This window comes from Moschus berezovskii, chromosome 5 (genome assembly GCF_049115385.1).
Source record: "Moschus berezovskii isolate FMDL1 chromosome 5, NW_MosBer_1.0, whole genome shotgun sequence".
Taxonomy (NCBI): domain Eukaryota; kingdom Metazoa; phylum Chordata; class Mammalia; order Artiodactyla; family Moschidae; genus Moschus; species Moschus berezovskii.
The window spans coordinates 122,518,268-122,799,249 of NC_142464.1; the positions used below are offsets into that span (position 1 = coordinate 122,518,268).

The 280,982-nt window shown below is 54.1% G+C and overlaps 5 protein-coding genes and 1 long non-coding RNA gene across 22 annotated transcripts in view; 3 read left to right on the top strand and 3 right to left on the bottom strand.

Moving 5' to 3' along the window:
• Positions 1 to 17,573: 17,573 nt before the first annotated feature.
• Positions 17,574 to 18,714, bottom strand: LOC129562127 (uncharacterized). Of its 2 annotated transcripts, XR_008687113.2 has the most exons (4): positions 18,597 to 18,714; positions 18,297 to 18,357; positions 18,124 to 18,212; positions 17,574 to 17,829 (listed from the first exon to the last, which is right to left on the bottom strand). It is a non-coding gene; the product is annotated as an uncharacterized LOC129562127 (long non-coding RNA). The 2 variants fall into 2 exon arrangements; XR_008687112.2 differs by lacking the exon at positions 18,597 to 18,714 and having other exon boundaries at positions 18,297 to 18,564.
• Positions 18,628 to 119,103, top strand: TBC1D14 (TBC1 domain family member 14). Of its 16 annotated transcripts, none has more exons than XM_055435119.2 (14): positions 18,628 to 18,733; positions 28,956 to 29,691; positions 66,133 to 66,253; positions 86,271 to 86,389; positions 88,266 to 88,348; positions 89,640 to 89,757; positions 91,903 to 92,009; positions 95,651 to 95,731; positions 96,825 to 96,919; positions 97,735 to 97,806; positions 98,581 to 98,709; positions 99,855 to 99,964; positions 112,850 to 113,108; positions 116,569 to 119,103. In XM_055435119.2, exons 2-14 carry the CDS (start codon positions 28,973 to 28,975, stop codon positions 116,632 to 116,634), a joined length of 2,079 nt encoding a protein of 692 aa, XP_055291094.2. In that variant the 5' UTR covers positions 18,628 to 18,733; positions 28,956 to 28,972; the 3' UTR covers positions 116,635 to 119,103. The 16 variants fall into 16 exon arrangements, with proteins under 16 accessions (XP_055291094.2, XP_055291099.2, XP_088692676.1 ...); XM_055435124.2 differs by lacking the exon at positions 18,628 to 18,733 and adding an exon at positions 19,081 to 19,241; XM_055435121.2 differs by lacking the exon at positions 18,628 to 18,733 and adding an exon at positions 27,000 to 28,454.
• Positions 119,104 to 123,511: 4,408 nt separating this feature from the next.
• Positions 123,512 to 125,779, bottom strand: CFAP184 (cilia and flagella associated protein 184). The gene has a single exon (XM_055435033.2). The coding sequence runs from the start codon at positions 125,719 to 125,721 to the stop codon at positions 124,060 to 124,062; it is 1,662 nt and encodes a 553-aa protein (XP_055291008.1). The 5' UTR covers positions 125,722 to 125,779; the 3' UTR covers positions 123,512 to 124,059.
• A 691-nt stretch (positions 125,780 to 126,470) lies between these two features.
• TADA2B (transcriptional adaptor 2B) lies at positions 126,471 to 142,200 on the top strand. The gene is made up of 2 exons (XM_055435189.2): positions 126,471 to 126,882; positions 138,628 to 142,200. The coding sequence occupies exons 1-2, from the start codon at positions 126,613 to 126,615 to the stop codon at positions 139,639 to 139,641; spliced, it is 1,284 nt and encodes a 427-aa protein (XP_055291164.1). The 5' UTR covers positions 126,471 to 126,612; the 3' UTR covers positions 139,642 to 142,200.
• A 1,399-nt stretch (positions 142,201 to 143,599) lies between these two features.
• Positions 143,600 to 157,694, bottom strand: GRPEL1 (GrpE like 1, mitochondrial). The gene is made up of 4 exons (XM_055435191.2): positions 157,580 to 157,694; positions 154,156 to 154,318; positions 152,191 to 152,272; positions 143,600 to 144,697 (listed from the first exon to the last, which is right to left on the bottom strand). Exons 1-4 carry the CDS (start codon positions 157,639 to 157,641, stop codon positions 144,351 to 144,353), a joined length of 654 nt encoding a protein of 217 aa, XP_055291166.1. The 5' UTR covers positions 157,642 to 157,694; the 3' UTR covers positions 143,600 to 144,350.
• A 107,740-nt stretch (positions 157,695 to 265,434) lies between these two features.
• Positions 265,435 to 280,982, top strand: part of SORCS2 (sortilin related VPS10 domain containing receptor 2) — a 503,745-nt gene continuing 488,197 nt past the window's right edge. The window contains exon 1 of the mRNA XM_055435186.2: positions 265,435 to 265,999. Within this exon, the coding sequence (XP_055291161.2) occupies positions 265,523 to 265,999 (477 nt within the window). The 5' untranslated portion in view covers positions 265,435 to 265,522. The remainder of the gene's footprint in view (positions 266,000 to 280,982) is intronic.

Genomic DNA, 280,982 nt, shown 5'->3' on the forward strand with positions numbered 1-280,982 from the left:
TCTGGGATGTGCAGGCATGTTTTTACACACTTCCCAAGTAGTGCCGTGGTCAAGAATCTGCCTGCCAATGCAGTAGACACAAGAGACTCAGGTTCAAAACCTGGGTCAGGAAGATCCCCTGGAGTAAGAAATGGCAACCCACTCCAGAATTCTTGCCTGGAGAAGCCCATGGACAGGGGAGCCTGGAGGGCTACAGTCCATGGGGTTGCAAAGAGTCGGACACGACTGAAGAGACTTAGCTCATATACATACATCTCCCTCTGAAGAGGGCAGAGCTGCGCTCCCACATTTATGGGGAGTAGATCTCTGAGACACGCATTTTGCAGACAAGCTAAAGGGGTCAGCCTCACTTTTCCCAGCCAGCCAAATGCCTGCCTCAGCCCCTTCACTTTCTGTGAAGTCTGTAGGCAGCCCGATTTGAGAGGACATCTGTAAGGGGAAGCCCAGGGCGCAGCTCTTAGAGCAGCTCCTGATACCAGGTGAGCCCCCGAGCGCCAATTTTTAGGCCCAGCATCGGGCAGCATTGTTTCGGCATGCCCTCATCACCTTTGCCGGCTGGACCGTACCTCTTCCTCCATTTGGCCCCGGCACCGGCTGGGTGGTCAGTGTGGTGGCAAGGGGGCAGGACCGGAGGCTGCCAGCGCGGCAGGGACCGTGTGTCCGTGGAGATGGGCAGTGTCTCAGGAGCGTGCCCTCCACTGTGTCCAGGGCTCCTCTCGTCGATCACCTCCTGGCACAGGTGTGTGCCTTATGGCCACACCAGCCACCAGCTCCACCTTTTCACAAAGTACCGTGAGCTTCACAAGGGCACCCACCTGCCGAAGCAGGGTTGGGGAGGGGGACCCCCTGTGCACGGTAGCTAGTCACCTGGAGACTATGTCCCCAGAAACGGAGGCATCACAGCTAAGTGGATGGCGAAGGTATGACGGCCCCTGTGTGGGTGTGTGCCTGCAGAGCTGGGGTTCAGTTGGTACCACTGCAGGTGCCACCCGGCGGCCCAGGCACGTGCGCTGAGTGGCTGAGGCTGGGGCCTGGAGGCCAGCTCATCTGTACAGTGGTCTAGGGGGGCAGTAGGGGGGCCCGGCTTCCCCTGAGAGCCGCTGGTGGGCGGCCTCCCCGGCTGGGCTGTAGGAAACAGACCAGGACGTGAGCTGCTGCTTTTAGAGACTGCAGCTCTCCTTCATCGCCGCTGGGGAGTTAACAGCGTTTTCAGGGGCACTTGCCTCGGTTTACCGAGCCAGCGGCAGCACCTGGCCGCGTGGGGAGTGCTGGGATCACCCTGTCTGTGCCGGGAACAGTACCAGCCAGCGCCAGGGGTCGCCGCGCACCAGGCACCCGTCTAAGCAGGGTTTACTCAACCCTGTGAGGTAGGCACAGTGGCCCCATTTTACAGCGAGAAGTTCAATCACTTGCTAAGGTCTCACAGCTGTGACACCGCTCAGATGATTAAAGAATCCGCCTGCCTTGCGGGAGACTCCCCCGGAGAAGGGAATGGCTTCCAGCATTCTTGGCCTGGAGAATTCCACGGATGGAGGAGTCTGGTGGGCCACAGCCCATGGGGTCACAAAGAGTCAGATGCAACCGAGCGACTCAACATTTTCTTTTCCCTCTCTTCACACCTGGTGGACGGTGGAGCCAGCATTTGAAGTGGACGCCGACCACAGAACCCATCCCAGAGAAAGCCTGTGTCTCGCCGAAACCCCACCGTACGAAGCGCGTGGGGCCAGCCGCTTCCGGCAAGCGGTCTCTTTCTGGTCCTCGCGAGCCGTGCAGCGAGGCCGTCGGGGGCCAAGTCCCTGTGCAGCACCCCCGCCGCTGGCCACGCACTCGCTGGGTGGCCACACCTCGCCACCCTGGCTGGCAGTGGAAGCTGGCACGCCCAGCCTGGGATGGCCGGGTATCCCTCCTCCCCTCCCCGCCCTCCACCCAGTGGCTGCCCAGCCCTGCCTCAGGGTCAGGCCCTGCAGAGCGCGGGGGCTGGGTGCTCAGCGCGGTCACGCGGTCTTCAGGCGGCGCCGTAGCCCTCCTCTCACATGTCACGAGATCACCATGTCCCTCCTGGTTGGTGGCGGGGGGGCGCAGGTAGCAGCAGAACCGAGTGTGCCCATTGGTTCAGGGCCACCAGGCGGGCAGGAGGGTTCCAGGCACCCGGCCCGCTGCCGCTCAGACCCGGGGCAGGCCACTTCCTGCCACAGCCCAGGGGTCGTGCGGGGGGCCCCCCGAGCTGGGGAGGTCTGTTTCAGGGGAACCAAGGAGGCCCCACCCTCTGGGCCGCCACCCTAACAGGCCCTGGCTGCCCTGGACCCGCCCCCTCAGCCTTGCTCTAGATGGGGCTACGTGAGGGCCCGCCGACCTCCCTTCTGCTTGCCCACCTGAGAAGGTGCCTGGCCAGCCTGTGACCCTGGGCTGGGCACCCTCTCCCTGACCACGGACTGAGGATGCCCCCCTCCCCAGGCTCCCAGGGCCAGGCTGGGCCACCCCAGTGATGGGCAGGGAACGCTGCCTCCTCCCCACCGCCCCCCCGGTGCGGGGAGGACAGGCCCCGAGCCCACCTGGGCCCACGCCCCCGACCCTGCTTCTCCCCTCCTTCCTCTCTGTCCCTGTGGGTGGGGCTCCTGTTCTAAGCCGCCCCCTCCAGCCTCAGGAAGGGTCGGGGAGTCCAGGGGCCTGGCCCGGAGCATCACCCACTCGCCCAAGTGAGCAGACCTGCGCAGTCACCCCCAGGTGGGGTGCCCCCCCACCCCGAGTGGCCTTCGCACCGCCCCCCTCCCACCCCACCCCCCAGAGGGGGAGCTGAACTGACTGCAGAGCCGTGGGCTCAGGGAAGCCTGGGGGCCGCAGGCTGTGAGACCAGGGGCGGCAGCACAGGTCCAAGCCGGGTGCCCAACTTCAGGGCAGGCCCTCCCTCTGCCCAAGAGGAAGCCTGGCTGTGTGCTGAGACCCCCAGGCTAACTGATGGTCAAGCACATCTGGTCCCTCCTGGCCTGCCTCCCAGCTCTTCTCCTCCCAGGCCTGGGGCCCCTCCTGTGGCCCCACTCCGGACCCAGCTCCTGCCCGTCACACACGTCAGACGTGACCGCGGCATGCTCCTGCATCCCAAGAGCTGCTCCCCAGCGACTGCGAGCAGTCCTGCTCAGTCAAGGCTCGTCTGGGCCCTCGGCCTCCCCTCCGCAGCCGTGCAGGCCCGAGGGTGGCTGGCTCAGAGGGATTGGGGACCCTGGAGATGCCCTCATAGTGGCAGACCCTGGCTCTCTGCACTGCATCGGTCACCACGCAGGCACGCACACACATCTGTGCCTATCTCCATGTCCAGCCTTGGGAGCCTAAGACTGTCAGGCGTTCCGTCCACCTGGCTGTCTTCCAACCCTGCCCTTTAAGGCCCTCCCAGGGTGCTGGGTGAGTCTGGCCTCTCTCCCAGGATGCAGGTATTTGCAGCATCTCAAGGGTCCTTCTGGGCGCCTCACTTCTCCAGGCTCGTCCCTCACGTGGACCTCCCCTTCCCGAACTGGGGAGGAAGTGGGGAGATCTGAGCCTCTGAGTCTTGTCCTCATGCTGAACTCTGGTCCTCACTCGAAAATGCTTTTCCCAAGCCTGGTGGCATCATGCTCGGAGGGCCTTTTGTTATCTGGATGAGCCTGGTGAGCAGAGGAGCCTGGAGTCCACGCCTGGACCTTCCTGAGTCGTCACGTGGAAGGAGGGACAGTCTGAGGCCTTCTGGGGGCCACTGTCTCTTCATGTTGGAATTAAGCTACCAGTTAGGAAGAAAGGGACGTCTTGGCCTTGGTTGCAAAATTGGAGTTTGGAAACTTCATTCATTCATTTGACAAACGTTTAGAGCCGGGTGGTGGTGGTGGTTTAGTCGCTATGTCGTGTCCGACTCTTGAGACCCCCATGGATTGTAGCCCTTCAGGCTCCTATGTCCAAGGGATTCTCCAGGCAAGAATACTGGAGTGGGTTGCTGTTTCCTTCTCCAGTTAGAGCCTACGATGTGCCAGACCCTGAACCTGATGCTGGAAATAAATTTCATTTGTCTAAGCCAGTCAGCCTCCCTCGGCCCTACTTGTGCAATGATTAGGAGACCACAGTTTCCTCTTCCATCTCTCCGAGATAAACTTCTGAGGGTCTTTCCAGCCTGCCTGAGCTCCGAACATCTAGAATTTTTCAGCAGTTTGAAAGAACGTGGGGAAGACCCCAAGCCCAGGTGGCCACGCCATCAGAAGGCTGGTTCTTCTTCATCTTGCTCCCCAATTTCCCTGCCTGGCAGCCCCCAAACTCCCCCCCACTCAGTGACCTCAGAAGCTGGCGGGCTGGGGGTGTTGGGTGAAGCAGCGGAACCCAGCTCTGCCCTGAACGGTCCGATGCCCTTGGCAAGGCCACGTTGTGTCCCTGAGCAGGGCAGGAGGGGGAGGAAGGAGGTACAGCCCTCAACTTGACATCCTCAAAGGGCCTTCCCATGGAATGAATTACCCATTTCATCTGGAAGAAACATACGGGGCTCCATTTCCCCGCGGGACTCTGCAGACCGGCTGTTAACAACGTGGTTTCCTGCTTGGCCGTGATCCGCTCTCCAGGGCCACTGCAGATCACAGAAAACAGGCACCTCCCTGGGAGGTCCGATAAGAGTGCGGCACGGGGGGCCTCTGCCTCCCTCCCAGCCCCGGGCAGGACGGCTAGCCAGGGGCCGGGAGCCATGGGGGAGGCCAGGGTGCGGCCAACCCGCCAGTCTCCCCAGGAGCCCCGGCCTCCACCGTGTGGCCTTTGAAGAGACGCTCACTCTCTCCAAACCTCAGTTTTCTCATCTGAAAAAAGTGGAAAGGTGAAATCTGTGTCCCAGAATTAAAAAGAGTAACATGCCTGCACCTGTGGGTGCTGAACAGGAGCTAACCCCTCCGTAGGGCCCACAGGGTCAGAACAAGAACCCAAGTTCCCTGTCCCAGTGGGTTTGGCTGGGGTGGGGGCAGTGAGGTGGGAGACGGTGGGGAGAGGGCCTTGAACGCCCCTTGAGAGGGTCTGGATCTCAGCCTGGAGGCGGCAGGGAGCCCAAAGGTGGGTGATTCAGGCACCACTGTGTCCTGGGTTAGCGGTGGTCTCCGAGGTTGGAGAGGGATTTTAGAGAATCTCTTACAACTTTTGTAGCTTTCTTTTTAAAAAAGAAAATCACGCAGGAGATCCTGTATGCCATGACGCTTGGCAAAAATACAGAAAAAAATAAAAGATCACAGACCGCTTCCTCCATACCCTGCTGCCAGGTGAGCTCAGTACATTCTGCGAGTGGCACTCTGGGTGGTCCCGCTCAGGCTTAGCCTGGCGCTCTCACTGAGCCGTGGGGCCCTGTGTCACCTCCTTCCTCTGAGCTCAGTCTCCTTGTCTACAGAAAGTTATTAGAGGATTATCGGACCTGCCTCCAGTGGAGCAGCGAGAGCGCCTGGTTTTTCCATCCTGGATGGGAAAGCCCTTTGCAAAAAAGTCATAATGGTTGTTGTTGAGTCGCTTAGTCACATCCGACTCTTTTCCACCCCAGGGACGGCAGCACGCCAGGCTTCCCTGTCCTTCACCGTCTCCCTGAGTTTGCTTAAGTTTGTATCCATTGAGTCAGTGATGCCATCCAACCATCTCATCCTCTGTCGTCCCCTTCTCCTTTTACCTTACACACACACATGTGTGCGCGTGCAAAACAACAGGTCTCACCGTTCTGCAACCCTCGTGGCTGAAGTGAGACCATGGTCACCAGTGGCTGCAGATTCATCAGCTCACGTGCCGTCAGCACCGGGTCCGACTGGTCCAAGGGGACATCATCACCAGGCCGGGACGAGCTGTCCACCCCTGATGGACGTGCAGCCAGTGCCCACGCGTGGATGCTGGGAGTGACCCCTAGAAGTGGCCCCTCCCCCGGGCCTGCTCCCGTCTCCAGCTCAGTGCCTCCTAAGGGACCCTCTTCGGAGGACACTGCAAAATGTTCCCCTGGGGGCAAAATTGAGAACCGCTGCCTGAGATGAAAACCAAGTTGAAAGGGAATCCTGGGGCTGGAGGAGGAGCTTGTTGAACACCACCGCACGCACACAATCCACTAATCCATACTTCAGAAAATTCTGCAAGACAGATAATGCAATTTCATCAACAAATACATGGCGCAGGAAAAACCAAGGGCGAGCCCTTTCAGAGTAAAAGAGACCAAAGGACTCTTCTACCAAAGAGATCCCTGGGGGTCCAGTGGCTAAGACTCCACACTGCCAATGCAGGGGGCCCAGGTTCCACCCCTGGTCAGGGGACGGGATCCTGCGTGCTGCCACTAAAACTCGGCACAGCCAAATAATAAATAAATACAAATGAATATATATACATGGACCTGTTTGCCAAGAGCAGAGTGTCACCTTTGGAACTTGATTTGGACAAACTATAAAAAGACATTTTTAGAGATGTTTCAAAACATTGAACAATTGTTAATTTTATCAGATATCTGATGGTATTGTGATTATGCCTCAAAAAACCCCCCAAAAACCCACTTACCTCTACAGGTGTGCGTAGAACAAGCTGAAGTATTTTCATGGGCTCTGATATATCTAAGATACATGCTAAGCGAATCCAGGAAAAATGAAAATATCAAGAATGGGGGCGGGAACGGGAAGAGCAGAGTACGGATCTGTGTTGAGATGGGCTCGCAGGGGGTCTCTGTACTGTTCACTCTACTCAAGGTGTGGGTGAAACTTCCACAATAAAAACACTCTCAAGAGGCAAAAAATAGTAACTTGGAAGTGGAAAGAGAGGTTTTCGGTCAGCATGCATGCTAAGTCGCTTAAGTCGTGTCCGACTCTGCGACCCCATGGACCATAGCCCGCCAGGCTCCTCTGTCCATGGGATTCTCCAGGCAAGGATACTGGAGCGGGCTGCCATTTCCTCCTCCTGGGATCTTCCCCACCCAGGGATCGAACCTCCTTCTCCTGTGGCTTCTGCATTGCAGGCAGATTCTTTACCTGAGGCACCGGGGAAGCCCTTTCAGTCACGGGGGAGCCTAATTGTGGAGTCTGCCTGGACCCTAAGGAGGAGGAGCCATGATGTCTGGGCCTCCATCTCTGATCCCTCAGAGAAGGGAGCTCTGCTGGTTCTGTCCGGGGACCTTGGTGAGTTCCTAGGCCCCTCTGCAGCCCCGGCCCCGGATCTCGGGGCAACCCCCCCCCCGCCCCGGCTCCCAGAGCACCCCCCCAGACACACAGGAGGACACAAGGAGGTCTGAGCAGTGCGCTCCCCAGCGGCTCTCCCCGGGAAGGCAGGACCGCAGCCCCGGTGTTCTTTTCTGCAGACACCTCTGCATTTGCCAGACTTTCCACAACGGGTATTACTCTCCCACATGAAGGGAAAGTAAATGTTTGAAAAAATGCAGTATCCTTTCACACACTTGTCTCCTCCGTAAACTGAGAAAGGATTGTTCCTGAATCATTCCTGGGTCCTTAGCTTTGAGCACATGACCTGGCATACAGGAGATAAATTTTAAGTAAGTGTTAGTCGCTCAGTCGTGCCCGACTCTTTGCGACCCCATGGACAGCAGCCCACCAGGCTCCTCTGTCCATGAGATTTTCCAGGCAAGGATACTGGAGTGGGCTGCCATTTCCTTCTCCAGGGGATCTTCCTGACCCAGGGATCGAACCCGGGTCTCCTGCACTGCAGGCAGGTTCTTTACTGACTGAGACCCAGTTTCTTAACCCATAGAAGGCAGGCAAAAATCACACCACCAGCCGGTTAATAAGCACGTGGGCCCTGGGCCCATCGAGGGCCACTTAGGGTCTCCATGAAGACGCTTTATATTAATAGCTTCTGCAAACGGAAGCCCAGCCTTTTCCACTTATTTCCACTTACTATCTAAAATGCATAAAAATGCAAGCGCTTATCGCTGTGCCTCTACCCTTGTGACAGTCTAGCTCATCTCACTCCACATGCATATGTTAGAGTTTTGTCTGTGCCACGTGCTCCACGCCTCAGGTAAATCCATGCTTTTTTTTTTTTTATTATGCTAGGTTTTCATTATAGCGCGCCAGCTTAGTTGCTGGGTGACATGTGGAATCTTAGTTCCCTGACCAAGAATCAAATCCATAACCCCTGCATTGCGAAGTGATTCTTAACCACTGGACCACCAGGGAAGTCCTAGCCTCACACCTCTTGATGTGCCCATTTCACAGATGTGACTAAGTTCCGGCACGTTAAACACACCAACCCCATTGTCACGGGGTACACTGAGCACCACGTCTCCTGGCCCTAAGCCTGGGCCTCTTTCTGGCCCTACATTGTCTCCCCGAACAAGACTCTGGAGCGGCTCAGGGATGTAGACGCCTGCTGGGAGCCTTGACGGGGCCCGGGTGAGGCCCCCAAAACCCACCCACTCACTTTCGGGTGGCGCTGCACCTGCCCCTTCTACACTCAGCCCCAGCCTCTCCCCAGAGACACAGCTGCCCAAGGGACTCCCAAGAGCCAGGGGGCGTGGCGATGGTCACCCCCACTTTACAGATGAGGAAACTGAGGCTCAGAGAGGGGCAAAGTCCAGACAAACTGGTGCCAGACAGGTGCCTCCAAGCCCCACCGCGTGCTGGGGCACAGCGGTGAGGGAGCGCGGCCCTGCCTTTCACGGGCCACGAGAGAGCGGGAGGCGGCATGGACGGCAGCCTGTGGACTGCTCTCTCTGGAAGCTCGGTCGGGCAGGCTTGGTGGCAGCTGGAAATGAGCCTCGGAAGAGGCTTGTCTCCTGGGGCGGGAGCCGCTGAGCCGCATGCGGGCTAGGGGGAGGGGTGGACCTGGAGGCGAGGGGGCCCGCAGGGAAGGGGCCTGGTGGACCCCAGGGAGGCCAGGTGAACAGCTTTCCCTTTCCTGCCCCTGAAGCCCAGACCCAGCTCTTCTCAGCTCCCGGGGGCAGCCCCAGACGGGGTCTCCCCTGGGGCAGTGGCCGTGCTTGGTGGGCGAAGCCTGGATCTCCCTGGAGGACTGGGCCCCCTGAGATTAGAAGGCTGGAGGTGGGCCCCCAACCTCCGGAAGAGCCGCCCTCCAACCATTCTGAGCTCTGCCTGTGTGCCGGGGTTGGACTCACAGCCTAACGGGGAGGCAGATGGACAGACAGGTCTAGAGACCGCTGACTGGTTCTGAGGGTGCAGGGAGGGGTCTCAGGGGCACTCAACGACAGCACCCTTCACCACCTGCGGTTCTTGGTGAATCTCTTGGCCCATTTTAGATTTTAGGAGTGGTCCTCTCCACCCCAAACCCACCCTCTACCCCCAGAGATGGGAGGAGGACTGGACCAGCTGGCAGGTGTTTACAGCCCAGCACTTCCCAGGCCAAGTTGCGTGGGGTCGGAAGGCCCTTAATTCAGGGGCCACACTCCTTCGGAGAATCTGGTTCACCTGCCATGTCTCCACTGTGGAGGGCCGCAGGGCGTGAACAAGAGGCTCCCCAGCCTATTGGGAGGGACCAGCTCCGCCAGGCGTGGGCAGTGGGGGGTGGGGTTGGCACATGGCCGAGGGGCACCTGGGCAGTGACAGCTGGAGAAGGCAGGAAGGGGGTCCAGGCGGAAGGAACAGGACAAGCAGAAGTGGGGTTTGTGCAGCCAGGATGGCGACCCGTCTGGAAAATGCCAGTCTGGGTGGGAGAGCGGAGGCGGGGGGCTGAGGGGTCAGGCTGGAGCCAGATTGGGAAGGGAGGGGCTGGGAAGTCAGGCTGGTGGCCAAGGGGATACTCTGGTGGCTGCTGGAGGTTGGACTTAAAGGAGCTGTGCTCTGGAGGTGGGTCGCCCCAGCTGGCCTCCTGGGACGCTGTGCCAGGCTCCACCCTGCTCCTCTCGAGCTCACCTGCATTCACCCTAACCTCTCCAGTCCCGGCCCTGGGAAGCCCCCGTGCCCAGATTCAAGCAAGAACAAAAGCCTCGCAGCCAACTCTCTCCCAGCCACGAGCTCACCCTCCACAGGCAGCGGGCGGCCAGTGCTCAGAGGATCACCGTGATTAGCAGAGTCTCAAGGTCTTTCTTGGAGACTTCGGAGTCCGTAAGATGGACCTGGTTTATGTGTTCTCCTGGTGTCAGCTGGACATTGGAGCCTCGCACAAGGCCTGGTGCAGAGAGGGTGCCTATAAGGTCTGAGGCTTGAGGGTGGACTGGTAGTGGGAGGGACAGGTCTCCTGATGGGTGATGCCTGCCAGGGAGGGGGGTCAGCAGGCTTGGGGCCCCTCAGGGCAGAGACCCAGGGTGGGGAGGCTGAGGTCTTGTTGTTGTTCTATTGCTAAGTCCTGTCCAACTCTTTGCAACCCCAAGGACTGCAGCACGAAGGACTGCAGCACGCCAGGCTCCCCAGTCCTTCACCATCTCCCGGAGTTTGCTTAGGTTCGTGTGCACTGAGTCGGTGATGCCATCCCACCATCTCCTCCTCTGTAGTCCCCTTCTCCTCCCGCCCTCAGTCTTTCCCAGCATCAGGGTCTTTTCCAGTGAGTCAACTCTTCGCATTAGGTGGCCAAAGTATTGGAGTTTCAGCTTTAGCATCGGTCCTTCCAATGAACACCCAGGACTGATTTCCTTTAGAATGGACTGGTTGGATCTCCCTACACTCCAAGGGACTCTCAAGAGTCTTCTCCAGCACCACAGTTCAAAAGCATCAATTCTTTTGGCCATCAGCTTTCTTCATAGTCCAACTCTCACATCCATACATGACCACTGGAAAACCATAGCTTTGACTAGATGGACCTTTGTTGGCAAAGTGATGTCTCTGTTTTTTAATGCACTGTCTAGGTTTGTCATAGACCTGCTCCCTCCCTAAAGAGGTGGGTGGGCTGCTCTGGAGAGGGAAAGACAAGGAGCCTCCAGGAGTGTTTTCGTGAGATCTGGAAACACTTGCAACTCCAGGTGTAGGACAGAGGAAGAACGGGAGCTGGATTCCGTGTTGGGACATTTAGGAAGCCGATTTCTATAGATAGGATGGGGATGGGGCCAACTGTGTGCATGTGTGTGTGTGTGTGTGTGTGTGTGTGTGTGGCTGTTGATTGGTGAGTGGATGCATTAGGAGGAAATAGGGGCTGAGGTCTGAGAAGAAGAGGAACGTGGGGTGCAACAAAGAAGGTTCCTCTAAGGTAGATGAGACCTCGGGTTGTCTTAGGATGGTGGAGGGAGGGAGGAGGTTGAAGTCAGTAGGTCAGGGCAGGTGGATGCATCAGGAAGAGAGACAACATATATCAAACACCTCTTGTGTGACATCCAAACCACTCCCCCACCTGAGGTATGTGGGGCACCCCTTCTTCTGAAAGAGGAAACCGAGGCTCAGAGAGGTTAAGAAACTTGCCCAAAGTCACACAGTAAAAACATGAAGAGCTGTGACTCCAGCCTAGACCTGCCTGATCTGAAGGCTCACGTCCTCTCCTATCATCGCCTTCTTCTCAGGGGCTGGAAAAAGTGGGGTCTCGGGTGGAGGAACAGTGGGGAAAGAAGGGTGGAGGGGGTAGGACCTCAGTCCGTCAGTCACCCCCAAACAAGCACCCCGGCTGACGTTACCCGGAGCCAGAGGGCCTGGGTGCAAATCCTGCCTGTGTCCTCAGCAGCTGTGGGGCCTGGGCAGGAAGGTTTCCCCCACCCCGAGAGCCCTCTGTGCACCCCCAGCGGCCGTGAGGATGAAGGGGGGCCTCCGTGTGGGCCCTGGCTGCCACTGGGGACCTGGGGACCGCACAGAGACCCGGCAAGGCGATAAGGCATATGGAAGGTGGCCGGGGGTGGGGAGGTGCTGGAGCCCGGTATGGCCTGGGGATGGGGGGTGGATTAGAGTTGGGGATGCTGTTCTGAGGGTGGGAGTACCTGGAGCACCGTTCTGAGCCACACCCCCTCAAGGGGACCAGGAAGTAAGAGACCAGGGAATCTCAGGAGGTCCAGGCCCAGGGCGGAGGGCAGGGCAGGCGCAAACAGAGCTCAAGATGCTTCTGGGGAGCCCCCGGGCCCAAGGGAGAGCCTCGCGCGTGCAAGGGTGCTGGGAGGGTCTCCCACAGCAGATCATAGGGCCTGCAGACGTTTGCCTCCCCTGTCCCCACCTCATGTGGCTCCCACGGGAGACCCGATCCCTCAGCTTCTAAATCGGGTTTAACTTCCTGATGGTGGAGGCAGCAGCAGGCGACTGGGTGATCCCTTTAAAAACGCAAGGCTACTTGGAAAATTCCACTGTGCTGTGCTGCAGCGTGGAGCCCCGCCCCCACGGGCTTTCTGTGGTTTCTCAGTACACGGGGCCTTAAGGCCTCCAACCCCGGGCACCTCTTGAGCATCAGGCCGCAGGCCACAAGGGGTTCCCTGCACCACTCCCCTCCACCACGTCCCATTGCCAGGCCGGGGGTTCCAGGCTTTTTGCAGAGTCTATTGGTTTCATTATAATTTCCTTCTTCCAAGCAATTACATGGGCTGCCCTGAGATCTAGTGACCTTTGAATCCAGACCCACCAGGAGTCAGGTGTCTCCAGTAAACGGGGTAACAATACAGCATCACTGGGCTGCTAGAGACACTGTTACTGATCCTGGGCTACACAGCACAGGCGCAGGGCTCTGCTGTCGGCCACACCATCACAGCAAGTGTGTCTGGCTGAGCCCTGATTACCTGACCCCTTGGAGCACAAGTGTTCCCTCTTGCAAAGTGCTAACAGGACTTGTCTTGCTCTGGGGAGAAGGGTCAGGGGTCAGAGCCCTCATCCAATGGCTCGGGTGCCTGTGCCTCTTGAATCCAGTCGGTTACCCATTAGTTGGCATCTGAACACATCTCATCACAGAGAACGCATTTGTTGTGGGACATCTAAAAGTTTCAAAATACTCCATCAGAAGAAATAATGTGTGTTCTGATACCATTTCAGGGTGTCTTCCCATTTCTTTTTGTAGATGATATTTCATAGTCTTCTATTTTATTTAAAACTCAGTTTCACTCTTATAACTAGCATTTCCTGTTTGCTATGATAAACTTTTTAAAAACAGTTTTCAAAAACATTATTTTTGGCTGTGCTGGGTCTTTGCGTGGGCTTTCTCTAGGGGTGGGGAGTGGGGGCTATGCGTTAGTTGCAGTACACGGGGTCCTCATTGTGGTGGCTTCTCTTGTTGCAGAGTACAAGCTCCAGGGCGTGAGGTCGGCAGTGCTTTCGGCTAGTGGGCTGCAGAGCACAGGCTCAGGAGTTATGTCACACGGGCTTCGCTGCCCCTTGGCACGGCACGTGGGATCTTCCTGGATCAGGCATTGAACCTGTGTCCCCTGCCTTGGCAGGCAGATTCTTAACCACAGGACCACCAGGGAAGTCATATACTAAACTATTTGGAGGGCTTTAATATAGCTGCATAGAAGTTTCTCTGTTTAGTTAACCCTTCCCCCCATGGTTGGACATCCACATCACTGTTGTAAGTAACGCTGAAGGGAGCATTTTTTTACAACAGTTTTGGCCTGAAATTGGGGGTAATTTTATGACAGTTTCCCTTCAAGTGCACCATTAAAAAGTATTCAGTGTCTTATAATCTTCTTTTCTGCTGCAGCCACACCTTCTCCCTCTTATAAATGTCCTATTTCTGGGAGTTCCACCTCTCTGAAGCCTCTGATTTTAATCTCTGATGGTAAAGTCACTCAGTCGTGTCAGACTCTTCGCGACCCCATGGACTGCAGCCTACCAGGCTCCTCCGTCCATGGGATTTTCCAGGCAAGAGTACTGGAGTGGGGTGCCATCGCCTTCTCCCGATGGTAAGAAACAGGTAACGGCACTTGTTAAAGCTGAGTAAACATGAGCTGATGGCCTGGGGTGAGGGTCGGATGCTGCCTCTAGGAGCAAAGCGCAGGCTACCCTGCTTGTTATGACTCTCTTCCACCGCGGTGTCTCTGTCTCCTCCCGGCCCGAGGCTGCCGGAAGGCTCACCTCCAGCCACCTGGACTACTCCTGACTTTGTTGCTTTTTCTCATCTCGCTCAGTTTTCAGAAACAACAAGAGAAACCCAAGTTCCAGGCATCGTGTCCTGAAAAGGAGAACGTCCAACTCGACGGTGATTTCCCATATGCCAAGGAATAAACACAGAAAGGATAGGTTTTCCTGGATTTCTGCAAGCCCTTGGGCCAGAGGAAAGCTCTTCTGAAATAAATGATGGTTGCACAAACTGCTTCTGCCTGGAGGGGATGGGCCCGCTGCCAGCCTGAGGCAAGAGTGACTGCAGCAGATACTTTCATTCGCACCCTGCCCCCACCAACAGTGGCCCTGACTGGAAGCTGTGTGGGGGCAAGGAGGGTGGGAGGGGGGCTAGCAAGTGGGCTGGGGCTTCCGGACAGTGGGGGGCGAGTGGTGAGACCGGGGCTGAGTGGCCTCACTTCCCAGTGCGTTTCTGCGCCTGTGAAATAGGTGTGCCAGCTTGGCAGGTGTGGGGCTCACCTGGTGAGAGGGTAAACAGCAGGCATGGCATGGGCTGCCTGGAGGGCTCACGTGAGTGCAGGCATGAGAAAGGCTTACTCACCCACTTGACAAGTATTTAAGGAGCTCACCTTTGCGGAGGGGGGCTGGGCGAGTCAGGGGTAACATATGCATTTGGGAGACGGGATCCCCACACCTCCTGAGAAGCGATGCCAGGGCAGTTTGGCAGGGCAGGGCTGCTGGCCCGGGTCCGGTGCCCACCTGCTTCCCCACCTGAACTCGGGCCCCTCTGCACATCTCTCTCTGAGCCTCGGACTCTCCGCTGAATAATGAGAGGGGTGGGCTTGAGGACTCATAGGGGTCCCGCCAGCTCCAACACCCTCCTTGTGACCTTTCTGGGGTCTGCACCTGGTCAGTTACCATTTTCCTGGCAAGGGGAGGTGGCTGCATTTACCAGTTGCCACGTCGGTCTGGCCCTGGGGCTCTGTGGGGCAGGAATCATGGGCTGGGGACTCCTCTGGTGCTCCCGGAGCCCGGAAGGTTGGCACAGAGTGGGCTCAGGCCTGATTTCTGTGGGTATCAGACACCCTGGGAAGGGCTTCCCACTTTTGCTGAGCAAGTCTGGGGAGGTTCAGAGGTCAGGCTTGGAGAGAGAAGTCCCTCCGGGGGCTCAGTGTCTCTGCTCACCTTGGCAGTTTGACCAGCACACTTTCTATATACATTATGCGGCGAGGAAGGTGCCAAGAACTCCCCAAACACGCCAGAAACCGACAAAGCCAGACAGCTGTTTTACATTTAATCACCACACAGTTTGGGAGGTGGAGATGCTATGAGCTTCGTGGAGATGGGGAGAGTTGGGGAGGTGAGGTTTCAGGGCTTGGCGAGGCCAGGCCGCCACTCACCAGGCCTGGGCCTGGAAAGGAGGTGAGGGAACTGCAGGCCGGGTGCTTCGCTATATCAAGCAGCATCTCCACAGCCCCCAGAGGGGACCAGGTGAGGATCAGTCTGGGACCCTGGGGGTTAGGTCTGCACGGGGTAACTGGGATGACTACCCACCCTCCCAATGGGCAGCAGTGAGCCAGCAGAGTGTGACAGGGGGCTGACCACCCTGATCCAGTTGTTGTTCCCACAATGGAGATGGGGGCCGGGAGGTGTGAGGTTCTGAGAAGCGACGTGAGTGCGTGCCGCTACGTGGCTAGTCTTGTTCACTGTATTTTTAATTGTTAGACCGAAACTGCAATGAGGATTTGTCTAGAATGCTTGTGGGTGCTGGTGACAAGGGGTGAGATGGGGGTCAACTCACAGAGGGTGTGAGTGGCACATGAGCGCCGGGGAGGAGCTCTGGGCTGGGGTGGGTGGCCGCAGGGTGGCAGGAGAGGGAGGAACAGGCAACACAGGGCGCCCAACACAAGTCTGTGGACCACAAACAACTTTCTTGGCTCTGGATTTAGAACAATGGTTTCTGTCGTTGTGGGCTTTCAAAACCCTAAGACTGAGAATGAGGGCAGGAAGGGATTTGGAGAGTCGCAAAGAACACTGTAAAAGCAGATTTATTAATCTGAGGTATTAAATTGGGAATTAAGTCAGGCCCAAAGCAAGTCGGTAGTTCTCTGGTAGTGTTTTCTTAAAATAAGCTCAGGAGGGGACACTGGGCTTTGGAGGAGCCCTGGTATTAGCTTTCCTTAAAACATCCAGAAATGCAACCATTTATAAAGCTTCTAGTATGCCCTAAGCACTGTGAAGGGTGTTAATGTATTCTACTAACAGATCTCCTTTTTAAAGCTCTCATCTCTCCTGCCATCATGACTGCAGGTACAGAGAGTTTTTAGATCTATGACCCAGGCAGGAGAAACAAGCCGGGGGTTCTCAGGACCAACATTAATGACTACAGCCCAAATTAATCTTCACTGTAGGCTTCCAGATGTTCTGAAGGACAGACCACCCTTCCTGTCCCTCTGAGGTTTCTTCTCTGGTAGTTCTGCCTGGGGCAGCCCTCGGCGCTCCTGGCAGTCAGGCACCAAGCCTAGCTTGTAACCTAGGGCTTCCAGCTCCCAATCTCTGGAGTCTTTTAGGCTCAGGGAACATACCAGTAAACAAGATAAGCTCAGTTTGGCTCAGGCAGCCCACATTCTTGGAGGACGTTGAGGAATGGGTCAATAACTAGGAAACAAGAGCTCTCTTATTCCGGGGCTTTGCATGATCCTAGAGGCGGGGCATCTGGCCTCTGACCCCTCTCAGCTACTGACCAGCCCTGGACCTTGGGCAGGCGACCTCATTTTCCACTCTTTGCTGTTCAGTTGCTCAGTTGTGTCCGCCTCTTTGCAACCCCATGGACTGCAGCACACCAGGCTCCCCGTCCTTCACCATTTCCCAGAGCTTGCTCAAACTCACATCCGTTGAGCCAGTGATGCCGTCCAACCATCTTCTCCTCTGTCACCCCCATCTCCTGCCTTCAATCTTTCCTCAAATCAGGGTCTTTTCTAATGAGTCAGCTCTTCGCATCAGGTGGCCAAAGTATTGGAGCTTCAGTTTCAGCATCAGTCCTTCCAATGAATATTCAGAATTGATTTCCTTTAGGATGGACTGGTTTGATCTCTTTACAGTCCAAGGGACTCTCAAGATCTTCTCCAGCATCACAGTTCGAAAGCATCAATTCAGTGCTCAGCCTTCTTGTTCAACTCTCATATCCATACATGACTACTTGAAATACCATAGCTTTGACTAGATGGACCTTTGTCGGCAAAGTAATGTCTCTGCTTTTTAATACGCTGTCTAGGTTATTTAACTTATATGCAGAGTACATCATGAGGAAAGCTGGGCTGGAAGAAGCACAAGCTGGAATCAAGATTGCTGGGAGAAATATCAATAACCTCAGATATGCAGATGACACTACCCTTATGGCAGAAAGTGAAGAGGAACTAAAAAGCCTCTTGATGAAAGTGAAAGAGGAGAGTGAAAAGGTTGGCTTGAAGCTCAACATTCAGAAAACAAAGATCATGGCGTCTGGTCCCATCACTTCATGGGAAATAGATGAAAAACAGTGGAAACAGTGTCAGACTTTGTTTTTTTGGGCTCCAAAATCACTGCAGATGCTGACTGCAGCCATGAAATTAAAAGACGCTTACTCCTTGGAAGGAAAGTTATGACCAACCTTGATAGTATATTAAAAAGCAGAGACATTACTTTGCCAACCAAGATCCGTCTAGTCAAAGCAATGGTTTTTCCCGTGGTCATGTATGGATGTGAGAGTTGGACTGTGAAGAAAGCTGATCACCGAAGAATCGATGCTTTTGAACTGTGGTGTTGGAGAAGACTCTTGAGAGTCCCTTATACTGCAAGAAGATCCAACCAGTCCATTCTAAAGGAGATCAATCCTGGATGTTCATTGGAGGGACTGATGCTGAAGCTGAAACTGCAATACTTTGGCCACCTCATGCGGCGAGTTGACTCACTGGAAAAGACTCTGATGCTGGGAAAGGTTGGGGGCGGGAGGAGAAGGGGACGACAGAGAATGAGATGGCTGGATGGCATCACCGACTCTGTGGACATGAGTTTGAGTGTACTCCGGGAGTTGGTGATGGACAGGGAGGTCTGGCGTGCTGTGATTCATGGGGTCGCGGAGAGTCGGACACGACTGAGCGACTGAACTGAACTGAACTGAACTGAGGTTTGTCCACTCTCTACCACCTGTTTTTTTTTTTTTTTTTTTTTGCGGGGGGCGGGGGAGGGCGCCTGCATGTGGAAGCCCCACCAGGGATCCTACCTGTGAGCGGCAGGTCTTAAGCGCCGCGCCGCCAGGGAAGTCCTGAGTGACGGTTTTGATCACAGACCGCGTCTCTAGATTCTGCAATACTGACGGAAATAATGCAATGAACTCTAGGCCAGCGGTTCCTAAACTTGTCTGCACATTACGCAGCTTCCAAAACCGTATCTTACCTCCAGAGACCGAGATTTAGTTGGTCTGAGGCGTGGCCTAGCCTTTAAAATTTTCAAAGCTCTGCAGGTGATAGAGAAGGGCAGACAAGTTTGGGGAGGCGCGGCGCTGTGCCCTGTCTACCGGCTCAATAAGAGAACTGTCAGAAAAGCCCGTTTTACGGATGAAGAGACAGGGCCCGGCAGGGAAGGCCTCAAAGCGATATGCTCAAGGCTCCATGTCCCGGGCCCGAGCGCCGATCTTGCCCACCTGGCCGCAAGCCGGAGGCCAGGTGTGGGGCGGGGCCTTCCTCTCCCACACACCTGCCCGGGGGTGGGCAGGGCCACTCATCGATGCGCTCCGCCGCTCGGCTCCCCAGGCCTGGTCGCTGTCCGCTCGTGCCCCTTCCCCCTCCCAGCCGCTTCCCACTTCCAAGATGGCCGCGGGTGGAGCCGACCAGGTAAGGAGGCCCCCTGGTGGGTGTACACGGGGGCTATGCGGGTATGAAGATCCCCTCAGGCCTCCCCTCGCGGCTCTTCTTGGCCTACGGGAGAGAAAAGGGCGGGCAATGCCGTCCCGGGGCCTGTGGAGAGCGGGCCAGCGGTCCGGAGAAGGGGCAGAGGGACGAGCGTCGAGCTTAAGGAGCGGCGGCGGCGCGGCGGGGGTGGGGCGGCAGCCCGGGCGGAAGAGCGGCTGTGCGCGGGCGGGGCGGGGCGAGGGCGCGCGGGGCGGGGACACGCGGGCGGGGCGGGGCGGGGGCGCGCGGGGCGGGGCGGGGCGGGGGCGCGCGGGGCGGGGCGGGGCGGGGGCGCGCGCCGCCGTTGGCCGCGGGCTCCTTGCCGGCACCTGCCTGGTCGGCCCGCCGCCTGCAGCGCCCAGCGTCTTCGCCGCGCACGTTGCGGGTCCCGCGGGGCCTGGGCTGCGGGCCCGCGGGCCCCGGGGATGGCGTCGGAGCCACGCTGACTCCGGTACTGAGGGCCTGCGGCGGGAGCCTGGCCGCGAGGGAGGGAGGGGGCCGGGTCGCGTGCGGGGCCGCTGCTACCTGCTGCCGCGTCGGCCGGAGCGGGGAGGCGGCGGCCCTGAGGCGCGGCGGGGCGCGTCCTGCCTGGCCTCCCCGCTCGCCGCCGCGCGGCCGCCGCTCCTTCCCGCGCCCGGGGGAGCGCGTGGGGCGCGGGGGGCACCGCTCCTTGGTGAGACGCGCGCCCCGACCCTCTCCGTTTCCGGAACTTGACGGAAAGTTTTCACCCTCAGACGCGCGGGGCTTCGGGCTGGAGAGGAGCCGGCTCGGCGCGCGGACCCGCTCCCCCGACCCGCGAGAGTCCCGGGATCCCGCCACCTCAGGGTCCCTGAGCCCTGGGGCCCGGTCCACCTCGGAGCCCCCCGGGATCCCCTCCACCTGAGTCCCTGAGACCCGGGGCCCCCCTCTACCTCGGAGTCCCCTGGGACGCGCTCCACCTCGGAGTCCCTGAGCCCCGGGACCCGCTCCACCTCGGAGTCCCCTGGGACGCGCTCCACCTCGGAGTCACTGAGCCCCGGGGCCCCGTCCACCTCGGAGGCCCCCAGGATCCCCTCCACCTAAGTCCCTGAGCCCCGGGCCCCGTCCACCTCGGAGCGCCCCTACGCCCCGCCAGCTCCCTCCACCTCGGAGCTTCCGCCCCCTTGCTTCTCATGTCCTTGTCCTCCCCCCTTTCTCTTGGGACCCCCATTGCCCAGGCCAGGGACTCCCTTTTTCTTCGGAGACCCGCGCCCTTGGGCTGCAGCCCCCAGCCTCAGACCCGGGCCGGGGCTGCATCCCACCGCAGTGGCCATCGTCCTGAGGGTGGGGGGCGAGGAGGGGTTGGGGGCGGCTCCTCCAGGAAGCAGCGGGTTGGGCCGCGGATAGTTGGACAGCCGGCTCCTTGCCTGGCCCGGGGAGACCACGTCTGTTTCCAGGCTGCTGAGACACCGTGTGCTCCAGCGTGGATGCGGAAGCTTTGGAAAGTTCCCTGTGCGGCAGGCTACCGGGCGCTGCCACGTGTGGCCAGACTGGCGGTGGAGGGGGGTCGGTGTTTTGGGCCAGTGTCCGGGGGGTCCTAGGTGCCTTTGTAGGGGGTGGTTGCTGCTGGCCATGGTGAGGTCCCTGGCATGGACCAGGCACACCTTACACCCCAACCAAGACTGTCTTACTCCTGTCTTGGTTGTGGTATGTTTGATCCCTTGAGACTGTGGACTCTGAGCCCCTGATTTCTGGCCCTAGTGAGAACCTGCCTGTGTTCTTGGGACTCAGGGTTGTTAAGTGAATACACCCATTCGGAAACATCAGGAGAGGTACAGTACATGGTTCGGGGTCACACAACTGGACAGCTGGAGAGGCACAGGTGAGATTCAAATAGTTAGGTCTCGGGGCCAGACACTGCTCATCTTAGTGTCCTTCGTGGTCCCGGCAAGTCCTGGCAGGTCCCTGCTCAGCGCTGCTGGGCTGGGCTTACTCTGGGCTCCTGAAGCTGAGTTTTTGCATTCTGCCCCCAGTGCTCCTCTCACGTTCTGCATCAGCACCGTCTCACCTGGCCTCCGCTGGTCCCTGCCCTTCCCCTCAGCACCCTCTCCCTGCCTCTCCACCCTCCACTTCTCCATCGCTCCCTCCCACTGCCCTTCTCCCTTCTGTCCAGCGGGTGGATGCCTGTCCGTCTTCCCTCTGCTTGCCCTTGCTTGTGCTCTGCTGAAGATCTCTACGGAGTGGACTTAGCTTATCAGAGCAACAGCTTGTTTTGGAATCTGTCCTCCCTTGGTCAGAACTTCTGACCACCGTGTCCCCACCCTCAGCACCAAGGATGCATGCCCTGCATGTCGTGGGTGCCCGTGGAGCTTTGAGACCTCAGAGAAGATTTTTCATCTTAACAGGCGTTTATACATAATACGGGAGAGTGGATTTTAGGCATGTAGGTATGTGTTGTCTGTTCATGTTTGTTTCAAGGAGGGTATAAAGTTTCTAGGGCCTGGGTTTAGACTTCTAGACTGTCAGGTTGGAAGGATCTCAGGTAGACGGGCTGGGCTAATCGCCTCATTGGACAGGTGGGGAAGCTGAGAGCTAGGCTCAGTCAATGCCCGCAGCAAAGGTGGGAGGAGGATGTTGGTGACAGGCGGAAGGCGTAGCGTGAGGCCGTGCAGGCTGGCTGTGTCTGGGCTTGTTTATGCAAATGAGTTGCTAAAATAGTGGGCCTGAGCCGGGTGCCCGAGGAAGAGTAACACCAGCAGGCATCTTCTAAGGCTTAATTCTAAAGGCTTTACGTGGATTTCTTGCCCCCATCTTGTCAACTGCCTGATGAAATAGGGTCTGTTGTCATCCCCCTCCTACTAGGTGGAAATTAAGGCACAGAGAAGTTAGACTAATACAGGATCACACAGCTGGTAAGTGGAGGAGCCAGGACTTGAACCTAGGCAGTCTGCCTCCAGAACCTGCATTATCTTTTCCCCTTGCATATTTTCTTTTTGAAACTTTCTGTGGAAGTACACAGAAAAGGCTCAATATTATTGGGTTTATCTTTGATTATCACAACGTTTAGGATCTATGTTCTTAAGCACTCCAGCAAGCCAGGTGTGGGGTTTGATGTCAGAACCTGGTTTATATCCCGTTCTCTTGCTCTGTGACCTTGGGTGAGTCACTCAGCTTCTGTGAGTCTCAGTTTCTTCGGTGTACTTGGCAGGCTTGTGATGATTTGAGAACGTGACAGCTCCTAATATGTGTATGTATATGTGTGTGAAAGTCGCTAAGTCGTGTCCAACTCTTTGTGACCCCATGGACTGTACAGTCCATGGAATTCTCCAGGCCAGAATACTGGAGTGGGTAGCCTTTCCCTTCTCCAGGGGATCTTCCCAACCCAGGGATCAAACCTAGGTCTCCTGCATTGCAGGCAGATTCTTTACCAGCTGAGCCACCAGGGAAGCCCCCTAATATGTTTGTTTATGGCAAACTGTATTGATAATTGAGATTATAAGCTGTGTCGGCCTTGCTGAGTGGTCTGTCTTCCTAAGCCATCAGTTGCCTCTCAGTAACTTTACAGGTCCTTGTGACAATCAGTTTTGGTAAATCACTGTATGGAACTGAAACATTCTGGGCTAGTGCGGCAACTGCCCTGTGCCCTGAGCGTCCTTAATCTAAAATGGCCTACCTGTGCTTTTTAAATCCAACTGCCTTTGGACAGTTTAAGTGAAATATCTGTTTCTTAGGGTTGGGAAGGAGCCTTTAGGGAACCTTAACACTTTAACACCAGTTTCCGCCTGATTTGCTGCTGGATGGAAACTTACTGACCTCCCTTGTGTTGAGTTCCAGTACCTCAGAGTTGCCATTCACCCTTCAAAGAAATACATTGGGCTTCTAGAAAATTCTTTTTTAGGGTTGTTTTTATCCTGAAGAGTAACTTATTTGAATAACAAACTACTTTTCTAGTTGCCTTTCACGTTCTGTGTGTGTGTGTTGGCTTCACCCCTTGGCATGCGGGATTTTAGCTCCCTGACCAGGGATTGAACTCGTGACTCCCGCAGTAGAAGCGCGGAGTCTTAGCCACTGGACCACCAGGGGAATCCCAACTTGCCCACCCTGGGTAATGCGCATTCCTCCGTTGTTTTCGGCTTGCTTGTGCAGCGGTGGAGACAGGAATAAGCACCCTAGAGTCAGATCCAAGTGAGCCTGAGCAGGACCACTCCACCTGCGTTCTGTCAGGGCCTTGGTCTTGCCTGTGAGATGGTGACGACGGTGTTCTCAGCTCCGGGGGCAGCAGAGGCCACAGACGGTGGGTGTAGATGCTGGGCTCGGTGCCCAACACAGTACGCACTGGTGCGCAGAGGCAGCTGCTCAGGTTAATTGCTCGTGCAGAGGCCCTTGAGGTCCCGAACGGCCTGTGCCTTTCTTTTCAGGCTCCTTTCTGGCTAAGCCAGGGCTTGAATTAAAAAGAGAAAGGCACTCACAGCGGTTGGTGCTTGGGAACCCTTTACAGAGAAATCTGGTTCTTTTTTTTTAATTTTAAAATACATATTTTAAAGATTTTTATTTATGGCTGTGCTGGGTTTTTGTCACTATGTGTGAGCTTTCTCTAGTTGTGAGTGGGAGCTTCTCTCTAGTCTTGGGACACGGGCTTCTCATCGCAGTGGATTTTCTTGTTGTGGGACACAGACTCTAGGGTGCACAGGCTCAGTAGTTGCGGCGCATGGGCTTAGTTGCCCTGCAGCATTGGATTTTAGCTCCCAGACTACGGATCGAACCCATGTCCCCTGCTTTGGCAGGTGGATTCTTAACCACTGGGCCACCAAGGAAGTCCCGAACAGCCTGATTCTCATGGGAGGTGTCAGTGGGTTCTCCCTGATGTTACGTCCAGGCTTGAGGGGAAGGCCTGGGGTAGCCACTTCTGTGGGCAGCCTGGTGGTTCCACCAGAATCCTCCCCGGGAGACATGAAGGACCCCAGGGAGGCCTTCAGGAGGGTGATGGGGGCATTGGAGAGAGGAGTGTCGGGGGGCTCTGCAGAGAGGAGTGTCGGGGGGCCCTGCGTGTGAAACCTCGGGCAGGTGGCCACATCTGACTTAGCAAGCTCAGTGTCATCGTTCCCATCTCTGAAATCCTGCTCTTTCGCCGGAAGGGTGCGGATTTGAGGAGGTGCTCGACGTCTGCATAAAGGCTGCAAGGAGCAGAGCTTACCAAGGGGCTGCGGTGTTGCAGACTTGGGCTCAAGCCCCAGGTGCCGCCGCATCCGCGTGGAGACCTGGGTAGGCTCTGTGCCTCAGTTTCCTCCTCTGTGCAGTGGGACTAGTGCCTGGCACAGGGGTCTGTTGAGGGCCCTGGAACAGACTGGTGTGTTCAGAGCCTCCAGCAGTGCCTGGTGCTCATGAGAGTGTAGTTTTATGGTGATGCTCTGGGTTGGGAAGATCCATCCCCTAGAGGAGGGCACGGCAACCCACTCCAGTATTCTTGCCTGGAGAATCCCCATGGACAGAGGAGCCTGGCGGGCTCAGACCGTGGGGTCGCAGAGAGTCAGACATGACTGAGCAACTAAACAGCAACAGCTGGCGTTGTCCAGACTTGCAGGCTCAGCGCCTGCCCTCCTAAAACTTCGGATCTGTGACAGATATGCCCTTAGACCATGGCTGACAGAAAGGAGCTCTGTGTGCCCAACTCTTAAGCGGAAGGCACAGAAATAAGCGGCAGGGCTGGGCTGGTGGGAGGCTTGGCAGCGAAGGGGAGTGTACCCTCCCTGGAGGGTCAGGGGGCGCAGTGCTGTCCCCGTGGGATGGGAGCATGAGGGGGCTGCTCTCCCCCACCGTATCCGGAGAGGAGGAGGGACAGGAGGCTGCGTGTAGCACACGCCCCGTGGACGGGAAGGAGCCTCGGGGGTCGAGCGCAGAGGATGTGTGCATGGATGGGCCGAACGGCTTCTTCCCGAGGCCACCCGGCGGTGGGTTTTTTTTTTCCCCTGGGGATATAGCTAAATCAAATAGTTGTGGTTTCATGAACTGTTTTTTTTTTTTTTTTGTATTTATGAAGAGTTGGTTTCAGTCCTGTTACTTTGTAAGGAGGAGAAAATTAAATTGTTGCTTCGAGACAGGCTTGTTTTCCAAAGCCTTGTTCCGAGTCGCCAGTAGAGCTGCTGTCCACTCTCTTGACTTGTGTTAAACTAAAGGTGGGCCCCTGGCAGAGTGAGATTGTTCAGCCTCTCAGGGCGGCCCTTTGCCTCTTCGTTTCCTTCAGAACTCAGTTTCTGGCTGGTAAATAAAATTCCGGCGGCCTTGCCTCCTGGAATAAAAAGCCTTCCTCTTACCTGTGCTTGACGGCTTGCTTGTTTCTTTCCCGCGGGTGGCGATGGCTGCTCATGGTCAAACTGGTTTCTGGTGCCAAGCTGTGCCCGGGGACGCCGAGAGCCCAGGTCACGTGCTATGATGCCCGCAGCATGAGGGGTCATGTGTGACTTTGGGAACGGGTCGCAGAGGGAAATTTTGTCTTGCTGTCCTGAGCCATCAAAGGTCGAGTGTGTCAACCCTTGTTGTCTAGTCTAGTGGGTGACACGGTGCGCAGGACGGTCATTGCTCACATGCTGGGTTTGCCGTCCACACACTTTGCCGGGAGAGCGTGGTTGCATTAGCTTTTCTTCCGTGAGCTCCCCTGCCCACCTTGTTGTGGAAACAGCCCAGCTCCCAACAGAGGTTTCTTGGATGGATGGCCCCTGACGCCTGCCTGCAGCTAGAATCTAGTTGTCGGGAATACTTAATTCAGCAGATAGGTTTTCTCATCCTTCACCGTTGGAGGTGTTTGCCCAGGCATTGACATCCAGGTGCCTTGCCTGCAACTCGGGAGCCCGGGGAGGGGACCCTGGAATTGCTGAAGGTGGGGTGCAGCCACAAGGAGCCCTTGGAAAGAGGAGGGCCTGCAGCTTCCTGGGGGGCGGGGAAGGCTTCTCAGAGGAGCTGCCTTGGGTGCGTGCTCAGTCTCCAGGGACACAAACCCCCAGGGCGCTGGTGGCTGAGCCGGAGACTGAGACCCCGGGGCAGTGGGTGTTGAGAGAGGTGCGCTGACGGCCGAGACTGGCGGGGCTGGCAGGGGATGGGTCCCAGGGGCCCGGCGCTGGCCCACGGAGTCAGAACTTCCTCTGTCTTGAGAAAACGTGTGACTTGGAGGCCGGCCATGGACAGCTGCCTGCTGGCTGCCTTCCAGCGTCCACGCTGCCGCCTCACTCAGAAGCATGCCCTTTCTTTGTGCGGCACCCCCATGGGGCCCGTCGGGAGGCTTCACTTTGTGCTCTGGCCGGCCCCAGGTGGAAGCGCTTGAGGGCAGGTGGCTTAGCTCTCGCAGAGTTGGGTCTTAGAGGATGTCGCAAGCGGAAGGGTTTTTTCCCCTTTTAAGTTTCTTTTTCCAAAGTCTGTTCTCTGAGGCTGTTTTGCAGGTTTCTGGAACTTAAACTGGACCTGGAACCTGGAGCCTCAGAGACCCCTCAGCTTCTCCCTGGATGGGACCCTGGGGCTGCTCTCAGTGGCCCTGAAGCTACGGGGAGAGGCTGTGGGACGGGCCATCGCCAAGTGGCTTTGGACTCCATCCCGCCTGTTCTACTGTCTTGGCAACGAAGGAGCAGGGGACCTTGGGTTCCCTTAGCACACTTGTTCTCTGTTCCTGTCTGTCCTGGTGTCAGAATGCCAGTTAAAATTCATCCCCCCTCCATGTGTGTCCGCTGTTTATGTGGCTGAAGTAGAGGGTGCCTACTGAGTGTCACATGCAGGTGTGCTGAGTCTCACCAAGACTCCTCCTCTCCCTTGTCCAGAGGCCTGCCTATGAGTTTCATGCTGTCGCCCCGTTTTATTCCTGAGCAGGAGGGGAGTTGAGGCTCAGAAAGGTTAAGTGTCTCCCGCACTAGCAGGTCGGGAGAGTTTCCTTTGGGTCTACCAGAGGGTCTCAGCTCCGCTTACTGTATGTCCTTTTGTGTTTATGGTTTGTTTTTTTGTTAGTTTGACCTGTTGAAATGTTGATGGTGTCTGGATAATTCCCATCACCTTTGCCACTGCCAAAGATTAGCTCTTAACTATGAGCTAAAAATGTTTCTTGCTGTATTTTCCTTTTAATTAGAATTTTTTTTTAGAACTTTAAAATTTGTACACAGGTTTGTCTTCCTGTTGTGCATGCTGTGGTTTAACAGCATAGTTCAGTTTGGGAGTTTTGCCAAGTCAGGGTGCCAGGGACAGTTTGCTGTGGCCTTGCCTGGGAGGAGCTTGTGGCTGGGGACTCAGGGTAGGAACTGCAGCCCCGGGAATTCAGGGCAGTGTGAACTGCAGAGCATTTAAAATGTGTTCCATGTGGTGAGCTGATGCCGGGTCCTTTTGGTCCTTTTTGCTCTGTAGGTTGAAAGTGAAAGTGTCAGTCGCTCAGTCCTGTCTGACTCTTTGCAATCCCACAGACTTGTAGCCCACGAGGCTCCTCTGTCCATGGAATTCTCCAGGCAGGAATACTGGAGTGGGTTGCCATCTCCTTCTCCAGAGGATCTTCCTGACCCGGGGACTGAACCTGGATCTCCCACATTGCAGGCAGATTCCTTACCGTCTGAGCCACTAGGGAAGCCCTGGAGGTTAGGGAAACCCTTTACTCAGTGTGATCACCTTTGTAACCTCATTTTTGTATTAAGCTCTCATTTTGTTTGCTGTCTTGTTTTGGTGTAGTGCAATGTGGTTCCATCTTGCCAAGAAAAATTGATGACCAGTTAGTATGATACCACAGTTAGATACTTCTTCCTTACTGCTGGGTCGCATTTCATGGTTTTATGTGTGGTTTTGTCTATTCCTGAATTGTGCATTTTGAATTCGTCCCTTATTTCTATTTTTTGCTCTAGTGCTGCGCTGTGTGACGGGTTCCTTCAGTTTCTGGGAAGGAGGGGGATCACCCTGCCCCTGTTTTCTGCTTTTAATGAATGTGCTTTTGCCGAGTTGACATTGAGAGGCCCGGCCAGGCTTCCTGAAGGGGAGCAGGACACTCACTGCAGAAGCTAAAATAACACCCTAAAGGGAGTGGTTATCGGTGTCACTGCCAGGCTTCAAAACTTGCCGTTTGATGATAGCAGCCGCCCGCAGAGTGCTTGTGGGAGTTCGGCATTGGGGGTGGTGGTGGTCGGTGCCTGCTGCAGCCTTTCTTGCGCCACTTTCTTTCATTCTCCCAAGCTGTCTAGTGGAGTTGGGGCTAGAACCCAGGAATGCCTGAGTCCGGAGAGCCCTGCTGTATGTTGTTCTGCTCCGTGGATCAGATGTGAATGCGCCACCAGGTTTCTTTAGCATTCGGTATTTTAAAGGACAGTGGGAAGGAACATCGCGGGAATCGCCAGGCTCTCAGTCCGTGAGGACTGTGCCTGTCACCCTCACCCCGCCTGAGGCTGAAGCCGTAGGCAGGGCTCTGTGTCACAGCAGCTCGGGCTCTCCTCATCAGGCGTTTCCTCCAGGTTCCTGGCCTTTAGTTTTTTCCTTTATCGATGATCCTTCTTCACCGAAGCAGCCTTCTGACCTGGGTTTTATAGCCCCAAATGGAGCCATTCGTCCCCTGGGTGTGGCTGGTTTTGGGTCAGCCCTGTAGATCCCAGCTGTGCCGCCAAGTGACAGCGTGACCCTGGAGCCTTTTCCGAACCCGAGCCTCAGTTTCGTCCGTGGGGAAACAGATAGCGTGCCCTGCCTTGAGGACTGGAGCAAGGTGACTGAAACACTGTGGGGAGCCACCGTTCCCTTGTGTCTCGGGTCGTCTCACTGCACCTGGCATGCACGGTCCGTCTTGTTTTCTGCCCTGATGGAGATGTCTTGATTTTTATTCTGTCCACACATGTTGCACCTTGGCTTGTGTGTGGGTTATGAACTCACATACTTTTGACCAGAGGTATCACGTGTTTATCATTTTAACAAGCATGTAAAACAAAACCCTTTTTCTCTGCCGGGCACAGCCCTCCTACTTCCAGTGCTGTCCTGAGGACCACAGTTGTGATTGGTGGGATACCTTATAATATTGCGATAGTAGTATGTTAAAACTCTAGCTTCTGGTCCTGAATTAATATTTTGGTGTGTAGGGCTTTTTTAAATTTTATTTTTCAAGGATTCCTCTTTTAAGGGGGTGTCAGAACATTTGAACTCCAGAAGAGTTGCATCTTTGGCTTTTATATCCACTGTCTTAATTTCCATTTTTGTGGGTTTTTTTCCCTAGTTTTTCCTTGGACCAAGATGACTGATGGAAACCTTTCCACCTCTACAAATGGCGTAGCCTTGATGGGCATTCTGGACGGTCGACCAGGAAACCACATTCAGAACCTGCAAAACTTGACTCTCAAGGCACCCAGGTCCCTCTCGTTGCCTGAGTATGGGCCCAAGCTGAAACTCAGTGCTTTAGAAGATCGGCACAGCCTTAAATCGGTGGACTCGGGCATTCCTACCCTCGAGATTGGCAACCCAGAGCCTGTCCCCTGCAGCGTGGTCCCCGTGAGGAGGAATCCGTCCGAGTCGGAGATCATCCCTGAGCGAGCCTGCCAGAGCGCCTGCCCGCTGCCCTCCTATGCGCCCCCGGCTCCCGCCAGCGCCGAGCGGGAGCAGAGCGTGCGCAAGTCCTCCACGTTTCCCAGGACAGGTTACGACTCGGTGAAGCTCTATAGCCCCACCTCCCAGACCCTGCAGCGCAGCGACAATGTCTCGGTGTGCAGCGTGTCCAGCCTCAGCACAGAGCTGTCCACCACGTTGTCCGTCAGCAACGAGGACATCTTGGACCTCGTGGTCACGAGCAGCTCCAGTGCCATCGTGACTCTGGAGAACGACGACGACCCGCGGTTCACCGACGTCACCTTGAGCTCCGCCAGGGAGACCCGTGACCTCCCGCGGGGCTGTGCCGGTGAGACGGAGGAGGGGAGGAAGCTGAGGGTCCTGGGGCCATTCAGCCACTTCTTTACCAGGTAACATGTTCCTGTCTCCAGCAGAGCCAGGCTGTTCAGTCAGACCTATTGCTTTGTTCCATCTGAAACGTCATGTCACGTGTTTCTTGCCCATCGGGCAGATGCTGTCGTACAGATAATCAGGCCGTCTGTCCCCGGCGGCCCAGCATCCTATGGACTTGGCGGAGGCCTGGCGTGCTGGCGATCCTGCGGTTTGATCCCTCGCTGCTGGCTGTCACTCCTGAGGCCCTGGCTCATGCGCACAGTCTCTTGTCACTTCCTGGCTGCCCGGCCTCTGACGTGCTGTGGCTGAGGGTGGCCTGTAAGTGGCCACTGTTACTCAGTCATCACCCTGCATCAGCCTTATCTTCCAAGGGGCCCTTTATGCTGATAACTGGAGTTTCCTGGGCCAAGCAGAGGGTGCTGGTGAGGGTGATAATCCAGTTAGTAAGCCCAGGCCCCGCTGGTGTGACCCAGGGCTGGTATGTCTGGGCGGCCCTGGGCATGTCCCCTGCACTCCTGCATGGCTGTATTCCTTTGTTTGCATCTGATTCTGGGCCTCCTGCTGAGGTTTGCAGGATCACCTCCCTACAGCCACCCACGTTCCCGCCTGTGCTAGGAGCAGGCCATGCTCCCCACTCCCCTTCCCCACGGTGGCCTGCCAGTCGGGCACTGAGCCGGGGATGCCGGGCTCCTCGTGGCTCCCCTCCAGCAGCATCTGCCTGTCCCTTGTGCCTCACGTTTATGTTCAGCACGCGTCTTGTGTATGTGTCCTGGGCTCTGCCGTTGACTGCGAATGCAGGAGTAGCACGGCTATGACTATGGGGTCCTTGCAGGCTGAGGGTGCTGGGGAGGGGACACTCAGTCAGTCACAAGCTCCCCATCTGTGGAGCGCTGCGAGGAAGTGCCGGGGTGTCTGGAGAGCAGGCCTGGAGCGGCCGTCGGCTCCCCAGCAGCTCTCTGGAGGGCAGGAGCCAGGGCCAGGCGGCTGGGTCTGCTTCTGGGGTCAGCCCGGCTGCCCTGTGCGTGCCTGTCACGGAGCCCACATTGTGCACTTTGCGGTGCTGGGTGTCCCTTCAAGACGGCGTGATGTGCTGGCTGGAGTCAGCTGGAGACCTCTGCAGCCATGGGCACTCGCGTCCACTTATGGCTGCCTCAGCTGCGTCATCAGCCAGAGTAGGGGGTTGTCCTGGATGAGCCTGAGCCCAGTCCTGAGTGCGAAGGTTCCCCGGTGTGGGCTCTGGTTTCATGGGGCACCTCTTCTCCGTGATGCGCCCGCCAACGGGTGCTGCCCCACCCCCAGGAGAATTCCTAGCTCCAGACCTCAGTGACTCCATGATCGCCTTCGGTGGAGGGGCCCAGGAACTGTCAGGGACACCCACGGTCCCCTGAAAGAGTGCTCTGTGGTTCAGATTCGAGTGGCCACACCGTTCCCTTTGCTCAGATCAGAGTTTCTAACTTTCCCGTTTGTGAATACCATCTGTGAAAGTCGCTCAGTCGTGTCCAACTCATTGCGACTCCACGGACTATACAGTCCATGGAATTCTCCAGGCCAGAATACTGGAGTGGGTAACCTTTCCCTTCTCTAGGGGATCTTCCCAACCAAGGGATCGAACCCAGGTCTCTTACATTGTGGGCGGAGTCTTTACCAGCTGAGCCACAAGGGAAGCCCGAATACCATCTGGGTGCCTGTTAAATATGGCTCTTCAGGGCCCAGCCCAGGTCTCCAGGATCAGAGTCTCAGGGAGAACGCCATGGAGACAGGTTTTTAGAATCCCCTGGGGTTCTTGGCAGATTTGGGAAGCCTGGCTTGAAATAGAGGTGGCTGGGAAACAGCATGGAGGAAAGAGCGTAGCTTTGGAGCTCGGCAGACCGCACCGTGTTCTCGCTGTATGACCTTGAGTAGTTACTTCAGCTCTCTTGAGTTTTCTTGTCTCTAAATCAGCAGTGGTAAGTGCCTGGTAGGGGCTGCCTGTTACGTCGTTGATGTGTGGCTCGTGTACTCTTACCTGCGTTGTCATTATTTGCTTTCCATGTCAGCCTTTTCATCTCCATGGTGGGTACGGTGAGACCTCCTCATCCGGTGGTCTGGGGGATGCAGTGGGCTCCCGCGTGTGAGGCTTGGTGCAGACCCAGACAGAGCAGACTTGGAAGAGTCCGTTGCTTGTTGTGAGCGTCCTGACGGTGAATAGTTTGTCCGCTGACTTTGTCTCACTGTCTGTGTAGGAGCCCCTTCTCCTTTGAGAGCAGACGCCGTCCGTCACTGCAGATTGTTTCTCGAAAATCTTTCTTAGCTGTGTGCCACGGAAATCAGACATCTCCTCTTTGTTTTATTTCTTACTTCTTGTCTCCTTACCCTTGTTTTTGAGGACTGTGATATTGTTATTAGGAGCTGTTACTAAGTACCTTTGGAATATTAATGACAGATGAGTCAACATGTGTGATCTCATGGGCCAAATGCAGTAGCACAGATTGTTTGTGCTAGACTCTTGAGTGTTAGAGAAGAGTTTCAGCCTGTAGTCCCAGAGGGGGGAAAGGGTGGGCAGTTCTGTGCCAAAAATGTTCGGGACCCACTAGACATTTTACAGGTGAGTTACGGAGAGGGCTGGCACATAGCGGGCACTCAGAGGATGATGGACCGTGTGCGCTTTTGTCTCAGGCAGGGCTGGGGCTGCAGCTGGATCTTTGTGGTTCCCTGCCCAGGCCCCCGAGTCATCCTGCTTCTCCACACTACCCCGCCTCATTGCAGCGCCTCCCTGGACCCTCGGGCCGCCTGTTGTTGTCCTCACCGAGTCCACTCTGCACACCATCTGTGGACAGCGACATGGGCAGTGTGGTGGAGGCCAGTCAGGAGATGGAGGCGTGGGGGTGCTCAGGGGGCTGACCTGCGGGTGTCCCGACCGCCCGACTGCCCGAGAGGGCGGAGCAGCCCCGGAAGCTGTGCCCGGGTCCCGTCCGTGCCTTTGCCCCTTTCTTCACACAGGCTGCAGTGAGCACCTCTGTCGCTGGCTCCACCGTGAGCTTAGAGACAGTCCCTGCCCCTGGGGGAGACAGACACAGCGGGGGGTGGGGTGAGGGGGTGGGGGAGTGGAGGTGTGCATGGGTCTTGGCGCGCGCGTGCACGCGCATGCATGTTGGCGGGGGTGCTGAAGTCAGGAGTGCTGGTAAAGCAGTCAGGTTGGCTGGGTTCAGTGTGAGCTCTCCTGCTTAACAGCTATACGACCTGGCCAAGTCACTTCACCTCTCTGAGCCTTCAGTGGGGCATAAAAGTACTGAGCAGGTTTAGAGCTCGAGTAGGTAAAGCATCTAGGACTGTTCTGGCACTCTGCAAGTAGAAGTTATCAGTGATGCTGGCATAAATGTGATCATTTCTAACAAATATGTTTTGTAACGCATTCTAATTCTCGTCCCCGTATTGTGCTTTACTTTGATCAGTCCGTTAATGGAAAGAATTGGGACTTTTCTGCTTTGGCTCTGCTGATTTTCTGGGCAGGGTGAGTCTCTGTGGCAGCGTCCGCTGTGCTCACTGCGCGCTGTTGGCCTCTGCGTGCTAGCTGCCAGTGGTACCTTCCAGTGTGACCACCAGAAACACCCTCAGCCGTTGGGAGTGTCCCCAGAGGGCCAGGGCGGGCGGGGTAGGAGAGGTGGGCAAGATCACCCAGCCACTGAGAATGACTGAGCCAGCATGTTGCACATGTTGGTATTTAATTGCTTCTTTGAGGGAAATCTACTAATGTTTTGTATGTATTCTTTTAATTAAAGTGTAGTTGATTTACAATATTACTTTCACTGATTCAGTATTTTAATACATTTACTTCATTTAAAGGCTTCCCTTGTGGCTCAGTTGGTAAAGAGTCCGCCTGCAATGCAGGAGACCCCAGTTCAGTTGCTGGGTTGGGAAGGCCCTGGAGAAGGGAAAGGCTTTCCACTCCAATATTCTGGCCTGGAGAATTCGATGGACTGTATAGTCCATGGGTTTGCAAAGAGTTGGACACGACTGAAAGAGTTTTGCTATTTCACTCCATTTAAAGTTATTATAAAGTGTTGGTGGCCTTCCACTGCTGTGGTATGTTTTGAGTAGGACCCTCATCTTGTATAGATGAGAGGGACAGTGTTAAGGGATCCTCTGAGCCCAGAGCACGTCAGAGCCTTCCTCTAGAGAGCTGGCAGCACCACGAGAGGGTCGGGCCACATGCTTGCCATCTGCGGAAGACAGGGCTGGGGTGTCTGTGAGGCCCAGGGCTGACGGCTCTGCTCCTGTCTGGGAGGTGGGGATTAGCTCTGACCACGTCCATCTCCTTTCACGCAGCCCCTCATAAAGCTCTCAGGAGAGGGGATCGGAGCGTCCACTGCCTAGAAGAGATGCTGGCACTGCATTCGAAGGATGAGAGGAGCGTGCCAAGTGCCCATGTGGGGCAGAGGGGACTGCCTGTGGGTAGCCAGGAGGCGCGGGCCACCTGGCTGGGCCTAAAGGACTGTGATGATGTGTTTTTCTGCTCTGCTTCCTGACCTGGCCGAGAGCTCCTCAGTGGCGCGCTGTGTTTGGTTTGCCTGGTGCTGAGTTATGACTCGGAGATGGAGACAGGAGGTGGTGGTGGGTGAGAGCCAGCGCTGCTGCGACGCCAGTTGGGACCTCCACTTGGCCGTTTTGACTGGTGTGACCTCCAGAAACCTCATTAACCTCTGTGATCCCAGGGCGTGCTGGGTGACGGGGGGCGGTGACTGTACCTCTTTTTAAGAGGGGGCGTGGGGATGAAACGAGGTCACGCAGGGGCAGCTCTGGGCAGAGCACACACCCAGTGTGAGCATGTGGGCTCCTGGGCCCGCTTGCTTGCTTTTGTTGGGTTTCACCTAAGGTTGCTCTTTTTAAAAAGGGCCTGCCATCTGAAAAAGCTTGCAACCACTGGCCTAAGAGAACTAAATCTTTGGGTGGGCACTTTGACTCAGCGTGAGCGTGTGCACGAAATTTTAGTTCCTGTACTGGTCTAGGCTTTTGTTCATCTGAAAGGCAACCTGAGCAGTGCTAAGGAACACGTTTGCTCCTAGCTTTCTGATTAGGGAGGTGAGCGGGAACCCTGGTGCAGGGGGGAGCAGGCAGAGTGCAGGGCCCACCGGGCACTGTTCTCAGCCCCTCTGTGCGGCCACTTGGTTTGATTCAACTACCACAGGGAGAGGGTGGGTGTTAGATGCTGTGGGCTGCCTTGTTCATCCTCCTAGGGGACCTTCCTGCCCTGGGGAAGCCTGAGAGTTAAAAACATGTATTTCCCTAGTCGCTTGCAGCTCCCGACAGAAATTAGGTCCCATTTATGAAGGACGTGAGACAGAAGTTAGGCGGAGACTGTGTTTCTTCCCCTTTGGGCTGTTTGCTGCTGTCTAGTGATGTCACAGAGACGTGAGCCTTGCCTGCGGCATCACCCGGTGTCCATTCCCTGACCGTGCGGCAGCGGCTGCGGGGGGTGGAGGCTGCGTCCCGCATCCCGTCATGGTGGACCCCGTCGCTCCCTCAAACTCGGTCCTTCCCGTGGCAGCTCGGATGTGAGCACTTCCCCAGTGCATCAGTCCTGTATTGTTCAGGGAGCTGTTCCTGGGGGCCCAGTTTAGAGCCAGCCGCTTCAGCCCTTAACGGCAATTGGAAATCATCTAATTCCTTGAGTTAAATCCCTTTCTGCTTAAAATTCCTAGAGTGGTTTCTATATCCTGCGCTGAAAACCAGTGGATTCAGAAGTACTGTGATCATTCTCTCCCCTAGGAGAGGAGACTGCAGCAAGAGGTGGTTGCTTAGCTTCACGGGGTACAAAGATGGTCTGGGGTTAGGACTCAGAGCTTAGGCTTCTTTTCTGGGAAACAGAAGTTCATGCTTCAGAAGGTTGCTGGGGTTAAAGGGGAGGAAATGTACATGCGTGTGAAGCACCTGACCCATGGCAGGCTTCTCAGTGTCTGTTTACTTATTGCCCGACTTCCACTTTGACCTTGTTAGAATTCGTATCAGTAAATTGAGGTGTGACATTGTAATTAAGACTTTTCTGTAACATCTGCTTGCCAGTATTCTTTTTAACTGAAGGATAATTGCTCTACAGTGTTGGGTTAGGTTTCGTGGTACAGCAGAGTGAATCAGCTACACGTGTATCTGTGTGTAGGCCCCCTCTGGAGCCTCCCTCCTCACCCACCCCACCCTCTAGGTCATCGCAGTGCTCCAAGCTGAGCTCCATGTCTATACAGCAGCTTCCCACTGTTTAACACTAAGCAGCGGTTATAATAATATCAATATTAATATCAGGAATATCAATCACTGTTTAATAATAAACAGTGATGTATTTAATACTTTGCCTGTATTCCTGATGACTTCGATCTGGCATTAGTGATACACAGAAAACGCCTACTGTATATCTGAGCTTCTGGGGGGGGTGTGTGTGCACATGCACCGCTGTGATACTTGGAAGGAGCAGTGATCGGTGTTTTCTTGACCTTCCTGTCTGCTGGGCTGGGGTCTTGGGTAAGCCAGGCTCTGAACCTCTCTGGGGCCTCGTGTCCTTGTTGCAAAAGGAGCTGAGGGTATCCGCCTTTCAGAGTTCTTCTGAAAGTGAACACAGGGCTCTGGTCAAGGTGTTGATTCCTGGTGCCAGGCTGGAAGGCACGGAGATGGGCAGACACACTGCAGGCGGCCATGTGAATCCCTGTGTTGTGCAGTGTGAGGAGGGCTTGGAAAGAGGCAGGAGTGCAGCAGCAGTTCCCTCGGGGGAGACTCAGGGGCTGACGTGCCAGCAGGCCTCTGGAGGTGCCTCCTGGGTACGCTCTAGCAAAGTCAAGGGAGCGGGAGAAGCACAGCATTTCCGGGAAAGCGCCTTGGCAAGAGGTGCTCAGGAAGGAGCGCAGAGCTGGGAGAGGAGACGGGAAGGTGGTGGGAGCCCAGAGTGGGTGGGGCTTCTGGGGACCACCGCACGTGGAGACCCCAGATCCCAAGCATGTGAGCGCCGCAGAGAGGAGCACACAGGTGTGCCCGGGGCTGCCGAGCTGCCTCCAGGAGAGAGGGTTGAGCCTGGAAAAGGAGGGGTGCCCCGTTCTGAGCGCCCTGAGCGCACACCGGGCACTTCACTCCCTTGGGCCTTTCCCAGCCCTCAGGTCGAGACTGTGAACATTCACCGGTGACTCACGGAGCCCGCACTGCCGCGGGTCACATGTGGGGCTGGGGCAGGGAGAGAAAGAGGAGAGGTGCCCTGGAGACCCTGTGGGCAGGTGGTTGGAGCGCGCCTTTCCCCCAGGTGTTGGACTCATCCAGACCGGGTGTTCCAGAGCATGGAGCAGGGCCAGGTTCAGCTCTGAGTCCCTAGGCTCACAGCTCTGGGCCAGGAAGACCTCGGCAGAATGAGGTTAGACCCGGCACTGCCTCGGCCTTGAGCCTGAGAGAAGAAGGAAGGTTCCAGCAGGCAGGGCGCCCCATAGGTGGTCTCCGTTGTTGCCAGGGAAAGACCTGCCAGGGTCTCCAGTGTCCCAGTCCTGTCCTTCTTGCTCTGGGCCAGTGCTTTCCCAGGCACACGCTGACCCTGGCTCCTCTGACCCTGTTTTGAAACCCTTGCCACGGGGTTTTCTGTCTTCTGATGTGAATTCCTGCACCAGATGGATCTGCAGTAGCTCAGCTCCCTCGATTGTGGAATGCCTGCGCTTTGCTTTTCCAACCCCAGTTACACAGCTTAGCTCTCACCAGCCGTGGTTGCGACACCGGGGAGGTCACCGGTGGCCTTGACCAGAGATGTTTCTCTCACTCCATTTGCGCTTGGGTCTGAGGTTGCCCTTCAGGTGTGGCGAGGGTGCAGCGGATAGGGTTGCTCGCAGATGTGGGACGGGAGCGTCTGGCGGGCCCTCTGTCGGGACACAGCTGGGCTCGGAAGGGACAGCTGGGTCTGCTGAGGGTGTGTTGCCTCCTTGTGCTTTGCTGGGCTTTGTGGGTTTGCTTTGCCAGCAAATCACAGGCATGATAATTTCTTTATCGAGTGCCTGCCGTGGACCAAGCCTCATGCTCGGCCCTGTGTTTCTCATCGTCCGTCCTTCCCAGGGATACTTAGTGAGCATATGCCATTTGCCAGGACACCATTCAAGGTGCTGGGGATTCATTTCTGGACGGATCAAGGACCTTTGTCCTCAGAGAGCTTGGACAGTATTCTAGTGCGGGGGGTGGGGCGGATTGTACTCACAGTGAACGAGTGAGTGGAGCTGTGATGCGTGCTGTGATGACAGTGAGAGGGTGGAGGCGGCGGGAGGGGCGTGGGCTGAGAGGGTGGGCTGCGGGGCCACCAGGGTGCCCAGCGGGGTTGCGCTTCTCGGGGACAAGGAGGGGAGATTCTGGCAGAGACTTGGGGTGGGTCAGGAAGGCCATGAGAGCAGACGTCTGGGAGCGGAGCGACTCAGGTTGAGGAAGGGCGCGGGCAGGCCTGGTGCGTTAGAGGAGCAGCGAGGAGCCCGTGTGATGGACCGAGCGAGGAGGGGCTGGTCCCGCGTGGGCCTCAGCCTGCGGCCGGTGATGGCAGGGATGCCCAGGCTTGGGCAGTTGGGTCTGAGCAGGAGATTCAAGTTTGGAGTTGTTGGCATCATGGGGGGTTTGGAACAGGTGAAGTCACCACTCATCAAGGAGTGAGCCTGAGGCACGTGAGGGCTGAGAGGCCTGGGGAGGGGAGGCAGCGGCCTGGTGCGGGAAGCCAGGCGGGAGCTGGGCGGCAGGGCAGGGCGTGATCCGCTGGGCCCAGGGTGCTGGTGTCGGGGAGATGCGGGCTGACCCGTGACTCAGCGCGGGGGGCCCAGAGCTGCGCCCTCGGAGCGGTGCTGGGCGAAGCTTCACCGGGGCGAAGCCACAGGGACGGGAGGAGGCAGGCTGAAACAGTGAGCACGGGCGATTCTTCCGGCGGGTTTTCTGCACCAGGGCAAAGAGCTGGGTGAGAGCCAGAGGGAGCAGCGCTGTGCGGTTGGTTTCTTTTTTAAATGTTGGGGAAACTTTTGGTTTTGCTTTTGTTGCTGTTTCTGCTCACTCTTAAAGAGTAGAAGCTGACCCTGTGAGAGAGAGGAGCTAGCTCTGGAGCGTGGTCCTGGCGTTGCCTCTGCAGGGGTGACTCTAGTGCTCAGATGAGGCTGTGGCTTTGGCCGGCGGGGTCGTCTGGCAGGGCTGGTGGGGGAGCCGGGCGTGGGCACAGCTGTGGAGGCTGGACGTGGCCACCGGGGTCCGGAGTCCTCTTGTGTTCAGTGCACAGGGACGACTCCATTGCTTTCAGGGCTGCTGGGTTGTTTTTCTATGTGCAAACGTAAGTTTTAATCAACATATTTGCTTTCTCAAAGATCAGTTTTCTCTTTGAGAGCAGTTGTAGGTTCACTGCACGGTTAAGCAGTGATCCCGTGTGCCTCCCCCCGCAGCATGCACTGCCTCCCGCACCTTCAGCATCTCCCCTACCCCACCACCATCAGCAGCACCAAGTCCTTCACTGGCACGAGGGTTCACTCTCCACACAGCAGATCCCATGGGTTTGCGCAAACGTGTAATGACATGGTGCCAGACAGTTGCTTCCGGCCCTGACAACCCCTCTGCCCCGTCCTCCATTGTCCTCTCTCCCGCTCAGCCCCCGGACGGCTGACCTCTCTCGGGTCTTCATGCCGAGCACATGGTATAGAGCCTTTGCAGACTGGCTTCTCTCACTGACTCATGTGCCTTTCAGGCACCTCTGTGGCCTTTGGTGCCTGCCTGGCTCGTCTCCACTTGGTGCTGAGTGATGCTCACGGCCTGGGAGATGCCATGAAGAGATGTCTGAGGGGAGCGAGACCGGCACAGGCTGGGTGTGAAGTGTCCCTCCTCGTCTGCATCCTTGGTCTCCGGGGAGCCGCTGATGCCTGAGAAGACCCTTTGGCCCTTGCAGCCCAGGTACAGGCCTAATCGCTCGGGGACACCTCCATGCTTCTCTGCGCGTGCGCACCATGAAGTGTTTCTGCAGTGCTTACACACTCTTGGGAGGGCCGGTCCTCCGTGGGGGACCAGCCTCACGGGCCTTCTGTGACCTTCCATGTGTCCCGAGGAACTTGAGTTCACACGGAGGGGCTCACGGGAAACCCTGGGGGGAGCTCATGTGTGTCACCACAGCTGCCCATATTGGGGCTTTGGCTGCCCTCCTCCTGGGGGCCCATTGCCCGGTTGTTCCAGGTCCAGAGGGGCCCCCTGCAGCAGCCCTCCCCACAACGTGGGAAGGGCCGGAGCCCACATGAGGGCAGCGTGGGATCCACACCAGTAAAGGCCCAGACATGCAGGGACATGACAGCAGCTGTTGTTTCCAGGGCCAGGGTGGGCTTGGCTGGAGAAACCTGCCTGCAGCCCTCGCTTGCGTCAGAGGCCGCCCTCTTCCTCGGCAGCTCTGCCTTCTACGCCCCCAGCCCCTGCCTCCGCGCCACCGGCAGGGCGCTCTGCAGGGCCGTGTCCCATGTGTGCAGCAGTCCATCCGGTAAGAGGAACCGTCTCACCTGTGGGTTGCCCCTCTGTCCTCCCACGGGCCTGCCGACCCCTCCTGGAGGACGTCCCACGTCTGCCCCTTGTGCTGTGGACACTGAACGAGAAGAATCGCTGAGGTCCCCAGGGGAGGGTGGAGGCCCTCTTGCTGTGGTTCCCCAGCTCCCTGCTGTTGCTATGGCAGTGCCATTGTGCGTTGATGGGTGCCCCCGGAGGGACTCTGTCTCCCTCGTCTCATGCTGGTACCTGGCTAGAACCCAGGAGATGCTTGTCAGGTCGCTGAGTTCACTGTCCTCTATTTCCTCCGTGGATACCTGTGGGGGCTCAGTGCTGGGGTGTGCCTGCCGACAAGCCCCTTCCCCCAGAAAGTGCCACGGGGCCCTTGTGGTCTCTTGTGACCGCTGGTTGTGAGAGATGTCAGGCTTGAGCTTCTGGTGGGGGATCAGAAGCACAGTCTGGGGAGAGGGATGAGGGTGGTGGAAGACCGGGCTGGGGGGCCCGTTTGGAATAGGGGAGTCAGGGAAGGCCTCGCTGAGCAGGGACAGGTGAGCAGAGGTCTGTGCAAGATGAGGAAGGCCACGGCAGGTCCAGAGGCTCCAAGGCTGGCAGGGACTTGCCAGGTCTCTGACGTGTGTGGGCTCCACTGACTTTTCCCCACCTGCCCGAGAGGCAGCCGATGTGGTGGGCTCCCCGTCCCTGGTCCACGGCAGCCTGTGCAGCCTTTACCCGAGGCGCCCTGTGCGGTTGTCTGGGGCTTTATGTGGGGGCCCAGCTGGTGCTTAATGCTGGACCCCAGGCCTGCGCCGTCCAGCATGCTGGCCGCTGGCTGCATGTAGCTCTTTAAATTGTCCAGCGGTGCTCCAGGGGGCCTCCTGACTCTGCTCTAAGCCTTTGTTATCATGTGTGACGGTAGCACGCAGTAGCTGTGAAACAGGTGGGTCAGTGGGGAGGCAAGCGAGCCCAGGGGAGGGAGAGAGCAGAGGGAGCGAGCAGGCAGGGGGGCCTGCCGCCGCCTCTGGAAGAAGTGTGGGGTGAGAGCCACCTGCCGCGTGTTGAAGATCTCATGTAAGGCTGGTCTGACACTGCCTGTGAGCTCGGGGATGAGGTTCAGAACCCCCAATACTGAAGGGGGAGCCTGCCCCTCCGAGGGGTGTTCTGAGGTGTCTGTCGTCCCTCCAGCGAACTCGAGGAGGGGTCGGTTCAGAGAGTGTAGTCGTGGAGCTAGAGTGTGACTGTCTGATCTGCCCTTCGGGCTGGGGGTGGGCCCTGAGCTTCACTTTCCTGAACCCCTTGTTTCTTGTCTCTGATGTGGCGATAACCAGGCGACACACACAGTGCTTGGCACAGTGGTCAGTGTGTGCCCTCTCTAGAATTTATCAGGAATCTCTTCCCCGCTTCTTGGTTGAGTAAACGGATGAGTGAAGGAATGCTCAGCAGTGCCAGCTTGCCCAAGAAATGAGCAGCCATAAACAGAGAAACCGGAGAAGGCAATGGCACGCCACTCCAGTACTCTTGCCTAGAAAATCCCATGGATGGAGGAGCCTGGTAGGCTGCAGTCCGTGGGGTCGCTAACAGTCGGACACAACTGAAGTGACTTAGCAGCAGCAAAAAGAGAAACGGAGGATTCCACTGGTCCTGGAGGGTGGACCTGATGGATCTCTCTCGCGTTGCTGATGGCTTGATTAAAGTCGTGCACCGGCTGGTTTTCTGTGGTCTCACCAGTTCTCTGTTAGGTGTGGAGGAACTCAAGGGAACAGGAAGGTGTTCTGGGAAATCCCAGCTGGGTCTGATGATCTGCTTCCTTCCCATTTGAGGATTAGGAAACTTGTCTATACCTGAGGAAAGAAAGCGTTTACGTTGGACTACTTGCTGTTCGTGCTGACATTGACATGCCCGTTGGCCTCAGGTGGGGGCGGGCAGGGACTTTTTGCTCCAGAGTGCTGGAGCCAGTAATCAGGAGCGGCTTGGACTGAGCCAAGAAGGAAGGTCTCCAGCCTGCACGTCCCTGCACCTGCCCTGTTCAGTAACTGGACCGTGTTCCTGGTAGATCTCACAGGCTGCACTGATTTCTCTGCATTGTTTCTGCCCTGGCTTCTGCAAGGTCTTCATGTCCTTAGCAGTTCCACAGCCACAGACAAGGTAGTTTTGGGGAGTGGGGGATGAAGAGAATGTCTTTGTTCTTTGCAAGATTCTTTTGGCTTCCTGACTTGATGCCACACCCCCAGCGTCCTGGCAGTATCGGGAAGTCACATGCTGCATCTTTATGGAAACTGAAGTTATGGTCAGCCTGGGAGGGTGACTCAGTGTGCAGTTCAGGACACTGTGTGGGGGTACAAGGGTATGGAGAAACCCACAGGCAGACACATTCCTGCAACACACTTCTTCAGCTGCCAGCTACTCACTACTCCTAAATTTCTCTCTGCCCAGTTGAGTGTAAGATCTGTTCTACTTAAAAAACGTTAGTGGAATGATAGAGCAGTTAACACTGTCTTGCTTGGTTTTCCACCTTGAGTAGTGCCTATTTTGAAACGACTGTGTGTTTGTTTGTGGAGCCCCGGATACCTGATGTAGCTGACATTTAAACTCTTCTGTGCCTTCTACATTTTTCATGTGCTTGTCTTACTGGATTGCCACATCAGATCAGCTAGTTCCTGTTTATGTGAACTGAGCTGGGTCTGTAAGGGAGAGTTGTTTCAATTCCACTTCTGATTCTCTGTTGTGAGTCGTTGTGGTTTGTCTCGGAATTCCTGTAAGGCTCTATATATGGAGAAGTGATGAGTCATCCAGATTTGCCTAATGGCCGTGGTGACACCCCCCCCACCCCACCCCCTGCCCAACAGTCCACTTTCCCGTTCATTCCCCTTTGCTTCCAGACAGAGGCTTTTAGAATTCAAACTCTGTGTATAGTGTTACAGGGAAGAGTGAATGTTTGTAGGGGTCTGAAAACTAGGGTTTGGAATTAAGTCCTCATTTCCTTTAGGTTTCAGGATTGGGTGGTTAAATACATTTCCTAGCAGGAGGGGCGGAGAAGGCAATGGCAACCCACTCCAGTGTCCTTCCTGGAGAATCCCAGGGACGGGGGAGCCTGGTGGGCTGCCGCCTATGGGGTCGCTCAGTCGTGTCTGCCTCTTTGCGACCCCATGGACTGTAGCCCTCCAGGCTCCTAATTCTCTAGGTAGGAATACTGGAGTGGGTTGCCATTCTCTTCTCCAGGTGATCTTTCCAACCCAGGGATCAAACCCGGGTCTCCTGCATTGCAGGCGGATTCTTTACGGTCTGAGCCACCAGGGAAGCCTAGGAGGGGAGGTCCAGGGGAAAAGGTCAGGAGGGCATGGGCTCTGCCTCCCAGTTCACATCCTGCGGGGCTGTGTCGACTGAAAAAAGTACACCACCCAAAAACTGAGAATTCTGTTTCATTCCGTGGCGTTCCTGAGGTCCATAGCCCGGGAAGGCAGCCTCTCTGGTAGCTCTGAAGGACTGACTGTTCCAGAGAGGTAAACAAGGAGCCAGCATCTGGAGTTTTTTGATGGGGGAAAGAAACAACTTGTAGTCAAACACAAAAGATTATTGCTCATCACAGAAAGCAGATATCTCAAGGTAATGGTTTTAGAGCTTTTCTACGTGTGGGAAGACGCAAGCGTCTGTGCTGATTGAAACCATTCCTTAACTGTCTAGGGCCAGTCCTAGGTTTTCTCCAGTCTGAACCCGCTCCGGGCACGCCAGAGGGCCTTCTGCAGTAGCTGCTGGCTGGGTGGTGGGCAGCAGTCGTGTTGACTGGAATGACAGTGTCATGTTTTTTTCTTCCTCTTTTTGTTCACAGGTGGAAGAGAGCTGGTATGAGGAGGAGGAGGGTAAGAGGCCAGTTAGACGGGAGAGTGTTTCCCGGTCAACCCCACCCTCGCACCTAACTGTTTACTCTGAGTCTTTACCCTGGGATGAACAGGTTTCATTCTTTCTAGAAGTTCCTTTGGCAGCAGTTGTTTTTAAGGCAGAAGAAATTGAGTGGTGGTGAGAGATTGTGGAGAAGGAAATGGCAACCCACTCCGATGCTCTTGCCTGGAAAATCGGGTGAACGGAGGAGCCTGGTAGGCTCCAGTCCATGGAGTTGCAAAGAGTCAGACACAACTGAGCGACTTCACTTTCCCTTTTCACTTTCAGAGTTTGTGGGGAGAAGACTTATATACGTATTTGCTTAGGTCAATGCTAGCTGCTGTAACAAACTTGAAGTATATTTGATGGCTCAGACACAGTGGAGGTTTATTTCCACTCTCTTCCATGTCCTCACCATCTCGGGGCTCTGTCGATTTCGACCTAAGGACTCCAGGCTCCTCTGCATTGAGCCGGAGAGGGGACAGAGCCTGAACGCGCTGGGTGTGGGGGTTTTCCTGGGGAGTGCACACTTGAGGGGGTGCACATCACTCTACTCACAGCTTATTGGCTGGCGCTCTGACCTGTGGCCACACACACCTGTGAGCGGGGCTGGGAGACGGGGCCAGTGCCTGGATACAGATTTCTTAGGACACAGGTCAGGTGGTCTGGTATTCCCATCTCTCTAAGAATTTTCCACAGTTTGTTGTGATCCACACAGTCAGAGTCTTTGGCATAGTCAAATAAAGCAGAAGTACCTGTTTTTCTGGAATTCTCTTGCTTTTTTGGTGATCCAGTGGATGTTGGCAGTGTGACCTCAGAGCCTTGGCCGGTCGTTTTTCTGAATCATTTTTCTTAATCCCATTTTTTCATAAGAAGTAATGCCTGGGGTCAATACGTTGAATGCTCTGTCACCCTCTTGCTTAAATAGTAGTTCTCACCATCTGTAGCATCAACTCCTAAGTGCTTGACATGACCCACGGAGCATTCTGCATCCAGCCCCCGTCCTGTGCCACAGCCACAAAACCCTACCAAAATGTGACGTACAGTAACAGAGACAAAACATGACAAAACGTGACAGAGTTCTCCGGGGACTCCCCTGGTGGTCCAGTGGTTAAGCCTCTGTGCTTCTAAAGCAGGGCACACACATTCCGTCCCTGGTCGGGGAGCTAAGATCCTGCAAGCCATGCGACTCAGCCAAAAAAAATAGTTCTCTGAGCCAGCCGTGGGTTACCCCTGCACTTTTGCTTGCTGTGCTGGCAAACTCACGTCGCCCTCTGAAAAGCCTCCTCTGATCAGCTGTCCCCCTCAGACCCCCTCATTTGGATCCACAGTCTGGGGGTTTTTGCGACAGCACCCACACCCTCTGCAGCCCCTCACTGTGAGCTTCCTGCAGGTTGAAGGCAGGGGCTGCGTCCTATGCAGCTTGTTCCTTCTGGTTCTGTTTTCCTGGCTAGTGCAGGCGCTTAGTAGGTGTTCAGTAAATCCTTTTAAGTGAATGAGGGATAGACTGAGAATCTAAAAGAGTAATAAAGAGATCTGGAAGACTTAGCTCTTAAAATCTAGATGTTTTCCTTTTCACCTTTGTTATTGTTCTAGAATTTGAGAGAAGCTCCCCCCTCCAGCAGTTTGAGCTCCCCCATCAGGTCACCCTGCAGTGTGGGTTTCAGATTGCACGTGTGGCGTCTACACTGGTGGTGTCTGCGAAACTGGCATGTTGTTCTGGGAGGTTTTTGCCTTTTGTTTTTAATGGTAGACCTTCTTTTACATGTTTTCCCAAAGCGTCTATTTGTTTAGAAACATGCAGGAAAGTTTTGCCTTTCTATAGTCATCGTTTTATTTTTGTCCTTTCTACTTTTACACCTGCTGCTGATGTTCCTCTTTACTGTATTTCCCTGCAGACTTTCTCTGAGTTTTATCCATAAAAATGTGTGTTATCACTGCAGCTTGATATCCTGCTTTTTTTTTTACTTATCGAAAACATTTTCTCACATGATTAAAATTTGTTCGTACATACTGATGTCTTTGTGGTGGTATTCCATCCTGTGAGTCATTTACTTATCCCACAATAAGGAAATGGTTTTTGTTCCTACTTTTTGATGATAAAATTGGCTGTGGGCGCCTCAGTGTGCATGTGTGCCTTTCACATGGTTTCCTGGGACAGAACCCCAGAAGTGCTCCTTGCTTCCTGACCGTGGCCCTGACCCCGGGTCGACTGTGACCTGCCATCTCCAGAGGTGATGATGGAGAACCTCCGGGAGGCCTCTGCCCTGGGGGCGGGTTTATGGCAGTGAAGGTCCAGCCCCTGCTGTATGAATGAGGAAATGCAGTGAGGGCCGGTGGACTGTTAGGATTGTTCATAGCCCTGGCCACTGGTTACTAAGCTGAAGTTTGGGAGGATTTGTCCTTCCACGTCCTATGGTCTGCAGAATGCAAAGATGCCTTTGGCTTCCTCCCGTCCTTTCCTTGGGCTCCCCTAGTGGCTCAGACGGTAAAGAATCCGCCTGCAATGCAGGAGACCCAGGTTTGATCCCTGAGTCGAGAAGATCCTCTGGAGGAGGGCATGGCAGCCCACTCCAGTATTCTTGCCTGGAGGATCCTGTAGACAGGGGAGTCTGGCGGGCTACAGTCCATGGGGTCCCAAAGAGTCGGAGATGACTGAGCAGCCAACATTTCCACTTTTCACTTTTCTCCTCCCCCTGGGCACTTGCTCTGGCTCATGGGACTGTATGCTCCAAGCCCAGCACTGCTGGCTCACTCTGCCCTGCCTTTCCCTGTGTCCTGGTCCCCAGGGCCAATTTCTGCACAGCTTCACGGCCCAGCCCAGCTGATACCTCTTCTGTGAAGCCTGCCCAGCCGTGGCCAGGGCAGAGGCAGCCTCCTCCAGGCATGCTGCCCTCTGTTCCTTCAGCCTCTCTTGGTTTAGTTCAGTGGAGGTCTGTCTCGCTCTTACTGTGGGCCCCTTGAAGACAGGGCCTGGGGCTTAGTCATCCCTGATGCCCAGCTGGTGTCCTTGCCTGGCCCTGGAGTGTTTGAGTGTGACTCGGCTCTGTTCACTTGGCCAGCATGAACTCTTGTTCTGGAGCCGCACGTAAGAGGCTGGTCTGTCTTAATCCTCATGGGCAAGGCCTGTGGTGTGCACACTCCGGGCCGAGTGTTTTCCATATGAGAGAAGACAAGGATCTGCTGGGCTCTAGCGAATCCTGGGACAGGGCCTGGATTTGCTGTTGTGGAGGGAGAGGGCACAGGCAGGTGGGCTCTACAGGCTCCTTGGGTTAGGGACCTGCACTAGCCTGATCCTGGAAACAGAGGAGACTGGAAACATTTTCATTACAAAGCAGGTGTTCACAGTTCGGTTTTGCTTTAGCAAGTAGAATTGTTGGGCTGTTTAAAGCAAACTCTAAAAGTAATTCGCTGTTCATGAAAATTGCTGGAAAGGAGTTAATCTTAAATTCATATGCGTAGATTAAAGCATCAATTAAACAGATAGCAGGGGAAGGGAACATTTATTAGTGAAGGAGCAAAGTTCTTAGCCTTTGCAACACAATAGAATTATTCAGAAAACTTGGAAAAAAAAAAAAATCGTCCAGGCCCTGCCCTCAGAGACCAGTTTTAATCGGTTTAGGGTGAGAGTGGGGCATTAGGAGTTTTGAAAAAACTGCCTAGGTGATTGTAGTTTACAGCCAGAATTGAGAACCACCCTTGGAAAATACGGACTTAAGTCCAGATCCAAGCCTTCCGGTTTACTGCATGACCTTTGGCAAGGTTTTGTCTCTGAATTTCCTCATTTTGAGGAAAATTATACATAAGCCTGTCGAGGACGGACGCCTGTGTCTCTGGTCATCATCGATTGTATTCCTGATCTCGGCCCTGCCTCGGAGACGATCTGTGCTCAAAATGTGTTTGTTGAGTGAAAGAAATAACATGTATGACTGACAAGGTGGTTAGTCGCTCAGTCGTGTCCAACTCTTGCGACCCCACAGACTGTAGCCCGCCAGGCTCCTCTGTCCATGGGATTTCCCAGGCAAGAATACTGGAGTGGGTAGCCATTTCCTTTTCCAGGGGATCTTCCTGACCCAGGGGTCAAATCTGTGTCTCCTGCATTGCAGGCAGTCTCTGGCATTAAAGGTGGATTCGTAACCGCTGAGCTGCCAGGGAAGCCCTGTATGACTAGAGTCAGGATTAAATGAGATGCGGTGCTCGGCACTATATAACGAACAGAGTGCTTTTAGTGTTGTTGATACGCGCCCTTAACAGTCCCAAAGCAGGTAACTGAGGGGTGGTGCCTCAAAACCAAGAGCTTCTTTTCTTGCCCAGAGTCCAGCAGCTTGTTACCAAGGTGGGCTTGGAGCCCAGCTCTGCCTGACGCTGAATCCCGTGTGTGCTCTTTCCACCTGAGGTCAGATCTTACCCGTCAGGATCCCTGCAATGGAGAGAGTGTGGCCACGGCACCCCTTTCCTCAGCCGCCGTGTGGTCCTCAGCCCAGTCATGATCCGTGATGCTTACAGACCGTGACTGACGCGCAGCTCCATTCTTGCTCTGTTCTTTGTGTCCAGACAGATTGAGAATGAAGTTGTGTTTTGTGTCCCCGTAGCAGCACTCTGTACCACGTCATGTAGGCTTTCTCGCTGTGCCTTCTCTTTCTCTCCTCTTGAAAACCTAAGCTGATGTTAGAGAAGCCATGTCTGTTTAATCTTTCCTTCCTGTGTTTAAACGTTGGGAGTGTTTGAAGGAGATTTCGAGGAGGCTGTGGCCCAGGATAACACGGGTTTTGTTTTCTCTCTGACTTACCAGTGGGAGGCTCAGAGGCGGTCGTGCAGTTTCAGGGTTAGTTAATGAATTACCTGTTACTGCAGCAAACCCAGCAGGTCTTATGCCAGGCCTTGGGGGCACAGAGACCAAGCAAGGCTCCCCTGTGTGTGGTGGGCAGTGGCGCATGAATAGCTGGCACAGAGCCCCCAGCTCTCTGTTGCGGTCAGCGTGAGTGCTCTGGGGCACAGAGGAGGGACTTGGCGGGAGGGGGCTCCATCAGCCCAGAGGCTCCGGAGGAGAACGCGTGGAGCTGACCGCTGTTTGCCGGATGTGGACAGAGTGAGCACCCGCACATGTGTCCCTGGAGAGCCACGCCCCTTGTCGGGCAGGCCCTCGCTCCCCAGGGGCCACCGCTGTCCCGACTTCTGTCGCCATAGACGTGTTTTGAGCTGTGGATGTATGGCGTCACACGGCGTATGTGTTGGCGTCTGGCTCTCTTGGCTCAGTTTTGTCTGCGGCTCGCCCAGGAGGTTCCTGTGTGGCAGCAGTGTTCATTCTCTCACTCTGTGTGCTTCTCAGGGGTACAGATGGACCCATCCCTTCACGTTCTCCGGTGGGCGGATGTTTCGCTTGTTCCGCTCCTGACCACTGGGAAGAACGTGGTCGTAGCGTCTCTCCGTGCACATAAGTCTCAGGTGGACTTGCCGGGTCTGCTTTCGTGGACGCGGCTGGGTGGTCTTCCGGGGCGGCTGTCCCAGAACAAGCTCGGACTGGCGTGTGCACATGGCTCCTTCCTCTCCCAGACTTGGTGGTGTCGGTTTCCTGGCTTTTTTCCCCTTTTTGCCGTTCTGGTGATCGGGTAGGAGTATTTAGCTTTCATTTACATTTCTCTGATGACTCATGATTCGATGCACTTTTTCGTATCTTGCTGATTGTTTGAGAATCTCCCTTTGTGGCTTGCCTGTCAAGGTTTGTCTTAACTGGTTTGTAGGCATATTGTCTGTATAGAGAGTGAGAGTCCTTTGTGAGAGATGCGTATTGCAATATCTTCTGGTGGTGGTGGTTTAGTCACTAAGTCATGCGACCCCACGGACTGTAGCCTGCCCGGCTCCTCTGTCCATGGGATTCTCCAGGCGAGAATACTGGAGTGGGTTGCCATTTCCTTCTGCAGGGAATCTTCCCAGCGCAGGCTTTGACCCTGGGTCTCCTGCACTGTGGGCAGACTCTTTACCGACTGAGCCATGTGGAAGGCCCATATCTTCTACACTATGGCTTACCTTTTTATTCCCTTAATATTTTATAAGTTTGCTTTACTAACTAACAAAAGTTCTTCATCGTGATGAATTCTGCTTTATAGAATTTTTCTTTTTATGGTTAGTGCCTTTTGTGTCCTGTTTAAGAAAGTCTGAGTTATCTTCTGGGCTGCCCAGCTGGTGCTAGTGGTAGAGAGCCTGCTTGTCAATGCAGGAGACCTGAGAGATCCGGGTTCCATCCTTGGGTCAAACACGACTGAAGCAACTTAGCATGCATGCACGTTATCTTCTAGAAACTTTGTTTAGCCTTTACCAACTAGATCCGTCGTCCATCAGAATTAATCTTCTGTTACAGTGTGAGGTAGTGAGCAGTTGCCCTTACTCACTGTAGAGGTCATCCATCCCACTGAGCCTTTGAGATATAAGTCAGGTGACTGCATATGTTCCGTCATCTATTTGCCCGCTCACCTGTATTCTCTTAATTACTGTTATTGTATCATAGGTCTTGCTATCTGTAGAGTAAGCCCTCCTACTTCATTCTTCTTTAACGTTGCTTTGGTTATTCTAGGTCATTTTCATTTCCCTATACATTTTAAAAGTCAGTTTGCCAATTCCTACAAAAAATCTGCTCTGATTTTGTTGGGGATTACATTGAATCTGTTGGTTATTTTTTTACTATAGAAGACTTGCATAGTAGAAGACTTCTAATCTATAGTAGAAGACTCCTAATCTCTGAATATGGTATGTCCTTTCATTTATTTAGTTTAAAACATTTTTTTTCACAGTATTTTATAGTTCTTTATGTAGAGGTTTTGTGTTTCATTAAATTTATTCCGAGGTACTTGTTATTTTTGATGGTTTTCAAGATGCCGTTTTATAAGCATTAGTTGGAAATGGAGTTACTTTTTGTGTGTAGACCTTGACTCCCAGAATCTTACTCAGTTCAGTTCTTACAGTTTATCTGTGGTTTCTTTCGATTTTTCTTTGTAGGGTATTGTGCTATCTGTGGATGGGGTTTGTTTCTTTCCAATTCTTAGACTTTTTACTTACTGTTCTTACTGCGTGACCAGGGTCTTCCATACAGATTAAACTGAAGTAATGCTGGCAGAGAGCCTTGTATGGTGCCGGTCTCTGGGAAAGCTTTCACCATTTCCCCACCAAGTGTGATTTTTGCAATAACTTGTGTTTTATTAGATGCCTTGCTGCTGCTGCTGCTGCTAAGTCACTTCAGTCGTGTCCGACTCTGTGCGACCCCACAGACGGAAGCCCACCAGGCTCCCCCGTCCCTGGGATTCTCTAGGCAAGAACACTGGAGTGGGTTGCCATTTCCTTCTCCAATGCATGAAAGGGAAAAGTGAAAGTGAAGTCTCTCAGTTGTGTTCAACTCCTAGCGACCCCATAGATTGCAGCCTACCAGGCTCCTCGATCTATGGGATTTTCCAGGCAAGAGTTCTTACTTTATAGTAATAAGTACTTTTTGAAAATCAGATTAAAAACTGTTTGCTTTTATTCATAGTTTTAAGATTTAAAAAAATCATGAGTGTGTTGCATTTATCAAATGTTTTTCCCCCCACATCTATTGATGATGCGTTTTCGCCTTTATTTTCTGTATGTGGTGAATAACATATTTTTCTAATGTTAAGTAAACTAACTTTGCTTCCTTAGAATAATCTCAACTGTTCTTGATAGATCATTCTTTATATCTGTCGTTGGATTTGATTTGCTAATATATATATTTAAAATTTTTTCTGCCTCTGTTCATAAGAGTATAGCTTGTAATTTTCCTTTCTTAAAATGTTCTCTGTCCAGTTTTGGTGTGAAGATTATGTTGACCTTATAAAATAGGTTGAGGAATGTTCTTGTTTCTGTTTTCTCAAAGACTTTTTGTAAGATTTTTCTCTGGTGGTTAAATGAATTGACCAGTGTGTTAAAACTCAGAGACCTGCACACCAAAAGTCTGTTCTATTGTATATGAGTTTTTAAAAATAATAAAAAGCCTTTATGGGAATTTAACATGTATACATGTACATACTAACTGATGTCAGATAACCCTCCCAGGCTCGTCAGAAAGTTCTGTTTTTCTAGGTAAATCAGACGTATAAATGCATCAGTTGAGTGACCTAATAAATTTGCTGGGGGGGCGGGGGTTAAGAGGTTTGTTCTCTGAAAGAGTTTGTGAAGGTTTCTTCCTTAAATGTTCAGAAGAATTCACCAGTGAGACCATCTGGATCTGAGTTTTCTCTGTGAGTTTTAAAATTATGGATATTTCTGGAAACATTTTTTTTTTTTGCTGAGGTATAATTATAAAACATGAACACTGCAGGTTGAGGAAGAACTTGGAAGAACTGTAGGAACATGAGTGTTCTGGAGCGCAGAAAGCACAGCGCCTCCCGAGAAAGAGGCTGCAGATGAAGCCCAGGAAAGCAGGCTGTTGCTGGGGGGCTTTGACTGATCTCTTCCAGCAGCTTTGTGAGGAGTCTCTTCAAGCGAACTCTTTGTGAATCTCTTATAGTGGCTTTGTGGATTCTTAGAGTGAATCTCCTATATTCACTTTGTGAATGACTGCCCTGTTCTCACCCTGAGCTCCAGATGGAAAAATGTCAGTATGACTCCTCGGGTAGTGAGGAGTTTGACCCGAAGTGCTAAGTAGGAGAACAGGGATTTTCTGAAGAGTCTGAGTGTAGTTGGAAAAGGGCTTCTCAAACATTAGCCTCATTTGAGCCACCTGGAGGGCCTGTTAAACAGAGCTGCTGGGCCGCGCCCCAGAGTTTCTGACCCAGTAGGTCTGGATGGGGGTCAAGATTTACATTTCTAGCCAGCTCCCGGGTAGGTGGTGCTGGCTCTGGTCCAGACTCCTGCTCTGGGGTCCCTGGCTTTGCAGAGTGTGTCCATTAGCATCTGCTGCACTGGGGTGGGAGTCGTGTCCACTTTATTCCCCGGTCCCAGGGCCCGGGACAGACGTGTGCTGAGGGCCACACTGCGCCCTCTCACCGCCTGTGCTTGCCTGTCTTTTCTTTTCAGTTGCAAAGGTTTGATTTTTTTTTTTTTTAAATAAAGCAGCAGTATAGTACTTTGTAACATAAATTTTCCCTCTGTTCCTCACCAGCCCCTCCTGCCAGAGACGTCCACCTGCTGTCTCCAGTCAGATGCTTTTGTGTAATTTCAGACATGCAGACATGTGCCAGATAGGCATGGATGATGGGGCTGATTAGCAGCAATAGAACCCTAGCTGGGCACCTGGAGGATTGTCTTACCATGGGCTGATTGTTGACAAATGATTGAATGATGCCTGCCCCAAGGGCCAGCCAACCCATGATATCTTGTGGCTTTAGAATAGATCAGTTCTCTAGACCTTGAAGTTGCTAATTAGATCTTGTCCCTTTAAAAAGCTGTAGCACTATTTGAAGTCATGGAGGGACAATCCCCTAGTGATGGTTCTAAGGCAAATGTTTGGACAGAGATTTAGTGACCATGTTTGTGACTCACCAGAAAACCTGGTTGCTTCTGCACCGAGTGCAGCGTCTGGCCCAGAGGAGGTGCTCAGTTGTTCCAGGTACGCTTCGCCTGCCTTCTCAGTCAGCAGTGCCTGTGGGTTTTGAGCTCAGGTGAGCCTGTCCTGCTGTGCTGTGGTTCTGTGTCTCCGCCGGGCGCTGAGCTGCATGAGTGGGTTTGTGTGGGGCCCTGGAAACCTGGTCGATCAGCCTTCCTCCCAGACTGCCTACACCCAGCCTCCCAGGGACTGGCTAGGAGTCAGAGCCCCGCACACCCCCATCGCCTGGCCTTTCCAGCCGGGCTGCTCCACCCAGCCTTCCGGACTGTGTGGAGCAGGCGTGGAAGGGTGCCGTGGTGCTGCCCGGTACTGTGGCTCCGGCTCCACCGGGCAGGAATGTTCCCGGGGGAAGCGCACGCTCCTGTGGCTGGCCCCTCAGAGCCAGGTGCTTCCTGGAAATGTGATGGCCGTCTCCCCTGCGTTGCTGTTGATGGACAGGTTGGTGGCTGCGGTCTTGCCTTTCTTGCCTCTGTAATTGCAGACGTAACTGGAGCATGGTTCTTCCCATGTTAGGTAGCTTTTAACGTGATTTAGCTCCCCGCCTCCAAGCCCACGTTGGGTAGACTTGTTTCCTCGGCTGTTCTTCAGTTTAACATGGGGTGATCAGTGGGGGTCTGCTGTGTGTGCCAGGAGCTCAAGGGCCCGAGTTTACATCCGTGCTCACTGTCCCCGCCCCTCACCCCGAGGGTTAGCACTGTTTTTAGTGGATTAAATGTTTAGCACCAACTGCTACTTGGGTAACATTTTTGAAAAAGGAGAGGGACTCCTGGGTACTTTTGACTGTGTGTGGAACTAGGAATTTGGGCCACAGTGCTTGTGGCCATAAGACCATGGTGTCTCCCTTACTTTCTTTTTCCCACCAGGAAGGTAGAATCTGATCACACAGGAGGTTTGCTCTGTAGACTGTGGCTTTCCCTTGGTGTCACTCTGACAGTTGAAGTAGGCCAGCCTCTTCCCCTTGTGATTTCAGAGCAGAGCCGAGGCCTGGTGTGCGACTGCGTGGCCGTGGAGTGTGTCAGTCGTGGAGGGGTGGGAATCTGGAAGAAACACACAGGAGATGGACTTCCGAGGAGTCCGTGGAGCTTCTCCCCTTCGCCGCCGCAGATGAGTGTCAGGGTTTCAATGTCTTTCCAGGAGTGAATTTTTTGGCCTCCCTGAGCCTGTGTGAGGTTATGCTGTCTGTATCATAGTAACTATAGCCCCGTTCCCGTAGCGTTGTCTCACACGTAAAGTACCGGAGAAGTGCCTGCTGCCAGAGCCCGACAGGTGGTCTGTGACTCAGGAGAGGCTGGAGGAGAGGCCCAGCTGGGCCAGGCAGTCCTCGGGGGAGCTGAACGCTGCCTGTTTATGCTACTTTCTGGTTGCTGTGGGATCGAAGCTGCCAGTTTGTCACCGAGACAGGAGCGAGAGGGCGGGAAACCCCGAGTAATTACTGAATCCCAGCCAGAGTTCAGATGTACAGCCTCTCGAAGGAGGAAGGCATCGGAGGCCTATTTCTCAAGACTCTGAGAAGTTCTGAGAAACCGTGGGGAGTGTGGGTGGCTTGTGGAACCTGCTCCACCGGGTCGGCGAGGACTGTCCTCCCGTCCCAGCCCTCCTCCGCCCTCCGGGACAGCGTCATTCCGTCTGTCCCTGGACAGGACTCCCTGCCCTCTCCCAATCCTGGCTCCTTCGGTATTAAATGGACAGGAGTAACTGTCCGATAACCTTTATGAAAATTCCCTGTAGAAGCACGTGTCTTTTCCTGTGGCCGGGAGCCGCTCTAGACTCTGGAGGCACCTCAGTAAATGGAAGGGACCGTGCCCGTGCTCACGGACTCTGTCGTCTGGGGACGAAGACAAACACCGCAGTGACAGCCTCTGGGAATGTGTCCGCCTGCCCGTGTGGGGCTCAGCTCACACGCGGCGCCGTGACAGCCGCGCGGCCAGGGACCCAGGTTGAGCACCTCGCAGGCCTCTTGTCAGTGAGCATTCTTACTTGCTCCTCGAATCGCCTTCTTTTGGCTTCAGTGACTCTGGAAAGTTAACTCGGGGGGCGGAGGTGAAGGTAACAGCCTCAGCCTCACCACCTGTGAAGACAGCCTTGCAACCTTTGTATTGGCCCTTGGCTCTGTAATCACTCAGCTAAAAGCAGAGACGTGGGATGTTGGACTGTGCCGGAGTTTGGTGACCTGTGAGCTCGAGCGACCGCTGCGTCATTTGTCCCAGGGTTCAGAAGCATATAAAACTGGGTTTATGACAGTGTTAGGGACGCCTGACGTCAGGACCTCTCCAGTTCCAGTTCAGTTGCTCAGTCGTGTCCAACTCTTTGCGACCCCATGAACCACAGCACTCCAGGCTTCCCTGTCTCCCTGTCCATCACCAGCTCCCGGAGTTCACCCAAACCCATGTCCACTGAGTTGGTGATGCCATCCAACCATCTCATCCTCTGTCGACCCCCTTCTCCTCCTGCCCTCAATCTTTCCCAGCATCAGGGTCTTTTCCAATGAGTCAGGGCCTCTCACTGGTACCCAGTTAGGTACGACTTTGTGTACCTAGTTTTTTTTCCCCCTTGAAGAGCATGCCCCAAATTGTATGACCTTCGAGGCTCCCAGACGTAGCTCTGCCCTTGCAGATGGGCAGTGGGAGGAGGGGTGAGGGGTGAGGCCCTGGAGGTGCCTGGCACGCGGCCCAGCCGGAGGCCCCGCTCAGCTCGGGCTCACGCTCAGGTGGAAGCCATGCCCGGTGCAGCCTGGTCCTTGGTCTTTCTGTCTCTGCCTTTTGATCTTTCACGTCCCTCCCTCCCCCATGCCCTAGTAGCTTCTGGGCTCTGTGGTGGGGAAAGCGTGGGAGTGGGCCCGGAATGTGCCTGCGGCGCCCTGGTGACCGCTCGCTGGCTGTGTGCCTCTGCAGGGCGGCAGGCAGCCTGTCTTCCTTCGTACTACAGAGCAACCGGGCCGTGTTGTGGGGCAGCCTCCACCTGACTGCCGGCTCTGGCCTGGCTGTGAGCCCCCGATGGGCAGCCTCAGGGACTTACCTTGCTCTGAGGCCGTTGTGCTTGGACACTGTAACTGTTTCTGGCTTGCTGGCTTGGCCTCTGAAGCCTACGGACCTGCGTGGGCTGGGACCCGTGCCCTCCCTGGCGTGGCCCTCCAGGCTGCCCTGCTCAAGGGTCCTTGCCGGACCCACTCTGAAGACGCAGAAGGCACAGTGATCTACTTAAGTAGCTGAATAAACATCTATTTTCAGCCCTCTCTTCAAGAGGCTTTTTGTTTGTATATCAGTTGTGCGGTCACGGAACATTTTCATTTTCTCTTCAGCTTTTTTGCTTCAGACACTTCCGCCTAACACAGCAGGCACTCCATGAACTCAGTGCGTAATGCTGCCAGATGCGTGGAGAGAAACCTGCCACTTTTTGGAGTTGGATGAGGGCTTTCTGATTTGAAGGGTGGGGTGAGGACGGTGCCGAAGCAGTTCATTTTTTTATCGGCAGGAGTTCCTCGTGTAGCAGCGACTTTTTCATTTCTTTTTAACTTTTTTCAATAGGTGATGCCTTTGCACGGCTCAGAATTCAGGAGCCCAGGAGAGTATGTGATGGAAACTTCCCTTTCTGCCCTGTGCCTTTTGCCGCCAATAGCCCGTCCCGGAAGCAGTGGTGATGACGGTCCGTGTGTGTCTTCTCGGGCTGGGCTGTGCGTGTCAGGCAGATGCAGGTGTTAACACGGCATGCCTGCCGATGACCTGTGGTGTCCCTTGCTTTGTTTCCTTTAACAATGGACACTTGACTGTCTTTCAGACAGTGCCCCCTGACGCTTTAAGGCTGCATCCATATAGCTCACGGGTCCTTGGGTCACGTCAGTCTTTCTGGGACACTTGAAGGGTCTTACTTAGCCAGTGTGTTGTCTCAGCGCGGTCCTGTGCACACCCCTAGCCCTCAGTGGCCACGTGTGTGGCAGGTGGCCCCAGCGCAGGGCCACGCCTTATGTCACGAGGGAGGGCCGTCAGGCCTCGGGGGGGTCATTTCCCCACGCACACGCGGCTGCCTTTGCCGCATTGGATGTCAGCCTCCCCTGTGCCTCCTGCTGACGGGGCGCACTGGATGAGCCTTCGATGGTGAGGACCCCGGTGACTCAGAGTGTGGAGGAGGCTGAGAAAGGGAAAGCTGTGCCTGAATCTCTGCGGGCTCCGGCCTGACCACTCCTGGTGAGGACTGGGGTTTCACAGGTCCAGCCCGTCCCAGGTAAATGTCAGTGAGCGGCCTCTTTCATGCGTCTGACCGTGCTGGTCTCTCAGGGCCTGGCATCCGCTGGGCCTGTGCGTCCAGCCTCATGGGGGACCTGGCAGACTTGACACACTGTGGTTTATGCTTTTTAAAAACGTCTTATTTTGTTTTGGGGTATAGCCAGTTAACTATGTCGTGATAGTTTCAGATGAACAGCTAAGGAACAGCCATACATAAGCAGGTATCCATTCTCCCCCAAACTCCCTCCCCGTAATGTGGAGCAGCGCTCCCTGTGCTGTACAGTGGGTCCTTGTTGGCTGTCCGTTTTGAATACAGCAGAGTGTGCACGTGCATCCCAAGCTCCCTAACCGTGCCCCTCCCGGCCACCGTGAGCTCGTCCTCTGAGTCTGGGCACCCCGTTCCTTTAAATGTGACTTGGGCGTTGGTGTCCCATATCTTGCCCTCTGAGCTGTGCCTATTGAGACAAGAAGAAATATTTTGCCAGCCCTGGATAAGTGCCGGGGGAGACCCCGGCTCCTTTTTCTTGCCTTTGGCTTTCTTGCCCCCTCAGCCTTTTAGGATGACACTCTTCCCTTGTAGCTGGATGTGGCTCACCTGTTGACAGACTCTAAGGTGTGTTTCCTGAGGCTCTTCAGCTTTATTGTAAAATGGATCTGATGTGCATTAGTCATAGACCTCTGGTGGGGCCCGTGCCTCCTGGGTCACCTTCCTTCAGCCCGCCGACCTTGACGCCTGCCTTCGGGTGCAGAGCGCTGGCTCGGCGAGGCAGGTTGAGCCGGAGGACCGTGGCTGCCTGCTTGGTCCCCCATGGACTTTCCGGTGCCCCGTGCATGTGCAGGTGCCCGTGTGCAGCCTGTGAGGCCCAGCGCCTCCCCGTGAGGCCGACCCTCCTCCCTCCCCGTCAGGAGCACTTTGAGGGTAGGGGGTTTTGGCAGCAAGTCATGTCCGACCCTTGCGACCCCATGCCAGGCTCCTCTGTCCATGGGATTTCCCAGACAAGCATACTGCAGTGAGTAGCCATTTCCTTCTCCAGGGGATCTTCCCGAACCAGGGATCGAACCTGGGTCCCCTGCCTTGCAGGCGAAATCTCTACCATTTGAGCGGGTGGAGGGAACAGCGAGTGTGCGAGTGCCACGAACGCGGGGGAGCCATGGAAGGGGTCGGGGCAGGGGCCGGCGGGTCCACCTGCGTTTTCCAGAGAGGGCCCTGGGCTCTGGGAGGGATGGCCGTTGGAGTTCGGCAGGGGCCCAGGGCTCGCCTGAGGGGCCGCTGAGGCACAGGTAGGGTGACCAGCCCTGGAAGCCCTGGGGCGGAGGGGCAGTGGGGCGAGACGAGAGTTGAGGAGGAGAGCCTGGTGGTCTCTGAGCACGGAGGGCTGCCTGTTCCTGCGGTGCAGTGTGGTAGAGGCCCGCAGCAGCACTGGCCATGGGAGTGAGGGCTGCTGGGTGCAGAGCGGCACCTCCACCCCGGCCGCCCCCTGCCCCGCCTCTGGGGGCACTTCTGGGGTAGCGCTGCTGAGGCCCCCACGCCGCAGCCGGCCTCGGGGCAGGCGAGTCCTCTGTCTTCTAGGGTCTTCACGGGTCTTCAGGTGCGTCCCCGCGGCCACCACGCCACGCCCACAGCCGTCGTCCGCCAGCCTTGAGGGAGGGGCCCGTTGGGAGTTAGGTTGTGCCCACTACGTGTGTGTGTGTGTGTGAGAGACTGTGTGTGTTCGGTATGTTCGGTGTGTGCATATGTGTGTCATGTGTGTGTGTGTGTGTTTGGTGTGTTGACTGTGTGTGTGTGAATGGGTGTGTGTGTGTGGTGTGTTGGGTGTGTTGAATGAGTGTGGTGTGTTGGGTATGTGTGTGTGGTGGTGTGTGTGTGGTATAGTGTGTGTGTCGTGTGTTGGGTGTGTTGAGTGTGTATGTGTGTGGGTATGGTGTGTTGGGTGTTGGGTGTGGTGTGTGTGTTTGTGTGGTGTGTTGGGTGTGTTGAGTGTGTGTGGTGTGGTGTGTGTGTGGTGTGTTGAGTGTGTATGGTGTGTGTGTGAATGGGTATGTGTACGGTGTGTTGAGTGTGTGTGTGTGGTGTGTGTGTGGTCTGTTGGGAGTGTTGAGTGTGTTTGTGTGTGTGTGTATGGTGTGTTGGGTGTGTTGAGTGTGTGTGTGTGTAGTGTGTGTGTGGTGTGCTGAGTGTGTGGTGTGTTGAGTGTGTGTGCGTGTTCAGGGGGCCATGCTGATGTGCCTGCGTGTGTGGGTAGGCGGTGCGGGACTCATCGTCCAGAGTCCTGGGAGGCTGTGGACGGTCTCGTTAAAGAAGACTGAGGTGCTCGCGGACTGGAGGCAGACAACCCTGGTTCTTTATCAGCCCTGGTGGTCTCATTCCCTTCAGCGCAGGGACAGGTCCCCGTTTCGCTGCTGTTTCTGCTCTGCAGTCAGAGACTGAGGGGAGGCCAGCAGCGAGGTCCCCGATGCTGCCGGCGGAGGAGGTGCTCGTTTCTCTGCCGTGGGATTTCCGCCCTCCCACCCAGGGCCCTTCCCTGGGGCGGCCATTCCTCATCGCTGCCTTGAGCCACCATCACCCCTGCTGGCTGCCTCCCTTGGGAGGCGGGTTGCAGTGTCCTGCTCGGCCACCCCTCCCCTGACTACCAGCCCCACCACCTTCCTGGAGTCCCTGGGGAACCCCTCCCCTGCTCAGAGGTTTCCTCGCTCTCATCCTCAGTCCTGAGCTCCGATGTATCCAGATTGCCTGCCGCCTCGAGCCTGCGTGGATGCCCATCTGTGGGCCCCAGCCTTGGAGGTGGCCGGCTCCCCCTGGCCTTGGGTGAGTCCCAGGCTGCCCACTCCTTTCACGGACTTGTGCCCCTGAGGACACATGCGGTGGAAGGACCACTGCCTTCTCCGGCAGCACACGCGCACTCTGAGCCTCTGGGAGCCAGGCACGGGCTACACCGTGGTCACAAAGCTTGTGTGGGGACACCCCCAGGGATCCAGACACCTCTTCCCTCTGGGCCCTGTTGGACTGGCAGGAGCAGCTCCACGCGTGGGCGTCCCCGAGGGCGTCTCTGAGCCCCACGCTAGGACTGCAGCACAGGGGCTGAAGGCACAGGTTGGCCTGGGGGCTCACCCTGCACCTGGCCCCCAGAGTGGGTCCTTGGGCAGAGGTGATGGGCAGAGGTGCGCACTTGGCTCCACCTGGCTCCTGGGCCCAGCAGCCAGCTCCACGCCAGTTTCCCTGTGACCGTGACCTGAAAGGGGAGCTGGGCGCGGGAAGCCTTTGCTGGCTGGGCTCCCTGCTCCCCAGCGCTGGCACTGGAGCTACAGGTGACACGCAGCTGAAGCTTGGAGGGAGTCCTTTCTGCTCGGAGCTCCTGGGTACTTGTGGTGACCTCAGCATCACAAAAAATAATACAGCCAAAGATACCATTTACAGACCCTTCAAAAATCATGGCCTGTAATGTATAACTTAAGCGCTTATGCTAAAAATAATTACGCAACTTTGATTATTTTTTGGCCTCACCAGGTGGCATGTGGGATCTTTGTTCCCCAACCAGGGATGGAACCCATGCCCCTGCACTGAAAGTGCAGAGTTGTAACCTCTGGACTGCCAGGGAAGTGTCCCAGCACTTTGCGTTTTGATAAGCTTTATCTGCACTCTGTGTGTGTGACATTATGTAGCCTTAGCAGTGGACAGAGAAACCACGGTTTCTGCTGCTCTCGGTTCACTTCCTGCCGGTCTTTTTCAGTGAGCAGCTCCGCGATTTACACTCCGCCTCCCCGATCACAAAGCCCACAGTTCTGCGTTTCCCCATGCCCAGTCGCCTCGGAATGCTTCTCTACTGTTACCCCCCACACCCCTAGCGACTCCCGTCCCTGCAGTCCGGTCAGGGTCCTCGGGAGGCGGGCCTCTCGTCCCGGGCCCTCTCCTTTCCAGGTGCTTTGGTTTCCTCACCTTAGTCCCTTGGCACCTCCTCTCTTTAGCAAAATATAAGCCCTTAGAACCCAAGCTCTGGATGCCCAAATTCTTAGAACCCTTCTGGGTGCCAAAGGATTAAGCTGATCACCGAAGAATCGATGCTTTTGAACTGTGGTGTTGGAGAAGACTCTTGAGAGTCCCTTAGACTGCAAGGAGATCCAACCAGTCCATTCTAGAGGAGATCAGTCCTGGATGTTCATTGGAGGGACTGATGCTAAAGCTGAAACTGCAATACTTTGGCCACCTCATGCGACGAGTTGACTCACTGGAAAAGACTCTGATGCTGGGAAAGGTTGGGGGCGGGAGGAGAAGGGGACGACGGAGAATGAGATGGCTGGATGGCATCACCGACTCTGTGGACATGAGTTTGAGTGAGCTCCGGGAGTTGGTGATGGACAGGGAGGCCTGGCGTGCTGTGATTCATGGGGTCGCGGAGAGTCGGACACGACTGAGCGACTGAACTGAACTGAACTGAACTGATGTCAGACAGGTTGGGCCTGGAGACACCTCAAACTTCATTTCTTACAAATGTAAATAGACATTGCCTTGGGGATATGAAACCAACTTCTGAATGCTGCTGCTGCTGCTGCTGCTGCTGCTAAGTCACTTCAGTCGTGTCCGACTCTGTGTGACCCCATAGACAGAAGCCCACCAGGCTCCCCCGTCCCTGGGATTCTCCAGGCAAGAACACTGGAGTGGGTTGCCATTTCCTTCTCCAATGTGTGAAAGTGAAAGTGAAGTCGCTCAGTCGTGTCCGACCCCTAGCGATCCCACGGACTGCAGCCTACCAGGTTCCTCCATCCATGGGATTTTCTAGGCAATAGTACTGGAGTGGCTTGCCATTGCCTTCTGAATAGGTCCCATTATAACCCACAAGAGAAAAGCAAGGAAGAATACAAAGAACCTTTTTTGAAAGTTTTTGTAACATTTGGGGATATAATTTTAAATTTATAGAGACTTTGCAAGAAAAATACAAGGAACTTCCATATATCCTTTACCCAAATTCACTAGCTGTTTACATTTCATTCCTTTTGTTTTATTCACTCTGTGAGCAAGGCATCTATTCTACAGATGCGTATGAGGATTTCGGGGAAGCATTAGAAGAGGCAGTTGGAGGTAGGCCCCTTTGTCGTGGTTCAGTCGCTCAGTCGTGTCTGACCCTGTGACCCCGTGGACGGCAGCACGCCTGGCCTCCCTGTCCTTCACCATCTCCCGGAGCCTGCTCAAACTCATGTCCATCGAGTCGGTGAAGCCATCCAACCATCTCATCCTCTGTCGTCCCCTTCTCCTCCTGCCCCCAATCCCTCCCAGCATCAGAGTCTTCCAATGAGTCAGCTCTTCACATCAGTTGGCCAGAGTATTGGAGCTTCAGCTTCAACATCAGTCCTTCCAGTGAATAATCAGGGTTGATTTCCTTTAGGATTGACTGGTTTGATCTCCTCACAGTCCAAGGGATTCAAGAGTCTTCTCTAACACCACAGTTCAAAAACATCAATTCTTCAGCCCTCAGCATTTTTTATGATCCAGCTCTCACATCCATACATGACTGCTGGAAAAATCATTGCTTTGACTGTATGGACCTTTGTCGGCAAAGTAACATCTCTGCTTTTTAATATACTATTTAGGTTTGTCATAACTTTTCTTCTAGGGAGCAAGTGTCTTTTTAATTTCATGGCTGCAGTCAACATCTGCAGTGATTTTGGAGCCCAAGAAAATAAAGTCAGTCACTGTTTCCACTGTTTCCCCCTCTATTTGCCATGAAGTGATGGGACCAGATGCCATGATCTCGTTTTTTTTTAATGTTGAGTTTTAAGCCAGGTTTTTCACTCTCTTTTCATGTTCATCAAGAGGCTCTTTAGTTTCCTTTTCTCTTTGTGCCATAAGGGTGGTGTCATCTGCATATCTGAGGTTATTGAGATTTTTCCCAGCAATCTTGATTCCAGCTTGTGCTTCTTCCAGCCCAGCATTTCACATGATGTACTCTCCATACAAGTTAAATAAGCACGGTGACAATATACTGCCTTGTTGTATTCCATTCCCAATTTTGAACCAGTTCGTTGTTCCATGTAAGATTCTAATTATTGCTTCTTGACCTGCATATGGGTTTCTCAGGAGGCAGGTGAGGTGGTCCGGTATTCCCATCTCTTGAAGAATTTTCCACAGTTTGCTGTGATCCACAGAGTCAGAGGCTTTAGCGTAGTCAATGAAGAAGATGTTTTCCTCAAATTCTCTTGCTTTCGGTATGATCCGATGGAAAGTATACCAGAAGGCAGGTGGTTCTTTACCGCCAGCACCACCTGGGAAGCCCCCAAGTCTCTTCAGCCTCTTTTTGATCTGGAACAGTTCTTCAGTCTCTCTTTGTCAGCCAGGAAAAATGCACCACCTCAAGGCTTAGAGTTCTGTTTTATTAGGCGGCCTTGCTGAAGACTATAGCCTGGGAAGGCAGCCTCTCCGATAGCTCTGATGGACTCTTCAGAGAGATAAGCAGGGGACCTGGGTATATATAGCGGCATTTTTGCTGAAGAAAACAAAAACTAAAAACCATGTAGTGAAACGTCACAACATTACTGCTGATCACCAAAAGCAGCCATCTTGTGTTCATGACTGTAGAGCTTTTCTGTGTATGGGAAGATGCAGAAGTCTGGGCATCGTACTATACGGGGCCAGTATCCTGGTTCTGCATCTTGAACCCCCTCAGGGTGCACCGTTAGAGATGGCTGCAGAGGCTGGTGGCTGGTGGGAGGCAGCATTCTCTGCTTGCCAAGATGAGAGGCAGTGCTTTTCTGCGCACACAGGCCGCTGACAGCGTTAGAGTCAGATGTGTCGCTTGGGTGGCTGTCTCGGTGTATTTCTGTTTCCTCACGGTGATGCTCAGGTGACGCATTTTTCGGCAACGATCGTCAACCTGGTGCGTTGCTTTCAGCATCAGAGGAGGTGACCTGCGCTGTCCATTCTGACACGGAGGATGCCCGCTGTGATCACTTGGCTAGTGAGGTGTCTCCACTGTGAAGTTAATTAATTTTGTCTTTGTAATTAACAAGTAATTTGTGGGAGAGACTTTCAAACGATGTAAAAATCCTTCTCTTCATCCAGGTTTCACCCACTAGTTTTAGCATCCATTGACTAATCCATAAGTCCTCCAGTCCTTCTCTGCTTCCTGTTGTTGCTGTTTACTTGCTCAGTCGTGTGCTTTGCGACCCCACGGACTGTGGCCCTCCAGGCTCCTCTGTCCATAGGATTGCTCAGGAAAGAATGCTTACTTGGGGCCTTCTGAGAATCTTCCTTCCACCTTCACTTGTGTGTTCATTTTCCTGTTTGTGTCCATATCCATTTGGGCTCATGGATTTATTTTTTTATGGGGTGGCTTATAATCCCTTATTTTCATTATGTGTTTTCATGATTACATTCCAGATTTAGTCAGTGAGAGCCCTTTCAAGCCAGGTACTGTTTTTGTTAAACCTGTTGCCGTATTTCTTTGAGCACTTTCTTTCTAGCACACAGGACGCTTCATGCTCATCTTAAACTTTCCAGTGAGTCCTAGAAACCATTCATTTTCAATGAATGAGCCAATGCAGTACCTTCCAAAACAGTTTATTTTGTAGCACCATTTAGGATTTATTTGTGTTATTCGGGTTTGTTTACATGTTGTTGGGAGAGATCATGTGACTGTCTCATGAGTGGCTTTCTTTTTATGACACATGGAGACTTTATAAATAGATAATACAGATTTACCTTATAGATAATTTAAGCTAAGTTAGAGGTTCACTTGGAGAAGGAAATGGCAACGCACTCCAGTGTTCCTGCCTGGAGAATCCCAGGGACGGGGGAGCCTGGTGGGCTGCTGTCTATGGGGTTGCACAGAGTCGGACACGACTGAAGCGACTTAGCAGCAGCAGCAGCAGCAGCAGAGGTTCACTACTAAAGCAGCTGTTACCCTTTGAGCACTGACCATGCACCTGTAACTTTAATTTGTATAGTGACCCTTGTTAAACGTAAGGAAACTGAGTCTCAGAGAGGTTAATATACAGATCAGTCACACAGCTGCTGAGTGACTGAGCCAGGCTTTCAGTCCAGTGTGGCCTGACTTCAAAGCTCACTCTTCCTGGGTATACTTTGTTATGCTGTAACGTATATCCTTACTCTCAATGATAGAACTTGTACATATTTTCATTGAATTACAAAAAACTTACTTGTTGTGGTTCAAGAGCTTTTCACCTGCTTCATAATTCCATGTCTACATGAAAATCAAGTCTGCAAAATTAAAGTCTGTGATTTAGCACATTGATCTCTCAAAGGAAAGTCTGCTTGTTTTCACTAGTGATTCAGCTGTCCTAGTCTTTCTGTAAGTATCCAACAATTCCCTAACTCTTTTATTTTATTCTTACAGGAATTTGCTTGCTAGAAAACAGAATGCAAGACTTGACAAACAAAATGACTTGGGATGGAAGTTATTTGGAAAAGTACCACTCCGAGAGAATGCTCAGAAAGATTCAGAGAAGTTACAAAAGGTATCCGAGATACAAAGACACAGAAATATGGGGTCCAGCACCCATTCATGAGCCTTGGGTGAATGACTGTCATTGAGGCTTTGAAATCGGAAAGCTTTGCTTTAACTTGCATGCTAAGTCCCTGCTATTTAAGTCTGTCTTCAGAACGTGGGTGACTTCAAATTTTTTCTTACAGCTTGTATGCACACATGGGAAAGTTGAGAGGGCTGGGCTTTAGAACTTGATTAAATTTGATCAGTTTTTTCCCAATAAGAGTTACAAATGTGATCAAATTTTTATTATTGTGTTTGATATTAAAGAATTCTCCCTTCCTGAACCCAAGGGCTTTAGCTGTTTCAGTTCAGTTCAGTCGCTCAGTCGTGTCCGACTCTTTGTGACCCCATGAATCACAGCACTCCAGGCCTCCCTGTCCATCACCAACTCCCGGAGTCCACCCAAACGCATGTCCATCAAGTCGGTGATGCCATCCAGCCATCTCATTCTCTGTCGTCCCCTTCTCCTCCTGCCCCTAATCCCTCCCAGCATCAGGGTCTTTTCCAGTGAGTCAGCTCTTCACATCACATGGCCAAAGTATTAGAGTTTCAGCTTCAGTATCAGTCCTTCCAGTGAACACCCAGGCTTTTTAGAACTTGATTAAACTTAATCAGTTTTTTTCCAGTAAGAGTTACAAATGTGATCAGACTTTTAATTGTGTCTGATATTAAAGAATTCTCCCTTCTTGGGACTTACCCACTCCTGTGCCACCTGGGAACAGGGCGGCTGGGGCCTTTGCTCCCCTCGCTGGCGGTGGCTGCCCGCCTGTCCTGGGGGAGAGGGTGGGGTTCAGGGTCAGACCTGGCCTGTGGCGTCTCACCACCGTGGACTCCCTTGCCCCCGCGGCAGGGAGGGTGCCAGCCCTGGAGGCAAGCGCTCATCCTTCCAGGGTGAGGGCTCAGGCACAGACTTAGCAAGGCCGGGGGGTGTTTGTGGCCTCAGCCACCCCGACTGTGACCACCTGCATCTTCTGCTTGGCCCCGAGCCCCAGCCGTCCTGACAGTGGGGCGTTTGCACAGCACTGTGGCACCACCGGTAGCTGCCCCGCCCGCACCTTGGCATTTCATCCACTGACACTCGTTCAGTAGCCACTCCTCTAAGAGCCAGCCTCGTGCATGGCCCTGGAGGTAGAGAAATGGCACTGCCCCCAGGCTCCGAGCACCCCTCCGGTGCGGAAATGATTCCAGGGCAGGGCCACCGAGAGGGAGGCAGGGCTGCCATGGGGAACACACCCCAGATGGTGGGGTTAATGAGTCATCACTTGGTTTCTAGTTCATTTAAAACTTGCCACAACCTCATGAAGAAATTAGTTACCGTCTTCATTTTACCCAAGGAGCCCTGAGAGCAGACCAAGTGAGTGTGCAGCTGGAAAGCAGAGGAACCTGGAGTTCAGCACCAGGCGTGTGGGTGCCAGGACCCTCGCTGTGGCTCTTCCTCTGCAGGAAGTGGAGGGGGGCAGGTGCCAGGTGGCCCAAGCTCCGGATTTCGTGCAGTGGGAGCCCAGGGAACAGGGGACAGGCGGTCCTCTTGGTGGGACATGATGGACTTGGAGCCCGCCCCTAACCTGGAGGCTGTGGGGAGTACCGCCCCCTACCAAGGGCTTCACTCATGCAGGGAATGATGAGGCCCCCTGGGAAGCGTGAGGCTCTTGGACTTGTCCGGGTGAGAGAAGGGAGTCTGGCTCAGTGCCCGTGGAAGTTGAGGGACTGCTAAATCTTGTGGCCCCTCCAAGTATAGGCGTGTTAGGTCCAGAGGTGCACTGTGTAGGGCTCTGGCTCAGACCACAGACTGGCTTTATTTCACCGTTTATGTTTCGGCAAATTCACAGTGTTTCGAGCGTTGTCTCTGTTCCTTCCAGCAGTTGCTGGGACCCAGGAGACTTGCAAAATAAATCGGTGTTGAAGTTCATTTTCAGAGACTGTTATATTTTGAATTTGGATCACTTATTGTGTAGGTTGTTAAAAATAACACATAGTTAAAATGTGTATTCACATGCAGAGCTTGGATCTGCCGTTTCTTAGGAAACTCAGTAGCTAAGCTGTTACAGAATTTTTAAAGAAATCTACGCTTTTCTAAAAAGTTCTACTTTTTATATACATTATGCTGTGTAGATTTTCCCATGGCTCATAGTGCCACTTGCATCATGCTTGATTTGTTATCTTTGTCGTACCCCCCTTTTTAAAGGCAAACACGGTTTATGTTCTTAGCGGGTTTCTGTGAAGTGAAGTGACTAGGTCAGCTAATCCTGTAGTAACACAGTACTGCAGAGATGAGGACCATCTGGCTCTGAGCATCAATAATAAAGGATGCAATGGTGCCTGCATGGCTCATACAGCCCTGCCTCCATCCTGTTTGCTCCAGCTTTGTGTCTGGGCTGCCTGTCCCTCACCCTGGACCCTCCCCCGAGCTGGGAAGGAAGCTCCTGGGCGCAGGCTGGAGCTGGCTGCTGTCACAGGTGGCAGTTCTCCCAGCCTCCCCTCCCCGCTTCAGAGGGCCCGTCCCTGGGGCCTGAGTGTCCAGACTGGTGATTCCAGATGGTGGCAGTAGCTCTAGTTAGGGCTAAAGCATAATTAAGATATTTAGTAGACTCTTAATTCCTTTCCCCTTTCTCTTTGGAAATATTTTGTAGACGTGGCATCCTGTGGTGATTTAAAAACATGGACTTTGGAGTCAGACTTGCTGGGTTTGGATCCCAGCTCTGCCTCACACATGGGCCTCCCACTGCCTACCCGACAGCTCCCTCTGGACGTCTGGTAGGCCTTCCCTGATAAACAAGCACCAAAGTTAAACTCTGATTTTCTTTTTTTCTGATCTGTCAGGCCTGTTCCCTTTGCAGCTTTCCCCGTTTTGGTAGATGACAGCCTTTCTGGTCTGAAGCTTTAGAACTGCTGGACTTCTCTTCCTGGCACCGCCCTTCCAGCCTGACAGGTGTTTTATTTGTGTTTATGCACTGTGGGTGGGGCAAATCCGATGTGCAGTCAGGTTTGAGAAGTAGTGACTTGCTGGAAAATTCTGAACCTCTGCTCCAATGAAGTCGCTTGGACAAAGTCTTATTAAAGAGCTGTTCCTGGCGTAACCGGCAGAGATGGTTGTGGCTAAATGGTCTCCCAGTTGCTTGTGTTTTTGGGAAATGGGGAGTGGATTCCTTTAGATAAGTTAGTCACACTCACTTGGTTATGGGCTTCCTTAGTGGCTCAGACAGTAAAGAATCTGCCTGCAGTGTGGGAGACCCGGGTCAGTCTCTGGATTGGGAAGATCCCCTGAAGAAGGGAATGGCACCCCACTCCAGTATTCTTGCCTAGAAAATTCCATGGATAGAGGAGCCTGGTGGGCTGCAGTCCATGGGGTCACAAAGAGTTGGACTCGACTTAGCAACTAACACTTTGACTTGGTTATAGTAATGTGTAGAAGATGTATAAGAATATTAGGAAATAAAAGAACACTTGGAATCTTACTGCCCCCCTAATGATCACTGTTTGCATTTTGGTGTTTTTCCTGTCAGTATTTTTCCATGTGCTTTTATTTTCTTTTTGTTTAAAGAAAAGACCATTTGAAAAGTGATAGCAAGTCTTTGTAATTTGAGTCCATGTCAGAGGGACTCCAGATGGTGAACACCTGGGATGAGGCCTCAGGACAGAGTCTGTGACTCTTCGAGGCCTCACGCTGTGTACACAGATGTGAGGGACTGGCACTGTTGTCAGGAAGGGAGGTTGAGCAGCAAGTTTCAGTCCTGGGCAGGCTCTGAGGCAGCCGCTGCTTGTGGCAAGGATAGCGGCAGCGGGGGCAAGCTTGCAGGCTTCACTGTCCTGGACAGAACTCTATCAGGGGAGCGAGCACGAGTACATGTGTTTGGGTTCGTATAAGCTGGGATGTCTTCAGTGGCCTTCTGGAATTTCAGGTCAGCTCTTAGATGTTAAAGAGAGAAGCCCAGAAGAAGGCAAAACCCGGACAACTTAAAAGTGACATTGATTCTCACCTCTGGGTTCTCAGAGAATCATGAACCACCATAAAGTGCAGAAAGGAAAAGCCTTGAGTGCTCACTGCAGGTAACTGGTGGCTGGCCTACAAGTATGTTCTGAAACAATTTAACTTCATTTAAAAACGAAACCTTTCTTCATTCTTATAATCCCTTGTGCATTTGGAAAATGAGTTTGACCAGTTTACAAAAAAGATCAGGTCTCAGTTACGGATAAGAAGGACAAAGCATACTCTAAAGTGTCTCCCAGTGAAGGGAGCCGTACCACTCGAACATAAGCATAGTGCCTGGAGCAGCATTGTAGCATTCTGGAAAGGAAGCAGTAGCAGGTGGTTTGGAGAGGAAGACCAGAAGCTCTGCTGAACGGGTCACACTGACCACTCTTTGCATCCTCTGGTATCCCCAGCTTGACACAGGGTAGTATAAATAAGGGCTGATGGTGTCGCAAATCTTGTGAAAGATGTAAACCTACAGATTCGGGGGACCAGGAGGCTCAGTGAACTCCAGACAGGATGAACTCACAAAGTCAGTGCCCAGACATGTCATAACCATGCTGCTGAAAATGCAGACAAAGAAAAAAATCTTAGAAGCAGCCAGAGAAAGTATATCACTTACTGGGGAGGGGCAGTTTGGATGACTTGTTTTTCACATCAGAAACCATGGAGGCCAGCAGGAAGTGAAACAGCATTTTTTAAAGTGCCGAAAAGAAAGAACTTTTCGTTGTTGTTCAATCCCTGAGTCGCGTCTGATTCTCTGCGACCCCGTGGCCTGCAGTACGTCAGGCTCCGCTGTCCTTCACCATCTCCCGGAGTTTGCTCAAACTCATGTCCATTGAGTCAGTGATGCTATCTGACCGTCTCATCCTCTGGCCGCCTCTTCTCCTTTCCCCGCTCCTCTTCGTCTTTCCCCACATCTGGGTCTTTTCCAGTGAGTCAGTTCTTCGCATCAGGTGGTCAAAGTATTGGAGCTTCAGCTTCAGCATCAGTCCTTCCAATGAACACCCAGGACTGATCTCCTTTAGGATGGACTGGTTGGATCTCTTTGCAGTGCAAGGGACTCTCAAGTCTTCTCCAACACCACAGTCCAAAAGCATCAATTCTTCGGTGCTTAGATTTCTTTATGGTCCAACTCTCACATCCATACATGACTACTGGAAAAACCGTAGCTTTGACTATACGGATCTTTGTTGGCAAAGTGATGTCTTTGCTTTTTAATACTTTAACTCTTTTTAATGTCTAGGTTTGTCATAACTTTCTTTCCAATGTGCAAGTGTGTTTTTTAATTTCATGGCTGCAGTAACCGTCCACAGTGATTCTGGAGCCCAAGAAAATAAAACCCGTCACTACTTCCACATTTTCCCTTTCTATTTGCCATGAAGTGATGTGACCAGATGCCATGATCTTAGTTTTTTGAATGTTGAGTTTTAAACCAGCTTTTTCACTCTCCTATTTCATTCTCATCAGGAGGGTCTGTAGATACTATTCTCTTCCTTCCATTAAAGTGGTATCATCTGCATATCTGAGGTTGTTGATATTTCTCCTAGCAGTCTTAATTCCATTTTGTGAGTCATCAATCCTGGCATTTCACATGATGTACTCTGCATACAAGTTAAATAAGCAGGGTGACAATATACAGCCTTGTTGTACTCCTTTCCCAATTTTGAACCAGTCAGTTGTTCCATGTCTGGTTCTCACTGTTGCTTCTTGAACCACATTCAGGTTTCTCAGGAGACAGGTAAGGTGGTCTGTTATTCCCATCTCTTTAAAAATTTTCCACAGTTTGTTGTGATCCACACAGTCAAAGGCTTTAATGTAGTCAGTGAAGCAGAAGTAGATGTTTTTCTGGAATTCCCCTCCTTTCTCTGTGACCCAGTGGATGTTGGCAATTTGACTCTGTTCTTCTGCCTTTTCTAAATCCAGCTTGAACATCTGGAAGTTCTTGGTTCATGTACTGTTGAAACCTAGCTTGGAGAATTTTGAGCATTACTTTGTTACTGTGTGAGATGAGTGCAGTTGTGTGGTACTTTGAACATTCTTTGGCATTGCCTTTCCTTGGGATTGAAATGAAAACTGTCCTTTTTCAGTCCTGTGGCCGATGCTGAGTTTTCCAAATTTGCTGGCATATTAAGTGTAGCACTTTCACAGCAGCATGTTTTAGAACTTGAAATATCTCAACTGGAATTCCATCACCTCAACTAGCTTTGTTCATAGTGATGCTTCCTAAGGCCCAGATGACTTTACACTAGGATGTCTGACTCTAGGTGAGTGACCACACCATCATTGTTATCCTGGTCATTAAGACCATTTTTGTACAGTTCTTTGTATTCTCGCCACCTCCTCATATTAATCTCTTCTACCTCTGTTAGGTCCTTACCGTTTCTGTCCTTTATTGTGCCCATCCTAGCTTGAAATGTTCCCTTGATATCCTTGATTTCCTTGAAGAGATTTCTATTCTTTCCCATTCTATTGTTTTCCTCTACTTCTTTGCATTATTCATTTAAGAAGGCTTTCTTATCTCTCCTTGCTATTCTCTGGAACTGTGCATTCAGTTGGGTGTATCTTTCCCTTTCTCCCTTGCTTTTTACTTTTCTTCTTTCCTTAGCTATTTGTAAGGCCTCCTCAGACAACCACTTTGCCTTCTTGCATTTCTTTTTCTTTGCGATGGTTTTGGTCACTGCCTCCTGTACAGTGTTATGAACCTTAGTCCATAGTTCTTCAGGCACTGTCTATCAGATCTAATCCCTTGGGTTTTGATTTAGATCATATATGGATGGCCTAGTGGAGAAGGAAATGGCAACCCACTCCAGTGTTCTTGCCTGGAGAATCCCAGGGACGGGGGAGCCTGGTGGGCTTCCGTCTGTGGGGTCACACAGAGTTGGACACGACTGAAGTGACTTAGCTTAGCAGTAGCAGTGGTTTCCCTACTTTCTTAAATTTAAGCCTGGATTTTGCAACAAGGAGCTAATGATCTGAGTCACAGTCAGCTCCGTGTCTTGTTTTGCTGACTTATATAGATCTCCTCCACCTTTGACTGCAAAGAATATAATCAGTCTGATTTCCGTATTTACCATCTGGTGATGTCCATGTGTAGAGTCTTCTCTTGTGTTGTTGGCAAAGGGTGTTTACTATGACCTGTATGTTCTCTTGACAAGACTGTTAGTCTTTGCCTTGCTTCATTTTATACTCCAAGGCCAAACTTGCTTGTTACTCTAGGTATTTCTTGCATTCTAGTCCCCTCTAATGAAACTGTGGCTGGGATTGTTCAGAGGGGACCGTTTGTCTTCTGAACCTGGTCTGCGATTGACTGTGGCCTCCGGTGATCGTGTCTGCAGCTGAATAGCCTGTTGAATAACCTGAACCAGAAAAGTGTGTTTCAGGCAAGCAGCTGAATTGAGGCTGCTTCTGAGGAAGATGTAGGGAGGTGATCCTTGGGAGCTTTCAAATGCTCCTGGGCTTCCCTGAACAATTTAATGTGTTGATACAAAAATATTGACAGCCAGAGAAAACTTCTTTTTTTTCCACATCAATCTAATTCCCAGTGGAAGATTGAGATTTTTAAAAGTATTTTACAGTCTCTGAGCACTGTTGGATCAGCAGGGAAGACACTTCTTGGGCCTTTCCCAGGGGTTGATGGGCACAGGCCTGGCTGGCTTGTCTCAGGCTGCGATGCGTGGAGCACAGCTGACCCTTCCGAGGAGGTGTCCTCAGCACGCGCCCACGTGGGACTTGGAGAAACCTCCGATTGGAGAGGAGTAAGGCCGTGACCTCTCCTTTGCGTCTCCTCTGAACGTCCTTTAAGTCACTAGTCTCAGTTGAACTCAGAACGCCGCTTTGCGTCTCGTCAGCGTGTGGAAGCACTTCAGGTGGAGTTTTCTCTTTGCCATTGCAAACTCCGTTTTTGTCGTTCAGTCTCTCAGTGGCCCCGGGGACTGCAGCACGCCAGGCTTCCTGTCCTTCACTGTCTCCTGGAGTTTGCCCAAGCTCATGTGCATTGAGTCGGTGATGCCATCAGCCATCTCGTCCTCTGTCATCCCCTTCTCTTGCCCTCGGTCTTTCCCACTCCGTGGCATCCTTGAATTAACAGGCAAGTGTGAGGTTTGTTCCTTGATCCTGTGCGCGCGTCTGAGAGTTCGTGTGGCCTTAGGACCATGGAGGGCGCACGACTGTGGCAAACTTAAGTCGTAGGTCGAAGGCCGCACACCAGGGGAGCTGACTGGAAGAGGCGCCGAGCCAGACTGCCCGGGCTGGGGTTGAAATGGCGCCCTGCCCCTGACCAGCTGTCACTCAGCTGGGGAAGGCGCTCAGAGCCTCAGCTGCTGCGCCTGGGACGCGGCGGGGTAGGGAGAGGATGCTGGTGGTGCCTGTACCCATTCCTTGCTGCTCCTCAGTAAATCACCACCACAGTCGGTGGCTTCAAACAATACAGAGTTACCCTCCTATAGTTAGGAGGTCAGGAATCTGAAGTGAATCTTCCAGGCTAAAATCAAAGTGTAGGCAGGGTGGTCTCCTTAGAGACCCCGGGAGAGAACCTGTGCCTTCTGTCCCAGGTTCTGTGAGCTGCTGGCCTTCCTCGGCTTGTGGCTGCATCACTGCAATTTCTGTTTCCATCAGCGTGTTGCCTTCCCCTGCTTCCATCTTCTGAGGACACTTGGGGTTATTTTGGGCCCACCCAGATAATGAAGGATAATCTCCCCATCTCAGGGCCCATGACGTTAATCCCACCTGCAGAGTCCCTTCTACCACTTAAGCTAACGGTCACAGGTCCCCAGGATTGACATGGGCATGTGTGGGGGCCGTCCCTCTGCCTAGCACAGGACTGACTCACCTCGTGGGGTTGAATGAGATTCGTCCCATCTTAGCTCACATGCTCCCTCCTAGGTGGCGTCTTCTTAGTGGTTTTCCCTGACCACCCAGTCTGACGGACCGTCCTCTGTCAGAGCATTGTCGTGTATTTTCTGCACAGCACTTTTCTCTGTCGTAAACTCTTGCCCACTTGCTTGTTGCCTCTTTATTGCCTGCCTCTCGACCCCTCCCAGAATATGAATTCACGAAGCCTAGGAGCACACCTTGTTTGCTTTTCAGTCACTTTCTCTCCAGAGCCTAGAACAGTACCTAGCTTTATTGGATGGTTAATACAAATTTGTTAAATGAAAGTGAAAGTCGCTCAGTTATGCCCAACTCCTTGCGACTCCATGGACTATACAGTCCATAGAATTCTCCAGGCCATAATACTGGAGTGGGCAGCCATTCCCTTCTCCAGGGGATCTTCCCAACCCAGGGATCGAACCCAAGTCTCCCACATTGCAGGAGGATTCTTTACTGTCTGAGCCACGAGGGAAGCCCGTTAAGTGGATGAATGAATGTCAAAATTTCAAAGCACGACACTCTGTAGACTTTCTTATCTCTATGACAACATAGACATTTCCCCACATCATTAAGTATTCTCCCATGATCTCGTTTTTACGCACTAAGTTATGGCCTTTGTGTAGCCATATCTTTGTTTATTTAACCAGTTTTCTTCAGTTGAGCGCTGCAGCCAGTGCCTTGCTGTGAAACCCAGTGGCCTGTAGCAAGACTGGATTTTGTCAGCTGTGTGTTGGGGTGTTGCATGGAACAGATCACCCAGTCTCACCTCCTTGACCTCAAAGGGTGGAGACAGCCATGTTGCAGGTTAATCAATAAGGAAATCAATCCAGTGTGCTGGTGACCTGGGAATGAGCTCTGGCTAACTCAGAAACTTCAGGAGGCAGAACTCTTTACAGGTGAATTAAGATAAAAGTCAAATCTAATGCCATACTGAGATAGAGAAGAGGCTCTGCTGACTTATTTTTAAGTTTCAAATGTTAGTAAATTCAACCTGTCCTCACATGGTATATAGTTAAAACTTTATAAGTGGTACTCAGATGTAAAATATGTGATAGAAACTATTGTTAAAGTAACTTGCAGGTTACAACCTGCCAGAGGAGATAAGCAGTGTGTTTTTGGTAAGCATATCTTAATATGTACTTAGCCCATGCTTAACACGTGTCTCTCATATTTAAATGCAGTGAGCCTGCGGGCTCTGGCTGGCGCCTCTAAAGTTCGTGTGGACTAGATGTTGGTAGGAGAGGCTGAGAACCCACACCTGTCTTTGAGAACACAACAAGCTCTCTTCATGTTTCAGGACTTATTTCCGGAAGGACACAGTAACTCCTCAGGCTGGGCCGGCTGTCTCTCCTGGGGCTCCTGGAGCCCTCCAATTCCCCTCCGTCACAGGACCGAGCACCCGCAGAGTGTGGTGATTGTCTGTTTGCTGGTCTGTGAGGGACGTGAGGACAGGAGCCTTGTTCATCTTCAGTCCTAGGGCCAAGCACCGTGAGTGCTTCTGGGAGAGATGAAAAGACGGACGGGAGAATGGCAGAGTCCACACGGGCTGTGTGTCTCCTCCGTGCTTGGGGCTTTGCTTGTCTCCAGTGGTGGAGAGACAGCAGCCAGTCCCCACCCTCAGAGGTTTCCCACTCTTGAGGGAAATGCGTGCTAATCAGAGAGTCATGTAATTACAAGGTGTGATTAAGTGCTGTGAGAAAACAGAACCTGATGCTAGGAGGGAGGCGAACAGGGCCTTGCTGTAGTTTACATGGGAGGGAAGAGAGTGTTTCTGCAGGGAAGGTATTCAAGATGAGATCTGAAGATGAGGTCGGCCTTCATACTGGTTTAGTCCCCTCGTGAAGAAAAACCTCAAACCTAGAGAAGGGTTCAAGGAATAATTTAATGAACAGCCATATATGCTCCACTTAGATTGAACAGTTGACATTTTGCCATATTCATTTTTAAATAGTTTTAAAAAATGGAATCACTTGAAAGTAACCTGCAGGTATCATGACATCGTACCCATAAATACATCACCATTCAGCGCTTTACACAACCATGAAGGTGTCATCAGGCTTTAAAAAATCATCAGTAATTTCTACAACAGCACCTGACCGTGACCGTGTTCAGACGATGTTCATGACCAGATCGCGTCCGCTTTCTCTAGTTGCACCAAACTGTATTTTATGAACTAGCATCCAGTCAGGTTTGTGTACTGACCTTAGTTGTTTGTCATTTTATTCTCTTAATGGAAAACAGTTACTCTACCATTCTTGGATGACATTTACCTTTTTTTAAAAAAGTGATCATAGGTTAAAGATTCAATTAACACATTGAGGAGATGTGTGAAATGAAGCAGTGAGATGGAAAAATTTATTCCAAAGACATCTGAGGAAGCAGATAGACATAAAACCAAAAAAAGAATTAGAATAAGATTGCTAGGTTAGGTTTAAATAAGCGAATAGGGTAAGAAAACATCACCTCTGGAGTTAAGTTTTCAGTTGGACATAAATGTGCAAGTTAATACGTCACTTCACAGTTTCTGGGTTCTAATTGAGTGGTGGGTAGCACAGGCTTATCTCCTAGAGGATTAAAAACTTCCGTTCCGTTTCGTTTCCGTTCCGTCGCTCAGTCGTGTCCGACTCTTTGCGACCCCGTGGACTGTAGCCTACCAGGCTTCTCCGTCCATGGGATTCTCCAGGCAAGAATACTGGAGTGGGTTACCATTTCCTTCTCCAGGGGATCTTCCCGACCCAGGGATCGAACCCGGGTCTCCCGCATTGGAGGCAGACGCTTTAACCTCTGAGCCACCAGGGAAGCCCAAAAACTTCAGGCAGGCTTGTTAAAAAGATCCAGGTTTAAATTGAAGAGACACCTCTCCCCCATGCATTTGTCTTACTTCCAGATTTGCTTTGTAAACAAGGCTTTCCTTAATCCTTCCAGCCAGAATCAGCCTCTCCCCTTTTATCCTATTACTTTTAACAAATGGCTTTATTGTGGTAATGATTATCATACCGTCAGATTCACTCAGCGTACATGGTCATGATTTCTTAATAAACTTAAACAGTTACGCAACAGTCACTGCAATCCAGAGGTAGAATATTTTCATCACTTGAGAAAGTTCCCTTGTGTCTATTTGCAGCAGATCTCTGCTTCCACCTCCAGCTCCAGGCGAACATTGATTTCCTTTATGTGGAGAGATTTGCTTATCAAAGACATTTCCTAGCAGGGGAGTCATGCCCCGAGGTGCGCCTGTGAGCTGCCTGTGTGCTGTCTGTGTCGGTGCCCCTGTTTATCGCTGTAGATGCTGTCTGTCCATTCCTCACTTACTGGGTTTCTTTTGTGTTGGGCTATAATGAATAATGCTGCTGTGCATATTTGCCAGCAAGACTGTTTGTGGATGTGTTTTGTATTTCTTTTGGATAGATTCCTGCAAGTGTGGTGGTGGTGGTTTAGCCGCTCAGCTGTGCTGGTGTGTATTGAACTGTATAAGACACTGCCAGATTCTTTCTACAATGGCTGCAACTGCCAGCGACTTATGGAAATTTCTTGTTGCTGTCTGACTCCTCAACCACAGCTTGATGGACACTGTAGGTTTCTGAGTGAAGTTTCTAGTGGTAACTTGGTAATGCTTATTATTCAGAAAGGCAGCTGGGGAAAGCCTCCTTCCATGGTCTGAGGAGTTGTGAGTTTCCATCAGGGAAGAACAGTCTGTGCTGTCTCAGACCCAGAGCTCAGCCCTTGAGCATTGGACCCATGGGCTGAACTGCAATCATTCTGACCTCAGGGCAGATTTTAAGACTTAAAGCATTGAGGTATGATCTGCAAACAGTGGAATGCTCTCCTCTGAAGCTACTATTCGATTAGTTTTGAGGAATGCTTATCAAGATGGTAATTCTGTCACCCCCGGTGATACATTCTACCCCTTCCCAGTCAGTCCCTCAGAAGCTACAGATTTCTACTATTACGTTTCTGTGTGCAGCCTGACGTTTTAATTGAACAGATCTTATTGTGGAAAACGTTTGAACCGTAGTACAGTAAAAGACCCTGATGCTGGGGAAGACTGAAGGCTGGAGAAGGGGACGACAGAGGATGAGATGGCTGGATGGCATCACCGACTCGATGGACATGAGTTTGAGTGAACTCCGGGAGTTAGTGATGGACAGGGAGGCCTGGCGTGCTGTGATTCATGGGGTCGCAGAGAGTCGGACACGACTGAGCGACTGAACTGAACAGTACAAAGAAGAGAAGAAAATAGCTATCACCCCACTCCCCAGAGGTTACCAGTGTTACTATTTTTATGCAGTTCCTTCTGGTAGCATACGCGTCTCATTTTCAGAAGTCTCACAAAGCAGAGGTCTGCGCATGCTGCCGGGCGCTGCGCCGCTGGCCTTCGGAGGGAGCGTTTTGCAGCGTGGTGTCTGCGCTCAGCGCGCAGTCACTCTCTCTTTGCGGGCAGCACTGAGGCCCGATTGTATCAGGGCGGGCATCCCGCGCCTAGACCCCCCAGCCCTCGTAGGCACGCCCCAAGGGGTGCAGAGGGCGCCGCGCGACCCTCCTGCCTGGCCGGCGGTGCAGGGACCCCAGCGGGCCCCGGGGGCCCGGCGTCCTCCCCTGGCCCCAGCCCCGCCCCGGCGCCCGGGTCCCGGGCGAGCCAGGCCTGACGCGCCGAACCCGAGCCGCGGATTGGCTGCGCGGCGCCTGCGCGCGATTGAGCGGCCTGCAGCCCCCGCCCGCCGGAGCCGCCGGAGCCGCCGCCCCGAGGTCCCGCCGTGGAGCCCGGCTCGCCAGCTCTGGCATGGAGCCGCCGGCCGCGCGCCTCTGAGCCCTGCGGCGTTCATGGTGAGTGGGGCCGGGCCCGCGCCCGCCCCTCCGGGGGGCCCGCCGGCCCGGCCCGGGCCCGAGGCCGCCGCGTGGGTGCTCCCGTGTGCATGTGTGGGCGCTCCACGCATCTTATCTGCTCCAGCGAGCTGCAGCGTGCATTCGGCCGCGGCGCCGCGCCTTCCTCCTCAGCTGCCGTGCTTTGTCCGCGGTGCCCTGGAAAGGGTTGAGTTTCAACGGGTACCGCGGGAGGCCGTAAGAGAGAGCACTGGCGCGTCATCACCCACAAGGGGACTGCAAGCCGGTGTTCAGATTGAGGCCAGGCCAGGCACCCCGCTTAGAGGCCTGAGTCGGGGACGCCTTTGTGCGGGGATCGGGGCCGTACTCCCCGCTTTTCCTCCCCCTGTTCGCTCCACGTGCGAATAAAGGTGGTCAGATGACAACAGTAAGCAGGCTCGTTACAACCCGTAGTTCCGATTTATTCCGTTTCATTCACCAGTCCACAGATGGACGTCTGTGTTCTACATGTTTTGGAAGGACTGTGGCAGGCCTCCTGAGAGTTGTTTCCCAAATGCCAACATTTCCGGTAACCTAGAGGATGCTTTCTGGGGAAAAGACTGGTAAGTAGGTGAAAGAGGTGAAGTAGGAGGAGCCCTTCAGAGGATCCCGGGGGTCCCTCTTACTCTGACGTCAGCCTCATTGGTCACAGGTGACTGTCGTTTCGGAAGTCCCAGTGTTTGTAAGACCTGTTCAGGCTACTCCTACCCGCTGAAAATGGCAAAACAAAACCGTCTCCTGTCCCACATTCCAAAACCGCGCTCGCCCCTCCCCAAAAGTTGCCCATTACAAAGGGCGAAGCCGGAAACCCGCTGCAGTGTTCCGGGTGCTTCATGTTCATCTCGTCTTCCCTGCAGCCTTATTAAGCTCTTAGCGGGGAAATACCGTGAGAAATAATGTGGTAGTAACACAATGACAGTAACACTCGCTGGCATTTTTGGACCCCTGCTATGGCTGTGTGATATGTTGGTTCATTCCCTTTGAGTAGATGGGGAAACAGGCTTGGAGACCTGAAGAAACGGGCTCAAGGTCGTGCTGCTGGTGGCGATGTTCGGGAAGTGCTGGTTCAGACCCAGGCCTGCTGCCACTCGCAGTGCCTCTTCGGCAGGGGCCTCGCCTGCGCCCAGGTGGTGGCCGTGGCGTCGCTCTTGGCTTGGGGCAGTTTTCTAATAGGTGCCAGGCAGTGACCACCTGTGCTTTTATTCTAGACATGCCTCCAAAACCTTCTGTTTGTTTTAAAAAGCTCATCTTGATACTGTAACCAGTTGAGTCCAAGGGGTAGGCACAGGTTCTAACTGATGACCCTTTCTCCTTGTAGCTGGGGTAGATTTCAGGAAGCTGAGGGGCTTCTGTTGCCACACTGGGGCATAAACCACTGCCTTTCACCACACTTTTCCAGTGCTGTGAGTAGCAGTGACACCCCTCTGGTCATCCTCCCAGGAATCCCTCTTTTTCACCATTTGGGAATCTTGATCGTTTTCTCTTAGGCAAATGTCCGTTGAGGTAGACTTTTTGTCGTTTCTTCTTTAACCAGCAGAGTGTACACAATTTCGGAGTCTGATGCGCTGTTCTCATCCTTAGCACTGTTCAGATCGTGCACAGGAGGAAGACCTTGCCGTTGGATGTATTTAACGGGCTTGTTGCACCCTGGGCTGTTTACTCTCTGGCTGTACACAAAGTCTGGCTCTTCCTGTTGTCTCTCTCTCCTTTGCTCTCAGCTTGTCCCATCACTTCCAGGTAGCTCGTTATTGAGACCATAAAATCTGGAACAGAGCTTTGACTCGGCATCGTTCCCAGTTTAAAGTGCTCATGCCCCCCGCAGATAGGCCTGCTGAGCGTCGTCTCTTGGCTGCTGTCGTGCTGTCGGGATGCCTGGCCCTTGTGGCTTCTAGCCCAGCTCCCCCGTCCTCTGAGATGGCCCCTTTAGGAAATGCTTTCTCTGCCTCTCTCCAGCCGTTGGTGTCCTATCCTTGGGGCTCCCACAGCTGTGGCTTGCCCTCTCACGGCATGTTTTATTATCTGCCCTGGTCTCTCAGCCTCTGCTGGCATCTTCCTGCCCCAGCTAGAATGAGCCCTTCAGGCCTGGGGCCTGCCTGCCCCCTTCACACAGGCGGTCCCTGCCTGTGTGGTGTCGAGGCCCTGCTCAGCTGTCTTGGCTCCCTGCCTGCTTACCTTTTTTCCTGACCCTTTGCTGGGCTATCACACGCCCCACGCTTAGCCCCTGCCCGTGCACAGTCGGTTTTTTGGGTGGGGTACAGTCGGCTTTATTTGTTGCGCTCTCTCTGGTGCCCGTCTTACCTTACCAGCAGCATACAAGGTGAACCACTCCGAGCAGGCACTGTGACCTGCTCTAGATGAGTGGCTTGCAAACCTGGTTTGACTCAACCCCTCACTCCTATCCCTTGGTTGAGACTCAGTGCTCTCAAAAGGCACAGCTATAACTCGGTATAGAACTGAAACACATTCTCCTTTCTGAGTGCGCCCTGTTTGTTTTGTTTGTTTTTTTAATTGTTTGATTTAAAAAATGCTGTCATGATCAGTTGAACTGATTTGCCCCAGAACTTTGAAGAACCCCGTTCTAAATTCCCTCAGGTTATACAGGGTGTTGGAATCTGTAGCTGTTCCTTGAATGGATGTTTTATCCTCATTAGTCTGCAGGACTTCAGATGAGCAGAGCAACGAATGGCATTGTTGCTTGGTTTAAACTAGGAAATGTTGAAGCTTGATCCTGTAAGGGCCCCAGGAGGAGAAGAAACTTTGGAATGGTGGCTTGGACTGAGTCAGGGACGACGCCACCGTTTGCCTGGCACACGGAAGGGCTCATACTCTAAGGCCATCGGACGTATGCCTGTCACCTCATCATCACAGGAGTCTTCACCGTTGCCCCTTTTCACAGCTGAGAGAGGAACAAGGTGATCTGCCTCAGATAGAGCCAGGACTTAGATCTGAGTCTTTCTGCTTCCAAATCCCCAGCTCTTGCCACATCACATGCTGACCTCAATGTTGATAAACTCACAGCTGAAACTTGTTTTTTTTCCTGAGAGTGACTCTTCCTCTTCCTTGTTCCTGCTGTTGGTTTGTCCGGTTTGGAAGATGAGCTTACTGTTGATGTCTCTAGGTAGCAGAGTGAGAACTAGGTTTGGAGTAGGACCTGTTAACAATCCCCAGAGCCATTCGTATCCTGAAATGCCGTTTAGAATGTTGAAGAGGCTTTCCCTGGGATTGCAAGCTTGGACAGGACAGGCCTGTTTTTTTTTTAATTGTGCAGTGCAGTATGTGATTAAATCATAAATATTTGCCTTGCGTCTGCACTTAATTGGCTTTTACAGGTTTGTGTCATTGTTGAAAGCTTTATTTGGGCTGAATGTGAATGACTGAGTTACTTCTGGACTAGGCAGGCTGCGGTGGGCTGTGTGGCTGCCGAGCTTGGGTACTTCCGTCCGTCGCCTCCAGCCCCCTCTGGCCGCCGCTGCCGCAGGGCCTCTCTCTCCGGCTCCGGGTTGGGGGTGGTGTGAGGCGGGAGCTGAACCAGTTGTGTGTGTGAAGCCCTTGGAAAGCACGTGGCTCGTTACAGCTGTGCTGCATTTTATCACCTATGATGGAGCCTCTGAGCTCCCACTGAAGAGACAGATCTTTTAAAGATCACAAATCAAGGCATTTAATTAACGTTATAGCTCCTTTCCATATCTGTGCTCTTTGAGGACTTTGCAGGGCTGCTTGATTGTTGTTTGGCCATAGAGCATTTTTTTTTCCCCCCTGCCTTACATAGTTTCAGGCCTGAGGGAAAAAGGGTCATGGCAGACAGCAGCAAGGGCCAGCCTTCCTGGAGCATCTGCCTTGGGGGCTGTGCTGGCTCTTCACACACCTCTCCCCACTCCTGAGACCGCCCCCTCTGCCAGGCGCTGTTACCCTTTTTGCAGATGTGGAAATAAGGCACCGGCAGGCTAAGCTGTGCTTCGCCAGAGGTTGAGGCTGGTTCTTGGTGGATCTGAATTTGCTGCCGGGCCTGTCTGCCCCTGAGACCACACTTGACTTGAATGTGCCCTGGGCCCTTCCCTCCACGGCTGCACACCTGTTTGAGTGTATCCGCAGGGGAGGTCAGGCCTGCGCAGAGGGTTGGAGAGGAGAGTCCTTCAGGCTCAGCACCTTGCTGGCTGTGGGCCTGGGGGCAACTCACTTCACTCTGAATGTCAGGAGCCTTGCTTGTAAAATACGGTGACACCTGCTGTAGAGATGGTTACGGAGATAAAGCGCACAGAGGCAAGTGGCAGTGGGCATCTAACGTGGGGCTCGGCTTCTTCAGTCTTGGCATGCAGTTCATCAGACCAGAGTCAGCAGGTGAGTAGCACTTTACAGGGTGTTCATTACCAATGCTTGTTAAAATGCAACGCGTCTCAGAACCTTTCTCAGCCCAGCTCTAGGTAGATTTCCTATAGAGTTCAAGGTTCAGCATCGGGTGCTGCGTGTGACACTTCCTCATAGCTGTTTATTACCATGTTAAGTTGTAGCTGAGTGCCTGGCACATGGAGGTGCTAAAGTGTTTGAATGGCTGAACACACGAGTCCATTTTCTCAGCTTTGTATAAGCGGAGGTCATTTTAGATTTTAATGGAACCATTTTACATCAGGGTGACTCATTGGAAAAGACCCTGATGCTGGGAAAGATTGAGGGCAGGAGGAGAAGGGAGCGACAGAATGAGATGGTTGGATGGTGTCACCAACACAGTGGACATGGGTTTGAGCAGGCTCTGGGAGACAGTGAAGGACAGGGAAGCCTCGTGTGCTGCAGTCCATGGGGTCGAAAAGAGTCAGACATGGCTTAGCAACTGAATAACAGCAATGAACAATACTGAGCCATCTAACCCTGTCCATCCAGAGATACAGAAACTGCCCCTCCCACCTGCTTCTCAGTACACACCTTTCTCACAGCCTGTGGGTTCTGAGGAAGTAGTTTTTCCTTTAAACTTTTCAGAAATCTCAGTAGGCTTTTCTGTCTGAGAGAATAATTGCTAGCCAAATAATTTTACCAGTAACACCCCATTAACAACTAGAGTTAATAAAATTCACTTAGCAATTCATCACTTTCCACTCCTGATACTGCTTCGGTTGCATCTGGAGTGCTCACTTAAATCCTAGGCCAACCGCTCTGTTGTTTATCTTACCTTCCCAGCTAGGTTGCCTTCACTTAAGGGAGAGTCCTGAGAGCCTTGTCTGTAACAGACAACAAGAAAATGCTGGTTTCTATTTTTGCAGAAGGCTAAGGGTACAGAGGAGGAGGGCATGGCAACCCATTGCACTGTTCTTGCCTGGAGAATCCCATGGACAGAGGAGCCCAGCAGGCTACAATCCGTAGGGTCGCAGAGAGTCAGTGTGACTAAGTGACTTAGCGTGCGCCCATGCATGCAGGGATACACACGGACACATGTGCATGCGTGCACACACAATTGTAGAAACTGGACTCTTTGGCCCGAGTTACTTGGCTCTCCTGTGCTCTGCTGGGTGTTTGGAATGTGAGTCACCCGGTGTGACTGAGGTTTTATGGTTGCAGTTCACAGGACAGATTAGTGACCTGGAGGTGCGGAGGCTGCTCCACGATTTCCAGGGCATGGCACAATTATTTACGTACCAACTGGCAACGATGGCTTCATACAAAGGTGTTAAAGAATTTATTTTTTTGATGTTTCTGCTTTAAGAAAATGAAACAGCTTTAAAGCACCTGCAAGCAAAAACTTTTTAACTCCTTCCTCATTTTGGAAAAGATGTGAAAAGTTAACAAAAATCGATAAAATGCGGTGGGATAAATGGAAATGCATTAGAAATTTAGGATGGGAGTGGGAGATGAAGCCAGGGGTTCAGAGGAGTGCCAGAATTGGCTGTCACTCTGACTCTGAGCTTCCTGGTGGCCACTGCAACAATCATTTCAAATTTACCATGTCCAGAAGACAGAATACACGCTTCTTACCCAGAAGACACATAGGAGGCCTGAGCCGATGTTTGTGGTTCCTCAGAGGGGCAGCTGGAATGATGAGATCTTTAGTGACTTCCCTACCAGTGCGGAAAGCCCACAGTCCCCATGAAGTGATGACCTGAGCTGCAGAGCTGTAGGAACCCTTTCACTGGCATTTTTTGCTTCTAAGAGCAAGAAATATTTTCAGTGTATCATCCTCAAAATCAACTTAAAGGACTTCATCATTTCGTAACAAAACAACTTTCTTACTTGGAGAAGGGCTTTGTAACCTCAGAATTGGCTGGGCCTGGAGTTATCCCTGGTTTCTTTTTCCTAGGAATATGAAGACAAGGCTGGACGACCTAGCAAGCCTCCCTCTCCGAAGCAGAATGTGAGGAAGAATCTTGATTTTGAGCCTCTTTCCACCACCGCACTCATCCTGGAAGACAGACCAGCGTGAGTCTGAACAGGAGTCTGTAGAGTGTTTATTCTAGGGGATCAGGCCATTTGCTGGTCGCCGTTTGATTAGCGAAGGACCAGGTCATGAGGGGAAGAACAAGTTGGCACGTCACTTAGTGAAAACACGGGCTCCCTCTTCATCCCCTGTGCTGACGTGTATTCTGTATGATAGTATGACTGATTTGGAAAAGTTTCCTGTAACATAGAAGTGTTTTTTTTTAATTAATTAATTTTTATCCATGGCTCTGCTGGGTCTTTGTTGCTGTGCGGCTTTTCCCGTAGATGTGGAGAGTAGAAGCTCCTCTCGTTGCAGGATGCGGGCTTCTCCCTGCAGTGACTTCTCCTCTTGTGGCTCCCGGGCTCCCGAGGGCAGACTCAGTAGCTGTGGCACAGAGGGGTGGCTGCTCTGTGGCACGTGGGATCTTCCCCGAATCAGGGGTTGGACCCGAGTCTCCTGTGTTGGCAGGCAGATTCTTTACCACCGAGCCACCAAGGAAGCCCTACCTTAGAGTTTTAACCCGGATTTTCCGTTCAAGTGACTTTTTAATTTAGCATGTCTGAATACTTGCAGAGCTGTTATTAATTATAGACTGGCTTGTAACTGTAAGAAACAGCAGAGCGAATACCCTGAAGAGGGTGTTTCGGAGGTACCCCAGACAATGGCAGAACAGTGCCTGGACTAGTCTGGTGGTTCTTTGTGATGTGCTGTGGTAAACGGGCTGGGTGAGCCTAGCGAGAGTCTTCCCCTCCAACCTCTGGTTTGCCTCGAACTAACGAGGACATTGGTTTCGGTGACTGGCCTGCGGATCGTGTTTGGAGACCTTAGTTAGGTAAAGGGATTGCTCCATTGTACCAGGCCAGGGCTTATCTCTAGTTAAGCGTCAGGTTTCCACAGAACCCTGTTTTTGAACAGAAAGATTCCACAGCTTTTTTCTTTTCATAAGAGAGATTGTAAAACACTGAGCTAGAATTTCTAAGGTCCCTGCCAACCCTGGCATTTGAAATTGATGAAGTCTGAAGAAGCAGTATGTATTTTCCGATGTTAATTTTTGGTCGCTGGACATTGTGGATGTATGGGTGGGTGGGAAGAGAAACTCTGACATGGCGGACTCAGAGGTAGGTAGGGACTTAGGGACCGTGGGTAACAGCTGCCACCCTGTGAAGCTCAGCCCCTGTGATGCTCCCTGAGACGTGAGCTGTTGCCCTGCAGTAGAGACGGTCGTTCAGCTCAGCACGGGGAGTGCGGGGTACGCTGCGAGGCGCAGCCAGCCAGATGTGGCCGCCCTCCCAGTTCTCCAGGGCCAGCAGAGTCACCAGCACGTTTCAGAAAGAGAATGTGCCTTTTATTTTTTTAACCAGAATTCAAAGTGTACCACCACATTTAGATGTTTAGAATTGCTGTGTGGATCTGTGTGTGCGTATATGTATGTATAGATATAGACAGAGGAACTGCACAGCTGGTATGAAACCTGCACACTTAAGCAGCAGGCAGGGAGCAGCCTCATACACGCCACTGGAGTGCTGCACCGGTGCTGTCGACAGTGATGAGAGCGTGTGGCCACGTTAGAGTTTCTTTGAAGACCTGGGGTGAAAAAAGACACTAAACGATTTCAGTGTTTATCTCTACTGGAATTGTGGGTAATTGCTATTTTCTTCTTTCTGCTAACCTTCAGATTTCAAGATTTTAAAACTGAGCTTCATTTTACTTTTGTAAATAACAAGTATCTTTAGGTTTTAAAAGAGCTGTGTCTTTTATCATCTAACAACGGTAGTTTTCGTCTTTGAGCTTCTCATTGTTTAATAAATGATGCTCCAGGTTTCTCTTTAATATTTAAAATGGTGGAAAATCTTTTTTTTTTTTTTTCCTATCAAGAAATCTCCCCGCGAAGCCAGCTGAAGAAGCGCAGAAGCACAGGCAGCAGTATGAAGAGATGGTGGTTCAGGCCAAGAAACGAGGTAGTGGCGTTCACGCGTGTTCGGTGATTGAGGCGGCACAAGGTTCTGTGTCTCCGGGTCTTTTCTCTTTACATTTTGAAGCTTTAGAACCTGAACTTTGGTGAATGCCTTTGATATTTTGAAATTTATAATTTTTCATCAAAAATGTACATTCCTGGTAACTTTATTCGAGGTAATACTTTGAATTTACATGAGGAAAGAGCCTGTGTAGGAAGAAAGTGCTAGGGTGGGCAGAGCTTTAGCTCGCAGGGATGGGGAGGCGGCTCTCTGCCCTGTGGGCTGAGTTCTCCTTACTTAGGAGGAGGTGTGTTGGGACTTGTTAAGGTGCCTTGTGACACCTAAAAACCCTGTGATTCTTAGATGTTTAAAAAGTGTGTGTAATAAAATGACATGGTCTGCCCGTGCAACGGAATATCGTTCAGCCTTAAAAAGGAGTGAAGTTCTGACACGTGCTACGACAGGAAGCTTGAAGACATTGTTCTAAGTGCAGTAAACCAGACACAAGAGGATAAATTCTGTACGATCCCACCTATGTGAGGTATCTGTGGGTTGGCCAAAATTCCAACAGAAAAACCCAAGTGAGCTTCTTTGACCAACCCAACAGAATAGTCAGGTTCACAGACACAGAAGTTAGACTGGAGGTTGCCGGGGGCTGGGGAGCGGGAAGGGGTGGCATGGGGAGTGGGTGCTTCATGGGGATAGAGCTCCAGTTTGGAAGGTGGCCGTGATGGTTGCTTAACAGTGTGAATGTACTTCACACCACTGAGCACACTTAACGGGGATAAAGTGGTACATTTTATGGCTTGTGTATTTTACCCCCCAAAAGGTATATGTAAATGAAAATGTGTGGTATTTCTCAAAGTTGCTATTATATACTAAGAGCTGTTCTTAAGCTGTGAGAGGCGAAGTTAAAGGTTCCGTTGGAAAGGGGATTGGGTAAAGGAGCACAGAGCTTCCTGTGCCTGTTACTGTCCGGTCTCCTGGTTGGGGTGGTAATTTCATAGGTTTGTCTGTTGTGTGATAGTTCTGTCATGTTCTTGTCTGAGTACTTATCTGTATACGTGTCAGACGATATTTGTGTTACAAAAAGCTGACTGCATGGTAAATAACACAAGGCTTTTTTAGACTTCCTAAGCTGTGAGATGAACCAGGTCAGGTCTTAAAAGCTGCTGTGTTTCAGTGCTGTCTTCTGGTGTTTTTGCAGCCTGACTCTGAGAAAAGTCACCCAGCTGGGAATCAGTGGATATCAGCTAACAGATGTTTTCTTCTTCTTTTTAATTGTGATGTCTAGAGCTGAAAGAAGCACAGAGGAGGAAAAAGCAGCTGGAAGAAAGATGTAGACTGGAAGAAAGTATTGGAAACGCGGTCCTCACTTGGAACAATGAGATTTTGCCCAACTGGGAAACAATGTAAGCTCTGACGTCACAGACAGCCTCGACGGCATGTCGTTTCTTGGCAGAATTTATGGGAAGCAGCTGTATTAAGTGTAGCTTGCATCGCAGCCTTTGATGAAGTTACCTGATAAATTTGAGCCACATGGTCTCCTTCCCCTGCCTTGGTTTAGCCTTGTTCCTCCCACGGGTGCTGTGACAGCCCTCCTCTCCCGCCCCTTCCGCCTCGTCTTGTCCTCAGCAGTCAGAGGGGTTGTCTGCGGCACAAACCTGCGTCACTTCCACACTTAACATTGCAGCAGCCTCCTGTGAGTCCAGTGTAAGGTGTGAATTTCGTGGCTTAGCTGAGGGGCCTCCCATGACATAGCTGGTCCCTTTCTCTGTGGCCTTGCCTTTCACGTCTCCCTTGCTTGGACGACTCTCTCCCTCGGGGAGGCTCAGGGCCGTTGCGTGTTCTCTTCCTGCTGTCTCGAGTGTGCTTGCCCCGTATCTCCTTGTCTAGTTAGCACTTTGTCCTTTACAGCTCAGTCTTCCTTAGAGGAGTCTTTTCTGCCCTGGCCCTGGCTCCAGGTGCCAACAGAGGACCCCCGGGCACACTGCGTTCTCTGCTCAAGTGTCTCTGTCCTCTGAGTGAGCCGGAGTGCCAGAGCTGCTCTGATGACAGCCCCCAGGAGTCAGGACCCACTCGAGTGCTGCAGCTGCTGTCTTCTTTCTGTCTGAAGAGGCGCTGTGGATCTTCTCCTCCTGTGTGTTCAGGATGGCTAGGTGTGCGGACGGCTTCCTGGGGCCTGGTGTGGATGGCTGGGACCAGTGAGTGGATGGCAGGCCCGGGGCCAGTGTGTGGACGGTGTGTGGATGGACAGCAGTCGCAGGCCCACGCACAGAGGCTGGTGGCTCCTTTTGGGCCTCCCCCTATCAGCGGGAGCTGTGGAGAGGCTTGGATGCTAGTTCCTTTTTTCTTTCTTTCAACCTGAACCATGGGTCAGGAAGTTGGGGACTTGCTCTGGCAGTTACCTGGCTATCACTTTCATCACTGGGAGTGGGGTTGGGGGGAGATCACTCTGTGATCTGGGAAGACATGCTGTACCTAGAGCCTGTTTTTCTAGGCAGTGTCTTTAATATGCCAGACATGGTCAGAAAGCACCTCTTCCCAAATGGGGCCTAGTAACAAGAGTTGGTCTTCAGAAGCCCGGACTGTCTCCCCAGGTGGCGGCAGGACCCAGCCTGGCCCATCCTGCACCGCCTGATGCTTGCTGGCCTCCAGAGGTGCGCGTGCACGCCAGAACCACTGCTTAGTGACCCGCGCCGGGTGCCAGGCTCTGTGCCGGCTGCCTTTGTGGCCTCCCTACTTAATCCTCTCGGGCCCTGTCTGTGGGGGGAGGTTTCATCATCTGGGCCTTAGGGAGGAGGGCTCTGAGTGGGAGAGGAGAAGGGGTTTGCTCCGGGGTCCCGGGTGAGGGTGGGATGGGGCTGCAGCCGTGGTTTCTGCACCATCAGCCCGAGCTCCGCTCCACCTCCCACCCTGTGCTGGGAAGTGCTGTGTTGAGTCCTCGGCACCGTCATTCTGGTCCCCGTCTGTTAGCAGTGTGTGTTCACTATGCATAGCGGACACAGTGCCCCTGTGCAGCTCAGAGCGGTGTGAGTCTGCGGGCTCCAGCTGTTAGAGGCGCGCTTCACCCACGTGCAGCAGTGTGGTGGTGGGCGGCTCCCATCACAGGGCCCTGGGGTCTGCCCGCCCCCTGCCGCTCTGCAACGGTGCCTCCTGCACCCCCCCACCCCCCGCCAGTGTTTGCCCAGCTGTGTGCAATTCCCGGAGCAGACCAGGTCGTCTCTTGTTGCTGTGCTTTCCTCTCAGAAGGCTCTTCCCACTCTGCGTCTGCTCAGAAGGCTACTGTCAGGCGGACTCTGGCTTCAGAACAGCGCTCTGGGCCCCTCTGCTTGCCCTCTGCTCGCCCATCTGTGCGAGAGCAGCGCCTGCAGTGTACCTGGCACGGTCACTGCCCAGGGGAAGGCAGTCGCTGGTCTCCTGTCAGTACAGATCGCTGAACTCTGAGCCCCCTGAGGCCAGGGCTGTGGCATACACTTCTGTGGCTTGGGGTTAAGCAGACAAGTGTTTCTTCACTGAGAACAAACTCATGAACTCATGCTTCCGTTTTCGTCCAGGTGGTGCTCTAGAAAAGTTCGAGATTTGTGGTGGCAGGGAATCCCTCCCAGCGTGAGAGGCAAGGTCTGGAGCTTAGCCATTGGCAACGAGTTAAACATTACCCACGGTGAGTGGCTCGCGTGGTGTTCGGCCCGGGGAGCCTGCCTTCGGTCCCGGGGCATCTCTCATCACGTGTGCCCGCTCAGGAAGAAAGGCAGCTGTTGCCACGAAGCCGTCTTTCGAGAGGCCAGTGTGCCCTCCGGGAGGCGGTGAACTGGGGACCCCGGGTGCACCCTGGGTGCCTCCGTCATCTGTGGTTCAGAGCCGATGCCCGCCTCCTTCCTGAGCCCGTGATCCTCCCTGACACATGGTGGGGAGCATCGGTGGGCTGAGTCATGCCAGGATCTCTCCTCGAGTCGTGTGGAAAGCAGGCCTCAACGGGGATGGGAAAACGGTGTGTGTGGGGTGTTTCTCTCTGTGGAGGTGCTGTGTTTGTGGATTTTGTGATCCTGCCCAGCCCCAGCGTCTTATATGTAAGCAGCTTAGTGGGGACGGCTCGCTCTGCTACCGCCGGGTCCTTGAGGGTCTGGTAGCTTCAGTCCAGAGGGAGGGGAGCTCTGTACCCTAATTTTTTGGAGGTGCCATGCTGTGCAACTTGTGGGATCTTAGTTCCCAGACCAGGGATTGAACCCCAATCCACAGTAGTGACAGCCCCGAGTCCTAGCCACCTACCACCAGGGAGCTCCTGGACCCTGCTTTCTCAGTGCTGTTTGTCCTACCGCGCACCCTCGTACAGTTTGGGCGAGCTTTTCTTCCACGAGGGTGTCCACTGCTTTGCTCCCTCCCTGACCAGCACTCTGCAGGCTGTGACCCGGATTGAAACCCACCCTCGGAGCTCAGGCTTGCAATGAAGTGCCTGGCAAACGGGAATCTTTACTTCCCTCCCCTCCTCTCTGTCTGCAGTCTGGAATAAGCGTGGTCCCCGTTTAGACCTGCGATGTTCTAGAGAAATGCTTTCATTAGTTTTGGTGTTTCCTCGTCGGAATTCGCTTGTGTTTACCCCCTTCCTGAAGGCTGTTGATAACGGTGGCATCAGCCCTCCTCTGTCTGCAGTCCACACTGCCCCGGCCGGGGCTCTTTCCTTGTCTTCTCTGTGTTAGGGCCGGCCTGTGGAGTTGGGGGTGGCTGGCTTTCTTTTTACCCTCTTGAAGGCCCTGGAGTGTAAAATATGTTGGTTTTTAGCTCCTCTGTGGCTGGGGTTCATACTGTTGCTGTAAGTTTTATTTTGTAAGATGTTGATCTTACGCTGCGATTTCAGCCCTGGCCAGCAGTGTTCTTCCTCTTGAGTCCTGACAGCTGGTTGGGTGGATGGTTACTGGTTCTTTTCTTTGTCATCTCCTCAGAGTTCCATTTTGTTGTTGTTGTCAGTCCATACCTGCCCAAAACTCAGCATCCATAGGTGAAAAGATGAGTAACATTTACTTGTGGAAATGGTTTCACAAAAGCTTCCCCAGAAGTCAGTGTTTGGAGAATGGACGACCGTTTGTTTCAGTCCCTGTTCTTGAGAATTTCTAAACATGTCAGCAGCTCTCAGCCAGCTGGGCGCAATGCACCATGCTCTGTGTGTGTGTATTCTGTTTAATTTTTCGTTGGCTGCCCCATTTCATTTAAATTAAAATCCTCCATAGTCTGTATCATAGTGTATCAGGCTGAATGGCTTAATGAGTCAGTTACACTCCTTGACAGTCTGCGTAAACCTCGATACTGGCCGGTTTTACCCAAACTGTGTCTTTCTTGTGTGACTGGCTGTCTGAGGTCAGTTGCCCACCTCACCTGGTGCTCAGCAGGGTGGGGCCTCATGCTCTCCCTCCCATCACCTGAAACCCTGCACAGCCTCTCTGTACAGTCAGGCCCTCAGGAGGTGTTTGCTGGATGAATGAAGGAGCAAATGAGTGAGCGTGAATGCCACCTCGTTGGGTCCTCCTTAGTCTCAAGACTGGCTGTGTATTGAAGCCACCGTGACTCCACTGATGAGCCTGAAGCCCCCTCTTGAGGCCAGGCTTCGGATAGGTCCTCTCTCACGTCTTCGTGAGCATTGACGGCGGCCTGAGGGGCAGGAACTGTTGACCTTTTTTCCCTACTGAGGAAGTCAGCTGCCCTGACAGGTTGGTCGGCTAACCCTGAAGCCCATGCTGCAATTTGGGAAGCCCCAAGGTTTTGCTCTTTCTGTGGCTGTGCAATTGGAAACTCACTGAAAGTCAACCTGGTAGTACCATTACCTTCGCTCTTGGGGGAGTTAGCCTTGTGCTTGGAAGCTCCTCCGGCAAGAAGGTGAACTCACTGTTTGAACTCCCTCTCTCCCCACAAACGCACGCTAGCTAAACTATGGTGGTGGTGTGAAAACTGCCCTTTGACCTGTGTTACCCCAGGGCTGCCCGCATCTGTGCTTTAACTGTCAGGTACCTCACTGGGAAGCAGTTCCCAGTGGTCAGGGGCCACGTGATGGTTTTCCTCCACCTCCTGCCAAAATGAGCAAAGCTCCGCCCACCTCCTGGAAGCAGAGTGGGCAGGGGTGCCCCAGACCCTGTGGCCTCTGGTTTGGCACACCCCCAGGTTTGTCCCATAAGCAGCTGAGTTCAGACGCACGCAGTCTTCCAGGTTAATATGATGTTAACTTGATGTTATGTTCCACAGTTGTTCTGCCTTTACAGACGAACGTAGACTGTAAGTCAGGTCCTTCCTTCACAAGGTTAGAAGAAGGTTGGTAATCAGAATTTAGTTTGTTACCACACAACAGTGTTACCAGAATTTGACTTATATTTTTAAAAATAGCATTTACTGTCTGGGAGGCAGTTACGCTCTGCTTTATATTCCAGAAGTATTGAAGGAAAGGATAAAGTGGCAGGAATTCTCGGGGTAGCAGCAGTGAAGTCTCAGTGATTGCTCCTGATCCAGGGCAGCCAGTGGCTGAGCAGTGTTGGAGCCAGAGGAGCCGGGAGGCACCGGGGCTGGATGGGGGCAGCAGAGGCTCGGAGGTGTCTCTGGGTTCGGTCTTTGAGGAAGGTTGGAGCGTGGAGGTCTGCGTACGGCAGTGAGATTTATGAGCTCGGGTGATTTCCCCATTGCCAGACTACCCAGAGAGAGGAATGACTGAACAAACCAGCTCCAGATATGAAGATTGGACGGCTGTCTTGTGCGAGACCGTCCTGCTACTTTGCTGCCACTGAGAATATTTATTTTTGAAGCTTCTGCCTGTGTTGCTTTCACCCCTCCTGCACTTTCAGGCAGCAAGTTCAGGAAGACTGGGCCGGGGGTAGAGGTTCCATCTTGTCTTTGTTTGAAACCGTATGCGTTTTCTGCTCGTTTCCCACTTGGTTCATCAGTCATGTGCTCACTGAGTGTCCTGGGCTGTGTCAGTCCCAGTGCTGTTTGTTCTGGATTCGGCTATGACCAGAGACCCTCACAGTCTTACCCCCAGGAGCTCAGAGTCTAGTGAGGCCGTAGCCTCATCAAACATATCAAAACAAAATAGCTTTATGGGTGGGTGGTGTAATAAACACCAGGCATAGTGGCATTTTGTGTATTTCTTTGTATATGGTGATGTCTTTAGAAAACAAGTGCCTTCCGGCCAGAAGGGAGGCAGTAGCTATAGTAAGCGTGGGGTCTGCGGTTGAACTTTAATTATTTGAACAAGGCGGCGGTGTACTCTCTGGTATGCTGGGGAGACGTGTGTGTGCACGTGATACTCATCGAAAGCTTTTCTTCCAGAGCTCTTCGACATCTGTCTCGCCCGAGCGAAGGAGCGGTGGCGGTCCTTTAGCACAGGAGGCTCCGAAGCGGAGACCGAAGGTGTGTGTGACAGCAACGCCAGTGGGTTCTTTTGGTCAGCTATACGAGTTGTGAATATTATGCACGTCATTATTGCATAACAAAACTTCCTTAGCTGAAATAGTGGTTGGTGCAAATTTATGAAAGCTTCATGGGAAAAGGGATTTAAAAAATCTTTTTTGGCTGTGTAGTATGGCACACTGGATCTTAGTTCCCTGACTAGGGCTTGAACCTGGGCTTAAGCATCTGAGTCCTAATCAGTAGACCACCAGGGAATTCCCAAAAAGGGATTTTTTTTTTTTTAAAGATCAAATGAGTTAAAAAAACAGGTTTTATAAGACAGACAATACCAGTTCCTGAGAGTTGTCTGTGTCCAGACGTGCTGGAGGGCTGGTCATCATGTATGGCTTCCTTTGTTCGCTGATGGACAGTAGCCTGGCCCTCAGGATGGCTCAAGTGCCGGTTTATAGAGGAGAGTTGGAGCGCCTTCCAAAGGGACGGGAGCACTGCCTGCTCCCTAGGTTATGCTTTCAGAGTTTTCCATGACACACAAATGATTGTGGTTGCTTCTGTTGGTTAAGTAGTATCTTTTCTGCTGAACTTTTTTATACCATGTGGTACTGGAATTTTAAAAGTATAAAGCAAGTTATCCATGGTTATTTGTTTCAAATAACACACAGTGATGTTATGCTGCAGTAATTCCCATATAGTCTACGTTTGCAGCAGTGATGTTCTAGATCAAATGGTTTTTCTGATGTCATCTGTGTCTGGAATTCATTCGTGTTTATTCCCTTAAGTTTAAGGGTAGAATTGTCCTCCTTAATTCCTTTAAGTCCAACTATCAGCAGTTGTTGATAAAAGGTAGTATCAGATGAGACCGTGATTTCAGGCCCTAGAGAGTGTCTGAGGGTGACCTAGCCGTAGAGGGCACTGTGAGGTTTTTGCTTTTAACGAGCTCTGCAAGCTGCCCATGCTGCGGGTTCAGGTTGTAATCAGGCCCATGTGCTCCTGAAGACTGTCCCTTCCTCGCTTGACTCGCCTGACAGTTTGAAGCCTCGCAGTCACTCCACAGACTTGCCTCTGAGAGGTGTGATGACTCCTGGTCTTTTGACAGATGCTGGTTTTTCAGCCGCAGACAGAGAAGCCAGTCTGGAGCTGATTAAACTGGACATCTCCAGAACATTCCCCAGTCTCTGCATTTTCCAGCAAGTAGGTGGTGGTGATCTGTTGCTTTAAGTATGTTTTGTCTAAAATGCCAAATTGCATGTATTTGTGATCAGGTTTGAAAAGTACTGGGGATTTTTCTTGGGAGGGCGGGTCTTTAACTAATACTTTCAGACTCTTAAAGATAAGGGTAGCTAATGACGGCCAGGGAAGCCTAGCGTGCTGCAGTCCGTGGGGCTGCAAAGAGTCGGACACAACTGAGTGACTGAAGTGACCAGAATCCTTTCCGACAGATAGTTAATATGGCTTTGAAATACCCAGTCTGATCCTGTCGTGCCCGTGTTTCTGGCCTCATGCTTTGCACACACTAGGTAACCAGTAAAGGATGTGGGGTCAACGACAGCAGATGAGTTAGTGGCTTGCCCCTGCTGTGCTGAAATGTCGTGAACGCAGACAGTGACAGGCAGTGGCGGGCACGGGGGCAGAAAGGATCATCAGGATGAGGGTACGGCGGGAGGCAGAGGCCGACTGACCATGGGCATGGACCTTCTCTGAAGACCCTGGGTGCCCAGTCACCTTGTACTTGAAAGGGCAGCAGTCGTCCAGCAGCAGCTGAAACAAGGCTGTTGCTCCAGTGAGGTGCTCACACCGGCCCAGCACCTTGTGCAGAGCGGCTTTGTAGGTCGGGCTCGTCAGCTGTGGCCGATGGTTCTCTTGTCCAGTCCCGCGACACGTGCCGAGCTGCCGCATAATGCTTGGCAACTGGTCCTCCCTGTGCGCCGCCACGTGCCTGGTGGCGGCGGGCCCTGTGCACACACTAACGTGGCTGACGCGTGTCTCTGGTGTGTTGGTCCTTGTAGGGTGGCCCGTACCACGACATGCTGCACAGCATTTTGGGCGCGTACACTTGTTACCGACCGGATGTGGGTTATGTAAGTGAACCTTTCCGAGATTTTCTGACGGTCTCCTTTAGAAAGAAAGTCACGCTCTCCACCATCTGACTAGCTTACGGTCAGTGACTCGCTTCAGCTTCCTCGTAGGGAAATTGAGTTGCCCTGGCTGCTCTGTGGCATCGGTAATTTTTTTTTTAAAGCCTGATGTACGAGCCTAGTCGCTCAGTCGTGTCCGACTCTTGTTGCGACCCCGTGGACTGTAGCCCGCCAGGCTCCTCTAGGTCCGTGAGATTTCCCAGGCAAGAATACTGGAGCGGGTGGCCGTTTCCTTCTCCATCAATCACGTTTTAATTGGGTTTAATTTTCATTTTTTGCATGTGATTTTTTTTTCCCCCCAGCATTAAATCAAAAAAGCTTTTAGCTGTAACTGTTTTTAAAACTACGCTGCTGAGGTTTCTGTGGCTTAGCGGACATGTATGCCTGCATGGCTTTAGAGTAACATGCTCCCTTAGGCGTACGTTGCCATGGTGCCCCGACGCTGTACCTTCTCGAAGGCAGCAAGTCTGTCAGGTGCAGAAGGAGGGTTTGGGAATGAGGGAGTGCAGACAGGTGGCCGGCGTGGCAGGGCAGCGACTGTGCATCAGGATGGGCAGGACCCTCGAGGCCGTGGGTCTAGCCTGTGGGGGTGGCAGCGGGTGGGGGCAGCGTGGGCCCTTCCAGCGCGAGGGCGTATGGGCTTCTCCTTCAGTGAGACACGGGCTGCTCTGCCGTGGTGGCTGCCGGCGGTTTAACAGCCCTCTCTCCTCCCCTCAGGTTCAGGGCATGTCTTTCATAGCGGCCGTGTTGATCTTGAACTTAGATACTCCAGATGCCTTCATTGCTTTTTCTAATCTTTTGAATAAACCCTGTCAAATGGCGTTTTTCCGAGTGGACCATGGCCTTGTAAGTATCCCCGTGTGTGTGTGGTGTCCTGGGTGCCGTGTCTTCACAGAGCAAGAGTGGCCGGGTCCTTCTGTTTAGCGGGAGGGTTCCATTTTTCACTCCCCGGGGTTACTTGGAGCAAGTAGCGCTGTGCAGCGTGGAGGATTACCGGGGCGCTGTGTTGACCCTGAAAAACGGGCGGTTAATAGCCATATGTATGAATTTTGAAATGCATTCTTCCTGCAAGTGTTTCTGAAAATAAACCCTTGAAGTGAGAGAGGAGGGGTGCCCCCCGCACAGACATCCTCGCTTTGTGTCAGAGCAGGCGCTCCACCCCGTCCCCCCATGTGGAGGTCCATGGGGGAGGCTGGTGCCCCGCAGCTGTTTCGGCGCTGTGCCCCGGTCGGTGTGTTGTGCTTTCCCGCAGACCCTGTAGGAAGTTGAAGAGCCTGTGCCGGTGAGACGCGGGCTGGGGAGGCTCCCTGCCTCTTCCATGTTTTCTCCCGAACTGTCTCCTGGGCTGCACGCGAGGAGGCCCGCGGTCGCCCTTGCTGGAGTGTCAGTATCAGACTCCCTCTGGGAAGGCCGGGGGTTGGCACGGAGGCTGCGTGTTTCCTCAGATCATCCTTAGACAGTTCATTCCTTCCTGGTTCTTGGAGGAGAATGAGCCGTCAGGAGTCAGCCTTTGCCGCAGGCCAGGGTGTGAGTTTGAGGCTGCACCTTGCACGCACATGAGGTGCCCTCATTAGGCAAGTTACGTACCTGCTCTGCAGAAGGAAAGGGCACCCACTCCAGTGTTCTTGCCTGGAGAATCCCACGGACAGAGGAGCCTGGTGGGCTGCAGTCCATGGGGTCGCAAAGAGTCGGACACGCCTGAGCGACTGAGACTCTCCCTAAGCCTCTGGGTCTCAGGTGTCGTATCTACAGGTGAGGAGACGGTAAGGTGTGCTCAGTTACCATGACGCTCCAGGGCGGTTAGGGAGCGCGCCTGTTTAGAAACCGCCTGTTCAGCGCCTGGTTTAGCGCTACCAGTAAAGATACGTGAGCAATGTACATACGAAGATGATTGTTGGATTCTAGGGGCGGTAAGTGTGCTGACTTTCCCTGTAGATTGGAAATGTGTGCTGATAACATATTTATTAGTGTATTTCACGTTTTCTCCCCAGATGTTGACGTACTTTGCTGCATTTGAGGTATTCTTTGAAGAAAATTTGCCGAAATTATTTGCTCATTTCAAGAAAAACAACGTGACTCCAGACATCTACCTAATTGATTGGTGAGACTGCATTTTTATGCATTTTGAGAGTTTTCTCATGTCTGTGCCCCCATCTTTCATTTCTCACTGACGGCTTCTTTTGGGGCCCAGCTGGCCCCGCCCCTCCTGCTTTACAGTCTCCCTTCTGTCCCGAGCCTGAGATGCCCTGTTTGCAGCCCGGGCTGCCGGTCATCAGCTCGGCTCTGATCCTGTCTTGATGCTGTGTGACTTCACCTCTCCTTCCGAACTTCCTCCAGGGGAGGAGGGTGCCTTGGGCCTCTATTTCCAAGATGCCATTTATCCGTTCCTCCCCAAGACGTTGCTCAGCCCACGTCCTGTGCGGGCTTTCCGCTGGGATCGGGGGCAGGCTTGGTGCTTTACATCCGGAGCTCCCGCCTGGAGGAGCACGTGCTCCTGGACCCTGGCCATGCAGCCTGTGGGGGGTCCGGGCCCATGGGGGCAACCCAGAGCTGGAGCTGAAGCCTGCTGTGAGTGTGCGTGCTCTGGGACCAGCAGGCTGCAGCTGGCGGGGTGGGGACGTGGAGCCTCCCACAAAGGGCCGAGGGCAGCAGATGCAAGCTCCGGTGGAGTGGGGACGTGAGAGCCTCCCGCAAAGGGCCAGGGCGGCAGGCGTGAGCTCTGGTGGCTGAGTCAGGGGTTGTGAATGTCAAGCTAAGGGGCTCAGACAGGAGTCCAGGGGCCAGAGGGAGCAGCTGGTGGCTTCGGCTTGGGGCGAGGATGGCGGCGGGTTCTGCCCAGAAGTGAGTTTCTGGTTCCCTGGGAGGCAGGGGAACCGGGAGGCAGAGACAGTGAAGGGGAAAGACCGGGGCTTGAGGTGAGGCCGCAGAAGTGGGTGGAGGGCTGGGAGGGGTCACGCTGGATGGAGGTTGTGGCCCCGGGGAGTCCTGTGGCCGTGAGGGGTTCTGGGTGCCGTCAGCCGCGCCAGTCTGGGTTTGGCAGGATGGCGAGTGGAGCCGGTGTTGATCACGCTGGTTTTAGAGCACCTGTCGGACATCAAAGTGGGTGTACAGATGGAAGGTTCCAGAGAGCTTCTGCTGGAGCCTCGACCAGGAAGTCTGCATGCAGGATGGGTTAGTTGCCTGAGGAGAGGCTGGAAAGGCTGGGGTGTTCCCCACCAGGCGGCAGGTGAGGAGGCCAGGGCCGCCTCGGGAACCGGGAGTGGTGTCTCGGGTCTCGGAATCCTGCCTGAACCCTGGCCGCTCCCGTTGCGTCCCTGTGGCCTGAGCACAGCTGGGGAGCCTCCCTGAGCCTGTGGCCTCGTCTGTCCACCCGGATGACTGGCCTGAGGGCCCTGTATGGGGGCACCAGCCTTGCGAAGGCCTCCGCCTCGCAGAAGGAGGCATCTCTGGGCCGAGAGGCCGTTTGGGTTCCTGCACCGACCTGCGTGGTGAGCCCACAACTGCTGGGAACACACAGCGGGCTTGGCTTTTCTCTGTGCTCACTTGTTTCAGGGGGCAAAGACTTACTTAGCTCTAGAAGGCAAAGGTCAAATGTCTGCTTCCATGGGAGCAAGCCTGTGGGACGCTCGGTGTTCCCTGCTTCTGTCCAGAACCCCGAGACTGTTCCAGCTCTGCTGAATTCGTGCTGGCGATGAGGGTGTAGAGGTTGGGGCTGGTGTCACTGTGGGTCGGTCCAGATGTGAGGCCATTAAGCCGCCACTGGTAGGGGGCTGGGCTGGCCTGTCTGGGAGTGTTTGGGGCCAGGGTTAACGGTCACCTCCATTTAACCAACAGATGATTTCTCCACTCTGTGAACACTCAACTCTTGCACAGGCTGTCCTGCTGCACGCCTGTTTGTGCACCTGCTGTGAGATTTGACTGTGAACCCTGACCTTGCAGATTCCCAGGCCTAGAGGGTGTCAGTTGAGGGTCATATGGGACCAGAGTCTTCAGCTTCGACCTTATCTGCTTAGGCCACTGAGTTAGATTCTTAGGATTCCAGGCTCACGAGGAACTTTGGCAAACACTGTCCGGTAATAGTGTCTCTCAGCTTATTTTGCCCTGACTTGCAAAAGTAAATGAGTTGTGTGTTGTGACGCAGTGTGTGGTCGTGTTTGGAGCAATATAAGATAATGTATATGACAGAAACGGTTTTAAGAAACAATTCTTACCAGCCTTTACTATGTGTAGAGCGCATGCTAAAGTTTTCTGTTTTGTTTGTTCAGAAAAAAAAAAAGCTGCTGCTCCACGCTCCCCACGCTGATGGTGTTACAGGGCAGCGGTCAGGATGGGCAGCGTGAGGGGCGCTGTCCTGCAGGGAACATCTGTCTCTGCTTCGTCCCGGGCTGATGGGGAAGAGGGGCCCAGGCCATGGGGACTTGGGTCTGTTGACTCCAGCGCTTTTCACAGGATCTCATTCATTCAACCCTTAGAACAGGCCCCGGGAGCAAATCGTAAGATGCCTGTTTGACATGTGAGGAAATGGAGGCTCGGTGAGGCAGAGTGACCTGCCCGAGGTCGTTGACTTGCTGGACGGCAGCACTGGCATTCGAGCTCAGGGCCAGCTCCAGAGCCTGTGTACTTCCCCTCAGAGTGGGTTGAGTCTGAGGGATTTCTTAACAAGGCAGTGTACCCCGTGCGGAGGGCCCCAGAGCTTCAGTCGATGTGCTGATGAGCGTGGGCAGCGAGGGTCGGGTGCGTCGGTGGTGATCTTGGAGCAGAGTGCCGGGTGTCAGGGTGTAGGACTGCTCCGAGGACTCCTCCCCTTAGACCTCTGTGACATGATGTGCTTGGAGCCTGAGGCCCCGTGGATGCTCGCGGTGCCTGGGTGCGGCCTCTGCTGCTGCTGAGGCTTGGTTGCTTCCTAGAATTAGGACCACAGGGAGCCCTGTGTGTGTTTGCAGTCCCAGCACTGGGCGCACAGGAGTCTGTTAATAGACATTTACGTTGATCTAAGCTTCCCTGGTGGCCCAGAGGTTAAAGCGTCTGCCTCCAATGCGGTAGACCCGGGTTCGATCCCTGGGTTGGGAAGATCCCCTGGAGAAGGAAATGGTAACCTACTCTAGTATGCTTGCCTGGAGTATCCCATGGAGGGAGAAGCCTGGTAGGCTGTAGTCCACGGGGTCGCAAAGAGTCGGACACGACTGAGCGACTTCACTTTCACTTTCAAGCCCAGGAAAACCGTGCTGTGCACACCTGGGTGCTTCCGCAGGGACCCAGGCTCTTGATTAGGTGCTCAAAGTTAGGTGGGAACTCAGAGCAGGAACAGGGTGGGAAAAAAGCCCAGGGAAAGGGCGGGCGCTGCTCAGGACCCGCCCCGGAGGCCGGTGTTTCAGAGTCGCCGCTGCTCTACTGCATCTTCACAGTGCCTGGAGCAGATCCCTGTTAGCACAGAGGGAGCCAGCGAGGCCCGTCCCGCAGCGGGCGGTCCAGGAGGCCCTCTTGCCCCTGCTGTCCTGCTTCTGCTGTGTCCCAGCCTCGTCCCAGGCTGCGGCTGCTCCCTGGTGGCCGGGCTGCCTGAGGCGCACATGCCTATGCGTGTGTCCGCAGAGGGTGTGGGTCGCTGCCCTCTGGCCCCTGCACCGTCCCTCTGCACGGCTATGGTCTCCCGTGGTTTGGCTGCTGAGTGTCCTGTGTGAGCCGTGTGGGTGCTCACGGGAGACCTGTCTGCCCGCCAGGAGCCATCTAGGACTTGCTCCTTCTTCCGTTGCGGGACACGTTAGTTTTATAAGACATGGTCTTGCCCAGTCTGAGAGCTCCTCTTCTGGAACCCCCTCTCTCTAGCCTCCCCGCAGCGGCTGGGGCTTCCCTTCATGAGAGCACCCATTTCTCGCTGCCCCCACAGTAGGCCCCGTACAATCAGTCTCCTCGGTGACCCCCGTGCCCAGCCCCATGCCGGGCTCGGAGTCCTGGACCCAGGGATGCACCCACTCCCAAGGGGCCCCTTTCTCGGGTCTGAGGTGCACGGGGCCCAGCCCGAGGCTTATGCGAGTGCCCGCCTCTGCACGTGTTCAGGGGCTACCGTCTTGCACAGCGCTGCAGAGACCTCATGGTGGAGACTCAGACTCACTCGTTGAGGCCGTCCTCCTGGCAGGGGTCTCACCCCGCGTGCTCATCTCTCCTCTCTGCTCACGTGGACACGGAGGGGCCGAGCGGGCTCTCGCCCTCCATGGCCGGCTTCCTACAGAGTTTCCAGTGTTCAGACCATCACATGTCCGTGTTTGGTGGGAGGACTGACATGCGGTCAGTTAACTTGTTAGAATATTTTCCACTGCTGTCAAATGAGTTATTAGGAGGCATGGGTAGGTTTTGTAATAGATAATCCTGAATTAATGAAATAATCAAGCAGAACATTGTGTATCCTGATTAATGTTTCTTGAATGTTTGGTGGTACTTGGAGATCCTGTCGTCACGCCGAGTCTCTACCTTGAAGGCAGGCTGGGTGAAATTACTGATGGAAGAGTGTCGTTTCCGTGGCATCCAGCGTCCTTCTCACTCATAGCTTCCACTTTCCATTTTCAGTCAGTTCAGCCGCTCAGTCGTGTCCGACCCTCTGTGACCCCATGAACCGCAGCACGTCAGGCCCCCCTGTCCGTCACCAACTCCCAGAGTTTACTTTCAAAGTCATGTCCACTGAGTCCGTGATGCCATCCAACCATCTCATCCTCTGTCGTTCCCTTCTCCTCCTGCCCTCAATCTTTCCCAGCATCAGGGTCTTTTCAAAGGAATCAATTCTTCGCATGAGGTGGCCAAAGTATTGGAGTTTCAGCTTCAGCATCAGTCCTTCCAATGAATATTCAGAACTGATTTCCTTTAGGATGGACTGGTTGGATCTCCTTGCAGTCCGAGGGACTCTCAAGAGTCTTCTCCAACACCACAGTTCTAAAGCCCTCAGCTTTCTTTATATAGTCCAACTCTCACATCTGTACATGACCACTGGAAAGACCATAGCTTTGACTAGATGGACCTTTGTTGGCAAAGTAATGTCTCTGCTTTTTAATATGCTGTCTAGGTTGGTCATAACTTTTCTTCCAAGGAGCAAGCGTCTTTTAATTTCATGGCTGCAATCAGCATCTGCAGTGATTTTGGAGCCCCAAAAAATAAAGTCTGACACTGTTTGCATTGTTTCCCCATCTCTTTGCCATGAAGTGATGGGGCCAGATGCCATGATCTTATTAGCTTTCTGAATGTTGAGTTTTAAGCCAACTTTTTCACTCTCCTCTTTCACCTTCATTCTGCCGTAAGGGTGGTGTCATCTGCATATCTGAGGTTATTGATATTTCTCCTGGCAATCTTGATTCCAGCTTGTGCTTCATCCAGCCCAGCACCTAAAAACTCCTCCAGAGCAAAGTTGTCTTGCTGAGCTGCAGGCGTTTGAGTTGCATCTGGCACCCCATGTGGGGGCCTCCTCAGCGTGTGTGTGGAGAGTGGGAGGAGGGTTTGGAGCCGGGGGGTGGGGGACTTTCAGGCAGAAGGACCCACATAGCCTGTGGCCACTGGCCCACCCACCCCCGCCCGGCGGGTGTCGGAGCCTGGGTGCTGAAGCAGGGCGCACAGTACTTACCTGCTGTCTGCAGCCCCTGCCCATGGCTGGCGCCTAAGGTGGAAACACCCTTGGGCTCAAATCGGAGGGTGCTCTGGGGGCTCAGAGGTGGTTCTCTCTGCTTGCTTCCAGGATTGTAGGGGGAAGAGTTGGGCTTGTTAATTATGTTTGAATGGAGACTTATTTAACTACCTCCAATTTTTAAATGAATGCGGTTCTCTGTTGGGTGTTTCATGTTGTTTCATTTAATCGCACAGAATCTAAGGAGGCTGAGTAGTTACCTAGCAGTGTCTGCGCTGCTTGTCTGAGTTTTTAGGGCACTGGCAGCGCCTTGGTGGGGCGGGCTGGGGTTCAGAGCTGCTTCCTGAGCCAGCGCTGGGGGCGGAGGCTCCTTCGTAGGAGCCAGTCAGGGTGGGACGCTCTGGGCACAGCTGGACGTCGGTGGTGTCAGGCCGTGAAGGTCCAGGTCTCCAGTGGTGTCGTCTCAGTGAGGACACTGCAAGGTGAGTTTTCCCCTTTTGTTGCTGTTCAGTCGCCAAGTCGTGTCTGACTCTGACCCCATGGACTGCAGCACACGCCAGGCTCCCCTGCCCTTCACCATCTCCCGAGTTTGCTCAGACTCACATCCATCGAGGCAATGATGATATCCAGCCATCTCATCCTCTGTTGTCCCTTCTCCTCCTGCCTTCAATCTTTCCTAGCATCAGGGTCTTTTCCAATAAGTCAGCTGTTCGCATCAGGTGGCCAAAGTATTGGAGTTTCAGCCTCAGCATCAGTCCTTCCAGTGAATATTCAGGGTTGATTTCCTTTGGAACTGACTGGTTTGATCCTTTCCTGTTTTACCTCAGGCTAAAACCTGCATCCTCCCTTCACTTGTGATTTCCTCACCTGTGGTTTTCCCAGTGGTCATGTATGGATGTGAGAGTTAGTCCACAAAGAAGGCTGAGCGCTGAAGAATTGATGCTTTTGAACTGCGGTGTTGGAGAAGACTCTTGAGGGTCCCTTGGACTGCAAGGAGATCCAAACAGTCAATTCTAAAGGAAATCAGCCCTGAATATTCATTGGAAGGATTGATGGTGAAGCTCCAATACTTTGGCCACCTGATGCAAAGAGCCGACTCATTGGAAAAGACCCTGATGCTGGGAAAGATTGAAGGCGGGAGGAGAAGGGGCGACAGAGGATGAGATGGTTGGATGGCGTCACTTAGTCAATGGACATGAGTTTGAGCAAGCTCTGGGAGATGGTGAAGGAGAGGGAAGCCTGGCGTGCTGCAGTCCACCAGGTTGCAAAGAGTCAGACTCGACTGAGTGACTGAACATCCGTTCCGTTCCGTTCCATTGCTCAGTCGTGTCCGACTCTGTGCGACCCCGTGGACTGTAGCCTACCAGGCTTCTCCGTCCCACCACTGCAAATGGAGATGATGCCTGCACTTCCTCAGGCGCCACTGTGGCTGACCCAGGGGGGAACGGGTAGGGCAGCGCCCAGCCCTGGGGGCATGTGCTCCTTGTTGACTCTGAGGAGCAGTGCAGGGCGGTGTCAGTTCTCCCACCATCCCACCAGAAGCAGCTTCTGCCTCCAGGCCTGGCTTCTCTGTCTCCCTACCCTGGCCTGCTCCCTGTTTGCAGGCCAGCAGTTAGGTTAAGAATCGCCATTGGAAATGTGAAGCCTTGACAGAAAAAAGGGAAAAAAACCTAAAATTGCTCTGTTCCTCTTGCATATATTATGGGGGAAGCAGAGACACACAATCTGTCTTTGTTGTCTTTTATGCGCCTTTAGCCCCTTCATTAGTTTGGCAAGACAGAAAGACCTTTTTTCTGAGTGAGTTGAATTGATGCCTGAAGCTGTCATTTTAAACATTCTGTTTAGTTGCCGGTGCTGGGTCTCTGTTGCTGCACGGGCCTTCCTCCAGTTGTGGCGGGTGGGGATACTCCCTTGCTGCGGTGTGCGGGCTTCTGCGGTGGTGCTGCAGGCTGCAGGCTCCAGGCTGCAGGGGCCTCGGTCGTCGTGGCTCCTGGGCTCAGTAGTTGCGGTTTCTGGGCTCTTCGGCACGGGCTCAGTAGTTCCGGGGCACCGTCGGAACTATTGCTCTGTTACTTGCTTCTTACTTGGTTGTTTAGTTACTTTTGGAGGCATGTGTCTTCAAGGCACGGTCTTCCCATACCAGGGATCGCACCTGTGTTACCTGCATTGGCCACCAAGCCCCCAGGGCAGCCCTGAAACTGTCAGTTTTTTGAGCACAGTGCAGTAACGTGCAGTCATACTGGGGCGCACAGCACACCTGTCCCGCGGGTGAGAAGTGCTGGGCTTCCCGCTTCCTGTGGGAAGCGCACCACAGTCCTGGGATGACCGGAGGGAAACCTTGAGGCGGGGAGGGGGAGTGCGTGCACGCAGCAGCCCCCTCGTCCCTGTGCTCTGATGGTGGGTCCTGGGCTGCCGGCGGCACTGGGCTTACCTCGGGCCTGCAGGAGCCGGGCGGGTCTCCACCCGCACCTGCTAAGCTCTTCTGAGAGTAAATGGGAGAGCGTTGTGTCTGAGTCCTGTTCGTTTGCTGGTTTTGACTCTGAGTGCAGCTGAAGATACAGGGAAGCGTTTGATAGCTGCTGGTGATGAACGGTTTTCCAGTGAAAGGGGAGGTGGGAGGGGAGGCGGGAAGCCTGGGGACCCTGGAACCGTCTGAGCGCCACGCTCTAGGGGAGGATGGGAGGGGAACACCGTCTCGGAGGCAGGAGGCTGGCAGGCAGGGACCCTGGACTCTCGGGTGGGGCACAGGTGGCCCCGGGCGGGAGCCCAGGGGCAGGGAGCTGGCTGCTGGAAGGCCTCCTGGGTCTCAGGGCTCAGAGTAGGGAGGGTGGCTGGGGTTCCATCCCCATTTGATGGCTGTCGTGAGACGGATGTGTGAGGTGCTGCATGAGCAACTGACGGGACAGGCCCAGCCCAGGGGTAGGAAGCAGCTTTCCCAGGAGGGCCGTCTAAGGCCGAGTGGTGGCAAGGAGACGTGTTGTCAGGGGAAAACTTTTACATATTTTTCTTTAACAGGCACATTTTATTTAAGATACAGTAAGATTCAAGGCTTTAATGATTCCGTTTCTGTACCTGAAGATAGTAAATGATAGTGTGTATGACACAATTTATAGTTTTCCACACGAACTACAAACTTGGTGATCAAGTCTCCATCTTGTTTTGACTTTTCAGCAGCATTTGACATTCTTCACTCTGTGATTCCAGAACATTTCCTTTATCTGGTACCATCTATACACAAACTGTTGCCAGCCCCAGAGCCCTCCTCTGAACTTCAGATTGATTCACATATCCACCTGGATGTCTGGTGACTTGAGCTCAGGTCCAAACCAGAGGACTCACAGCTTCACCCGTGGAGTTGGCACCTCAGACCTGTCCGTTGCATTTCCTGTGAGACACGTCCACATTTGGGCCGCCCCCTCTGTTGCAGTCCTGTGCCGACCTGCCTGGTGGGTTCAGTGGCCACCCCGGCGAGGCCTGCATTCCTCTGCAAGAGCTTCTCAGCACAGTGGACGGGCCCCTTCCCTGCTCAGACCCTTCACTAATTTTCCAGCTCACGTAGAAGGAAACCTGCAGGCCTTGCGGCAGTCTGTAAGGTCCTGTGCGCTGGGCACCAGTCCCCACAGGCATCCTCACGGGTTCTCCCTTTGGCTGTTACGGCTTTAAACACAGTGGCCTCCTGGCCCATCAGCGGATGCGCTGGGTTACCCCTGCCTCCGAGCTGAGAGCTCACTGTGAGTTCTGTCTGGGGCTTCCTCCTCGGGGCTTTGTGGAAGTGTCGCTTTTCAGTGGCCTCCTGGCCCATCAGCGGATGCGCTGGGCCACCCCTGCCTCCGAGCTGAGAGCTCACTGTCTGGGGCTTCCTCCTCGGGGCTTTGTGGAAGTGTCGCTTTTCAGTGGCCTCCTGGCCCATCAGCGGATGCGCTGGGCCACCCCTGCCTCTGAGCTGAGAGCTCACTGTCTGGGGCTTCCTCTCGGGGCTTTGTGGAAGTGTCGCTTTTCAGTGGCCTCCTGGCCCATCAGCGGATGCGCTGGGCCACCCCTGCCTCTGAGCTGAGAGCTCACTGTCTGGGGCTTCCTCTCGGGGCTTTGTGGAAGTGTCGCTTTTCAGTCATGCGCCCTCCCTGACCGTCCTGTTCACACACCCAGACTGGTGGTCCCTGCCTCACACCCTGCTTTTTATTTGAATCCACGTCTGACGGTTTGTGCGCTTCATTCGTGCTTCCCGCCCACGAGGGCAGGGAAGCCGTCTGCCTTGTTGATTCTGCGTATTCTCAGCACAGGGAACAGTGGCTGGCGTGGAGCAGGCTTTAAAAGCCGTTCATGACGTGCAGCTTAGAATCAGCAGGGCTCCGATCTCAAGAGCTTCTCATGGAGTGATGGGGGCTGGTCGGCAGGATCGAGCAAGAGGGCATCACAAGCCTTCAGGGTGGCATTGCTTTGCAGGGGTGGCGGGGGAGGACTGGGCTTGGCTGTACTTATTTTAAGTATAAGTTCATCCTAAGTTCAATGTGAGTTTTTGCACTTTGAACAGTTTTTGCACCACAAATGCTACCTGCAAATAATGTTTATTTGCCAACTCAGTAAGGCAGATGGTTGCTAACAGCTTGACTGGTGGATTCTTGTGAATTTTTAAAAAAGTGTAATTTGAGGGACCTCCCTGGTGGTCCAGTGGTTAACACTTTGCGTTCCCAATGCAGAGGGCTCAGGTTTGATCCCTGGTTGGGGAGCTAAGCTCCCACACGCCATGTGGCCAAAAAATAAAGTTGAAAAAAAAAAAGTATCTATTAAAAAATGTTAGTTGAAGAGGATTACTTTGATTGTGCTTCTGAGTTGTGGTAAGCTCGTCACTGTTTCACAGTGCTCTTTTTATCCCATCCTTGTTCTGTTCCACAGACAATGCTTCTAATGTGTTTAAAATGTATCTTTTTTTGTATACGTTTTTTAAAAGAATGTTACAGTAAATGGCACTAAACTACTACTGCCTGCCAGGTGAGTGTGGCACTCCTGATCATTAGGACATCAACTTCACAATGTATCTGAAGCAGTTTACAAAGACCACATACACATCTGAACTGAAGAGTATTGTGTCAACAAGACTTCTGTTCTTTCTCTCTCTTTGCCTCTCAATTTTACCAGGCTTTTTTTGTTTGTTTAAGACTACTATGCTTTTAAGATGTAAAGGTGTGATTTTTTTCACCTGTGAATCGTCAGGTAAGTGGTTTTGGGGATTAGGTAATTTGCTTTTCATAAAAAAAAAAAAAATGTCCTCTGGAGTTGAGAATGTTCAGATTGGGACTTGAAACAAAGATCTCTTAGCTCTCTCTCAAACTGTGTTTTCTAGACCAAGTGATGAGGTGGTTTTCTGTTTTTTGAGACAGTAAGAAGCTCAGGCAGAAGGTTTGTTGTGACTTTAAAGGTAAGGGGTCCTCCTTGCCTTTGCCTGAGGGCACGTGCCCCACTCTGGACTTCAGGGCACGTGTTCAGGGTCTAGTTCTTTTACTGTTGGTGGCAGGAGCTGCAGTGATTTTTCTCAGACCTCTGTGTCCCTCTTCTAGTATCTGATTTGAAATCTAACCTTTCTTGAATCTTCGAGTTTTAAAGCACTGACAGGGATGGCCCTGAATGTTTGTTGTTCCGTCGTGTCCGACGCTTTGCAATCCAACGGGCGCGCCAGACTTCCCTGTCCATCACCAACTCCTGGAGCTTGCTCAAACTCATGTCCTTTGAATCGGTGATGCCATCCAACCATCTCATCCTCTGTCGTCCCCTTCTCCTCCTGCTCTCAATCTTTCCCAGCATCAGGGTCTTTTCCAGTGAGTCAGTTCTTCCCATCAGGTGGCCAAAGTATTGGAGCCTCAGCATCAGTCCTTCCAATGAATATTCAGGTTTGATTTATTTTAGGATTGACCGGTTGGATCTCCTTGCAGTCCATGGGACTCTCAAGAGTCTTCTCCAGCACCACAGTTCAAAAGCATCAATTCTTTGACACTCAAGCCTTCTTTGTGGACCAGCTCTCACGTCCATATATGACTACTGGAAAAACCATAGCTTTGACTAGACGGAGCTTTGTCGGCAAAGTAATGAGTGTTATGGGGTCTTCGTTATCTTGCTGTGTTGAATGCCTGTTCCCCCAGGTCCTGGAGGAAAGGCTGTTTCTGGGGCAGAGCACCCTTCCAGGGGCGAGGGTAGAGTTCACAGCCTGGAGGTCTCGGCAGGCAGAGAGCCTTGCAACTTGTGAGCAGACTTGCCAGTATGGTGTAGACCCCACTGCAGGAGAGAGTCCTGCTGTAAAGGCTGGGTGACAGGACCTCCTGACCAGGACGGTCTGCAGCCTGAGTGCAGCACCTGAGTTCAGGTGCCTTCACGGCCTGTGCGTGTCTCTTGGAGTCAGTGTGGGCACTCAGGGAGTACTGCAGCCTGTGGATAAGTGGTTTCCTGGGAGCACCGAGGGCTGTGTGGTGGGAAGACGGTGAGACCCGCTCCCTGACACCTGTGACATCCTGGGGTGGCCTGGGAGCTTGTGGACACACAGAGATGCCAGATGCTGGGCCCAATGCAGGGTGGGGATCGGGGCTCCCTACCTGGGGGCGGCATCCGTGGGGTGGGTGGGGGTGGACAGCGCGTCCTCAGAGCCCCGGGGTCGAGGGAGCCCAGGCGGGTGGGCGCATCTGTCTGGGTGTGGCATCAGGAGATGCCCCGGATTCGGCCCCGGGCGGCAGGAGGACTGGGCTCAACACAGCCTGGACTCAGCTTCCTGTTGACGTGCTCCGGTCACCTGAGACTGTGTGTGGCGGTTTGAATTGCTACTGTCACAGTTTTTTAAGGGAATGCGTATCTGTGTTTCACTTACTGTTTCCTCCTGATGGTTTTAAATATAAGCTCAGTTTCTTGTAACCCACTGTCACATTTACTCGGAAAGTTTTACTCTGTTCCTTTTCTGACCCCTGCCAGGAGGAGGGTGTCCAGTGCTCCTCAGACGTCAGGTGCGCTTGTGTCGACTCAGCTATACTTTTCCGTTTGCTGTTTTTATTTCCCACCAAACTAAGCTCTGCCTGCCTTATTGACTTAACATCTAGCGCCTGCCTCAGAGTAATAGTAAGCACATAGTAGGTTCATGATAAACATGTTGCATGCACAAGTATGGTGTCTAATTCGGAAACTGTATGTTGTTTGAGATTCTTTGTGAAAGCTGATCATGCTGTTTTAGATAATGTTTAAATTGACCTTCAGCGTGAATTCGGGCCAGAGCTCTTCCACCCTCCGCCCCCACCCCAGGACGTGAAATATGAAAGGGACTAAACTCAGGAACGCCAGAGAGGATTGGCCCTGAGCCAGGGCTCTATCGTGGAAACTCCAGGATCTGACGGCCCCTCTCTCCCCCAGGATCTTCACTCTCTACAGCAAGTCTCTGCCCCTTGACCTGGCCTGCCGGGTCTGGGACGTGTTCTGCCGCGACGGGGAGGAGTTCCTGTTCCGCACGGCGCTGGGCCTCCTCAGGCTGTTCCAGGACGTCCTGACTAGGATGGACTTCATTCATGTGGCGCAGTTCCTCACGCGGCTGCCCGAGGACCTTCCTGCCGAGGAGTTCTTTGCTTCCATCGCCAGCATTCAGATGCAGAGTCGAAACAAGAAGTGGGCTCAGGTGAGCGGGCTTTTGTGCTCTATCCCCTGTCTGGTTGAGGAAGCGGGTTATGCAGAGCGCCTTATGAGGAACCAGCCCTCTCGAAGGAGCCGTGGCTTTGGGGCCTGGCTCTGCCACACAGGGCTTGGAGAGTCGTTTCCGCTTTGAGCGAAGGAGCTGGAGAAGAAAAATCTCCCCACCCCTCCTACAGGGGCTTCCCAGGTGGCTCGGATGGTAAAGAATGTGCCCACAATGCGGAGACGTAGGTTTGATCCCTGTTCTTGCCTGGAGAATTCCCATGGACAGAGGAGCCTGGTGGGTTCAGTCCACCGGGTTGCACAGAGGCAGACACGACTGGGCGACTGAACAGCAGTAGCAGCACGGGGCCCTCTGCCTGGTAGACGGTATTTTGTAAACCAGGCTTCCCAATACTTTTTTAAATCCCAGAGACAGAGAGCCAAGGGGGCTGACCTGTCGCCATCTCACCGGCAGAGGGGGCCCGGAGAGGGGCCAGTGTCCTCAGTGGTCGTAGAGGGAGGGGAGGGGACGGTAGGGAGGGGAGGGGAGGGAGGGGAGGGCTCCCCGGACGTGGGCGTGTTGCTGGGGCTCCGACAGCTGCTTTCAGGGTGGTCCAGCCTACACAGGAGCGAGTCCTCCCGGGACCACTTCTCCCAGGCTCCCTGCTTCCCCTCTGGACTTCCCTCCTAGGTTTTTGACCCTGTGGGGTTGGTCCTGTGTCGTCTGGTTCCTAGTCTTTATCATAAGAAAGGGAAAATAGAACACGTGGCCTCAGGATGCTGTGTACGCTCAGTTTGCCCGAGCATCAAGTCCTAGGGGAGGCTTGTCCTTGCCATTCAGTGCTTGTTCCTGATTTAAGGGTTTTTTTTTTATTAGTGGAAGATTTAAAGTACATTCAAAATAGAAGAAAAGAGAATAACCAACCCCCATGTGCCTGTCAAGTACCCTGTCAGCTTTCAGATTTCTGTTTTCAGACATCAGCAGTAACTTTGTCCTTTGCTTAAATCAAGGTCTAGATAAGGTCTTCACGCTGTAACTGGATGAAAGGTCTTTTGCGTCTTCTTTTAACATATAGGGTTGCCTCTCCTTTCCACTTCTCCTCCCCTCCCCTTTGCTTATTGAGGAAACGAGGTCACGTCCAGTAGCAGTTGTCAGCGTCTGGATTTTGCTACTTCTGTCCCTGCGGTGGTGTTCATTGTGGTCCTTTCACTCTCTTTCCTGTAAATTGACAGACCTGGAGGCTTGAGGAGGTTCCCAGTTTTTAATGTTTGGCCAGATAACTTCACAGGTGATTTGACTCTCTCTCTCTGATAGCGGCCTATTTATTTTTGTTTCACAGCTTTAATAATTTACAGTACCATAAACTTCACCCCTTTTAGAGTAAACAATCTGATGCCAGTCCATTTATCACCCAGAGAGGGTCCCCACTGCCCTGGGCCCTTTGATCTGCCCCCCGAGCTGGTCCTTTCTCCCCTCCTGAGATGCACTCTGGCTGGTGGGCTTCCTTCCTGTCTGGGCCTTTAGGGAAGGAGCACAGCTGCTGTGGTGGGCCGTTGGGAGCCGTGCAATGCTCCCCTGGTTTCACCGGGCGGGGGGCGGGGCACTGCTCTGTGCTCAGTGTGCTATGAGTTACATTTCCGAAATAAATGCATTCAGTTCATAAAAGAAGTGAAGCACTGCCTCACGCGACAGTATGGGCACGCCTTCAGAGCACTGCATTGTGAGAAGGCCAGACCCTGGAGACCACACTGCGTGGCTCCATTCTCGTGCAGTTCCAGAAACGGAGCTGTCGGGACAGGACGCGGTGAGCGGGGGCAGGGCTGTGACACCTGGGGGGCGGGGGCTACTCTTGTCCTGATGAAAATGTCCCGAAATTGGCTGTGCCGAGGGCCGCACGTTATCTGTGAGTATATTAAAAGCCACCAAATTGAACACGCAAAGTGGGTGGATTTTATGTATGGTATGTGAGTTATGTCTCAGTAAGCTGTTAAGAAAAACAAAAAACTCAGCTCCTGTGTGAGCAGGACTGGCTATATAATTATTAGGGATCTGGTGAGAGGGAAGAAGAGCCTTTCTCTTGATTAGGCAATAAATGGGCAACACAGAACGAAGGTATGGGGCCTCGTGTTCAGAATTAGTGTCAAGGGTTTGAGGCTGGCAGCTGCAGAGCGCTGGGCTGGGCAGGGCTGAGTGGGGTCCCTGCTGGACCGTGCAGGTGCACGCTCACCTGTGCGTGAGCATGCTCTGGAGTCTCCTGGGACTCCGCCACTTGCACTGATGCTTGGAAGTACCCGCAGAGAGCCAGGGCCCTTCCTGACGACCGTGCGTGTCTCTCGGAGCCACTGCTGCCTTGGCTTTTCATCACGCACAGCTGTGGTCTGCCGACCTCCCTTTGTGTTTCACTGGCCCTCCCCCGCCCGTCCACACACCCACAGAGACACGCACAAATCCAGACCTGTCGTTCTGCTTCTTGCATTTGAGGTGAAAATTAGCAGTTAAGACCAGGTTAAAGGTTATTAGATAGTGGGACACCCTCTAATAGTGGGGCGGTAACAGGAGTTAGCCAGACAGTGGGCTTCGTCTGTGAGTTTGTTTAGCTCCAGGTCCCGCGGGAATTGTGGTTTGTGCCGTTTCTCTTAAATTCGGTGCTTATAGTTAAGATCCTGCTGCGCTTTAGCAAACAGGAGGTTGTGTTCAGCTGTCCGTCTCAGGGGAAGAGAATGGAGCTTTGGGGGCTTTTATCTGCCGTCATCCCTTCTGTGCCGTGTATTTGAAGCCCTTGTGCAGTGTTCCTGCTTTACCCTCTGTAATTTGTACTTGGCCTAAAGTGGTCCAGTGCTGGCCCAAGGAGTTTGAGGAGCTGGTGCCCTGGAGATCCCCTTGGTTCCGAAATGAGGCCCATGTAAGTGTGGATCCGTGTGTGCGGAGTGGCTTTCAGCGGGTCGCTCGTGTACGCGTCCGCCACTCCCTGCCTTCCACTTGGTGCGGGTTACACGGCTGCTGTGCAGGAGGCGCCTGGCGGTGCTCTGCGTGGCTGCAGTAAATGGGCCCGTCCTCCCTGCTGCTGTTAAGCAATCACAGTGGAATGTCATGTTTTTAAAAATAAAGGTGTTAACTTAGAGTTCAGAGCAGCCAGCTAAGTTGCCCTGGGGACGCGCAGGGAGGCAGTGGGCACGTGAGCCTTCTGGAGCGGGAAGCCTGGCTTTGCTGGTGGGGAGCGCGGGGGGCTGGAGCCAGACTGGAAGGGGCAGAGCCCGGTAGCCTGGCCTTGACATTGGCGGCTGGTGCCCCGAGGGAAGTCCCTGGGCTAACGTTCTAGCCCAGAGAGGGCGTGACCCGGTAGAAAGATGAGTCTGCAGGAGTGTGGAAGGCGGATCGGAGGAGTTGGCCACCGGGGAGGCCGTGAGGACCTGTGTCCGTGTGTGTTGCCAGTCGCCCACCGGTGTCTCCCTGTGATTCCCAGGTGCTGACCGCCTTGCAGAAGGACAGCAGGGAAATGGAGAAAGGAAGCCCATCTCTGCGTCATTGACGAGGCAGGTGGACTCATGCTCGGCCGGGAAGCAGGCTCCACGTGGCCCCTGTGTAGCCTCAGGCGGATGCCCTGGCAGCTCCGGAGGACAGGGGCTGTTTCCACGTTTGATCCCTAATGCTGGAGTTGGCCTTAAACACAACACAACAAAACACTTTTAAAGAATTAAACCAAGGCTAAGCCTTAAGAAGCTCAGTGGAATGATGACCATGGCCAACCACTGTATTCTGCATGGTTTAAAAATAGGGCAGTGGCTAATTTCCTCCCCTCATTTCAGCAAAAGTTAATTAAATTGTAATGCTTTTATGTCAACTACTGGAAAGTATATTACAATTTTTCATTAGCCAAGGTGCATGAGAAATGTTATTTGGGAGACCTCAGAGATGGCATTGGCTCATATCTACATATTTTAGTCGAAAAGGGACTGCTGATTTTAGTTGCTGAGGTAATCCTTCCAGAGCCGCAGGTCATGTTTCTAAAGCCCGCCTACCAAAGACAGCACGGCAGGAAGACGGGCTCCCGGAGGACAGCCGCTGATCGGTGCGCGCGGGCTCCCCTGGAACACACACGATCTGACCTTCAGGCTGACCTTTTACCATGTTGCCTTGACAAAATTCCAGCACCGGGGCTGACAGCGCACGCTCAGGTTCTGGGGGGCGCCCCGCTGTCCCAGAGACCGCACCCCCATTTGTCCAGCAGTGGTGGCTCACACAGACCCTGCGGCAGTAGAGGCAGGCTTTAGAGCAGAGCTGGCCTCTCTGAGCCGGGCGGGGGGTGGTGAGGCAAGATGCCCCGCCCCTGGCCGCCCGCTGGTTTCTGGGAGGCCAGGCCAGCCCGCGAGGGGCAGGGCGCCCTTCCTGTCCCAGCAGGGCAGGCCGTCCCTGGGGTGGTGACCCCGCCTCACTGGGTCAATTCGCAGGACAGCTGTGGGGAGCGGGGCGCAAGCAGCACGTGTCCAGTGGCCCAGGTGCCTTGTCAGGAATTCTCAGCGTCCTCCCACTTCATTCGCTGCCTTTTTGTCCCAGCTTTTCCTTGACTCATTTGGCGAACTTTGCATTAAGAGCTTTGGTTATCCAAGTGCAGAGACGTGAAGACCGACGGCACGGAGAAGTCCAAGGACAGGCCCGTCCCCACGGACACGGCTCCCACGCGCGCAGGCGCCGGTCTCCGGGGCACTCAGGAGGCCAGGCCCACGGGCACTTGCCGCCTAGCCACCCTCCTCAGCCATACGTCCGCCCTTGGGGTGGAGCCTAACTACGGCATCACTTTTATAGGTTTTTCTCCACCGGCCGTGCCCACTGATGACACTTCAGGTACAAAGCAAGCTGCCGAGCCGCTGGCTGTCCCCATGCCCTCCACCTGCCTCTGTCCCACGTGTCCTTTACCCCCTCGTGTTCCTGGCTGAACTCCCCGGGGAGCTTGCAGAGCATCCCCCACCACTTCCTGCCTCGGCCTTGAAGCGCCAACCCGCCTGACTCCTTGGAGGAAGCCTTCCGTCTCCACCGAGCTCCGGGGCAGCCGTTCCCGGACTCCACAAGGGGCTGAGCGTAACCGGGCTGGGGAGGGCCTGGAAACAGGCCACCGGCCCTGTCAGGCCCTTCCTTGCAGACATACCTGGTCTCGTCCCATGACGGGTTTTCTGTTCGTGAAAGATGTATATATTTTCTTACTGTACATAAAGACGTTCTTACCGTGCATAACGAAGTGGTGACAGAAAGCCACGCAGCTGGGGCCGCGGGCAGTTGCTGAGAGTGAGTTTGTGCACCTCCACGTGTGGTCAGCGCCCCCAGCCCTTGACATGGCTGTCGGACAGTCCGACATAAATCTCTTCGGATAGCATCGTATATGCATTGAGTTTTTAAGCAGGATTCCAGGCCATTCTGCAACACTTCCAGATCTGTAGTTCAGAGGAAGTTTTCATGACCTGTTCAGGGACCACATGAGCTCTCTGCTGGCTTGATGTGTCCACCTTGGAGTCTGGGAAGTTTGAGGTCCCAGTCTAGGGTTGCTCAGCTGCTTGTCACAGAGGGCAGAGGGCTGCCGAACTGCACAAGGCTGTGCTTCTCTGCTCACCATTCTGGTTTCAGAAAACCAGAAAAAGAATTGAAACGCAGCCCCCTTGGGAGGTCGGCCCTCTCCACTTCCGGTGCCACTGATTTTCAGAACGTGAGATGTCAGGGTTGGGGCCTCTGCTGCTGGCCCTCAGAGTTGGTTACTGTGTCCCCACCAGTCACTGAAATCCCATCTGGAACAACATTCACTTTAAAGGGTACTTTTTAACTGCTCCGTTTTTGACTATTTTAAATAGTTTGCTGATAGAAAACTCCTGATAACACTTGCTACATATCATGTTTTAATTGCTTGTACAGTTAACCTTTAATTTTATTTAGTAAAGTGTATCAAACTAGGGCTTTTTGAATTGTAAATACGTGGTTTTATTAAATAAAAGTCATGTAAGATTGTTGCTTACATTCATTGCCGCTTGGTTTCAAGTTAGAGTTCTCACCCCAAAGTAAGGTAAAATTTGAGCATGGTGCTATTTGAATATTTTCAAATGCACTTACTAGTCTCGGTTAAATAAAAGAGGTGGTTCGGTTATGGTGATTTGGCCAGGGATCGGAAAGTTAGCACTGCCTGCCTTCCGGGCTGAGGGGAGCCCCAGGCTTGCTGCCCCTCGAGCCTGACCGCCTGCACCTTTCGCCCCTGGTCCCCCGGCCCACGTCTCTGCCCTGCTCACCTGCTCACGCTCCCCGCCCCCCGCACCTGCCCCCATCCCTGCAGGGCGTCAGGTTCTCCGGGTCAGCCGCCAGGCTCTTCCCCTGACCCCGAACCTGCCGGGTGTCCGCGGGCACCCGTGGCCCCTCCCCGTCTCGGGGGCAGAGACCTGCGGAGCTGCCCCGCCGCGGTGGCAGTGAGCATGAAGCGGCCCTCCGGGTCCCGGAGGCGGGCGGGGTGGTGGATGCTTACGCTGCTGGTGTGCGTGCCCGTCCTTCCGGTCTCAGGAGTCCGGCTTCTGGGCCCTTTGGTCCGATGTCTCTGAGCCCCGCATAGTACTCAGAAACAGTGCCCTCCCTCTCCACGGGCAACCTGCCCCAGGGCTCCGGGCCACTGCCTTGTGGTCCCTACCCTCTGCAGGCTGAGGCAGGTGGAGAGTTATTGAGGGTTGACAGCTGGGGGTTCACTCACTGCTCCACCCACGCCAGGCCTGGGGCTCAGTCTCCAGGATGACCTCATTTATCTCTGCAGCGGCTCTGTCACGCCGCATCGTTGGAGGTGTGGCTCAGAAGCCATCTGCTTGGGCCCGTCCGGCCACGTGGTGGCAGAGTGGGGCCTCAGACTGGACTGCAGTTCCCCAGCCCTTGCTCAGAAACATGGCTCCCCAGAGAGCGTGTTGCTCTGGGGCTTCTGACCTCCGCTCTGAGGAGGCAGAGCTGTGCCCGGCTGCTGGCCCTGAGGGGGTCCCCTGGTCAACACCCAAGCTGTGGCAAGGGTGGAAGTTGGGGAGTGTTTTCCTAAGAGAAACTAGGGGGCTGACAGTTAAAAGACAACCACCCCTGGAAGTGTGCAGCCTGCCAAGAAGGCAAGAGAGGGAAGGAGGTGGTGTGCCATCAGGGCGGGGAGGCAGGCGCCCCCCAGCTGGGTCTCGGGGTGAGCTGAGGGTCGCCAGGAGGACCAGAGGAGGGGTGTGGCCAGCAGAGGGAAACCTTGGAGCCAGGTCCTCAAACGGGACACGGTAGAAGCCATCTCCTGGGGTCCCTTTCATCCATAGCATCTGCATGCTTCATCACCCTAAGACCATCTCAAAGTTTAAAACAAACTATGTATTGGGGGTGGGTGGATGAACTCTCTTTTTATAGAAGACTCGCTTCCTAGGTGGCTCAGTGGGTAAAGAATCTGCTGGACATGCAGAAGGCACAGATTCCATCCCTGGGTCAGGAAGATGTTCTGGAGAAGGAAGTGGCAACCCACCCCAGTCTTCTCGCCTGGAGAATCCCGTGGACAGAAGAGCCTGGCGGCCTACAGTCCGTGGGGTCACAAAGAGTCGGAGATGACTGAAGCGACTGAGCAAGCATGGACGCCTGACTAGTGGTAACAATCTAAGTTATGACTGCAGATGAACTTACACGCAAAGAAAAGCATCTATTTCCAATGAGGAACTAAAACATTTCACATGTGCTGTCACCCAGAAATGGTTTTCATTTCGTGGTGAAGAAGTGTTTCCTTTTCAGATGCCTTGGGCTTTATCCATGTAGTGCCCGTATCCCTCCTGCCACTGAAGCCAGCAACAAACAAGAAACCCTTTGTAACAGCGGCCACATCCAGCTCAGATCATTTAAAGAAAAGAAAGGCTAGTTCACCCTAAATCTCCCTTGCCTGGAAGACTGCTGTCTGGACGTACACAGCCACTTCCATAAGTTGAGCCTAAGTAACTGATTATCCTTCTCAAGTTTTTTATGCCAATGGTAGTAGTTATTGTATTTACATAATTCAATTAAATACTATGCTAAACCAGTGTTGCAGAAAGAAACTGTTGCTTCTGAGAACACTAAAAGCTTTGAAAAGTCTCAATAAAGGCAAATCTCTTTCAAATGCTATTGAAGGGGGTGTGGGCCAGACAGCTGGAGAATATTTAGTATCTGTTGGATGTTGCATGTTAACTGTGCCAGGCACTACGTTAAGCCTTTACTTAAAGTATGTTTGATCCTCAGGACAACTCTGAAGTGAGTACTGAGGAAACGGAGGCCATAGAGGTTGAGCCACCTGCCTGATGGAGGAAGTGGTGTGGCCCGGATTTCAAAGAGAAGGATAATGGAATCTGCACTGAGGTTATTTTGCAAGAAATTTAAGAGATGCCATAGGCAATTCAGAATGGGTGCAATCATTTGAGAATCAAAGATTCCACCCTTAAGAAAAGGCCTTGGCCATTGACCCGGAGATTAGCAAGTGGTGGTGTTTTTTATTTTCTAAATTAGGATAAAATGTTGAAAGCAGAAAACCTAGAGGCTAGTTTCATGGACATCTCATTTAGATTTTCTTGTGCCTCCATATTTTAGGCCCTGTACTTTTTGACAAAGGGATGAAAAAAAAAAATCTTTATAGCCTTTTAGTGTTCATAAGAATCATGTTAATTTTAGGGGTTTCTAGTCCGGACTGTGGCACTGCTCTGTAACTGTCCCCTCGAGGAAGGGGTCTGGGGTCCTCCTTCCAGAACTGAGAGCCTGCCTCCCTGTCCTTGACCTTGGCTCTACTCCATTGAGACATCCTCGTTACTACCTGTAATCATTTTTGAATCCGGCGTGGGACTTGTCGCCTGACACGTAACAGGAATTCAAGTAACAAATATATTCAGCAAATGAGACTAACATGCATGTTATTAACCCAACAAATGTATTGAACCCCGACTCGACTGCACACTGTGCTGGCCACCAGGGAAGACGATAAACCCACTGTCTGCCTTCCAGGACCTTCGTCTCCTGGGGGTACAGTCACAGGGGGTGGGTGGGGCTGTGCCTGCAGACAGCTGTCAGGCGCTGAGGGAGGGGGATGATGATTTTTGGGTCCCTGGCTTGCTTTCTTGGACGTGGTCTGTCTGAAACAGCTTGTGAGTTTTTAGAACTTTGTTATGAAATAGTTAACAGAAGGTTATTACCTTCTAGTCAACTGGAACATCTTCCAGCACAGGTAACATAATTTGAGAGGACATGGTTAACTTTACAGCTTAAACACGACTAAATACACACACACACACAGAGACACACACCCACCCACCCACCACATCCACATCTCAGAGACCTACTGGTCACCGAGTTGAAGGCTGATGAGGAAATCCACCTGGGTAATTGCCGGTGGTTCAAAGTTGGCTGAAAATACCTGTTCTCTCTCCAGTGAACCAAAGGCCGGGAGACTCATAATAACAGCTGTAGGCACTGAGCCTGTTGCCAGTTTGAAGCCTCCCCAGCCACAAAAGAGTGAGCCGCTGCTGTTCCCAGTTTGAGGCACAGGAAAAACCAAGTTCTGTCTGCCAGGGAATCACTATTTTACTTTGGTCTTGATGAACAGGAGAGAGGGAAGACAAAAATTGTAGAGGAAAAAGAGAAGGGAAGCAGGAAGGCAAAGCTTTTTACTCTCCTTACTGTTAACGTTTGTGTGCTTTGATAAAGTACGATATTGTAAAAGAGTCTTCATGCTGTGGAAGTTAGGGAATTTTAATCAGTCTTTATTGGCTTTAAAGGGAAAGCACTTTAAGAAAACAAAATGTCATCAAAAGACAAAAGTTACTGTGATAGTCTCACGACCAAGTCATCTGCCTACAGTGGCATTTTCTAAAGGTATTTAGCACCAAAGAAGAGATCACCCTTTTTATGATCCTTCTGAAATTTAGGGGTGGAAGAATACTTTTAATCCCAAATCTGCACATCTCAAAATTCAAGCTAAGACTAAGAAGAAATAAAGCCCCTGACTCCCAAAGCATCGAAGGAACCTTAAAACAGCCATTGCTGACTTCAGGTTAAGGGGATAGACCTGTCAGGTGTTTCTTACATTAACTCAAGGAATGATAGAAAAAAAAAAAAAGGAATGATATACATCTTAATATTTGACACAGTAAAAAAATCATGTGCTTAGTGACGGTCTAAGATCTGAAAATATCTTGCTGAAAACCAAAGGCTTATGGACACTCAGCAGTCACATCACTCTATATTTTGCACCTGCAAAACACAATACAGTCACCATTTTGTCTTCACTGGAAAACGAAATTTCAGTTTTGGTACAGATCAATGCATTTCTTTACTGGGTCCAAGAAAACATCTCATTAGCGTTGAAGACTGTCCTTGAGCCAGAAACAGACATTCACAGTTAGACAGACTGAGCCTCCTTTCATTGGACAAGGCTCTTCTCCCTGCTTCTCATCCCTCCTCTTCCTGGGTGTTGATTACCCCAGAAGCTAGTGCTGTTTACATGCAAAACAGTTTTAAGGGAATTGGTGAGATCTGAACTGAAACGAGCGATTCAGGACCACATAGTTCAATCCGTTCAAAGAGGATTCACTCATGCATTTAGTGCACAGGAATTTTGGGGGCACCCTGCCCGTTTGTTGAATTCTCTTGAACATGGAGGAAGATCAGTTCTCAGTGTCAGGACACTGAAATTACGGAATTGCTCAGATAGAAAAAGGTCTGTGACAGCTTTTTATGAGAAGTTGGGTACATTAAGCCATCCCTGTTTGTTTCCCTGTACCTGTTTAACTATTTTCTCTATATTTAACTCAATTCTGTTCTCAGCATTAATTTGGAAGCTGAAAAATTAAAAATACGAAATGCAATTTCATCCCAATCATCAGGGGCCTTTTAAAGAGTGGCAACAAAGGGAGAACAGGAGTTAGTGAAGGATGGAGTTTGCTGAGACCGAAGTCGCCCATCAGTTGAGTCAGGAGGGCAGAAAGGCCTTGGCCTCCCTGATCTTCTGCTTCACGCCTCTGCAGGACAGAACAAGCCCGGCGTGGTGGTGCTTCAGGCTTGCCAGGCGCTGGTTGAGCACCTCCGTCCTGTCCACTTTCTCTTCCATGTCCCGGAGGAGGGATTCCTTGCCCAGAAGCCCACACTTCTGATTCAGCCTGATGTTGTCCAGCCGCAGGCCATCTCGGGCTTGCTTGGTCTTGGTCAAGATGTCCCTCTTCTGGGCCACCTGAGCCTCGATCTCCATGAGCTCTGCCTTTTTACACATGTTGTCCATGTCCACAGAGTGCAACTTCTCCTTCACGTGCGTTATTATCTGCACGTTGTTGGTCACCTTGCCACGCAGTTTCAGGAGCTCCTCATTGCGCTCCTCGACCTTCTCGTTGAAGGTCTGGTTCTCGATCTTGAGCTGTTCAAAGTCTATCAGGAGCAGGCCCTCCGTCAGGTCCTCCTGGGTCCTCATCCTGGTTTCAAGATGCACCAGGCTTTGCTTCAGCTGCACGTTCTCTAGCCTCACGGCGCTCATCTCCCTCTCCTTCTTATCCTCCAGCGCCTGGATCTGCTCCACCTCTCGCAGAGCGACCTGGCGGCCGCCCCTCATCCAGCAGCTGCCCATGGCCTGCATCACCACCTGCTTCTTGAGCGCCTGGAAGCGCCGCCACTCCTTGTCCACCCGGGAGGCCTTCTCCTGGCACTGCAGCTGCAGCTGGCCCAGCTCGTGGTGATACCAGCGCAGGTCGTCGGTCTCCTGCTTCCGCAGGTCCTCCAGGACGGCCAGATGGCGGAGGTAGGCCTGCTCTTTCTCGGGGGCCTCGGGCTCCGCGCCCCTGTCGCCTCCGGGAGGCTCGGCGGCGGCCTCCACACCCTTCTTGCGCAGCGCCTCGAAGATCTTGTGCTGCAGGTAGATGTTATAGCGTTGGTAGCGGCCGCGCTCCACCACCAGGGCGCGGTACTGCTCCAGGAGCTCGGTGCGCAGCTGCTGCTCCTGCTGCTTCTGCTCCTCCTCGCTCCAGTCGCACGGCTCGAGCACGAGCCCCTCGTCCAGGTTTCTCAGCTCGTCCTCGTCTTTCCGGGGGACCCGGGCCTCCAGCCCCTCCTCGCTCGCCTCACTGCCCTCGCTCTCTTCGTCCTCCTCTACCTGGCCTTCCCGCTCAGCGCCCCGGGCTGCCGCGGCCTCTTCCTTGCCGGCCGTGGCCTGCTGCAGGGAGACCTGCGACGGGACCTCCTTCTTCCCGGGCTCCGCCGCCGCCGCCGCCTCCTCTTCTTCGCTCTCCTCCTCCTCCCCCTCCTCCTTGGGTTCCTCGGGCTTCGGCTTGGCTGCCTCCCCAGGCCCGGCCTCCCGCGGCTCCCCTGGCTCGGCTTCCTCCTGGGCCTCGGCCGGGCTCTCAAGCTCTCCGGGCCCCTCCTCGCCAGCAGCTTCGGTGACCGCCAGCCCTTCCTGGGATTTGGCCGGCTTCGGCGCGGCGGCACCTTCCTCCGAAGCCTCCACGGTCTTCGTCTCCGGCTCCGGCTCCGGCTCCGCGGGTTCCACCGGGGACTGGGGCACGGAGCTGGCCTTGACCCCAGACAGCCGCGAGGCCAGGCTCTCCACCTCTCCATCTTCCGTCCCGGGGTCCCCAGTGTGGTCGTCCATCTCCCTCCCTCCGGGTCAGCGCCGCCGACCCTCCAGCGAGGAGCTGCAGGCTGTTCGGTTTCCAAGGGCAACCAGGGGCGCGCGCGGAGGGACCCGACGATTGGCTGGACCTCTGCCCCACGCCCCGCCCCCTTCTCCCTGACCAGAGCAGACCAATGGGAGGCCGCTCCCGAACGATGGGGGGCAGCTTTGATTGGTGGAGAGCGTGGGCTCGTACCGAGAAGGGGCGGGGCGCGTCCCACTGCGCTTCCTTTTCCGCGCGCTTTCCAGGGCCTGGGGCCCTGTCCCGTTCTCCCCGCCTCCCGGCCAGAGCAGGCCAATGGGACGCCGCCCCCGGACGACGGGGGGCAGCTTTGATTGGTAGAGGGCGTAGGCTCGCACCGAGAGGGGGCGGGGCGCGTCCTGCCGCGGCTTCCTTTTCCGCCCGCTTGCCAGAGCGCCGGAGCCTGGGGCTCCGCCCCCTTCTCCTCCCCGCCTCCCGGCCAGAGAAGACCAATGGGAGGCCGCCCCCGGACGACGGGGGCAGCTTTGATTGGCGGAGGGCGTAGGCTCGCACCGAGACGGGGCGGGGCGCGCCCCGCCGCGGCTTCCTTTTCCGCCCGCTTGCCAGAGCGTCTGGGCCTCTGAGGCGAGGCGGCCCGCACTGGGGCGGGGCGGGAGGGGGCGCGCAGGCGCAGAGCGGCGGGCCAGACTTCCCCACCCCCACCCCCCCCCGAGCGGCGGCGCCTGCGCGGTGCGCGGCCGGGCCGGCCCGAGGGCGCCTGCGCGCTGAGGCGGGACGCGCGGCCCGGCAGGCCGGCTGCAGCGGGCGCCTGGGGCGGGGCGGCCGCGGCGGCGGTGGCCGCGGCGGTTTCGCTGGAGCGCGGGGCGGCGGGGCCCCGGCGGCGGAAGATGGCGGAGCTCGGCAAGAAGTACTGCGTGTACTGCCTGGCCGAGGTGAGCCCGCTGCGCTTCCGCTGCACCGAGTGCCAGGACATCGAGCTGTGCCCCGAGTGCTTCTCCGCCGGCGCCGAGATCGGCCACCACCGCCGCTACCACGGCTACCAGCTGGTGGACGGCGGGCGCTTCACGCTCTGGGGGCCCGAGGCCGAGGGCGGCTGGACCAGCCGCGAGGAGCAGCTGCTGCTGGATGCCATCGAGCAGTTCGGCTTCGGGAACTGGGTGAGCGGCGGGGCCCCGGGCGCACCTGCGGGGGTGCGGGCGCCGCGAGGGCGCGGGGGGTGGCGATGGGCGGCGCGGGGGGAGGCCCGTGCCCGCCTCCCGGGGCAGGGCCAGGCGCACAGAGAGGGTGAGCCCGCCGCCCAAGGTCACACAGCAGGAAGTAGCGGAGCGGGGCGGGGAAATCGGGCGGCGGCTGGCTGCCCCCCACCCCCGGGTCGTTTTCCCAGCCTTTTGGGGTGACCTCCGCGGGTGTCTGCCGAGTGCACCCCTTGGGCGAGGCCCGGCGCCCCGCCGGGGACTCCCGAGAAGTCAGTCGCGGGGACACAGGCGGCTCTGAGACTTGACAGCAGTAGGGCGCCCCAGGAAGGAGTGGGTTTTGCCTGGAGGACAGTGTGCTGAAGGCCAGAGGAACTCCTCTCCACGCCCTCTGCCCTGCAGGCAGGGGCTCCTGGTCCTCCCCGCCACCCTCACCGCCACCACCACTCACTTTTTGGCCTTGTGTCCCCTGCCACGCACTTGTTGACCCTTGCATCCCTGTGACACCCTGGGCTTCGTGTGCCCTGGGGCTGAGTGGGTCCACGGAGCGCATGGACCGGGCCATGCCTGACCTTTTGCTTTTGGGTCTCTCCACTGGGGGCTCAGTTGGTAGTCTGCCCGCAGTAGACCCTGGGTTTTGATCCCTGGGTGGGGAAGATCCTCTGGAGAAGGGAAATGGCAATCCACTCCAGCGTTCGTGCCTGGGGAACCCCCATGGACAGGGGAGCCCGGCGGGCTGCAGTCCATGGGGTCCCAAAGAGTCAGGCACGACTGAGCGACTTCAGTTTCTTTCTCAGGAGGTTTCTTTGGGGACGTTTATCGGAGAGGAGAACACAGAGCTGGACTGGACACGTTCACATCGGGCTCTCGAGAGAGAGGCACATGGTGGCTCTTCTCCAGGTGGTCTCTGAGGAGTGCCCTTTGCACTCTGCAAGAGGAGGCTTTCGTCCGTGTTAGAAGGAGAAGGCCCGGCTGGCTTTTGGCCCATAACCACCAGGGACGCGTGGCCACCTCCAGGCGTTGTGACAAGTGTTGGGGGAAAGACAGGAGCCCACTCCCTCATCTTTCCGGACCCTTCCACGTAGTGGTCCCCCAGCTCCTCGAACCACTTGTCCAGCAGCACAGCCGTCCCTCGTTATCCATGGGGGATTGTTCCAGAATCCTCCCAGGCCACCAGAATCACCCCATACTCCGTCCCTTGTCTAAAATGGTGGAGCAGGGTTGAGCCCACGGACGCCGGGGGCCGACTGCCGGCCACTTCTCCTGGGCTTGCTGGTGGAGACGTTCCACGATTCTCCCCACATCCCCAAACCTGCCCTGCCTGTATTTAGGTTAGCTTTTTTCTTTTGGTCAAGCAAGCCAGTCTTCAGGGACCTGTGCCATTCTGCAGCCTTGGAATCTCGAGCCTCTCCCAGCTTCTTAGAAACACTGCTCCGGGTTCTCAGCTGTGTGCCCTCATCACGGAGGCTACCTTCTGGACCCCCCCTCACTTTGTCCTGAAGTGCCGTCCGTGGATGCTCATGGAGCCTCTGCTCCGTGCACGTCCTGCGACAGTAAAGGAGTCTGGAAGGAAAGGCGTCACCCTGACCTTCACGGGTGTTACAGTGTCATGGCGGGCTGGTCCTGAGGTCCAGCCTCCAGTCGCAAACCCGTCCCTGCTGTCCCTGTGTGTATCTCCTGGACTCCTCTACTTCCCTTGACCCAAATCTCACAACTTGATCGGTCGGCTGCTCAGGCTGCAAATGGCGTACCATCCTCAGGGCCTACTTCAGGGTCCAGTTCAGTGGCAGGCCTGTCTTCAGAATCCTCCAGAGGCTAGCCTCTTATAGCCTCAGCGCAGGCTGATGTCCATCTCTTGCCTGACCGCTCCTGGAGCCTCCAGACTGGCCTCTCTGCTTGGTCCCTGGGCCCTGCAGCCCGTTCCAGGCAGCAGGACTGGAGCTGTCTCTGAGGACAGGTCATGTCCCATCAGCCTGCAGCAGCTTCCATTCCTACGGAGATGAAACTGGAGGGCCTGCAGGGCCTTTCAGCGTCTACCTACCCCGGGATCCTTTGGATCATTTGTTATTTCTTCTGTTGCGAGCGCTCCCCCCGCCGCCCCAGCCATGGTTTGTGACTGGTCTTTCTGCTTCCGGATCAGTGCTTCAGAGAGACTTCCCTTCCCCGCTTCATTCTTGCAGCTCTTATCTCTGCAGTCGCCGCTAAAAATAGCTGGTGCGGACTGAGAGGCTCGCTGGGTGCCAGGCACTGTGCTGAGCTTGCGTGGTTCCTTGTGAGAGCCTCCAGCACAGGTCTGTGCCGCAGGTTCGGACCGAATCGTTTGGCATCCGAGTCTGTGCGCTGAGCCGTCCCGTCAGCACTGCCTCCCCTGCAGCTCTGCGGAAAATACTCAAAAAGTGAGCCCGGGACTAAAAGATGTATTATAGTGTGCTGCGGGAGGCCGGGAGGGCGCTCTGAAAGCAGTGCTACTTGCACGAGAACCATCTGGAGAGCGTGCTAAAAGGCAGGTTCCGACTCGGGCTGGCATCAGGCTCAGCTGTTCCGAGAGACAAAGCTGGGGGCTTGTCCTTGCCGAGCAGGCGTTGCGGTCTGGGCGCGGAGGTCCACGGGCCAGGCTGAGGTGCGGCTCTCCCGTCTCTCCCTCTCCTCTCTGGGGCGTCTTTGCCCTGAGCTTCGCTGTGCTTCCTCAGAGGCTCCTCTGCAGTGCTGAGATGCGGGCTGTTTCCAGGTATGAGCCCCGAGCCGCGTGTCCTGGGCAGGCCGCCGTCAGCAGGTGTGGGTTCTGGGTGAGGCGCTTTGCACGTGTGTCTGTGTGCTCCTCAGCAGGCTGCGGGCTGGTTCTTGCTCGAAGAGCGGCGACCCCGAGAACGGAAGGCCCTGGTGCGGAGCCCAGGTTTCACCTCCTGGTGCGGCAGCAGCACCTGCTGTGGCTGGGGGGCTGCACACCCCTGGCTGGAGCCAGGTCTTGACCCGACTGGGCGGGGAGTGGATGTGGGGGCTGGGGCTGGGGGACAGGGTCTGGGCCCCACGGGTGGGTGTGGGTGTGGGGACAGGGATGGAGAGGCGGGTGAGACCGTTGTGATTTCTCTGGTGGTACTCGTGGGTGCGGGGTCGTGGGGACTCCGTGGGGACAGGCCCTGCTGAAGTCTGGACCATTTGCTTACAGCCTGTCCCAGGGTCCGGGCCCGGCTGAGGGGTGCCAGCCTCAAGGCCGGGAGGGTTTGGGGACGAGCAGCAGAGCACGGGGTGAGGGGCTGACACCTGTGAAGGGAGACCAGGAAAGAGCTCAGGGTGGACTGGGCTCACCAGGTCCCAGCACCGTGGGTTTTGAGCCCCCCTGCCCCAGGTAGCTGGTTGTGTGGTGGGTGCTGTGCAGATTCAGGACTGGAGGACACGGATGCTGGGGGGACGCAAGCACAGATGTGAACGCCAAGCTGCACGTTCCCAGCGCCGCACGTTCGTTAGTTGGTTGCTGGAGCATTGGCCAGTTTGAAGGAGGTGTGCCCCTCCTCCCACCTCCCATGGTCAGGACGATTCCAGGGGCAGGTGGGGTTCACGCTGGCCCTGAAGCTCGATTTCAGGTTGGAAAAGGACGTGGAGAGCTCTGTGGACTCTGCGAGTCCTTGTGCTATGAACGTTAGGTTCAGGCTAATTACCTGAGGCAGGCGAAACGCCATGAACAAAGGCTTCTCTTTTTGTAGCTGATAGCGGGGGCCCGCGGGCCGGGTGACGCGGACGCGCTGTGTGCCTTCATCGTCCGGCGCTCGCTGAGGACCCACTTTGTGTTGGACCCTACACACAGACTCTACACACCCTACACTCTACACGCAGAGCATCCCGGGTGAGGTCTGGACGCAGCGGGTTACAGAGAGTCCTGTCGCAGTGGGTTCCAGCATGGCTCTCTTCTGCACGGCGGAGCCCTTCTGCGTGTTGTGGGAAATGGATCGATCCATCCCATGAGCCTCCTGAGAGTGGGGGCCATCAAGAAGGGGCAGGGAAGAGCGTGGGTGGAGAAACCAGCTAGCGTTCAGAGGGTTCTGCAGAGCAGGGCCTTTATTGTTTGGGGGGGCTGGTTCTGTGGGGCACGCCACAAGGGTTCTGTGAGACCCTAGTTCCCTGGCTCGGGGTTGAACCCACAGCCCTGCAGTGGGAGCATGGAGTCCACTGGAGCACCAGGGAACGTGAGTCCGTGAGCAGTGGTTCGTAAACTTTGAGAGGGAGTGAGAAAACCCTGGGTGGCTCCTTAGGCACAAATCCTGTTGTTCTCCCCACCGCCCCCCACGCTTCTGAAGTCAGTAGGTCGGGGGGCGGCGGGAGAGTCCGCAGTTCCAACAGATTCCCAGGTGATGCTGCTGCTGTCCCAGGGACCCTACTTTAAGAAGCACCTATGTATCTAGAGTAAGGCATGCTTGTAAAACTTACTGTTTAAAAAAAGTATATATTTTTATTGTGGTAAAGTATACATTATGTATCGGAGAAGGCGATGGCACCCCACTCCAGTACTCTTGCCTGGAAAATCGCATGGACAGAGGAGCCTGGTGGGCTGCCGTCCATGGGGTCGCGAAGAGTTGGACACGACTGAGCAACTTCACTTTCACTTTTCACTTTCATGCATTGGAGAAGGAAATGGCAACCCACTCCAGTGTTCTTGCCTGGAGAATCCCAAGGACGGCAGAGCCTGGTGGGCTGCCGTGTATGGGGTCGCACAGAGTCGGACATGACTGAAGCAACTTAGCAGCAGCAGCATACATTATGTATACATAATGTATATGTAAAGTATATGTGTACATGGATACATGTATCTAGTGTATACATAAAGTATGTATCCTAATACTTTATGTATACATTAGACATACAGTGGACTGCAAGGAGATCCAACCATTCCATCCTGAAGGAAATCAGTCCTTCATTGGAAGGACTGATGCTGAAGATGAAGCTCCAATACTTTGGCCACCTGATGCAAAGAGCTGACTCACTGGAAAAGACTCTGATGCTGGGAAAGATTGAAGGCGGGAGGAGCAGGGGACGACAGAGAATGAGATGGTTGGATGGCATCACCAACTCAATGGACATGAGTTGGCGTGAGCTCCGGGAGTCGGTGATAGACAGGGAGGCCTGGCGTGCTGCAGTCCATGGGGTTGCAAAGAGTCGGACATGACCGAGCGACTACACATAATGTAGTTTGCCATTTAAACCATTTGTAAGTGTCCAGTTCAGTGGCATGAAGTACATTAGTCCTGCTGGGCAGCCGTCACCACTGGCCAGAACTCTTGTCTTGGCGAACAGAAAGTCAGCCCTCGTTACACACTAACCCGTTTCCGTCTCCCGCAGTCCCTCTTGGCTGCTGTTCTACTTGGTGTCGCTGTGGGCTTGGCTGTGCTAGGGACCTCACCTGAGTGGGTTCATGCAGTGTCTGTACTCTTGTGACCGCCGTGTTTCTTAGGACAGCGTCCCCCGGGTTGGCCAGTGTCGTCGCAGGTGTCAGGACCTCCTTCGTGTTTAAGGCTGAGTGATGGTCTGTGCGGACGGAACGGACCACACTTCGCTTACCCGGCCGTCTGTGGACGGGCGCTTGCTGTCGGCAGCGCTTCTGCGGTGAACACAGGCGTCCAGGTAGCGCCGGCATCCTCATTAGCCCGGGTGGTGGGGGGTCCAGTGTGTTTCTGGGCCATGCGCGTTTTGCAGGGGGGCCCGTGGCTTCTCACAGGTATCGCCTGGTTTGCCCTGAGAGGCTTTAGTCCCGCTGAGGGGCAGTCACAGGGGTGAGCTGGTGAGTTCTGACTTCAGGGAGGAGGATGGGGACCCTGGGACAGAGGGAAGGCGTACGGAGCTTTCTAGCTAAAAAAAAAAGACCCGTCAAACGGGAGCGGTGGCCCAGGGACACAGGGCACCTGGAGTGGCCTGGAAGGATGGGCGGGAGACCAGTTACAGTGGCAACTGCCCTTGAGCCGGCCAGCGGCGCACGGTGGGGGCGGGTTGGGCTGGAGGGCAGGGGGAGGGTCTGGAGATGCAGGCGGCCGGCCCAGGGCATCATCCTCCCAGCCCTCGAGAGTCCGGCGGGCTGTTCTCCTCACTGTCAAAGGTGACCGGCCGGGCTGGAGGGGGACGTGGCCGCGCACAGGGCCCAGTGTGGGTGTGCTGGCCTGAAGTCCTCGCCGCAGGAGGGCGCGGGCGCACTGGAGCACGCGGGCGGCCCGGTGGGGCTGCAGGCCCGGGTCCTAGTCCAGAGCCCAGGTTGGGTCCACGGGGCAGGGCAGCCGGCCTGGAGCGCCCTCCTGGGCACGCGGCTCTGACCTTACCTGGTCCTCCGGGCCCGCCGCCCCACTCTGGCCTTGGAGCCCGCGCTCTCCTGGCCCCGCAGGCGGCTCCCTCTGCCAGTCCCCCTCCCAGGCCCTGCAGCGTCCTGGCTGCTCCTGGATCTCTACCCCAGCTGCCCACGCGGTGGGCCCTCTGGTTGCTTCTGTCCCCTTGAGGCGTCTTCCTTTAAAGAACGAGGAAGAGGGAGCCGTGTCTCCCTGGGGGGATGTAGCGCGCCCACCTGTCCCCAGGCCTGGCCCCGGAGCCTCAAGAACAAAGCCAGCCTCCCAGCCTCCGCCCCCCAAGCAGACACGAGGCTGGTCAAGAAAGGACGTGCACCCTTCAGGGTGCTCCAGAGCAGCGCCGCTGACCGAGCTGCTTGGGAAGAGTGCTCTGCGACGCAGTCAAGACGGTTGTCCTGGAGCGCCCTCCTGGTAAAGGCACTGGTTTGCGCAGAGACGGGACTGGATGCTCTGCACCGGCAAGAAGTGGGTCCCGCAGTGTCCCCCACGCATCCCAGGGGTCAGAGAGGGTGCCGCGGCTGCACGCCCGTGAGGTGGTCCGTCCGGAAAGGGGAGCGCTGGCACGGCCCTGCTGGTGGGTGGGCTCTGCCCCCTGCGCCCGGGTGGGTGAGAGCTGGCCTGTGTCCCAGGGGGTGGCCGCGCCCGAGGCGGTCCTCCCGATGTGGGAGGCGGGGGACGCTGCTCGGAGGATGAGGCGAGGCGAGGCGAGGCCCACAGATGTCTGTGCTCGCTAACTGTGCTTGTTCACCACGCCATGCTTTATGCTGAGGACACACTTCAGAGGAGCAATCACAGACCATAAGCAGGAGCCGAGACCACACACGCCTCATGCAGCGAGTAAGTGAGCCAGGATGTGAGCCTCACTCTGGGCAGCACGGCAGCCTTCCTGGAGGAGGTGACCTGGGTGAACACAGGCCGTGGAAGCGACGCTAACAGCTTTGTAGTAGGAATAACAAAGCCAGCGTCCGTGGGCCAAGCCGTGCCCAGCACCGGACTAAGAACGTGTATTCCCTCATTTAATCTCTGACCCTCCTGTGAAGGTGGTAGTTAGTAGCACCCCCGTAATCCAGACCAGGAGACCGAGGCTCCGAGAAGTTAATGATGCGTCCAGGTCACTCAGCAGTGAAGGGGTGGGGCCTGGAGCCGGCCTGAGGCTCGACCCCAGCCTGTGCACAAAGAGGGCAGCTGGCATGTGTTGGCAGAGGCCAGGTCATAGGGCGGGGGCGGCCTCGGCTGGAGGGGAGAGGCCCCGAGGCAGCCCCACCGGGAGATGGCCGGCCCATGGTGGGCCTGTCCTACGCCTTTTCCCTTCGGTGACCTCACCGGCCCAGTTCAGCGTCTCAGAGATGTGTTTTCGTTATTTTTCAAAGGACTCCAGGAAGCAGCATACTGAACTCTCCTCACCTTGTTCTAATGATGGGAGTCTTTTTGTAAGTTCGCGTATAGAACAATCCTCCAGACTTTGGGCTGCTTCCCGGGGTGTTGCTGCAAGCTGCAGTGGCAGAGGAGCCACCTTCAGGCTACAGCCGTGTGCCCTGTTCCATCAAAGTTGTACTTGAACTTTCCCTTCAAGTCTCTTTCCCCAAAACTCACTTCAGCTGCTCCTTGCCTGCCCAGCGGTCCCGTCTGTCTGTCCATCCACCCATCTGAATGAAGCAAAAACACTTGGAGCTCGAACACGCGAGGGACAGGCCCTCCTATCCACCCACCCCGGCCCCCGCCGTCACGGGATGCTGCAAGGCGCGGACGGGACCGTCCCTCCCTGGTGTGACCCACTGACACGTGGGGACTGGAGACGCGGGAGATGAGACGAGCGGGATGCTGGGCCGGCACCGCCGTGACCCGTCATCATCCGTCTGTGTCCGTCACCACCTCCCGGAACCTGTGTGTCCTCCATGGACTCAGGGTCAGAGCCGGGCCGTCCCCTTCCGTCATGGCCCTCAGTCTCAGAGCCCGTGAAGTCAGGCTCCTGTGGACTTTCCCGGGCCTTTCTCACTGGCGCAGAGCTGACGTGGCAGTCCCTGGGGTCGATTCTCAGCAGTCGCTGGCCGGCATCTCCCCGAGTAGTGGCCTCCCCCTAGGCACCGGCCAAGGTAGTGGGTGATGTGGGGTCCTGGGGACCTGGTGACAGGGCGTCAGCCCCGCTGATTTGTGGCTTCACGAACAGCCACCGCCTGGGTCCCTCTGGAGCCAGAAACCCCTTGTGTTAACTGAAGAGGAGCTGGGTCACCGAGGTGTTTGCGCAGGGCCCATGACTGTCCGGCCCCTTGCCTGGCAGGGCTGGAGAAACACAGCCTGTGTGTCTGGAGACCTCCCGGCTTCTTATCCCAGGCCGCCCGCCTCCACGAAGGAGGCCCCGGGAGTGTGGACGTTTGCGGAGCAAGACGCAGAGCAGTGGGCCACCTGCCTCTGAGCCCCGAGTAAGCTTGCCTATGCGCTGCCTGGAGGCGGGGGCTGCCTCCAGGCGCAGAGATCATCTCTCTTAAGGACGCTGTGTTTTATATATATATATATATAGTTGATGCAAGGAGATCCAGCCAGTCAGTCCTAAAAGAAATCAGTCCTGAATATTCATTGGAAGGACTGATGCTGAAGCTGCAACTCCAATACTTTGGCCACCTGATAAGAAGAAAGACCCTGATGCTGGGAAAAATAGAAGGCGGGAGGAGAAAGGGACGACAGAGGATGAGATGGTTGGATGGCATCACCTACTCGATGGACGTGAGTTTGAGTAAACCCCGGGAGATGGTGATGGACAGGGCAGCCTGGCCTGCTGCAGTCCATGGGGCTGCAGAGTCGGACACGACTGAGCGACTAAACTGAACTGATTTTTCGTGACAATCTTAGACCTGTTTAAACAGAGATTTTGGGGCTTCCCTGGTGGCTCAGAGGTTAAAGCGTGTGCCTCCAATGCGGGAGACCTGGGTTCGATCCCTGGGTCGGGAAGATCCCCTGGAGAAGGAAACGGTAACCCACTCCAGTATGCTTGCCTGGAGAATCCCATGGACGGAGAAGCCTGGTAGGCTACAGTCCACGGGGTCGCAAAGAGTCGGACACGACTGAGCGACAGACGGAGGCAGAATTTAACTTTAAAAAAAATCCCTTTTAGTTTTATTGACAAAAGTGAAAAACTAGTGCACAGACCCTCCGCCTCCCTTCCCGGCACCCTCTCAGAACCTGAGGGTCTTGCAGGTCTTCGGGGCAGGACATTCACTGTCCGCACAGAAACGGAACCTCGGGCGCAGGCCGCCCTGAGGGGCTGCCCCGGGCGCGCACGCCCTCCTGTCTCGGCCCGCGGGAGTGCTGGCGCGGGCGTGCGGGGCGCCCGTGGTGGGGTCGGCTGCCGCGTCCCCGGCGAGGTGGCGGCGGCCGCTGCACCCTCCTGCTTCTCGCGCGTTCCCGACTCGCCCTTCGTTTGCAAACGGGCAGTGCCTGCGTCCCGCGGAAAGCATTGGTCCTCAGGAGGCAGCCGGCGGAGGGCCTCCCTCGCGGCGCCCCCGCCCACCGCGCTGCGGCCCGGCCGGAGGGGGTGTGTGGCGAGCGCAGGCGGCCCGCGTCCGCCGCGTGTCCTCGCCACCTCGCGTGGGCGCCCACAGGCCCGGCAGCCTCGCCTGCTCCATCCGCCTGGCGGGCGCTGACGGAGAGGCCCTGGGACAGGTCACGGGCCGCCTCGGTTCGCTCAGACGCTGTCGCTGCTCAGCCTCCCGCCGCGCCCTCGGGCTGTGTCTCCCCCTCGCCCAGCACCCGAGGGGCGCGGCGGGCAGCGGCCTCTCGGAGGGCAGAGCGCTCCCGCAGGGCAGCGCGGACCCGGCCCGGGGCCCCGGCGCTGATGGTGCCGCGCTGGCAGGGGTGCGGGGCCCTGGAGAGGGCCGGGCGCTGAGGGCGCGGCTCCCACGCGGCCGCCGCCCAGCGCTGGCAGCGCAGCTCAGGCCGGCGGCACCCGCCCCCGGCTCCCTGGCCAGCACAGCCTTTCCTCCTGGAGGGACATGTGTCCCGGGGCCCCCTGGGCCCGGCTGCGGTGGGCCGGGCTGGGGCAGAGCGTTACCGCCCCAGCGCCCGCTGGTTCCTTTACGGTGAGGACCGCGGGCTCCAAGGCGGGAGTGGCCAGCCTGGGAGACGGCCACGGTAGTGATGGCTGTGACTTCCTTTTGCTTTTTTGGACGAAACGCTTCCTGGGAAAGGATAACTGCACACTTGGCGCTGAGAGGTTTTTAAAGAAAGAACCATGCAGTTTCTCCAGCAGACAGTCTGCGCTCAGCTCTGACCACCCCCCCCCCACCCCCCCCCCGGCCCCTCACGGTGCACAGAGGCGGCCTGGCACGGTGGGTCCAGGGGTGGCCTTCTCTGTCCCCCCAGCGGCGCCCCTTGGGGAGAGGCTGGCAGGGCGGACGCTGGTCTGGTCCCTCTGAGGGGCTTCCTGACACCTTCCTCCCCTCTGTGCCCGGTGGTTGGCAGGGTCACCCCCCCACCAGGGGACTGGCTGGTTTCCTGGGCTCCCGTTCAGTCTGTGGGGGTTTGAGGACCATCCCGACCGTGGTGGGGTGCTGAGTGTCTCTGGGCGTGAGGCCGGCGGGGCGCGGAGTGGCTGCTGGGAGCGAGTGCACACTGCAGGCGGCTGCTTTCTCAAGTGGCTTTAGCGGTTCCCTTTAAGGAAGAGGCCTCTTGGCAGAAGGAAAAGATTGAGGGACTTGTACAATTTCCTCTCATTAATAACCCTTTTTTTCATCCATAAAAGCAAAAGGAAGTCACGTCCCTTCTGGAGACGTGAACCCTGCCTGCAGCCTGGGCCGGTCTCCAGCTGCTTGCTGGACCCCAGGGACCGGCAGAAGCGATGGCCTGACTCCTGGGTCACCACCTGACCGCCACCCGGGGAAGGGACACACCGGCCTGGGGCCGGGGCATCAGAGATGGAGCCCGGCCCTTTGCACTGGGATGAAGGCCGCGCAGTGAGCCAGCTCCCTCTCTGGTGGGGAGGCCCCAGGCCGCAGCTCCTCTCCTAGTTCAAAGAGTGGAGAGGTCACTGGAGCCAGTGAGGACCACCCCCCCTCCCTGGGGATCTGGCTGCCCACCCAAGCCTGTCAGGCCCACAGCCAGACGGCTGGCGGGCAGGGAAGCCCGAGCCCCAGGGGGCCTCTGCTTGTCCTCTTAAGAGAACCAGAAGATTGGGGTCTGGGATGTGGCTTTCAGCTTTGCCCTCTGGGCTGGTCGCCCATCTGGGCCCTGACTTACTTGGGGCGTGGATTCCCCAAAGGTCCTCCCTCCAGCACCGACATCCGGAGTGGCCGTGGGGGACAGACATTACGGTGCCCGCAGGCCGCGGGGTGGAGGTGCCCAGGTAACTCCGCGCCCAGCCTGCACCTGACCCTCTGACCGCTTCTTGTCTCTGCAGGAGGACATGGCAGCTCACGTTGGCGCTTCCCGGACCCCCCAGGAAGTGATGGAGCATTATGTAAGCATGTACATCCACGGAAACCTGGGGAAGGCCTGCATTCCCGACACCATCCCCAACCGGGTGACCGACCACACCTGCCCCAGTGGGGGCCCCCTCTCTCCCAGCCTCACCACCCCCTTGCCTCCCCTAGACATCTCGGTGGCCGAGCAGCAGCAGCTGGGCTACATGCCGCTGCGGGACGACTACGAGATCGAGTACGACCAGGACGCTGAGACGCTCATCAGCGGGCTCTCGGTCAACTACGACGACGACGACGTGGAGATCGAGCTGAAGCGCGCGCACGTGGACATGTACGTGCGCAAGCTCCGCGAGCGGCAGCGGCGCAAGAACATCGCGCGCGACTACAACCTGGTGCCCGCCTTCCTGGGCAAGGACAAGAAGGAGAAGGAGCGGGCGGCGCGGCGCAAGGTCACCAAGGAGGAGAAGGAGCTGCGGCTGAAGCTGCGGCCGCTCTACCAGTTCATGTCGTGCAAGGAGTTCGACGACCTGTTCGAGAACATGCACAAGGAGAAGATGCTGCGCGCCAAGATCCGCGAGCTGCAGCGCTACCGGCGCAACGGCATCACCAAGATGGAGGAGTCGGCCGAGTACGAGGCGGCCCGGCACAAGCGCGAGAAGCGCAAGGAGAACAAGGCGGCGGCGGCCGCAGCCGCGGCGACAGGGGGCGCCAAGCGCGGCAAGGAGGACGGCCGGGACGGCGAGTTCGCGGCCATCGAGCACCTGCCGGGCTTCGAGCTCCTGTCGGACCGCGAGAAGGTGCTGTGCAGCTCGCTGAACCTGAGCCCCGCGCGCTACGTGACCGTGAAGACCATCATCATCAAGGACCACCTGCAGAAGCGCCAGGGCATCCCCTCCAAGAGCCGCCTGCCCAGCTACCTGGACAAAGTCCTCAAGAAGAGGATCCTGAACTTCCTCACCGAGAGCGGGTGGATATCCAGGGACGCCTCCTGAAGCCCGCCGCCCGGAGCGCCCGGGACGGGCGGACGGATGGCTGGATGGTCGCCGCGAGAGCTGCGCCAACAGCGAAGAGGAAAAAAAAAAAGCTTTGTGAGCCAAAACGAAACGGGGTGGGCGGGAGGGGAGAGGAAACGCTTTTCCGCCCCCCCCCCCCGCCCCCGCCCCGCCGCGCATTGTTGCTCTTTTAAACAAATCGAGTTCTTTTTTTAGGATATCAATTCTTTTTATGGTCCTCTGAAGAAGCAATAGCAACAGTCGGATCAAGGGGAAGACACAACCCGTGTATATTTTAACTGAATCCCTAAACGTAGTACTTTAAGATGATGATTTGCATTTAAGTGTTCAGTGTGGAGCATATGATGATGAGATCGGAAAATTGGAAAATTTGCTTTTTTTGTTGCTTCCCAGTGGTACAGGACTGTGAGATGGGCGGAGAGGTGCCCTTCCCTGCCGGCTCTCCCATGTGACCTGAGTTCTGCCGCTGCGCTCGGTGTGGGGCAGGGGGCACTTTAGTCAGAGGGCGCTGGGCCAGGCAGAAGAGGCTGGGGAAGGGCGGGACGGGCAGCTGTAGGGACTCGCCGGGAGGAATCTGGTGTTGAACGGTTTGGCCAAACTGAGCTTCCCCACGATGGCTGACGGTGGCACTTTGAGGGAGCTTACCGCGGTGTCTGGGGCAGAGAGGGGGTCACAGGGCCCAGCGCAGACTGGCAGAATGTGGGGCCTCCTCTCCTGGGGGTTTCTTGCAGCGCTTAGAACTTGGCTGTGCGTTTTACTTGGAAGAACTCATTTTAAATGAAGTTCACCAAGAGTTGAGAGTTCTGGGTTTTGGATCAGCTCCTTCCAGGGTTCTCACCCCAGTGGCAAGCCCCTCTTTTTCTGAGACAGGCCACGTGTCTTGTGTGTTGTCAGACACTGGGCTAGGCAAGAGGGACCCCTGTGGCCTGGAGGCCTGGGCACTGCTTCTCTGGGTCGCCGCCTTGAGCCAGACTCTGGTGTGGCTCTGCCCAGCCCGGTTCAGAGAGGCTCTCAGGGGCGCCCTTTCATGACGGGCATGGTGCCTTCATGTGGGAACCTGAGGAGTTGTGTGTCTTCCAGCTGCCCGGGGCTCTCGTGTAGTCAGTGGAGTGGCCAGACCCCAGTGCTCCTCCCGTCGACCTGGGGCACATCCTGCCTCTCATCCCTCATAGCTACCAGACTATTTACCTCCCCGAATGCTTGGGCTTGAAGTTACATTAAAGTGAAGGTATTTGAGAGAGAACAGAAAAAAAAAAAAACCCTCGTTTCCAAGGACGGCTTAATTATGGTGCCTTTCCCTTTCACACCCCGTGTCCGTCCCCTAGGGTGAATTTCCAGCATTAAATAGACACTTCAAGTATATTGGGGGCTTCCCTGGTGACTCAGATGGTAAAGAACCCAGCTGCAATGCAGGAGATCTGGGTTCCATCCCTGGGTCGGGAAGATCTCTTGGAGAAGGGAATGGCAATCCATTCCAGTATTCTTGCCTTGGAGAACCCCCATGGACAGAGGAGCCTTGGCGGGCCACCATCCACAGAGTCGCAAAGAGTTGGACGCGACTGAGTACCTGATGCTCAAACATGTTGTAAATCGCAAAGCGTGCTGGCAGAGCAGCACTCCCCGCGACCTGACCGCAAGCCCGGGACCTCTCTGACCATAAAGCAGCAGGCGGTGGTGTCACTCCCAAACGCCGCCTCCTGCCTTTGCTCGCCCGCAGGGTAACCACAGCTGAGGAGCGCAGACACTGTCCGTGCCGAGCAGAGGCGGAGACGGTGCTACGTCCTTCCAGGGGTTCTCAGCCAGGGTTCCTGGAGCAGCATTGCAGCATCCCGGGGGAACTGGCTGGCCCTTCAGGGACTTGGGCTCCCCCAGGCCTCGGACACGCGGGGTGGGGTCTCGCGGTTCACTGGGACGCGCGCTGAAGTCTGAGAACTGCGGGCTTTAGCTGCTCCGGTGTCACCGATTTTCTACATCAGATTCCTAGTTTGGTGAGGTTTTAAATGTCTTATTTTTATACAAAATGATTGCCAGACTTTCACTAAGCTTGAGAAGCAAAAGCTCCCTGTAAAATGTGCGTGGCCTCGGCCAAGAGCTGTCCAACAAGAAGTTCTGTGCTTAAGCAGGTTGTCAGTGTGTGTGTCTCTTCTGGATGGTGTGAAGAATTTATTTAGGCTTGACTGTTTTTAAACACCATAATGAATGTATAATTTATGTTAGAAGTATGAACCCTTTGTTACAAGGGAAAAGTAATTTTATGATTGGCTGCCTCTTGCCCCATCAACTCCAGCTATTACTGTCGCATTAGTCTGCCCTGCTGTTTGCTTGGAGCCTTTAAATTTCTGTATTTAATTCTTATGATAAATGAGTCACCATGATCCCATGGCACTGGGTCTTTTCAAAACTCTCTCGAGTCACAGAAGATAATCAGCTGTTCAGAATGATGCTCTGGATGGCCAGCATTCCGAGAATGTATTCAGACCGAAACCCTGCCTACCGCCTTTTTCCCCCTTTTACACATTAAACAGGTTGAGAACCAAACAGTGTCACCGCTTGCTGTTTACCGCCTGCTCCTGGAGCCACAGCATTTCAGTCTCGTGGGTGGTGTGAGCCAGCCTTCAGAATCAGGATGGGAAACAGCCTGTGACACGTCTTAAGTGTGGCTCTTGGACGTCGCGCCCGTTTTCCCTCCGAACTGTTGAGTTAGAATAGCTCTCTTGTTAAGCAGAAAAGCCCTTCAGGCCAGCGCTCCTTCCCAGAAAGGAACGAAACACCCAGACCTTCCAAGGAGCCAGGCTGCGTAAGTCTATGGTGAGCAGACAGTGCCAGCTCCATCACCTACACGGAGCAACGAATCCGGGCCAGTTAGGGAAAACCCGGGAACCCAGTGCGAGTGCAGCCCACGGGCCTCTAACTGCAGTGTCAGCATGGACACAGCTGTTTACCTGTTAGTGGTGACTGTGGATAGTGAAACAGGAAACAGTTCACATTTAAGCCAGACCATCTCTGGGTGTAGCAGCTTTTAGCAGGCACAGCTCCAGCTGAAAAGGGATTGGAGGGGAGGCTCATGGAAACCAGTGCGACAGTTACTCTGGCTCAGCGTGCAGGTGCATCCAGAGGCAAAACCGTGTGCCCACAGCCACAGTGTAAAGGCGGGTGGGACTCCTGGCGCGGTTCCCTCAGAGCACGCTACCACTTTCAGTTGTGTTTTTAACATTCATTTATCAGGCCACCGCAGGTCGTAGCTGCAGCACCCGGGGTGTTTCCTTGCGGAGCACAGGTTCTCTAGTTGTGGCTTAGTTGCCCCGTGGCATGTCGGATCTTAGTTCCTCAACTCGGGATCAAACCCAAGTCCCCTTCATTGGGAGGTGGATTCTTAACCACTGGACCACCAGGGAAATCCCTGGGCTGTGCTTTTCACCAAATAATTTAAAGCAACTTAAAAAGGGGAAATTCTTTTGCAATTTTAATGATGGGGTTATTACCTATACTTTTCAGACTTGTGTGCCCATTTTTATGCAGTAAAAAAATGTACTGGATCTTCAGTCCCTGAAGTACCCTTCAGAAGCAAAGACTGTGGAAGGCTGCTTTTTCTCTGGCTCAGTGATTCCGTTTTTCCCTTGACGTGGGGAAGGGAGGGTCCTAAGGAGAGCCGCAGGGTCAGCATCTGCTGGTCGTGTGTCTCTGCTGGAGCTGCTCCTGAGTGTCCGTGGTCCCCTCATGGCCGCAGGCAGACCCAGGCTGGCCCCCAGCACCAGCTGCCGGCCGCCAGCCAGGGGGAGCCCTGGAGGAAGCCTCTCACCCTTCGGGGACACGAGCCAACATGTCTGGGCATCAGGCACACAGTTGCAGGGTCTGAGCAGAGACCCGGAAGGCTATGTCACGCTGTCCTTACATGAGGATCTCCGCCATCAAAGCACACAGAACAGCTATCAGAACGTAGGAAAATAACATCAGGGCTTTAATCCTCTTAAATAAAACATAACATTTAAAATATACCAAGCACGCAGTCCTCAGGTTTCTCTAGGAAAGTCCATCTTACTAGGGGAAACACCCTTAGGTCACTGGTCACTAGCTCGGTATAGACTTAAACATTTCCAGACGTGAACACAAAAGGACGACGGCAGCTGATTCCGTCACCTTCGGGAACGGGCAAAGTAGAGGTGTGACCGTTCTTGGCAGGCAGGTACTTATTGATTATAAAGTAACTCAAATCACATCTGTCACCAAGGGCATCATAACCTTCCTCAGCAATCCCTCCACTGCCTGAGTGAAAGCCAAGCATCCCAGGAGCTCGCAGGCTACAGTGAGACGCACGGGACGCAGAGCAGCCGGCATGGCCAGCCAGCAGATGGGATTCCCGAAGGCCTTTTATTTACTTCAAACACTCTGATGTCGCCAGAGCCTGAGCAGACACAGTGTTTTCCCTGATACCCCAGAGTCCAGTAGTGTCCCATCAGCCTGTTCTGTAAGCACGTGGAACATGTGTTAAAAATCAACGGACAAAGACTCCTGTATTCCAGTTCGGTAATGCAGCTGTGCAACTGGCTGGCTTTTCTGCGGGGCCGCCGGTTACCAAAGCCTTGCAGCAAGGTTTAGGAAAAGGTCAAGAGTATTCATAGGTGAGAAAACATGAACCCGGCCTGGAAGTCAGCGACCGATTGTGACACAGCGCTGAAACCCGCGGGCCGCTAGGCCTCCTTCGCCACCCCCACCAGGGCGGGCCTCAGGGTGCGCCCGTGCAGCTTGTAGCCCACTTTGTGAACCAGCGCCACCGTGCCCGGCTCCTGCCCCTCAGCCGGCGTGTGGAACAGCGCCTCGTGCTCGTACGGGTCGAACTTGGCGCCCAGGGGGTTCAGCCGGAGCAGGCCGTGCTTCGTGAACACCTTCTGGATCTGGACTTCGGTCATCACGAGCCCCTCGTAGAGGTTCTTCAGATGCGGGTTGTCGTCCCGGATCTCTTCCTTTGGGACACACTGTGTGGCCTTCTCCAAGATGTCCGCCACCTCCAGCAAGTCCTTGCAGAAGCCCTGGATGCCTGCACCAAGTTAAGGGAGAACGTCACTGCATTCTGCATCAATTGCACAGGCAGCTCAGAACCACAAGCCCTCCGTGTGTGATGTGTGCGTGCTCACTCACTCGTGTCCCACCCTTGTGACCCGGTGGACTGAAGCCCACCAGGCTCCTCTGTCCGTGAGAGTCTCCAGACAAGAATATACTGGAGTGGGTTGATATTCCCTTCATCTGGTGATCTTCCCAACCCAGGGACTGAACCCGCATCTCCTGCAATGGCAGGTGGCTTCCTTACCACTGAGCCACCTGGGAAGTCCTTCTGTCACACACCTTTTTTCAAATGACTACTTTGCGCTAGAATTTCAATGGGCTAAACAAAAATACTTTCCTGAGGTTTAGACAAAAGCCAATGAGGTGTAAAGACAGGGAGCTGAAAACCTGCAGAGCCAGACCGAAAACTCCCAGTCCTGCTCGAGACCAAGAGGACACACAGACTCCCGAGCGTGTCGGTCCTGCCTCCGGCTGCCGAGCGCGGGGCCTGGAGCCATGCCCCCGGCTGTCACCAGACAGCCCTGTGACCGTGCTGAACCCCTCTGGGCTGAAGCTGCTTTGGTTGTAGAACAGGGACAACAGTACCTGACACACAGCGAGCTTATGAGGACAGGAAGTCACTCATATCACAGCGCCCAGAACACTAAGTGCTCGATAAACATCAGCCATTACTTGGCACCGTGAGGTCAAAGTTATCAGGACACACCCCAAGCCTTAATCTAAGTAACAGTTAAAAAAATTTTATATAAATGCAAACATTTGTGGTTTCAAGACAGTCCTTCAGATGCTGAATGCAGGAAGCTGGGGTGACGAGAGGCGCCCCCTGGGCCAGCCTGTCACCCTCCCCTGTGGTGCAGCAACAAGGCTCTAGCACAACCCGTTCAAGTCTTCTTGAGTTTCAAAGGCTCTACGCTTGTTTACAGCTTCCCTTGTTTTACATAGTATTTTCACCCAGTTGCTGTAAAATGAAATAAAAGTCTACCCATCCAATAAAAATGTGAGCATCTAGGAAGGACTAACCCCTCGTGCAAGCTGCTGGGAAAACGTCTGCCCACGTGGAGTGTTGGTCTGAGACATGCAGGGCGTGATCGCCACAGTGAGACACACAATTACCAGTTTTACTTCCAGGATGGAGCCCTCGTGAGTGCTGAGGACGATTAACTTCAGGGACATGGCTTAGTATGGACTGGGAGTCAGGAGTGAGCCAAGTGTTCCAGGCGCCCAGGGCGCCAGCCCACCAAGAATACACAAGCCCAGAGAAGCTAGCAGCTCCGGGCGGGGTGGTGGACTGGGTGGAGGGGAGCTGAGGCCGCCCTGCCAAGGGTGTGGAGCTAACTAACGTGGGAGCTGAAGCTGGCCTGACAGAGCGGGGCAGGCAGCGGAGGTGAGTGGGCACAGCATCCAGCCATCCCCACCCCCAGGGTGGCAGGGGAGTGGGCCTGAAGGAAGAAAGCGTAGTTTCAGATGACTGACCTGAACACCTGCGCGGGCGACGGAATCATTTACTCAAACGAGGAAGGCAAGCAAAGGGGAGAATTCAGTTTAAAATACCTCTGAGACATCCAGGTAAAGACAGCCGGGACTAGAATGGGGAAGACACGTCTGAACTGGCAGCTCAGCTTTGTGTGGACAACATTCAGCCCTGTCGGATGGCAAGTCAGTGGGGGAGGTGCTGAGAGCAAGAGGGGAGGCCTGAAGAACGCGGACATTTGGAGGGCAGCAGGCACGCAGCCAGTGCAGGGGATGACCAAAGAGAAGAAACAGGAGCGGAGGTGACGGCATCCGAGAGCGAAACGCGTCTGCTAAAGCAGTGAGGCGCCATGGTCAGAGGGCCCGTGGAGGGGGAGCTGGGCGCCCCCCGGCAGCCTCCTGCTGAGCACAGCCTCTCGGAGCCCTGGGAGCCCGCCAGTGCTGGCCACTCACCCCCACACAGACGTGGCTCTGCAAGCCACGCCACTGCCGCCCACTCTAAACTCAGCAGATCTGGGGGACATCCAAGGAGACTGGTGCTCCCGCGGCTGGGACGGTCACGGCCTACTAAGGCCCAAATCTGTGGGAGTGCCCACCAAGGCAAGACTGGGTCTGGGCTGCAGGAGGTCTGCGCTGGTAGCTTTGGGAACACGGTGCTGGGGCACGCCAGGGCTGAGCACCTGCGTTCCCACGGTGGAGGGGGGCCGGGGGCAGTGTGCCAACAGTGCACTCTGAGCCCGAGTGATGGGAGGGCCTCCCTGGGGACTCAGCAGGAAAGAACCCGCCTGTCGGTGCAGGAGATGCAGGCTCGATCCCTGGGTTGGGAAGATGCCCTGCAGCAGGGCATGGCAACCCACTCCAGTACTCCTGCCTGGAGAATCCCATGGACAGAGGAGCCTGGTGGGCTACAGTCAGTCCACAGGGCTGCACGGTCAGACACAACTGAGCACGCCCAACAGGGGCCACCATGCAGCACGCTCCCCGCTGGAGAGCTGCAGTGGAGGGATGTTCAGTGGCTCCCCCCCAGAGGGAGCACTCACTCCCGCCTACCTCACTCTGCAGCTCAGAAACAGATCTGGGGGTGTCCACTCTGATCAGGAGGGAGCGGATGCTTCCCCTGACAGGGCTGTGACAACCAGAGGGGAGGCCCCGTTCAGCTGGTCACACCCCCCATCAATGGGACAGTGGCTAGGACACCCAGCAGCACCTACACTATAAAAAGCAGGCCAGTACCAAAAACGTTAGACCCACTCAGGCTACTACACAGGGAGGCTCACACACACACACACACACAAAAGCACTCCAAGACCACAGGAGGTAACTGTTTCTCCTAACAAAGAAGAAGCCTGGAAGGCAGAATAATAGAAATCACCCAATCAGAACAGCAGACAAGAAAGCCAAATGAAAAAATATGAAAGCAACATAAGAGAAGTACGGGATAATTTAAAGTTTGCCAATGCACACGATAGGGATTCCAGCAGAAGAGAAAAGCGGGGTGGCATGAAAATGTATCTGAATACATCATGGCTGAGCACTTTCCTAGTGGTCCAGTGAGTTAAGACTGTACCTTCCAACGTAGCAGGTGTGGGTTCAATCCCTGATCAGGGAGTTAAAATCCCACGTCTTGAAGTGAAAAAAACAGAACACAAACAATACTGTAACAAATTTAATAAAGACTTTAAAAACCATCCACATTAAAAAAAATCAATTAAAATGGCGACAGTTAAAGAGAGGATTCTAAAGAAAGCAAAAGAATTAACTATAAGGGAATTCCCATATGGCTATCAGCTGATTTCTCCACAGAAACACTGCAGGCCAGAAGGGAGAGGCAAGATACATTCAAAGTCCTGAAAGGGAAAAATCTGCAACCTAGATACTCTATCTAGCAAGATTATAATTTAGAAGGAGACAAAGAATTTTTTAGACACGCAAAAACTTTTTGTACTTTTAACACAGCAATACTAAACCTATCCCAAAAGAAACATTGAAAAGTCTTCTCTAAGTAGAAAAGAAGAAGCTATAGGCAAGAGAAAACCCAACTATAAAGTGAATCACTTAAAGCCAGAACAGAGATTTAAAAAAAATATATTCTGTGAAATCAATGATGCCACAATGAACACCTGAAGGGTAAACACAAAAGATGTAAAAGATGACACCACAATCATAAAGCGTGGGGAGGGAGTAAGAAAATGTTGTCTTTTTCCTCTAGAATATGTTTGAGCCTATATGACCACCAGTCTAAAGCAAGCAGATATAGGAAGAGATTAACATACTACAAAGGAAGCTGAGCGCTGAAGAATTGATACTTTTGAACTGTGGTGCTGGAGAAGACTCTTGAGGGTCCCTTGGACTGCAAGGAGAACCAACCAGTCCATCCTAAAGGAGATCAGTCCTGGGTGTTCACTGGAAGGACGGATGTTGAAGCTGAAACTCCAATACTTTGGCCACCTGATGTGGAGAGCCGACTCACTGGAAAAGCCCCTGACGCTGGGAATGACTGAGGGCAGGAGGAGAAAGGGACAACAGAGGAGGAGATGGCTGGATGGCATCACTGACTCGATGGACATGAGTTTGGGTGAACCCCGGGAGTTGGTGATGGACAGGGAGGCCTGGTGTGCTGCAGTTCATGGGGTCACAAAGAGTTGGACACGACTGAGCAACTGAACTGAACATACTTGAAAAACAGGGTAACCACAAATCAACAACGTACACCAGATTTACAAAATCCAAAAAGACAACAAGCACAATACAAAAAACAAACATACATCAAACTACAATACGCAGTCTGCCAGAGACCTACTTTAACCAAAGGACACACACAGGTTGAAAGTTGAGGGGACAGGAAAAAAGATATTTCATGCAAAAGGAAATAAGAAAGTGGGGGGGGGCTCACGATATTCATCAGATAAAACATGTTAAAACAGAAGCTATAAACACAGATAAAAACACTATATAATATTAAAAATCAATACAAGAAGATATTATGTTCCTCAACATATATGTACCCAACACAAGAGCACCCAAAGCACATAAAACAAACGCTAACAGACGTAAAGTGAGAGACGACGGGGACACGGCGGGAGCCTTCCTGCCCCACTCGCATCAATGGACAGAGTGGGACACAAGGTCAGTAAGGCAGCGGATGCAAAATGATACAACAGGACAGTCAGACTGATATGCTCAAGACAGTCCATCCAAAAAAACAGAATACACGTTCAAGTGCGCACAGAGCCTTTTCCAGGACTGACCACAAACTGGGGCACAAAACAAGCCTCAACAAATTTAACAGAACAGAAATTATTTCCAGCATCTTTTCTGACCAGAGCTGCATGAACCTAGATATCAACCACAGAAAAAGAAATGAAAAAAAACAAACCCCAAAAACCCAACTATATGGAATTAAACAACATGCTACTAAAATATCCATGGGTCAACAAATCAAAGCAGAAATTAAACATTACCAGGGACAAATGACAATGAAAACACAACCATACAAAGTCCACACGATGCAGCAAGAGCAGTGTTTAGAGGGAGGTGATACAGGACTTCTTTAAGAAATAAGAACAACCTAACCCACCACCTAAAAGAATTAGAAAAATAAGAACAAACAAAACCTGAAGTCAACAGAAGCGAAGAAATAAAGATCAGAGAGAAACTAAAGATTAAAAAAAAAACTGGCTCACCAAGAAAAGGGAGAGGATCCAAATAAAATAAGAGATGAACGAGAAATCACAACTGATGCCAGAGAAATAAAAGCCGTTAACGGAACATTATGAACAATTAATTATATCCCAACAAACCTGACATCCAGAAGACACAAACAAGTTCCTAGAAAAATACAGCCCACCAAAACTGAATCAAGATATAGATAATTTGAACAAACTGATAGCTAGACGTAAAACAGAATCTGTGATTAAAAGAAATTCCCTACAAACAAAAGCCCAGGACCAGATGGCTTCACAGGTGAATTCTATCAAACATAGAAAGAACTCCTTCCAATTGTTCTGAAACTTCTTCAAAAGAATGAAGAGGAAGGAATATTCCCAAAGACATTCTATGAAGCCACCATTCAGTTCAGTCAGTTCAGTTCAGTTCAGCCACTCAGTTGTGTCTGACTCTTTGCAACCCAACCATTACCCTGATACCAAAACCACAGACACTACTACTAAAAAAAAAAGAAAATTACAGGCCAATATCCTTGATGAATACAGATGCAAAAATTCTCAACAAAATATTAGCAAATGGAAATTAACAACACGTAAAAAAGGTCATACACCACGACCAAGATGGAGTCATCTCAGGGTTATAACGATAGTTCAACGTATGCAAATCAATCAGTGAGATACAGCACGGCAGCAAGAGAAAAGACAAAAGACACACGATCATCTCAACAGATGAAGGAAAAGCATCTGATCCAACATCCACTCCCAATAAAAACCCTGATGATATAAGGATGCCCACTCATCACTTTATTCAACATAGTACTGGGAGTCTCAGCCACAAGAAGATGTAAAATTGTCAGTATAGACAGATGACACGATACAATACTTATTGAAAGCCCTGAGACTCCACACAAAAACTACTAGAATAAATGAATTCAGCAAGGTATCAGGATATAAGATTAATATACAGAAATTGGCTGAATTTTTTTACACTAACAATGAAATATCAGAAAGAGAATGTAAAGAGCAATATCTTTAAAATCACATCAAATAATAAAAAACTTAGGAATAAACCTGAAAGGAGGTGAAAGACTTATATGCTGAGAACCATAGACCATTACTGAAGGAAACCGAAAATGATTCAAAGAAATGGAAAGATATTCCATGCTCTTCTTGGCAAAATTAACATTGTTAAAATGGCCGTACTACCCAAAGCAATCTACAGATTTAATGTGATCACGGTGAAATTACCAGGGTTTCCCAGGTGTCTCGGTGGTAAAGAACCTGCCTGCCAATGCAGGAGACACAGGAATCTTGGGTTCATTCCACGGGTTGACAAGATTCTCTGGAGGAGGAAATGGCAACCGACTCCAGTATTCTTGCCAGGGTGCTCCCATGGACAGAGGGGCCTGGTGAGCTACAGTCTATGGGGTCATAGAGTTGGACACGACTGAGTGACTGAGCATGCACACTATCAAATTACCTGTGACGTCTTCTATAGAAGACAAGCACGTGCAAACTATTATATACAGAATGAACAAGTTGCCACTGTGTAAACTACAGTTAATATCCTATGATAGGTCAATAATGAAAAAGAAAGTAAAAAGATGCCTAACTGAGTCACCTTGCTGCACAGCAGAAATTAACACAGTATAAACCAACTGTATACGTCAATAACATTAAAAAAAAAGAAAGGTTTGTTCTCTGGGCTGAACTTGGTTCTTTGTTTCCACTGCAAGCACCCAAGGTCTGTCCTTGGGCAGAAGGTTTAACCTCTTATCGGTTCTGCATCCAGAATAGGGGGACTGAAAGCTCTATCCCCTAAGTACTCAGATGGTCTTCTGTGTGATCAATACAGCATATATGGGGTTGGGAGACGGGCCTTGGTGCCAGCACCATTTCAGTGGCAAATCATTTCAGCCTCACTGACCGCAACTGTGGGTTGGGAAGCATGATGAGAGAAGGATCCAACGGTGTCAACGCACACAGCGACTGACGAGGCCTTGAGTGAGACAAGCGTTAGGGCTGCTCCAGCTGAGGACCCGAGCCTCACAGGGCACCTCTGCGGGTACCTGCAGGTTCACACTGCGGTCCTTGTGTGGAAGAGCGAAGGACCCTCTCCTATCGAAGAATTACGCTAACCACTAGGAGTGTGTGTCACAAGCCAGCTCCGCTCCTTCTAGGCAACAGCTGACTCATCTCAACAACTGGAGGGAGAGCAACCCGCAGCCGCCCCACCTGCCCACCTGATCAATCGTGTTGTCTGGGACCACACACACCCCCACTTCCTTGTCCATATTTCCCAGGGTCAGGATCATATAGTGTTTAAAGTTACCATATAGTTTTGCCTCCTCCACCAATTTTTGGCTCCTCTGCCGCAAGTTCTCAGTATCTGCTAGAGCTCGCTTATATTTTTCCTTAAAAAAAAAAAAAGGAAGAAAAATGCACATGAAACAAATCTGGAACAAATTCATTGGAAAACAAATGTGATACAACAAACTGCAAGTCAAAATACAAACAATGGCTTCTGGAGACTGGACTACAAACAGATGCTGGGAATAAACAGAAGTAAATTAACCAGTGCCACCATTTCCACCATGTGGGGAATAAGATGGCCAGGCGTCACATATTCATAAGCCCCAAAGGCCATTCTCACTCTGTGTGCAGCTGGGGAAAGGACAAGAAAAGCTGCTAGTTGCCCCTGTTCTGATGGTTCCTCGCAAGCAAGGGCCATTCATTCCTCTGCAGAATCTCTAGCTCAAGGGAACCCCAGCACCCAGGGTAAGGGCTGACCGGGCTTGGTTCTCACGCCCCGAGCAGAGGGTCAGGATAACAACCGCCCTAAGCGGACAGCTCTGGCCTCCGCCCCACAGAAAAGCCAAAACCTCAGGAACGAACCTTGGGTATTTTCAATATTGCCAGATACGGTTCAGTTGGAATACTCATTGTGTAATAACCATCTGAATTCTTGTATCTTCCTCATTTTGTACCAAGTCTTCCTGTAATCGTATCTACTCCTGGCATTTCTATTTTCATGGGCACTAGGTTATGCCTTCAGCTTTCTGGGGGTTCCGGTGCCACGGTTGAGAGCAAGGTCTCACAGGCTCAGACCGTGGCCCTGCCACTGGGTAGCAAGGTGACCTTGGGAAGTTTACCAACAGTCCTGGGCCTCAGTTTCCTCATCTGTAAACAGGGGTATTAATGGCTGACTCACTGGGCTGTTGTGAGGATTCATATAAACAAAGAGGTTAGCAAAGCCTTGGCACAATGCTTCACGGCAAATAGACGGGGATATGATGGAAACAGTGACAAACTATTTTCTTGTGCTCCAAAATCACTGTGGACGGTGACTGCAGTCATGAAGTTAAAAGACGCTTGCTCCTTGGAAATAAAGCTATGACAAACCTAAACAGCTTATTAAAAAGCAGACACATTACTTTGCTGACAAAGGTCCATCTAGTCAAAGCTATGGTTTTTTCAGTAGTCACATTTGGATGTGAGAGCTGGACAATAAAAATAGTTGAGCGCCAAAGAACTGATACTATTTAACTGTGGTGCTGGAGAAGACTCTTGAGAGTCCCTTGGACTGCAAGGAGTTCCAACCAGTCCATCCTAAAGGGAATCAGTCCTGAATATTCATTGGAAGGACTGATGCTGAAGCTCCAATACTTTGGCCACCTGATGCAGAGAACTGACTCACTGGAAAAGACCCTGATGCTGGGAAAGACTGAAGGCAGGAGGAGATGGTCAAGACAGAGGTTGAGATGATGAGATGGCCAGATGGCATCACCGACTTGGGGGACATGAATTTGGGCAGACTCCAGGAGATGGTGAGGGACAGGGAGACCTGGAGTGCTGCAGTCCATGGGGTCGCAAAGACTCAGACAGGACTGAGCGACTGAACAACAACACTCTTCCACATGAGATCATAATCTGTATTACTAATTAGTTCAAAAAACTCCAACATTCCTAGGACAGCACCATGTGACTTTACCTCTGGCTCCCACCTTCATCCTTCCAAAGACCCAGGCCTAAGGGCCCAACTGAATATTCCTCACTTGTAAAGACCATTTTCAGTCTTAATATAATCTATGTAGCACATGAAGATAATTCTCATGACAACCAGAGTCACAGCGGATTTGACTTCTATCCCTCCTTCAGCAGTAACTTGCTGTAGAACCCAACGGGGACGGAATTGTCTGGCTTCCGCCTCTGCTGTCAGGGAGGCCGTCTTGACATCCCCAGAAGACGGACCTGGAGTTCCAAAGCCCACGCTCCTCACAAGAGCCCACAGCCTTACCGTGGTCTCCTTCAGTTGCTCTTCCAGCTTGGCCTTCTCTTCCGTGAGTGTCTTCTCGGGGGCGGGGAGACCCATCTCCCGCTCGCTCTGACCCGCGTCCTCCTCCAGGTTCTGGCCACTGTTCTTCTGTTTGGCAGCTGTGCACAGCAGCCGAGGAGAAGACCTGAAGGCAAGTCCACATGACAGAAATTAAGATCATGATTCTGCTTCTTGCTGAAGTCAGATGGACGACTTTGGAAATCAAAGATAATTTAAAACTACTTGCTACATGGAGGAAAAAGGATTTGTCCTAGATACAATAAAGGCAAATTGCATATGACGTACGGAAGCTATTTGTCTATGTAGCGTCTTCTGCAATACACGCCTAAACTAAAACATCAGTGAACCAAGGCTATGGTACTGATCTCCCCTTCTGCTCACTCTCAGGAACTCCTGATCATCCAGACCCCACCACGTGCTGAAGAAAGAGCTACTACTGGAGGTGAGGTCCAGTGCTGCTGTCCATTACAAAGCCTTGTGGGCAGACATCTTGCCCACAGGGTACTTCAGTTCAGTTCAGTCACGTCCGACTCTTTGCGACCCCATGAACCGCAGCACGCCAGGCCTCCCTGTCCATCACTAACTCCTGGAGTCTACCCAAACCCATGTCCATCGAGTTGGTGATGCCATCCAACCATCTCATCCTTTGTCATCCCCTCTCCTGCCCTCAATCTTTCCCAGCATCAGGGTCTTTTCAAATGACTCAGCTCTTTGCATCAGGTGGCCAAAGTCACGCAAAAAGGTATCTATATACACACAACTGTAACTTGGGTTGGAAAGTGATAAAAGAGGAACTAACTGCTTTGGCAGGCTCAGAGTAGAATATTTCTAGCTTTGGAGAAATGGAAGTCTGGGAAAGGATTTGGGCAGAGGGACTTTGAAGAACAGGCAAGAGTTCACTTACAGAGCCAGGAATAGACAAGACAGACCCACTTCAGGAAGGGCGTGAACAAAGGCATGGAGGCAGGAAAGCACAGGGGTGGTATGTACTGGGGAAAACACAAAAAACTCTAAAAACTAATTATGGAAGTGACTTGGGATATTACCCAATCTGATCCCCATGTGGAAAAGGTTAAGTAATAAGCCCAAGGCCACAGCGCCATTAATGAATAATACGGATCTGTTCACCAGGTCCAGTGGGGCTCTAAAGAACGCCACGGCCCAGTCTGAAAATAAACTACATTTAATTTCCTTCCCAGATTAAAGAAAGCTGCCTCAATGAACAGAAAAGCTAAGGGCACACAGAACATGTGTACGAGGGTGTTTAAGGCAGCACGTACAGATGTTTTCCAGGATGAAAAGCTTGAAACAGAACACTGCTCAGAAGGACATGGGTGAACAAACTTGCTTCCACGGTCTAGAATACTGAGCAGCCACCAAATAGACGGCAGTGTTAAACTGCCATCTTTTGGCTACAGCACGGGGGTACTGTGCAGGAAGAAATGCAACTTAAGAGAAATACACAAAACATGACCCCAGTTTTATAAACACAAACCAGAAATCCCATTTTGAGGAGAATAAAAGGATACACTAGTCTGTTACCAATACTTTGGCCACCTTATGTGAAGAGCTGACTCGTGGAAAAGACCCTGATGTTGGGAAAGATGGAGGGCAGGAGGAGAAGGGGACAACAGAGGAAAAGAGGGTTGGATGGCATCACCGACTCGATGGACGTGAGTGTGAGCCAGCTCCGGGAGACAGTGATGGCAAGGAAGCCTGGCGGGCTCCGGTGCACGGGGTCGCAAAGAGTCAGACACGACTGGGCACCTGAACAACGACCTGGGGGTGAAGGCCACTGGCCTTCACACTGCTGGTTTCACTTTCACGATTAAAAAACCAATCATCTGAAGATGGAGTGTGCTGCTCTGACCTGCCCTAGTTTCTAGCTGTCCTGACCTCTGGGTGTAACAGTCACAGCCTTTTGGGTTCGCTCCACTCAGCAGACCCCCTTCTGCAGCGCCGGGGGCTCCCGCAGCGGCCAATCTGGGTTTGCAGGGAGGCTCCCAGAACTCAGTTACTCCCAGAGCTCCGCACACAATTCAGTTTGCTCTCTCCCCTACTTGAGCCTCCTTACACAAAACCTGTTTCCAGAGGCAGAAATGCATGCAGTCCTGGCAATCAACTGGATTTCCCAGGTGGCGCCAGTGGTAAATAAGCCAGCTGCCAATGCAGGAGACAAAAGAGAAGTGGGTTCAATCCCTGGGTCAGGAAAATCCCCTGGAGGAGGGCATAGCAACCCACTCCAGTATTCCTGTCTGGAAAATCCCCATGGACACAGGAGCTTGGCTGGCTACAATTTAAATGACTGCAGAGAGTTGGACACGACTGAACAGACTAAGCACGCACACAAGTCCAGGCAATCAATGCCGGTTAAAAAAAAATCGCAAATTGGGCCAGCAGCCTCTCCTCACTCAAGACTTCCCCGGTGGACTTGTTCCCACGCTGTCCATACAGTGGATCAGGCTAGAATCGCAGCTTCACCCCCTCACCCTGTCCTCGTCCGTTTACCGACCCAGTTACCGCCTCACCATCACTAAATAAAGCTCCTTGAGGGCAAAGTCCGGGTCCTGCTCCGCGCAGCTTCTACCCCATGTTCGGCCCAGAGCAGCTTCTCTTAACAGATAACCTGGTCTCCGAAGCTCTCCCCAACGTGGAAGGTGCTAGTTCAGTCGCTCAGTCATGTCCGACTCTTTGCGACCCCATGGACTGCAACACGCCAGGCCTCCCTGTCCATCTCCAACTCCCGGAGCGTGCTCAAACTCATGTCCACTGAGTCAGTGATGCCATCCAACCATCTCATCCTCTGTCCTCCCCTTCTCTTCCCGCCTTCAATCTTTCCCAGCATCAGGACCTTTTCCAATGAATCAGTTCTTCGCATCAGGTGGCCAAAGTATTGGGAGTTTCAGCTTCAGCATCAGCCCGCTAAGCAAGGGCTAAACTAAGTTAGGAGGCCGGATTTTGAAATGGCAGAAACCGCAGGTTTAAAAAAAAAAAAAAAGGCAAAAGAAAAGCCAAGGAGAGGGCAGGGCCTCGTGACCTCCGCCGCAGCGTCACCGCTCTGTCAGCGGCTCTCCCCACGGGGGGTTAGGTAGGGGCTGCGGCCCTTCTGTGCTCGGACTCCGCAGCACGCGGACGTGGAGGAGGCTCGGGCCGGGCGGAAGGAGCCCGCTCGCCACCGCCGCCTCGCGCGGGGAGCCGTCCAGTCCGCCCCGTGAGCAGCACGGACAGAGCGGCGGCCGGGCAGGCCCCACAGGAGAACCCAGCGGAGCCCGCGCCCCGCGTTTGGAAGCCGCCCACGACGCCCGGGCCGGAGCCGGGCACGGCTCGCCTCCGAGACAGCGGGGGCAGCGCGCCCCTCCTAAGTCTGGCCATCGGCCCCCCTTACCTGAGAGACAACGCGAAAGCCGGGAAGCTGCGCCGAGCCAGCCGCACGCACCGAGCCGCCATGACTGCTGCCGGCACTGGGCGCGCGCACCGGGCATGCGCGAGACTCTGTTCTTGCTTCTCCCGCCCAATTGCTTCCCCTTAGCCAATCCGCCACCGTTCTTCCTCTGATGGACAGGCCATATTCACCAATAATTGCCGTCCTGGGCGGTGGGCGGGTTTGAGGCCTTGCGAGGCCTCAGAAAGTGAAGCTGAGGTGAAAGGTGAAGGAAACAGACTCCTCCGTGGAGGGGCGTGGTCAAGGGAAGAACCTATAGAGAGAGAGCATGGGGGAGGGCGCCGGAAGTGCGGACTGAGGGGGCGGGGAGACGCTCGAGCGCGGTTTCCTGTCAGGCCCCCGCCACCTGTCCGTGCGTTTCCCGTGCGGGGCGCTCTTTGCTCTGGGAGGGGGCGAGGCGCCAGCGCTTTTGTCCTTTTCTCCCTCTCAGCCCGGGCTCCTGGGACCGACCCAGACTCTGGGTGCTCAGTGTAGGCTAAAGGCAAACAGGCCAAGGACGAAAGCTCGTGGACGGGCGACCGCAGGGCTCCAGGAAAGTCGGTTAAAGCAGCGTTAGGCGGCCACCGCCCGTCCTGCCCGCGTCTTCGCGGCGCAGGAGGGCGGACTGGTGGCCGGAGGGGGCCTCCGTCGGTCCTGTGGGTTTTATTAGTGCGAAAGCCGGCAAGCGTGTGCGGTCCGGCGCGGAGGCGTCGGGGCTGGGAGAGAGACTTGGGTGGCGTGTTTTGTTTGCTCTTTCTCCTCCAGTTTTCTCAGTGTGTTAGCCGCTCAGTCGTGCCCAGCTCTTTTCGACCCCATGACTGCAGCCCACCAGGTTCCTGTGTCCACGAGTCTCCAGGCAAGGATACTGGAGTGGGTTGCCGCCTCCTTCGCCAGGGGATCTTCCCAACCCAGGGATCAAACCGGGGTCTCCTGCACGGCAGGCAGATTCTTGACCGACTGAGCTACAAGGGAAGCCCAATTTTCTCGAAGTAAGACACAAAGCCTACCAAGAACAGCATCGAGGACGACTTCTGGGGACACAACCAAAGCTCATAAAATCCACGTGTTTTCGTTACTCTTAACAAATGCCAGTGCTACTGTGTCTCGTGCCACGAAGGAGCCCAGGTGCTGCTTGTACCTGGGTCCCGCAGCTGCTGTCCCCTCTGCCCGAATCGCAGAGCCCGTGGTGTCCCATCTCTGAGGGCCAAACCTCTATTCTCCCGCCTTGCTCCTGTTGAGAGCATTCATCACGTTGAGTGTCAGGCTCTGCGCCACTCGCAGAAGGAGGCAAAAAGTCAAATCCGGAACGTAAGACGTTCTGTTGGGCAAATGACCCAGTTTATTAGTTGGGGGTCTGCCTAGAAAAATCCCATGGATGGAGGAGCCTGGTAGGCTGCAGTCCATGGGGTCGCTAAGGGTCGGACACGACTGAGCGACTTCACTTTAACTTTCACACATTGGAGAAGGAAATGGCAACCCACTCCAGTGTTCTTGCCTGGAGAATCCCAGGGACGGGGGAGCCTGGTGGGCTTCCGTCTGTGGGGTCACACAGAGTCGGACACGACTGAAGTGACTTAGCAGCAGCAGCAGAGGGAAAAAGAAGACTGTTTGAGAACTAGAGCGCATAAAAGATAGAATGTGTGGACCTTATTTGAATCATGATCGAACAAACCAACTGTGAAAAAAGACATTTGTGAGATAAAGGGGAAAGTCAAATATAAACTGTTAGATGACAGGAGTTACTGATATTTTTGTTAGGGAGAGGTGGCCTAGTGTTTAGATAAAAATACCATAATTCTTCGGAGATGCCAACGGAAGTATTTAAATTGGAACTTGCTTTATGATTATGCAGGCTTAAAAAATGAGGATGGAAGAAACACAAGAGGCAAAATGTTGATAATGGTGGTAGCTGGATGATAGTGTGGGAGTTATGACCATTTTCTTCTCTGAAGTTTTCTATAGTAAAAAACACGTCATGGGGAAGAGATAGGAGCTTGGAACTAACATACACTGCAGTATGTAAAACAGATAACCAGCAAGGACCCACCGTATAGCACAGGGATCTCTACTCAATATTTCTGTTATCACCTATATGGGAAAGCAATCTGTAAAAGAATGAATGTATGTGTCCATTTAACTGAATCACTTTGCCGTTTACCTGAAACTAACAGCATTGTAAATCAGTACACTCTGCAGGCTCACTTTGTTGTACAGCAGAAACTAACAGCATTATGAAGCAATTATACAACCAAGAGAAAACAAGAAGCTATACGCTAATAAAATTTAAAACATGTTTCTCATTGTCTGTGACCTTGGGCAGCATCATTTAATTGCTCTCAGCATTGATCCGCTCACCTGTAAAACTCGGACTTTATCATTTATTTTGAGGATTTAAAGAGGTGCGAATACTCATTTCCTATCTCTTCTTAGGACCCAAGGGATTCAGATGGGAACCCTGCTGTAACAGGTGCAGTACAGCACGGGGACTACCAGCAGTCATGGCTTCTGTGTCTTGAAGCAGACAAGGATGGCTCTGGCAGTCGTGACATTTCTGCTGTCTCCGAACGCGGGTCCAGGTCAGGCAAGAGGCCATGCCCCGGATCTACATCCGGAGGCCTGTCTGTGCTGCCACCGCGTGGCCACATTGGGAACTGCACCCTTGGCAGCCTGCTGAGGTCTGCAGGTTCACCCCAGAGCAAGTCATCAGCGCTTGGACGTGGAGCTGCCTGAAAGGGAAGACTCCTCCGTCAGCCCTTGGAACACATTTCCAGTAAAGGGAGTGGGTGGCCTGGGCTGGGGGTGCAGGAAGAGCAAGCTGAACAGCCCACGGTGCCCCCAACAAGGATGGAAAGAAGTGAAAGTTGCTCAGTTGTGTCCGGCTCTTTGCAACCCCATGGACTATACTGTATTTGGAATTCTCCAGGCCAGAATACTGGAGTGGGTAGCCTCTCCCTTCACCAGGGGACCTTCCCAACCCAGGGATCAAACCGGGGTCTCCTGCATTGTAGGTGGAGTCTTTACCAGCTGAGCCACAAAGGAAACCCAAGAATAGTGGAGTGGTTAGCGTATCCCTTCTCTAGTGGATCTTCCCGACCCAGGAATCGAACTGGGGTCTCCTGCATTGCGGGCGGATTCTTTACCAACTGACCCATCAGGGAAGCCCAACAAGGATGGGGTCGCATGTAAAAGAAAATGTCCTCAGGAGAAGGTCGTGCAGAAGACACGACAGCATGTGGGCCATGGGTGTGACGCTTGTGACAGCTGAGTGGCTGCAAGTGCCAGGCTTCATGCAGGTGTCTCCTCTTGAACCAGCCCACCCTGCTGTGATGGGGGGACGGGAGATGATGGGCCAGGTTCATCACACACTTGGAAAAAGGCACAGCTTTTGCCTGTTTTTCCCAACCAATCTCAGCCCACGTAACCATCACAGTTGAAGCCAGAACCATCATCAGAGTGTTGGCTGTTGCCACAAGCTGCATCATCCCCTTTATTATTAGTATCCCTCAGCAGGGGCAGGGATTTTCATCTTTTATCCAACTCCGAAATACGCAAATTAAAAAAGTATATATGGTATGATGGGTGCGGCAGACAGAATTCTAAAAATGGACTCAAGCTACCCACCCCTGGTTTTTCAATCAAACACTAATCCAGGTGCCACTGTGAAGGGACTTTGCAGATGTAGTTGGAGTCCTAAGCCAGTGACCTTTTGTAGAGAGTATCTGGTGGGCTCAATCTGGGTAAGCCATTTAAAAGCAGAAAGTTTCCTCCTGCAGGCAAAGTCAGAATGCTTCACGGCATGAGAAGGACTCAGGTCTCTGCAGCTGGTGTGAAGATGGGGGCGGTCTAGTGAGAAGGTGGCCTCAGAGCAGACAGCAGCCCCCGTCAGGTCACCAGCAAGGACGTGAGGGCCTCAGATCTGCTGTCTCAAGGAGCTGGACTCCACGAATCATCTGAGCAGGCCCCCAGACCAGAGCCCAGCCTTGTGAGATGTGGCAGAATGGAAACCCCAGCTGTCTCTCCAAGCCACATGTCTATCCTAGGAGGTGGGCACTCCGGCCACCCTCTCCACGCTACCTGCATTTGGGCCCCCAGTACGCAGAACGGGCCAGCCATGCACCTTGTGCTGATTCCCGTCATGGCGACTCAGTCACTTGTTTCAGTGCTAACCCTCCCCACCAAAAAAAACCCTCCAGCTGGAGGAGAGGGGGGCTCCCTGGCTAAGAGATTTTCCTGGAAGAGGGACCTGACAACCAGCAGCAAATTGCACTGCCATTCCTCTGGAGCACACAGGCTCCAAACTGAAGTGTATATTCTTGGTGAGAAAATGCCACCAGAAGGGGCCACAGACGTTCAGACTGAAATAACCTTCTGCAAAAAGAGCCAAATCAGTTGCATGAAGAACTAACAAACACGTGAACTGACAGTCGAGAGCCTCTGAGGGCCGGCAGCCGCCCCTGGAACTGGCGGCCTCCAGGTGTGGCTTGGGTACAGGGTGGGCTCCATCGGCTCCTCCTGCAGAGACACCTGAAGGACAGGGAAGTGCCGGGAGCCACTACCGGTAAATCCTACCCGTGGCAAAGGTCAATTGGGGAAGAGGCCTGACGGGCAAAAGCTAATCAGGACTCGAGGAACCCCCTGGACTTACCCGAGCATCTACCCCAAAGAAAACCGGAGTCTGACTGCCTTACTATCTTACGTCTCTTATCAAGTCCTCTAATACTTACAGGGGCTTCCCCCCAACCCCCTTTCTCTGAAAACATTAATTCAGAGCTGTAGTTAAAAAGTTCTCCTCGGCTTAATAGGAGTGTTCCAATCCAACTCCCTCTGATAGCTTTCTAACTTGCCTGACAAGTTTATCCGGGCTCTTACAACTACGAATGTGACTGTTTACAGCCTCCCAGCCATGCAAGGACAGAAAGCCTAATATTCTAAAATACAGGAATTTGTTGAAGAAGTTTAAATCATTAGAATAGTACTAAAAAAGATTTCATTGTTGAATCAATGCTTGCTGCAAAGTTTATTGTATCCTTGGAAATATATTAATCATATATAGGAAAATAAGTAGTAGCCTTTGATTTAACCACATCAGATCTTAAGTTAATAAATTCCTTTCTTGTAGCTCACTACACCCTTGCCTTATAGGAATGTAACTTTGTCATGTGTCTTTGGAGAATAGCGCCTGACTTTAGGAAAATCACCTTAAAAGAATATAAGCCTTTTTCTAGCTAACTAACCTTTGTTAGGAGAGAGGGCCATAAACTGTTAGCAGGCCTCCTGGCCAGAAGATGATGTAAACCACCTAAAACTTTTGTATATCACGAGACATACAAAAATAAGCCCTGAACCTGATAAGGGTCAAGACTGCTGACCCCACGTGATTTTGGTGTGAATCTATACCTCCCTTTCTCTGTTTCTTATGCGCATAACTTAGGGTATAAAAGCAGCACTGGAAAATAAAGTTTTGGGCCTTGCTCACTGAAGCTTGGTCTCCCTGTGTCGTTCTTTCTCTTTTTCCGTCCTTTTCTCTATTCTCCTTTTTCCGGTTGAGATCCTTGGAGCGCTGGGCCCTCTGCGTTTACTTATCTGCCTGGGCTTCTAAGACCCACTCGAGGGGGTGCCCTGGTGGGGTGCCTCCAGTGATTCGAGAGGGCGCCTGCGGCCTACGTAAACAGAGCAAACCCCGTGCTGGGGTTTTATTGGTTTCCTGCGTAAACCAAAGAATCATCAGCCCCTGTCTCTCTCTCTCTCTCTCACTAAGGCCATATCGAGGCTGGTCCCCGATAGGGAAAGAGGGGGTAATGGGAAACTCCTGAACCCTGAGAGGAGTGTCTTACAAATCCTATGGACATGAGAGAGGATTTGAATCTGAGGCTGATTAAACTGTTCATCACCAGCACAGGATTGGAATACTCCTGTGCATCAACAGTATCAGCTGTTAGTGAGAAGAAAAATGAGAGCTGTGTGAAGCATGAGGGTTGGTAGGAGGGACAGCTTCTCATTATGAAAATAGTGGATGCTCATTACAGAAATGTTAGAAAATGTAAATGGTAGGATGTTGTTTTTGAGTCGCTAAGTTGTGTCTGTGACCCCATGGACTGTACATGCCAGGGTCCTCTGTCCTTCACTATCTACTGGAGCTTGCTCAAGCTCATGTCCATTGAGTCGGTGATGCCATTTAACCATCTCCTCCTCTGTCATCCCCTTCTCCTGCCTTCAGTCTTTCCAGGCATCAGGGTCTTTTCCAGTGAGTCAACTCGTCGCATGAGGTGGCCAAAGTATTGCAGTTTCAGCTTCAGCATCAGTCCATCCAATGAACACCCAGGACTGATCTCCTTTAGAATGGACATGTTGGATCTCCTTGCAGTCCAAGGGACTCTCAAGAGTCTTCTGAAGCACCACAGCTCAAAAGCATCAATTCTTCGGTGCTCAGTCTTCTTTATGGTCCAAACTCTCATATCTACACATGACTACTGGGAAAACCATAGCTTTGACTCTGTGGACCTTTGTTCCTTTTTCTCTTGTCACTGCTGAGACCTTGGGCACCTGCACTCTTTGTTTCTTCTTGAACCCTTGACCCTGACCTTGGATTGGTCACAAATCCAAAGCTGGAGCCAGAGGCATCTTGTGACAGCCCTGACCCAGTGATGAGCAGAGGTGAAGTGTACCTCTTGCCTGTTTCATGAGGCCAAAAACGCTCATGTTATTGTGAAAAGCCCGGGCTTCCCACAAACACGGCACAAGGGCAGAAGGGCTCTCTGGAGCTGTGGCTGAACCCAGAGTGCCTTGGAACCTCCTTCCCCACCACTGGTGGCCTGGCTGTCAGAAAACACGGGCATGGATGCGGGGTCCATGGGAGCAGTGGGCACACCTGCCCCTGCCCTCATCCTTACGCCCTCCTGAACTAGGAACCAAAGCAACAGTAACTTGAGCCAGAGAAGTTTAATTCCCCATCTGCCAAAGTCCAGGTGGCTCTGTGGCCCCAGGGGCTCCTTCCTGTTCACTGCTCTGCCTCCCCCCGGGTGTGACCCTTGTCCTCACCATGGTTCTCACAGTAACATCCCCAAAAGCAGGCTGGCAGAAGTGGGGGAAGGGAAAGACCACACTGCAAGAGTCTTCTGAGGAGGTGCCAGGTGCCACATCAGCTCACATCCTGTTGGCCTGAGTCACATGGTCACACCTAGCTGCAAGGGACTCTGGGAAATGAGGTCTTCATTCTCATAATCCCTTCCCAGTTAACATTCTAGTCCTGCAGAGGATACCAGCAACAGCTTTATCTGGGGTCTTCTGTGACCCTCCACCCCGTCTGGGTGTGGGAGAACCCTCTCCTCAACATCTCAGGAATTCGATCAGACACCTCCCATGAGCCAGTGCTGTGCTCTCACCAGCTTGTGAGGGGTTCTCCATCCACTCATTCAACACTGCTGAATTCTAGGCTCTGCCTGTTCTCCCCACCCCACTGGCTGATAAACTGAGAGAGGTCTGCAGCCAGTGCACGGTGGAACCAGCATTTGAGCCCAAGTCTGGTCCCAGATGGCCAGCGTGCTCCTTCCAGACTTTGCTCCCCACTGCCGGTCCACCCTGCTGCACATCTGTCTTGCTTATTCGTCTCGCCTGTTGTGGCCCTGTCCTGACCAGCACATAAGTTTGTGAGGGCAGAATTGGTCTGTTTTATCTGCTGTGGATCTCAACAGCCCATGACTTCCCCTGGTACTCAGTGCAAGCCCCTGTAGGTGATTGGATGAATGAGAAGGCCTTCTGAAGTCCTTTCACAACCACACTGTTTCCCTGTCCATGAGTGCATGCATGCTAAGTTGCTTCAGTCGTGTCTGACTCTTTACAACACCATGGACTGTAGCCTGCCAGGCTCCTCTGTCTGTGGGATTTTCCAGGCAGGGATACTGGAGTGGGTTGCCATTTCCTACTCCAGGGCATCTTCCTGACCCAGAGATGCAGCTTGTCTCCTTACATCTCCTGTGTTTTCAGGCATATTCTTTAGCACTAGCACCACCTGGGAAGCCCCTGTTCCTGCTGGGACTCAAGTTAAAGCGGCTTCACGGATTTGACTGCTTTTCCCTCAGGTGGAACGCTGGAGAGCACTTTCTCCAAGGGGAGTTTTCACAGCCGAAGATTCTCCTGTCAGCAGGAACAGAGCCAGTGTCTGGAGGTGGCAGAAAAGCCAGCTGGAGCCCAACTGGGCCAGGACCCCAGGGAGAGCCGGTCCACCGCCGGCCGGCTTCTCCTCCCTCCCGCCGGGGCCTCTGGTATCAGTGGCTCTGTGGGCTCCCGCGGGCCTCTCCCCGTCTCTGCTCCGTCACTCTTGTCACCACCCTCTCAGTCCCTTCTGTTGACGGGGGAGCCTCTTCTCTCACGTTGCTCTCGATGGCTCTGCTGCTTACTTCACACCGGGACAGCACACAGACGCACCCCTCCACATTGTGTCTGTGTGTGAGTGTTCCTCTGTGTGTGTGTGTATACCTGTGTGTATGACTTGTCTGTGTGTGTGATCCTCTGTGTGTGTGTGTATTCCTGTGTGTGTGACTTGTGTGTGTGTGTGTGATCCTCTGTGTGTGTGTATATACCTGTGTGTATGACTTGTCTGTGTGTGTGTGTGTTCCTCTGTGTGTGTGTGTATTCCTGTGTATATGTCTTGTCTGGGTGTATTCCTCTGTGTGTGTATTCCTGTGTGTATGTCTTGTCTGTGTGTGTGTGTGTGTGTTCCTCTGTGTGTGTACCTGTGTGTTTGTCTTGTCTCTGTGTGTGTGTGTTCCTCTGTGTGTGTGAGTGTACCTGTGTGTTTGTCTTGTCTGTGTGTGTGTATTCCTCTGTGTGTGTGTGTATTCCTGTGTGTGTGACTTGTCTGTGTGTGTGTGTATTCCTCTGTGTGTGTGTATGTGTTCCTCTGTGTGTGTATTCCTGTGTGTATGTCTTATCTGGGTGTATTCCTCTGTGGGTGTATTCCTTTGTGTTTGTATTCCTGTGTGTATGACTTGTCTGTGTGTGTGTGTTCCTCTGTGTGTGTGTGTACCTGTGTATTTGTCTTGTCTGTGTGTGTGTGTTTCTGTGTGTGTGTGTGTATTCCTCTGTGACTTGTGTGTGTGTGTTCCTCTGTGTGTGTGTGTACCTGTGTGTGTGTCTTGTCTGTGTGTCTGTTCCTCTGTGTGTGTGTATATTCCTCTGTGTGTGTTTGTCTTGTCTGTGTGTGTGTGTTCCTCTGTGTGTGTGTGTATTCCTCTGTGTGTGACTTGTGTGTGTGTGTTCCTCTGTGTGTGTGTGTACCTGTGTGTGTGTCTTGTCTGTGTGTGTGTTCCTCTGTGTGTGTTTGTCTTGTCTGTGTGTGTGTGTTCCTCTGTGTGTGTTTGTCTTGTCTGTGTGTGTACCTGTGTGTCTTGTCTGTGTGTGTTCCTCTGTGTGTGTGTGTGTTCCTCTGTGTGTGTGTCTTGTCTGTGTGTGTGTGTTCCTCTGTGTGTGTATTCCTCTGTGTGTGTTTGTCTTGTCTGTGTGTGCACCTGTGTGTGTGCCTTGTCTGTGTGTATGTTCCTCTGTGTGTGTGTGTATTCCTCTGTGTGTGTCTTGTCTGTGTGTGTGTGTGTTCCTCTGTGTGTGTGTCTTGTCTGTGTGTGTGTGTTCCTCTGTGTGTGTTTGTCTTGTCTGTGTGTGTACCTGTGTGTGTCTTGTCTGTGTGTGTGTGTTCCTCTGTGTGTGTATTCCTCTGTGTGTGTTTGTCTTGTCTGTGTGTGCACCTGTGTGTGTGTCTTGTCTGTGTGTATGTTCCTCTGTGTGTGTGTGTATTCCTCTGTGTGTGTGTGTTCCTCTGTGTGTGTGTCTTGTCTGTGTGTGTGTGTTCCTCTGTGTGTGTTTGTCTTGTCTGTGTGTGTACCTGTGTGTCTTGTCTGTGTGTGTGTTCCTCTGTGTGTGTGTGTCTTGTCTGTGTGTGTACCTGTGTGTGTCTTGTCTGTGTGTGTGTGCACCTGTGTGTGTGTCTTGTCTGTGTGTATATTCCTGTGTGTGTGTGTGTATTCCTCTGTGTGTGTCTTGTCTGTGTGTGTGTGTATTCCTCTGTGTGTGTGTCTTGTCTGTGTGTGTGTGCGTGTCCTGGCTCTGGGAGCCTCAATCCTGGTGTCATCTTACTTTTCAAATGTAACAGCCGTCTGACTTCCCCTGCGATGTTTCCTGCCCAGTTTTCACCTCAGGATCCTTTTCCTAACAGTGCTCCTGCTGGGCATTTATCCCAACTGAACATAGCTGGAACTCAGGAAATGTGAGCGAGTCCTAATATCAGTCTAAGAGACTGCAAAATGTGCGGGAATGCTCACGTCCACCCCAAACCAGTTTCTAGTCATCAGGTGGATACCCCTTCACCTCCACCTCCCTAAGGGATTAAAGACACAGCTGAGTCAGGCTGTGCAGAGATTTCATCTCTTACGTCTCCTGCATTGGCAGGTGAGTTCTTTACCACTAGGGCCACCTGGAACCCCATGTTATCTATATTTTACCACAATTAAAGACAATAATATAAGAAAAAAAACCTAGGATAGTCTTGGAAAAGTTTTACTAGTTATGGGCATGGACATGCTTAGGAAAATCCTGGCAGAGCATCAAGAGGAAGGGAAGTGAATTAAACCTCTCTGTGACCCATGGCTTAGTCAATTTCAATTTCTTCTGAGTAGAAAAACATACAAGACCAACAACTTAAATGCTTCCCACAAAAACAGATACGTTTTATGGCCCACTTAAACATTGTAAATCTTCACTTACAACAAGAAATAAACCTGTTCTGGAACTCTGAGTAGATGTCATGGATTAAATTGTGTTCCCTCAAAATTTACATGTTGAAGTCTCAACCCCAGGGCTTCAGGATGTGACCTTATTTGGAAATAAGGTCTGTATAGATTAAGTTAAAGTGAGATCATCAAATATTTGCAGGGCAGCAGTGGAGATGCAGACAAAGAGAAAAGACTTGTCGGCATGGGGGGAGAGGAGAGAGGGTGGGGTGAGAGGAGAGTGGCATGGAAACACGTCCATTGCCATGTGTGAAACAGACGGCCCATGGGCACTTGCTGTGTGACTCAGGGTGCTCAGCCCCGCGCTCTGCGGCCACCTAGAGGGGTGGGATGAGCGGGAGGCGGGAGGGAGGTTCAGGAGGAAGGGGACACGTGCACCTGGGGCTGATGCACGTTGTATGGCAGAGACCAGCACAATACTGGTGAGCAGGTATCTTTCAACTAAGAATAAATACAAAGATGAGTCATCAGGCTGGGCCCTGACCTGATGTGATGATGTTCTTATAAAAAGGGAACATTTGGACATGGACACACGGGGAGATGTCACGTGAAAATGAAGGTGGAAGTTGGGGTGATGCTTCTTGAAGCCAAGGAGCCCCAAAGATCGCCAGCAAACCCCCAGAAGCCGGGAGAGAGGAAGAGGACAGAGTCTCCCTCCGGCTCAGAAGGAGCCGTCCTAGTGACACCTCGATCTTGCACCTCTGTCCTCCAGAACTCTGATCTATAGATTTCCATCGATTACGCCAACCAGTCTATAGTGTTCTGTTCTGGCAGCCTCGGAAGACTAAGACACGGGGCTTAAAACAACAGACCTTCTTTCTTCCCTCTGTGACCGTGTCCAAATGTTCCTCTTCTCAAGGGGCACCAGACAAATAGGATTCAGTTCAGTTCAGTTCAGTTCAGTCGCTCAGTCGTGTCTGACTCTTCGCGACCCCATGAATCACAGCAAGCCAGGCCTCCCTGTCCATCACCAACTGCTGGAGTTCACTCAAACTCATGTCCATCGAGTCAGTGATGCCATCCAGCCATCTCATTCTCTGTCATTCCCTTCTCCTCCCACCCCCAATCCTTCCCAGCATCACAGTCTTTTCCAGTGAGTCAACTCTTTGCATGAGGTAGCCAAAGTATTGGAGTTTCAGCTTTAGCATCAGACCTTCCAGTGAACACCCAGGATCGATCTCCTTTAGAATGGACTGGTTGGATCTCCTTGCAGTCCAAGGGACTCTCAAGGGCACACTATTCTCCATCATCACGGATTACATCTACAAAGACCTCATTTCCAAGTAAAGTCATAATGACAGGCATGGGGTGGGGGCAGGGTGAGGATTCTCAGGCTTTTGCACTCTGACTGAATTACACCATCGGCTTTCCTGGGCCTCCAACTTGCAAATTGTGTGATTGTGGGTCTTCTCAGCCTCCACAACCCTGTGAACTGAGTCCTCTAATAAATCTGCTCTTGTGTAAATCTGTCCTTGGTTCTGTGTCTTTGCAGGGCCCTGACAAGCACTAACTCAGACTTCTGCTTCTGGGCTCTGAGCCACTGACAGGCGGCGGTCCTAGTACGTGAGGTCGGCCAGCAAAGTCTGAGCACACTTTTCCGGGCCCCACAAAGGAGGCCTGTCCACACTGGGGAGGCCTGGGGCCCGGTGTCAGGAGACCCGCTGGCCCACAGATAGAAGCCACATTCTCCAAAATCAACTTGTCCAGCCATAGAGGGAATATTTTGGTTTCCCATCTGCCAAGTTGTTTTCCTGACATCGCCCCTGGCTGAGAACATAGGTGAGGAGCTATTGGCTGGGCCCCTGGGAACATCTGATCATGTGGTTCCTTTCTGCCACCCATAGGTGGTTCCCTGCTGGCTCCGGGCTGAAGCTCACATTCCTAGGATGGCTCCTTGTCCTCCAGGCCCCAGCAGCATGCTGAACCGATGTCTTGCAGACCCTCTGTTCTCTAGAGTCCCAGCCTGGAGCATCCCTTCCTCTCCTCCTGGGCCTCTCAGCCCAAGCGGCCTTCGCCTGGCTGATGGTCGTATTGTTGTTCAGTCACCCACTCATGTCTAACTCTTTGCCACCCCAAGGACCGCAGCACTCCAGGCCTCCCGTCCTTTACCATCTCCCGGAGCTTGCTCAGACTCATGTCCATTGAGTTGATGATGCCATCCAACCATCTCATCCTCTGTCGTCCCCTTCTCCTACCGCCGCCAATCTCTCCCAGCATCAGGGGCTTTTCAAATGAGTCAGTTCTTCACATCAGGTGGCCAAAGGATTGGAGCTTCAGCTTCAGCATCAGTCCTTCCAATGAACATCCAGGGTTCATTTCCTCTTTGACTGACTGGTTTGATCTCCTTGCTGTTCAAGGGACTCTCAAGAGACTTCTCCAGTACCACAATTCAAAAGCATCAATTCTTTGGTGCTCAGCCTTCTTTATGGCCCAACTCTCACATCTGTACATGACTACTGGAAAATCCGTAGTTTTGACTATACGGACCTTTGTTGGCAAAGTAACGTCTTTGCTTTTTAATATGCCATCTAGGTTTGTCATAGTTTTCCTTCCAAGGACCAAGTATCTTTTAATTTCATGGCTGCAGTCACCATCCACAGTGATTTTGGAGTCCAAGAAAAGACAATCTGTCACTGTTTCCAATTTTTCCCCTTCTATTTGCCATGAAGTGATGGGACTGGATGCCATGATCTTAGTTTTTTGAATGCTGAGCTTTAAGCCAGCTTTTTCATTCTCTTCATTCACCCTTATCAGAGGCTGATTAGATCCTCTTTGCTTTCTGCCATTAAAGTGGTGTCAGCTGCATATCTGAGGTTGTTGCTATTTCTCCCAGCCATCTTGATTCTAGCTTGTGCTTCATCCAGCCTGGCGTTTCACTTGATAGAAGACAGAAGTTAAACAACAAGTTGACAGTATACAGCCTTGATGCACTCCTTTCCCGATTTTGAACCTGTCTGGCTGGTAGCTATCTTTTGACTCAGCTTCCAGTCTGGCTGTCCCCTCCTCCAGGAAGCATTCCTGGATTGCCCTGGCTGCTTTAGGTTTCTCCTCAGTGCCTGCCTTCATTAAGGCCCTGATCACTCCAGGAGTGAGAGGGGGAAGGTCTTTGCTCTTATCTTGGCTGAGGCTGTGTGCTGAGCAGAACAGAAGGGGTTGTTTTTCCTCCCATCCTCCCCCCATCACTGCCCCCTCCAGTTTCTCTTCCTTCGTCCTCCACTTCACCTGGTCCTTCTTCAATCTGCTGATCCCCTCGCATGCCAGGATGATGAGAGAGCTGCAAGGGGCCTCCTCCCAAGCCGCTGACACCCCCTCTCAGAGTCCAGCCTTCTCTCCCAGCTGCCCCCGCCTTCAGTTCCCCGCCAGCCTTGATTTACTGCACGGGTCAGGCTGTTAGCCAGGTGTCTGGTCCTGTCTAGAAGCAAGCAGTTAGCTTCGAGGTGATAAATGTGGCTCAATGGAGCTCAGCCCAGCCGTGGCTCCCAGGTCAGTCCCCAGATGCCTTGTAGTTACCCCACTCCCCACCTCTGCAAAGAGTTTAGCCAAGAGAGATGATTTATTTACTTATTTTGAAAATGCTTTCATTTATTTGCTTTTTGGCTGTGCTGGGTCTTCACTGCTGCGCGCGCTTCCCTCTAGTTGCAGAGAGCAGGGGATATGCCTCTTTGCAGTGTACGTGCTTCTCGCTGTGACGGCTTCTGTTTTCGCAGAATATGGGCTCCAGGGCATGTGGGCTTCAGCAGTTGTGACACATGGGCTCAATAGCTGTGGTTCCTGGGCTCCAGGGCACAAGCTCAGTAGCTGTGGTACATGGGCTTAGTGGCTCTGCAGCACGTGGGATCTTCCCGAATCAGGGATCGAACCCGTGTCTTCTGCACTGGCCGGCGGATTCTTTACCACTGATCACCAGGAAAGCCCCAAGAGAGATGATTTAAATAACCTGCCTCCAATTCTTCTTTGTTCCTGGAAATGTCTCGCACACACTATATTTTGAAGAATCCATATAACAAGTTACACTCAATATACTCCTTAGCTGGGAAAGATGGACTCCTTTCTGCCAGGGCATTTCTATTCCTGCCGGCAGGGAAGGCACGCGGGCTGATGGACGCCAACACAGGGATGACCTCAGGTGTTTGGGATTTGTCTTCAGAGAGCCAAGGAGGGGCAGGCGCTCCGGCTGCCTTGTGCAGATGGGAAAATATGTGTGTTAAATCTCTCTGAGCTCATGAAGGTTTTCAGTGAACAATGGGACAATATGCCCTCAGAATGACAGCCCTGCAGGACCTGAGGCAGAGGACGCGCCCCTGGGTCACCGAGCCATCTCAGTAGGGACGCCTGTGTGGCAGGAGCAAAGCAAACAAAACAAAACACCTGGTCGTCAGGCACAGAAGAGCAGCTGAATAGCCCCTGAAGCTCTGAGAAGAAACATTCTGTATTTGGTCACAGTGCAGGCTATGACTTCTCAAGAAGAACACACAAGGTAGTTTATGTGGGCTTTCCAGGTGGCTCAGTGGTAAAGAATCCACCTGCCAATGCAGTAGACACAGGTTTGATCCCTGGGTTGGGAAAATCCCCTGGAGAGGGAAATGGCAACCCACTCCAGTATTCTTGCCTGGAGAATCCAATGGACGGAGGAGCCTGGCGGGCTACGGTCTGCAGGACCACAAAGAGAAACAAGCAACTAAACAGCGACAATGTGGCAGAGTTCTATCTTGGAGACAATGGTGGGATGCCATGGAGGGTCCAGGTTTGGGGAGCTGCTCGGGGTGTGGAGCAGAGGGCTCCATCTGTGAGCCCTGGGCCTGGCGACGGCCTGGGTGCGGGCCTGACTCACAGCTCCTGGAACATGCGTTTTTGTCCCACCCCGGCTGCTCCAGTGTTCCCTTAGTGGTGGTGGGGGCGCTACGCTCTGGTTACAGCGCGTGGGCTTCTCATTGTGGGGGCTTCTCTTGTTGTGGGGCACAGGCTCTAGGGCTCATGGACTTCAGTACTCGTGGTGTGAGGGCTCAGTAGTTGCGGCTCCCGGGCTCTAGAGCACTGGCTCAGCAGTTGTGGTTCACAGGCTTACCTGCTCCATGGCGTGTGGGATCTTCCCAGATCAGGAACAGCTGAGCCACCAGGGAAGCCCTGTGGTCACTGTTACAGGTCTTGACCCTGAAGGGCAGTGTAGTGGAGTGAAGATGCAGCCACATACTCCAGAAGTGTGCACCCCTGAGAAGCCCAGGCACCAGCCCCTGCTCCAGACCCTGCAGCGAGCCTCTCTGGGGTGGCTGCAGAGGGAGAGAAGGCTCGTTTGTTAGCTTCCTTGAAACAGGCTCTGTCCCTTCCTGTGTGGCCTTGGACACGTTGCTTAACCACTCTGAGCCTCAGTTTCCTCATCTGTAGGAGGGTGTGGTCTTGAGGTTATGGAGAGGAAGGTGCATGCGGGTAGCGGCCCCTGGTGTGATTTCAAGCTGCTGCATGAAGCTGCCAGGAGTGAGGCTGCCGTGTCTCCGGACATCACATCCACATCCTAGGCAGAAAGAGGGAGGACAGGAAGACCTTGAGGTCAAGAAGGGGAGCTCCTCTGGCAGAGTCCCCTTGTCTCTCACTGGTCATCACTGGATCATATACTCACCCTTTAACCAATCACAGGCCAGAGGAATGTGGTGCCAGGACTGGTGTGGACCAATCACAACTCATCCCTTTCATGGGTGGCCCTGCCTTTGAGATGCTGAAAGCTCCAGGTGCTGTCTGCCACCTTTCGAAGTGGTGGCCGGTGGCTGGGAGGTAGTGCAAAGTCCAGGCATGCGTAGCCTTACCTAGGCAGGAGATGTCCTTGTGCCTTGTAAAGACAGAGAAAAGAGGATGGGTGACCTGGTCCTGTGTGCACGGTCACACCTGATGGGGACGGGCCCCAGGCCACCACTGTCCATGTCTGATCACATTCTCCTGTCAGATGCTGGAGCTACAACTCTGGCAGGGGGCTCTCCGGTGAGATGTTACTTAAATGGTGTTCCATCCAGCTGGCTATCAGAGGCCCTGGGAGCCACTGGAGGGATCCCTGGCTTGCACACATCCTGTGATGGGGAGCTTTCCATGTGTCCAGGACTAGCAGCTCTAGTCAGGCACTGCGACCACAGGAAGAAACTTTCAGTCCCCAGGGAGGACAGAAAAAGAACAGACGATAGAAATCCAGCCAGGAAAATGTTATACACCATCTGCACTCTGGCCAGGATGTCTAGAGAAAGAGCCTTGAAAAATGCAGCCTTCGAGCCAGACCCAATGGTCAGGGGTGGACTTGTCCAGCCCCTGGCTTTCAAATGGTTAAGCAAATCTCTGCAGCCCTCATGCACCCTCAGGCTGGTCCCTGCCCCCAAGGCTGTGAAGGACAAATCAGCTCCAAGGGGGGCTTCATGTGTCTCCTCTCTGTCTGTCTCACCCCGCTTCTTTCCTCTCTCGCATTAAAGCTCAAGGAGTACTTAACAAAAAACACCTTTGAGAATTTCCAAGGCCTGGATGGAGCTGCCAAGAAAACTGCAAACTCTGGAAAACAAACAGCTGGCAACGGTCCTTCGGCTGACCAAGGAGGGTCTGAGGAGAGATCTACTTCCTCCAAACTCCCCACCAAAGACAGAACCCCGTCCTTAGGAGGCTCCAAAGTGGGGGCACCAAGGCCGATCTCAAGGGGTCCTGTGGGCAGAGGCTGATGGGCGATCCCCAGGTGGAAGAGACAGGGGATACTCTCTGTTGAAGAGAGACTGTGAACACCTGGGCCAGTGCCTGTGTGCTGGTTTGCCAGGTCTGGCTCAAGAGCAGAAATGGTCCTCGACGGGGAGGGGAGCAGTGCCCGCAGGGTGTAGGAGAGTGAGGACCGGCTGGAGAGCCTCGGCCGCTCCCAATGCTGCCTGGGCCTGGGGACCTGCAGACTGGGGGGACTCACCTTCTCCCCACACACCGTCCTGCACTAGTAGGTGGTTAGAGCGTCCACCCTACGATGGGGCAGCTCTGCCAGCCGAGCCTCCTCGGCCACTGGCTCTCTGAACCTTTCGTCTGCATCTCCAAACGGGATCACAGTTCCCGGCTCAGCTGAATTTTGCTGCTGTAACAAACAGCTCTCCAACCCCTGAGGCTTGGAGCAAATTACTTATTTCCTGCTCAAATCTCATGCCTCTCGTGGGTCATAAGCTGCTGCTGCTGCTGCTAAGTCGCGTCAGTCGTGTCCAACTCTTAGCGACCCCATGGACTGCAGCCTACCAGGCTCCTCCGCCCATGGGATTTTCCAGGCAAGAGTACTGGAGTGAGGTGCCATTGCCTTCTCCCGTGGGCCATATGAGGGCCCTGCAAGAAGTCCTCATCCCTCATCTGAGGTTTCTGCTGCTGCTGCTGCTAAGTCACTTTAGTCGTGTCCGACTCTGTGTGACCTCATAGACGGAAGCCCACCAGGCTCCCCCGTCCCTGGGATTCTCCAGGCAAGAACACTGGAGTGGGTTGGGGTCCTCAAAAGCAGTCCTCGAGATAGAGCTTTGCGGGGCAGGCAGGTTACCTGGGAGGTGATGGCCAGTAGGGGAAAGAGAGGGAGGAAAGGAGGCACACGAGGCTGCTTTCTTTGGGGCTGACAACCCCATGGGCAACACGCTCACTCCCACAGGGCCCTGGGAGAAGGTATAGAACCGCCCCACCCAAGGGCAAGGTTAGCTAGTCCAGGGCAAGGAAGCTGTGAGTCTTGGAGACGAGTTGCCTAGCCTTTTCATCTGCCTGTGAAGAAACCCAGGCCAAACACCCGGAGACAGAGCAGGGCTTCTGCAAGGAAGCCCAAGTATCAGTGACTCTGAGCATGGGCACCAATGCTGTCTGCTTGGCTCCAGAACCCAGGCCACCTGGGAGCCAGGGTGCTGCCAGAGATTCTGCGGAAGGATAAGGGGATGAGATGTCCTACCCTGGTTCTGAAGCTTCCGCCAGAAGTGACAGGGGCACCTGGAACTCATACTTTATTGGCTGAAGACTGGGACCTGCCCTGAGGGCTCCTGGGTTTAAGTCAGCTTAAGGGTCTGAGGCCAAGTAGGAGCTAAGTAAATGTGATTTTCTTTTTTTGCATTAATTCAGCAAGCATTTCTGAGCCCCTTTGTGGGAACCAGCCATAGAGCTGATGCCAGCCCCTGCCCTCCGTGAGTGCTGGCTGGAGGGGCCAGCCACGTTGGCACATCATTGCAATGCTGTGGGGAAGCTGTGTCTGGAGTCTGCACCCTGGAATCCTGCATGGAGGAGTCATGATAATCCTCCCTGAGTGGGGATGTTGGGGTGGGGCTTTGAAGGATGGCTAGGAGCTCTTCCAGAGAGTCTCAGTAAAATAAGTTAGCTTTTCTCATGAAGTAAAGTGCTGTCATGACAACTCATGGATGCCTACAACTGGCAGTTTACAACAGCATTTCTTACATGTAATTTCATCTACCTGTCAAAATAACTCTTTGTGGTAAATATTAGTGTTCCTATTTTACAGATGAGTAAAACTGAGGCTCACGGTTAAGTCAGTTTCCTGGGGTGATGTGGCTTGAGGGTGATTCAGGATTTGAGCCTGGGTCTTGTAGTCTATGACAAGTATCTTCTAGAGGGGTATGTCTGCCCCTCAGTAACTATGTGACTTTGCACCAGTCCCTCTCCTGCTCTGAGCTCCTCATCTGTAGATGGGGACAGTCCCCTGGGCCTTGCATCTCTGCATGAGCAGGTGATCCTGGACCAGAGGGCCCTCTGCTGACATCCCAGGCTGCAGCGGTCATGCCTGACTTAGCTCAGCAAACCACCACACACTCGGGGCTCAGACTGCCCAGGCTTACTTCTCACAGCGCTGGACACCCCCGGTCTCCAAGGTCAGGGGGCCAGCACGGTCAGGCTCCTAGTGGATTTCTCTTCCTAATCTGGGGATGGCTGCCTTCTCCTCGTGTGTCTCCTCCTCTGAGGAGGGCACGAATCCCATCAGGGACTCCACCCTCATGACCTAATCACCCAAAGGCCCAACTCCAAATACCACCTCAGGCAAGGAGGGGTTGAGATGTTAGGGCCTCAACGTATGAATTTTTGGAGGACAAAAATGTTCAGTTCACGGGAGACCCCTCTTTATGGGCGTGGTACTGAGCGCTGGAGTGCCGTGTGCCCTCTCTTGCGGCAGCTTCTGTTGGTTTACCTGCGTGTCTCTGCTCAGTTGCTCAGTCATGTCTGACTCTGCGGCCCCGTGGATTGTAGCCCGCCAGGCTCCTCTGCCCATGGGATTTTCCGTGTGAGAATCCTGGAGTGGGGTGCCATTTCCTCTTCCAGGTTTACCTGGATCACTTGCTACTTTTGTCTCCCCTGCTGGGGTGAAGCAATGGGTGATCTCTTCTTTATTGGTGATGGGTTACAGGGCAGAGTGGCGCCTGCTCTGAGCACCTGTAATGCACCTTCTGTGATCACCAGGAGGGAAGTCTCCAGAACAGTCCACCTGAGCGTGTCCAGTTCTGTCCAGCCCCATGGTCACGGTCCTAGTGGTCTGAGATGGCTGCTACCGGGTCACCTCTCCTCTAACCTACCTTCTACGTGGTACCCAGAGCATCTTTCTAAAAGGCACATCTCACTTTGGCAACCAGCTGCCTCACCCTGCCACCCCGCCTCATTACATTTACGGGAAATTACCTCTGCTTCTCGGGCTTCCCAGGTGGCACTAGGGGTGAAGAACCCGCCTGCATGCTGGCGACGGAAGAAACACAGGTTCCATCGCTGGGTCAGGAAGATGCCTGGGAGGAAGGCATGGCAACCCACTCCAGTGTTCTTACCTGGAGAATCCCATGGACAGAGGAGTCTGGCAGGCTACAGTCCGTGGTCTCAAAGAGGAGTCAGACAGGACTGAAGCGACTTAGCACGCAGGACACACGCACCTCTGCTTTCCACTTTCGGGTCCCAGGGTCTGGTCCTCAGTTTCCTCTGTGAGGTCAGCTTTTTCCTGATTTACTTCCTAAACACCAGGCCGCTGGAATGGGTTTTGGCTCCGGCCCCACGCCCTGCTCTGCACTCCACCTGGGGTTGGGGGGTTTTGGGGGTGGGGGGGCTTGTCTCCTGGCTCCGCCTCCTCCTCTGGCCTCAGGCCCCATCCCCACCCTGCAGCTTCCCTAACCCCTCCCACCAGGGAGAGGCGAGGCGGGTCAGTGCTGGGGGTGGGGGCTCGGGGCTCTGGGTTCCCCCCACCCCGCTTCTGATACCTTCTGCCCCCCACCTGGTGGGGAGCGTGGGAGGATGGAGTGATCCGCGGATGCACACGCAGGGCTTGGCGCGTGAGCCACCGGGGCTCCCCGATTGTCTGCGGTCTGAGCAGCGAGGCCCGGCGGGTCGTCAGGGAAGCTCGCAGTCCGCCAGCGTGCCCCCCGCGCTCCGATTGTCCACGCACAGGCTCCCCGAAGGCCAGGCTGGGATTCGTCCACCCGCGGTGCTGCTGGAGCCAGGGCCTGGCAAGGCCCTGTGTACCGGCCACTCGCCTCCTGGGCCCCGGCTGTTGGCGTTGGGGTTTCTTGTGTGAGGACCCCCTTGGCTCCTTTCCACGCTCCTGGGATGGAGATTTGATAAGGCTTTACTTTGCCTAAACGACCAGCAATTAGAGATTTATGTGCAAACCCCCTGCTGGGTCAGTACTAGGCTGGCCTTGTGCCCCTAATCTTCCTCCGCCTCCCTTGATCCCTCCTCCCCCTGCCTCCTGGCCTCCCGTCCTTCCACTGTTTAAGTCCCTGGTTTTGGTGCTAGGTGCTCAGAGGCTTCCCAGGGGGCGCTAGTGGTAAAGAACCTGCCTGCCCATGCAGGAGGCAGAAGAGTCAAGGCTTCTATCCTGTTCTCTGTCGGGTTTGATCCCTGGGTTGGGAAAGTCCCCTGGAGGGGGGCAGAGGAGGGCATGCCAACCTACTCCAGTATTTTTGGCTGGAGAAGCCCATGGACACAGGAGCCAGTCGGTGGGGTGGCAAACAGTCGGACATGACTGCAGTGACTTAGCTTGGCTTGCTCAGGATTGCAGGCTGACTGAGCCCGCCCTTATGTTATGGTTTGATGGGTCCTTCCAGTTCTCTCCGAGGCAGCACGGTCGGAGGTCGCGAAGGTGAGAGGCAGCCAGGTGACAAGGGAAGGTCTGGCTCCTGGGATTGGGAGGTGTACAGGCCGAGCTGGTCCTGGCTCCCCCAGAGTCAGCCCCGTCCAGTGGGAGGAGGACTGACAGCTTACCACCATCCCTGCCCCACCCCTGACAGGGGGCGAATCCTGCCTCCCAGGTGGTTTTGAAGACCAAATAAATGAGGGAATGTACAAGGGCTCTGTAAATAACCAAAGGCGCTACACATTTTTGATTCATGGAATTCTACCTTCCCATGTGAACGACATTTTCTCGTTTGAATATATATTTAAAATGGCTAAACTAAAACATGTGTGCTGAAAAAAGCTGAGCCCCACTCAAGCTGGTAAACAAAACGTGGAAGGTTTCTCTCCGAATCCACAGATTCTCTGCTGTTAGCATTGTTTGCAGGGTAGATGCAGAAACATCCAGAAAGTGTGGAGGCTGGGCTGTCTGCTGTGTGTTCTTGGAGCTGCAGACGCACTCGGCGCCCCGAGCCTCGGCTTTGCCAAGTTTACAGTGGGGATGAACGTCGTCTCTACCGTCTGTGCGGTCATTAAATGATCCTCACCAGGCACGGCCTCACTGCAAGCAGTTCACCACTGTGGCTCCAAAGCCCCGATGCGTTTATGGAGAAGGCTTGATTCCCAACTAGCGATTTGCAAAGGCCAAACACAGCAGGACTCCTGTTCCGATTCCAACAGTGATTTTAATGGCAAACAAGTTGCTTTGGGCTTCCCTATTTTGTTTGCTGAAGTTGCTTAATGCCTTCCCTTCAGTGTGTTTCAAGCCCTGCTTTCCAGGTTTTAAACAATTGTGATAAGATGCCCATAACCTAAAACCAGCTCAGCCATTAGGCGTGCGGTTCAGAGGCGTTACGCGCATTCACATGGTTGCACAGCCGTCACTGCCGTCCAGCTCCGGAGTTTCTCCATCTTCTCAGACTGAACCTCTGTCCCCATCAAACCCCTCCTGCAGCCCCAGCCCCTGGTGCCCGTCATTCTGTTTCTATCTCCAGGAATTTGACGGCTCTGAGGACGTGTATAAGGGGAACCATACTTTTGCAAGTGGATTAGTCCGTTTGTGGGTCACTTACTTCCCTGAGCAGAACGCCCTCAAGGTTCATCCATGCTGCAGCCTGTGTCGGAATCCCCCCTTTGTCAGACTGAATACTGCTCTGCTGCGTGGTGGGACCACATTTCGCTGATCCATTCATCCATCCGGGGATGTGAGAGTTCCTTCCACCTCTTGGCTCTTGTGAGTAACACTGCTGTGGACATGGATCTGCACATTTCTGTTCTAGTCCCTGCTTTTGGTTCTTTCGGGTGTAAACCCACCCAGGTCTTTAGCACCTTCCAGGCCTGGCACCTCACTGGAAGGACTGATGCTGAAGTTAAAGCTTCAATACTTGGCCACCTGATGTGAAGGGCTGACTCATTGGAAAAGACGCCGATGCTGGGAAAGACTGAAGGCAGGAGGAGAAGGGGATGACAGAGGATGAGATGGTTGGACAGCATCACTGACTCGATGGATGTGAGTTTGAGTAAGCTCGGGAGATGGTGAAGGACAGGGAGGCCTGGCGTGCTGCCGTCCATGGGGTCGCAAAGACTCGGACATGAATGAGCGACAGAACAGCAACGACAGGCCTGGTAGGTGTCGGGGGCGGAGAGGTGAGGAGGCGGAGGTTTCTGTTCTCAGGGAGCTGGAGTCTGGAGCAGGAGGTGGAAACGGGCGGTAGCGCCGCGCAGTGGGAGGCGCCAACCGTTCCTCTGAGCAGCACACTGACTTTCTGGAATGCAGTCACATCTGTGATTTCATCACTTCCTCATGGGCGCCGAGAAGCAGCCTTGAACATCAGTTCCATTTTATAGCTGGGAAACTGAGTCATGGGAGGATGCAGCCCCTTGGCTGAGATCACCTAGTTAGTCATGAGGTCGAGAGCCAGAATTCAGGTCCACAGAGCCCAGTTCACCAAGCTGTTCTTTAAAAAAGATCCCCCATGCAGCTGGTGTGAGACATTTTTGGCTGCACTTGCAGGTGACAGAAACCCAGCTCACACCGGCTCCAGGGAGGGAGTTGATGGCTCGTGTAATTAGCAAGGCCAGGTGTTGGGCTGGCTCCCGGCTCTGCCAAGCTTGGGGGTGGGGGCTGCTCTCTCCACCCCGGGGGCTGCCTTCCTCTGGGTCTTTATTTAGCAGTTCTTCTGGGCAGCTGCGGAAGCTGACCCCCCGAAGTCCAGGTTTCCGTGGTCCTCAGGACTAAGATCCTAGAGCAAGAGAGTCCCCCACCCCGCCCCTGGCTCAGGGGGCCAATCGTTGGAGACCTTTGGGGACCTAGCTTGGTTTCTGAGCCTGGACCCAAGTGAGTCTTGGGCCAAGAGGACAGATTTTGGACTTGCAGGTCCGGCAGACCTCACAGATAAGGGGGAGAAGCAGGTTGGCAGAAAAGTCACAGAGCCCTTGCAGGAAGCGCTCTGACAGTGGAGCCCAAACAAGAGTGGAAACAAAAAACCGGCTGTGGGCGTCAGAGGCCCACGTGGTCCTCATCTCCTATGTGCGAGCCCACTCTGAAGATGGCTGAAGTAAAAATAGCTGCCTTTCTGGGCACCTCATGGAAGTTTGTCATCCGCAGGGATTCGTGTATGAAAACCTTTCTTGTTTTTTGATACAATATTTTAACTTTGGTTCTTGAGCATGCAGATGTAGACCTCTGCCAACTTTTCCTCCCAAGCAGAGGCGCTCCTCCGAGTCTTCTCCTGGGTGTCGCCCACAGGCTGCGCTAGCCAAGTCCATGCTGACCACCTGCCTCCTGGGGGTGGATAGTGCGAGACCTCGGGACCAGACACCTGGTCCCATCTCCACGTCCATGCTTGTGTGTAACGCAGAGGTCATTATGCGCAATTCCCAGAGTAAGGTTTAAATAAAAACGTGGGTGAGGAGGATTTACAACCTGGAAGACGGAGAGAGTGAGGAGAAATCAAACCGCCTTGTGGTTTTCTGTGCCCACTCTGCCTGCAGGGAGGCAGTCCCCCCAGGACACCACCCCCGCCACCCCCCCGCAGATGCTGGGACTTTTAAGGAGCTGCTGACCGTCAGGGGGCTTCCCTTGGCATCTTTAAGACCTACTCATCAAAGAGACGGTGCTTGGTGGCCTGGCCTGGGGTGGTGGCAGCTGATTGGGGGAGTGGATGGAGGGAGGTCCCATGGGGGGGTGCCGTGGCTCAGACTGGGGAGTGAAGTGGAGCCTGCCCTTCTGACCTGCAGGTGGACACCTGTGGGAAGCCCGGGGACCATCGTATCTACAGGCCCCTCCGCTTTATTTCTGGAGGACATTCCCGGTCATTGCTTTTTTTGGGGGGACTCAGGACCCTCACTTCTGTTCCCTCTGACCCATCCTGATCTTCTCTGTCTCCCAAATACATTGTAAGTTCCAGCTGGGTACTCGGCCCTGTCCCTGGAGCTGGGGATACAGCTGGGAACAACACAGACAACCCCTCTTTCCTGAGCAGGGCTTATGATCCAGGGGGAGAAGTGATAGCAAGCAAGAAACAAAACAAATCATCTGCCTGCCGCGTGTGTTAGAAGATGCGGGGTGAGGTGGGGGGCATGGGCAGCCCCCAGGGACAGGGTGAGGCAGCTGAACCTGGGGGGGAAGAAAATTCCGGGAGGAGGCAGGGGGCACAAAGGCAGGAGGGGCCTGGCTGGTGGGAGCGGGGTGAGAGGAGGCCAGGCACACACAGGCCATGGCGTCTTTTTTTTAAAAAATTTAAACATGACATTGTAACGCAACTATGCTCCAGTAAAAATTAATAAAGAAATTTTAACAGTTTTATTGAGGCATAATTCTCGTACCATTTAATCCACCCATTAAACAGACAATTAAAAGTTTTAATATATTCAATGGTTGTGCAACCACAGTCAATTATAGAACAATTTCATCATCTCGAAAAGAAACTCCACACCATTTAGCCTTGGTCACTCCCACTCCGTCGCCCAAGCCCTGAGCAACAGCTCTCAGCTGCTTTCTGTCTTGGCAGGTTTCCCTGTTCTGGACATTTCATAGGGATGGAATCCCCTGGGGTGTGGCCTTCCGTGTCCAGCTGAGCATCTTGTCCTGGAGTTGCATCCATCTTTTTCCTGGCTGAAGAGTATTGCACCATGTCGCTGGACCGCGTTCGGGTCACCCGTTCATCCCATGTGGAGGAGTGTGGTTTCCGCTGTTTGGCTTCTGTGGGTGGTGCTGCTGTGAGCACATGTGTGCACGTGACCGTATGGACACGCTCTCACTGGTGGCCACGTTTTGGGCGGAGGAGAGTCACGCTCCAGCTCACACCGGAAGTTCCTGTGCAAGTTCATATTTTCATCACTCTGGGGAAGCAAAAACAGGGAATGTTGGCCCCAGATGGAAAGATGGAACCCAGGTGGCCCCACATGGTTGGAGGAGCTCCCCTTCCAGCCCCGCACTTGCTTGAAGTGTGGGCTCAGGCACACCTGACTCCGCCAAGCATCCCTCTCTCTCTATGATTAACTGCGGGATAATATCAGGACGGCCAAACATCAGCTTCCCCTAATGTTAACTGTGAGTCTCATGATGAGAATAACTATTTAAAAAGTTAAGTAACTCACGTACAAAGCAAAAGGTGTGTCCTGAGAGATCCATCTCCTTCTCAACCACCAGCCCATCCTCTGCTGACCCTCCCAGGCCCTCCTGCCCTCACCTGGGAAGTGGGTGGCTAGGTAAAACACAGGGTGCCAAGTTAAATGTGAATTCCAGATAAACAGTGAATAACTTTTAGTATAAGTATATCCCAAATAATGTATGGGACATATTTGTTGCAAAAAATCATTTGTTACTTAATCTGAAATTCAAATTTTGCTGAAGGTCTTGTATTTTTTTTTTTTGGTGGGGCGGGGGAGCTTCCCTGGTGGCTCAGAGGTAAGGAATCCCCTGCAATGCAGGAGCTGCAGGAGATGTGTGTTCGATCCCTGGGTCGGGGAGATTCTCTGGAGAAGGAAATGGCAACCTACTCCTGTGTTCCTGCCAGGACAATCTCATGGACAGAGGAGGCTGGCAGTCCATGGGGTCGCCAAGAGTCAGACACGACTGAAGTCACTGAGCACTTGTGTTTTTACTTTTTTGCTAAAACTGCAATGCTGCCAGAGAGAGAAAGCAGCCCATGAGAGAGAGATTAGGCTGGAGAATAAAACGGGGCTGGGATGGATCAACTACTTCTGGTCTGCAGCTGTGTTCTTAATGATTTATGTTTGGGTTACCTTCTTCCTATCTGGCAAATTGGTTCCACAGGTCTCATTTTAGTTTCCGTTTGTTTATTCATTTGTTCAACCCAAGACACCTACTGCGTGCAGACCATAGTAAAGACAGAGGCTGGGCGCCACGGCTGCTCTTCCCAAGCTGCTGAGAGAACAGATAAAATAGCAGCAACCCCCCAGGCATTCCTTTCACTGTTTTCCTCTGAAACATTAGCCCCTGAGGCTGGGGTCGGTCCTGTGTGTCTCGGTCACGGCTGAAGCACCAGTGCCCAGGGCAGGGCCTAGGACTGAACAGAGCTTTCAGTGAGTACTTGTTAAGTGAAGGACTCTGAAAATGGGCACCGAGCATTAACCACCATGTGAAACTCAGCGTGGCGATGGGGGCAGGTCATTAAACTTGAAGCACCCTTTCTGGGGTAATTTTGTTGGACACACTTGCAGGGTGATGGGTTTCTGCTAGACTGCATCTTTCAGTTACTGCCCAGGACAACAGCTCAATTTTCCCCATCTTTTTATCAGTGAACCTTGCTGGGGATTCCGGAATCTCTTGCAAATGTGTATCCTTGGGACCCGGGTAAGCGTTAAACCTCCTGGGCTCTCCCCCTTTCCTCCCCTGCCCGGGCTCCTTGGCCTCCATGTGGCCTCTGCCATCGAACTGTGTGCCGGGAGCTTGAAGCCAGGCTGTCGCCTCAACTTTGCGAGGTGTGTGGACAGAAAGAGAGGCAGGGCGGGGAGGAGGAGCCAGAGCGACCTTTCGCTGCACGTGTACAGCCTGCGACTCTGGAGCACGCAGGTGTGTGGGGCCTCCCCACGTGTGCGGTGGGCTGTGTGTGCACTGAACGAGGTAACGGGGACCAGGGCCCCCACCCTGTCCAGCGCATGAGGGCGACACGAGACGGCCTTATTCTCCTCGGCAAGGAGGCCACTCCACGCCCTGAGCACCCCGGCCACCCGGAGTGCTTCCAGCTGGAACCCGGCAGCGCAAACGTCACCTCGAAGTCTGTGTGCACGTGTGTGTATGCATGTGTGCACGTCCCGTGTCACACATATGTGTGCACACGTGTTCGTGTGCGTGCACGGGGGGATATGTGAGTGCACGTGTACTCGTGCACATCCATATGCGTGCGCATGTGTATACGTGTGTGTGTTCACGCGTGTGTGCCCACACGGGAGGAACTGTCTGACGGAATGAGAATCTGACAGTGATGCAGCTGACTGGGATTTTTACGGGGCATCTCCTGCTTTGGGGTCCCGCCTGCACCTTCTGCAGACAGCGAGTTTCTGTCCAGACCCACTGCCTTCCATCTGGCCCACGCCTCCTTCCACACCTGGGTCCAGAAACTAGCCCTTCTGGAGATTAAGCTAAAACCAAGAGGTTTCCAGCCAGCATCCAGCCTGCAGCCTGGGGAGGGCTTTTGTTTGAAGAGGGTGGCTGTTAATGTCTCAGAAAAGTAGTTTTGCTATCCCTCCCTTTAGAGGTAAAAACACCATATGGGCACGATCTTCATGACCCAATGCCGGGGAGACAGGATCGTCAACCCCTATTTGTCTGTCCAGTGTCCCCGAGTTTGGGGAACTCCTCCATGCTTCCACCCCCAGTGGGGTTTTCAGAGAGGGGCCGTGACCCCCCTGCCACAAGCTGGGCACAAGTCGCCAGCAGGCAGGCCAGAGCACCCTGTGCGCCGGCATGCAGTGATTGGGCCACGGCTGAGTGCACAACCGAGGCAGGGTCCAGCGTCCATGTCCTAAGGTGTGGCTATTGAGACACAGAGAGGTTAAGTGACCTGCCTTAAGACACACAGCTGGACCAGAAATGGAGAGGCCTCCATGGCTGTGGCACCTCTAGAGGAAGGGCAGGAGGCTGAACCCTGGGGCCTGAGCAGGGTGACGCTGGAGTTCTGACTCTGACCCGAGAAGGCCCCTGGGGGTGGGAGGTGGGGGTGGCGCTGGGACCCCCAAACACAGCCAGAACTTTCTGAAGAGGCAGAGGCAGCCAGACTGCTCCTGAACGACCGGGAGAAGATGCTGGCCCGCCAGCTGTGGAGGGTCTTGGCTGTGTTGGGACGGCTGGAGCAGAGGCATTGCCTGGAGAGTCTGCTGGAGTTGGGGCCAGGACCACGGCGCCTGCATGGGGAAGGAACCTGGGGGAGACAGCCCAGCAGGAGAAGGAGTGGGGTGGGCCAGCCCTGCCCTGCGTGGTGAGGAGGGAGAGGAAAGCAGCCATGTGGTATGGCTGCAGCAGGGCCACTGGGCCAGAGCCAGGACATCCTGGCAGGGTGGGTGTGCTTTATGGTGGGCATGGGAGCGTGTGAAGAGGATGTATGTGAATATTTGAGCACGCACACGTGTAGTGGTGTGTACCTGTGAACGTGTGCATGCGAGCACATGTACAGTGCGCGTGTACACAAGCACGTGTGTGATGTATACACACGTGTGAATGCAATGTGTGTACACATGTGCATGTGTATAGTGTGTGCACCGGGGCGTGTGTGTGTGGTGTGTACCTGGGCACATGCGCGTGTGCACCTTCATATGTGCGTAAGGTGTATGCACATACGCTCGAGAGTGTGTATATGGGGTCTGTGCCTGTGCATACATGTGTGTCTATGCGTGTACACACACATCCAGGCATGTGTGTGGTGTGTACCTGTGCATGTGTGTATAGCGTGTGCACCGGGGCATGTGGTGTGTATGTACACAGGCATGTGTGTGCAAGTTGCGTGTGACTGTGTGTCCTTTCAGGGCTGGGGCCATGGAGGTGGCAGAGGTGGAGGCGCTGCAGGTAGGGCTGCAGGCGAGGGATGCAGCAGATGGAGACTGGGGCAGCTTCAGGCAAACAAATGCCCCCGTCAGGGTCTTGCCCCTGTTGACTGCGGGGAGCAGGGGCGGGCACCACAGGGAGAAAGCCCAGCTCAGATCCCAGTCAGGGCACTCTGCTCCCCTGACCGGCACTCACACGCACTCCCACCCCGGCCAGGGAAGAAGGCAGAGCCGCAAAGCTGCTGGAGATTGGGCGGCTTCTGAGGCAGAGGTTTTGGCTAACGCCAAAGGATTAAAGGCAGGAGGAGAAGGGGATGACAGAGGATGAGATGGCTGGATGGCATCACCGACTCAATGGACATGGGTTTGTGTAAACTCCGGGAGTTGGTGATGGACAGGGAGGCCTGGCGTGCTGCAGTCCCTGGGGTCACAAAGAGTTGGACACGACTGAGCAACTGGACTAAAGGATTAAACCTGGGAGAACACTAAGAAAATTACCCACCCCACCCACGGCCACAGTCTCCAGTCCGAGGCAGCTTTAACGTTCGTGCGCCACCAGCACAGGGAAGGGAGTGGACTTGGGAATATTTATAAAAGTACAGATCCAGCCTCACCTGCAGGCCCTCCCTGCCTCCCTGGGCCCATCCTGCCCAGGTTCCCCCTGCTACCTCCACCCCGGGCCTGGTCCGGGCCTGGGTTGGACACCCAGGAGAGGATGCTGGGGAGAAGCCAGGAGGCCCCCTGGGGCGGGAGGATGGAGAGATGGGGTGTGGGACGCAAGAGGGTGGCTGGGGATGGGGCGTGGGGGTATGTGGATGGCCCCCCACACACAGTTTCACAAGGTCACGGGCTTCGGGGGAAGCTGCCCGCAGGCTCGGCCTCTCCAGCTCGTTCTTCCTGTGGACCTGTGTGGGGCGGCCCTGCTGTGGCGTGTACTATCTGCTCCCCCTGCTCCATCCCCAAGGTCTTCCCAGCTGTCATCTGGGCCATTGCCCAGCCCCCTCCCTGGGCTCCCACCTCCATTCCGAGCCTTCCCACCCACCCTCCACAGCTGGAAGAGGCTGAGTGCCCTACCCAATATTCCCTTCTCTCTTACGTCAGGCAGAACCCTGGTTTTGTGTTGGGGGGTGCCGCATCTTGTCTGGATAAAATGCATTCTCCTCAGGCTCATGTGGGTGGCCACGTGACTCAGGGCTGGCCATGAGAATGTGAGTGGAATTCCTGGGTGGGGATTCAGAAACATCTTTTATTACTTAGCCTGTTCTAGTCCCTTCTGCCTGGGATGGCAACATGATGCCTGGTGTCCTGGCAGTCATCCTGTGATCATCAGGAGAGAACATATCCCTGGGATCCTAGAGACAGAAAAAGTCTGAGTCCCTGAACCAGTTCTGGAACTTCCCGAGGAGCCCTGAATTGCTGCTTATCTAGCCTGCTTATTATCTAAGAAAGGGTGGTGGGAGAGAGAACCTTTCAAAGCCTCACAGTGGGGGACACAGCTTGTTCCAAGGAACGGAGATAAGAACACAGTGGAGAGGCCAGGGCATGGTTCACATCCCCACGTCTCTCTTGGCTGGAGGCATTCTTCTCTGTGCCTCTGGCCCTGCCGTCCCTGATGGAGCATCCCAGGATGAACTCAGGAGAAACCAGCCTCCCCCACCCCCCTGTTCCCAGCCTCCACCTCCAAGTTCAGCTCCTCTGTGCCCTTGAGGGCCCCCTCGCCTCCACGGTGACCCCCGAAGCCCCTCTCCGATGCATGTCTTCTGCCCCAGCTGGAGGGGCCAAGCCTTTGCCACCCCTGCTGCTGCCCAAGCATGCTGGGGCCTCGGTCCCCAGGCAGAGGCTCCTGGATTCAGGACATGGCAGCTATACAGAGACAGGCATTTGGGCATCTGTAATGTGACAGCCACGTTCACAGGCTCCTAGGACCCCAGGCGGCCAAGGGGCTCCTACAGCCCAGGGGCCGTGGTCCGAGCAGGTGGGGTGATGGTTTGCCATGTCTCTCCAGATGGCATGGCTGTTCAGACACCTGATGACCAAAATGCTGTGCCCAGCACTGCCTCCTGGGCAGCCGGCCTGTGCGTCTCTTTCCCACACGTGGACAGGGCTGTTCCGATTCTCCGGGTTTGGAGGGCTGCCCCAGCAGCCTCGAGTGTGTGTGCGCACATGAATGCTCTGCCGATGAGGCTGGGCTGGTCAGCCCCCGCCCCGGCTGCCCGCCCCGTCCTCTCCCCTGGCTGCACCCTGGGCCCCAGGACCCGTCCTCTCTGGATGCTAGGCGGGTCTTCACCGCTCTGGACCCTGGGGCAGCCCTTGTGCTTCCTCTTGAGTCTGCCATCGGGTCTTGACTGTTCCTCTGGCGTTGTCGCTGAGTGTCCAGCACCCTCCGGGGACGCACGCGCTACATCTTGGAGTCCCAGGCTGGGCCCCCAGGAAGCTGACCCGAGGTGGCACTGATGAGTTGGGGCTGTATCCGGGGTGCCCTTGGGACCAAGCCCCAGGAAAGGAAGAGGAGGGAAGCAGGATTCAGCAGAAGTTGTTCAGCGGAGCCCAGGCCCAGGGCAGCCCCGTCCAGCCTGGCAGAGGGCTCTAGAGCGCGAAGGCCCTTCTGAGCTGAGAAGCATCAGGTCCTTCTGCTGCAGCCTGGACCGTCCTTGAATGTGGGCTGTCCCGCAGGGTCATGGCCTCGGGTGCAGAGGCCTGTCCTGAGCAGGGGTGGGGATTGAAGGCCGGCCGCCTCTGCCCTTGATGGGGAGTCTAGGGGGTCTGTACCCCTGATGTGATTTTTGAAGCCTCACCCCCTGGTGAAAGTGGAAAGTCCACACCCCCCATATACCCCCACTGGTGCCCTTCCAAGGGCCCATCCTCCTCCCCGGGAGGGTCCCGAGGGCCGGTGGGCACCACTGGGCATGGTCAGTGTCCAGTGTAGCCCCAGCCCTGCCTGGGGATCTGACTGTTCAGAGGGGGCTGCTGTTAGGAGCCGCTGAATGGAATCCTGGCTGAAGCAGACTTTGGTGGCCAGAGGTGGACGTGATGAGAAACAAAATGGAAACTGTGGGCTTGGCTGACTGGGAAAGGAAGGAGGGGCTGTTTGGGCAGACCCATCACGGTTGGAAGGCTGGAGACCTGTGTGATGCAGCAGAGGAGGCTTTGTCTGACGGTCCTCGGCTGTGCCGTGCTGTGTGGGTCGTACAGTGAAGGGTGGAGGGCAAGGCTCAGAGTGTTGGCGCATGCTGGTGTCTCGAGACACGCGTGAGCTGAGACTAGAGCCGGCCCGTCTATAAGCAGGGGTGGAGGAGGACACAGTGCATACCTGCTGTCTACCTTCACCGGCTCAGGCCTCCAGGGGTGAAAGGGTCAGTGCTTTTCTACCCCGAACTGAAGGTGATGCAGGCAGTTCGATACGGGGCAGGCGCAGGAGTAGCAGGAAACGGGCCCGATGCCCCAGTCCTCCTGCTAGCAGGAACCCTTGAAAGAATCTCCCAGTAATAATCCAGCTGAAGGCGGTCTTTCTGTCTGGAGCTTGGTGTCTTGAATGACCCTGAGACAAATACGGCTGGGCTGAGGCTGGGGCTACGGGCACAGCACAGGGTGGACACACTCAGGTGTTCAGGCTTCGAGTCTAGGCTTGGCTGTGGGCATGTGCACGTGGAGTGAACTGGAAACTGTCTAGGTTTTGAGGGAACTAGGTAACTAAAGCCGGAGAAGGCAATGGCAAGCCACTCCAGTACTCTTGCCTGGAAAATCCCATGGATGGAGGAGCCTGGTAGGCTGCAGTCCGTGGGGTCGCTAAGGGTCGGACACGACTGAGCGACTTCACTTTCACTTTTCACTTTCACACATTGGAGAAGGAAATGGCAACCCACTCCAGTGTTCTTGCCGGGAGAATCCCAGGGACGGGGGAGCCTGGTGGGCTTCTGTCTATGGGGTCACACAGAGTCGGACACAACTGAAGTGACGCAGCAGCAGCAGCAGCAGCAGCAGCAGCAGGTAACTAAAGCAGCCTGGGCCTGTCTGGGCTCAAGGCTGTTGAACCCCTCAGACTGCCCCCGGGCTCCCCAAGTGGCACCAGAAAAAGGGCAGACCGGGGAGGGGTTGGCCCCTGGGAGAGATGGTCTTCTCTCCAGCGCTCATCTCAGGCGGCCACGGAGACCCATGGCCCAGCAGACTCATCTCCACGGAGCACTGAACCGGGGCTGTGGGGGACAGTGGGCAACAGAACGTCTCCCAGGACAGAACAGGGATGGCCATTCGCTCTCTAAGGAAGAATCACTGCTCAGGCTTGACAGTTGCCGGGGAGTGTGCGGGTTTCCTGTTCCGCTGTGGTCCAGCCGGACTGTAATCGTGATGGCATGGCCTGCGTGCCCTGACTACGCCATCCTCTAGCTCATCTTCCCTACAGTGTCCGCGTTCTTCCCTGCCTTTGCTCCTTGTCTGTGGTTGCTCCATCAGCCGAGAGAGACTTCAGGTTTTCTTTTCCTACTTACCCTTCAAGGCTGAGTCTGCATGTCACCTCCTCCCAGAAGCCTTCTCTAACTGCTCAGGGCTTCCTTTGAGCTCGCCTGCGTTTACTTCCAAAAGGGGCTTCCCTGGTGGCTCAGATGGTAACGAATCTGACTGCCATGCGAGAGACCCGGGTTCTATCCCTGGGTTGGGAAGATCCCCTGGAGAAGGGCATGGCTACCCACTCCAGTATTCTTGACTGGAGAATTCCATAGACAGAGGAGCCTTCCAAAAGCACTGATGGTCCCAAGTCATCATATATCAGTCAGATACTGCCCCAATCACTACATAACAAATTACCCTCCCCCCCCAAGTTAGGTGGCTTATTACAGGAAGTACTTATTTTCTTACTCGTGGCTCTGCAGGATGGCTGCAGCACGCCTGGCTAAGGCTGTGGGTCAGCAGGGCGTGGCTCCCAGCCTTGGGTTGTTTTCCGGTTTCTTCCAGGTGTCATTCTGGGAGCCAGGCTCATGGCGGCGCTCCAGAGCACAGGAGGCCAAGTCTCACAAGGCAGGTGCATTGAAAGCCTCTGTTTGCATCATAGCCTCTAACATGCCACGGCCTCAAACCAGAGCTGGTGAGGCAGAGGGGTGCCCTCCTTGCACGCTGTCTAGGTATATACTGTGAGCTTCTCACTGCCTGCGTCTGAGTCTCCTGTGGTCCCAGCCCCCGTCAAGAGCAGGCGCCCAGAGTCTTTGAAGAACTGACCTCGCCCCTGAGGCCACCTGCTGGCCCCCTGTTGCCCCTCACCAGCTGCTGGGTCTGTCCACACAAGCCCCCCTTCTGTTGGGGATGCCTTCAAATTAATGTCTCATCTTCCTGCTCTGTTAGTCCCTTCTGATCAAGTAAGTACATTTGTTCTCCTGGTGGGGAAGGAGCCACAGAGGCCGAATTCTTTCTTCTGATACAGGCGAGCATCACGCACCCAGTAGGTGCTTTCTGAATGCTGGCCAGCCAGAAGGCAGACTGGGCTTTGGGGTGTCATCGGGTCAGGCAGGCGGCCAGGCGGGCGTGAGCGGCGGCACCCTCGGTGGTGTTTGTGTGTTGTGGGTGCACAGGGAGCGTTGCTTCCCTTCCCTCTGTTGTGTCCCCCCACCTCTGGATCAGAGCCCCCCACAGGCCTCCTTTCTGCCCTTTCCTTCTCTGCGCCCACCCTGTCTGTCCACCGCCTCCCAGATCTCACTCCCCATTGGATGCTGGGGATACATCGTTTCTCCTGGACGGAAACAGGCTCTGGCAGTGAGGTTGCCAAAAACGTAGACTTGAAACCGGAGATGTTTTTTTTCCAAGAGGAAAAGAATTTTAAAATCTTGGCCTGAGAGTTTTGTTCCAGGGAGAAGTTGAGTCCCAAGTCTTCCTTTGGGACCTAGCTTCTCCCAGCTTTCCGTCTTGAGATGAGTTTAAAGGAGCGGTTCATGGAGGGCTGAGGGGACTCAGCCTTCAGCTTTGTCTTCCCGGCTGTTCACCTCTATACCTCAGCTCACGCTTCTCCCCTTTCTGGGAAAGGCCTTTCTCTGCCCTTAACACCTCTGGCTCTTACTTACCCTTCAGGGCTCAGAACAAAAGCTTCCTCCTCCAGGAAGCCTCCCTGATCACTCTGTGCTCACATGGTGAGTGGCCGGTAAGTGGACTGGATTCAGAATCAGACAGCCTTGGGCTCGGGTCCAGGTCCTGCCAGCTGTGTGAGCAAGTCCTGCAGTGACCCTGGGCCTCAGTTTCCTACCTGTACAATGGGGATGGCAAAGGCGGCACTTACCTTAGGGGATGGTCAGGACAATCAAACGGTCAGACAGCATCTGTCCCCAGAGTGCCTGGCCCCTACAGGTGTTTGGAATTGCTGCTTCTTCATAACTGTCCCTGCACGTGCATGCATGTGTTCAGTCCTGTCCGACTCTTTTGTGACCCCATGGACTGTAGCCTGCCAGGCTCCTCTGTCCATGGGATTCTCCAGGCAAGAATACTGGAGTGGGTTGCCAGTTCCTACTCTAGGGAATTTTCCCAACCCAGGAATCAAACCTGTGACTGAGTCCACTGGAAGGTGGATTCTTTACCACTGCGCTGGTCCCTGGGTTTCTACTAAATCAGTTCCCATGACCCATGCACCCTGCTCAGGCCGGGAAGAGGCTGGCAGTGAGTTCAGTTTGGGGTTTTCTGGCAGACTCCCCTCTCTAGCTTCTGCAGAAGCAGCACAGGTTCTGGACTCTGCCTCCCAGGCAGGGGGCTAAGATCAACCCTCCTGGTTGCCCGGTTGCTCCCTCACTGCTCCTTCATTGCTCCGAAATGTCTTCAGCTTCCTTTACGACATGCAGACAAGCATCGTCACCTGGCAAAGGCTTTGTTTAAATCAGTGTTGCCTGAGAAGATGGAAAATCACTTATCGGCCTCGGCAGCTGTGAGACAAGACAGATGTAAAGCTCCTGACCTGGTCACTGGCTTTTAAGAGTTACAGAAACATGACGCTGATTGGGGTAGAGGTTTCACCCTCCCTGGAGCAGCACAGATGATTTTTGGAGGATCAGACTGGGAGTGCAAACCCTCTTCCGATGCGTGGGAATGCAGCAGGATGGGATTGAAAAAGTCTAAGTCTGGTGTCTGTCAATTTTCCCTGTGCCCTGACCAGCTGGTCAATGTGGCTTGGTTGCTTCCTGGATTTGCACCCCAGGTCTCTCATCTGGAAAAGAGATTAATCTCTCCCTCAGAGGGGATTTGTGTGGATTTGCTGAGATAGTGTGGGGACCTGATCACCCACATGGTAGGAGCTCAGAAGATGCCAGACCCTCTCGCCAAGGCCCCTAACTAGTAGGTGACCCTTTCGGTCAAAATCACACGACTTTAAGAGCAAAGTCAGCATTCTTCTGCTCAGTGTCCAAGTCCCTCCAGTATCCGCCCCCAGCTGTGTTCTTGCCCTGTGACCTTCCAGGGTCCCATCTGAGAGGATGGTGGTTCACCCTTGGAGCTCCACCTTCCCCATCTCCACCCCAGGTACGCTCTCTCATCCCTGTCTCAATGCCACTGCTCGCTGGCAAACAGACCTGCATTCAGACTCTCCTCTGAATCATCAGAGTTCTAAGCTGCAAGTAACCAAAACCCACTCTGGCTGATTTAAGCAGAAAGAATTTGCTGAAGAGGAGAGTGAGTCCCCACAGATTTACTGGACAACGAGGCGGGAAGGCAGCTGCTACTTGAAAAAGTAACAGTAAACTCAGCTCAGAATGACTGAAGCAATAAGGAAGGTTCACGGTTCCCGGCAACAAGCAGAAGTCCAAAGGCAGGGCAGCTCCAGGGGTGGTTCCTTCAGGGGCTCGGTGATGGACTCAGGACGCAGGTCTTCCCATCTTTCTGCTCGGATGGGCCCTCTTGATGGTCACAAGGTGGCTGGAGCATCTCATTCAGACACAAGGATGTCCATAGGACAAGGAGAGCTGGTCTATTCCTGTGAGTCATTGGGAATTAAGGGAATCTCCCAGCATCCCTTGGGCAGTCCTTTCCTCAAACCTCATTGGCCACATGGACATCACATGCCTGTGCACAGACCAGTCATTAGCAGGGAGGTGAACCAATCAGGAGGCTTGTCTGTAGCAGATGGAGTGCAAATGGTGCCACCCTCTTGGAAACAGGCTTGGCAGGGTCATCTAGTCAAGGCTATGGTTTTCCCAGTAGTCATATATAGATGTGAGAGTCGGACTATAAAGAAAGCTGAGCACCGAAGAATGATGCTTTTGAACTGTGGTGCTGGAGAAGACTCTTGAGAGTCCTTTGGACTGCAAGGAGATCCAACCAGCCCATCCTAAAGCCCATCCTGAATGTTCACTGGAAGGACTGATGCTGAAGCTGAAACTCCAATGCTTTGGCCACCTGATGTGAAGAGCTGACTCATTGGAAAAGACCCTGATGCTGGGAAAGATTGAGGGCAGGAGGAGAAGGGACGACAGAGGATGACGTAGTTGGATGGCATCACCAACTCGATGGACATGAATTTGAGCAAACTCCGGGAGTCGGTGATGGACAGGGAGGCCTGGTGTGCTGTAGTCCATGGGTCGCAAAGAGTCGGACACGACTGACTGAACTGAACTTTCAGCTCCATCAAGAGCCTCTTAGTTCCTCTTTGCTTTCTGCCATTACGGTGGTGTCATCTGCATATCTGAGGTTACTGAAATTTCTCCTGGCAATCTTGATTCCAGCTTGTGCTTCATCCAGCCCAGCATTTCACATGATGTGCTCTGCATACAAGTTAAATAAGCAGGGTGACCATATACAGCCTTGACATGCTCCTTTCCTGATTTGGAACCAGTCTGTTGTTCCATGTCCAGTTCTAACTGTTGCTTCTTGGCCTGTATATATACTCCAAAAGTAATTATACTCCAAAAAAAAAAAAAAGTTATAGAGTGGATAAACGCAATAAACTTACAATGATGCCAACTGACCTGTGAAGGGAAGCAAGGGAACGAAGCAGCCGTTTCTGGGCGGGGGCCCGACCCACAGAGTCCCCTCCTTGACAGCTCCCGGTTTCCAGCCTCCATACCTTTGAGACATGGCTACTCCTCCTTGGCTCTGTCCTCTGGGTCAGCTCCTACAGGTCTCCCTCCTGGGCCCTGGACCCAGGTCTGCCCTGCTCTCCCACACGGCACCGTCCATCCGTGCAGGACCCTCTTCCAGGACCCCTCTTCCAGAAGAGGCCGCCCTTCCTCCATTTGGCAAACTCCTACTCACCCCTCAAGGCCCAGCTCGGAGGTCATGTTCTCTGTGACATCATCACTGTCTGCACAAAGCCCTGCAGGAGCGGGGAGCAATCCCTGGAGTACTGACAGGAGTGAACTCCTGGTTGAGGGCACAGCAGGTGCAAAGGCCCTGAGGCCCCAGTGTTCCTGGAACGGGTGAGGAGACCCGTGTGGCTGGAGCAGTGGGGGTGGAGGGCACAGGAGAGAGGGGCTCATGGGATGAGGTCTGCGTAGGGCAGATGTGGGGTTTTGTAAGGACCCGGCTTGCACACTGCCTGTGATGAGAGGGAAGGGGCTGACTTTAGGTCTCGAGGGAGCTCCTGGCTGCTGAGCTGAGCCGAGACCGTCAGGGGCAGTGAGGAGGTGAGGAGGAGGTAGCGTCCTAGGCGTGGCAATCACTGCCTCGTAGGTGCTGAACCCCAGCGCCGTGTCCTACCCCGTCCGCTGCTTTGTCTTCACAAACACACACTCACACACCAGTGACACCCACCCCGTGAGTCCGTTTGTTGTATCTTCCTTCCTGATCTGCTTACCTGGTGTGAGACCCCAGGGGCTGCCCCTTCCTCAGGGAAGCCTCTCTAGGCTCCTCTGTGTCCTGGCAGACTCACCATTCCCTCCTTTCAGTGTTCCAGAACCTTCCATGCCCCCACCCCCACCACTGTGTACCATAACACCAGGGACCCAGACTGAGCGCCTCATACAACCAGGTCCCATTTGACCCCAAAAGAGTCCCACCAGGGTCCCCGTGTTACATCTGGGAGAGCAGGTCAGGCCACCTGCTGAAGAACACACAGTCTGCAGGTGGGCAGGGTGCCAGACACTGAGCGTGTGCTTCCTCTGCCGGCCTGGCGGGCTCGGGGACAGGGGTCTGGTCCCGGTCACTTCCGGGTCCCTGGGGCTGGCGGTGAAGGCTGCAGTAGGGACTCTGGGGGCCTTGGCACGTCTACCCGCAGTGGCCGTGGACCGTCTGTGGCCTGGTTTAACGCCAGGCGGGCAGCGTGCCTCTGGGTCTCAGGCCTGGGAGTGCTCCCCCCACTTGAAGCCTCATGCTTGCTGTGCTGGGAAAGATGAAGCTCGTCTGCCTGCTTGCGTGTGTGGGGCTGACGCCTTAGCTCTCAGCACCTTCTACCAATTGTTGGTTTTCCTCGTTTGTCTGGTCTACTGTCTCTGCCTAGAGCAGGGCTCCTCTGCCTTGGCTCTCTGGACCTTTGGGGCTGGGTAACTCCCTGGGGGCGCCTGTCCTGTGTGTTAGCAGTGTCCGAGTCCTCCACGCAGTAGAGGCCACAAGCAGGCCTGCCCAGCTTTGTGAAAACCAGACGCATCTCCACCCGGCCTGGTGGCCTCTGGGAGACCGAACCGCCCCTGCCTTGAGAACTAACTACAGCCCGCAGCGTCAGCTGCATGAGGACGGGAAGTTCGGCCTGAATGTTCACTCCGGTGTCCAGCCCGACCCCCCGCCTGCCAGGGATGGAGCCTGGAACATGGGCGTCCTGAATCAGTCCCTGCTGTGTGTTGCTGAGTAGAGTGCATGTGGGGCCAGCCAGGGCCCTGCAGGAGGTGGTGTGGTCCCACTTCTCAGGCAAGGAAATGAGGCTCAGGAGGGAGGTGCCAGGACGGGCACACTGTCGGGTCCTGGTGTCTTCAGTGTCCCAGGGCAGGGCTGGCCTCCAGCTGGTCGGTGCCAGGCCCAGAGGGGCCACGTGAGAGGGGACTGTGGGAAGGGGCCAGCGGTATGTCTTCTCTTAGCTCTGGTGGGGACCGACGGTAGCCGGTGCGGCAAAATTAATGGGGAAAAGAAAGCAACCAAAATCTCATCCAGCCACGAGAAAGAAGGATGGCTGGAACTTGAGGGGATTATGTTAAGTCAGCTAAGTCAGGGAGAGAAAGACAAGGACTGCATGGTCTCACTTCTACACGGAGCATTTTCTTTTTTTTGGTGGAATATTTTTTTAAACAGTCAAATTCATAGAAACAAAGTAGGAAAGTAGTTGCCAGGGGATGAGGAAGAGGGGAGGCATGACAGGGGGATGACGGGGAGGAGTGACAGGGGATGGGGGGAGTGACAGGGGATGGGCGAGAGGGTGGGAGTGACAGGGGATGAGGGAGAGGGAGGAGTGACGGGGATGAGGGAGAGGGGAGGAGTGACGGGATGGGGGAGTGACAGGGGATGAGGGAGAGGGGAGGAGTGATGGGATGGGGGAGTGACAGGGGATGAGGGAGAGGGGAGGAGTGATGGGATGGGGGAGTGACAGGGGATGAGGGAGAGGGGAGGAGTGATGGGATGGGGGGAGTGACAGGGATGAGGGAGAGGGGAGGAGTGACAGGGGATGGGGGAGTGACCGGGGATGAGGGAGAGGGAAGGAGTGATGGGATGGGGGAGTGACAGGGGATGAGGGAGAGGGGAGGAGTGATGGGATGGGGGGAGTGACAGGGATGAGGGAGAGGGGAGGAGTGACAGGGGATGGGGGAGTGACCGGGGATGAGGGAGAGGGAAGGAGTGATGGGATGGGGGAGTGACAGGGGATGAGGGAGAGGGGAGGAGTGATGGGATGGGGGAGTGACAGGGGATGAGGGAGAGGGGAGGAGTGATGGGATGGGGGGAGTGAGAGGGGATGAGGGAGAGGGGAAGAGTGATGGGATGGGGGGAGTGACAGGGATGAGGGAGAGGGGAAGAGTGACAGGGGATGGGGGAGTGACCGGGGATGAGGGAGAGGGAAGGAGTGATGGGATGGGGGAGTGACAGGGGATGAGGGAGAGGGGAGGAGTGATGGGATGGGGGAGTGACCGGAGATGACTGAGAGGGGAGGAGTGACGGGGATGAGGGAGAGGGGAGGAGTGACAGGATGAGGGGAGTGACAGGGGATGGGGGAGAGGGTGGGAATGACCTTGGATGAGGGAGAGGGGAGGAGTGACTGGATGGGGGAGTGACAGGGGATGAGGGAGAGGGGAGGAGTGATGGGATGGGGGAGTGACAGGGGATGAGGGAGAGGGGAGGAGTGATGGGATGGGGGAGTGACAGGGGATGAGGGAGAGGGGAGGAGTGATGGGATGGGGGGAGTGACAGGGATGAGGGAGAGGGGAGGAGTGACAGGGGATGGGGGAGTGACCGGGGATGAGGGAGAGGGAAGGAGTGATGGGATGGGGGAGTGACAGGGGATGAGGGAGAGGGGAGGAGTGATGGGATGGGGGGAGTGACAGGGATGAGGGAGAGGGGAGGAGTGACAGGGGATGGGGGAGTGACCGGGGATGAGGGAGAGGGAAGGAGTGATGGGATGGGGGAGTGACAGGGGATGAGGGAGAGGGGAGGAGTGATGGGATGGGGGAGTGACAGGGGATGAGGGAGAGGGGAGGAGTGATGGGGATGAGGGAGAGGGGAGGAGTGACAGGATGAGGGGAGTGACAGGGGATGGGGGAGAGGGTGGGAATGACCTTGGATGAGGGAGAGGGGAGGAGTGACTGGATGGGGGAGTGACAGGGGATGAGGGAGTTGGGAGGAGTGACAGGGTATGGGGGAGTGACCGGGGATGAGGGAGAGGGGAGGAGTGACGGGGATGAGGGAGAGGTTCATGAAAGGGAACAAACTTCAGCTGTATCATGAATAAGAGGTGAGGATCTAACACAAAACACGGTGACTGAGATTGATGTTTGTCGTTTAGTCGCTGTGTCCGACTCCTTGTGACCCCACGGACTGCAGCACGCCAGGCTTCACTGTCCTTCACCGTCTCCTGGAGCTTGCTCAAACTCATGTTCATTGAGTCGGTGATGCCATCCAACCATCTCATCCTTTGCTGCCTCTTTCTCCTTTTGCTCTCAATCTTTCCCAGCATAAGGGTCCTTTCCAGTGAAGCAGCTCTTTGCATCAGGTGGCTAAAGTATTGGAGCCTCAGCTTCAGCATCAGTCCTTCTAATGAATATTCAGGACTGATTTCCCTTAGGATGGACTGGCAATCTCCTTGCAGTCCAAGGGACTCTGAAGAGTCTTCTTCAACACCACAATTCGAAAGCATCAGTTCTTTGGTGCTCAGCCTTTTTTATGGTCCAACTCTCACTTCCATACATGACAACTGGAAAAGCCACAGCTGTGACTCTACAGACCTTTGTTGGCAAAGCGATGTGTCTGCTTTTTAATACGCTGTCCCGCTTTGTCATATCGACTATAATTGATACATTGTATGTATAATTGAACTTTGCTAACAGTGTGTGTGTGTTAGTCGCTCAGTCGTGTCCAACTGTTTTCAACCCCATGGACTATAGCCCTCCAGGCTCCTCTGTCCAAGGGATTCTCCAGGCAAGAATATGGCAGTGGGTTGCCATTTCCTTCTCCAGGGGATCTTCTCTACCCAGGGTTCAAACTCAGGTCTTCCACATTGCAGGCAGATTCTTTGTCATCTGAGCCACCAGGGAAGCCCTTGCTAAGAGAGTAGAACTTAAATATTCTTACCAAAAAAAAAAAAAAAAAAAGGAAAAGAGATAAATGTGTGATGTGACTGATGTGTTAATTAACGAGATGGGAGGAATCTTTCCACACTGTATCTATATATCAAATCACCATGACACACACTGTAAATATCTTACAAATTTGTCAGCTGTACCTCAATAAAGCTGGAAAAACCTCACATCAACTGGAGATTTTTGGTGGGAAGGCTGGTGTGGAAGTCCAGCTGGGGGTCTGGACCCTGCTGACCTCCGAAGGCAGAGCCTGGGGCCTGTCAACCTGCCTGTTCAGGTGCAAAGCTCCCGCCTGCCCGTCTGGATATGCTGGGCTCCCCTGGGTAGAACCCCTCGCTTGGGGCCCAGGTGCTGGCTGACGGGCTCTGGGAGATGGACTGCAGTCAATCTGAGTCAGCTCGTCCTGATTTGAAATTCAGATCCTGACTAAACACAACATTAATCTGAATTTCATATTTTGTTATTTTTGCAGACCCAGCCAAGTATGTGTGCCAGGCAGGGTGGGGGCACGGAGGCTGCTCTGTGGGGGGTGGAGGCAATGCCTACCTGCCGCCCATCCCCCACCCCCGGGAGGGGAGCCAGCTTCTCTCTCTGGATAATTCAGCCGCAGCTGAACAACAAGTCAGAACCACAAGGACTGGGGCTGACCTCCTGCAGCCAAGGTACAGCGAGCACGTCTGGGAGTGGGGTGTCCCGAGAAGCGACACCGTCAGTGTCGCCATGTTTCAGAGCAGCCTGCAGGCCTGCCCTTGGACCTGGGATGTGGGCTCAGCCAAGAGGGAGGAGATGGACGCCAGCTGGGCCTGGTGGTGGCACTGGGAGTGGACTTGTGGGCCACTTGTTCCTGACCTCGTGATGAAGACTGGGAAACGCCAGTCAGAAGAGGCTCTCGGACCCCCCACCCCACTCTCCACTCAGGGCCAGCACTGCCAATCCCCAAGTAGGGCCCGGACTCTGCTGTCTTAGGGCTGCTGTCCATCACAGACACGGACAGGACTGTGGTCAGACCTCCCCCTCCAGCCTCATCCTCCACCCCTCCTCCACCCAACTTCATGCAGAGCGACCAGGTCCCTCTCTCCCTCAGTAACCTTCCGTGGTTCCCTATTGCCCAAGAGGCATTAAAGCACTGGCTTTGCATGGGGGCGGGGGGAGTCAAATCCTGGCTCAGTCAATGTATTAACCAAGTGGCCTTGGGCAAGTTTCTTAGCTCCTCTGTGCCTCGGTCTCCTCACCTGTATGTGGGGATATGAGTGACGTAGGGTCAGGGCAGCGAATGTGTGAGGCCCTGGGCGGTGCTGTAGGACCCGGGCCTGTCTGCATCCCCAGCCTCCTCACTCTCCGGACAGGACCGGAGCCCCCCAGGCCAGTGTCTCTCCTGGGGGTGGGGGTGGTTGTTTCTGAGACTCCAGACGCCCGCTGACACTCCAGCCTGGGGGCCTCGATGGGGCCGCCTGCAGCTGCACGTGGAGTGATGGATGACTGTCTGTCGCCGCATCCGTCTTGGCCGAGGCAGCCCCATCCTGGGCTCTAGCACTTTATTTACAGCCGACTGGAGGGGCTGGCTAAGCCCTCTCTGGACTCAGTTCTACTTATCAGCCCCTCTGACGTGGCTGATCACGGCCTCATCGCTCTCCCGTCTGGGACCCCCCACCTCCCTGTCCCAGCCCTTCCGGGGAGGAAGGCGGGCAGAGGGCACGGGAAGTTATGTTCATCAACGGTTGTAAAAACAGCGACTTCTTGAAGGCTCACCGTGCTCCTTGTACACATCCTCTGTGCCGTCCCCTGGCCGTTCTTCAGGGCACAGACTCAACCGCTCCCACTGACAGCAGAGAAACAGAGGTTGAGGGGCCACCTGGGGTCACACAGCAAGGAGTCGGCGGGGCTGGGCCTGGAACCCGCAACCTGGCTCCAGGCTCTATACTCTTTAGCTCGACAACTGCAGTGTTATTACCAGACGGAGGCCATGGCTAGGTGACTGGGGCAGGGGGAGTGACCGGTCAGTCAGTCAGTCAACAAGTGTTCCCGGGACCTGGGCACCGGGGACACAGATGGTAGAAGTTAAAGCTGATCACCGAAGAACTGATGCTTCTGAACTGTGGTGCTGGAGAAGACTCTTGAGAGTCCCTTGGACTGCAAGGAGTTCCAACTAGTCCATCCTAAAGGAAATCAGTCCTGGGTGTTCATTGGAAGGACTGATGCTGAAGCTGAAGCTCCAATACTTTGGCCACCTGATGAGAAAAACTGACTCATTTGAAAAGACCCTGATGCTGAGAAAGATTGAGGGCAGGAGGAGAAGGGGACGACAGAGGATGAGGTGGTTGGATGGCACCACCGACTCGATGGACATGAGTTTGAGTGAACTCCGGGAGTTGGTGATGGACAGGGAGGCCTGGTGTGCTGTGATTCATGGGGTCGCAAAGAGTCGGACACGACTGAGAGACTGAAGTGAACTGAACTGATGTATTTCCTTCTTTAATTTGCTAAAGTAAAACCCATGCAAGTTAGGTGCGATTATTATTTTTTCTTTTCCAGGATGTGGGACATGGTTCCCTGTGCAGGACCTTGGTGCTTTTCCATTCCATGTGTGATAGTTTGCATCTGCTAACCTCACCCTCCCGTGCCATCCCCCTGCTGTCGGCAGCCACAAGTCCGTTCTCTGTATCTGTGAGTCTGCTTCTGTTCTGTAGACAGCAGACAGGCCCTGCAGTCACAGCAATGGCTGCTAGGTTCAACGGCCTGAATGGGCTTGGCCCCTACCCTCTGGGGGCTCTTCCGGGACCAGGGCAATGGGAAGAACAGGCCCAGTGAGCTGGCGCTGAGCCCTGGAGGAGCCTTGGGCACGAGTCCTCTACTCTTCTGAGGCCCACCGGGTCTCCAGGGGGTGGGTCAGGGAGCCAGGTGCCCCTTCTGCTGGGGATGTAGGCGCTCTGGTGGCAGAGGCCCAGAGGCAGCTGAGTCTCTGATGTCCCTCCTACTTGGCACCTCCTCCTATTGTCTCTGCTCGCTCCAGCCTCCGTGAGGTCGCTACCCTCCAGACCTCATGTGATACAGTTTAGATCTGCCATTGGAGGCCTGGTTTCACCAAGATATTTCAAAGTCAAAATGAAGTGCTCATGTGATTTTTGCATTGGTCTGCCCTCATTATCCTCTGTATGCTTTGGGCCTCTAGGGTGGAGAGACGGCCAGGAAGGAGAGTTCACGGTGGGAAGGAAGTGATGGAAAGAGAATAACGAGAGGTCTGCGTCCCCGGAGGGGCAGGCAGCGTTTGGGACTTCTGCCCCTCCCAGCTGCTGCGTGACTCTGAGTAAGTGTCTTCACCTCTCTGGGCTTCAGGGCTAGAAGCTGGTGAAATCCAAGGGTGTGGGGAAGGCTGCTGTTCCACTGTACAAAAACATCCAACGGCTTTGTGCCCCAGAATTCATTCCTTTTTACCCAGCAGGGTCACGTTAATAGGGCATCTCTCATCTCTCCTGTCCTCTGTTACCACTGACCCTGTCTAAGCTCAGTCCCCTTGGAATGGGATGGGGCTGAGGGCCTGAGTTCTGTCCTAAGTACCATACATATCCCACTGGGCACATGGGACTCTGGCACGAGAGGACAGCTTCAGGGCACAAGGGAGATTTTCAGGGTGATGGAAATGCTTTCATCCCGATCATGCTGGCTCAGTTCAGTTCAGTTCAGTCGCTCAGTCGTGTCTGTCTCTTTGTGACCCCATGAATCACAGCATGCCAGGCCTCCCTGTCCATCACCAAGTCCTGGAGTTCACTCAAACTCACCTCCATCGAGTCGGTGATGCCATCCAGCCATCTCATTCTCTGTCTCCGTTCCGTTCTGTCGCTCAGTCGTGTCCGACTCTTTGAGACCCCGTGGATTGTAGCCTACCAGGCTTCTCCGTCCATGGGATTCTCCAGGCAAGAATACTAGAGTGGGTTACCGTTTCCTTCTCCAGGGGATCTTCCCGACCCAGGGATCGAACCCGGGTCTCCCGCATTGGAGGCAGACGCTTTAATCTCTGAGCCACTACATGACTGTAAATATATGTGACGACTCAGAACCATACACTAAAAAGGGTGGATTCAACAGTTTGGGGCTTCCCTGGCGGCTCAGCGGGTAGAGAATCTGCCTGCAATGTGGGAGACCTGAGTTGGATCCCTGGGTTGGGAAGATCCCCTAGAGAAGGGAAAGGCTACCCACTTTAGTATCCTGGCCTGGAGAGTTCCATGGACTGTATAGTCCATGGGGTCGCAAAGTGATGTACATGACCGAGTGACTTTCACTTTCTCTCTTTCTACTTGCTTTAGGGATTCCACTTTGGGAAATAAGGGAAGAAAAGGAACTTGGACAAAAAGTAAAGAAGTGAGAAGATGTTTTTGAAAATCGTTTACTAAGTAAAAGTTTGAAACAGTGTGTGTGTTCAGTCACAGATGATGATAGATAAGTTGTGTATTTATGTGCTATAAGATTTTGTACTGTTTTAATAAAAATAGGGATGATGGAAAAATTCTTTTAAATGGTGGCATCTAGGAGAGTGAAAAAACTGGCTTAAACATTCAAAAAACTAAGATCATGGCATCCGGTCCCATCATTTCATGGCAAACAGATGGGGAAAGAATGGAAACAGTAAGAGACTTTATTTTCTTGGGCTCCAAAATCACTGCTGATGATGACTGCAGCATGAAATTAAGAGATGCTTGCTCCTTGGAAGAAAAGCTATGACAAACCTAGATAATGTATTAAAAAGCAGAGACATCACTTTGCTGACAAAGGCCTATACAGTCAAAGCTATGGTTTTTCCAGTAGTCATATACGGATATGAGAGTTGGACCATAAAGAAGGCTGAGTGCTGAAGAATTGATGCTTTCAAACTGTGGTATTGGAGGAGACTCTTGAGAGTTCCTTGGACAGCAAGGAGATCCAACCAGTCAATTGTAAAGGAAATCAACCCTGAATATTCATTGGAAGGACTGATGCTCGAGCTAAAGCTCCAATACTTTGGCCACCTGATGTGAAGACCTGACTCACTGGAAAAGACCCTGATGCTGGGAAAGATTAAGGCGGGAGGAGAAGGGGATGACAGAGGATGAGATGGTTGGATGGCATCACTGACTCAATGGACATGAGTTTGAGTAAACTCTGGGAGTTGGTGATGAACAGGGAGGCCTGGCATGCTGCAGTCTATGGGGTCGCAAAGAGTCGGACACGACTGAGTGACTGAACAACAGCATTTAAATCAGTAGACTTTCAGTAAAGCAGATAACCATCTGTGGTGTGGGTGGGCCTTGCCCAATCAAGTGAAGGCATTAGTGAAAAAAGACTGAGGTCCCCAAGGAAGAGGGGGGCTCTGCCAGCAGATGGCCTTCAGCTCTGGCCTGGGTGTCCAGCTCACTGGCCTGCCGTGCATATTTTGGATTTGCCAGCCCTCACCGTCTCACGAGCCAGTTCCTTAAATCCCTCTCTGTGCGTGCACACACACGCAGCCTGTTGGTTCTGTGTCTCTGGAGAACCCTGAGGCTAGAGACCCCTTCGAGGGCTCGGTCAGAGAACCTCCCATCACCTCTGTTAGGACCTGACTCCTGCGTGTCCCTGGACTTGTGGACCCCGAGGGCCGGGCTTCCACAGCGTAGCTGCGTAGACTGTCCTGTGCTGTCTGCATGTCCAGAGTTGGGGAACACGGGTCTCTGCTGTTTGTGCCTGGATTCCCCGCTCCTGGCGGGAAATCCCCTCTCCGTCTTGGAAAGTCGTTTTCCTACCTTCAGACGGCGTGTTCCTCTGTCAGCTGTCCTCTTGGTCTTGCCCCTGCAGATCAGCCCTGAAATGGTATTTCTCAGGCTGCCGCGCCTCGCTCCTCAGCCCTCCAGAGATCGGGCTGCGTTCCTCTAAGCTGCCCCCATAAATCAACGCCCCGGCTGTTAATCATGCTTGTCTCTCGGAGTGGTCTCGCGTCTTCTCTCCTGCGGGTAACCGTGCTTATCCGCCTTTCCTACCCTGAATAGAGATTGATTATCTCCCTCCGCCTGCGCAGAGATAAGGATCTTGGGGCCCCAGCAGGTGCACTTGGGGCCGCGGAGTTGGGAGCGCCCGTCTGTCTCCCAACTCCCACGCCCAGCGTCCTTGGCCCTCGGAGCTGAGTGCTCTGGCCAGCCAAGGCTGTGCCCCCAGGTTCAAGGATGATGAAAGACGCTACTTGTGCTTCCGGTCCCCTTGGCCACACGCACCCACCTTAACACGTGCTTGCCTGGCTGTTTGGGCTTCCCAGGTGGCGCTAGTGGTGAAGAACCCGCCTGCCAGTGCAAGAGACAAAAGAGATGCGAGTTTGATCCCTGGGTAGGGAAGATTCCCCTGGAGGAGGGCATGGCTACCCACTCCAGTATTCTTGTCTGAAGAATCCCAGGGACAGAGGCGCATGGCGGGGCTACAGCCCATAGGGTCTCAGAATCGGACATGACTGAAGCAACTTAGCCCGCACAGACGCCTGGCTGTTTTCTGCTCCTAGAAAGCTCTGGTCTCTGTGGCATCCTCCCCCTTCCCCCAGCCCTGTGCAGGCCCAGACCCGGTCACCTCACATCTGAAGCCTCAGAGCCTTCTCTTTTCTCATCGGCCTGGCCCACCCCAGGGTGCCCTTCATACTTTAGTAAGAGCAAGTTTGCTTGCAGGCAAATCTGACTTGGCCGTGTCTGTTCAGACCCCACTGCGGTTGGGAGGCCCTGGCCTGACCTGCTTCTGGAGGCTGCACTCGCCCGTGTGCCTTTGCTCGGCTGGTCCTGCCCCCGTGGTTCTCAGGGTGAAGCCCGTCTCTCTTGCCTTTGCGCCTCTGCACAGGGTGCTTCCTTTCCTGGTTCAGGTTTCTGCTCGTAACGCAATAGTGGCAATAGCGACAGTGGCCTTGGTGGGCTAATATATTCGACCTGTGAGGAGAGAGCGGTAACTCTTGCCTCACCCCTGGGGCCGTCCCTCCCAAATGAGCCACAGCAGGGCCCTGGCTTCGGGAGAAGAAGCCACGCCCCTTGAAAGGTGAACAGTTTCCACCTGGGGCCCAGGTGCCCTGGTTCTCACCCAGCGCGTGTCCACACTGGCCCATAGGGCAGGTGGGCGCTTGTCTGTGTGGAGTGGTTTAGAGAGGCTGAGCGAGTTGCCCCAGGGCACAATGCAGAGCACCAGACACGCTGTGCCGGGCTGCAGGCCTAGGGGCTGGGCCCTCACCTGCCCCCTCCCCAGCTCCTAACACGTGTGCCCCAGCTTGGCTCCTGGGGAAGCGGGCAGTTCTGGCCCATGCTGTTGCCCAGATCATGGGAGCCCCACACGGGGCGTGGCGGTGGACACGGCATGTCCCTGTTGCAAAGGTTCACATCACGTCCACGGTCACCGTCTGCTCTCAGGTGTGGCCTGCTGCCTGGGAGGCCTTCTGGACCTTTCTGGAGTCAGTTGAGATTCCTGACTATGGTGAGGCTTCCCTGGTGAGGGAATAACCTTGGAACTCAGCCAGCCTGTCAGGGGACAGGCCGGTGAGCAGGCGGGAGTGGTGTATGTGTGCATGGGGGCCTCCACGCACCGCGTTCCACCCACCGAGTCGTGATCAGCCTGGCTCTCTACACCCCTGGGACCCCAGCCCACTGCCAGCTGGTCCCCTCTCACAGTACCTACTGCCCTGGGCTCCGGGTGCAGACAGTTCAAGTTCAAGTGCGTTCATTGTGAGTGCCAGCACACAGTAGGACGCAAGGTTGTTAAAGGGCTGATTCCTCATGCTCTGATCTGACTGGTATGAGAATTTGGCTTCAGCATAGAGACCCCATGTGTGCTGGGGGTGTGTGCATGCGTGCTAAGTCACTTCAGTCGTGTCTAACTTTTTGCGACAAGGCAATGGTTTTTCCCGTGGTCATGTATGGATGTGAGAGTTGGACTGTGAAGAAAGCTGATCGCCGAAGAATCGATGCTTTTGAACTGTGGTGTTGGAGAAGACTCTTGAGAGTCCCTTATACTGCAAGGAGATCCAACCAGTCCATTCTAAAGGAGATCAGTCCTGGGTGTTCATTGGAAGGACTGATGCTAAAGCTGAAACTGCAATACTTTGGCCACCTCATGCGACGAGTTGACTCACTGGAAAAGACTCTGATGCTGGGAAAGGTTGGGGGCGGGAGGAGAAGGGGATGACCGAGAATGAGATGGCTGGATGGCATCACCGACTCTGTGGACATGAGTTTGAGTGTACTCCGGGAGTTGGTGATGGACAGGGAGGCCTGGCGTGCTGTGATTCATGGGGTCGCGGAGAGTCGGACACGACTGAGCGACTGATCTGATCTGATCTGATGGACCCTAACCTGCCAGGATCCTCTGTCCATCGGATTCTCCAGACAAGAATACTGGAGTGGGTTGCCATGCCCTCCTCGAGGGGATCTTCCCAACCCAGGGACCAAAATCACATTTCTTACGGTCTCCTGCATTGGTGGGCGGGTTCTTCACCATTAGCGCCACCTGAGAAGCACTGGGTGAGTGGCCGGTGTCAAAGATAACAAAGCCGGACACTGGCCACAGAGTCAAGGACAGATTTTAGCCACGATAACTGTCGCAGTGGCAAGAGTCCTGTGTGTCCCGACCTTCATTGCATGTGTGCGGAGGTGACTGGGTGTCTTCCAGGGAGGGGGAGGTGGGGTCAGGGGTGTGTGAAAATTATAGCGATTAGGACAGGGAGTGGGTCCATGTGACAGCCTTCTGGGTCTGCTGACAGAGCTTCTGGAGTCAGGCCCTCCCCTCCCACGGAAGCCGGGACACGGGCCCACCTTGGGTGTGGGATCAGCCAGTTCTGGCCAGCCTTCAGCTCCCCAGGCAGGCTCTTCAACAGGGCCTGAGATTCTGCTCAGGAGGCAGACTTGAGGCCTTGAAACAATGGTGGTGTTTGGCCATGTCCTTGCCTGCCGAGGTTGAGGCCTGAGAAAGGGCTTCCTGGAGGCTGCCTCCAGCTGGGCTGAGGAGGGAATCTTTGTCACTAACCAGGTGGGGGTTTGGGATTCTCATTGGGATGAGCCTCTGTGGAAGAGGGACCTTCAGAGCCTCTCTTTTGTCCCCCATCTGCAGAGACTGCTGTGCACAGGACCAGATGAGATCCCAAGAGGGTAAACGACTGAAAGTGTTAGTCGCTCAGTCATGTCCAACTCTCCGGCATCCCATGGACTATAGCCCGCCAGGCTCCTCTGTCCATGGAATTCTCCAGGCAAGAATACTGGAGTGGGTACACATTCCCTCTCCTGGAGATCTTCCCAACCCAGGGATTGAACCCGGGTCTCCCACGTTGCAGGCAGATTCTTTACCGTCTGAGCCACCAGGGAAGCCCCAAGAGGGTAAAGACGCCTGCTATGGGCTGAATTGTGTCCCCAGAGTCACATGTTGAAGCCACTGCCCCAGTGGGACTGTATTTGGTTTCTGAACCATCTCTCTGCTCCCTAGGAGCAGCCCTGCACTCCTAACCCAGTGCTCTTTCTTTTCAGAAAAAGTGAAAGTCAAGTGTCAGTCGCTCAGTCGTGTCCAACTCTCTGTGACCCCGTGGACTGCAGCCCACCAGGCTCCTCTGTCCATGGGATTCTCCAGGCAAGAATACTGGAGTGGGTTGTCAGGTCCTCCTCCAGGGGATCTTCCCGACCTAGGATTGAACCCTGGTATTCTGCATTGCAGGTGGATTCTTTACCATCTGAGCCACCAGGGAAGCCACACGTGGATATGAGACATTTCGAGAGAAGTGAGGCTGACCAATGATCTTTCTTGGACACTCGCACTTTGAGAACTTAAAGCATTTTCAACCTCCCGAGACTGTGTTTGGAGACAGGGGCTTTCAGGAGGTGATTGAGGCGAAAGGAGGCCATGAGGGTGGGGCCCAGACCCAAGGGGTTAGTGTCCTTGTAGGAAGGGACACCTGAGCTGCTCTCTCTCGGCCTTGGGAGGACACAGTGGAAGGAGAAACCGACCAGAAACCTCACCAGAACCCGACCCTGATGACACCTTGATCTCAGACCTCTGGTTCCGGAACTGTGAGAAAATATATTTCTGATATGGAAACCCTTGATCTGCTTGTGGTATTTTGTTACGTGACAGGCTGGGCTGAGATGCAGACATTGACTAAGGACAGACTGATGACAGGAAGGAAAAAGAACACGGAATTGGCCAAACCCAGAGGCTTCAGCTGTGCTTTCTCCTGACGAGAAAGACCCAGCGGAACATTTGCTTTTGCTAGATGACAGTGTTCATCTCCAGATACGACTTCACGCGGCTCTGAGCGGCTAAAGGAGAAGGGGAAGCTGCAGACGCCAAGGCGGATGTCCTGGCCCAAGGCCCCGTCCGCCCATGGGCACCCCCAGAGCTGCAGGGAGGAGCCGAAGGAGTTGGGGGAAGCTGGGGGGGCCAGCCCCACTGTGGCCACCTGTGGCTCCCCTCTCCCCAAGGGAGCTGGATCAGGGCTGTTGGCAGATGAGGTGGCCTTGTCACACATCAGGCAGAGCAGGCACCCCTCTGAGATGGATTTTCAGGTCTCCTGAGCCTCGGGTTCTGACGTCTGTCGCCAGCAGTAGCAGCAGCTTTGGGAAAGTGAGACCTGCAGTATGCTGGATGCTGGAAGCTGCTGTGATTTCTCTAGGCGAAGGGCCCAGAGAGGGGTGCATCCCCTCTTCCATCACCAGGGCCCCAGAGGGCATGTCAGCGTCCTAGGGCTGGCCGAGCACGTTGCCACGAAGTGAGGGCCTTTAGACAACAGAGATTTGCCCTCCCGGTGCAGGAAGCCAGGAGCCTGACCCCGACCCCAAGCTTGTCCTGGGCAGCTCCTCTGGAGGTTGGGAGTGAGGGTCCATTCCAGGCCCCTCTGCAGCTCCCGGCGGTTTTCTCAGAGCAGCTTGGTTTGGCCTCCACCCTCCCAAGGTCTCCTCCGTGCCTTTGTGTCTTTGAAGTGAAAGTCATTCAGTCGTGTCTGACTCTTTGCGACCCTCTAGACTGTAGCCCGCCAGGCTCCTCTGCCCATGGGATTCTCCAGGCAAGAATACTGGAGTGGGTAGCCATTCTATTATCCAGGGGATCTTTCCGACCCAGGGATCAAACCCGGGTCTCCTGCACTGCGGGCAGATTCTTTACCGTCTGAGCCACCAGGAAAGCCCCTAGTCCCACTTTTCTTGTGTTAGGACCCCTGTTGTTGGATTAAGGGCCCACCTAAATCAAGATGAACTCATCTCAAGACCTGAATTACACCTGTAGGCAAATCCCACCTGTTCTCAAATAAGCTCATAATGGCAGGTTCTGGGGGTTCGGATGTGGGCGTATCTTTCTGGGGCCCCCATTTAACCCCGCTCCAGAGGGCAGGGACTGGAAGGAGCTGTTGTGGGCATGGTTTACAGGGCTGTGCCGGGGTGAGGGGCCCCATGTGCCCACTCTGTAACCACGTCTGAGGTCCGGGAATAAAACGGTGAGTCACACCCTGACACCACGCTGGCCTCCAGACCCGCTGGCCTGGCTGACAAGCAACTTGGTGATGAGCCAGGTGCGTGAGGGCTGCAGAGATGGCCCGTGGGTGGCAGGAGGTGAGGAGGAGCTGCCACGCAGGAAGGGGCAGGGGTGGGAGTGGCCAGTGTGTTCGGACTTGGAGGGAACCGCCCAGCAAGGCCAGAGCGAGAAGCCATAGAGCCGGTTCCTGCGAGGTCAGCGAGGGTGAGCGAACCCGGCTGGCATCTCCCCCGCCCTCCACTCACCGTCCTCTTGGCAGCCGACAGCCTGCAGCCAGGTGGGGCGACCACAGGCCTTTCTGAGGCTGGACGCAGGTTTTCAAGGGGAAAGGGGGTGGGCTGAGCTGCAGTGGTAGCCTGGGAGAGGGTGACTGTCGGAGGGGGTTCTGACCGGCGGCAGGAAGTGACCTCGTCCAGCTCCCAGGCCCCCGGCCTGCCGGTGAGGAGGGGCCGGGTCAGGTTCCCGTGATGGTTGAGAACCCAGCTCCCTGCTCCTGCCCGTGTCTCCTGGGGACACACGACAAAACTGAGTCGGCGTGCGTTTCTCCAGGCCCCTTCTTGTGACGAGGACCTGGTGTCCCATTCGGCCAGCCCTGTCCCTTCCCACCCGGGTTTCATCTGAAAACTGCAGGAGCAGTGAATCCCGCCATGGGGAGTGTGAGCGCCCAAGGGGCCGGGGAGCCTCCGCGGGCCGCCCTGTGCCACCCAAGGGCCCACCCTGCAGTCTGGCCTTTCAGACTTGCTGTGATGTGTTCCATAAAGAAATGAGCGTGGAACTGTGTTCCCGAAGTGAACCTCACACCTCCTGTCCGCCCCTCCTGGAGGTCACTCTGTCTTGGGCCGTCACACCGTGGATGCTGGGCTGCCTTGGTCCACGGGGCTGGGGGCTGGTGGGGTCTATATCTGACGGTCCACCGTTCACGTCTCAAGGCTGATGCGGAGAGACGCTCGGTGTCCCCGGCTGACCAGTGTGGCCATGGGGGTGCCTTGGTGCCGGCCTGCAGTTGTGGGCCCAGTGGCTTTCAGCTGCGTGTCTTGCTACAGGTGGAATGAATTGTCGAGTCAAAAAAGCCACGCGCTTAAAGCTTTGGTGGAGGTAAAAAAAAAAAAAAATCACCAGCCAGTGAGTGTTGAGCCACACTGTCACGACTCCTAGTGTCGGCAACCTTCGCGATTCTTGTCGTCTGAGAAGCAGGGGCTCTTAACACAGCGGGTATAGTCATGACGTCTCCCAAACTCCTCTTCTACCTGGTTCCCCTGCCCTGTCCCGAGGGGCCCAGGGCTGGGCTCGTCCTCACTCCCGGCCTGTGACCACTCCCCTCCCTGGTCCCCTCCAGGCCTCTCTCGTGTCTGTTTCTCTGTTTATTCCTGGGTCTCCCCGTTTCCCTCCCTCCCCCAAGACGACTGTTCCAAGTGCCTAGTGTGCGTCTTCAATTTTATCCAGTGTACACGGATCTTTTCAGGGCAGGGATTGTGAGCAAACTTTTAACTGAAAAATCACGCACATAGAAAATACGTACAGAAAGGTGCACAGGTCGTTAAGTGTGTGGCTAGAAGAGATTTTCACAGTGTTTATTAAACCAGTGTGACCAGCAACCCAGACCAGAGAACAGAATGACACCATACCCCAAAGCCGCCTTACTCCGTGTTCTACTGGGGGCCGGACCGTGAGGTTGGTTGTGGTTGGCTGTGGCTTTAGGTGAACACTGTGTGTGTGTAACGGAGAAGGCAATGGCAAGCCACTCCAGTACTCTTGCCTAGAAAATCCCATGGATGGAGGAGCCTGGTAGGCTGCAGTCCGTGGGGTCGCTATGGGTCGGCCACAACTGAGCGACTTCACTTTCACTTTTCACTTTCACGCATTGGAGAAGGAAATGGCAACCCACTCCAGTGTTCTTGCCTGGAGAACCCCAGGGACGGGGGAGCCTTCCGTCTTCTCTGTGGTCACACAGAGTCGGACACGACTGAAGTGACTTAGCAGCAGCAGCAGCAGCAGCAGCAGTGTGTGTGTAAGCTGAATTCATGCCAGTGAGGTTGTGATACGCAGCTGGCGGGGTTTTACGAGGTTCTGTGTTTTTAAAGCTTTGTCTCTATTGCTCTGTACATCATGGAAATAAAGACCAACAGAAGGAGACAAGCAAAGGCTGTTGACTCGGAGCTGGCTGAGCCAGGGATTAGCCTTGTCACTTGTGTTTGGCAGAGATTCAGAGACAGGCAGAGGGGTGGGTGGGCTTCTTCCCAGTGCAGAAAAGGGGGCTCCGGGTGCCTGATGAAGCTGGGGGGGCTGCCCAAAGTCGGGGTGGGGGGTGTCCTAGGTGACTGTTCAGGGGGCAGATGGGTCCTTCTTGTGCTGGTCCTGAGTTGGGAGCAGGACCATGATTAGGGAGGCCGTGCGGTATTGATCGAGTCCTGGCTGATTGTCACCGGGGTTGCTGTCTGGCTGCCTGGGCTGTCACCAGAGATAGGAGTCTGACTGCCGCAGGTCTGACTCACAGGCGTCTGGCTCCCGCGGCCCGCGGCCGTGGGCCGAGGGTCAGAGCTCTGCTTTCGCACGTGGTCTGGCTCTTGTCTCCGTATTCATCCCCAGCCTTTACTCCGCTGCTCCTCGCTCTGCATCGTGCTCTAGGCCTGACCCACCACGGAGCCCGGGGAGGCCCCCAGGCCGCCTCCAACTCCCGACACCCCCACAGTGCGGTAGGGGGCAGGCTCACATCGGGCCCTCGTGGGCCAGCGTGAGGATCTCTTTGGCCCACATGACCAGGGATGGATTGCCGGTCACAGAGTAGTGGCCTCGGCCGCCTAGAATCATCCAGAGGTCCTGGTGGCTTCAGCGAGTCCCCCTAGTGTCCCTGCACTGGGTGAGAACCCGCCTGGTCCGGGTGCTGCTCAGGGTGTCTCCGTGTCCCAGAGTCAGAGCTGGGGCTCCGGGAGACCAGAGGCCAGGAGAACATAGAGAGAGGCGTCAGCAGCCAGGAGAGACACAGGGTGAGCTCTGGCTTCACCCAGGGGACGGGGGCTTTTCCGAGGCCGGTGTGCGGATTCAGCCCTAATGTCAGTTTCTTACCCAGACTTACTTACACTCACACTGCATCTGGCATGTGGTTTCAGCAGCGTCACAGGGTTTGCAGCGGGGGTGGTGGGACTTCCCAGGTGGCGCTAGTGGTGAAGAACCCGCCTGCCAATGCAGGAGACATGAGAGATGCGGCTTCAGTCTCCGGGTTGGAAGATCCCCTGGATGAGGGAGTGGCAACCCACTCCAGTATTCTTGACTGGAGAATCCCATGGACAGAGGAATCTGGCAGGCTACCGTTCACGGGGTGGCCAAGAGTCAGACACGACTGAAGACGTACCACTGGGGTGGGAGGGGGGATTTGCTGTGCCAGAGTAGTGAGTTTTCTGTGCCAGAGACTTGACTCCAAGGTAATAGCAAGGCATCAAAAGAAGTCCCCTTCTCTCCCTCTGATTTTTATTTTGAAACATTTAGAACTCTGTGCTCGTCCTGTGGTCTGGTGATTGTACACACACACACACAGACACACACACACAGACACACACAAAACACCCCCTGCATACTTTCCTGTTTGCCGAGCCATCTGACAGCAAGCTGCAGACACTTTGCTCCCAAAGACTGTAGCCCACATGTCCTAGGGTGTCCTACAACACAAGCACACTGTAATTGCGTTAGCCAGGGCTCTCCAGAGAAATGGAAGTCATTCGATGGGGGTGTATATATGTATAGTATATAGACGCATTTTTATAAGAACTGGCTCTTGTGATTATGGAGGTTGGCAGTCCAGAGTCTGCAGATGGGCCAGCAGGCTGGAGCCCCGGGAGAGTCAGTGGTGCCTGGGAGCCTCAAGGCTCTGCTGGAAGCCTCTGGTCTCGGGGAGACAGGTTTGCTCTATTTAGGACTTCTACTGATTGGACGCAGCCCACCCACACAATGCGGGGAGGCGACCTACTTTACCCCCAACTGACCAATATAAATGTTAATCTCATCCAGAACGCCCTTCTAGCTGACACACAAAATTAACCATCACAACAGTGATCACCCTCCAGAAATTTAGTTCGGATACAATGTTATTTTCTAGAATAAATACATATTCAAATTTTCCCACTCATCCAAATAATATTCCTTATGGCTGATTTTTTTTTAAAAGTCAAGATTCAATCAAGGATCATATTAGGGACATCCCTGGTGGTCCAGTGGTTAGGAGTTTGCCTTCCCATGTAGAGGGTGCAGGTTCAATTCCAGGTCAGGGAGCAAAGATCCCACGTGCCTCAGGGCCAGAATCCCAGAACATAAATAGAAGCAATAGCAATATTGTCACGGAGTCAACAAAGACTTTTAAAATGATTCACATAAATTTTTTTTAAGAAAAGGATAAGGCATTGCATTGAGTTGTCATGCCTTCTGGTCTGCTTCAACCTGATGCAACACTACCCCAGCCCCCTATCATAACACTGACACTTCAGAAGAATTCAGACCACTTATTTTGGAGAGCATCCCTTGCTTGAGATTCGCTGATGCTGCCTCACTGTAGATTCAGGCCCAGCACCTGTTGTGTCTTTCCCGGTATGCCATGCCAGGAGGCACGTGAAGTCACTGTGTCTTCTTTGCTGGCCTGCTTCGGGGGGTCTCTGCTTGGGTGCTCCAGTATGAAGATGCCTTTCCCTTGGCATTCATCAGTAGCCCAGCAAAATTCTGCCCTTTCCCCTCATTCTGCTCCACCCTCTTTTCTCCCCATCTTAGTTCATGGTGACTCCATCCTTCTGGTTGCTTGGACTGACGTGTTGGAGGGGGGTCATCCTTGAATCTCATCTTTTTCCTGTGACCCATCTTCCACACGTCCACCCAGCCTGTCTGGTCTACCAGCCAAGTGTTTCCAGAGTCCTCCGTCCAGCGTCCCCTCTTCTCGCCACTTCCATCCCAGTTCAAGCTGCCACCCTCTGACACCCGAATTATGGAATTATCAGGGCTCCCTACCTCCTTCCTATAAGCCCCCCTGACCCTGCCAAGTTTCAACTCAGCAGCCAGAGTGATCTTTTTAAAGCTCAAGCTGGATCAAGCTACTCCTGAGTCAAAGACCTCCAGTGGTTCCTGGGTCACCCAGATGTCACCCCTGCTTGCTCTCCAGTTGCGTCTCCTCCTCCTTTCCTGCCGGCTCATGTGTTCCCGCCACACTGGCCTCCGGAAGCCCCCGAAAGGCTGCTGCCTCAGGTCCTTTGCACTTGATATTTCCTCTGCCTGAATGCTCTTTCCCCCAAATGCCCATGTGGCTGCTTCTCTCACCTCCTTGAGGCTTTTGTCAAACGCCCTTCCTTGGTGAGGATAGTGCCTTTTGGAACATTTAAAATTGCATCTTGTTGGAACTGCGGTCCTAAAGGAACACACAGGCGAGGACACTTCATTTGGGAGGTGCAGGACCAGGCTGGTGAGAATGAGGTGGGGAGGGAGCCTCTGAGGGTGGCGGGGAGGGGTCACTGTGTCTCCAGTCTCAGGATGAACCGTGAGATGCACAGGAGGCCACCTGGCCCACAGGAATTCTCCAGAAAGTTTTCAGGAAGGGGTTGTGTTTTGGAGGAGTCCACAGGGGACCCGTCTAGTGGCTCTGACAGTAAAGAATCTGCCTGCAATTCAGGAGACCTGGGTTTAATGTCTGGGTCCAAAAGATCTCCTGGAAATGGCAACCCACTCCAGTGTTCTTGCCTGGAGAATCCCAGGGACGGCGGAGCCTGTTGGGCTGCTGTCTATGGTGTTGCAGAGTCAGACACTACTGATGTGACCTAGCAGCAGCAGCAGCAAGCAGTTAATGTTGTTAACCCACCATGTCAAGCCCCCAGGTAGACTGGAAACTGGGATGTCCTTGGTCCTGTGATCACAGTGCTCCGATGGCCGTGGGGAAGGGCAGGGTGGTCCCAGCTGCGGTCCTAGGGTCAGCTTTGTGCCTGGTTGCTTGGTCTGACACGCGGTTTCCTCATCTGGCAAAATGAGGGCACCCACTGCCTCCTCTCCCTGGGTTGGCTGAGGGTAACATCCTGGGTTGGGAGTCAGGGGAGCTGGTGGGAAGGGCAGGCCCAGAGCCACGAGGACAGACTCAACCGATGTTGACGACTTCACCAGGGTGCAAAGACGGGCTGAGAACAGGTCTGCGGAGGATCCGTGTTTTGGGTTATTTCCTGGCACCTCTCACTGCTCTGAACGGTTCTGAAAATCACTGCGTGAGAGATGATGAGAAAAGTGGAGAGCGGAGCCAAGATTCCTCCTGAGAAGAGATGCCCCAAGATGCCCCCGGTAAGAAGAGGTCCTCCAAGGTCTCCGGAAGGGAGAAGCGAGGTCAGCTTGCTAAGTGGACCAGGAACAACTGACGTGACTGGTCCTCTACGAACGCGTTCCTCACTGTGGCCATCTGAGCAGGCTTTCTCCGGGGCCTCATCTATAAATCATGAGACATAAAACACATTTAAATTGCCCTGAGGTTTAAACACATCTGGGGCAGCTTGTCGGAGTCAGAGCTCAGGCTCCCGAATGTCCAGGAGCTAATAGAGGGAGGGACTCAGGGCCAGGGAGAATTAGGCGGTATTCTGCCTATTTAGAGATGTCATGTCCTGTTCTGCTATTCTCAGCTCACTCATGTTTCCTCATGTTTTATTATTATTATTATTTTTTTGGTTGAGTGCTGAATCAAGACTGTTTTATTTTTTTACATCAGTGTTTATATACCCTAAACTAGTACAATTCTAAAGGGGAGTGAACAAAGTCAGCTTAACATTTCGACAGTTTGCCCTTTACAAAACTAGAATGCTTTCCGCATACTTCTCTGTTTACTAGAGTCTTTTTTATAGTAGATATCAATACATTATCTTCTGGCCTTGAGGCCTATTAACATCTCATGACCTTTTCTTACATTCTAGGTTGAATGCAAAGCTGTTTTTTGTAAACTATTCTTATTTTTCCACTTGCCTTGTGCTAAACAGAAAACAGAAAAGTTATAATCTCATAGGGTTAAAGTTCAACAGGTTGCAGCATATTAGAAATTTAACACAATGGTCAGTTCTTTTTAGTTACTACACACAGACTCTGCAGCTCTGGTGAGGCAGCCTCTGCCTTGCATTCCTGGTTAAAAGCCTCGGTTGTCTTATGGTTTCTACACTAGGGCTGCTGTTGCTGCTGCTGCTGCTAAGTCGCTTCAGTCGTGTCCGACTCTGTGCGATCCCATAGACGGCAGCCGACCAGGCTCCGCCGTCCCTGGGATTCTCCAGGCAAGAACACTGGAGTGGGTTGCCATTTCCTTCTCCAATGTGTGAAAGTGAAAAGTGAAAGTGAAATCGCTCAGTCGTGTCCGACTAGTAGCGACCCCATGGACTGCAGCCCACCAGGTTCCTCTGTCCATGAGGTTTTCTAGGCAAGAGTACTGGAGTGACTTGCCATTGCCTTCTCCGTTTTCCTCGTGTTTTAATGCTGCGTGGACAGCTTGGGGTTCCAAACTCAGATCTGCCGTGTGACCCTGGTCACTCAGCTCTCTCACTTCTTACCTGGGAAGCTGGGACCTTTGGACAACACCCTTCAGGGCCGTTAGATGATTCCAGGCAAAGTGGATGGACGTCTGGCATGGTGCCGGCATCCCGAAAAGGCCACCCTCCCGTGGACTCTGGCAACCCCCCTCTGGAGAACAGAGGCTCCATTTCCTCTTCATGCTCAGCTCCATCCTCCCTGATGAAACTTGCTTTCAGGAGGGGCCGTACTTGGGAAGATGGTTTGCTGTTCTCCAGGGAAGTCAGGATGTCCCTCCCCTCAGGTCCAGCAGCCCACCCAGTCATTCTGTGGACAGGGATACGCGGCCAGCCCGAGAGGCCAGGGCTGTGTCCACATGCCAGGGCCCTGGGCGAGTCTCCTGTGACGGGAGCCACGCTCCGAGACAGGGCTGAGCCTGTTGAACACTCCGCATGCGGGAAGCTGGGCCCTGCATGTGCCTCCATTTACAAGAGGTCAGATTGCAGCTGAGCTGTGGGTCTCATGCACATGGGGGCGTGGGGACGAAGCCACACACATGCAAAGCCGCCGTGATGTCACAGCCGGCCCTGGCCACCTCGGGGAGGGCCCGGGGTCTCGGGGGCGGCATGTGCTGCTTCTCGTTCTGGGCTGTGGTCACCTGCACCCCAGTGAAGCCGCTGTTTCTGTTTCACATGCTATCCAGTGTATGTTTTACGTTGTGTTGTGGGTTTAATGTTGGTGTCCCCTCTGATGCTCGATTCATATGCTGGAGTCCCCAGGACCTTGAATGGGACCTTCTTTGGAGACAAGGTCTTTACAGTTGATCCAATTAAGGTTAGGCCGTTAGGGTGGGTCCAACATGCCTGCATCCTTTTAAAAAGGGGGCATTTAGATACAGGGTCTCACATGCACACATACACCACACAGAAAGCCAAGTGATGATGAGAGCATAAATCTACAGGCCGAGGAACACCTAGCGTGGCCAGAAAACCCCCAGGAACTAGAAGAGAGGCTGGAAGAGACACCCTCCCTGCCCTCTCAGCCTCAGAAGCAGCCAGCCCGCTGATGCCTGGTCCCAGACCACTAACCCCCAGACCTGGGAGACCGCGCATTTCTGTGGTTCCAACCCTTTGGCCCCTTCAGGCTGAGCTGTGGTGACACTGCTTGCTGTTGACCCCGGACAGCTGCAGCTTCCCATGGGGGTCCCGCAGCCCCAGCCCGTGTCCATGCAGAAGCCCTTTCACTGCTCCCTCTTCATCAGCCCTTTGAGCAAGGCACCCAGACGGCACTCCCGGGTCTTCCCTGAATGCACGGATGATTCCAGAATTACCCAGTGCCCAGCTTGGAGAGGAGGTGTTTAGAGGATGCTCCCTGAACCAAATATGTGATTTTCAAAGGGCCCGAAGCTCTTGGATTCAGTTCGGTTCAGTTCAGTCGCTCAGTCGTGTCCGACTCTTTGTGACCCCATGGGCTACAGCACACCAGGCCTCCCTGTCCATCACCAACTCCCATAGTTTACTTAAACTCATGTCCTTCGAGTCGGTGATGCCATCCAACCATCTCATCCTCTGTCGTCCCCTTTTCCTCCTGCCCTCCATCTTTCCCAGCATCAGAGTCTTTTCAAATGAGTCAGTTCTTCACATCAGGTGGCCAAAGTATTGGAGTTTCAGTTTCAGCATCAGTCCTTCCAATGAATATTCAGGACTGATTTCCTGTAGGATGGACTGATTGGATCTCCTTGCAGTTCAAGGGACTCTCAAGAGTCTTCTCCAACACCACAGTTCAAAAACATCAATTCTTTGGCGCTCAGTTTTCTTTATGGTCCAACTCTCACATCCATACATGACTACTGGAAAAACCAGAGCTTTGACTAGACAGACCTTCGTTGGCAAAGCTCTTGGATTAAAGCATTTAAAAAGTGCAAAGTTATGTGATTATTCATATATTATTCCTCCAAGGAGCCTTGGAATTTCTGCCACATAAGCTCCAGAATGAGGGCACTCCGGGCCCTCATTTGTTTTCTGGAATGAAAGCCAAAGCCCTTGCATGTCCTGGCCTGGGTTTTCTTTACCTGTGGATTCTGTGTCACTGCAGTGAATGAGGAGGGAGGGGAGAGAGGCTGCCTGAGGGTAGGAAAGCCCGGCAGCGCAGGGGAGGGATGGTCAGTCCAGGACTGGGGTCTCTGGATGCTGAGGTGGTTGCTGATTTTGGGCAGGCTGCGGTCGGCTGTTCCTGGCATCGCCTGGGTGCTGACACTTCTTGGAGGAGAGCGCTGAGCGAGGAATTTAGGGAGGGTGCAGAGTCACCCATCAACTCCCCCTGCTCCCGAGCAGCAGTGGGAGGTGAGGTGACACCCTCGGGACCCCCCGAGACCTGGGAACAGCATCTGAAGCCCTTCGTCAGGCTGCCTCTCCAGCCTCCTGCCCACGGCTGGCGGCCCCGCGGTGAATGAGTCAGCTTCCTAAATCTATTGTGCCCGCGTCACACCTCCGCGCCTTAACCCATGCTGTGGGCTCTGGCTGTGATGCTGTCGCTTGCAATCAAAATAATCTCAACATAAAAAAAATGTCAAGGATAAGACAGGAGGATAGCTCGGTCCTTTGTGAGTGAGTGAGAGCATCCCGCGGAAGAGACGCCTCCAGAGCAGTGGGAAAGGTCGGACTCTTTGTGGAGACAGCCCCGGGCCCCTCTTCCCAGGGACCCAGCCGCCACCAGGGTGGTCCAGGCCCTGGGTGAAGACCTCTGGCTGTGGAGTCAGACAGGTTGGATTCAGTCCCAGCCCTGCCACTTACCAGCAGTGGGAGCCTGAATGGTTTCCTCCAGGAGCCTCAGTTTCTTCATCTGGGAAATGGGTGATGATGCTTGTCACCCAAGATGGAGGTGACCCATGTAAAGAACTAGCTGGGCTGGTGTGTAGGGCTCACTCAGAGATGGTCCTGGCTGTGATTTAGGGTAGTGTTTGGGGCACAGCTATTCCAAAGCCTTTGACTGTGTGGATCGCAATAAACTGTGGAACATTCTGAAACAGATGGGAATACCAAACCACTTGACCTGCCTCTTGAGAAACCTGTATGCAGGTCAGGAAGCAACTGTTAGAACTGAACATGGAACAACAGACTGATTCCAAGTAGGAAAAGGAGTACGTCAAGGTTGTATATTGTCACCCTGCTTATTTAACTTATATGCACAGTACATCATGAGGAACGCTGGGCTGGAAGAAGCACAAGCTGGAATCAAGATTGCTGGGAGAAATATCAATAACCGCAGATATGCAGATGACACCACCCTTATGGCAGAAAGTGAAGAGGAACTCAAAGGCCTCTTGATGAAAGTGAAAGAGGAGAGTGAAAAGGTTGGCTTGAAGCTCAACATTCAGAAAACGAAGATCATGGCATCTGGTCCCATCACTCCATGGGAAATAGATGGGGAAACAGTGGAAACAGTGTCAGACTTTATTTTCTTGGGCTCCAAAATCACTGCCGATGCTGATTGCAGCCATGAAATTAAAAGACACTTGCTCCTTGGAAGGAAAGTTATGACCAACCTAGATAGTATATTAAAAAGCAGAGACATTACTTTGCCAACCAAGGTCCGTCTAGTCAAGGCTATGGCTTTTCCCGTGGTCATGTATGGATGTGAGAGTTGGACTGTGAAGAAAGCTGATCGCCGAAGAATTGATGCTTTTGAACTGTGGTGCTGGAGAAGAATCTTGAGAGTCCTTTGGACTGCAAGAAGATCCAACCAGTCCATTCTGGAGGAGATCAATCCTGGGTGTTCATTGGAAGGACTGATGCTAAAGCTGAAACTGCAATACTTTGGCCACCTCATGCGATGAGTTGACTCACTGGAAAAGAGTCTGATGCTGGGAGGGATTGGGGGTAGGAGGAGACGGGGACGACAGAGAATGAGATGGCTGGATGGCATCACCGACTCGATGGACATGAGTTAGAGTGAACTCCGGGAGTTGGTGATGGACAGGGAGGCCTGGCGTGCTGTGGTTCATGGGGTCGCAAAGAGTCAGACACGACTGAGCAACTGAACTGAACTGAACTTGGGGCAGAGCTGGACCCTGGCACCTGTCCTGGGTCAGAATCGGCTTGTTTAACAAAGTCATGGTAGAGGGTCTTTGAACGGGGGGCTGGACTGTGGACTAATGATGAGCCACTAAGCATATGTTTCATGCTCCTGAAGGCATCGCTGACAGGGTGGCTTGAAGAGCAGCCATTCATTTCTCATAGTTCTGGAAGCTGAGGAGTCCAAGATCAAGGTCTACGATTCCTAGAAGTTTTAGTATCTGGGCGGGGGCAGGGGGGCGCTCCCTTCTTGGCTTGGCAGGTGTCACCTTCTCACAGAGCCCTCATGTGGCCAAGGGAGACAGGAAGGGCCCAAGCGTCTTTCTCTTCTTATACGGACATTAATTCCATCCTGGGGGACCTGCTCTCATGATGCTGTGTAATCCAATCACCTCCCCAAGGCCCCACCTCCAAATTCCATCAGTGTTAGTGGCTGGGGCTTCAGCAGATTAATTTAGGAGGGAAATGATTCCGTCCATAGCAGAGGGGAAGCCTGGTTTCTGGCCTCTTGATCTCCAGGCTTCTTTGAGCACCCAGACATTGGCTCCCTCCCATATTTGAAATCTGCTGATTTTGCTAAATGTGATCAGTCTCTGTTAGCGCCTGCCTTCCAAACCCCCATCCCCCTTGCCTGTCACCCTGCTGACCATCCGGGATGAGGGGAATGGTACACCGCGAAAGATCTGTGCTTTGGAGAGGACAAAACACCCTCTAAATGAACATTATTGTTATTGTTATTACAGGCATCAGAGCAAAACCACCCGTTCAAAAGAGCTAATTCAGTTAGATCAAGCATAAGTGCTACTTGAGTTGAAAACTCATTCTCCTTGGCAATATTTTCTTTTGGGTATAAATCAGGAGAAGGGCTTTAAAATATTTTTAGTGCAAATGTGCTTCAATCATGTGGCCGGTTACCTCTTAGCAGACTTACCTCTCAGGATCCCCATGTGACTATGGAAATTGGCTTGCCAAGACAGCCTGGCAATCCTTTCTCTATCGGAATCATACTTGACTTCATCTATTTGGAAAGGAAGCCAGGAAAGCCTCCCACAACTTAGCTTGGATAATCAGGTGTCCCGTAGGATGGTGGAAGGTTCCATTGCAGACCTGACCTCTATGTGGGATTGGACGTCACTTTGTAGCCATGGAGGGGTCAGCTCTAGGAAAGTTCCCTCTGCCTTCTCATGAAAGAACTTAACAAATGTGAAGTCATTCAGTCGTATCTGACTCTTTGTTGACCCCATGGTCTGTAGCCCGCTAGGCTCCTCCGTCCATGGGATTCTCTAGGCCAGAACACTGGAGGGGGTTGCCATGCCCTCTTACAGAGACTCTTCCCGACCCAGTGACTGAACCCTAGTCTCCTGCGTCTCCTGTATTCAGGCAGATTCTCTACCGATGAACCACCAGGGAAGCCCCTCTGCTTGTCGGGTTACTACAAATTCCACCCTTGAACAGACAACCCGCAAATCCTCCTGCTCCAGTTAAACGTCCTTGGGAGGCTGAGCTTCTTAAGCCAGGACTGGTGAGCTAAACAGTGGCTCACGCGCCCTTGGCCAGGGCAGACACCACTAACTGATCAGGCACAGGGACCTGTGAAGCCTTCATCTCTACCGGCAGCTCCAGGCAGCCGCTCCCACTGGGTCTCAGCGAGCATGAGGGTGGAAAATGCCAGCCAGCCCAGCCTGAATCCGTGGTGGGGTCCAAGAAGATGGAGAAGCAGATGGGCAGGGGGACGGAGGCAGCTCAGGACAGGAGGGTGCACGAGAACAGGCCCCTGCAGAGCAGAGGGGAACCGGGAACCAAGGAGGCAGCCAGGGGAGGACGCTGCAGGGCGAAGGGTGTGAGCAGAGGCACAGAGGAGCAAGAGGGGGTTGTCTCCTGGAGGGGAGGAGGCCAGCTCCCAGGGTGAAGGCTTCCGCACTGGCTCTGCGGTGCTGAGCAGGACTGGAATGGGGGACGTGTGAAGACCTGGGGTCCTGAGGTGGGGGTGAAGGGGCTGCGGCGGTGAGAGTCCAGGCCTTAGCTCTGACGATTGCGGGGTTACTGCGCACAGGGCTCCCCCTCAGAGCCCCACTCTTTCCATCTGTAAATTGGGGATGAGGATCACAGAGGGCTGAGAGGTGAGGAAACGCGTACTATAATTTACCCCAAGTGCCCGGGATCCAGCGGAGGCTGAATGCAGGAAACACTCAAGAGATGCTGGTTGAACCGGTGAAGGATGAAAGCCCAAAGCACTTTTCTTTCTTCTTGAAAAGCAGCTCTATGGAGGGACAGTTCACACACCGTGGAACCCACGTTGTTAAGTGTGCCATCCGGTGACGTTCAGCACGTTTCCAGAGTCGCACAGTCGCCCCTCGGTCTGGTCCTGGAACTCGGCCGCCACCCCAGCTGGCGCCCGTCTGCAGCCAGTCCCCTCCCCACCCCAGCCCCGGGCGACCACGGGTCTGTTTTCTGCATCTATGGATGGGTCTCGTCTGCACATTTTGAAATAAATAGAATCGCACGATATGTCAGTTTGGACTCTGGCTGTCTCACACTTGGCATGATGTTTTGGAGGTTTGTCCATGGTGTGGCGCCCATCAGATGGTCACTCATTCCCTTTCATTGCTAAAGAGCGTTTCCTTGGAGGCATCTGCTCTATTTTGTTTATTCGCTGCTCATCTGAGGGACATTTGAGTTGTTTCTAGTTTGGGGCTATAATGAATGACAATGAATGATGATCTTGTGAACATCCACATATATTCTTGCTGTGGGTGGATGTTTTATTTCTCTCTGGTGAATTCTTTTTATTTATTTTTCTGGTGTTGCTGGGTCTCAGTTGTGGCATTGATAGCTTAACGGTGAACAGAGTCGGATTTGGATTATGGTAACAGATGCGTGATCTCTGAAGAAGATTTAGCTTCAGGACCAGAGACCAGGCTTGACCACTCAGGGCTCTTGTGTGGGAGAAGTTTTATTGCAGTGAAAAGGAGCAGAGAAAGCTTCTGACATAGACATCAGAAAGGGGTGGAGAGTGCCCTACTTGCTAGTCTTTGGCAAGGGAATTATACACTTTTTAATTAGTTATTACAATAAATCAAAGGAATGTCTCAAGCTTGTAGAAATTTCACCAGACCCACTCCCACAATTTACATTTTAGGATAACCGGATTAGAATTTAACAACAGAAAGATCCTACCAGATCCACTCCCATAACTTACATGCTAAGATAATAGGATTAGTCAGAAGGTTTTCAGGAAATAGAAGCTGTCCTCAAGCAGGATACAGTGTTGTTACAGAATCCTTAGTACTGAGTTTAAACTGAGTTGTTTGTTGTGTAATCATAAGTTCCGGGTTTAAAGAAAAAAAACCTTTCATGTGGCTAAGACTAAGGAATGTAGAGAAAAAAAAGGTTGACCTTTCCTCCTCCTCGAGAACCCCAGAGTCCTCTCTCCTGGGGGACCCCAGACTTCTTGTCAACCTGCCTAGGAGTTGACTCTCAGTGTGTGCGGTCTTAGATTTTCGTTGTGGTGTGCAGAATCTTTGGTTATGGCTTTCAACTCCTAGTTGCATCATGTGGGATCTAGTTCCCTGACCAGGGATCGCATTGAGATCACAGAATCTTAGCCACTGGATCACCAGGGAAATCTCTCTGTCGAGTGGATTCTTGAGTGGGCTTGCTCTCACACCCCTGAGAGATGGGTACCCTTATAGTCACCCCCATTCTACAGATGAGGGGGGAGTAAGGCTCAGAGGTGTGGAGTGTGTTGTGCAATGTCCATGCTCACTTTTAAGGAAGCTTGTCACTTCTTTTTCCCAGAGTGGCTGTGCCGCTTGCAGCCTGGCGTCCCTTTCCACCGCAGCAGTGTCTGCAGCCCTCATGCCCCTGTGTCTTACTCGCGTTACGGATACTTCTGCGGGTGTGTAGAAGCAGATCACTGCAGCTTCAATTTGTATTTCTCTAATGACTAATGACGTTGAATGTCTTCTCACGTGCTTATTATCCACTCGCGTATCTCCTCTGGTGAAATGTCTATCCAGTTCTTTTGTCCATGTTTGAATTGCTTTTTATTTTTGGTGGGGTCTTCTCAAGGTTTAAGAGTTCATATATTCTGGATACAAGGTTATTTTATACCCTGCTGAGTTCTCTCTGCACTTTTGCCAAAAATCTATTTATTTCTGGACTCTGAATTCTGTTCCATTGAGCTATACATTTTTCCTTCCATGAGTGCCCCAGTGTCTTAATTACTGAGGCTTAACAGGAAGGTAGAAATCAGGTAGAACAAGTCTTCCAACTTTGTGGTTTTTAAAAATTATTTTGGTAATTCAGGTCTTTTGCAGTTCTATATAAAATTTTGATACAGTTCATGGGGTTCTCACGGCAAGTATACTGAAGTGGTTTGCCATTCCCTTTTCCAGTGGACCACATTCTGTCAGACCTCTCCACCATGACCCGCCCGTCTTGGGTGGCCCCACACGGCATGGCTTAGTTTCACTGAGTTAGACAGGGCTGTGGTCCATGTGATCAGATCGGCTAGTTTCCTGTGATTATGATTTCAGTGTGTCTGCCCTCTGATGCCCCCTCGCAATACCTACCGTCTTATTTGGGTTTCTCTCACCTTGGTCGTGGAAAATCTCTTCACAGCTGCTCCAGCAAAGCACAGCCGCTGCACCTTACCTTGGATGAGGGGTATCTCCTCAAGGCTGCCCCTCCTGACCTTGAACGTGGAGTAGCTCCTCTCAGCCCTCCTGCGCCCATGCAGCCACTGCCTCTTGGACGTGGGGTAGGTCCACTCAGCTGCTGCCCTTGACCTCAGGCGTGGGGCAGCTCTTCTAGGCCACGCTTCTGCGCGTGGTCGGTTGCACCATCTGCGCGCCCAGAGCTGGCGTCTGAGAGTCCCTTGGACTGCAAGGAGATCCAACCAGTCCATTCTAAAGGAGATCAATCCTGGGTGTTTGTTGGAAGGACTGATGCAAAAGCTGAAACTCCAATACTTTGGCCACCTCATGCGAAGAGTTGACTCATTGGAAAAGACTCTGATGCTGGGAGGGATTGGAGGCAGGAGGAGAAGGGGACAACAGAGGATGAGATGGCTGGATGGCATCACCGACTCGATGGACATGAGTTTGAGTGAACTCCGGGAGTTGGTGATGGACAGGGAGGCCTGGCGTGCTGTGATTCATGGGGTCGCAAAGAGTCAGACACGACTGAGCGACTGAACTGATATAAACTTTAGGGTTTCCATAAGAAAAGCCTAATGAGATGTTATAGGAATTACATTGGATTTATTGATCAATTTGTAGGCAATTGCCGTCTTGGCAATACTGAGTCTTCTGACCCATGACCACGGACTATTTCTCCATCTATTTAGGGCATCTTTAACCTCGCCCTCTCAGCTGTGTTTGGTAGATTTCAGTGTTTCAGGTCTTGCTGTTGTTTTGTTAAACTTATTCCTAAAAGCACTTTATTCTTTTTGACGCGATTGTAAATGGAATTGTTTCCTTCATTTCATTTTTGGATTGCTCGTTCCTAGTATACAGAAATACAATTGAGTTTTGTATATTGATCTTGTATTATGCAGCCTTGCTAACCTTGTTTATTAGTTCTTATGTTGTTTTCATGGATCTCTGGGGATTTTCTACATAAGGGATCACATCATCTACGAATAAACATAGTTTACTGTTTTCATTTTGAATCTGGATGCTTTTGATTACTTGTCTTTTTGCTCTGGTTATAACCTCTGGTCAAATACTAAATAAAAGTGGTGCAAACAGACGTCCTTGCCTCATCCCTGATCTTTGAGGAGAAAGCATTCAGTTTTTCTTTGCTTGCTTTCATCATTAAGGTACTGTGTTTTTTAAATGCTTGTTCTGTGAGACAGTCGTCTGATTTTTCCCTTGTTATAGTGATATGGTCTCGTCAAGAAAACTAGAGATACCAAGGGAACATTTCATGCAAAGATGGGCTCGATAAAGGACAGAAATGGTATGGACCTAACAGAAGCAGAAGATATTAAGAAGAGGTGGCAAGAAAACACAGAAGAACTGTACAAAAAAGAGCTTCATGACCCAGATAATCACAATGGTGTGATCATTCACCTAGAGCCAGACATCCTGGAATGTGAAGTCAAGTGGGCCTTAGGAAGAATCACTACGAACAAAGCTAGTGGAGGTGATGGAATTCCAGTTGAGCTACTTCAAATCCTGAAAGATGATGCTGTGAAAGTGCTGCACTCAATATGCCAGCAAATTTGGAACAATCTGCAGTGGCCACTGGACTGGAAAAGGTCAGTCTTCATTCCAGTCCCAAAGAAAGGCAATGCCAAAGAATGATCAAACTACTGCACAATTGCACTCATCTCACACGCTAGTAAAGTCATGCTCAAAATTCTCCAAGTCAGGCTTTAGCAATCTGTGAACCGTGAACTTCCAGATGTTCAAGCAGGTTTTGAAAAGGCAGAGGCACCAGAGATCAAATTGCCAACATCCGCTGGATCATTGAAAAAGCAAGAGAGTTCCAGGAAAACATCTATTTCTGCTTTATTGACTATGCCAAAACCTTTGACTGTGTGGATCACAATAAACTGTGGAAAATTCTGAAAGAGATGAGAATATCAGACCCCCTGACCTGCCTCTTGAGAAACCTGTATGCAGGTCAGGAAGCAACGGTTAGAACTGTACATGGAACAACAGACTGGTTCTAAATAAGAAAAGGAGTACGTTAAGGTTGTATATGTCACCCTGCTTATTTAACTTGTATGCAGAGTACATCATGAGGAATGCTGGGCTGGAAGAAGCACAAGCTGGAATCAAGATTGCAGCGGAGAAATATCAATAACCTCAGATATGCAGATGACACTACCCTTATGGCAGAAAGTGAACAAGAACTAAAGAGCCGCTTGATGAAAGTGAAAGAGGAGAGTGAAAAAGTTGGCTTAAAGCTCAACATTCAGAAAACTAAGATCATGGCATCTGGTCCCATCACTTCATGGGAAATAGATGGAAAAACAGTGGAATCAGTGTCAGACTTTGTTTTCTTGGACTCCAAAATCACTGCAGATGGTGATTGAAGCCATGAAATTAAAAGACACTTGCTCCTTGGAAGGAAAGTTATGACCAACCTAGATAGCATATTAAAAAGCAGAGACATTACTTTGCCATCCTAGGTCCATCTAGTCAAGGCCATGGTTTTTCCAGTGGTCATGTATGGATGTGAGAGTTGGACTGTAAAGAAAGCTGAGTACTGAAGAATTGATGCTTTTGAACTGTGGTGTTGGAGAAGACTCTTGAGAGTCCCTTGGACTGCAAGGAGATCCAACCAGTCCATTCTAAAGGAGATCAGTCCTGGGTGTTCATTGGAAGGACTGATGTTGAAGCTGAAACTCCAATACTTTGGCCACCTGATGCAAAGAGTTGACTCATTTGAAAAGACCCTGATGCTGGGAGAGATTGGGGGCGGGAGGAGAACGGGATGACAGAATGAGATGGCTGGATGGCATCACCGACTCTATGGACATGAGTTTGAGTGAACTCCGGGAGTTGGTGATGGACAGGGAGGCCTGGTGTGCTGCGGTTCATGGGGTCTCAGAGAGTCGGACACGACTGAGCAACTGAACTGAACTGATATTTAGCGTTTTAATATCAATTTAATAAGGAATAGATAAATTGAAAAATCTTCCCTCCTCTCTTTTCTAGACAGCTTGTGAAGGATTGATAATATTTCTTCTTTAAATATCAATATTTGGTAGACTTTCACCAGTGAAACTGTGTGATGTGGGCTTTTCTTGTGGGAGGATTTAAGATTATTAACTCAGTTTCTTTGTTGCAGATCTATTCAGATTTTATATTTCATCCTTTTAAAAATATTTGTGTATTTATTTGGCAATGTCATTCCTCTGTCTAGTTGCGATGAGTAGGCTTAGGTCCCCCGTGGTATGTGGGATTTTAGTCCCCTGACTCGGGGTTAAGCCCACATTGTAGGCGTTGGAAGGCAGGTTTTTAACCACTGGACCACCAGGGAAGTCCCAGATTTTATACTTCATCTTGAACCAGTGTTGGTGATTTGTATATTTCTAGAAATTATTTTCTGTATTATTGGCCATAATACCCACTTTTCATGCTTGATTTTGGTAATTTGTGTATCTTTTCTTTTTTGTTTTTTTCATCCATCTAGGTTTTGACTGCCAATTTTTGTTGTCTTTTTAAAGAACCAGCTTTTAGTTTCACTGATTTTCTCCATTACTTTTCTGTTTTCTGTTTCACTGACTTCTGTTCTAATTTTTCCTGTTTCCTTTTCTTCTGCTTAATCTTCTTTTTCTAGTCTCTTTAAGTTACTTAAGACATTTTATTCTCTTTTTGGACATAGGCGTTCCCTTTTACACACTTTTTAACCTGCATGCTCTGAATTTTCATATATTGTTGGGATTTTCAACCATTTAAAAATAGTTTCTAATTCTCTTGTGATTGTCTCTTTGACCCGTGAGTTAATTAGAAATCTGTTGTTCAGTATTGAAATATTTGGGACTTCCACAGCTTTCTCTTTGGGGTGATATCTAATTTGAATGTCTGCGTTTTTTCTGGGTATATACTCAGGAATGGAAGTGCTGAATCATGTGGTAGTTCTATTTTTAGTTTTATGAAGAAACTCCATACTGTTTTCCATAGTGGCTTCACTACTTATGTTCCCACTAACAGGGCTCGAGGGTTCCCTTTTTGCCACATCTCCTCCAGTATTTGTTATTTGTAGACGTTTTGATGATGACCGTTCTGACTGGTATGGTATTGTTTTTATGGTATTTCTTTGTTCTATCCTTTTATTTTCAACTGGTTGGTGTCTTTGAACCTAATATATTGCCTCTAGTAGATAGTGCATGGTTTGTATCTTGCTTATTTATCTTGTCTGGCAATCCTTGCCTTTTGATTGGGATATTTAGTCTATTCATGTTTAATGTAGTTTATATGCATGTCATTATACTGGTCATTTAGCTGTTTTCTCTGTTTTTCTATGGGCTTTTGTTGTTGTCTAGTTCTTCTCTTCTTCCTTTATTTTTCTCTTTTGTGTTAAATAGTTTCAATGTCCCATTTTAATTTCTTTAAACATATTTTAAATTATTTTCTTTGTGGTTGTTCTAGGGACTGCAAAATATATTTTAATTTGTCACAGTCTACTCCGGATTAATACTAATTTATTTTCAATCAAATGTGGTAACTTTGCTCTAATGTAATTTCAATTTCCCCCTCTTTGTGCTATGCGTATCACATATGTATTGCATGTTTAGTGTTATAAACCCAGCAATGAGAAGATACCATTATTATGAATGTCTTCTACAGAATTTAACAGAATGCTTGTCTGGCATTTTACATTAACCCTCATGTTGACATTTCTGGTGCTTTTTATTTCTTCTTATTGGTTTCTTTTACCACCTGGTGTCATTCCTTTTCACCCTGAAGGACTTCATTCAGTACTTTTTGTAAGACAAGTCTGTTAGCCATGAGTTCTATCACTCTGTCTATCTTGATTTCATCTACATTTTTTTGAAGGACAGTTTTGCTGGACACAGAATTCTTAGTGGCAGGGTTTTTTTTTTCATTCCACGGCATCTGTCCTCTGTTCTTTCCCCTGTCAATCTCATTTTTCCCCAAATACCTAATGCATTGGCTTTCTCTTTCTCCTTTCATGCTTTTTTCCTTGTCTTTCAATGAACTGATTATGATGTGCCTAGGTGCACACATCTGTATTTAACCTCCTTGGGGTTTCTTGAGTTTCTTGGATGCTTAAAATTTTTTCATCAATTTTGAAAACTTTTGCCCATTATTTCTGAAGTGTTTTTTCTGCCCAGTTCTCTCTCTCTCCTCCCCACTGAGACCTACATAATACATAAGTTTGTGTACTTGATGTTGCTTTTTGGGTCTCTGAAGCTCTGCTCATTTTTCATCAATATTTTATTTCTTTCTGTTCTTGGTATTGATAGTTTCCACTACTCTATCTTCAAGTTCACTGATTTGCTATCTCAGATCTGCCATTGGTTCTTTTACATGATTCCTCCTCCTTATTGAGACTCTTTACTTATTGATTTATTATTGTTATACTTTCTTTTAATTTTTTGATCATTCTTCTGATTAGCTACTTTGAAATCTTTCACTACCACCAATTTCTGAAGACCTCTAAAGACTGCCTACTCCCAGATATTGGTCATATTTTCCTGTTTATTTGCATTTCTTAATGATTTTGTTGTTGAAAACTGTTGAAATTTTGGGTTATATCTTGTGTCAACCGTGGATTTTTATTTCCTCCAGATGATTGCTGCTATTTTTTGTTTATTTGTTTAAACACTCCTGGGTTAAATCTGTGAAATCTGTCTCTGATCCTGGTCCTTTGTTTTTAATTTCTAATTTTTATTTTAAGTCTGGCTTTTGAGTCCCTGTCTCTGCATAGCTTACCACCACTTCCCTGGTGGCTCAGATGATAAAGTGTCTGCCTGCAATGTGGCAGACCTGGGTTCAATCCCTGGGTGGGGAAGATCTCCTGGAGAAGGAAATGCAACCCACTCCAGTATTCTTGCCTGGAAAATCCCTTGGATGGAGGAACCTGGTAGGCTACAGTCCTTGGGGTCACAAAGAGTTGGACATGATGGTTTTTCCCGTGGTCATATATGGATGTGAGAGTTGGACTGTGAAGAAGGCTGATCGCCGAAGAATTGATGCTTTTGAACTGTGGTGCTGGAGAAGACTCTTGAGAGTCCCTTGGACTGCAAGGAGATCCAACCAGTCCATTCTAAAGGAGATCAATCCTGGGTGTTCATTGGAAAGACTGATGCTAAAGCTGAAATTCCAATACTTTGGCCACCTCATACGATGAGTTGACTCACTAGAAAAGAGTCTGATGCTAGGAGGGATTGGGGGTAGGAGGAGACGGGGACGACAGAGAATGAAATGGCTGGATGGCATCACCGACTCTATGGACATGAGTTTGAGTGAACTCTGGGAGTTGGTGATGGACAGGGAGGCCTGGCGTGCTGTGATTCATGGGGTCGCAAAGAGTTGGATACGACTGAGTGACTGAACTGAACTGAAGCGACTGACTTTGCTTTCACTTTGAGTCCCTGTCTCTGCATAGGTTAATTTGATCAGAGGTCATTCTGAAACACCTTGAGCTAGGAAGCCTTCTAAGCTCTGTCAAAGACCTGTGTGTGGATAGAGGAGCACATTCAACATTCAGGTGCTTACAGCCTGCCTGGCTTTTGCTTTTCACCAGGCCTTGTATGTTTCTTACGTGCGCACAGGGTCACAGGGTCAGCCAGGAGTCTGGGGTTGCCTTGGGTCCTTTTTAGAGGCACACAGCTTTGGTCATTCTACGCAACCTCCAAAACACTAATTTCCATGAACAGTGCTACTGGGCATGGCCATCACCCACTGTTCCAAGCTGTGTGATTTCCCTTTGCCTGTGGCATTGCAGCTGCTGGTCCTCATGACCTGCCCTGTCTTACAGAATCTCTGAGTCTCTCCAGCTGGGACGGTGGCGTGAGAAGTGCCCTGGGCCAGAATGCTATAGATTCCCACTGTTTGTACCTGAATTTCAGCAGTTTTCAAGTATAAACTGTTTTCCAATGGTTGCATGCTTTTGGATGACTTCCAGGGCATGGAAATGGTTGGTTTTTTGTGTGTGTCAATTTGTGCAGTTTTATAATTGATTTTTGAAGATAGGATTTCCCAACCTCTTCATTTGGCCATTAAGTGGAAGTTCTGCCTCTCTGAAGTGCATTTTCGATTGGGAATGTTGTGGGCACAGTTCAGGGTCCTTGGGAGGATGAGGGTAGGGGAGAAGTGGCTGGATATGAAGGTATAAAATTTGGCTCAAGTGGATAAGACCTCATTTAGCAGAGGAGGAAAATAGTTGTATTCACAATGAAAGGGATCTTCCCGAGTTCTCAAAGCTAAGTCCATGGAGTGGTGACATGGGTCTCCTGACTCCCAGTCCAGGGCTTTTCCCTTCCACAAATTGCTATTCATTTTAGCAGTTCTAGTTTAGAAGTCTGAATGTCTAGGAGTTTCCAGTGTAACAGTGTAAATGATCCACCCATCCATCCACCCATCTACCCATCCACCCATCTACCCATCCATCCACACACCCATCCATCCATCCATCCACCCACCTACTCACTCGTCCACTCATCCATCCACCCATCCATCCAATATGGATTGAGAGCCTACTGTATGCCCACCATGGTGCTGGACAGTGAGGCCAAGTGGAGAACAAAAACTGGCACAATCCCAGGGCTTAGGAAGCGTATGGTCTCCGAGTGGGGACCCTACCCTCAGGGAAAGGCTTTTGCAAGAGCCATTTGGAAGAAGCGTCCCATTTTCCTCTGCTAGTCTTGGTTAAGGCAGGAACATTTTCCAAGGAAAACAGCACATTTTCCCTCAAACCATGATTTTCAACCAAAATTTTATTTGTGAAAATTTTATTTTTGAAAAAATGCTAAGTGTAGAAAGCATGTAAATTAAAAAAAATCAGTTTCATATACAATAATTTTAAAGCAAACATTTTGATTTTTAAAGTGACACTTACAGGTAGGAATACAGTGAGTTCCCTTTTGAAACGTTTATTGGAATTGAAGGCTTTGAAAACCTCTGCGCCAGACCAGTGTATTATCATGAGGTCTTGGCCTTACACAGAGAGAGTGTTAGCACCACGGCGCTCAGACACTTGCCAAGTGCTTTTGGCTGCCTGTGTGACGCCAAGGAACCATATGGAAACTGAAAAATTCTGGAAAAGGCTGGATGCCTTATCTACATGACAACAAATAATCAGATATTTGGAAACAAGAAATGAATTCCTAAGTATCAACACAACCTCAGAGGTGCTGCTTGTTTTACCCTAGGGCTCTCTTTTCCTTTTTCCCCTGAGTGATCTCATTCAACAGTCATGCCCAGATCTGCATCTCAGGCCCTGAGACTTTGCTGATCACCGTTTCCAAGGATCTCTGGAGCCTCCCTGCCAGCATGACGGTGACAAGTAGGGCTCGCCAAATGCCCACGTGCTGTGGGCAGGAGGAGGCCATGAACCCAGGTTCTGGCCAATGGGGCGTGAGTGCTGGAGTGCCTGCCAGGTCCAGTCCCCACAAAATGTCCATCCAGTCCTCTCTCCTCTGCCACAGTGGCCCTGGAGGTCACCTGTTGAGGCCGGAGGACTGCAGGATGGAGGAGAGCCAGTTGACCTGCCTCAGACTTTGTGAATGAACGCGATGCACTTTTCTGGGTTACCCCTCTGAAATCGGGGTTAAACTTTGTTACTGCAGCCCAGCCTGGCCTCACCTAACACCTCCAGGACGCCCCACAGACACCTTCTCCTTCCAATTGGTTCCCCAAGGAGGAACATGGCATCCTTGTTCTCCCAATCATCTCAGAGCCTCTCTGACTCCTCCCTCCTTTCCATCTTGCACAATCCCGGGTTCCGGGGCCCCACCTCTTTCCTCCTCCTCTCCGCCCTGCCCATGACTCTGCTCATGTCTTTTTGTCACTCTCCTGGACCAATGCCACGGCCCCCGGCTGGTCTCCTGTCTCCTTTCCAAGCTCCAGCTTTCAGAATCTGCCAGAAGCAGCTTTCCAAGACACAAATCTGATCATGCTGTCCTTTTCTGAAAACCCTAGAAGGGTCTCTTGGATCTCAGGAGAAGCCCATTCTCTCCTCCAGTCTACAGGGCATGGCTCCATCGCACACAGGCAGCCCGACGTGCCCACCCCACGCGGGCCAGGCGCCTCCATCCCTCTGACCCCTGTCTGTGCTGCGCCCTCTGCTCCAGCTGGGCCCCAACTCATCACTCCAGACCTGCTCACGTGTACTTCTCTCTGACACAGCCCCTCAGGCAGAATAAATGCTTCCCTCCCTTTGTCTTCCTTGTGCTCAGCACATATTTCTGTAATAGAACGTGTTCTCTGGGGTGTTCTTGCTGTTAAGTGGAAGTAAAGACCTACAGGGTCAGAAAGTCTGGGGAAAACTGATTTAATCAAAGTCAAGCAGATTGTTAAACTGCAGGACTTTTCTGTCCTTAATCCGCACATGTCACAGCATCGAGTTGGGGTGTTTCCTAAGCCACGCACTCCACAGAAATACCCTTCTGAGCATCTCACAGACACTCATCTATCCACACACAGCCGATGACCTCTCTCCCCAAGCACATGAGGAGACAGAAGTCCAGAGATGCTCAGTGACCCACCTGCAGGGCCCAGACCACGCTCAGCTCCAGGCTCGCTCCTCAGCCCCACTCTGAGCTCATTTCCCCCAACAAATGTCAATTACGCCTCCACGAAGGGGGCACTTTCAGACACAGGGCACCCACGAGGCAGGCAGGTATTGCCAGTGCATTCACAGCCACGTCCAAACCAGGACTGTCAGCACCCTTGTCCAGGGCTGCCTCTCTCCAGCTGTGTGATCCAAGACAGGTTACTTAGCTTCTCTGGGCTTCTCTGCTTCTAAGATCAGAATAACTGTGCTCCAAAACACTGGCACACGGGAGGCAGCTGGCATGCTTTGTCCCCTCTTGCAATTGCAATGAACCCTGGTGTGTGGTGGAGGTGGGGGTGAGTAGGGGGAACTTGCCTTCCCCTGTGGGTGGGCCCCCCGAGGCTGGCTGTGTCCCTCCCTTTGTCCTCTGCCCTGCTTTGGTCTCCTTCACAGACATTCGCTGGGCTCCTACTATGGCCCGGGCCTGAGCCAAGACTCTGGCCTCGGCCATTTGCCCCAAGGATGGTTTCTGTTTGGTTGAAGGTCTGTCACTCCTGAGTCCAGCCTTCTACCCCTCCGCCCTGCCTGTGAGAGGGACCAAACTGGGCTCTGGCCCCAGGTGAGGGATCCCATGTTCCTGGGCCCATGGGGAACTATGTTCCCAGGCCTCCCCTGGTACCCACAGGAGATGACTTGGTATTGTGGTGGTCCGAGGCTCCGAGGGCTCCCTCCCGAGTCATACCTCCACCCGGGAGGAGGGGGGTGCTTCCTCCCAAGTCACACCTCTGCCCAGTAGGAGAGGGGGCTCCCTCCCAAGTTACACCTCCACCTGGTAGGGGAGGGTGTCTGAGACAGCACCCTGCCTGAACGGGCCAGCGCTGGTCTCTGCCCCCCATGGCTCTGTGTGACATGGAGAGATGGGAGCGACAGGGCTCAGGGGTGGCCCAGGCTCAGGCCCCACAGCTGCACATCCCTGCTGCACGGGGTGGGCTGGCTGCTGTCCACGTCGGGAGCCTTGGTCTCACCAGGTGTCAGTGGAGCTGATCCCGGCCCCACTGGCTTGGGGGGAAGACAGAAGTGAAAGCCGAGGCAGAGGAGCCTGGCCTGGAGGAACCCCTTCACCTCCAGGCCCACCCCACCCCCTGGAGCTCATTGGCATGTGGGGAAGACCACGTTCACGGCCACCCCTGTGCTGCTGGTGGAGACCTGGGCAAGCCCCCCACCTTGTTATGCTGAGCTGTAGCTTCTTACACTGTGAAGAGGAGATGGTGGTGGTGCCTTTCCCCTCCAGGGGTAGGGCGGTGGAGGTCAGGGCAACCCTGCAAAGCACCTGGGGCAGAGCTGGCAAGGCCCCACTGGGAGCGTCTCATGCCTCTGCACCAGTGTCATTGACCTGCCTGTTGCCATCGCTGGTGCTGACCTTCCAGAGGCTGCACGCCGGTTCTGGTCACTGCCTGGTCCCCTGGAAACCACGATGGATGCTCCAGGGACCAAGGACCTTCTCTCCCCGCCTGGCCCCGCCCTGCCCGCAGCCCCCTGAAGCTCTTCCTCTAAGGTCTCTGCATGGTTTTCCTCCAGCTCCTGCCCCACGCTGGTCCCTCTGTCGGGACCACGCTTCCCTGTCTCTCCACCAGTTCCTGATTTTGCCTCCGATGATTTGGTCTGACCCCTTCCCTGTTCTCTCCCAGGGGCCTGGACTCAAGCCAGGCACACAGTAGGTGTTCAGCAAACATTTGATGATCAGGAGAGAAATGAACTGAGCTGTTTGCAGCACCCGCTGTAAGGCATCTGTGATTAAAGAGAGTCCTGGTGGCCGGAAGTGGCTGGTGGTCATCTGCGCCCTGTCCGGTTGGGCCTCCTGCCTGGCTGGTCTCTCACATGTCGGGGGTTTGGGGGCCCACAGCGCTGATGCTCCAGGTGTGGAAATCCCTGCCTGCAGCAGGAAGCAGCCACCACCACTGCCCCCTTACCATGCGCCCAAGGGACCACTACTGCTTCCTCTGTCTCCCCTCCATCAGTCTGGCCGTGGGGCCTCGTCTTCCTCCTCTGTCTGGACATGCTTCCCTTCCATCTTGGGATCAGACTTCTCTCCTGACCGGCCGACCCCACTGCCGTCTCCGTCTCCCCTGACAACATGGTAATGAGATCGCAGCGCTGATCCTTGCCCTCAAAGCTGTCCCCCTTGACCCCGTTGTTCACTGACAGTCATTAGGAGACTTGTCTGCAAGTCACGACTGCCCCCCTGCCCCGGAGCAGGTATGGAAGGTCTCAGGGTCCCCAGGGGCCGAGCGGGGTGGCTGAGGGCGTGGCTGAGGCTCCCGTCTGTGGAGCCCAGTTCCCCACCAGCCTGTCTGGATGCTCGGCCTCCCTCCTACTGGGCCTCCCAGTATCCCTGGTGAGGTTCTTTCATGATTTCTTGAGAGTCTCTGAGATGGACAGGCTGGGGGAGCCGTATCTGTTGAGCTTTGCCATGATTATAAAGATAAGTTAAAACGTTGTCATTAAATTAAATTAAAATATAATATTAAAATATTATCAAAGAGACCTTTGATAATTAAAAAAAGCTTGAGATGTTTAACGAGCAAGTGGTCTGATTAAAAGCTGGAGAGACAAGGCCTGGCGGGCTATTCTCCATGGGGTTGCAGAGTCAGACACGACTGAGCATGCAAGCTGTGGGGTGGGCCCAGAAACCAGCATTTCTAACTAGCTGCCATTAACGCTGATGCCGCTGGTCCAGAACTGACACACGGAGCACCCCTGAGTCAGGGCTGTACCGGTCCCATTTTATAGGTGAGGCAAGTTTCTGAAACAGAGCTGAAGCTGGGCCCTACTCAGGATGCCCCGTTGGTGCATGAGGACGTGGGCCTTGGAACCCTTCAGGGAAATCATGGCCCCCTTGAGAGCTCGTTCGGAGGTTCTAGCAGGGGAGTGCAGCTACTCATATACCCTTGATGGAAGACCAGTCCTCTTCCACCGGGGGTGTGCATCCTCTTCGACCGCACGTGGAGCCTTGAGGGAGGAAAGGGATACCCACTAGCCAGCCGGATCAGCTGAATCCACCCTGGCGGTCAGTGGGGTGACAGATGGTGCAACCAGATCACTTCATGTTGAGGTTTGAGAGAAATCAACAAAATTCTGTAAAGCAATTATCCTTCAATTAAAAAATAAATGAAAAAAATTACTGCCCCTGCATGCTGTCACCATCCTCACCTTTAAATTGGGGAGAACAGGACTGCCCCCATACGGACATTAGAGGTTCAGTGACTGCTTCCATCCAAACAGTGCCTGGCCCAGAAGAGGCGCCCCGCAAGGGGCACCGACCACATTACTGCTGTTACTATTACTGGGAGGACGAGTTGAAGGGCACCCCTCTGAGCAACTTTCCCCTGAACCCCAGAAGACGGCTCACCTTCCTTTAGACTCTCAGACACCTCCCTGGGGGCACCTGCTTCCCTGATGTCACTCTGTTCAGCTGTGTGCCTCCCCCATCGGACTGTGAACTCCCTATCAGACTGTGAACTCCCCCATCAAACTGTGTGCCTCTCCCATCAGGCTATGAGCCTCCCCATCAGACTGTGCACCTCCCCGATCAGACTCTGCACCTTCCCGATCAGACTGTGCACCTCCCCCATCAGACTGTGCCTCCACCATCAGACTGTGTGCCTCCCCAGTCAGACTGTGCATCTCCTCTATCAGACTGTGAACTCCCCATCAGACTGTGTGCCTCCCCCATCAGACTGTGAGCTCCACCATCAGACTGTGTGCCTCCCCCATCAGGCTGTGTGCCTCCCCCATCAGACTGTGTGCCTCCCCCATCAGACTGTGAGCCCCTCCCATCAGACTGTGTGCCTCCCCCATCAGACTGAGCTCCACCATCAGACTGTGTGCTTCCCCCATCAGACTTTGCATCTCCCCCATCAGACTGTGTGCCTCCCCCATCAGGCTGTAGCCCCTCCCATCAGACTGTGAACTCCCCCATCAGGCTATGAACCTCCCCCATCAGACTGTGCACCTCCCCCCATCAGACTGTGAACTCCCCCATCAGACTGTGCACCTCCCCCATCAGATTGTGCACCTCCCCCCATCAGACTGTGTGCCTCCCCCATCAGACTGTGAGCCCCTCCCATCAGACTGTGAACTCCACCATCAGACTGTGTGCCTCCCCCATCAGGCTGTGAGCCCCTCCCATCAGACTGTGTGCCTCCCCCATCAGGCTGTGAGCCCCTCCCATCAGACTGTGAACTCCCTATCAGACGGTGAAATCCCCCATCAGACTGTGCACCTCCCCCATCAGACTGTGCACCTCCCCCATCAGATTGTGTGCCTCCCCCATCAGATTGTGTGCCTCCCCCCATCAGACTGTGCACCTCCCCCATCAGACTGTGCACCTCCCCCATCAGATTGTGTGCCTCCCCCCATCAGACTGTGAACTCCCTCATCAGACTATGCACCTCCCCCATCAGACTGTATGCCTCCCCCCATCAGACTGTGAACTCCCTCATCAGACTGTGCACTTCCCCCATCAGACTGTGCACCTCCCCCATCAGACTGTGAGCTCCACCATCAGACTGTATGCCTCCCCCATCAGACTGTGAGCCCCTCCCATCAGACACTGAACTCCCCCATCAGACTCTGTGCCTCCCCCATCAGACTGTGAACTCCCTATCAGACTGTGAACTTCACCATCAGACTGTGAGTTCCCCCATCAGACTGTGCATCTCCCCCATCAGACTGTACACCTCCCCCATCAGACTGTGCACCTCCCCCATCAGATTGTGTGCCTCCCCCATCAGATTGTGTGCCTCCCCCATCAGACTGTGAGATCCACCACCAGACTGTGCGCCTCCCTCATCAGACTGTGTGCCTCCCCCATTAGACTGTGAACTTCACCATCAGACTGTGAGTTCCCCCATCAGACTGTGCATCTCCCCCATCAGACTGTGCATCTCCCCCATCAGACTGTGCGCCTCCCCCATCAGACTGTGAACTCCACCATCAGACTGTGAACTCCATCAGACTGTGAGCCTCCCCCACCAGACCGTGTGCCTCCCCCATCAGGCTGTGAGCTCCCCCCCATCAGACTGTGCATCTCCTCCATCAGACTGTCCACCTCCCCCATCAGACTGTGAACTCCCTATCATACTGTGAACTCCCCCATCAGGCTGTGTGCTCCCCCATCAGACTGTGCGCCTCCGCCATCAGACTGTGCGCTCCCCCCATCAGACTGTGAAATCCCCCATCAGACTGTGAACTCCCCCGTCAGACTGTGTGCTTTCCGCATCAGACTGTGAGCCTCCCCAATCAGACTGTGTACCTTCCCCATCAGACTGTGAACTCCCCCATCAGACTGTGCATCTCTCCCATCAGACTGTGCGCCTCCCCCATCAGACTGTGAACTCCTCCATCAGACTGTGCGCCTCCCCCATCAGACTGTGAGCTCCACCATCAGACTGTGTGCCTCCACCATCAGACTGTGAGCTCCACCATCAAACTGTGTGCCTCCCCCATCAGACTGTGCATCTCCCCCATCAGACTGTGTGCCTCCCCCATCAGGCTGTGAGCCCCTCCCATCAGACTGTGAACTCCCCCATCAGACTGTGAACTCCCCCATCAGACTGTGAACTCCCCCATCAGGCTATGAACCTCCCCCATCAGACTGTGCACCTCCCCCATCAGACTGTGCGCCTCCCCCATCAGACTGTGAGCTCCACCATCAGACTGTATGCCTCCCACATCAGGCTATGAGCCCCTCCCATCAGGCTGTGTGCCTCCCCCATCAGGCTGTGAGCCCCTCCCATCAGACTGTGAACTCCCCCATCAGACTTTGTGCCTCCCCCATCAGACTGTGAACTCCCCCGTCAGGCTGTGCACCTCCCCCATCAGACTGTGTACCTCCCCCATCAGACTGTACACCTCCCCCATCAGACTGTGCACCTCCCCCATCAGACTGTGCATCTCCCCCATCAGACTGTACACCTCCCCCATCAGACTGTGCACCTCCCCCATCAGATTGTGCACCTCCCCCATCAGACTGTGAACTCCCCCATCAGACTGTGTGTCTCCCCCATCAGACTGTGAGCTCCACCACCAGACTTTGCGCCTCCCTCATCAGACTGTGTACCTCCCCCATCAGACTGTGAACTTCACCATCAGACTGTGCATCTCCCCCATCAGACTGTGCACCTCTTCATCAGATTGTGCATCTCCCCCATCAGACTGTGCGCCTCCCCCATCAGACTGTGCGCCTCCCCTATCAGACTGTGAACTCCACCATCAGACTGTGAACTCCATCAGACTGTGCGCCTCCCCCATCAGACTGTGAACTCCCTATCATACTGTGAACTCCCCCATCAGGCTGTGTGCTCCCCCATCAGACTGTGCGCCTCCACCATCAGACTGTGCGCTCCCCCCATCAGACTGTGAATTCCCCCATCAGACTGTGAACTCCCCCGTCAGACTGTGTGCTTTCCCCATCAGACTGTGCGCCTCCCCAATCAGACTGTGTACCTTCCCCATCAGACTGTGCATCTCCCCCATCAGACTGTGCGCCTCCCCCATCAGACTGTGCACCTCCCCCATCAGACTGTGAACTCCTCCATCAGACTGTTCATCTCTCCCATCAGACTGTGCGCCTCCCCCATCAGACTGTGCGCCTCCCCCATCAGACTGTGCGCCTCCCCCATCAGACTGTGCACCTCCCCCATCAGACTGTGAACTCCTCCATCAGACTGTGCATCTCTCCCATCAGACTGTGCATCTCTCCCATCAGACTGTGCGCCTCCCCCATCAGACTGTGCATCTCTCCCATCAGACTGTGCGCCTCCCCCATCAGACTGTGCGCCTCCCCCATCAGACTGTGCATTTCTCCCATCAGACTGTGCGCCTCCCCCATCAGACTGTGCGCCTCCCCCATCAGACTGTGCATCTCTCCCATCAGACTGTGCGCCTCCCCCATCAGACTGTGCGCCTCCCCCATCAGACTGTGCATTTCTCCCATCAGACTGTGCGCCTCCCCCATCAGACTGTGCGCCTCCCCCATCAGACTGTGCGCCTCCCCCATCAGACGGTGCGCCACCCCCATCAGACTGTGCGCCTCCCCAATCAGACTGTGTGCCTTCCCCATCAGACTGTGAACTCCCCCATCAGACTGTGAACTCCCCCATCAGACTGTGCGCCTCCGCAATCAGACTGTGTGCCTTCCCCATCAGACTGTGAACTCCCCCATCAGACTGTGAACTCCCCCATCAGACTGTGCGCCTCCCCATCAGACTGTGCATCTCACCCATCAGACTGTGCGCCTCCCCCATCAGACTGTGTGCCTCCGCCATCAGACTGTGAACTCCTCCATCAGACTGTGCGCCTCCCCCATCAGACTGTGCACCTCCTCCATCGGACTGTGTGCCTCCCCCATCAGGCTGTGAGCCCCTCCCATCAGACTGTGAACTCCCCCATCAGACTGTGAACTCCCCCATCAGGCTATGAACCTCCCCCATCAGACTGTGCACCTCCCCCATCAGACTGTGCGCCTCCCCCATCAGACTGTGAGCTCCACCATCAGACTGTATGCCTCCCCCATCAGGCTGTGAGCCCCTCCCATCAGTCTGTGTGCCTCCCCCATCAGGCTGTGTGCCTCCCCCATCAGGCTGTGAGCCCCTCCCATCAGACTGTGAACTCCCCCATCAGACTGTGTGCCTCCCCCATCAGACTGTGTGCCTCCCCATCAGACTGTGAACTCCTCCATCAGACTGTGTGCCTCCCCCATCAGGCTGTGAGCCCCTCCCATCAGACTGTGAACTCCCCCATCAGACTGTGAACTCCCCCATCAGACTGTGAACTCCCCCATCAGGCTATGAACCTCCCCCATCAGACTGTGCACCTCCCCCATCAGACTGTGCGCCTCCCCCATCAGACTGTGAGCTCCACCATCAGACTGTATGCCTCCCCCATCAGGCTGTGAGCCCCTCCCATCAGGCTGTGTGCCTCCCCCATCAGGCTGTGAGCCCCTCCCATCAGACTGTGAACTCCCCCATCAGACTTTGTGCCTCCCCCATCAGACTGTGAACTCCCCCATCAGGCTGTGCACCTCCCCCATCAGACTGTGTACCTCCCCCATCAGACTGTACACCTCCCCCATCAGACTGTGCACCTCCCCCATCAAACTGTGCATCTCCGCCATCAGACTGTACACCTCCCCCATCAGACTGTGCACCTCCCCCATCAGATTGTGCACCTCCCCCATCAGACTGTGAACTCCCCCATCAGACTGTGTGTCTCCCCCATCAGACTGTGAGCTCCACCACCAGACTTTGCGCCTCCCTCATCAGACTGTGTACCTCCCCCATCAGACTGTGAACTTCACCATCAGACTGTGCATCTCCCCCATCAGACTGTGCACCTCTTCATCAGATTGTGCATCTCCCCCATCAGACTGTGCGCCTCCCCTATCAGACTGTGAACTCCACCATCAGACTGTGAACTCCATCAGACTGTGCGCCACCCCCATCAGACTGTGAACTCCCTATCATACTGTGAACTCCCCCATCAGGCTGTGTGCTCCTCCAACACACTGTGCGCCTCCACCATCAGACTGTGCGCTCCCCCCATCAGACTGTGAATTCCCCCATCAGACTGTGAACTCCCCCGTCAGACTGTGTGCTTTCCCCATCAGACTGTGCGCCTCCCCAATCAGACTGTGTACCTTCCCCATCAGACTGTGCATCTCCCCCATCAGACTGTGCGCCTCCCCCATCAAACTGTGCACCTCCCCCATCAGACTGTGAACTCCTCCATCAGACTGTGCACTCCTCCATCAGACTGTGCATCTCTCCCATCAGACTGTGCGCCTCCCCCATCAGACTGTGCGCCTCCCCCATCAGACTGTGCACCTCCCCCATCAGACTGTGCACCTCCCCCATCAGACTGTGCGCCTCCCCCATCAGACTGTGCACCTCCCCCATCAGACTGTGAACTCCTCCATCAGACTGTGCGCCTCCCCCATCAGACTGTGCATCTCTCCCATCAGACTGTGCACCTCCCCCATCAGACTGTGAACTCCCTATCATACTGTGAACTCCCCCATCAGGCTGTGTGCTCCCCATCAGACTGTGCGCCTCCCCCATCAGACTGTGCGCCTCCCCCATCAGACTGTGAACTCCTCCATCAGACTGTGCGCCTCCCCCATCAGACTGTGCATCTCTCCCATCAGACTGTGCATCTCTCCCATCAGACTGTGCGCCTCCCCCATCAGACTGTGAACTCCCTATCATACTGTGAACTCCCCCATCAGGCTGTGTGCTCCCCCATCAGACTGTGCGCCTCCCCCATCAGACTGTGCGCCTCCCCCATCAGACTGTGCGCCTCCCCCATCAGACTGTGATCTCCTCCATCAGACTGTGCGCCTCCCCCATCAGACTGTGCATCTCTCCCATCAGACTGTGCATCTCTCCCATCAGACTGTGCGCCTCCCCCATCAGACTGTGAACTCCCTATCATACTGTGAACTCCCCCATCAGGCTGTGTGCTCCCCCATCAGACTGTGCGCCTCCCCCATCAGACTGTGCGCCTCCCCCATCAGACTGTGAACTCCTCCATCAGACTGTGCGCCTCCCCCATCAGACTGTGCATCTCTCCCATCAGACTGTGCATCTCTCCCATCAGACTGTGCGCCTCCCCCATCAGACTGTGAACTCCCTATCATACTGTGAACTCCCCCATCAGGCTGTGTGCTCCCCCATCAGACTGTGCGCCTCCCCCATCAGACTGTGCGCCTCCCCCATCAGACTGTGCGCCTCCCCCATCAGACTGTGATCTCCTCCATCAGACTGTGCGCCTCCCCCATCAGACTGTGCATCTCTCCCATCAGACTGTGCATCTCTCCCATCAGACTGTGCGCCTCCCCCATCAGACTGTGCATCTCTCCCATCAGACTGTGAACTCCTCCATCAGACTGTGTGCCTCCCGCATCAGCTGTGCATCTCTCCCATCAGACTGTGCATCTCTCCCATCAGACTGTGCGCCTCCCCCATCAGACTGTGCGCCTCCCCCATCAGACTGTGCGGCTACCCATCAGACTGTGTGCTCCCCCATCAGACTGTGTACCTCCCCCATCAGACTGTGTATCTCTCCCATCAGACTGTGCATCTCTCCCATCAGACTGTGAGCCTCCCCCATCAGACTGTGCGCCTCCCCCATCAGACTGTGCACCTCCCCCATCAGACTGTGAACTCCTCCATCAGACTGTGCGCCTCCCCCATCAGACTGTGCATCTCTCCCATCAGACTGTGCATCTCTCCCATCAGACTGTGCGCCTCCCCCATCAGACTGTGCGCCTCCCCCATCAGACTGTGCATCTCTCCCATCAGACTGTGAACTCCTCCATCAGACTGTGCGCCTCCCTCATCAGACTGTGCATCTCTCCCATCAGACTGTGCATCTCTCCCATCAGACTGTGCGCCTCCCCCATCAGACTGTGCGCCTCCCCCATCAGACTGTGTGCTCCCCCATCAGACTGTGTGCTCCCCCATCAGACTGTGAACTCCTCCATCAGACTGTGCGCCTCCCCTACCAGACTGTGTGCTCCCCCATCAGACTGTGTGCTCCCCCATCAGACTGTGCGCTCCCCCCATCAGACTGTGAAATCCCCCATCAGACTGTGAACTCCCCCGTCAGACTGTGCGCCTCCCCCATCAGACGGTGCGCCACCCCCATCAGACTGTGCGCCTCCCCAATCAGACTGTGTGCCTTCCCCATCAGACTGTGAACTCCCCCATCAGACTGTGAACTCCCCCATCAGACTGTGCGCCTCCGCAATCAGACTGTGTGCCTTCCCCATCAGACTGTGAACTCCCCCATCAGACTGTGAACTCCCCCATCAGACTGTGCGCCTCCCCATCAGACTGTGCATCTCACCCATCAGACTGTGCGCCTCCCCCATCAGACTGTGTGCCTCCGCCATCAGACTGTGAACTCCTCCATCAGACTGTGCGCCTCCCCCATCAGACTGTGCACCTCCTCCATCGGACTGTGTGCCTCCCCCATCAGGCTGTGAGCCCCTCCCATCAGACTGTGAACTCCCCCATCAGACTGTGAACTCCCCCATCAGGCTATGAACCTCCCCCATCAGACTGTGCACCTCCCCCATCAGACTGTGCGCCTCCCCCATCAGACTGTGAGCTCCACCATCAGACTGTATGCCTCCCCCATCAGGCTGTGAGCCCCTCCCATCAGTCTGTGTGCCTCCCCCATCAGGCTGTGTGCCTCCCCCATCAGGCTGTGAGCCCCTCCCATCAGACTGTGAACTCCCCCATCAGACTGTGTGCCTCCCCCATCAGACTGTGTGCCTCCCCATCAGACTGTGAACTCCTCCATCAGACTGTGTGCCTCCCCCATCAGGCTGTGAGCCCCTCCCATCAGACTGTGAACTCCCCCATCAGACTGTGAACTCCCCCATCAGACTGTGAACTCCCCCATCAGGCTATGAACCTCCCCCATCAGACTGTGCACCTCCCCCATCAGACTGTGCGCCTCCCCCATCAGACTGTGAGCTCCACCATCAGACTGTATGCCTCCCCCATCAGGCTGTGAGCCCCTCCCATCAGGCTGTGTGCCTCCCCCATCAGGCTGTGAGCCCCTCCCATCAGACTGTGAACTCCCCCATCAGACTTTGTGCCTCCCCCATCAGACTGTGAACTCCCCCATCAGGCTGTGCACCTCCCCCATCAGACTGTGTACCTCCCCCATCAGACTGTACACCTCCCCCATCAGACTGTGCACCTCCCCCATCAAACTGTGCATCTCCGCCATCAGACTGTACACCTCCCCCATCAGACTGTGCACCTCCCCCATCAGATTGTGCACCTCCCCCATCAGACTGTGAACTCCCCCATCAGACTGTGTGTCTCCCCCATCAGACTGTGAGCTCCACCACCAGACTTTGCGCCTCCCTCATCAGACTGTGTACCTCCCCCATCAGACTGTGAACTTCACCATCAGACTGTGCATCTCCCCCATCAGACTGTGCACCTCTTCATCAGATTGTGCATCTCCCCCATCAGACTGTGCGCCTCCCCTATCAGACTGTGAACTCCACCATCAGACTGTGAACTCCATCAGACTGTGCGCCACCCCCATCAGACTGTGAACTCCCTATCATACTGTGAACTCCCCCATCAGGCTGTGTGCTCCTCCAACACACTGTGCGCCTCCACCATCAGACTGTGCGCTCCCCCCATCAGACTGTGAATTCCCCCATCAGACTGTGAACTCCCCCGTCAGACTGTGTGCTTTCCCCATCAGACTGTGCGCCTCCCCAATCAGACTGTGTACCTTCCCCATCAGACTGTGCATCTCCCCCATCAGACTGTGCGCCTCCCCCATCAAACTGTGCACCTCCCCCATCAGACTGTGAACTCCTCCATCAGACTGTGCACTCCTCCATCAGACTGTGCATCTCTCCCATCAGACTGTGCGCCTCCCCCATCAGACTGTGCGCCTCCCCCATCAGACTGTGCACCTCCCCCATCAGACTGTGCACCTCCCCCATCAGACTGTGCGCCTCCCCCATCAGACTGTGCACCTCCCCCATCAGACTGTGAACTCCTCCATCAGACTGTGCGCCTCCCCCATCAGACTGTGCATCTCTCCCATCAGACTGTGCACCTCCCCCATCAGACTGTGAACTCCCTATCATACTGTGAACTCCCCCATCAGGCTGTGTGCTCCCCATCAGACTGTGCGCCTCCCCCATCAGACTGTGCGCCTCCCCCATCAGACTGTGAACTCCTCCATCAGACTGTGCGCCTCCCCCATCAGACTGTGCATCTCTCCCATCAGACTGTGCATCTCTCCCATCAGACTGTGCGCCTCCCCCATCAGACTGTGAACTCCCTATCATACTGTGAACTCCCCCATCAGGCTGTGTGCTCCCCCATCAGACTGTGCGCCTCCCCCATCAGACTGTGCGCCTCCCCCATCAGACTGTGCGCCTCCCCCATCAGACTGTGATCTCCTCCATCAGACTGTGCGCCTCCCCCATCAGACTGTGCATCTCTCCCATCAGACTGTGCATCTCTCCCATCAGACTGTGCGCCTCCCCCATCAGACTGTGAACTCCCTATCATACTGTGAACTCCCCCATCAGGCTGTGTGCTCCCCCATCAGACTGTGCGCCTCCCCCATCAGACTGTGCGCCTCCCCCATCAGACTGTGAACTCCTCCATCAGACTGTGCGCCTCCCCCATCAGACTGTGCATCTCTCCCATCAGACTGTGCATCTCTCCCATCAGACTGTGCGCCTCCCCCATCAGACTGTGAACTCCCTATCATACTGTGAACTCCCCCATCAGGCTGTGTGCTCCCCCATCAGACTGTGCGCCTCCCCCATCAGACTGTGCGCCTCCCCCATCAGACTGTGCGCCTCCCCCATCAGACTGTGATCTCCTCCATCAGACTGTGCGCCTCCCCCATCAGACTGTGCATCTCTCCCATCAGACTGTGCATCTCTCCCATCAGACTGTGCGCCTCCCCCATCAGACTGTGCATCTCTCCCATCAGACTGTGAACTCCTCCATCAGACTGTGTGCCTCCCGCATCAGCTGTGCATCTCTCCCATCAGACTGTGCATCTCTCCCATCAGACTGTGCGCCTCCCCCATCAGACTGTGCGCCTCCCCCATCAGACTGTGCGGCTACCCATCAGACTGTGTGCTCCCCCATCAGACTGTGTACCTCCCCCATCAGACTGTGTATCTCTCCCATCAGACTGTGCATCTCTCCCATCAGACTGTGAGCCTCCCCCATCAGACTGTGCGCCTCCCCCATCAGACTGTGCACCTCCCCCATCAGACTGTGAACTCCTCCATCAGACTGTGCGCCTCCCCCATCAGACTGTGCATCTCTCCCATCAGACTGTGCATCTCTCCCATCAGACTGTGCGCCTCCCCCATCAGACTGTGCGCCTCCCCCATCAGACTGTGCATCTCTCCCATCAGACTGTGAACTCCTCCATCAGACTGTGCGCCTCCCTCATCAGACTGTGCATCTCTCCCATCAGACTGTGCATCTCTCCCATCAGACTGTGCGCCTCCCCCATCAGACTGTGCGCCTCCCCCATCAGACTGTGTGCTCCCCCATCAGACTGTGTGCTCCCCCATCAGACTGTGAACTCCTCCATCAGACTGTGCGCCTCCCCTACCAGACTGTGTGCTCCCCCATCAGACTGTGTGCTCCCCCATCAGACTGTGCGCTCCCCCCATCAGACTGTGAAATCCCCCATCAGACTGTGAACTCCCCCGTCAGACTGTGTGCTTTCCGCATCAGACTGTGACCCTCCCCAATCAGACTGTGTACCTTCCCCATCAGACTGTGCATCTCCCCCATCAGACTGTGCACCTCCCCCATCAGACTGTGCACCTCCCCCATCAGACTGTGAACTCCACCATCAGACTGTGAACTCCACCATCAGACTGTGAACTCCATCAGACTGTGCGCCTCCCCTACGAGACTGTGAGCTCCACCATCAGACTGTGTGCTTTCCCCATCAGACTGTGCGCCTCCACAATCAGACTGTGTACCTTCCCCATCAGACTGTGAACTCCCCCATCAGACTGTGCATCTCTCCCATCAGACTGTGCGCCTCCCCCATCAGACTGTGAACTCCTCCATCAGACTGTGCGCCTCCCCCATCAGACTGTGCACCTCCCCCATCAGACTGTGTGCCTCCCCCATCAGATTGTGCACCTCCCCCCATCAGACTGTGAACTCCCCCATCAGACTGTGTGCCTCCCCCATCAGATTGTGCACCTCCCCCCATCAGACTGTGAACTCCCCCATCAGACTGTGCACCTCCCCCATCAGATTGTGCACCTCCCCCCATAAGACTGTGTGCCTCCCCCATCAGACTGTGAGCCCCTCCCATCAGACTGTGAACTCCACCATCAGACTGTGTGCCTCCCCCATCAGGCTGTGAGCCCCTCCCATCAGACTGTGTGCCTCCCCCATCAGGCTGTGAGCCCCTCCCATCAGACTGTGAACTCCCTATCAGACGGTGAACTCCCCCATCAGACTGTGCACCTCCCCCATCAGACTGTGCACCTCCCCCATCAGATTGTGTGCCTCCCCCCATCAGACTGTGAACTCCCTCATCAAACTGTGCACCTCCCCCATCAGACTGTGCACCTCCCCCATCAGACTGTGTGCCTCCCCCCATCAGACTGTGAACTCCCTCATCAGACTGTGCACTTCCCCCATCAGACTGTGCACCTCCCCCATCAGACTGTGAGCTCCACCATCAGACTGTATGCCTCCCGCATCAGACTGTGAGCCCCTCCCATCAGACACTGAACTCCCCCATCAGACTGTGTGCCTCCCCCATCAGACTGTGAACTCCCTATCAGACTGTGAACTTCACCATCAGACTGGGAGTTCCCCCATCAGACTGTGCATCTCCCCCATCAGACTGTACACCTCCCCCATCAGACTGTGCACCTCCCCCATCAGATTGTGCACCTCCCCCCATCAGACTGTGAATTCCCCCATCAGACTGTGCACTTCCCCCATCAGACTGTGCACCTCCCCCATCAGACTGTGAGATCCACCACCAGACTGTGCGCCTCCCTCATCAGACTGTGTGCCTCCCCCATTAGACTGTGAACTTCACCATCAGACTGTGAGTTCCCCCATCAGACTGTGCATCTCCCCCATCAGACTGTGCATCTCCCCCATCAGACTGTGCGCCTCCCCCATCAGACTGTGAACTCCACCATCAGACTGTGAACTCCATCAGACTGTGAGCCTCCCCCACCAGACCGTGTGCCTCCCCCATCAGGCTGTGAGCTCCCCCCCATCAGACTGTGCATCTCCTCCATCAGACTGTCCACCTCCCCCATCAGACTGTGAACTCCCTATCATACTGTGAACTCCCCCATCAGGCTGTGTGCTCCCCCATCAGACTGTGCGCCTCCGCCATCAGACTGTGCGCTCCCCCCATCAGACTGTGAAATCCCCCATCAGACTGTGAACTCCCCCGTCAGACTGTGTGCTTTCCGCATCAGACTGTGAGCCTCCCCAATCAGACTGTGTACCTTCCACATCAGACTGTGCATCTCCCCCATCAGACTGTGCGCCTCCCCCATCAGACTGTGCACCTCCCCCATCAGACTGTGAACTCCACCATCAGACTGTGAACTCCATCAGACTGTGCGCCTCCCCTACCAGACTGTGAGCTCCACCATCAGACTGTGAGCTCCACCATCAGACTGTGCGCCTCCCCAATCAGACTGTGTACCTTCCCCATCAGACTGTGAACTCCCCCATCAGACTGTGAACTCCCCCATCAGACTGTGCATCTCTCCCATCAGACTGTGCGCCTCCCCCATCAGACTGTGAACTCCTCCATCAGACTGTGTGCCTCCCCCATCAGACTGTGAGCTCCACCATCAGACTGTGTGCCTCCACCATCAGACTGTGAGCTCCACCATCAGACTGTGTGCCTCCCCCATCAGACTGTGCATCTCCCCCATCAGACTGTGTGCCTCCCCCATCAGGTGTGAGCCCCTCCCATCAGACTGTGAACTCCCCCATCAGACTGTGAACTCCCCCATCAGACTGTGAACTCCCCCATCAGACTGTGAACTCCCCCATCAGGCTATGAACCTCCCCCATCAGACTGTGCACCTCCCCCATCAGACTGTGCGCCTCCCCCATCAGACTGTGAGCTCCACCATCAGACTGTATGCCTCCCCCATCAGGCTGTGAGCCCCTCCCATCAGGCTGTGTGCCTCCCATCAGACTGTGAACTCCCCCATCAGACTTTGTGCCTCCCCCATCAGACTGTGAACTCCCCCATCAGGCTGTGCACCTCCCCCATCAGACTGTGTACCTCCCCCATCAGACTGTGAACTCCTCCATCAGACTGTGCGCCTCCCCCATCAGACTGTGCATCTCTCCCATCAGACTGTGCGCCTCCCCCATCAGATTGTGCGCCTCCCCCCATCAGACTGGGAACTCCCCCATCAGACTGTCTGTCTCCCCCATCAGACTGTGAGCTCCACCACCAGACTTTGCGCCTCCCTCATCAGACTGTGTACCTCCCCCATCAGACTGTGAACTTCACCATCAGACTGTGCATCTACCCCATCAGACTGTGCACCTCTTCATCAGATTGTGCATCTCCCCCATCAGACTGTGCGCCTCCCCCATCAGACTGTGCATCTCTCCCATCAGACTGTGTGCATCCCCCATCAGACTGTGCGCCTCCCCCATCAGACTGTGCACCTCCCCCATCAGACTGTGAAGTCCTCCATCAGACTGTGCATCTCCCCCATCAGACTGTGCACCTCTTCATCAGATTGTGCATCTCCCCCATCAGACTGTGCGCCTCCCCCATCAGACTGTGCGCCTCCCCTATCAGACTGTGAACTCCACCATCAGACTGTGAACTCCATCAGACTGTGCGCCTCCCCCATCAGACTGTGAACTCCCTATCATACTGTGAACTCCACCATCAGACTGTGCGCTCCCCCCATCAGACTGTGAATTCCCCCATCAGACTGTGAACTCCCCCGTCAGACTGTGTGCTTTCCCCATCAGACTGTGAATTCCCCCATCAGACTGTGAACTCCCCCGTCAGACTGTGTGCTTTCCCCATCAGACTGTGCGCCTCCCGAATCAGACTGTGTATCTCCCCCATCAGACTGTGCGCCTCCCCCATCAGACTGTGCACCTCCCCCATCAGACTGTGAACTTCTCCATCAGACTGTGCATCTCTCCCATCAGACTGTGCGCCTCCCCCATCAGACTGTGCGCCTCCCCCATCAGACTGTGCATCTCTCCCATCAGACTGTGCATCTCTCCCATCAGACTGTGCGCCTCCCCCATCAGACTGTGCGCCTCCCCCATCAGACTGTGCGCCTCCCCTATCAGACTGTGAACTCCACCATCAGACTGTGAACTCCATCAGACTGTGCGCCTCCCCCATCAGACTGTGAACTCCCCCATCAGACTGTGCGCCTCCCCTATCAGACTGTGAACTCCACCATCAGACTGTGAACTCCATCAGACTGTGCGCCTCCCCCATCAGACTGTGAACTCCCCCATCAGACTGTGTGCCTCCCCATCAGACTGTGCGCCTCCCCCATCAGACTGTGAACTCCTCCATCAGACTGTGTACCTCCCCCACCAGACTGTGAACTCCCCCATCAGACTGTGCGCCTCCCCGATCAGACTGTGTGCTCCCCCATCAGACTGTGTGCTCCCCCATCAGACTGTGCACCTCCCCCATCAGACTGTGTGCTCCCCCATCAGACTGTGCACCTCCCCCATCAGACTGTGTGCTCCCCCATCAGACTGTGTGCATCCCCCATCAGACTGTGAACTCCCCCGTCAGACTGTGAATTCCCCCGTCAGACTGTGAATTCCCCCAGGAGCAGGAACAGGTCTGATTCGTTCCACAGTCCAGTGCTCTGCATGGAGGTGAAGAAGGAGGGTGGCCGGGGCTGGTTTTCCAGTTTTAGGATCATGCTGTTGTGAAGAATGAGGTGTTACAAACCTGGAGAGGGTTTAATATTTATTCCATGCACCCAATACCAGGTGCTGAACCCCGGTGTCAACACACTGCCTGGCTTTGCAATGCCTCTGTCAGCATTCATGCGCCAGCCGTCAGCCAACTTGGTGTGCCCTGTAGGCCTCTGTGGCTTCCTGAGTCTCCTCTGCACTGGGGGTGTCAGACTGTAGACCTCTGTGGCCTCCTGAGACTCCTCTGCACTGGGGGTGTCAGACTGTAGACCTCTGTGGCCTCCTGAGACTCCTCTGCACTGGGGGTGTCAGACTGTAGACCTCTGTGGCCTCCTGAGACTCCTCTGCACTGGGGGTGTCAGACTGTAGACCTCTGTGGCCTCCTGAGACTCCTCTGCACTGGGGGTGTCAGACTGTAGACCTCTGTGGCCTCCTGAGACTCCTCTGCACTGGGGGTGTCAGACTGTGGACCTCTGTGGCCTCCTGAGACTCCTCTGCACTGGGGGTGTCAGACTGTAGACCTCTGTGGCCTCCTGAGACTCCTCGCACTGGGGGTGTCAGACTGTAGACCTCTGTGGCCTCCTGAGACCCCTCTGCACTGGGGGTGTCAGACTGTGGACCTCTGTGGCCTCCTGAGACGCCTCTGCACTGGGGGTGTCAGACTGTGGACCTCTGTGGCCTCCTGAGACGCCTCTGCACTGGGGGTGTCAGACTGTAGACCTCTGTGGCCTCCTGAGACTCCTCTGCACTGGGGGTGTCAGACTGTAGACCTCTGTGACCTCCTGAGACTCCTCTGCACTGGGGGTGTCAGACTGTAGACCTCTGTGGCCTCCTGAGACTCCTCTGCACTGGGGGTGTCAGACTGTAGACCTCTGTGGCCTCCTGAGACTCCTCTGCACTGGGGGTGTCAGACTGTAGACCTCTGTGGTCTCCTGAGACTCCTCTGCACTGGGGGTGTCAGACTGTAGACCTCTGTGGCCTCCTGAGACTCCTCTGCACTGGGGGTGTCAGACTGTAGACCTCTGTGGCCTCCTGAGACTCCTCTGCACTGGGGGTGTCAGACTGTAGACCTCTGTGGCCTCCTGAGACTCCTCTGCACTGGGGGTGTCAGACTGTAGACCTCTGTGGCCTCCTGAGACTCCTCTGCACTGGGGGTGTCAGACTGTAGACCTCTGTGGCCTCCTGAGACTCCTCTGCACTGGGGGTGTCAGACTGTAGACCTCTGTGGCCTCCTGAGACTCCTCTGCACTGGGGGTGTCAGACTGTAGACCTCTGTGGCCTCCTGAGACTCCTCTGCACTGGGGGTGTCAGACTGTAGACCTCTGTGGCCTCCTGAGACCCCTCTGCACTGGGGGTGTCAGACTGTAGACCTCTGTGGCCTCCTGAGACTCCTCTGCACTGGGGGTGTCAGACTGTAGACCTCTGTGGCCTCCTGAGACCCCTCTGCACTGGGGGTGTCAGACTGTAGACCTCTGTGGCCTCCTGAGACTCCTCGCACTGGGGGTGTCAGACTGTAGACCTCTGTGGCCTCCTGAGACTGCTCGCACTGGGGGTGTCAGACTGTAGACCTCTGTGGCCTCCTGAGACTCCTCGCACTGTGGGTGTCAGACTGTAGACCTCTGTGGCCTCCTGAGACTCCTCGCACTGGGGGTGTCAGACTGTAGACCTCTGTGGCCTCCTGAGACTCCTCGCACTGGGGGTGTCAGACTGTAGACCTCTGTGGCCTCCTGAGACTCCTCGCACTGGGGTTGTCAGACTGTAGACCTCTGTGGCCTCCTGAGACTCCTCGCACTGGGGGTGTCAGACTGTAGACCTCTGTGGCCTCCTGAGACTGCTCGCACTGGGGGTGTCAGACTGTAGACCTCTGTGGCCTCCTGAGACTCCTCGCACTGGGGGTGTCAGACTGTAGACCTCTGTGGCCTCCTGAGACTCCTCGCACTGGGGGTGTCAGACTGTAGACCTCTGTGGCCTCCTGAGACTCCTCGCACTGGGGGTGTCAGACTGTAGACCTCTGTGGCCTCCTGAGACTCCTCGCACTGGGGGTGTCAGACTGTAGACCTCTGTGGCCTCCTGAGACTCCTCGCACTGGGGGTGTCAGACTGTAGACCTCTGTGGCCTCCTGAGACTCCTCTGCACTGGGGGTGTCAGACTGTAGACCTCTGTGGCCTCCTGAGACTCCTCTGCACTGGGGGTGTCAGACTGTAGACCTCTGTGGCCCCCTGAGACTCCTCTGCACTGGGGGTGTCAGACTGTAGACCTCTGTGGCCTCCTGAGACTCCTCGCACTGGGGGTGTCAGACTGTAGACCTCTGTGGCCTCCTCTGTGGCCTCCTGAGACTCCTCGCACTGGGGGTGTCAGACTGTAGACCTCTGTGGCCTCCTGAGACTCCTCGCACTGGGGCTGTCAGACTGTAGACCTCTGTGGCCTCCTGAGACTCCTCGCACTGGGGGTGTCAGACTGTAGACCTCTGTGGCCTCCTGAGACTCCTCTGCACTGGGGGTGTCAGACTGTAGACCTCTGTGTCCTCCTGAGACTCCTCTGCACTGGGGGTGTCAGACTGTAGACCTCTGTGGCCTCCTGAGACTCCTCTGCACTGGGGGTGTCAGACTGTAGACCTCTGTGGCCTCCGGAGACTCCTCGCACTGTGGGTGTCAGACTGTAGACCTCTGTGGCCTCCTGAGACTCCTCGCACTGGGGGTGTCAGACTGTAGACCTCTGTGGCCTCCTGAGACTCCTCTGCACTGGGGGTGTCAGACTGTAGACCTCTGTGGCCTCCTGAGACTCCTCTGCACTGGGGGTGTCAGACTGTAGACCTCTGTGGCCTCCTGAGACTCCTCGCACTGGGGGTGTCAGACTGTAGACCTCTGTGGCCTCCTGAGACTCCTCGCACTGGGGGTGTCAGACTGTAGACCTCTGTGGCCTCCTGAGACTCCTCTGCACTGGGGGTGTCAGACTGTAGACCTCTGTGGCCTCCTGAGACTCCTCTGCACTGGGGGTGTCAGACTGTAGACCTCTGTGGCCTCCTGAGACTCCTCGCACTGGGGGTGTCAGACTGTAGACCTCTGTGGCCTCCTGAGACTCCTCTGCACTGGGGGTGTCAGACTGTAGACCTCTGTGGCCTCCTGAGACTCCTCTGCACTGGGGGTGTCAGACTGTAGACCTCTGTGGCCTCCTGAGACTCCTCGCACTGGGGGTGTCAGACTGTAGACCTCTGTGGCCTCCTGAGACTCCTCGCACTGGGGGTGTCAGACTGTAGACCTCTGTGGCCTCCTGAGACTCCTCGCACTGGGGGTGTCAGACTGTAGACCTCTGTGGCCTCCTGAGACTCCTCGCACTGGGGGTGTCAGACTGTAGACCTCTGTGGCCTCCTGAGACTCCTCTGTACTGGGGGTGTCAGACTGTAGACCTCTGTGGCCTCCTGAGACTCCTCTGCACTGGGGGTGTCAGACTGTAGACCTCTGTGGCCCCCTGAGACTCCTCTGCACTGGGGGTGTCAGACTGTAGACCTCTGTGGCCTCCTGAGACTCCTCGCACTGGGGGTGTCAGACTGTAGACCTCTGTGGCCTCCTCTGTGGCCTCCTGAGACTCCTCTCACTGGGGGTGTCAGACTGTAGACCTCTGTGGCCTCCTGAGACTCCTCGCACTGGGGCTGTCAGACTGTAGACCTCTGTGGCCTCCTCAGACTCCTCGCACTGGGGGTGTCAGACTGTAGACCTCTGTGGCCTCCTGAGACTCCTCTGCACTGGGGGTGTCAGACTGTAGACCTCTGTGTCCTCCTGAGACTCCTCTGCACTGGGGGTGTCAGACTGTAGACCTCTGTGGCCTCCTGAGACTCCTCTGCACTGGGGGTGTCAGACTGTAGACCTCTGTGGCCTCCGGAGACTCCTCGCACTGGGGGTGTCAGACTGTAGACCTCTGTGGCCTCCTGAGACTCCTCGCACTGGGGGTGTCAGACTGTAGACCTCTGTGGCCTCCTGAGACTCCTCTGCACTGGGGGTGTCAGACTGTAGACCTCTGTGGCCTCCTGAGACTCCTCGCACTGGGGGTGTCAGACTGTAGACCTCTGTGGCCTCCTGAGACTCCTCTGCACTGGGGGTGTCAGACTGTAGACCTCTGTGGCCTCCTGAGACTCCTCGCACTGGGGGTGTCAGACTGTAGACCTCTGTGGCCTCCTGAGACTCCTCGCACTGGGGGTGTCAGACTGTAGACCTCTGTGGCCTCCTGAGACTCCTCGCACTGGGGGTGTCAGACTGTAGACCTCTGTGGCCTCCTGAGACTCCTCTGCACTGGGGGTGTCAGACTGTAGACCTCTGTGGCCTCCTGAGACTCCTCGCACTGGGGGTGTCAGACTGTAGACCTCTGTGGTCTCCTGAGACTCCTCGCACTTAGGTGTCAGACTGTAGACCTCTGTGGCCTCCTGAGACTCCTCTGCACTGGGGGTGTCAGACTGTAGACCTCTGTGGCCTCCTGAGACTCCTCGCACTGGGGGTGTCAGACTGTAGACCTCTGTGGCCTCCTGAGACTCCTCGCACTGGGGGTGTCAGACTGTAGACCTCTGTGGCCTCCTGAGACTCCTCGCACTGGGGGTGTCAGACTGTAGACCTCTGTGGCCTCCTGAGACTCCTCGCACTGGGGGTGTCAGACTGTAGACCTCTGTGGCCTCCTGAGACTCCTCGCACTGGGGGTGTCAGACTGTAGACCTCTGTGGCCTCCTGAGACTCCTCGCACTGGGGGTGTCAGACTGTAGACCTCTGTGGCCTCCTGAGACTCCTCGCACTGGGGGTGTCAGACTGTAGACCTCTGTGGCCTCCTGAGACTCCTCGCACTGGGGGTGTCAGACTGTAGACCTCTGTGGCCTCCTGAGACTCCTCGCACTGGGGGTGTCAGACTGTAGACCTCTGTGGCCTCCTGAGACTCCTCGCACTGGGGGTGTCAGACTGTAGACCTCTGTGGCCTCCTGAGACTCCTCGCACTGGGGGTGTCAGACTGTAGACCTCTGTGGCCTCCTGAGACTGCTCGCACTGGGGGTGTCAGACTGTAGACCTCTGTGGCCTCCTGAGACTCCTCGCACTGGGGGTGTCAGACTGTAGACCTCTGTGGCCTCCTGAGACTCCTCGCACTGGGGGTGTCAGACTGTAGACCTCTGTGGCCTCCTGAGACTCCTCGCACTGGGGGTGTCAGACTGTAGACCTCTGTGGCCTCCTGAGACTCCTCGCACTGGGGGTGTCAGACTGTAGACCTCTGTGGCCTCCTGAGACTCCTCGCACTGGGGGTGTCAGACTGTAGACCTCTGTGGCCTCCTGAGACTGCTCGCACTGGGGGTGTCAGACTGTAGACCTCTGTGGCCTCCTGAGACTCCTCGCACTGGGGGTGTCAGACTGTAGACCTCTGTGGCCTCCTGAGACTCCTCGCACTGGGGGTGTCAGACTGTAGACCTCTGTGGCCTCCTGAGACTCCTCTGCACTGGGGGTGTCAGACTGTAGACCTCTGTGGCCTCCTGAGATCCCTCTGCACTGGGGGTGTCAGACTGTAGACCTCTGTGGCCTCCTGAGACTCCTCGCACTGGGGGTGTCAGACTGTAGACCTCTGTGGCCTCCTGAGATCCCTCTGCACTGGGGGTGTCAGACTGTAGACCTCTGTGGCCTCCTGAGACTCCTCGCACTGGGGGTGTCAGACTGTAGACCTCTGTGGCCTCCTGAGACTCCTCGCACTGGGGGTGTCAGACTGTAGACCTCTGTGGCCTCCTGAGATTCCTCGCACTGGGGGTGTCAGACTGTAGACCTCTGTGGCCTCCTGAGACTCCTCGCACTGGGAGTGTCAGACTGTAGACCTCTGTGGCCTCCTGAGACTCCTCTGCACTGGGGGTGTCAGACTGTAGACCTCTGTGGCCTCCTGAGACTCCTCACACTGGGGGTGTCAGACTGTAGACCTCTGTGGCCTCCTGAGACTCCTCGCACTGGGAGTGTCAGACTGTAGACCTCTGTGGCCTCCTGAGACTCCTCGCACTGGGGGTGTCAGACTGTAGACCTCTGTGGCCTCCTGAGACTCCTCGCACTGGGGGTGTCAGACTGTAGACCTCTGTGGCCTCCTGAGACTCCTCGCACTGGGGGTGTCAGACTGTAGACCTCTGTGGCCTCCTGAGACTCCTCGCACTGGGGGTGTCAGACAGGAAGTCTGCTTGTAGCTCTCCTTTGCTGTCGACACTTGCTTGTGTCTTTCTCTTGTAGCCACTTCCCCGCGTCCCTGACGTGGGTCACTAAGGAAGGTGAACACAGGGGTGGGAGGCACCCAGAAGCTGGCTTTCCTCTGCTCCTCCTCCCCTGTCTCTGCCAGTCACCCGTGCCCAGCCACCCTGGCCTCTCTCAGGTTCCGGACAGTCACGTCCTAAGGCCTTCTTGCACCAGAGTGACACTATAGGAATACCGCTGGCCTTGCTCCCCTGCTTGAAGCCCTCCAGAGTCTTTGCTGTGCTTTGTGAACACGGGTCAAGCCTGGTGCCGTCCCTCTCTGACTGCTCAGCTGCTCTGGACCGTGCTGGAGCTCACGGGCTCCCCCTCTGCTGGGACGGCTCTTCCTGCCAGGCCCATGCAGCTCCTCTCTCTCTCTGCTCAAAGTCACCTGGCCCCCAGCACCCCCGTCATCACTACCCCACTCCTGCCTTAGTTTCTCCTGGGCATGTGGCACTGTCTGGGTTTTCTCCCAGATCTGCCTGTCTGCACGAGGACAGATACTTCTCTCCAGAACAGGGACCTTGTCTTCCTCTCTCATCACTGGGTCCCCAGGCCCAGAAAAGTTTGTAAGCTGAGAAATCTGGGGGAAACAACGACTCTGAGCTTTGGGTTCAGATAAGGAATGAATCAGGGCTTCCCAGGGGGTGCTAGTGGAACCTGCTTGCCAATGCAGGAGACATAAGAGACATAGGTTCTATCCCTGGGTCAGGAAGATCCACTGGAGGAGGGCATGGCAACCCATTCCAGTGTTCTTGCTTGGAGAATCCCCACGGACAGAGGAGCTTGGTGGGCTACAGTCCACGGAGTCGCAAAGACTCGGACACGACTTTGCACCTGAGCTCACATGCACCCCCGCACCTCACCCTCCTCCCTTCAGCCCCACACTGACACTGTTCTGTTCTTCCCTGTCCCTGTGTTGGACAGATGTTCCTCCAGCTGTTGGCTCCTCCTCCTCTCCTGACCCTGGGCCTGAGCTGGAGATTCAGACTCTGACAGATTGGGAATTTACACCATGGAGGGGAGAGGGCACACTCCGAGGTAGGAGATGGCAGCCAGCCCCCTGCCCCCACCCCAGCGCTGGGCACAGGGCAAGCCCAGTCTCTTATTGGGCATTAATTCAGGTTGAACTTCAGTAAGCATGCAGAAGAGAGGGTGCTGGGTGGTTGAGCTCTTTGGGGGCCAGTGGAAAGTCCTGCTGTCTATCTTTCCCGAATATTCGAGGCGTGGCTGCTCTGCCCTGTTAGGTGCTCTCTGCGAGCGTTCTCTCTCTTTCTCTTTCTGAAGCCGAGACCCATCTGGGAGGAGAGTGTGACAAGGACACCAAGCCGGAGGATTTCTAACGCAGGGGCCACTGGGGAGGGGATGGAGGCGGGGCGGCCCCTGGCCTGGCAGAGGATACAAAGCTGACTCTTACATTGAATTCTGTCTAAAGTAGGTTCATGACCTTGGGTGGGGGCTTCCATGCTCTGAGCCTCTCTCCCCACTCTGCTTGGTGGCCTGCCAGGCTCGGAATGGGACCTCTCCTCGCCCAGGTATCTGTGCTTACGTTCAGGGCTGCTCCCTTGGTGGCTCCCGGGGTTGGGACATAAAGCCACTGTGTGCAAGTCCCAAAACCTAAGCCACAGGCTTGGCTGCAGGAATATGTCGTCTGGAAGCTGCCTTAGGGTTTTCCAAGTACCCTCCCCCCTCCCCCTCCCCCAACTTCTAAAGGTCTCCTCCTCATCCTCGAGGTGCTGGGCTCGGTTGGGACCCACTGCTACTCCTTCAGAGGCCCCTGTAAGAGACCACCTTTTCGCTTATGATTTGGCTTCATCCGGCCTCCCTGGGGTGATTTCGTCCATGATCGAGTCCACGTAGGGGTGGTCTGTCTCCGACAGCAGACTCTCAGCTGCTGAAACAGGCACCTGGCTGTGTTCACGCGGTTATCCCCAGTGCCTGGCACTTGGCTCTTCCAGAGTAGGTGCTCAGTAAATGCAGGAAGAAAGGGCCGGAGGAAGGGCGGAGGGCAGGAGAGTGGGGAGCAGGAGGAAAGGAGCAAGGCGTGGCGGACAGAGGTCTGTGGCCTGTGGCCCTGGAGGGTGGCGGCGCGCCCCGGGACCTCCGCCGGCCGGGTTGCTGAGCGTCGGGCGCTCGCCCGGGCGGGCGCGGGGCTGGCCGGCAGGTGGCGGTGCGCCCTCGGCCGCGCGGCGGCGGCGGCGGAGCGCCGAGTCCCCTCCTCCCGCCGGCGCCCTCCCCGCGCCGGCTCCTTTCTCTGCGCTCTCGCTCGCGCTCCCCAGCGCCCTCCGCTCTCCCGGCCGCGGTCTCTCTCGCCCGCGCCGCCCCGCCGCTGGCCCCGCCGCCGCCCCTCGGCGACCATGGCGCTCCGGGGGTCCCCGCGCGCCCCGAAGGGCCCCGGCCCCACCGCCCGAGTCCCGAGCCCAGGGGCGCCGCCGCCGCCGCCGCCGCCGCCGCGCTCGCGGCCGCTCCTGCTGCTGCTGCTGCTGCTGGCCGCCTGCGGGGCGGCGGGGCGCTCCCCGGAGCCCGGGCGCCTGGGTCCCCGCGCCCGGCTCAGCCGGGCGCCGCCGAACCCGCCTGCGGGGCGCGCGCTGCCCGGCGGTGGCGAGGATCGGCAGGCGCGCGACGAGGAGCCCGGTACCCCGGGTCCCGGTCAGGCTCCGGGTCCCGGCGAGGACGGCGCCCCCGCCGCGGGCCAGGGGCGCTGGGCGCGGGCAGCGCCGATGGCCGGAGCGGCTTCGCGGGCGCAAGTCTCGCTCATCAGCACGTCGTTCGTGCTCAAGGGGGACGCGACGCACAATCAGGCGATGGTGCACTGGACGGGCGAGAACAGCAGTGTAAGTGACCTCCGCGCGCCCCCGCGGGCCCAGACCCAGCAACTCGGAGCCCCCGCTTCTGTACGGCCCCGTAGCCACCCCGCTATTCTCGGAGACCTGGGGACGGGAGTCACCCCGGCGGCGCCCCTGCTGGCCCTGGGCCACTTGGGAAGAGGTCTCCAGAAATGCGAGCACCCTGCCTCACCTCGGGGGACATTTCCACTGGTTTCCGGGACCCTGAGCTGTCTTGGGGCGCGCCCCCACTGGCCTCCGGATCGCAGGTTGGGGATGTTTCTGGAGGTTTCGGGACCCCGGCCACCTTGTGGCGCCCCCAGACCTTTTAGGGTCACTCCCAACTCGGTGCTGAGCCTCGATCGCCTTCATGCTCCGCCGGGTCCGCCCAGCGCTGCTTTGGGATTTTTCTGGTTCCAGGACCCTCTCCACCCTGGTCTACCCGGTACCCGCTCTTGACACTTCCACGGGCTCCAGGACCTCCGCGGTCAGCCCGGCCTCCGCCGGTTCTGGGGCCGCCCCTCTACCGGTCCGGAGGACCCGCCGCCGGACGCACCTGGATGTGCGGGGATCTGCTAACCCGGGGAGTTGGGCTCCGCGCCGCGGTTCCGGCCGGCTTCCTGCGCTCCCCGCCCTCCCCCCACCTTCGCCGATACTTTGGCCTGGCTCCAGCTGGAAGTTGGACACCCTTGCCCAGCAAAGACACTTCTGTTAGGGTCCTCTGGCGCCTCCTTCCACCAGCCCTGTGGGTCCGACCCACTCTTCCTTTGGGTGGGGTGTCAGGGGTATGGGGCTAACCCCTGGGTGGGGTTGGGCCAGGGGGAAGGACAGCCGGCAGCTGTGTGTGGGAGTGGCTGGTTATGGGGAGAGGAGATGGAACCCCTCCTCACTCCCTTCCATCCATGTCCGCTCATTGCCCGGGGGCTGCCCCCAACCCTTCTCCTTGGCCACTGCTCCCCAAACTTCTGGAGAGGCGGCATAGGGCCAGGCCCTGCATTCATCAGTCCATTGGGAGTGGAGGGGTGGGGGTCCAGGCGCTCCTTGAGGCAGGGCAGGAGTGTAGCTTGGGCTGGGTGGTACTGTTACTCAGCTTCTCTGTCTAGCCCTGCATGCTGGGCGCCCTGGGGTGGGGAATTCTGCTGGAGGAGGGATGGGGCGGGGAGTGAGCCTGTTGGCGCAGGGACAGCGCTGGATGGGCCTGGCTGGTCCAGAGCTCAGTGCCCTGCTAGCCGCCCTCCCCAACCAGCTTTTCTTGCCAATGCCAGGTCTCTGGTATCTGGTCATTTCTGCTGTCTCCAGTCAGACTGGATGCCCCGGGGGCGGGGCGGGGCTGGGACTCACTCCCTGGGCACCGCTGGCCAGCAGGAGGCAATCAGGGCCCTGAGGGGCATTGCAGAGGGTAGCAAGCACCCCTTTTTGGAAGAGCCCTGGGGGTCCAAGTGTTAGTCGCTCAATCTTATCCGACCCTTTGCGACCACACGAACTGCAGCCCCCACCAGGCTCCTCTGTCCATGGGATCCTCCAGGCAAGAATACTTGAGTGGGTTGCCATTTCCTCCTCCAGGGGATCTTCCTGGCCTAGGGATTGAACCTGGGTCTCCTGCATTGCAGATGGTTTCTTTACCATCTGAGCCACCGGGAAAGTGCCTGGAGGTCCAAACCCGTGCGCGTCTGGAGAGGGGGGTCAGACCCCAGATGTGCAGCCCTGCCCTTCCCTCATTCCCGTTTCATTCCTAAACCTTGTCCTCTGTGCCCTAAGCTGTACCTTTGGGGCTGCAGCATAAAACCTGGACACCAGTAACTCAAGGGAACAAATAAATATTGACTGTTAGGTCAATCCTGTGGAGCCAGAACATTCAAACCAAGCCTCCCCCCCCACCCTCAGGTTCATCCAGCAGCTAATTCATTTTAGCTTCATGGGGGGTGGCTGTTGGGGGTGAAAGAAGTTAGGGAAAGACGTGGAGCTGTGGAGACCAGCCTCCCACATGGGCCCAGCATCTTCAGGACTCACTGAGGGCCAGCGCGCCGAGCCCCATTGAGTGCAGAGTTTCCTTGGAGAGACTAGGGGGCAGGGCCTGGCAGAGGAGCCCACCTGGCTTTGCTCCTTGGGGACAGTGGCTGAGTTGAGTGGGTTCCTTATGATTGTTTCCTGGTTGCTGGCAGGTGAATGCCTGCAAGGGGGAGGTTGGGTGTGGGAAGTGGGAGGGGGTGCTGGTTTCTCTTTAGTGGGGGGGCAGGAAGTTCAGATCTCGAGAGGAGCTTTGAGAGATGCTTTGCTCCCCTGGAGCTAGCAAAGGGGTGGCTGTGCGGAGCCCGGCGTGGCCTGGCACTTAGCAAGACACTCAGGAGGCGGAAGCCCAGGTACTCATGGCTGTTAGCGTCTGTGGGTGAGAAGGCGGGCAGAGCAGCCGGGAGACGCTGACCAGGCGTTTGGCTCAAGCACCTCCCACTTCGCTCGTCAACACCGCCTACTCCCCCACCCCCAGCTCACCCATTCTCTGGAATGGGAGACTGGAGTCCTCTCTGGAAAAGCACATCATTCTTTGGCTTTGGCAGCGGGTGATGCCTGAGTTTCACTTGCCTGGGGAAAACTCAGGAGGAGTGAAAGCTGTAACCAAGCTCCGAGGAAAGCCATTTCCCCCCCTCCCCCCCACCGTAGTCTCTGGTTTCTTAGCGCTCTGCGCATGCGTTACGTTATTTTCTCCGCTCAGAAATGTGCTCCAAACCCCTCTGGCAGCCATAGGGCCAAGGATTTTAGCCAGGATTCTTCACTTGAATCACCTCCGCTCCTCTGCTTGAAATCCCCATCTTTGAAAGCAGCAACAGGAAAGAAACTGACTCGAGGCTGATTTGCTGAGCAGAGTCTTTTCAAAATTTTATTTCGCTTCGTTTGCACAAGTATCCGGACCCAAGGAGCTAGGCTCTGCCCAGGTGCTTTACCTGAGCAGAGAAAGTGTTTGCTTTACTGTGTCGGGTGTTCTTCAAAGTTAATAGGAGAAGCATTTGCTGAGGGGTAGGTTGCTTAAAACGGTATTTTAGAGCATCTGCAGAAAGGAATGGCGAATCGCAGAATGTGAACTGGCTCCAGGACAGGCCCCGTGGCTGTAGCCCTGAGAACATATGTGCTTTTCCCTTCCAAAGGCTCCGTTTCTTCCCGCTCCCATGGAGATGCAGAAGGGGACTTGCTTGGAAGTTCAGACACTGCCTTTCTGTCTGCCGTTTAGCTATAGAAATGAATTGTTAGGTGTGAAATGAATGTTACATTGCAACCAACCGGTGTTACCTTCGATGCTTCCAGACGGGGTGGTGAACAGAGGCTCCAGGTCGTGAGTCTCGCTAGCGACCCTCTGAGGCAGAAGGTGATTTGGAGGCACATATGCCAAGAATGAAGGCTTCCCAGGTGGCTCAGACAGTCAAGAATCCGCCTGCAATGCAGGAGACCTAGGTTACATCCGGTGGGGAAAATCCCCTGGGGAAGGTGAATGGCAACCTACTCCAGTATTCTTGCCTGGAGAATTCCATGGGCAGAGGCTAGAGCCTGGAGAACTACAATCCATGGGGTTGCAAAGAGTCAGACACAACTGAGCAAATAACACACACTCACACACACACAGGACAAGATGCAGGTCTCTGCCTCCAGGCTCAGGGTTTCATGCTACCCCAATGGGACGGTGCTGTGCCCTGTCCCAATTTTCCCGCTTCTGGGAAATCCCACGGTTATATATTTAAGTACAGCATCTGCAGTGGAACTGTAGCTTTGCTACGTTACTGGACTGGAATGTGAGCTTCCTGCAGCCAGGCGCAGTTTGTTTGGCTTTGTTGCTGCTGGCCCATGGATTGGCCTGCCCTGCCTCCTCCCTTTCCTGCTTCTGCTCTGTGTCGTGTTTGCAGGGTTGGGTTGGAGATGTCTAGGGGAGCAGAGATAATTCTGCCCTGACTCTCTCTGATCTCTACTGGGGGATCTTCGGGAACCTAACATTTGGGCATGTTTTATACCCGGAGAACAGAGCTCCAAATCGGAGCATGGAGCTTCTGAAGGTATGAAATGGGTCACACCTGACACACCTGTCAGAGGTCAGGTTCCTTCAGGGCAGTTGTATTAGCCTCCCAGGGCTGCCATGACAAAGAGTCACAGACTGGATGGCTCAAACAACAGGGTTTCTCTCAGGGTTTTGGAGGCTGGTCATCCAAGGGCTTCCCTTATGGCTCAGCTGGTAAAAAATCTGCCTGCAATACGGGAGACCTGGGTTCAATCCCTGGGTTGGGAAAATCCCCTGGAGAAGGGAACGGCTACCCACTCCAGTATACTGGCCTGGAGAAATCCTTGGACTGTATAGTCCATGGGGTTGCAAAGAGTTGGACACGACTGAACGACTTTCACTTTCACTTTCATCCAAGATCAAGGGGGCAGTAGGGTTGGTACCTCCCAAGGCTTCTCCCTCTGGCTTGTCGATGGCTGTCTTTGTGTTGTTCAGTCACTCAAGTCATGTCCAACTCTTTGCGACCCCATGAACTGCAGCATGCCAGGCTTCCTTATCCTTCACTAGCTCCCGGAGACTGCTCAAACTCATGTCCATTGAGTTGGTGATGCCATCCAACCATCTCATCCTCTGTCGCCCCTTCTCCTCCCGCCTTCAATCTTTCCCAGCATCAGGGTCTTTTCCAATGAGTCGGCTCTTTGCAACAGGTGGCCAAAGTATTGAAGCTTTAGCTTCAGTCCTTCCAGTGTTAATTTCCTTTTGGACTGGCCATCTTTGTGTCTGCCTCCTAATCTCTTCCTACAAGGATAGCAGTCATATGGAATCAGGGCCCATTCCAGTGGCCTCATTTTAAGTTGTGTTAGTCACTCAGTTGTGTCTGACTCTCTGTGACCCCACAGACTGTAGCCCATCAGGCTCCTCTGTCCATGGGATTCTCCAGGCAAGAATACTGGAGTGGGTTGCCATTCCCCTTTTCAGGGGATCTTCCCAAACCAGGAACTGAAGCTGGGTCTCCTGCATTGCAGGCAGATTCTTTACCATTTGAGCCACTAAGGAAGCCCCATTTTACCTTAATCCCCTCTTTAAAGACCATATCTCCAAATATAGTCACATCCTGAGGTCCTGGTGGTTAGGAGTTAAACATATGATTTGTGAGGTGGTGGGGGGGGGCACACTTTAACTCATAACAGCTGGGAAGGGGCCTCATGTACTTTGTATCCCTTGAGCTTCACGCAGGGGAGCTCAGAGTAGTCCTGTGGGGAAAGAAGGGATGGACATACACAGTTAAGATACGGGGACTGAGCACCATCTTCCCCAGTGGGGAAATCAGGGAAGGCTGCCTGGAAGAGTCGACCTCAGGGTGAACTTACAGGTTGGGTGGGGGGAGCACACAGGAGATGGAGAGCAGCGCTCTGGGGGAGGAGCTACTTGAGTGAGATCTGGGAGGAGGGACTGTGAAGGTCGTCGTGTGCCATCTAAGCAGACAGTGAGTGCATTGCATGAAGAGAAATCAGAGGAAAGAAGTTTGAAAACGAAAAATTGGTTGAAGTCAGCTCCTAACGGGTCCCAAACACGAGGCCCAAGGGCCCACCGTGGCAGTGTGGGTTATGGGTGCTTGAGCATCCGCTTGCCTGGCTTTGCACCGGCCCTGTCCCTTTCTGGCTCTGAGATTTGGGGTGGATTGACTGAGCTCCCGAGGCCTCAGTGTCTTAGATCTGGGGGAAGCGACGGCTCGAAGGTCTGTCTGCAGTGCAGGTTCGGTAGGATCGTCCGTGTAAAGTTCTCCGACAGGGCGCGGCCTGAAGCAGGGGCTCGGGGAGTGACCGCGGGGGCTGGGCTGAGTTTGATCTACCACCCCGGAGGCAGTGTGCAGGGTGGGCTTGGGGAGACCCTGTACAGAGGCTCAGGGAGGAGGCTGCTGTGGTGCTGAGACCTGGCCCAGGCCCTGGAGGGGGCAGAGAGAGGGGAGAGTGGGTCTGAGAGCAGGCTCCGGTGAGGATGGACAGGGCATGGCTGCCCGCCTTGGCTCCGGTTTCCTTGTTCCCCCTGCAGGCCTCTGTCTTTCCTGGAGTGGCACTAGCCTCCTGGCTCGTGGCCAGTGTTCAACGTCCAGAGGACCATAAAGGCCTTCATGGAAAGCCCTTCAGGTTCTTGAATGAATCTGGTGACAAAGCTGATTTGTAGCCTGGCATCTGATGGCGGGGGCTTCGTGGTGACAGCAGTGATCCACTCTTGTGGGCAGGCTTTGTGGCTCCAGGGCCTTCTGTTTAAGTCTACAGAACCTTCCGTGAGATGTGTTGGAGTTCCAGGCCACCGGAGCGTGGGCCTGCAGCATTGTGGGTGGGGACTGGATTGGAGAGAGAGCTTTAGTTCACGGTGGCTGAGTTGTGGCCGGTCTGTGCTTGGCTGGTGGGCATCCTCCCAGATGCAGTGCTGCTCCTCTGTCTCGCAGCCTTCACTAAGGGCAGCCAGCGGCCACCCAGACAGAGACAGAAGCAGACAGAGGTCGCGGGATGCGGTGACCAGCCCTGAGGGGCCGTCACATTTGCTGTCAGAAAGCCGGCTGTGCCAGCCTGGGCCTGGTGGCTGGACCAAAAATGATGAGAGTGAGGGCAGCCAGTGCTGTGAGGCAGGCGGTGGTCAGTGGACTCGTACGCTGGGTGGGCCGGGTCTAGGAGACTCTTGGCACGCAAGCTGGCAGTGTTGTAGTCGGGGGGTGCCTGTCTTGGACACAGGACCACCTGGGGTCTTGGGCATTCTTCTGTGCCTGGAGAACTCACTCGAAGTTCGAGAGTCCCAGGTGAGAAGAGACCTCACGTTAGCCTTCAAAGCAGCTGCTTTCTAAGAGGGTCTGTTAGGACTCAGAGAATGAACTTAGGGTTGCTGGGGGTGGGGGGTGGATGGGGTGGGGAGGGTGGAGGGAGGAGATAGCTAGGGAGTTGGGGACCGACATGTCTGCATGGCTATATTAACGGTGGATAACCGACAGGGACCTACTGCACAGTGCAGGGAACTCTGCTCAATGGTATGTGGCAGCCTGAACGGGAGGGCAGTTTGGGGAATGGATACATGTGTATATGAGGCTGAGTCATCCTTCTGTGCCCTTGCAGCTGTCACAGTGTGTGAATCGGCTGGATACCAGTATAAAATAAAAAGTTAAAAAGAAGAGGCTCTGTTAGGTGCTGGGGTGCAGCGATGAGCAAAATCAGTCGTGACTCCTGACCTGGTGGGACATTGGGACTGGACAGGGATTTATTACAGAATTCAGGTGCCCTAAGGATCTATGCTGGGGAGGTCACCGAAGACTTCCTGGAGGAGGTGATGCTTGAGCAGCTGTGAAGGGTGGGTAGAGTCACCGTCTCCGGCGCCGAGGAGGAGGCTGGGAGGGTGAGAGGGTGCAGGCTGCTGGTGAGGTACGGAGTCCTGGAAACGCCCGGTGCGCCAGGCAGAGAAAGGACAGGCCTGTCAATCAGGAAGCTTGGCTCAAAGGCATGAAAACAGCCCTGTTAATAAGGTTCCTGGACACAGTGCACAGATCTACTTTTACTTTAATGAAGTGGCTATTTAATTTGTAGTTGCATGAGGGTTCCTGAGAGTGTTTTAAGGAGATCATAAATTAGCTTCATTCTGCACGCCCCTTCACTTGGTAGGCCTCCTTTAGAGTTACAGTTGTTTTAACATTTGGTTTTGCATAATTGGTCAGAGGCAGGCTTAGCCCCCCCCCCCCCCCCAGGATGACATGGGGGAGTGTGGGGCTGGAGACATGAGATCACGCGCTGGCAACGTGCCAGGCACCCCACGGCGATCCCCCAGTTCAGGAGGACCCAGAGGGGGAGCTTGTAAATTGCCTTCTGTTTTGGGGGGGAGCTTCCTCATTTTTCTTTTTTTAGCATCCAAAGTGTGAGTTATTTACAGATGCTTCCCAGAGGCCCGTTTTGCCCTTGCCCTACTAATTCCCGAGTTGGCACGGGTGCTTTATGGAGCGCGGGGCAATGCTGGTGAGCCTTGAAGCCAGCCGCTTCTGCAGCCCTGTTCCTGGCCAGCCTGTGCCCAGGTTTGGAAGCTCAGGGAGCAGGGGGAACCCTGACTCTCATCGTGATCACAGTGAGGTCTCTGTCCCCGGGGTCTGGAAGGTGAAACCCACAAGGGGGGTCCATCTCCAGCCTGCTCTTGCTGTGGGAATCCTCGGAAAGCCTCATCCTCGGTGTGAGTGTGGGGCACAGAAGCGCCATGAAAACACACACCTTGGCTTTTCCTGGAGTGCTAAGCAGATGGCGGGCATGGCAAATACCCCGTGCCGCCTCACGCGGGCTGCCACGGTGAGACCACCCCTGACCCGCGCTCCATGGGTTGTAAAACACAGACCCGTTCAACCCCTTCCCAGCCCCGCTGGGAGCTGGCGATGATGGATGGACAGCCCTCGGAGGGTAGCAGGGAAACCCTTCCTGCTGCAGCTCTGGGATTCCAGGACACACAGTGTTGTATCATCTGTATCCCAATTAAGCTCTGTTTGTTGTTTTAAACATTTAATGGGACTCCTAGAATGGGAACTCTCACTGGAGAACCAGGAAAAAAAAAAAAGAGAGAGAGATGAAAACTCCGCTGTTCTTTTGAGGTGGAAAAGGTGCTTCTTAATTTTGCATCTCTGCAGCAGTCAGGTACTGCCTTCGTCCAGAAAATTACCATCATTTAATTAGTTTCTTCTCACACCAGCTCGAAGATCTTAAAATAACAGCACCCTCCTTCCTGCGTGATTTTCTTGCAAAAGCCGATCATTCCCTTCAATGCTGAGCTCGCCTTGACTCCAACAGGGCACATCTCTTGCACGATGCCATGTCCTGATGCTAGGAGATAAATTAAGTTCAAATTAAAGGAAGAAAAGAGCCAGGCTGAGTGTGGCTGCTTCTGTTCAAATGGCTTTTAATTCAGAAAGGGTTCTTTACGAGTGTCTGTGCCGTGTGTGTTTCTGAGGTGTCAGACATACCATCTTCCGGGCCTTAGCGGGAGAGGCGGCGTTTGGGATGGCCTCCATGCTTCTGCTTCGGAGGTGATTCTATCTTAGAATAACAGTTTCTCATCATTTACATATTGCTTCTGATTAGTAATCATGAAGTTAATAATCACAGCCCCCTGTTATGTGCCCGTAGCTGTGCCAAGCACATCACAAGCATCATCTCATTTACTTCTGCAAACAGTCCTAAGAAGTGGATGCAACTATTGCACTCATTTTATAGACAAGGAAAGCAAGGTTCGCAGCATCCAGGGGACTTGCCCAAAGTCACAGAGCTGATACAGGTTCGAGATGTGATTTCACTCTTCACTCTTGAGCCTGAGCGCTCCTTTTTAGGGCAGGAAATATTTTTATGCTTTTTCTTCTTTTTATTTTTTCTTCTTTTATTGTTTCTCAGGGGTGGTTCAGCCAGTTCAGTTGCTCAGTCGTGTCCGACTCTTTGCGACCCCATGGACTGCAGCATGCCAGGCCTCCCTGTCCATCACCAGCTCCTGGAGTTCACTCAAACTCATGTCCGTTGAGTCAGTGATGCCATCCAACCATCTCATCCTCTGTCGTCCCCTTCTCCTCCCGCCTTCAATCTTTCCCAGCATTAGGGTCTTTTCCAATGAGTTGGCTCTTCGCATCAGGTGGCCAAAATATTGGAGTTTCAGCTTCAGCATCAGCCCTTCCAGGGAATATTCAGGACTGATTTCCTTTAGGATGGACTGGTTGGATCTCCTTGCAGTCCAAGTGACTCTCAAGAGGCTTCTCCAGCACCACAGTGCAAAAGCATCAATTCTTTGGTACGCAGTTTTCTTTACAGCCCAACTCTCACATCCATCCATGACCACTGGAAAACCATAGCCTTGACTAGACGGCCCTTCGCTGGCAGTGGTGGTAATTATGGGTGACTTAGACTTCGCCCTCCGAGCCGTTTTCAAGCGACGCTCAGTGGCGTGGGGGTCCATTCACATGGTTGTGCACCCATCACCACCGTTGTCTCCAGAACTGTCTCATCTTCCCAAACTGAAACTCCGTCCCCAGGGAACACTAACCCCCGATCCACTCCCTGGAAACCAGCGTTCTGCCTCTGTCTGTGACTCCGTTTATTCTAAGGACCCTGTATAAGCAGAGGCGTGCATCCTTTACCCTTTCTGTATCTGGCCTGTCGCGCGTGTGTGCTGTCCTGAAGGGCCCCCGTGCTGCAGCTTGCATCGGAGTGTCCTCTGTTTCAAGGCTGAATCACAGTCCACTGTGCAGATGGGCCTCACTCGCTTACCTCGCATCCACGGGCACCGGCTGCCCCCATCTCCGGGCTACTGTGAACAATGCTGCTATGGACCGGGGGTATAAACGGCTATTGAAACTCCTGTTTTCACTTCTTCTGGGTATGTACCTAGAAGTGGGATTGCTGGGTCATGTGGTGACTCTGTGTTAGTTTTTGGGTTCAGCCTGTGGTCTGACACAGCAGCCATCACTCCTGTGTCTGCCTTGAGCTGTGCCCACTTGTCAGGCAGTTGCAAGGCTGCAATCCCTAAAGAAACCTGCTGCCCTGTGGTTTTGGAGGAGATCACAGTGCTCAGGGCCGTCCCATACCTGGAAATCCCACGGCGGGAGGCGGTGCATCGGTACTGTTGCCTCCGATAACCCCCATTCTGCCGTCTGAGACCCGAGGGGAGGGGGCTGTTACCTGGATCCCAGGAAATCCAGATCTGTCTCCTGGGAAAGTCAGGAGTAGGCTGACTGGCCAGGGGCGGGGGGTGGGAGGTGGGTGGTCCAGAGGGGCGTGGCCTGGAGCTGCTGCCCCCCTAAGGTTAACCTTTTGTATTTCAAGTTCACCTGTGCTTCACTTCCTCCCTTTCCCGCTTAGGCCCTTTCCCCTATCGACTACCTCATTGACTAGCTAAATAATTCAATTTTCACTCCGTAAAAATGAAGCACTCAATAAAAAAATCTTACGTTTTTCTCAATTTATTCCCATCGGTACTACTTAACCCCATCCAAGTTGATGTTCTGATTTATCACTTGACCGCAGAGGGGCTTTAGGGTTTTTATTCATCCCTGCAGCCGTTCTTCATCTGTGATTGGAGGTAGCTGCTGGGCTGACCAAGGATGCACACGGAGGGGCTTCCCAGCTCCGAGGACCACCGCTTCATCCTGGCACAGGGGTCCTCAGCTCTTGGTGTGTCATAGACTCCCCTACACAACTTTCTCAGAATGTGGGTTTCATAACCAGAGCAACATTAAAATAGAGAGGACTGAAAGGAAATAAGTTCTATGGTCATAAAGTCACCAACATATTAAAACTAATTTCCTTTAGTCACACATTGACGAGAGTTAGCAGCAAGTGTGATAACTCCTACAACTTTGAAGCTGTGATGAGCGTTAATGATATTCCGCGGTCAGCAGCACCTGTCTGCACGCCCTGGGAAGCACCTGTGGTTGGTGACAAAGTCCCAGGTGCCAATGACACCCTTGTGACTTGTTGCCTGCTTCATGCTGAGAGAAGTGCCCAGCTGCAGCTGGAGTTGACGAACATAAGGAGGTCATTGCCGGGACTTCCCTGGCAGGTCCAGTGGCTAAAACTCCTCACGACCAGGGCAGGGAGCCTGGGTTCAGTTCCTGGTCGGGGAACTAGATCCCACATGCCGCGACCAAGACCTGCTACAGACAATAAAATAAATGTTGAAAGTAATGTTAAGAGGCCATTATTTCTCCATCCCAGTTTGCAGGTCCCTGGATGCTGTGATCCTGGAAAGGGCGGTGGGGGAATCACAGGTGAGTGGAAGTGAAGTTAATGCCAAGTAGGGCGTGGCTGGTGGGAAAGAGAGAGGACAGACGGACTCCGTGGAAATTATTCCCCCCCCCGCCAGTCTCCGACCCCAGTGCGGGCCTAGTGTCCTGTGTCCCCCGGGCCCCAGCCCTTTCCTTGGTCCTCCCCAGTCCCCCAGCGTGTGGACTCCAGGAGGGCAGGGCTTTGGTCTGTCTGTTCTCTGCTGTCCCCCAGTGCCTGGTGCTTAGCAGATGCTCAGTAAACGTTTGGCACCTTGAGGAGGCTAGGAGGAGCTCGCTAATCCTGAAGCATGGCCGGCTGGGAGGCCCGGCCCACCTCCTCCCCTGCTGAGTGTCCGGGCATGACCGCACCGCCGGTGGGTGACGGAGCCAGCCTCCCTGTCCAGCTGCCTGCCCCTCACGAGACCTCTGAAGCTCGGCAAGGCCTGAGTTGATTTCCGCCTGTGTGCAGCGAGGGTCCTGAGTCTTCCTGGTGGAGATGAGCTCTTTCGGGGAGCAGATGGAGAGATGGGAGGAGGCAGAAGGAGAGGAGCTGGAACCATTGATTGGCAGCAGTGGCCATGCAGCCAGATCATGCGCCTCTGCCCTCTGGAGATAGAGGCAGTCCCCCAGTTCATTTGGGGCTTTTAAATTGCTTCTCTGGGTCCAAGCCTCGTACATTCAGAAACCAGCACCCGGGAGATGGTTGGCTCAGCTTTTCAACAAAAATAAGTGACTTCAGGGGACAGGTTTTAAACACAGAGGAGCTTTCCTGGAGGGGCGGCGTGCGGGACTCGGAAGGTCAACCCCCGTGGGTGTCTTTCTAAGTGTTTTTGCGGGGTCACTCGTTCATTCGTCCATCCCGTGCTAGATGTTTCCTCCGGGTCAAGCTCACAAGCAGAGACATTACTTTGCCAACAAAGGTCCGTCTAGTCAAGGCTATGGTTTTTCCCATAGTCATGGATGGATGTGAGAGTTGGACCGTAAAGAAAGCTGTGTGCCAAAGAATTGATGCTTTTGAACTGTGGTGTTGGAGAATACCCTTGAGAGTCTCTTGGACAGCAAGGAGATCCAACCAGTCCATACTAAAGGAGATCAGTCCTGGGTGTTCATTGGAAGGACTGATGCTAAAGCTGAAACTCCAACACTTTGGCCACCTGATGTGAAGAGCCGACTCATTTGAAAAGACCCTGATGCTGGGAAAGATTGAGGGCAGGCAGAGAAGGGGATGACAGAGGAGGAGATGGTTGGATGGCATCACCAACTCAATGGACATGAGTTTGGGTGAACTCCAGGAGTTGGTGATGGACAGGGAGGCCTGGCATGCTGCAGCCCATGGGGTCACAAAGAATCGGACACGACTGAGAGGCTGAACTGAACTGAAGCTCACAAGGATAATGAGGTTCTGATGTCAGCCCTGGGGAGGGAGGGAGCCCCTGAAAATTTGCCTATGTCTTTTCTTCCAAGTTGCGTCAGCAGGTCATCTTTTAAAAGGTTGAGAAGGTGTCACCTCTGGAGGCTGTGGCTATGTGCTCGCTCCCTTCCCTTATACCAGCACCCCCGGGGGGTTGAGGGGGTGCTTGGAGCTCACTCCAGCATCTGGCCAGGGCTGTGCTAATGTGCCGGGGGTGGTGTCCACAGGGAGTTTGACGTGGTTTCATTTTTGTCCTGTTTCCTGAGGGGCTTGCTGAAACAGCAAAGTCCAGCAGTGTCGGCTCCAAGAGCCCACTTTTAAAGGGAGTATTTCTCCTTGACGTCTGGTTTCTGGTAAATTTCCTGATGAATTATGGCCTGAAAAGCTCACCTCTTAAGGTCCGACCAGACTTTCTTTTTATCTCACCAAGCAGAGACTGGGCAGCCACGGGGAAACCTGAAATCCGTGGCCTTCTGGGGAGGGTACTTTGGGACGTGCTTTTCCAGCATCCCTCCCCCGCCCCCCCACTGCCGGCCCCAGGGAGGGGAGTTGGGCCTGTGGTCACCAGTGCCCTCCTGACACGGAGGAGCCAGCCAGATGGGCCCTGAACGCTGGGGTGACCTCGCCTCACGCTGCCTGGCCAGCACCCCCACCTCGGCCTTCCGGGATGTGGAGGTCTGGCTGAATTTGCTGCTGGCCACCTGACCTCTGATCTGGGAGACGCGTTGGGGTGGGAGTATTGTCCATGCGGCACGCTGGGGAAGGAAGCGGACTGCCCTCTGTTCCCCGGGGCGCATGAGAGTCCTGCTTTCAGGAGCGTTTCCAAGTGGCACTGCCCACTGGAGTGATGGGGAATTATCGCCAGGGGTGGGGGGTCTGGGTGGGATGGGACAGGAAGCGGGGCTGTGGCCCAGGTGCCTGTTGCATGATGGGGTCCCAGCCCTGCCTGTCCTGAGGTGCCGCGTGCAGGGCCTGGGCCCCCCAGTAGTGAAGGATGAGAGACTGCAGGTCTGCCCCGTCTCCGCCTCGGTTGGGGCCCTGCCAGGGCCCAGGGCTGGGCTTACTTCTCTCCCTGCCTCAGGGGTCCCAGGGTCTCAGGGGAGGGTGGGGGTTATGACATCTCTAGTCCCTTAGATGATCTGGTGGCCGAGCCTGGGTTTGGGTGTCCTCAGCGTGGGAAGGGGCTTGCAGAGCTGCCTGGCTCCCCCGCCCTGTCTTGGAAGGGGCAGAGCCTCGAGGGTGGCCCCATCTGCCACCTGGCTCTCCTCTTATCCCAGGAAGGAGGTCTGAGGACCACCGCCACTTGTGGACCTGCAATACGAGAGGCGTTTTGGGGAAGGAGGAGGGGGTGGTGGGCAGCCAGCTGCCAGCACCTCGATGCCCACCGGGCTCTTCCTGAAGCTCCTACTATTCTCAGAAGATGCTGACATTTATAGCAGAGCTGAGTCAGGGCCACAGACTCACCGTACAAGGCATCTCATGGGTCTGCGTTGCTTTCCTAAGTCAGTAGATTCTGACTTTTAGTCTTAACCCTCCTGAAGGGAACGTGGCTTCCCCCTGCGCCTCCCTGTCTGGAGAAACCTGGGAGGGCTTCCCAGAGGTAGTGGTGGGGTGAAGGAAGGTGGGGGGAAGGATGGAGGGCATCCAGGTGGTGGCAACAGCAGGCCTGTAGTTTGGTGAGTTTGGGCATTGAGGGTGGGGTGGAAGAAGGGAGAACCCAGGAGGGAGAGTCCCCGGGAGGAGCCAGGCAGTGACACTGGACAGTCACCGCCCTAACATTTGTCATGGGGCCTTTTGAAGGGTGTGGATCGTCCACCTGAAATTCCACAGAGTG

What these genes read in the sequence shown, in the direction of transcription:
- CFAP184 (XM_055435033.2), bottom strand. Translation starts at nt 125,721, where the DNA reads ATGGACGACCACACTGGGGACCCCGGGACGGAAGATGGAGAGGTGGAG.
- TADA2B (XM_055435189.2), top strand. Translation starts at nt 126,613, where the DNA reads ATGGCGGAGCTCGGCAAGAAGTACTGCGTGTACTGCCTGGCCGAGGTG. An exon ending in AGTTCGGCTTCGGGAACTGG is followed by an intron (nt 126,883 to 138,627) that starts GTGAGCGGCGGG and finishes TTGTCTCTGCAG; the next exon opens with GAGGACATGGCAGCTCACGT.
- TBC1D14 (XM_055435119.2), top strand. Translation starts at nt 28,973, where the DNA reads ATGACTGATGGAAACCTTTCCACCTCTACAAATGGCGTAGCCTTGATG. An exon ending in GTCTCTGCATTTTCCAGCAA is followed by an intron (nt 96,920 to 97,734) that starts GTAGGTGGTGGT and finishes TGGTCCTTGTAG; the next exon opens with GGTGGCCCGTACCACGACAT. An exon ending in TCCGAGTGGACCATGGCCTT is followed by an intron (nt 98,710 to 99,854) that starts GTAAGTATCCCC and finishes TTTTCTCCCCAG; the next exon opens with ATGTTGACGTACTTTGCTGC.
- GRPEL1 (XM_055435191.2), bottom strand. Translation starts at nt 157,641, where the DNA reads ATGGCGGCTCGGTGCGTGCGGCTGGCTCGGCGCAGCTTCCCGGCTTTC. An exon ending in AGCAACTGAAGGAGACCACG is followed by an intron (nt 152,273 to 154,155) that starts GTAAGGCTGTGG and finishes TTTTTTTTTAAG; the next exon opens with GAAAAATATAAGCGAGCTCT. An exon ending in GGAGGAGGCAAAACTATATG is followed by an intron (nt 144,698 to 152,190) that starts GTAACTTTAAAC and finishes AACTTGGTGCAG; the next exon opens with GCATCCAGGGCTTCTGCAAG.